The sequence below is a fragment of the Chiloscyllium punctatum genome, chromosome 17 (genome assembly GCF_047496795.1).
Source record: "Chiloscyllium punctatum isolate Juve2018m chromosome 17, sChiPun1.3, whole genome shotgun sequence".
Lineage (NCBI taxonomy): Eukaryota > Metazoa > Chordata > Chondrichthyes > Orectolobiformes > Hemiscylliidae > Chiloscyllium > Chiloscyllium punctatum.
In genome coordinates this window covers 90,629,785-90,852,419 of record NC_092755.1, presented here as the reverse complement: position 1 = coordinate 90,852,419, position 222,635 = coordinate 90,629,785, and the positions used below count along the sequence as shown (strand labels likewise).

General features: G+C 43.0%; 4 protein-coding genes across 7 annotated transcripts; 1 reads left to right on the top strand and 3 right to left on the bottom strand.

Annotated features, from left to right (window-relative positions):
- Nucleotides 1-2,229: 2,229 nt before the first annotated feature.
- unga (uracil DNA glycosylase a) lies at nt 2,230-14,106 on the bottom strand. The gene is made up of 7 exons (XM_072587871.1): nt 13,867-14,106; nt 12,789-13,019; nt 8,802-8,897; nt 6,042-6,139; nt 4,848-4,936; nt 3,618-3,796; nt 2,230-2,785 (listed from the first exon to the last, which is right to left on the bottom strand). The coding sequence occupies exons 1-7, from the start codon at nt 13,975-13,977 to the stop codon at nt 2,645-2,647; spliced, it is 945 nt and encodes a 314-aa protein (XP_072443972.1). The 5' UTR covers nt 13,978-14,106; the 3' UTR covers nt 2,230-2,644.
- alkbh2 (alkB homolog 2, alpha-ketoglutarate dependent dioxygenase) lies at nt 12,481-24,908 on the top strand. Of its 2 annotated transcripts, none has more exons than XM_072587872.1 (5): nt 12,481-12,581; nt 14,607-14,710; nt 15,366-15,752; nt 17,719-17,917; nt 22,902-24,908. In XM_072587872.1, the coding sequence occupies exons 3-5, from the start codon at nt 15,425-15,427 to the stop codon at nt 23,212-23,214; spliced, it is 840 nt and encodes a 279-aa protein (XP_072443973.1). In that variant the 5' UTR covers nt 12,481-12,581; nt 14,607-14,710; nt 15,366-15,424; the 3' UTR covers nt 23,215-24,908. The 2 variants fall into 2 exon arrangements, with proteins under 2 accessions (XP_072443973.1, XP_072443975.1); XM_072587874.1 differs by lacking the exon at nt 12,481-12,581 and adding an exon at nt 14,254-14,402.
- A 3,402-nt stretch (nt 24,909-28,310) lies between these two features.
- LOC140488106 (ubiquitin carboxyl-terminal hydrolase 30-like) lies at nt 28,311-64,962 on the bottom strand. Of its 2 annotated transcripts, none has more exons than XM_072587870.1 (13): nt 64,857-64,962; nt 63,090-63,199; nt 54,258-54,440; nt 48,700-48,803; nt 48,051-48,149; nt 46,184-46,229; nt 42,967-43,061; nt 40,858-40,917; nt 38,650-38,736; nt 36,807-36,881; nt 34,145-34,355; nt 31,929-32,040; nt 28,311-30,711 (listed from the first exon to the last, which is right to left on the bottom strand). In XM_072587870.1, the coding sequence occupies exons 2-13, from the start codon at nt 63,190-63,192 to the stop codon at nt 30,447-30,449; spliced, it is 1,440 nt and encodes a 479-aa protein (XP_072443971.1). In that variant the 5' UTR covers nt 63,193-63,199; nt 64,857-64,962; the 3' UTR covers nt 28,311-30,446. The 2 variants fall into 2 exon arrangements, with proteins under 2 accessions (XP_072443971.1, XP_072443970.1); XM_072587869.1 differs by lacking the exon at nt 64,857-64,962 and adding an exon at nt 64,665-64,837.
- Nucleotides 64,963-72,823: 7,861 nt separating this feature from the next.
- On the bottom strand, nt 72,824-214,172 carry sgsm1a (small G protein signaling modulator 1a). Of its 2 annotated transcripts, XM_072587866.1 has the most exons (25): nt 214,065-214,172; nt 213,889-213,932; nt 179,855-179,930; nt 146,551-146,713; nt 144,035-144,187; nt 140,660-140,727; nt 139,212-139,357; nt 135,085-135,216; nt 132,340-132,464; nt 129,253-129,320; nt 127,388-127,551; nt 122,719-122,848; nt 117,078-117,216; nt 115,475-115,539; nt 112,814-112,959; nt 110,234-110,362; nt 106,925-107,107; nt 101,505-101,576; nt 89,834-91,030; nt 89,538-89,662; nt 88,909-88,991; nt 84,032-84,141; nt 81,094-81,190; nt 79,108-79,275; nt 72,824-78,165 (listed from the first exon to the last, which is right to left on the bottom strand). In XM_072587866.1, the coding sequence occupies exons 1-25, from the start codon at nt 214,081-214,083 to the stop codon at nt 78,077-78,079; spliced, it is 3,891 nt and encodes a 1,296-aa protein (XP_072443967.1). In that variant the 5' UTR covers nt 214,084-214,172; the 3' UTR covers nt 72,824-78,076. The 2 variants fall into 2 exon arrangements, with proteins under 2 accessions (XP_072443967.1, XP_072443968.1); XM_072587867.1 differs by lacking the exons at nt 139,212-139,357; nt 140,660-140,727; nt 144,035-144,187; ... (2 more) ...; nt 213,889-213,932; nt 214,065-214,172 and adding an exon at nt 138,841-138,955.
- Between the last annotated feature and the right edge of the window lie 8,463 nt (nt 214,173-222,635).

The window sequence follows — 222,635 nt, the reverse complement described above, 5'->3', positions numbered from 1 at the left end:
AGGACGTTATCATAAAACCTCAATTGTCTTACTAATCTGGGAGTTACATTACTAATACTAGCCCTTTTATTCTAGATTTGTTTAACTAATGGCTTAGTGGCTAGCAATGCTGCCTCACAATGCCAGGGACTCACATTCAATTCCAGCCTTGGGCGAGTGTCAGTGTAGAGTTTGCACTATCTCCCTGTGTCTGTGTGAGTTTCCTCCCACAGTCCCAAGGCATGCAAGACATGCACGCTGAAGGCTCTCTGCCTTTATTCCTGATGAAGGGCGTTTGCCCGAAACGTCGATTTCGTTGCTCCTTGGATGCTGCCTGAACCGCTGTGCTCTTCCAGCACCACTAATCCAGAATGCAAGTTAGGTGTATTGGCTATGCTAAATTGCCCATAAAGTCCAGGGATGTGCAAGTTATGTGAATTAGCCAATTAGAATTGCAGGGTTATAGAGTAAGGGGGATGGGTGTGGATGGGATTCTCTTTGGAGGGTCGGTGTGGACTTGTTGAGCCAAATGGCCTGTTTCCACACTGTTGGGATTCTATTCTAAATGAATTTAAATTTTAAACTGCCGCTGTGGAATTTGAATTTGTATCTCAGCTCATCAATCCAGGGCCCAAATTATTAATCTGTTCTGGGGCAAGTCCAGACAGTGAATAGCTTGGAGGGGAACTGGCAGGTGGTGATGACCACCTATCTATGATCCTGGTCTTTCTAGATGGAGGAGGAGTGCTTTGAAGATGTCATGGGCTTGGAAGGTGCAAAGGATTTTTGGTGGTTGGAGTCATACCTAGCATACAGGAAGAGGGCGGAGATTGTTGAAAGTCAGCCATATTAGATCCAGACCATCTCAGCACAGAGTACTTAATGCCAATTTATTGCAGTTTAACAACACATGCTTCCTCTCCACATCCTGCAGGTACCTACTCCTGTACTGTGGACAAAACTTTCCAACTACCTCACTTTTATCACGAGACTTTCAAAATAGCAGCACTTAGCACGGATTAATAGCTGCCATTCAATCCATACACAGACCAGCCTGTGGGTGTTCTCTATAAAAAGGTACAACTCCACATCTATGGATCTCCTCCAACATTTGAGAATGTTTCTAATAGTTCATTTCTTTTGCACCTTGGCCCTACTGTTGGAATATCTAACATTTTAACTGGTCTTGATTATTTAAATCGAGTCGACAGTGTGGTGCTGGAAAAGCAACAGATCAGGCTGCATCCAAGGAGCAGGAGAATCGATGTTTCAGGCATAAGCCCTACATCACTAATCTCCTGCCCCTCAGCTGCTCCCTGACCTGCTGTGCTTTTCTAGCACCACACTCAACTCTGACCTCCAGTCCTCACTTTCACCTACTTCTTCATTTTAATGGGAATCAATGGGGTGGAGTCATAATTCTTTCCAGTTCGCACAGCCCAATGTTCAAATGCACTTTGAACTCTATTGCAAGACTAGGTGTTGGAGAGTTAGTTCAGTGAGTCAGTGCCACCTTTTGTACACATGTATCCCCAGAAATATGGTTAGTGGTGGAGGTTTCAAAACTCCTTCCATCACACAGCAGAGAGGAGAATCTCCAGCTGGTATGTCCTAAAGACAGCCATGGAAGGTTAGTTCAACTAAGCACCAGCTTGGTTCTTCTTTGAGCTAACCTTCCATCGCCTCCAACAGCTGGAGAGGGACTTGAAGGTGGAGCTTCTGGCTCAGAGGCAGGGACACTACCCACTGCATGGCAAGACTAATCTCTAAAGATGGAAAATAAAAATCTAGGTAAATGCAAGCGATGAAACTGCAAAAAAAAAAAAAAAAGGGGGGGGGGGGGGGGGGGGGGAAGATAACAGGACTTGACAGCAACCTTGCCTTTCAGACTTCATTGTCAACTGACCTCAGCACACATGATGGAGAATTGATATCTTGTCAGAGTTGTGATATTTTAACTGAGACATTAAACCTATTGTTTTGTTACTACACAAGTGACCATAATAGATCAGATGGCCTGAGGGGCACACCCTTCAACAAAAACATCTTAACAGGTACTTCAGAACTGCTTGTACAATATGGAACCTGCATTACTTACAGAAAACTACCCACCCATTCACAAAACAGACTGGGATTGTCAAAAAGTACCTGATGTCCAAAAATAAAAAGGGATCCTTTCAAATGCAAGTAATTTTTCTTGTTGAAGTCATGAATACTTTAAAAGTCACCTTGAAAATGCTCAGTCATGAATGAACTCAGTAAAAAATTTTATTTAAAACATATTTACAATGTCAAAGCAGTTTACAGCAAATCAAACATGAACAGATGAATGAATGCATAGACATATTTACAATGAAATTACAACTTCAAAGCTCCGAGTCATGGACCAAATGCATGACATTGTAGAAATTCCATAACTAAAAAAGGATATTAACACCTGGACATTCATTGGCCATTGGAACAACAAAAAGAAAAACTCCATCTGATCTCTTCAGGGAGTGCGGAGGTCCCAGAGATTCAACATGTAACTATCCAGTAATAAAGGCCCCTTTAGCCACTTAAAATCAAGAATCTTGCCCAGTTTAGGCTCATGATAAATCTTCAGTGAATGGTGTCATTAGGATCAGCAGACTCCCAGAACACACACACACACTCTTGACTGGACTCACAGCAACTTCCAATTGATAGGTGCCTTCCCAGATTTCTTCAGCAATTCATTGGTTTTGGAGAAGTGTTTGCAGCCAAAGAAGCCTCGGTTCGCAGACAGAGGAGATGGATGAACCGTCTGCAGTACGTGGTGACGTTTCTACAACAAAATGGCAATCCCAGTTAGAGCAAAGAGGATATTTGTACAAGGGGTGGTGGGTGAATATTACTGTAGAGTCTTGAGGGACTTCTACTCTTCATGGATGTTCTAGCGCTTGCATTAGAAGAACATTTCAGCCAGACTAACACAAAAGACTAGATAAGATGTCTACCTAAGCCAGTTTGGAACAAAGGAGACGTGTATCAATGGGTTTATTTGGTACAGTTTATTGTATCAATAAATTAAAGGAGTCAAGCAACTGTGTACACAGTACAACATCATATAGAAATAAAACAATCATAATTGTTAAGATCACCACCCACTGGAGCTTTCCGTGCACAAACACAAGCTTGATGAGTCTGGGAACAGAGCAAGGCAGACAAATGCAAACAGATGACCAGAACCAACAAAAAGATTCCCTTTACTGACACTCCCTTTCTCTCCACCCAGCTGTGTCGCAGAAAAAGCTGAGAAACTGCTTCAGATCGAGCAGGGGTATCATGCTGTATACAAAACTGCCTCTGTGCATCGAAGAGTTTAATCAAACTTTTGAAGGAAATCCTTAACCAGGGCACCCCTACACACCACGTAATTGGCCAAGGTACATTACTACTTCAGCCAAATTGACTAGATTGACCCCCCTCCACCGAACTGTGTACTGCACAGCTGTCATCGTCACCCACAAAAAAAGTGAGCGCACTTCCTGAGCGATTAATTGGTTGAAGCACTTTGGCACATGCTAGGAAAATGAAAGATGCTACATTAAAAAAAAGTGGTTTTCACAACACAGACAAACAAGCCTTCACTAGAGGAAGAGTTTCAAAGTCCTTACCCTGTTGATTACACTGCCTTTGCGCTGTGCGTAAGCTCCCCACAGCATGAACACCAAACCATCCAGCTTGTCATTCAGACAAGACACAACTGCATCTGTGAAATCTTCCCAGCCTCGCTCCTTGTGAGAGTTTGCGTTGTGCGCTCGAACAGTGAGGACTGCATTCAGCAACAACACTCCTGTTTCAAATCGCCAAACAAATTCAGAAAAGTTTGGTTAGTCTGGTACACAAACTGCTAAACTGCCCTGGCATGTGCTGACTAATTCTTCCCCATCTAGATTAGAGTGGTGCTGGAAAAGCACAAGTCAGGCAGCATTCGCCCCACCCCTCCACTTCTATTGGCAAGCCTGGTTTTTCATTTTCTAGATCCTGAAAAGGAACATTCACAAATTGTATGAAAAAAGGTAATCATATAAGAGCCAAGTTTAAAACGAACTAAAGTGCAATTTGATTCAGTTTTTGATGACACTATCACCAGGCACCTGAATTATAGGTTATATTTGCAGTTATAGCGCCCAGAGAACACGAGATCTTAGGAGATGACCTAGGGGTTGCAGTGAGAGAGAGAGAGAGAGAGAGAGAGAGAGAGAGAGAGAGAGAGAGAGAGAGACTCACTGAGATTCTTGTGGAGAGGAGGAGAACGCCTTCAGGGTAGATATCCTTGCAAGAGGATTCGCAGTAAGGTTAAAATCAACTAGGCAAAAGTGAGGACTGCAGATGTTGGAAACCAGAGTCTCGGTTAGAGTGATGCTGGAAAAGCACAGGTCAGGCAGCATCCGAGGAGCAGGAAAATTGACGTTTCAGGCAAAGCTCTCATCGGAATTGGAGGGGCAACTTTTTCCACACAGAGGGTGGTGCATGTACAGAATGAGCTGCCAGAGGAAGTAATGGAGTCTGGTATGTTTACAACATTTAAAAAGGCCTCTTGATGGGTATACGAATAGGAAGGGTTGGTGGGATATGGGCTAAATGCTGGCAAATGGGGCTCGTCTAATTTAGGATATCTGGTCAGCACTGACAAGTGGAAACAATGGGTCTGTTTGCATGCTGTACAACCCCATAACACTGACGAATTTAAAAATTAGACACGGACATATCTCAGTTTAAAAAAAAACAAAAAGATCCAATTTTAACCTTTGAGATCAGACTTACCAGACCTATTAATTGTCAACTCGTCTCCCCTCACCCTAGTAAAGAAGCTGAACTCAAATGTTCGACGTGTATATTACCTTGCTTAGCCCAGCCAGTCAGATCACCATGTCCTGGGGGCTCAAAGCCTTCAATGTCAGACTGAAGCTCCTTGTACATGTTTTCCAGACTGCATGAAGACAAGATAGTTTCTGGTAATCTCAAGTTGATCATTCAATACAAAAAAAAGAAAACAAATACTTCATTCCTTCACCTCAACTCCTTCAGGAAGCTCTTCATAAAATCAGAAGGCAATGCATTCAGAGAAGGAGTGTGCACCCACTGCTAGATAAAGATAACAAATGCTTGGAGCAAGCAGCTGCCAAACATTTGGGATTGGGAGGTTACAAAAAGGACAAATCATATTCATTAAGTTCCCTCTCTACTCAGGATGGGCACAAGACAACTGGACCAGAAATTAGACCATTCAGCCCAATGAGTCTTCTCTGCCATTCGATCATGGCACATCTAGAAACCCTGCTTCCAAAGCCCAACTTAAATAAAAATAAAAGGGCAGGGTCATTCAGTTTACACTCAGGATCACACTGGGTTATTTCAGAGAGCTGCCCTATAACCAACTACCTTTAAGGTTCAGGTTGGTGAATTATGAAGAAAGGGCAAAGTCAGAAAGGATCCTCTGCCAACATCCAGCAAAACACTGCAGGTGGCACTGGATGGTGACAAGGGACAGGAGCTTTGCCAACTTCCCTGAACCAGGGGACAAGACAACCAACTGCCGTACCTAAAATCAGAGGCTGCTTCTAGGTCTCCAATTGCTGGCTACCAAACATCTGACATACACACAAAAAAGGTAGCAACTTTAGTTAACATACACATCTGAGCTGGCTTCAATTGTGGATGGGACTGGGGATTTGATACACAGTAATTTTTCTCTAGTTGTCCTATCCTAGTGATAAAAAGGGGTTGAGGAAGAGGCGATACCTACAAATCAATGCTCAGACTTTCACCAGCATAGGGCAGGCTCATTGCAGCCAATGGACGTTTCTTACTGAAAACTGGGTATGCCATCAGGAAAATTAAAACCACATACCTGCTTGGTTCTACATCTGAGACAATGGCAATCTAAGAATTGTAACACCTTACCCAATCTGCTGGTTTACTGGTCAAACAGTTACACTTCTAATATTCCAAAAGGTGTTGGAGCAAGTTAGAGATAGAACCCAATAGTCAAAAAGTACTTCCTCAGACAGAGTGTGCACGAGGCAATGACATACCTGGGGGGAGGTGGCACTGGGCGCTTTACACTGAAGCACAGTCCGTGGGCCTGGTTCGGTCCATGGTACGGGTCCTGGCCAAGAATAACCACCTTCACCTAGACACAAAACACAAAGCTGCCACTTACACTATTATTCTACACTCTTGAGGTAACACTGAACAACCCTCATGTTCAGCGTTTAACATTGCCACCATCAAGCTAGTCTGAATTTATAAACTTCTCGCATCCTCCAAGAAAAACAAATGAAGGTTACCCCAAATGTTTCAACCCATGGCCCTAAACCAAGTCAATAAACCACACTGAGGACTGCAGGTGAGGGAGATCAGTCAAAAAGTGGGACACTAGAAACATGCATGTGAGGCAGCATCCAAGGAGCAGGAGAGTTGATGTTTCAGGGATAGGTGGGGAATGGGGTGAGGGGACACATAAATAGTGGGTTGGGGAAGAAAGGGAGCTGGGAAGGTGATAGGTGGATGAAGGTGGGAGGGGTGACAGTGATAGGGACAGAGGGGAGGGGGAGGGTAGACTGGACAGGTAGGACACTTAGAGGGTGGTGTCGAGTTGGAGGGGAGATGGAGAAGTTGATGAAATCTACATTGATGCCGTGTAATTGGAGAGTCCCAAGGCAGAAGATGAGGTGTTCTTCCTCCAAGAGTAGGACCCCCAATCCTCCCTTCCACCAGCACCCCCCCCCCCACCGCATCTTCAGATACAGGTCATCTTTCACCATTTCTGCCACCAATGGTCAGACCCCAGAGATATATTTCCCTCCCCATCCCTACCTGCATTCCACAGAGACCATTCCCTCCGCATCTCCCTCGTTAGGTCCAGACCCCCCCACCAACCCATGTACCTTCCTTTGCCACTGCAAGAGGTGCAAACTCTGCGTCCAAATCTCCCCCTCACATTCATTCAAAGGTCCCAAAGGATCTTCCCACATCCAACAGATATCCTGCATATCCATACATCTCATCGAGAGCAAGACACAATAGATGTGGTCTCCTCTACACTGGGGAGGCAGGATGCCAACTTGCGGAGCATTTCAGGGAACACCTCTGGGAAAGTCACCAAAACCCAACTGCTGTGTGGCTGAACATTTCAACTCCAAGGACATCAAACCCCCGCCCCCTTCACCACCTGAAACTTGGAGGAAGAACGATTCACATTTCACCTTGGGACCCTTCAACCAGATAGGATCAACGTCAACTTCAACTTCACCAGCTTTCTCATCTCCCCTCCCCACACCTCATCCCAGATCCAACCCTCCAAGTCAGCGCCACCCTCCTCTTGCCATCTCCTTCCCACCTATCCATACCACCCGTATCTACCTATTGCCTTCCCAACCACATTCCCCACACCCTCCGATCTGTCTCAGCCGGTTCCCCCCGACACATTCTGATGAAGTGCTTATGCTCAAAACATTGACACTCTCGCTCCTCTGACGCTGCCTGACCTGCTGTGCTTTTCCAGCACCACACTTCAACAATAAACTACAGTGTAACTACAGGCTACACTCCCTTCAAATGGGAAGGTCCAGAGTCAAAGAAATAGATGCAACCCCCCAATAACCTTATAGTAGCTCAGGTTGGTCTGGGGGAAGAGGGATTGCATTTCTCATTGTTGTTCCATTAGATATTGACACCAGTGACAAGGCCAGCTCCCAATTCCCACAAGTACCTCAGTCATAGTTCACACGAGACAAGTCAAACTTCAAAGGAAATCCCAAAGTAACTGGAAGAGTTGCGATGCTGCTCCTCTAACAAGATTATGTCGTCCTTGGCATTCCCCTCCCGCCATAGGTCCTAAAAGACACAGACTCCGAAAGGTCTGGGGTTGAAGGGTTTCAGGGCCAGTTTGATTATAGCTAACAGATACCGCCTCAGGCAGAAAGCTTTCAAGTTAAAAATAGAACACTCATACACTGAAAGGGGCACGGCCAATTCTCCCAGCTCGGTTTCTCTCTGGTTTGGTGTTTAGCAGTACAGCTGAAAAAGCTGCTGGACCCAGGCGGATCCTCCTCTCTCCAGCAAGACCCTGGGTTTGATTTGACCTTTTGTAAACAGGGACGTTTATGGGGATTGTTACAAGTATTTGGAACAGCATCATGAAGTTGGGTTTTCAGATGGGTTAAGCTATTCAGTATTCTGTTCTTGTGTTTTATTTGGTAACCTTGTAAATACATTCCGATTTGTTTGAAACTAAAACGGTTTAACCAATGGCATCTCTCCTAGAATATCCGCAATACATCTGCTTAAAGGAGGTCTGGCCTGGTCCATAACAGAGTTAAATCCAGTGGACTGATGAGACAGCATGAAGAAACAAGAAACATGCTGAAAAAAAAATCAGAGAAAGAGAAAATACTGCAGCTTTAAATCAGACAAGAGGATTTTGTGGTTAATAGGGTTTACAAAGAAACTTTATTTCCTCCTGGACATACATTTTCAGTTTTTATTCCTGAAGGAACCGGAGAGGGGGTGGTAAACAGAAGCCAACTTCCTGATGGAACCTAGAGTTCAAAATGACCCCTTGGTGTCACAGGTTAAAGCAAATGGAAACGTCATCCTTGCACAACAGTACAATTCCTTCTGGTTCAAAAGCTCAATGCTTTACCCATTAGTTCCTGAAATGCATACAATGCTGATTGCCTTAAAAATGGCTAAGTTTCATGAAAGGGCTCTCCTCCACTTTGCTGATAATCTTCCAATCTGCTGGAAGTTACAATTCAAATCACTTTTCAACAAGCATTTACAGTACTTACATCATGGAAGTTACACATCTCTGTCCACGTGAAGACTTCGTGAGGTGGTGGGTAAACTGTGCACCGCCTCCTCTCTGACGCTATAAATCCCATCAGCTGCAAACAAACAGTACATTTAAACATGTGCATCAGATAGGGTTGCTGCTTTACATCTCTGTGCATTCATCTGTTCATTTATTTTTCTCTCTGCAATTCGCAGAGTGGCTCAGTGGTTAGCACTGCTGCCTCACAGCACCAAGGTCCCAGGTCCGATTCCAGCCTCAGGCGACTGACTATGTGGAGTTTGAACATTCTGTGTGGGATTCCTCCAGGTGCTCTGGTTTCCTCCCACAGCCCAAAGGTGTGCAGGTCAGGTGAATTAGACTATGGACAATTTGGCATGGCTAAGGACTCACCTTCATCCCCCCTCCTCCAAGCATCAATTAATTTAATACACGCCGTGACATCGAACACTTCTTCCACTGCCTCCGAGCTTACTTCCACAATCAGGACTCCCACCCACCTCCAACACGCTGCATCCACCTGGACACCCCATGCTGGCCTATTATCCACCCTTGACCTCTTCATTTCCAACTGCCACTGGGACATTAACGGCCTCAACCTGTCTACACCCCGCCCCCCACTCCAACCTCTCACCCTCAACGTGCAGCCCTCCAATCTAAACCTCTCCATCAAGCCAGCAGATAAAGGGGGGGGGTGCAGTGGTAGTCTGGCACACTGACCTCTACACCGCTGAAGCCAGACGCCAACTCGAGGACACCCCCTCCTACTGTTCCCTCGACCATTCCACTCTGACCTTAAATTTACCTGGACCATCTGACACCTCCCTCCCCTTCCTGGCCCTCTCCATCTCCATTAATGATGACTGACATTTTTTACAAACCCACCGACTCCCACAGCTACCTGGATTACACCTCTTCCCACCCTACCTCCTGCAAAAATGCCATCCCGTATTCCCAATTCCTCCGCCTCTGCTGTATCTGCTCTCAGAAGGACCAGTTCCACCACAGAACACACCAGATGGCCTCCTTCTTTAGAGACTGCAATTTCCCTTCCCACATGGTTAAAGATACCCTCCAACGCATCTCGTCCACATCCTGCACCTCTGCCCTCAGACCCCACCCCTCCAACCGTAACAAGGACAGAACACCCCTGGTGCTCACTTTCCACCATACCAACCTTCACATAAACCAAATCATCCACCGACATTTCCACCACCTCCAAACAGACCCCACCACCAGGGATACATATTCCCTCCTCACCCCTTTCTGCCTTCCGCAAAGACCGTTCCCTCTGTGACGAGCTGGTTAGGTCCACGCCCCCTCCCCCTACAATCCACCCTCCCATCCTGGCACCTTCCCCTGCCACCACAGGAATTGCAAAACCTGCGCCCACACCTCCTCCCTCCCTCCCCTCCATCCAAGGCCCTAAAGGAGCCTTCCACATCCAAAGTTTTACCTGCACATCCACCAATATCATTTATTGTATCCGTTGCTCCCGATGCGGTCTCCTCTACATTGGGGAGACTGGACGCCTCCTAGCAGAGCGCTTTAGGGAACATCAACCACACTGCCCTGTGGCCCAACATTTCAACTCCCCCTCTGCCGAGGACATGGAGGTCCTGGGCCTCCTTCACCACCCGACGCCTGGAAGAAGAATGCCTCCTTGGATGCTGCCTGAACTGCTGTGCTTTTCCAGCACCACTCTAATCCAGAATCTGGTTTCCAGCATCTGCAGTCATTGTTTTTACCAAATTGTCCATAGTGTTAGGTGCATTAGCCAGAGGAAAATGGGTCTGGGTGGGTTACTCTTTGGAGGGTCGGTGTGGACTGGTTGGGTCTAAGGGCCTGTTTCCACACTGTAGGGAATCTAATCCAACACTATTCTGATAGAATTACCCCAAATCATCCATGGGCACCATCCCATCCTACCCAGCCCAGCAAACAAGCAGACCCTTCTTGGATTTCACACTTGGAGGCAAGGAGAACATGCTGTGCTGGTGTGGTGTAAAACACAAACTGAGTGCCATGACCCTCTAACACCTCATTCTGGCTTGACAGCAACCGACCATACTCTCACCTCCAAGTCAGAAAGATCCAAGCTCGAGTCCTACTCGAAACCATCAGCACAGAGGTTGATGCTGCTACTCCAGTCAGCACAGAGGGAGTGCGCTACTGTAAGCGGAGGCTTTGTCACTATTTCAAACAGGAGCTGACCCTGGTATCCCAGCCAATACCCATCCCTTGATCAACATTACCAAAAAAAAACACAATCACCACATTAGTATTTGAAGGAGCCTGCTGTATGAAAATTGATTGCTACATGTCCCACATTACAGTAGGGGTTACACTTAAAGTCCTTCTCTGGTTGAAAAGGATTTTGACTCAGATAGGAGGCAAGCACAGTGCCATATAAATGCAAATCTCTTCTCATTTACTGATCTAGTTATAAACACACACCTGGTCTAAAACAGTAGCCTCTGAAAAGTGGTTTATCTCATTAAATCACAGTCTTGTCAGTAAACAACCGGATCTTGAAAATGAATGACCAGCCCTTTTTTTAAAAAAAAGAGAAACCACTTCCAAGAACTGCATTTTGGACTATCCAGAAATATTAATGAATACTGAAAACCAAACAAAAACACAGTGCTGTCATGGTCTGTAAAGAATCCCTACATTGTGGAAACAGGCCCTTCTGCCGAACAACTGCTGCCTCACAGCAGCAGGATCCCAGGTTCGATTCCAGCTTTGGACACCTGTCTGTGTGGAGTTTGTACATTCTTCCCGTGTCTGAATGAGTTTCCTCCCACAATCCAAAGATGTCAGGTGAATTGGTTATGCTAAATTGCCCATCGTGTTCAGGGATGTGCAGGTTAGGTGCGTTAGTCAGGGGTTGGTGAACAGGTCTGAGTGAGTTTACTCGTCAGAGGGTCAGTGTGGACTTATTAGCCCAAAGGGATTCCATACAGTAGGGATTCTAACCAAGTTCACACACTTCCTCCAAAGAGTAACCCACCCAGACCCATTCCCCTACCCTATTTTCCTATATTTAACCCTGACTAATGCACTAACCTGCACATCCCTGAACTAGTCAGGGTTAAATATAGGAAAATAGGGGAGGGGAATGGGTCTGGGTGGGTTACTCTTTGGAGGAAGTGTGTGGACTTGGTTAGAATCCCTACTGTATGGAATCCCTTTGGGCTAATAAGTCCACACTGACCCTCTGACGAGTAAACCCACTCAGACCTGTTCACCAACCCCTGACTAACGCACCTAACCTGCACATCCCTGAACACGATGGGCAATTTAGCACAGCCGATTGACTTAACCTGCACATCTTTGGACTGTGGGAGGAAACCCACGCAGACACGAAGAGAATGTGTAACCTCCACACAGACAAATCCAGGTCCCTGGTGCTGAGAGGCAGCAGGGTTAACCACTGAGCCACCCCAAACAAGTCAAAGATCACTGGCGAGAGCACCAAAATTGGAAGTTGATGAATTATCAGAAATAGACAAAGAGAGGAACACGGGGCTGAAAATGTGTTGCTGGAAAAGCGCAGTAGGTCAGGCAGCAACCAAGGAACAGGAGAATCGACGTTTCGGGCATCAGCCCTTCTTCAGGAATTCCTGAAGAAGGGCTGATGCCCGAAATGTCGATTCTCCTGTTCCTTGGATGCTGCCTGACCTACTGCGCTTTTCCAGCAACACATTTTCAGCTCATCTCCAGCATCTGCAGCCCTCACTTTCTCCTCAAAAGAGAGGAATACCACAGGTTTAAAGCGAGTATGGATTTTAAAGAGCGAAGACGGGTTGAAATATTTTTTAAAAAGAGGGGCAGGAAAGTGTTGTAGATATTTAGCAGGCCTGGGAATATCGTGGAGAGAGAAACTTAGCAGATAGTTAGACCTCTACTTGGGAACTGCAAGTGTCAAGCTTCTGTTGTGCGAGGAGAGTGTTGGCGATTGAAAACAAAAGCCCCTCCCCACCTTGATAAAGTACGGTTTGCTGAACTCCATCAGCAGCTCGCTCTTCCAGCTCTCCCCAAAGCCCGGGGGCACGTTGCGGGCAGCGAGTCTCTGCAGGGCCGCCTGTTTGTTCCTCTCGATGCGGGACAGCTGCTCGGGGCTGAGCGGGGAGCTGGGCTTGACCACCGGCGCTTCCTCTCCGTCCGGGCCAGCCTTCAGCTTCTTGACCGGGGTCCTCATGCCATTGTGTTCCTGGTCACCGAAAGAGAACAGACGGGTCAAGCGGGGGTAGAGCCGGGGCCCAGCGGCACTGAGTGACCACAGGACCCTCATTGTAACCGCCAGGAGCCGCGGAGTTTCGCGGGAGATATTCGCATACCCCGCCCCTTCTGCTCGCCACATTCCATTTCGGCCCCACCCCCGCGCTCCCATTGGCCGGCCCCGCCTCCTTTTTGTAACATTCCCTTCCACAAACAATCTTTCCCGCCAACTTTGGATTAAAAAAAGAGGAAAAGACTGAGACTTTATCTGGAAACATTCGCAAAGACAAAGAAAATACCCACAAATGTTTGGAGACCCAGAAGCCACTTTTAATAGAATAAATTACCTGTAATTCATCAAGTTCATGTTGCCATACAAATGGGTTTATGGATAAATTTATCCGTAAAGCTCCGAACTCCAATTAGTTTGTCTATTTGCTAAATTAGTCCACATTAAAGATTTATTATAACTGTCATTAAATTACACCAAGATGAAGATATAACTGGCTAGCTGGGGGGGAACAAACTGAATCGGGGGAATTTTTCTTTTACAGAAAACGTTCTAAATTACTCAAACGGCAAAACGCTCCTCACTCAAGAAAAGTTCAAACTCTTCAAAGGCAGGTGTGGTTAATCAAACTCAAATATGTTAGAGCAACAGAATACTCGATTCAATTCACAATTTGGCTTCGATTTTACACTCTTTATTAAAATCATGTCTTTAAAAAAAGAGTACTGCGAATGCTGACGATCTGAAATAAAACGATACAGTGCTGGAGAGACTCAGCGGGCCTGGCACCAATTGTATAGAGAGAATAACAAAGTGACTTTTTAATTACCTCCTGATAATTGTCCTTCCCATTCTCAACACCTTCCTCCGAAGCCTCAGACAAAGTTCTTTTTTTAGCTGCGGGACCGAAATAAGATGCAATCGTTTTCTGCCCGATCATTTTGAAGAACCGTTTACCTCCAAATGAGTTAATATTTTCAGAATTTTGAGTAAGCTCAGCCCGGACACAGCAACCTTTCAGGATGTCTAACTAGCATGGCTTTTTTTCGCGCCAGATCCCGAGGGCGGGGACAAGATTTCTACCAAAAATACTTAGCAAACTTCCCCTCCCCCGGAAACGACCCAACTGGGGAAACTTTGTGAATCAACCCGACAGAAATAGCAAACCACTCAAAATGTGTTTCGCACAATTACTGACAATTAGACCATTTCTCCTACACAAAATATCACATCTTCCCTAGAGATTTAACTGCAATCTCAATTAAATAAAACCCCATACTAGTGATATGTCCCAGGTACTTTGTAATCAGCTCTTACAAGTTTAAAATATATTTATTCCAATCGATTTAACAATGGAAAAAAAGAGTAAGTGGAGGATCTGTACTTTCAACTCGTTGAAATAGTTTGTCAAAATAAATTCCAATGACATTAATCTATTTGTCTACAACGGAGTGTTGAGGGTTTGTGAGTGGAATTCGAAACTATTTGATAAAGCGCTTGTTATTGCATTTAAACAAATGATCACGAGGTTCATTCATTGCTGTCCATTCATTCCCTGGGTTCATTTAGAGGAAAGTTGGGCGTTGATTCGCTGATCCTGGACACGTGCTCTGCAACAGGAAAGAGGAAGTGAACTTTTGTAATATGGTTTGGAGGAGGAGTTCAGTGTCAAGGTAAATTCCGCTTAAGTTTGGAAATAACATGCATTCAAAATAAATTTGCAATAACCGTAGCCTTCAATTCAGTGAGAAGTAAAATGCAAAGTGGGGCTGTTCTGTAATTGACAATTAATTGCCCACGAGATGATGTAATTGAAATAAAACGAAGACTGGGGATGTAGTAAATCTGAAATAAAAACAGAAGTTGCTAGAGGAATTTCATTCTGAAGAAGAGTTATTATGGACTCGAAACGTTAACTCTGCTTTCTCGCCACAGATGCGCCCAGACCTGCTGAGTTTCTCCAGCAATTTGTGTTAATGTTCTATCCACTTAGTTTCATTTCGAGGTAACCATGGTTAAAATAACTGTGGACGATGGAGATCGGAAACAAAACCAGGAATTTCTGGAGAAACCCAGTAGTTCTGGCAGCATCTGTGAAGAGAAGGAAGATTTAATGTTTTGAGTCCAGTAAGTGGAGATGTGGGAGCAGGATCGCGTTGAGCGGATGCCTCATCTAGTTCACTGACTTGGTTTGGGCATAATATGCCACTGATGACTCCAAGGAATCTCAGTGGACAAACAAACAAGCCAAATCAAAACACTGCATTGAAGCAGTTTGGACTATAGTCAGACATGTGTATAAATGGCCATGTGCTGTTTTCTGAACAGATTGCTACTGAAGGTGACTTAACTCGACACCATCGTGCTGCTCAGTGTGACCAGGTGCAATGATGGACAAGTTTGTCATCAGGCGACCAAAGAACTGTGGCAATTCCAAGTCAGAACAGTGTGAGGTCCAAAAGCAGATGGATAGTCAAGCAGTGAATGATCCAATGGCAGAGAGTCCAAGGAAGAAACTGAAAAGCAGGACAGGTGAAAGTGAATTAACAGAACTGACACCCACCTTAAACGAGCAGGGCTTGCTGAGAGATGCTGACTGTTCTTGGAAGCAGCTGAGAGCGGAGGGACTGAACTGTGATTATACCAAAATATTCACCAAATCAGAGGCGGATGACATGTTTTTGCAGTTGGAGAAAGAGCTGGAGTATTTTTCAGGTACAGATTAAGATATTGGAGTGGAACAAATTTACAAAAGCCCAAATTCCTTTAAACAAACCACTATGACTTGAGCAGCAACCCTGGCTCATGCTCTGTAGGGCTTCTACTGTTTTCTAAACCAGATGCACATTGGGCATCGTCTCATTTGAGTTGAACTACTGCTAAAAGCAGTTCTTTCCTGCCACCCAGTGCTAGAGAGACTGCTGAATTGATATCGCTGAAGAGGGATGTCATTCAACCCATCTGAGTTCATGGATCTGGAAAGATCTCAAATGCTGTATTGCCCAATTGTTGGTGAAATGTTTCCAGTGATTGTTCTTCCACTATTTCTTCATTGTCTTGAATGGGTTTCTACTTTAAATGCATCCTGGTAACTCAGGAATGCAAACACTTGTTGCTGTAACAGTGCGAGATCAGGATTTTATGACAACAGCATTTACTCATACTGGAGTTATTTCACAATTCCAATATGAGTAAATGTTTTACAGGATTTCACTTACAGCTCCTTTACTAATTCTAACATTAAAAATGTTCCAAGCATATGACAAATAAATCATCTTAAAATCAAGAGATGGGCATAAAATAACAAGGTGGATCCAGCATTATCCCTCCAACTTTTGTGATCATTCTGCTGCCATGGTTATCCTACACTTTTGAACTCCTCCATCATTGTAATATTATGAAATTAGCAGATCATATTTACAGCTGTATGAATTTTACGCGTACTGTATTCTCACTTTCTTTTCTGAGAAAAGATCCATGGCAAACACTTGTTTTAAACCATGCTTGCACACTCAGTGGAAAGTTCTTTTTAACTTATTGCCTAACTTAGATGTTGAAGATACTTTCACAACGTCAGTTCCTGATCCCACACAATAAAGAAGTTTCCAGACCTCCGTCCTGTGGTCCCTTAACTAACATTCACAGTTGAAAGTAGTATTTCTGCTTTCTCCTCATTGCATTTAGCCCAAAGTCAACTCCCAAGTCTTTCGTAGTTGAAAGTTTGACCTTGATTATTGTCAAGAGTGTGGTGCTGGAAAAGCACAGCAGGTCAGGCAGCATCTGAGGAGCAGGGGAATTGATATTTCAGGCTTAAGTCCTACTCCTCAGATGCTGCCTGACCTGCTGTGCTTTTCCAGCACCACACTCTCGACTCTGATCTCCTGCATCAGTAGTCCTCACTTGTTCCTGATCTTGATTATTGTATTGTTTCAAGCATTGGCAACTACATTTCTGAGGAAAAAAATCCTGATTCTTCATAAAAGAGACATGGAATTGATTAAACCAACATTAGGAAAGCAACTCTTTTTTTAAAAAAATCATTCACAGGATATGGGTGGTGCTGGTTCGGCCCATTCCTAGTTGCCCAGGAGGCAGTTAAGTTGCTTTGGGTCTGGAGTTGCAGGTAGGCCAGACCAGATAAGAATGACTAATTTCCTTCCCAAAAGGTCATTAGTGACCTAAATGGGTTTTTCTGACAATTGATAATGATTTCATGGTTAGCATTAGACTGCCAAATCGAAAACTCTATTTAATTCGAACTTCACTGTTGGCCATGATGGGATTGGAATCCATGTCCCCAGAACATGTGGAGTTTGCACGTTCTCCCTGTGTCTGCGTGGGTTTCCTCCGGGTGCTCTGGTTTCCTCCCACAGCCCAAAGATGTGCAGGTCAGGTGAATTGACCATGCAAAATTGCCCATAGTGCTAGGTGCATTAGTCAAAGGGAAATGGGTCTGGGTGGGTCACTCTTCGGAGGGTTAGTTGGGCTGAAGGGCCTGTTTTCACACTGTAGGGAATCTAATCTAATCTTAAAAAAAAATTACCTGGGTGTCTGGATTAATAGTCTAGCAACAATATCATTAGCTCACCATATTGACAAAGTTAGCCCATTGGTGTAAATGTTATGATTTCTGTCTTGACTCCAGTTTCTTTTCTGAAGATTGTTCTTTTTTTTCTCCAAGGTGAACAGACCAAAGTGCAAGTGTTTGGCAAATGGCACAATATTCCACGTAAACAGGTGACATATGGGGACCTTGGCTTGACCTACACTTACTCAGGGGTGACCCTGGCCCCTAAGCCCTGGCTTCCCGTGCTGGAGATGATCAGAGCCCGAGTAACGCAGGCTACAGGACACACGTTCAACTTTGTGCTGATCAACAGGTGAACAGTCAAAGACAGTGTGGTGGGAGAGCTCAGATGGGAACCAGTAGAGAGAAGCTTTGAAATAACAGTTTATTACCTGGTAACCACAGACTCCAGTTTTTCAGGGTACAGAAGGCAGGTGATTAACTGTTTCAGCAGTTGACCACAGGGTTTGTATTATTGGTCATGCTGATGCTGGCCCTGAGGGAGGGAATATCTGCATAGGGGAAAGTTGCATTTGTATAGCAACGTTAGGTTCTTTACAACCAAGAAAATGTTTTTGAAGTGTAGTCACTATTCTACTATAAAACATTGCAGCCAATTTGTTCACAATAAGCTTCCACAAACAATAATTTATTTATAACCAGAAGAATGGGATAATCTGTTTTTGTCAGAGGTATGGGTTCTACCCAGAGCTGACAAGGATCTGGGTACTTTTGCTTCATACTATCCTTGCTTTAGAACCTTGACCCAGGTTTCCAACCTATGGGATAATGACCTGATGGCTTTTCACTGATACATGTATTGGGTAGGAAGCCAGTTGTCTTTTAAAAGTGAGTTGACAAGTTTTCAAATGTAAGCTGTCAATTATTAATCGGCTTGAGAACGTATGCCTGTCGGTGCCCTAGTTTACCAAAGGATGTCTTGAATTGGTTGCAGTTTATTTATCACTTCCAGGGAGAGTGTATGAGATCAATTAGACAGGGGGAATACTGATTATCCAGCTTAGCTTTCCTCGACCTTTCATCCAATTGCTTGGCAAATGGAGGAGAAAATAATCATGTATTCAATCATTCAGACAAACTCAATTGGCTACAGTCCTCATGCCTTGTGCTTTGGCTGTCTGTGTAACTCAATAAAAGAGTGCAGCGTCAGTGGGAAACGTTGGTTTGGGAAGAAGCAGTACATTCAGAGAAGGAAAATGAAGAGTGTGAGCTAAAATGGCATCTTTCTCATTCTCACACAACCAAAAGTGTTCTTGTAGTAAAATTTACTTATCATACAGAACAGTCAGAGTCACTGAGGCCTTTTCTTGTGCAGTTCTGGCTGCCCTGTTATGGGAAGGATATTGTTTAAACTGGAGAGGGCCCAGAAAAAATTTACCAGAATGTTGCTGGGAATGGAGGGTTTGAGATATAAAAACATATCGGAAAGGCTGGGATTTTCTTTCACTAGAGTGTAGGAGGTTGAGGGATGTGCTTGTAGAGGTTTAGGGATATGCTTATAGAGGTTTATAAAATCGTGAGTTGAATGACCAGGGTCTTTTCCCTAGAGTGGGAGAGTTCAAAATTCGGCATATTTTTAAGGTGAAAGGAGAAAGATTTCAAAAGGACGAGGGGCAACATTGTTTCACAGACAGCAGTTCATATATGGAATGAATTTCCAGAGGAAGTGGTGGATGTGGTTACAGTTACAACATTTAAAAGACATTTGAATGAGTTCATGAATAGGAAAGGTTTGGAAGGATATGGGCCAAGTGCAGGCAGATGGGACTAGCTTGGGAACATGGTTGGCATGGACTGGTTGCACCAAAGGGTCTGTTTCGGTGCTGTATGACGCTATGATCATGATTCTTTGATTGCTTGTTTAATGTACACATAAATGACTGGACCTGGGTGAAGGATGAATGTTCTCCTGGAAGCCCAGAGAAACTCCCTTGATTTTTGAACCGTGCTATGCTGTGTTTTTTTTAATCTCCAGTTGGAGTCTGGAGTTACTGTCAGCTGTAAAAGGTGATGGGTTTGTTAATGTAGCACTCATTCAAATGTCAGCAGGGAGTGGGTGGGTGTGTAATTTTATTTTAATATTGACCCGTGTTGGGTGAAGACAATTGCTGAGTTAAGATGGCACTCTTAATTTCAGATACGGTTTTGCTGTCTCCCATTGTAAAAGTCAGGTATTAATTTTCTTCTTGAGTTCTCTGCCTGTGAGCTGCAACATCTGTGGGCCATGGAGAGGCTTTCTGAATACACTCTGAGTGGATGTGATTTTTTTTGTACCTAAGTACGGTGAAAAGTTTTATTTTGTGAACAGTACAGACAGATCATAGCAAACAAGGACATAGAGATCAGAGGACGCTTAGACAGACCGAGGTGTACAAGGTTACAGCTGCATGGGAGGTGCACAAAACAAGATCATTGTTATTAGAAATTAGAGATTGATGGGCTGATACTTGAAGAAAACACATTAATTGGTAACTTATTGCTACTGGACAGTTGTCTTCCTTGTTTGTATGAGGAAATGTCCCCGGAGAGCAACTTGCTTTGGGAAGAATTTTACAGTGCACTGGTGTTAGATAAATGTAAAAATAAAGTCCAGAAAGACTAAAGGTTAATGAATGGTTTAAGAATGAGACTGACACAGTGACGGTACTGAGTGGGAGAGACCCATGTTTGATCCTTGGGTCATGTCGACTCAGCTGTGAGGAGATTTAGTGGCTTCACAATTTAAAGGAGACTTAAACAATTCTGGGTGCTCATTCCTGATCACTAAATGATCTCTGCTGGATGTCCCTGTGCCTGAAATTCTGGTGTCCCTCTGGGATTTATCTCTGCCCCCTCTCCTGTTTTGCATCTAGATGCTGTCTTTTGGCGACATCATGTGAAAACACAGTGATATGTCCAATGTGCAGACTGACCACATTAGGGTATAACTCACCACCACCCCTCCACTGCCTCAGATTTATAAGACTGCTTAAGCAACACCATTGCTGGAGAAGTATACGCTTGCTCTGATTCCTGGTCCTGAGTTACCGACTCCATCTTTTCCAGGCAAACTGTGAGGCTGAGCCAGGCTGTACGTGACTTTGGTCTTGCTTTTTGACCCCCAAATGAGCTTTTGACTACAATTTGTTCCATCACCAAGACTGTGCGCTCTTCACCCTCCTGACATTACCTGGTACTGCTCCTGCCTCAGCTCCTCTGCTGCTGAAACCCTCATCTGTGCTGTTTTGTTCTTTCTGGACTTGACGAATGCAACACTTCCCTGTTTCCCATCTCCCACCTGACCCAGAGCCTATCTCTCTCACCCAGTCTTCCTGTCCATTATCCTTCTATCCACTGACCTACAGCAATGTTCCGTTTGAAAATTGTCAAGCATGTTCACAGATCCCACCATAATTCTTCCCCTTCCCAGGCCTAAATCCCCTCTGATATCTACGTTCCCAGAATTCGGGCTTCCATTTCCTTTTAGTCTTTGGCGTTGCTGATTTAAGGAACCATTTATTACTCATCTTGAAGGGGACGACGAACCTACTACAATCCATGGGGTGTACAAAAGGGGTTGTGTGAACTACTGCCTTCAGCTACAGCAGCCTATGAGATGCAGGTACACCCACAGGGCTGTAATGAAGGGAGTTCCAAGATTTGATCCAGAAACAATGAAGAAACGGACATATGTTTCGAAGTCGGGATGGTGCGTGACTTGGGGGGAGACTTGCGTGGGAAACTTGGTGTTCCCATGCATCTGCTGTCCACCCCTTCAAGAGGGAAGGGTTTGGAAGATGTGGTTGGTTGATGGAGCATGGTTAGCACCGCTGGAGGAAGTGTGTATATAAAGAAGTGGATAGGGTGTCAGTCCAGCAGGCTACATTTGTTCTGAATAGAATCTGGTTTGTTGTGTAGTTGCAATAGCACTTGTTCAGGCAAGTGGAGAATATCCCAACACACCTTGTGACTTTGACCTTTTATAGATGGCCAACACTTTGGGGAGTTAGAAGTCCTAGGCGTGTGTAGACCCTACCTCACTCACCTCATTGGCAGCTGGGTTGTTGTCATGGTCTAGAATTTTCTCCATAAATCATCTTCCCTCCAAATATGTGAAACCCTTCCCACAGGCAGGATGCAAGGACACAGTTGGACAAATATCTCCAAGTTACCGCTGTCATATTTTGTCTGGTAATGCTGCTGTGAAGCACCTTGGAATGTTTTACTCCAGCTAAAAGTGCTTAATAAATGTAAGTTCTTGTTGGACTGGATTGTGGGCTCCGCTCCCATCGAGGAGTTGCCTGCAGACTATAGGTGTGTAGGACAATCCTAAGGAGAATGGGCCGCTGGGTAAGCTATCACTAGTGAGCTGCTTACTAACAAAAACAGCAATTGCTGGAAAAGCTCAGCAGGTCTGGCAGCAGAGTCCTAGAGATTACAGCATGGAAACAGACCCTTCGGTCCAACCCTTCCATGCCAACCAGATATCCCAACCCAATCTAGTCCCACCTGCCAGCACCTGGCCCATATCCCTCCAAACCCTTCCTATTCATATACCCATCCAAATGCTGCTTAAATGTTGCAATTGTACCAGCCTCCACCACTTCCTCTGGCAGCTCATTCCATACACGTACCACCCTGTGTGTGAAAAGGTTGCCCCATAGGTCTATTTTGTATCTTTCCCCTCACCCTAAACCTATGCCCTCTAGTTTTGGACTCCCTGACTCAAGGGAAAAGACTTTGCCTATTTACCCTATCCATGCCCCTCATACTTTTGTAAACCTCTATAAGGTCACCCCTCAGCCTCCGACACTCCAGGGAAAACAGCCCTAGCCTGTTGAGCCTCTCCCTATAGCTCAAATCCTCCAACCCTGGCAACATCCTTGTAAATCTTTTCTGAACCCTTTCAAGTTTCACAATATGTTTCTGATAGGAAGGAGACCAGAATTGCACACAATATTCCAACAGTGGCCTAACCAATGTACAGCTGCAACATGACCTCCCAACTCCTGTACTCAGTACTCTGACCAATAAAGGAAAGCATACCAAACGTCTTCTTCACTATTCTATCTACCTGCGACTCCACTTTCAAGGAGCTATGAACCTGCATTCCAAGGTCTCCATGCATCTGTGGAGAGAAAGCAATTTTTCAGGTTCGGTGTCCCTTCCTCAGACCTAGTGAGCTGCTCCTGGGACTAAGGGGAATTGCATTTTTTAAACTGAATCAGCGTTTGTATCACAATCAACTGACCACCAGATGTGAGTTAGGAATGCTGATGTTTTGTTCTCACTGACAGGTACAAAGATGGACGAGACCACATAGGGGAGCACCGTGACGATGAGAAGGAACTGGAGCCTTTCAGCCCCATCGCATCGGTCTCCTTCGGTGCCTGCCGGGACTTCATCTTCCGTCACCGGGACTCCCGAGGTAAACATGCGACACGCCGCCTGGAACCAGTGAAACTGCTTCTGGGCCACGGCAGCCTGTTGATGATGAACTACCCCACCAACATCTACTGGTACCACAGCCTGCCAGTCCGCAAAAACGTGCTGAGCCCCCGCATCAATCTGACCTTCCGCAAGGTCCTGCCTCTGGCAAAGGCTGATTGACAGCATTCCCCTCAGCACAAATGAAGACAACTGATGGATAAGGGGAGTCAACAGTCCGTTTCTGAACTTTCTCCTTGAAACTGCTGGGCTGAGATTTGCCTTCAGCAGCAGTGGCTCTGTTACTACTTCAGTCCGATTGTCTTCTGGATGAGTCAAATTGAAGACCTGTTTGCCACCCCCTCATGTGGATTAAGGGATCCTATTTGTGCTGTTTGGAAGAAGGGCAGGCAGCTATGATTGGTGTTTCACTCCATGTTTAATTCTTCAAACAACGTTGCGAAAATAATTGCTCTCTTCACTGTTACTGTCGGTGGGATCTTTCTGTGCGCACATTGGCTACCACTTTTCCTGTACAATGAGCAAACTACTTGATGAAACGTGAAGAGCCTTGTGACTTCGAGGCTGTTAGAGGTGCTTTATAGATGTAGGGTTGTCTTGATACAAATTGTCTGTTCGTACATTAGTTAGAGGCCTTTACGGCTCATAGTCATCCCCTAATGCTACAAGCATTAGGATGGAGAGTATTGCGCATAGCACTGAGTGGGAAGCCTACCTGGTGTAAATGCCCCCTCAGTGATGCTAACATAAACCAATGACAGCATCCCAAACACCTTGCTGAAACTGGGCTAACAAAGACAAAGAATCAAGCTCATAACTCTTTGTATTCATAGCACCAGGTTGATACTGGTCATCCTTATATGCAATAAAAGTTGTATTGATTTTCAAGTAACACAATGGTCTTCCATAAGTTTTTGTTCTGAATATTTTTATATCAGGAATTGATTAAATCAATAACAGCACATGACTCAGACACATTGCCGACAATAAAACTATTGATAATTAATGTGCATTTTTTTAGGGATTCCCATTGACTATGATCAAGTCGAACAATATAGACCTCCCTGGAAGTACCTTTTCTAATCAACCTGTTCAGGGATGTTATTACACATCTCTGGAGTAGGTGAGACTTGAACTCACACCTCTTGGCCCAAACATCTAGACACTACCACTGTGCCACAAGACTTAGTCTTAAATTTGTACACCTGTTTCCTTTGCATGGAATTTCAGTTGAAAACCATCTTTACCACCAGAAGCTGTAGAATAGGAATGTGTCTGGTCCTATATCTGTATATATTTTACATATAAGAATCATATACTGCTGCAACATTTTTTTATGCAGAGTCAGTCCTTGCGCAGATTAACTGTGAATTCCTATGTAAATATGCTACTCTCTACTTATACTCTGTTGCCTTGTGTGCTGTAATATTCAGTTTGGCTTCTCAGAGGAAATTTCTTCTCCGACCAACTTCTGCTGCATTACAGCACCATTGGGTCTGTATTAGCACCAGGCATGAGGCCACACTCAGCTAGTAGAGAAAACCTTGGGGAGCTGTCAGATAATGCTATCTTACTAATGTAGCCACTTGCTATACAAAGGTCTCTACTACTATTCACCTGAAGAATGCCAATTTTTCCTAAATTATGTTTTGTTTAACCCATTGTGATCAATATCGTGTATACATGTGTCCTTCCCAGTATGGTTATCAAGTGAAAACTGTTGATTACGTATTTTTGAGGGGCATGATAACAAATGGTAAATACTCTTAAGATTATATTCCACATGAGCATCAAAATTTATCAATAGAGCCAAAAATGGTTTTCTTAATGTACTTTTTTTGTAATGTAGTATAAAGGAAGCAACTAGTTACAGCTTGCTGGATTACACTAACAAGAAAAGGAAATTAAATTTTCTTGTTGGGAGCATTCTTTTTCTTTTACTTAACTGTTGTTGCTGCATGTCTGATTTAGCACCTATCTTGATCACATCTGATTGTGGGCTAAAAATTTTCCAGCAGGGTTGTTCAGTCATGATCAATGATGGAAGTATGTTTGCTTTCTCCAGGTGCACTGAAGCATATTGTAGTCCTCCAACCATTGACTCAGCTCAGATCAGTCAACTTGTTGACAAATCGAGGATCGAGGAATGCTAGTCCCATAGAGTGCATCACTCAGCACATGCTACATAAATTACAGGCCACTCAAGAAGCATTTTTTATAGATTTGAGTTAATCAAAAAGGAATATTCTCGTGGCAAAGGTTTGGCTATTCAGGACTGAGATTAGAAATGATTTTGGGCACTAATGTTACGGTGAGCCATCATTGGTTGTAACCCTGTCAGGACAACATCGACTAATCAATTGGTGTTTTAACGGTCTGTGTTACAATGTTATACTTTGGTTTATCTAAATAAGACCATAAGAAATAGGAACAGGATTAGGCTGTTCAGTCCCTTTGGCCTGTTCCATCATTCAATAAGATAATTCCTTACATCCACTTTGCTGCCATTTCCACAAAACCCTCGATTCCCCAACTAATCAAGAATCTATAATCTCAGCCTCAAATATACACAAGAACCCTGTCCCCACAGCTCTCTGGGCCAAGTAATTCTAAAGATCTACACTCCACAGCGATGAAATTTCTCCTTCTCAGTCTTAAATTCATGCACTTTATTCTGGTCCTAGAGTCTCCAATGAGGGCAAACATCCTTTCAGTATTTACTCTGTTAACCTTAATAAATATGTTATTTGGGACTAAGATTTTACAAGCTTATAATGTTAAGAAGCAAAAGTTTCTGTGATACATTTTAATGTTGCTCTGTATCTGTGGAAACTCAAACTCCTGAAGGGATCTCCTGATTCTAATATTATAGGTAGACCACAGAAGGCCAATGTCAAACACCTTGTGTACATTTTAGGAAAAGTATAGATAAGAATTTGTTGAAATCTCAATTCTGGTAAGAGTCTTTGTTTCTAGTAAAAGGGGTGATTAATTATCAGACCATATCACACTAGAGTAGCATTGCCCATAAACACAGCCCTAAGGTATATGTGACTAGGGCAGGAAGCAAGCAAATTCTGTTCCCTGTTTTCATTTTCACGGATAAAAGTCAGGGGCCCAAACAGAAGGGGGAACAAGAGCAGGGAAGAGGTGGCATTAAGTTTCAAAAAATGGTATCCTAGGAAGAATAGAGGTGGAAGGGGGTCTCCACAATTCTGGAGAATGAGTTGAAACAGAACACATTCTTGGTTTAGACACATTGAAGAGTTTAGGAGGGAAGTGTCTGAGAAGTATTGATAAACTCCACACTAAAGTGGAACTTTTCTGTTAGCCCAGAAGTAAACTTTATTAGTTTTCTGTCTGACAAATTAAAACTGACCTTTCCTGCGATAATTTCATTCATATATACATATACACAGATGTACAATTAATGAGTTAGTGCAAAAATTGCTTTCGTTTTGCAGTTTCTTGTTTATACAATCAGAACATCATTACTTTTCTCACAAAAATATTAAAAATCCAATATTTAACATTTCCCACTCTCTCCAGCTTGCACATTGGCACAACAAATACACAGCTTCTTTTTATAAATTCAGGGTGATAACTGGCACACCAACAACTAAGTCAGGGCTTGACAGTGAAGGGTGTCTGTTTTGGGCTAGACCAGAGGCACGTGACTGGGCACGTAGAATATCAAGGTGTTTACTGTAAAGTTTGGACTTTTTCACACAATCCTGCTGCACATCAGACTCCCTTGGCACTGCCCTTCAATGCCTCTCGGTAGGAAAGCACTGATTTTGCAATAAGCTTTTTCAGAAACAGGTCTGATGCGTACAATGAAGTGCATGGACTCAAGTTAACAGTCACAAAAAAAAATTCTGGTGGCATTGGAAGGTCATCTTCTCCCGACCTATTGACATGTAGTAAGTATAAGATAAAGCAGACTTTTTGTGAACATACAAAACTAAGGGCACTTTGAGGGGTCTCTATCCTTGACTTGTCTACAGCACATGATGCACAGCCTAAGTCTTTGGGATAAACTGCTTAAATGAACAGAATAGTAGTGGGATTTCTGAATAGTTACATATTTAACAACACTACCAAGACAATCTTAAATTACCGTTACACCCAAGCATTTAGGAATGATATCAGGAAGCATTTTTTCATACTTACGATGGTGGAAATCTGCTCCTAAAAGGCTGATGGGATAATTGGAACTTTGAAGGCTGAGTGCACTGGTTAAGGCTGTCAAAGGAGATGGTACAATGCAGGAATAGATCAGCCGAGATCTAACTGAGTGGCCTGCTGATGTTCTTATGAAACAATTGAAATACAAAATGAATGAGAACCAGCAGTTGGAGTTTATAGTCTTTTGCAGCCATCACATTCATAGGTCTCCGATAAACCCATCAGCTTCAAACCACTGCAACTCCATGGCAGTATAAGACATTGTACTGAATTCAACCAACAGGCACCTGAACATGCTCATCTCTTGCATTGTAAGTTTAAATAAATGTTTAATTTGAACTAGTAATGTGGGTTAGGTGCTGTATATCCATTGACAGATATTATACAAACCACCTAAAAAGTCCAGCTCCAGGTGAGCAGGACTGCACCCCACATTCTGTCTGTCCATATTAGGGAGGACTTTGAGAACTCAAATTCCATTACTGAGAGCGTTGGTATCAGAAAATGTTCTGGCAGATTGCTCCTGGTAAAATTGTTTTAGTGGTCATACTATACCTACCCCATCCAACATTCACTGGCCTGATCTCAGAGACCTTTGAGCCAGGGGTAAATACATCACTCAATGGACAATTCTAGATCCAGAACTTGTTACAACTCCCTGTAAAACTTCCTGATCGTGGCTGGAACAACTATTCCCAAACTAGTGATCACTGCTCGGAGGAAGTCAGGTCAAAAATGCACCAGGCCTAGGGTTGGGCAAAGACTAGGTAAGATACTGGAAGGTGATCAGCATTTATGTAACTACTTATACCCAACAATCATCAGAGGTGTATGACTGAGAACTGGGGAATCGTCACAATAATGTAAAGTGTGGAGATGGAAGGGAAAGTGGTCATTCCATCAAAACCAATGAGATTTGGCTCACATCAGCCACCAGAACTGGTGGTTGAGTCCACTGCCACACCAACCTTGGACTTGACATGAACGGCACATAGACAGCATATTATTGCCATTCCACTAGACAAAGATTGTTTTACTGAACAAAATCCTCGCCCCCCCCCCACCCTCATCCTCCCAATCAACTATCCCAAAATTTCTTGCCCTCTTTCCAAAGTTTCCAATGTTAAAGGTAAGCTTTCACCAGAGATGTGACCACCAATAAGGTTTTGTAAGGCAAAATCAGTGACATTTCTGGGATTTTATCTGAGTTGAGCACAGCTTTTGCTAAAACACATGTGTCCGTAGGTCATGTGATCACACTGAGTTTCACTGCCAAAGCCTGATACAATCATCATCTAATGTCTACATAGAAAGACTTGCAAAGTGGTGGTGGTGGTGGCCGGGGGGCCTTTGGTGCAAAGGAGGTCTCTGTCACCCCAGCTAATGTCAACTCCCTGGTCCACTTTACCTGAGGCGTTCCTGATAATTATGATTTGGTCCCATACTGCGTTTGCCAACAGCCAGCGAGAGGGTGCCATTCAATGCACTCCAATCCTCTCTACAACAGATTCTTATCGTCCACTGCTTTATCCAACTGAACATCACACAACATTACTAATACTGAAATGGAACAACGTCTAGGTAATATTGAAATTATACTTTCAATTTAAAGTAGATAGTAAGTAAAACTGAAGGGCGTATAAATACTGTATGTGGCAAAATGGACAAAAGCTGACCAATTCAACCTAAGTCTTTCCACCTTTGCTGTCTGTGCCACTGTGTTCTCTAAAGCTACCATACATGACCCAGACTGATTGAGCCATCGATATTCACATCATGGACTGGAGTTGTTTATGTAACACACTACACAGACACCCTACCCTCTTTTACCCTGAATGGTAATGACAATGCTATTTAATGCCCTCCCAATTTCCCTGACACGAGCTCACGTGCAGCTTCAGTGCCTCAGACAGTGGGCAGCCATTCAACCAGAAACGCAGAAAAGTCATACTATGGATCTTACTCACACGCCCTATGGTAAACACATATATACAGTTATACAAGTGAACAGGAGCAGGAACTCTGGATCATTTCTTCCCATTTCAATGAGAGATCAGGTCATCTGTAGCTTTGCCCTGTCTGAGGTATTTTGTTTGCTACATGTGTCTGTTTCTGTTTGGCAGATCACAACTTTTATGTCTGATCATAAAATGACTCACTTTGTGCTATTTTGTACAGGCACGCCATGCCAATCAGACTTGTCCCTATGAATGAGGACTCACAATTGCCAGCATGATTGCATAGAGATATGCATTCTCTGAAAACTGGTGAAAATCACCTTGCCTGTTACATTCAGGGATTATCAGCACCTCCTCCCATCACATTTCAAGACAGTGAGCATAACACATGGGCAATTTATAACCAGACTAATTTGTATGATCTTGAAGCTATATCGTCTAATCCCTCCGCTTCTGATGCTGTCAGCTCTTGCTGCTTCCACAGGCTGTGGTGGGCCTATAATAATTCAGCCAAGACTTTATTGTTAGTGCACAAATCTGAGAGAGCTGGGGCACCACTCTCTAGCCCTCACCTGACAGACTCTCAATCTACAGGCAGTTAATTGGAACCCACATTTTTGCTCTCCCTGTGAAGGGGTAGTTTGTAGCAACCCCAACTATTGTCACATGTTGGAATGAGCACAGACTGAAGGGGGAACCTGGGACAAATGCTACATGCAGTGTACATACCCACAGGTCTTCAAGAGAACTTCTTCAATCTTCCTTTAAAACTCTCTCACTAAACCCATGCCTCTATTGCTATGGTTCCCTGGAAACCGGGGTCATGACTGTAGAAATATTCAAACAGCTAGCACCCAAGGGGGTAATGGTTCCAACTTGGAGACATACGTAGATGAATTGATTCTCACTTAAGGATTTCAACTCATGAATCCAACATGACACTGCTCAGTGACGCTGACTTTTCTTTGCAATAACACTACACACATGAAGAAACACATTTCTCAACTGTTTCAAGCACACAGGTATAGATATGTAACTATTATTCTCTTTATAGATGGAATTAGGTGGAAAATTAATATTTAAATATGGGTAGACCTCAATCTTTTTGGTTCACTGCACAAATATTGGGAATCTGGGTGGGTAGTAATGGGGCTCCATTTCCTTCCAGCAATTGGTTTACTCTAAGAACCCATGAAGATTACATGTCCTTTCACAGCAGCAGCCAAAAGGCTGGCTCTGCCTACAAGCTCACTCCTCTGGCCCGAGCTCGCGGCTCGCTCGCCTCACCAGCGGCCGCACTCGCTCATAGAAGAGCAGGTAGGCATTGGAGGCGAGGACTTCCTGCAGGCTGGCTCTGCGTACCGTGTCATCCGATATCCACAGCCAATGGTTGCTGACGGCCGCTGGGTACTTCGATGCCGATGGCGAGCGGCGATAGGTGACAAAGTGGCCCGAGTGGATATCACCGTGATGGACAACCACAGACATCAGTCGGAACAAATACATCGATGAGCTGTGGGAACGAAGCAGAACATTAAGCTCACACTGGAAAGAAAGGTTCTCTTTTACCTCCCTCCTCCCCGACTCTAATGGACATTTACCCAGTGGGTGACCTTCTCCAAGATTTCAGTGAAAACTCCAGTCTCAATAATGTCAGGGGAAGAGTGTCTCAATAGCAGCTTGGAATTATCACTCTGTTGCCCATCCCTTCTTGGCAGAGTTGAGACCTTTTTTTCAGTAAATAGAAACATTGGGTCGATTGTAAAAGTTGCACCACAGGAAGGATGCAACAAGGCACTGTAAGATAAGCTAATTAGCCAGTGTCCACAAAGAATCACAAGATAGCGAGAGACAATTGGTTATAAATAGTTTGAGGAGCTCCAATCGGTAAGGGTGGGGTAATGTCAGGAGTCAGGCCTCCAGGACCTACCTACAGGGACAGGACCTGTGCTCTGATCTCATCATTCTGCAGTGCATTGTAGCCATCAACCAATTGTACTCACCAGTCACTTCATAGGAAGCATGTGCACTAACAAGTGGTATTCTACTGCACATACTGAATGATACAGTACAGGCCGATCAGCCCATCCTGCCTGATCCAGTACTTTGAAAGAGTGAACCAATTCTTCTCTCTCCCTTGCTCTTTTCCCATTGGCCTGCAACATTTCCTCTTCCAGAAGATAATGAGCTCAATTCTCGGTCTTTATCTTTTTCCATTAAAGGAACACTATTATTTAAACCAGAGGATCTTTAATCACAGAAATCCAGTACGAGTACAGGTGCACTATCCTTTATCCGAAATGCTTGGGACCAGCTGGTTTTCAGAATTCAGAATTTTTAGATTTTCAGAATAAGTGACAGTTAGATGGTGGAAGTTTAAAAAAATCTTACCTGACAGGAGACTCACTGAGTAAAATGGGCCCTGAAACAGAATTGAGGCTTGCCAGTGCTGGGCCATGCCCCCTCACGTCACATCTGAGTGACATGCATCAAGTGGGTGTAGAGTTGGGTTAACTGTTTGCATGCCAAACAAACTTGTTAATTAGAAATAAACTACTAAAAACCTTCAGATTTCAGATAAAGGGTTGTCTACCTTTAATACCATACCCATCCCTGAAACCCGTCTGAAGGATCAAATGACTCTGGAGTGCATATTGATGGTCACGTAGTTCTGTTGAGAGCAAACTTAAATTTTAAGTTTTGGGAGAATAAAAAAAAAGAAAGACTCACGCGTAACTTTGTGTAACAGGAGACGGAGAGGTTGCAAAGGAAGTTGACAGCAGAGATGATGAGCATGCTCCATTTGCAACTTGCATTTTACTAAGGCTGGGCTGTGTAGATCCTAAAAGAGGAGAAACGGAGAAATAAAAGAAATTAAAGTATCATTTTTGAAGTAATTCACTGATAGCTGCTGGGAAGCAATGAAATGTTTAAAAGTAGGGTCAACAGCACTTGTAAAAGATCGACTGTCATTAGCAGTCATATTCAAAGCAAACTGCAGTCATTCTATACACATAAAACCAAACCATGATTCTGAAATCAAGAGAATGCCAGGTGGATCCATCAGTGATTGAAATAAAAACTTATAGCTATTCTGCACTGATTGGTTTAATTCCCTTATTCATAAGGATTACACTGTCATCCTGTTTGAAGGACATGTCTGATTTGGGAGATGGTTGACAGAGGAGCTATACATTAATTGCTTCGGGATGTTCCTTCAATTATTCCTCGTTACTGTCTCCCTGCAGAGAAACATCTGGCCTGCCATCAATGGCAGCACACGTCAGTAATTCAGAAGGTAGATGGAGTTAGGAACTCACATCTCTGCACTCCAGTTAATGGTAGGTTGGCAATGTTCTAACACTACGTGTCATCTTACTGGGTGTTTGGCAGTGTTCACCTTACTGAGTGTAAAAAGCACACAGCACCTCCATGCCACCTTGGGAAGATTTGAAGAGAAATTAATTTTGCTGTGAGGTTGGTGTTTATCATCTTCCTGAAGTTGTATACACTCAAATAAGATGTGCCCTCTTTGAAATTGGTTTTCTAACCACATTAATAAAACGATTAAATGTCTTGGCACTTGGAACCTGATGCTGAATAAATTGTCTTTTCCCAAAGAGTGGCAGGAACATTGTAAGTCCTCTTGTAGGAGTGGGTGAATAAAATAACACCATTACATTTAAGGAGAAACTGGACAAACAAGTGAGAGCGATTCTTAGAATGATAGACTTAGATCAGAAAATAGGTGGATTGTTCAGTGAAAAGAAACACTAGTTGTGTCAAGTGCCCAGCTTCTACAGAATGAAATGGATATTTGGAGCAAAGTTGTTTCCTTCAAAGTTAGAAACCTAATCTGTTACTGAATGTTTAGCTTTAATCTTCATCTTTCTCATCAGACGTGGGCATTTCAGGCTCGGCCAGCCCTAACTGCCCTGGTGAAGATGGATGCGAGCTACCTTCTTCAACTGCACCAGTCCATGAGATCAAGGTACAGCCACAGTGACATCAAGCAGGCAAGTTAACCTAGCCACAGTGAAGTAACGGTGGTATAGTTTCAAGTCAGGATGGTGTGTTGATTGGAGGGGAACCTGTAAGTGGTGATGTTCCAGTGCATTTGATGCCCTTGTCCTTCTCGGTGATAAAGGTCATAGGTTTGGAAGGTGTTGCTAATATGTTCTTAGAGAATTATTATATACCGTTGCCAATGCATGTGAATGTTGAAGGTGATGGATGTGGTGCCAATCATGTGAGTTTTTTGTCCTGAATGATGCTGAACGTCTTCAGTATTATTGGACCTGCACTCACCCTGGCAAGTGAAGCATTTAAATCACACTCTTGGACTTTTTCAGAGGCGGATAGACTCTAGGGAGTCAGGTGAGTTACTCACCACAGGATTCCCTCCGTGCTGAGTTCAGTGGTTATTGGCTGAGAAACTGGAGGTGGTGAAGAGCAATGAGAGAGGAATGGGGAGGGGGAGCATATGGTAACAACCTCACTGCACCAGATGTAAGGGCTAGTCACAAGTTAACCAGAAGATGGTGGACGAGTCACACTATTACATTCTACATCCCATGGAGATGGTTGCAGTGATCAGTCCTTGCTCTAATCTGGCTCAACAGTTGGACTGAGTTTGTTCAGAGGAAGCGGGATGGAGGTGAGATGAGCAGTGACTGAATAGACAGCTAGAATCTGAAGAAAGGCCGGTTGAGCGGGCCTGCTCTGTGTAATAATGACCCAGTTGGGAGCAGCTGGAGACGAGAGAATTGAAGGAACAAAATGTATCTCTTGGTAGGCTGGAGTAGTGACACAGAATGATACATCCTCCAAAAAAATCAACTTCAATTTATGAAAAACCTTGATTGAAACAAAAGAACGTGAGGTAGTGCCTCCTGGCATTGTTTTTAAATGCTGCCCGCTGCGTTTCCTGTTAATATGGTGAGTACCTGGCTTGGTGCCCTCTAGCATGCGTGGTAAACTCCCTGTGCTGGCCGGTCTGCTCATTCTGCGTAGGCCCAGCCTCTGAGATGGGCTGCGGTACTTGTAGGTATCGAGTGAGAGGAGCTCACTGAACTGCACGTGCTCATTGCGTTTCAGAGGTGTCCCATGGTTGGACCACGAGAGCCTTTGCAGATGGATACACAGGCACTGAGGGAGCTTAGGACAAAAGACAGAGAAGAAAATATCAGGGGGAAGGCTCATCGTGGGTCTTCATTGTCCCCAGTTTAATCTTTATCATGCTTTCTCACCAAATAGCACGGACCCCTATCTGGGATCCTGTTTCTCAAATATGTTTCCCTTTCAAACTAACAAATAATGCCTACTCCTGTTTGTATTATATTGCACCTTTAATGTGGTAAACCTTCAAGGTGCTCTACAAGAATGATTATCAAATAAAATTCAACAACAAATCAAACAACAGGTGACCAAAGGCAGAGTTAAAGATTTCAGGAGCATTGTAAAGGAGGTGAGAAAGGTTTGGAGAGAGATGGAAAGCTTGAAGAAAGGTATTCCCAGGCAGCTGAATGCATGGCTGCTAACAACGAAGTGATAAAAATTAGAGACACACAAGCATCAGCACAGGTGGGGTGCAGAGCCCAGAAGGAGGAATAAAATTGGGGCCCAAACCCCATGCCCATGTAAAGCAGTCGAGAGTGTGTTGCTAGAAAAGCACAGCAGGTCAGGCAGCATCTGAGGAGCAGGTGAATTGACCTTTCAGGCATAAGCCCTCCATCAGGAATCCAAGTTTATGCCTGAAACGTCGACTCTCCTGCCCCTCGGATGCTGCATGACCTGCTGTGCCTTTCCAGCAACACACTCTCGACTCTGATCTCCACCATCTGCAGTCCTCACTTTCTCCTAGTGTCACATGTAAAGCAACCAGCTACTGCACAGCAATCAAAGGGGACGTAGCCTCTCTTGGCATTTCATTAACTCAAGTGCGGCGAAGGTCAACTTACTCTTTCTTTGGTCACCCTGGATGAGATTGGTTCATTCTTTCTTTGAAAAGGAAACTAGTTCAGAATTAAAAGCCATACTGTGCAGGAAAGGCAGTTCTGTTCTGAATTTTTAAAAAAGTTACTTCATAGACTTTGGTCTATTCAAATCAATAAAGTAAACAATTGTATTCTTTTTTAAACTGTAGATCCGTTCCTTTCCCTCAAGGACTTTACAGCTGTTGTTTTCTCTGAACTATTGTTTCTCCCCCCTTCTTGCTAGATTTGGTTTTCCAATTAATAACCTTTGAACTACAGTCAGGACAATGGATACTCTTGATGGTGTTTCATTGATCGATAGCACAAATTGGCTGATGGCAGGTGGGAAACCAGATCAAACAGATGTATAATCTGCCCTAGTTCTGTGGGGTCTACATGCCTTGCAGTGCCTGTAAAACAAATTTGATTATAACTCATGGTTGTCAGTTTCTTGTTTTGAATAAAACAGAAACTGCTGGAGAAACTCAGTCGGTTTGGCAGAATCTGATGACAGAAAAAACTGAGTTAACATTTTGTGTTCAGTGACCCTTCTGCAGAATTGGTCACTGGATCCACAATGTGAACTCTGCTTCTCTCTTTCCACAGCTGCTGCCAGACCTGCTGAGTTTCTCCAGCAGTTTTTTCAGCTTATGTTTCAGATTTCTAGCATCCACAGTTCTTTTATTTTTGTTTGGAGGATGTTTGGACAGGAGACTCAAAAGGCTGAAATGGATTCAGAATTTGGACTTAAAGGAGGAATAATACCTAGCATCCACTGCTGTGGCTACAGAGACTAAGCAGATAGTCCACTTCCTTTGAAACGTTCATCAGAGACCTAGTTTTTATTGTTAATAATCTTTTAGTAATCTTGTTGTTTTCACACATTATTCAGTATTGAGTCACTGATCCTTCTTACTTCTACGGCTCCAAATCTAAGTGGGTCTCCTCAAAGGACTAATTCATCCTGTAACAGGGACATATCATGTGGCTGCATCGAGAAATCTGTCATGGCACTGAGTCCCAACGTGTGTGCGAGTACTGAGTGTGAACCAGTAATTTTCACTCCACAATGCTGCATAAAGCTGCAAACACTCACTATATAAACTCATGGCTACAGAATGACTCCTTGAAGGGCATAGAATGATGGGTCGATCCTGCAAAGCAAACCTGAGGAAAAGTAAATCCTTCAGGTGCTAGAACCAAACTGAAGAGAAGAGGATGAAAGGTGGTTGTGAACCCATCTATCAAACAGAAGAGGTATTAATACGATAATTCTGATGCTGAGATGTCACTATTTAGCTTGAGATCTTGGTTGTGCCATTTAGAACCAGAAAATACCAGAAATATTCTGCAGGATCCGTTACAGAGGGATGGTAAAATCGTCATTTCAAATCATAATTCCTCATCAGAACCACATTTGATGAAGCATTAGAGACCTGAAACATTGACCCTATCATCATCATCCAGGGACAGTTACTGCCTGATCTGCTTGGTGTTTCTGGTGTCACAATGTCTCCTCTTTTTTGAATTCCTATAAAGTAACCCTTTAAAGACTGACAGTGGCATAACCATCAGCTGCCCTACTCCTCCTCCACTCCCACGAAGCAGATCCTGCCATTGTTGTAAAGCTCACCTTTCCAATTTTCAGCTGCTTGATGAAAGTTGTCCTTTGATTTTCTACAGTTTGCCCATTCAGTGTTTCTCCTGCCTGGATTTACAGAAAGAGTGGAAATCGTCATCAGAGAGTACAAAAAAAATTAAAAAGCTAGCTGATGGCAACTCTGTCCAAGCATGCACATTGAAGCCAGTTGCTGTGGACAACTTCTTGCATTCTTACTTCTCCATCTCCAGCCAGTGTTTGGTTCCCCTCGTACATCCTGGGTTATTCAAGGTTCACAATTACGATGATCCGAGGCAATGGTAACACTGAAAATGTCAGATTCCAGAAGTGAATCTGACTCAACAGATCCTATGTAATTTTTTGTTTAGTTAGTTAACGTGGTAGTTAGTTACTGAAACAGTCACCAGGCTGCAGTTTACTTTAATAACTGAACAGAATTACATTACACAAAAAGAAAACAGCAGAGCTATCCAAATATCAAAGGCGGTTAAGTTAGATCTAAAACACACAGCAAAATACCTTGTAACCCATTTCAGACACTATCCAATATAGAGACTCAAGTCCAGAGAAATTACAACCATACATCAACTCTTCTTCTTAGCCTTTACTAGTTATGTTTCTATTTAAGTGACTCCTGACAGTATCTTTGCCGTGAACTGTGGAGACAATTTGTTGAATCGTTTCCAAATCTACCCATATGAACTTATGTAAATCTAAACACCTAAACTTTCTTAGTTCTAATGACCTGCAAGTTTCTAACCACTTCAGAAACTTTACCAACTCAACCCTTCTGCCGTTATATGCCATCCACCAAATCTTTGCCCAATCACTGAACCTGTCTATCTCCTTCAGTAGATTCTTTGTACCACCTTCACCACTTGACTACCTAATTATTTTTGTGTTATCTGCAAATTCGACTATAGTACATTCACTTGCGTCATCAATGGCATAAATACATATATTGCAAATAAAGGTAGCCCCAGCACCGATCGCTGTGCACTCCACTAGCTACAGGATATGCCCCCTTTGTCTGAACTCACTATCTTCTTTTAGTTAGCCAATCCTCTACCCAACGTAATATGCCAGCCCCAACACAAAATGCTTTTATCTTATTAAGATACAGGCAGTGCCTTAAGAAATGTCTTTTGCAAATCCTAACAGATGCCCCCTTGCCTATCCTGCTTGTTATCTTCTAAATTTGTTGGTATCATTTGCCCTTCACACAGTACGCTGACTCTGCTTGATCATACGAAGTACTTCTAAATAATCTACTATTATATCTTTTATAATAGATCCTAATGTTTTTCTCAATGACAGATGGTAAGCTAACTGGCCTATACTTCTTGGTTTTCAGCTTCCTTTTTGAATAACATTGGCAGTTTTCCAACCATCTTGGATTTTTCCACAATTTAAGAATGTTTGGAAGATTGCTACTGGCACATCCACTATTTCTGTAGTGACTTCCTTTAAAGTCCAGGTCCGCAACCCATCAGGAACAGGGGACTCATCAGTCGTTAACCCCTTAGTTTCTCTAGTACTTTTTCCTCTAGTGATAGTTATTATATTGACTTCCTCCCTACTTTTACCCCTTAATTTCGTATTTTTGGAATATTATTAGTGTCTTCTTCAGTGAAGAGTGATGCAAAGTATTTATTCAGCTCCTTTGCCATTTCCTAGTTTCCCGTTATTATTTTCCCAGCTGTGTCCTTCTAGAGGCTTATGTTCACTTTGGTCTCACTTCCTTGTCATATATTTGAAGCAGCTCTTACTTTAAGATCATGGTGTGTAGGATTCTGCTTCTGTGCAAGAAATGTCACCAATGTTTATTGGAATGAATGATGGAAGGACTGCTCACCTTGGTACAGTTCTCACACACCACATCTTTGATATACTCTGAAGAGATGAAGTGTTGCAAGCAGAGGTCTAGGGTAACAGGTCTGCCCTGGAGGAGTATAAAACAGGTCATTTTAAACCAGAGTTGATTCCCACAATCTTTACATTAATATAATAACCATAAGCCCATGATAATCATGCCAGAAATGTATGGGATAACAAATAGTCAATTAACTTTCAAGCTTCAGTGAACTGAGCAAGTAATTAGCTTAAATAAAAACAAAATGCTGGAGAAACTCAGCAGGTCTGGCAGTTTTGAAACCATTTCTGATGAAAACCCAGTAAATTTGAAATATTAACACTGATTCTCTCTTCACAAATGCTGCCAGATGCACTGAGTTTCTCCAGCACTTGTTTTGTTTTTATTCATTCACGGGATGTAGGCATCACTGACCAGTCCAGTATTTATTGCCTATCCCTTAATTGCCCAGAAGGAGTTGATTATCAACCACATTGTTGTGGGTCTAGAGTCACATGTAGGCCAGACTAGGGAAGGACAGCAGTTTCCTTCCCTAAATAACATTAGTGAACCAGATGAGTTTTTTCAACAATTGACAATGGCTCCATCATCATCATTAGACTCTTAATTTCAGATCTTTATTGAATTCAGAATCCACCATCTACCACGTCTCCAGAACAGTACCATGGTCTCTGAATGAATAATTAAGGGATAATACCAGTAGGCCATCACCTCCCCAATGTATTTTAGATCTCCAGAATCCACAGTATTTTGCTTTTATTTAAGTAAATAGCTTATTCTGCTTCCTCTATCGCAGCCACCCTAAACCCATTCAAACTATGACAATATATCCAATGAGAAGTGTATTGCAGGAGTTTATTTAGTTGACAAGACATGTGCACATCCTCACAGAGTGTAAATCTAAATGTTGTTAACTCCTTTTGAATTAGCACTGTCAACATTTACAAATGAAACTGCCTATAGAAGCAACTCCAATGGGAAAACTACATAATTAATACTTGATAATGGGAAATCCGTAATCAGATTCCTGTCACAATGCGGTACACACACGCAGCCTCTAGGATGTAGTATGACATAAATAAAGACTTAACCTTTCAGGATCTCAGGCCATTTACAACCAGGTCAGGGCTTTTGGAAATGCAGTCTGTGCTGAAATGTACGAAACATTGTAATGACAGAATCCAAACACATCTTCCACAGGTGAAACTTTACATTTAATTTCCCAATTTTTTTTTAACAAAGCAATTATTTTGACTAAATCCCATCGTTTTGCTCATCATTGGTCCTTTTCGCTGCTACATTATTGCTTTCTTTAGTACCCTTCAAAGCTTTGTAGCACTCTATCTCTGCCAGCACCCCTGTCCTAGCTCTGCTGCTTCTGCTCTCACTTCACTGATCCCCTCAAACTTGTCTCAGACTACCTATTTCATTGTCTCTACTCCACAGCCAGGCATCCAACTGAACTGTCCAACTCTAGTTCTCACTGTGGAACCAACTCATGAGTGCTCTCTAGGTCTAAACTGGAAAGGAGTTATTTGCTTTAAAATACAATTTATTACAATATCATTCATTAAGAGGAAAAAAAATTACAATTATAGACTGCATTTCCCCACCTTAGAAGGTCTCAAAGCACTTTACAGATAGCAAAGAACTTGAACTGCGGTGACTGTCACCTGCACTCAGCAAATCCCCATAAAAATTTAATAGTAATTGGACAATCTGTTTTTCAGGCTGCAGGACACATACAGGCCAGAACACTAGGGAAATCTCCCTCTGCTCCTCATAAAAGAAAAATGGCAAGTGACCTTTGTTGTCCACCTGAGAAGACATATTTCATCTGAGGAACACCCCCACTCAATAGGACAGTACCGCATGAGACAGTCAGCCAAGAGTTTTATTCTCAAATCTCTGAAGTGGGTTACAGTTCTATATCCAAAAGAGAAAATGTTGGAAAATCTCAGCTGTCAAGCTTTGACAAAGGGTCAGTTAGACTCGAAATGTCAGCTCTCTTCTCTCCTTACAGATGCTGCCAGACCTGCTGAGATTTTCCAGCATTTTCTCTTTTGGTTTCAGATTCCAGCATCTGCAGTAATTTGCTTTTATACAGATCTATATCACTTGGAAGCATAATATTTTATATGTAAAAATAATAGTGTAATCAGCACAAAATAAAATGCAGACAGTACATACCCATGTGACTGTTGGAATGCTGAGAGAGAGACTGTCAAATGTGTCGTATCTCACGGGACTCTGATAAGAAAATGCAAAGGCAGTGATAATGTTTTGAATTCTTGCAGTGCATTCTCCTGATGCTATTGGTTCAAATAATATACTCTAGCCAGACAGGAAAGGGAGGGTGATAGTGGTCCATCCCCCTTCCCCCATGGCCCCCACTCTTTATTTGCAATCTTAACAAACCCATTTTGTTCCAAATGTCTTTGGCTGAATTTAGAGCTCACCGTCAGCACAGCCAATCCCAGAGAAACTGGGGCAAGTAAACAAAATGAAGCAAAGACCACCTTGCATCTGAATTTGCATTACAGGAGGTCCAGACTGAATCACAGCTCAGTATTATTGCTTTCAAAAACAGATAGCAAATATCCTGGTCTTCTGTACAAGGCAGGAACATTTGTACAGGCTGTTCTTTTAGATTTACAAAGTTTGTACAAATTATGATGATACTTGACAAGGTAGAGGTAGGGAAGATGCATCTACTTGCAGGGGAGTTTAAAATTAAGAGGCATCACTCCAGTTTAGAGACTGTAAAAGGTCACTGTTAAGTCCCTTAAAGAATTCAGGGAAATGGTCTTTAACCAGTATGCTTAAAATGTGGAATACTCTACCACAAAAGATGAATGAGGGACTACCATTGCTGCATAGAAAAGGGAAGTTAATTAAACTGGAAGGTAAAATGAACGGAAAGTTTTGGTGATGTGGAGAGGTGGGAGGAGACTCTGACGGAGCATGAACACTGGCTGAAGACCAGCTGACCTGAATGGCCTGTTCCTGGGATAATTCTACTCTGATAGGGGCACTATCAATTGCAATAGGGAACAAGTCAATCATCCACAATTCTGTTCTTTGCATTCATTATCATGCACAAGGATTTTTAAATGTGAGTTAATCCACCAGAGCTGGTGAGAATTGGTCAACAAGCAGTGGAAGGGTTGAAATCGATTGTTCAGGCTGAAGAACAAGTACAGACTTACAATGTATAGCACTGACACTTGGAAGCTCGCGCGTGTTTAGATGTCATCATCTACAGTTTGAACATCTGATGTTTACAATGGGAAAAGGAATTAAATTCATGTTGGGAACTTCATTTGGACAGTAAAATGGGCAAATGAAAAACTCAAAAACATATGTATGTGTATATATCTCACTGTTTGTGTGTGTATGTGCATATGTGTGTATATCTACATGTTTGTGTATGTATATATATCTGTTTATATGCGCAAGTGTCTGTGTGTGTGTATACACGTGTGTGTGTATGTAAGTGTGTGCATACATGTGTGTGTATCTGGGCATTTATGTGTTTACACAGAAATAGCAGCAGGCCATTTGGCACCTTGAGTCTATCCTGCCTTTCGATGAAATCACGGCTGATGCCCAAGTTTGCCTTCATTCCATATTCTTCGACAGATTTTTGAAATTCATTGATCTTAATCTCCATTTTAAAATCTAAAACTGCCCTTGCATCAATTGCTTTTTGTAGACTTCCAAACTGTGTTTGCTCACTTGTTGAAACGCTTTAGAATTTCACTTGTGAAAGCCCTGGCCCTAAATCTTAGACAGAGCTTACCATCTCTGTACTACCCGGCTAAGTTACTTCTATCTAACTTACATGTTGCTATTAATATCTTGAAAATTTTTTTCAAATCACATCTTAACCATCTAAATTCCAGAGAATATAACCCTAGTTGTCCAGCTCCTCCTCATAAAATAAACCGCCTCAGGCGACTGACTGTGTGGAGTTTGCACGTTCTCCCCGTGTCTGCGTGGGTTTCCTCCGGGTGCTCCGGTTTCCTCCCACAGTCCAAAGATGTGCAGGCCAGGTGAATTGGCCATGCTAAATTGCCCATAGTGTTAGGTAAGGGGTAAATGTAGATGTAGGGGTATGGGTGGGTTACGCTTCGGCGGGGCGGTGTGGACTTGTTGGGCCGAAGGGCCTGTTTCCACACTGTAAGTAATCTAATCTAATCTAATCTAATCTAAACCCTTAGACCCTAGTTATTATTCTGGTAGATGTAAGCACAGTCAGTACTAGGTAAAGTGATACCTTTCTTTGTGTAAACTCACCTGTTGCTCACACCGTTTGCACACCATATTACTGGTCAGTCGGCCATGGAAAGGGTGCTGAGATCTCCAGGGACTTGGTGGTGGCAGCAAAGGCCCTGAAATGAGAAATAGGTAGGTGAATTAACCATTGATGAATTAGTTTGTCCATTGCAAACGCATGACTTAATTTAAATCAGTTTTAATGGCTGCTGTAAAAAAGACACAAAACAATCTCAAAGCCAGCTAGAATTATGAACTGGAAAGTTTAAAGCTGCAGTAAATGAATAACAATAGGTAATTATTGAGATGTGCTTGTTTAGTCACTGGATTGAGTTCACGTTCGCTCCAATTAGTTTGATTAAGGTAAGATTTGTGACATTGTGCAGAAAACATGCTCAAGATGAACTTCTGGGTAACTGCACTACCCTGTCTGATCTCTGAGCTAAGAGACAAGAAAGTCTGCTCTACTTTGAACTCTGCACTTGCCAAGTTGGAGAGACTGTTAGGTCTGAAGGTTGATAAGTCTCCGGGACCTGATGGCCTGCATCCCAGGGTACTGAAGGAGGTGGCTCGGGAAATCGTGGATGCGCTGGTGATTATTTTCCAGAGTTCAATAGAATCGGGGTCAGTTCCTGAGGATTGGAGGGCGGCTAATGTTGTGCCACTTTTTAAGAAGGGTGGGTGGGAGAAAGCAGGAAATTATAGACCAGTTAGTCTGACCTCAGTGGTGGGAAAGATGCTGGAGTCTATTATAAAGGATGAAATTACGGCACATCTGGATAATAGTAACAGGATAGGACAGAGTCAGCATGGATTTATGAAGGGGAAATCATGCTTGACTAATCTTCTTGAATTTTTTGAGGATATAACTTGGAAGATGGATGAGGGAGATCCAGTGGATGTAGTGTACCTGGACTTTCAGAAAGCTTTTGATAAAGTCCCACACAAGAGGTTAGTGAGTAAAATTAGGGCGCACGGGATTGGGGGCAAAGTACGAGATTGGATAGAGAATTGGTTGGCTAATAGGAAACAAAGGGTAGTGATTAACGGCTCCATTTCGGAATGGCAGGCAGTGACCAGTGGGGTACCGCAGGGATCCGTGCTGGGACCGCAGCTTTTTACAATATATGTAAATGATATAGAAGATGGTATCAGCAATAACATTAGCAAATTTGCTGATGACACAAAGCTAGGTGGTAGGGTGAAATGTGATGAGGATGTTAGGGGATTACAGGGTGATCTGGACAAGTTAGGTGAGTGGGCAGATGCATGGCAGATGCAGTTTAATGTGGATAAATGTCTGGTTATCCACTTTGGTGGCAAGAACAGGAAGGCAGATTACTACCTCAATGGTATCAAATTAGGTAAAGGGGCTGTTCAGAGAGATCTGGGTGTTCTTGTCCACCAGTCAATGAAGGCAAGCATGCAGGTACAGCAGGTCGTGAAGAAGGCTAATAGCATGCTGGCCTTCATAACAAGAGGGATTGAGTATAGAAGCAAAGAGGTGCTTCTGCAGCTGTACAGGGCCCTGGTGAGACCACACCTGGAGTACTGTGTACAGTTCTGGTCTCCAAATTTGAGGAAAGACATTCTGGCTATTGAGGGAGTGCAGCGTAGGTTCACGAGGTCAATTCCTGGAATGGCAGGATTGCCTTACACGGAAAGACTGAAGCGACTGGGCTTGTATACCCTTGAGTTTAGAAGACTGAGAGGGGATCTGATTGAAACGTATAGGATTATGAAAGGACTGGACACTCTGGCAGGAGGGAACATATTTCCGTTGATGGGGGAATGCCGACACAACTTAAAAATACGGGGTAGACCATTTAGGACAGAGATGAGGAGAAACTACTTCACCCAGAGAGTGGTGGCTGTGTGGAATGCTCTGCCCCAGAGGGCAGTGGAGGCCCAGTCTCTGGATTCATTTAAGAAAGAATTGGATAGAGCTCTTAAAGATAGTGGAGTCAAGGGGTATGGAGATAAGGCTGGAACAGGATACTGATTAGGAATGATCAGCCATGATCATATTGAATGGCGGTGCAGGCTTGAAGGGCAGAATGGCCTACTCCTGCATCTATTGTCTATTGTCTATTATCACGCCTAGCACTACATCTGACCTCAATTCTCCAGGACCAGTTTGCAAAGGAAGAATACAATATTCAGAGAAATCATTAATGATTATTATCTAATGATCTCCCTGATTGAAAATGAGGCACATTCTAACATTGAGGGTGGACAATACTTATACCATAGGGTAAAAACAATGACTGCAGATGCTGGAAACCAGATTCTGGATTAGTGGTGCTGGAAGAGCACAGCAGTTCAAGGCAGCATCCGAGGAGCAGTAAAATCAACGTTTCAGGCAAAAGCCCTTCATCCTGATGCCTAAACTGCTGTGATCTTCCAGCACCACTAATCCAGAATACTTATACCATAGCCTAGCAATAGTCTCTTGGTTTGGAGTTTTGACCACTTCCTTGAATATGGATCCACAATTGCTCAGAATTTCAAAATTTTACTCAGAGTCAGAAATATAAATATGTCACATTGGTCAGGGCAAGGTGTACTGTTGTGTATGTGGGGATGAGGCACACAGTTAGCAAGTTCGTAGTTCTAATAGTGTTTCTCCTCATCCGAACACTTGTGAGGTTAACACTGGCAAAAAAAAAATGGCAAGTCTGCTCATCAGCACCAAACAAAGTCCAGACGGAACAATATGAAGAAAGGCATGGATGTGCACAACTCTTCCTAGATCGTCTTTGCTCCACCATCAGTGGCTGTGCATTCATCTGTGTGAGTCCTGAGCTCTGGAGTTTTCTCTCTGTATCTCTCCAACTCTCTCATCTCCTTCAACACCTACCTCTTCAGGCCAAGCTTTTAGTCACACGTCCCAATATTATTTTGTCTGATGTAGTGTCACATGTTTGATAACACTCCTGTGAGATGCTTTGGGGCATTTTTCTTAAGTTAAAGGTGACTTTTAAACTAAATGTATAAGCAACATTCTTTAAAGATTGAATGCAGGGAAATGTTTTTCAGTGTTGGTCAGTGCCAAGGCCTTATCATGCTGTACTCCTTCAAATCAGGACCCAATCCTGCCGGTACTAGGAAAATGAGAGCTTAAATCTCTCCGGTCAAGTTGCTGTTATTCAGTACCCCACTACCCAGATGGACTTACTAACGTAGAGTGGATCAAGACATATGTTAGTAAGGTTACTTTTGGAATAAAGCTTCTTACCTCGGCTCCTGCAGCTCAGCTGTTTTTCCTCAGATTCTGGTGGAGTCTACAAAACCAGAGATACAGATTGATTGAAGACGTAACATATACTTTTCTTCTAAAAACCAAGAAGGAATTTACTGATTTCAGTGATGGACCAGATAAGAAAAAAAAAAATGCTTTTCAAAGGTTTGAAATGATCTGGCGCTGCAGGCCTTCTTATGATTAGAAGGTGGATTTGGTTGTAGAAGGGTGAGCGAGGGATGTTTTGTGAACAAGATCTAATCTGACATTATCTTGGGTCATGTGTATTTGGGACATGCACATCTTGCATTTGGGTCAACAGTCATATTGTTGACTATCTATATAATTCATAGTATGAGCCAAAAGGAATGTTGGTGATGTCTCATTACAGTGACCTCAAAGAACTGGATATTGTATCTTTTACGTGTCCTCACATCTGTCATATGTGTTTCAGTCAGACTGAACTCAGCTGCCCATAATCAGACTCACACTAAGTCCCATTCACTGGTTCCCAGTCTATCAATACCTCTCCTTAGTTCCATAATCTCCTCCAGCTCTGCAAATCTCCATCAGCTCTACATTATTACAAGTCTGGCTTCCTGTCCATTCCCCACTTCCTTTCCCCATCACTGTCAGTGGTGACGCAGGGAGTAGGGCCTAAGTTCTGAAATTCCCTCTCAGCCCTTCTTTAAGATGTTCTTTATAACCCACCACTTTAACCGATCTTGGTGTCACTTGCCCTTACAGCTTCTTCGTTAGCTTGTAAAGTGCTTTGGGTTATTTGTTGAGAATTAGTGTTAAGATACTTCTTTACAGACTGCAAAAGAACATAGGGAGTTATAATCATAAAAATATTACCTCAGGAATATATGAAAACAGATTGTAATATTCCACAGAAGTGACCAAAGTTAACTTTTCATCAGATTCCAATTACAGTCAAGCGTGTGGTTTTCCTTCACTTAGGCTCACTCTCATCTCTAGAGTTCTAAGGAAGGGTCACTGGACCCGAAACACTAACTCTGATTTTTCTCCACAGATGCTGCCAGACCTGCTGAGCTTTTCTAGCAATTTCTGTTTTTGTCACTCCCAGCTCAGGTTGGATTTCTAACTTCAAGCTCTTTTCCTTTTATTGTTCTGTTTTTGTAGTAAATGGGAGGTTGTTCTTCCAACTTCCACCTTCTCGTGAAATCAGATAGCTCTTCCCACCCCATCCCCAATCCCTCCCCTCTCGACACTGTGCTAACCAGCTTCTGCAAGTCTCATATTGAATGGGAACTATCTCAAGTTAATGAATGGGAAACCTCATTGAAGCCTCAATGTTTCAAAATCCGTTCAACAGGTTTTAACACACATTATCAACGCAAGGCTCGTTATAGAAAAAAATAACCTCCTCTTTGCCTCAGCAGCTTCTGTTTGAACTGGCCCTGATTTAAAAGATGCCACGTAAAATGCAAGTTATCCTAGTTCTGAAGAGGAGTCGTACTGGATTCAAAATGGTAACTCTACTTCTCTGCACAGATGCTGCCAGACCAGCTGAGTTTCTCCAGCATTCTGTGTTTGTTGCTAATTGTTTCCAAATACTTCCTGTGGAAAATGGTGAAATAGGCAACTACCACTATTGGAATACCCAGTGTTTGTACAGTCTCTTTTTCAAAAGGCCATTTCAGGTCCGGACCCAACAAAAGGTGGTCTAGCTGTTTCTCAGCATAAGGCCTCACATGCCATATGTCCTGTAGTCACTTCTTTTAGATTCACTGATAGGATGTGGGCTTTGCACATTTATTACACATTCCTAGTTGGCCTGGAGGTGGTGGTGCAGAGTTTACAATGACTAGAACATGATTCCAACGTAAAGCCGTTTTACCTCCAAAGACTGAACGTCAAATAAATGTGCAACTCGAGGCTGGCGATCTCGTTCGTCTTCCAAAGCCGCGGTGAGAACATGGAACAACTCATGAGCATCCTGTAAACACAAGGCAATATGACCGGCAGGGAAAGAGGGCAGAAAAAGCATGTGACGTGGCAGTAAAGACCAAACTCCTAGACAAGAAGAAATTACTTAGCAAGGACTGCAGCAGGAATTTACAAATTTTTCATTTTGCCCGACTATTACTCAAAAGTAAATGCATGTGAAGACAATACAGAAATGCAGCTTATTGTGCCAGCAGCTCTCAGTGGCAGTACCACAATGAAATGGAGAGCCATTACCTTTCTGGAGATAAATGATTCTTGGTGTTGCTATTAATGACAATATAGAAAACCTCAAAAATTACAGCGTAGAAACATTCACGTGGCCTGGTACAGCACTGACCGTTCTTTATCAGGATCTCTCCTCTTGACTTATTGAGGGATGCTCACTCAATATCCCATCACTGTCTCTACAGCTTGACTGAACAGTATCAACCCATGTAAGATCCCTTCTGAGTGCAACTGTGTACATTCAGACAGCAGTCTTGTTCCTTAATTGTGATTACACTGGTCTACCACGGGCTTATTGATATCCAAGTTTTTACCTGTTCTTCAAATGAAGACATCTGCCACTTGTACATCCTCAAGACTTCCAGGAGACTTCCTGCATCCACCACATCTTCTGCGGTCTCTTCCCCATTGGATAACACTAGTAGCCGGAAAGGAGAAATGAAAACTCACAACATGTGATCAAGACCACTCCCCTGCTCCAGCCTGCCCCCCCCCCCCCCCCCCCCCCCAAACCATCTCACTTCTCTGCCCCACAGTTCACCCAGCAATCAAGACAACTCAATTCTGCATCTTAAACACAGCTCGCTGGAAACAAAACATTGCAGTCGAAAGGATATGAGAGTTGCATTTAAATAGCATCATTAGCAACCTCAGGACATCCCATGGCATATTTCAGACAATGTGGTACATATATCTACAGTAATCAACATTCTTCACAAACAATGACAAAAAATTGGCAAGGAAATTCTAGAAATTATACTATTGAATTCTTGAACATCTACATTTTGAACTGTTGGCAAATTAATTCCATACATCTATTTGTTGCAGGTAGATAAAGGTCTCTTACAAAAGCTATTCATTATTTGATCCCTGGTTTGTGGTTGAGCAATGCTCCTTCTAAAGTTCTGAAGAAAGAACTGCTGAGTTCTTCCAGCAATTTCTGTTGTTGTTGCCTCTGAACATCTGCTTTGAGCATCCATGCACACTGATCAGCGCCCGCGCACACTGATGCACAGATTCCCTTTCACAGAAGCCACTTTCACATGTGGACCTCAGATTCTGCACAGCGGCAGGAATAATTACAGGGAACACAAATGCTGAGTGGATTCACCATCATCAGGTTGACAACACTGTAATTTGCCTCAGTATTATTGATTTTCAGAGTAAAAGGAAAATAAGTTACAGCTTTTGCATTTGATTGTTCCCCAATGACCCGTGTGCTGCTACCAGACCAGAAAATGGGGGAGATACAGGTGAACATAAGTGCTACATTTACGTCTTTAGGATACCCATCTGGCAGAGATACCATAAGAGGTGTTAGCTCACACTGGACTGTACCCAAGCAGGAGCTGGCACAGAATGGGTAGACAAAAATCAATGGCCAAAGAATCACACAAAAAGAAGGCAGCCATTCAACCCATTGTACCTCTGCCTCTTTGAGAGAGCTGTCCAATTAGTCCCACTCACTCATTCTGTTGCTATGGCCTTGCAAATGTTTCCCTTTTAAAGTACCTAAGCAATTCCCTTTTGAAAGTTAGTATTGAATCTGCACCCACTACTTTACATGCCAATGCCCATGAGTTCTCTCAGTAAGTCCCCTCAGGGTCCAATCTTGCCAAGTGCAGGGGAAACACACATGAAGAAAATTAACTGCAGAAACAGTTTCAAGGATTTCTTTTTGTAAAAATGTGAAATAATGGACAGCTGAAATACAATGCTCGAAATACACAAGGAGGCTGCCAACTCATTTAAGATCAAAATCTGAACAAAACAAACTGAGGTATGGTCAGTCATTGGTTGGAAATGATTAGTAGTTCAATAACTCTCAAGGCGATAATGGAAGAACTTTGAGAGACTGAATAAGACAGTGGGTAAAACAAAGCTCAGCCATGGTTGAATAGGTGGTGCATAAATAGCATCCCATTCACCACTGATGCCCAATGACAGCAACATGTGCCACCAATAAGATGCACTGCAGCAAAGGTTTCTACAAAAGTGCCACCCAAACTTGAAACGCCTACCATTGGACACAAAATATTTTCTTTTATGAGGGCTCTTTCTTGAGATTTTCTTGAGGGTTACTGTTTTGATTTTCAAGGGTAGTTTTTACATTCTTATTAAATCATTAAACTTGTAAGGAGATCTCAGCTATCTGGAAGAATAATAGGATGGTTATGGTAGTGGATTTTAACTTTCCGAACATAGACTGGGACTGCCACAGTGTTAAGGGTTTAGATGGAGAGGAATTTGTTAAGTGTGTACAAGAAAATTTTCTGATTCAGTATGTGGATGTACCTACTAGAGAAGCTGCAAAACTTGACCTACTCTTGGGAAATAAGGCAGGGCAGGTGACTGAGGTGTCAGTGGGGGAGCACCTTGGGGCCAACAACTGTAATTCTATTCGATTTAAAATACTGATGGAAAAGGAGAAACCAGATCTAAAAGTTGAAGTTCTAAATTGGAGAAAGGCCAAAGGTATTAGGCAAGAACTTTCGAAAGCTGATTGGGGGCAGATGTTCACAGGTAAAGGGACGGCTGGAAAATGGGAAGCCTACAGGAATGAGATAACAAGAATCCAGAGAGAGTATATTCCTGTCAGGGTGAAAGGAAAGGCTGGTAGGTATAGGGAATGCTGGATGACTAAAGAACTTGAGGGTTTGGTTAAGAAAAAGAAGGAAGCATATGTCAGATATAGACAGGATAGATTGAGTGAATCCTTAGAAAAGTATAAAGGCACTAGGAGTATACTTAAGAGGGAAATCAGGAGGGCAAAACGGGGACATGAGATAGCTTTGACAAATACAATTAAGGAGAATCCAAAGGGTTTTTACAAATACATTAAGGACAAAAGTGTAACGAGGGAGAGAATAGGGCACCTCAAAGATCAGCAAGTCAGCCTTTGTGTACAGCCACAGAAAATGGGGGAGATACTAAACGAGTATTTTGCATCAGTATTTACTGTGGAAAAGGACATGGAAGATATAGACTGTTGGGGAAATAGATGGCGACACCTTGCAAAATGTCCACATTACAGAGGAGGAAATGTTGGATGTCTTGAAACACAAAGGTGGATAAATCCCCAGGACCTGATCAGGTGTACCCGAGAACTCTGTGGGAAGCTAGGGAAGTGATTGCTGGGCCTCTTGCTGAGATACTTATATCATCGTTAGTCACAGGTGAGGTGACAGAAGACTGGAGGTTGGCTAACGTGGTGCCACTGTTGAAGAAGGGTGGTAAGGACAAGCCAGGGAACTATAGACCAGTGAGCCTGACCTCAGTGGTGGGCAAGTTGTTGGAGGGAATCCTGAGGGACAGGATGTACATGTATTTGGAAAGGCAAGGACTGATTAGGGACAGTCAACATGGCTTTGTGCGTGGGAAATCGTGTCTCACAAACTTGATTGAGTTTTTTGGGGAAGTAACAAAGAGGATTGATGAGGGCAGAGCAGTAGGTGTGATCTATATGGACTTCAGTAAAGCGTTCGACAAGGTTCCCCATGGGAGACTGATTTGCAAGGGTAGATCTCACGGAATACAGGAAGAACTAGCCATTTGGATACAGAATTGGCTCAAAGGTAGAAGACAGAGAGTGGTGATGGAGGGTTGTTTTTCAGACTGGTGGCCTGTGACCAGTAGAGTGCCACATGGATCGGTGCTGGGTCCTCTACTTTTTGTCATTTACATAAATGATTTGGATGCGAGCATAAGAGATACAGTTAGTAAGTTTGCAGATGACACCAAAATTAGAGGTGTCGTGGACAGCGAAGAGGGTTACCTCAGATTACAACAGAATCTGGACCAGATGAGCCAATGGGCTGAAAAGTGGCAGATGGAGTTTAATTCAGATAAATGCGAGATGCTGCATTTTGGGAAAGCAAATCTTAGCAGGATTTATACACTTAATGGTAGGGTCCTAGGGAGTGTTGCTGAACAAAGAGACCTTGGAGTGCAGGTTCATAGCTCCTTGAAAGTGGAGTCGCAGGTAGTTAGGATCGTGAAGATAATGTTTGGTATGCTTTCTTTTATCGGTCAGAGTATTGAGTACAGGAGTTGGGAGGTCATGTTGCAGCTGTACAGGACATTGGTTAGGCCACTGTTGGAATATTGCATGCAATTCTGGTCTCCTTCCTATCGGAAAGATGTTGTGAAACTTGAAAGGGCTCAGAAAAGATTTACAAGGATATTGCCAGGGGTAGAGGATTTGAGCTATAGGGAGAGGCTGAACAGGCTGGGACTGTTTTCCCTGGAGCGTCGGAGGCTGAGGGGTGACATTATAGAGGTTTACAAAAATATGAGGGGCATGGATAGGGTAAATAGATAAAGTCTTTTCCCTGGGGTTGGGGAGGCCAGAACTAGAGGGCATAGGTTTAGAGTGAGAGGGGAAAGATATAAAAGAGACCTAAGGGGCAACCTTTTCACACAGAGGGTGGTACGTGTATGGAATGAGCTGCGGTGGAGGCTGGTACAATTGCAACATTTAAGAGGCATTTGGATGGGTATATGAATAGGAAGGGTTTGGAGGGATATGGGCTGGGTGCTGACAGATGGGACTAGATTGGGTTGGGATATCTGGTCGGCATGGACAGGTTGGACCGAAGGGTCTGGTTCCATGCTGTACATCTCTATGACTGTATTTGTTCGGTGATTCAGTCATATAGTAACAGTATCTTTTGTATTTGTTTTGAGGTTTGCAGTACTGTATTTGGACAGAAACAAAATTAGAAGATTTTGTCATTCTCCTCAATAATCACTGATCCATCATTAAATTTAAAGCTATAGCACAGAAGGAAAGCATTAATTTTTGAGACACGCTATCTAAATTGACACAATACAATAGGCAAAAATTAGCAACAAAGACTTTTTTCAAAATAATGATGTACACTTCTACACAAAAAGCTCATCTCACACCTAAACACATCTTCCACAGAAGGTAAAGTCACAGCAAATGTATTTCCATCACACATATACAAAGTTGGATTATTTTAAACAGGTTGACACTATTGTTTTTACGGCATCTCAGATCTTAATCTCAAATTTACATTTAACAAATGATGGCATTCATTAAAAGAGTGTTCACTACATTTTTATCTCATATTGTAGCTCCTGGACATTTGCACCCTTAAACTAGAGACTCTCGAAGCATTTGCAAGGAATCTGTTACCCGTGATTTCAAGGTTTCTTGCTGCCTAGTTAGCTGACAGGTTTCAGAGATCTGTTGCCAGGTTTAATACTGTTCTCTCTCTCTGTTGTAGTCTCCCACTCCACCCTCCTTGCAGCTCCCCTCTCTTCACCCTGCACCTGTACCTAGCCTGTGAATGGGAAAGCAACTCCTCGGCAACTACTTATGGTGATGGTGCTGGTGAATTTTCTCTGTCAGGTCAGTCCCTGTGATTTAATTTCCCAGGTGTTTTGGAAATTTCAGTGTGGTGCATACATCTGCTGCTCCCATGTATTTTGAGCATTAGTCTCTCATCCAGAAAGTTATGAAGCGTGGAAACACCACTGTCTGCAAGTTACTCTTCGATTCTCATACCCTCCTGAATTGGAACTGTACTGCTGCTCTTTCACTGTCACTGGGTCAAAATCCTAAAATTTCCTTTCTAACAGTTCTGTGGACGCATCTAAACTTCATGGACTACAGTGGTTCCAGAAGGCAGCTTACTATCTGAAGGACAATTAGGGATCAACATGTGCTGGCTTAGCCAGTGGTACTCATTAGCAACAAATGAATGATAAACAGCACAGCGCTGTGACAACGTTAAAGGGGGATTTGCAATGGGCATTTCTGTTGGCCTTTCCTACCCCGATTATATTAAAGACAATAATCTGCAGATTAACCCGACAGAACCTTGATCCCTCTTTAGTATCTCACCTCGCAATAATCGGAGAAGTGTGACAGACAGATATGGACACCGCTCCTCCTGGGGGCTGTCCAGGTTGTAATGCCTGGTAAAATCATCAAGCCAGCGAATGAAGGATGGACAAGCAGCCAGCCCCTGGACCAGCGAGTTCATAAAGCAGGTGTTTCCCAGGTTCAAGAGGCCTGGAACTAAGCCTGGAAAAGAATGATATTCAAAGTCACAATAAGCTCTTAGCAATTCAGTTAATAATCTGGACCAGTAATAAAATCAGGCTGTTCAAATGTGCCATGGGTTCCAATGTTTAAATCCCTGATCTTTTTATTTTGCATACATCTCAAAATCTTCTGATTCTGCACATCTAAGAGTAAAAGCATCGAGAATTGCCCTTTCCAAGCTTTTAATGAAGACGACACACTAGCACCAGTCGATTGAGTTGCCTTGGCACCAGGGGAAGGGCTTTTGCCCGAAACGTTGATTTCGCTGCTCGTTGGATGCTGCCTGAACTGCTGTGCTCTTCCAGCACCACTAATCCAGTATTTGATTTTCAGCATCTGCAGTCATTGTTTTTACCCAATGGGAAACCATTAGCAGCCCTTATGCCAAAATCTAGATTTTGAAAGAGTCCTGTGTTTCTATCACTCTGCATTCATCACATTCCAATCATGAGACAATGGTTAAAACTATGTCAGGTCATTCCTCCTGGGGAGTGCAATTTTACAAGAAATTACTTACATTACTTGGGTTACCACACTGTGCGCTTCAGCAGTGGTCTTAAAGGGGCAGGTCACATTCAAACCTACATACGGTAAATATCCTGCAGTCCATCCCCAAGCAACTTCAAGGAATGCCCTCCAGCAAATAAGAACGAACATCCCGTACTCGTTGACTACGAAATCTTGAACCCAATCTATGTCCAGTCCTCCGCCATTCAGCTGATTATCAATATAGCTCTTCCAGAGGTGAGACAGAGCTGAGCAAGGAAATTGGAGTTTTCTCTGTCCGAATGCTAATTTGGCTGCACCATGCTATTTTATCTCAGCACTTAAAACAATAGAAAGAAAGTCAGAGTGGAAAAGCAGTGGGGAGGGGTGGGAAGAGGAGAGAAATATAGAGAGTGCGATAGAAACAGACAAACATACAGCGCGCCTTACCATCAGGATTACTCTTGAATAATAAACAATTACACAAAATCATGACTTAAGGATAAAGCAATTTTCTGTTTTGCTCCATTCAAGCTGGTTGATTGCTTAAAATGATTTTTTTTTGCTTAAAAGGTGGAATGCTGATAACACTGGGGGAGCGTTAGCATGGCAAGGTTACTGAGCCTGACCATTTGACAGAGCTGAATTAGCATCCCCAGTCGATGCTGAATCATCCTCCCCTGATCGATGACTACAATAAATTCAGCCCGTAGCAGCGGCCGACCTCTGTGATTCCTTGAAGACAACACATCCCAGCAATGCCATCAGAATTCACGGGTCAAGAAAAGAGAAGTGGATTGTGTCATGTTCAGTTGGTGAACTTTTCCACTCAGGGTGAGGGTGATAGCAGTTGGAAATTGTATTGTATTGTCAGTGCTCAGTCTCTATATGAAGTACCCTGAACATCAGGTACAGTATGGAATGAGGCGCTGAGAGAGACTTCTGTGCCCTGTAGCAAAATTCGAAAGTCTTCCCCCACAGCTCCAGCTGAAACGCTTGCCCACTCTAACATCTTCTGAGCATGATCACCAATCAGCAGCTGAACATCGAGACCCATGGCAACTAGCCCTGGATCTGAGACCAACCAAATGCATTTCACATCAGATTGGCACAGCCAACAGACAAAAATAAAGAGATGCTCAATTCATTTCACTCTGAGCTAGATTCATGGGAGTAATTACAGCAAAGCAGGAGGCCATTTGGCCAATTCAACTTGTGCCAGCCTGGTGAAACAGCTATCCAGTTAGTTGCTCTCCCTTGCCCGTTTCTCACAGCCATGAAAATTGTCTCTCTTTTTATCATTTATCTAACTCCCTTTAGAAAGTTTCTACTGAATCAACTTGCAATACCATTTCAGACAGTGCAATAATATTACATATCCTTATAACTATCAGCATTAAAAACATGATAATCTCCACTATGCTTCTTTTGCCAATTCATAGAAATTTGATTTATTATTGTCACATGTACTGACATACAGTGAAAAGTATTGTTTTGCGTGCATCCAGACAAATCACACATTACATAACTACGTTAGGGTAATAGAACAGAGTGAAAAATATAGTGTTTACTGCTATAGAGAAGGTACAGAGAAAGATGAATATATGAGCGGTCCATTCATAAGTCTGGTAACAGTGGGGAAGAAGCTGTTTTGAATCTGTTGGTATGCTTTCAAAGTTTTGTATCTTCTGCACAATGGAAGAGGGTGGGAGAGAGTATAACTGGGATATGTTCCTCATTGTTCGATATCCAACCCACAATGATGGTGCCATCTGAACATTTGTAAATGGAGTTAGAGCTGAATTTGTCCAGACAGTCGTGAGTGTAAAAGGAGTATAATAAGGAGCTGTGTTCACCACCTTGCAGGGCACTGGTGTTGAGGATTATTGTGAAGTAGGTGTGGCCGCCTATTCTTACTGACTGCGATCTCTGGGTTGGAAATCGAGGATCCAGTCATAGAGGGGAAAAGCAGAGTCTTGGGGTTTGAAGATGAGTTTGATTGGAATTGTGGTGTTGAAGGTAGAGCTAAAGTCAATAAATAGGAGTCTGATGCAGATGTCCTTTTTATCCAGATATTCCAGGAATGAGTGTAAGGCCAGGGAGGTGACATCTGCCTATTGTGACGATAGGTGATTTGCAGTGATCAAGGTGATCTGGGAGGCTGGAGGTGATGTGTGCCATTACTGTGCTCTCAAAGCACTTCATAATGATGGATGTCAGAGCCACCGGGTGGCAGTCATTACAGCCTGATTTGCGTCCTCTGGCTAGGAACCTTTTTCCACTGAAACACGTTTCTAGAATCATAGAGTCATATAGCACGGAAACAGACCCTTCAGTCCAACTCATCCATACCGACCAAGTTTCCCAAACTAAAATAGTTCCACTTGCCTGCGCTTAGCCCATACCTCTCTAAATCTTTCCTATTCATGTGCCTATCCAAATGCCTTTTAAATGTTGTAACTGTACCTGCATCTACCACTTCCTGTGATAGTTCATTCCACACACAAACCATCCTCTATGTGAAAACATTGCCCCTCAGGGTCCCTCGTTAGATCTTTCTCCTTTCACCTTATGAATTTGCCCTCTAGTTTTGAAATCACCCACCCCATGGAAAAGACCTTTGCTAACTGTACAAGTCCTGCTCTCGTTTGTTTTACCAAAATGAAATACCTCACCTTTTATCAAAATTAAACTCCATCTGTCACTCCTTAGTCATGGCACAATTGATCAAGATTCCTTTGTAATCTTAGAAAACCTTCTTCACTGTCGACTATACCACCAATTTTGTGTCATTCGCAAACTTACTAACCACGCATCTTAATATCTCATCCAAATTGTTCATATAAATGACAAACAAAAGTGGACTCAGCACCGATCCCTGTGGAACACTGCTTGTCACAGGCCTCCAGTCTGAAAAACAATCCTCCTCCACCACCACCCTCTGTCTCCTACCATCAAGCCAATTACATGTGCAGTTGGCAAGCTCTCCCTGAAAGACATGAATAAGATAAAGAGACAAGGTCTTTTTCCAAGTATGGAGAAGTCCAAATCTAGACGGTACAGGTGTAAGGTGAAAGGGGAAAGATTTAAAAAGGACCTGAGGGGTAACTTTTTCACACAGAAGGTGATGCATATATAGTATGAACTGCCAGAGGAAGTGGTGGAGGATGGAGCAGTCACAACATTTAAAAAACATCTAGATTGGTACATGAATAGGAAGGGTTTAGAAGGATTTGGGTCAAATATTGGCAAATGGGACTGGGTCAGGTTGGGATGTCTGGTCAGTGCGGAGGAGTTGGACTAAAGGGTCTGTTTCTGTGCTCTATGACTCTACACCGTGGGCAGCACAGTGTCACAGTGGTTAGCACTGCTGCCTCACAGCGCCAGAGACCCAGGTTCAATTCCCGCCTCAGGCGGCTGACTGTGTGGAATTTGCACGTTCTCCCCGTGTCTGCGTGGGTTTGCTCCGGTTTCCTCCCACAGTCCAAAGATGTTCAGGTCAGGTGAACTGGCCATGCTAAATTACCCGTAGTGTTAGGTAAGGGGTAAATGTAGGGGAATGGATGGGTTGCGTTTCGGCGGGTCGGTGTGGACTTGTTGGGCCGAAGTGCCTGTTTCCACACTGTAATGTAATATAACCTAATCTGATCTAATCTAACCAAGAAGTTGAAAATGAGGGAGTAATTACAATATGAATGTACATGGCTAAGAAATATAAAAACAGATTGTAAGAGCTTTTATAAGTAAATAGGAAGATTTAAAAATGTAAATACAGGAGCAATTATAGTGGGGAATAAAGAAACCACAGGCACAATAAAACATTTGGTGACTCCGTTCACAGGTGAAGCACAACTAACCCACAAGAAATTGGGATGACCCAAGATTCGAACGGAAATCTAAAGTAATTAATTTTGGTAAAGAATAAAGAGTCATAGAGACGTACAGTATGGAAACAGACCCTTTGGTCCAACCCATCCATGTCGACCAGATATCCCAACCAAATCTAGTCCCACCTGCCAGCAGCCGGCCCATATCCCTCCAATGTCCTGAAGAAATTAATAGAAAAGCTGACAAGTCCTCAAAAGACCTGGCAGTGTACATTTTCTTATAGTCTGCTCAAAAGTTGCTTCCACTCATCGGACCATGATGGACGAGAAAGTGAGGACTGCAGATGCTGGAGATCAGAGTTGAGAGTGTGGTGCTAGAAAAGCACAACAGGTCAGGCAACATCTGAGAAGCAGGAGAATCGATAGTTTGGGCATAAGCTCTTCATAAGAATGCATGATGAGGCCCACAAGCCTCATTCCTGATGAAGAGCTCATGCCCAAAATGTCGATTCTCCTGCTTCTCAGATGTTGCCTGACGTGCTGTGCTTTTTCAGCACCACACTCTCAACACAGGACCATGACCTCTAACACAGCACCACACTCTCAACACAGGACCAGCACGTAGGGCAAAGAGGGTTGAATCCTATGAGACTGGCAAAATCTGATCCAGATTCGTTACCCAACCAGGTGACTTCCCAAGTTGAGTTGCAGAACAGCAAATAAGTATACTGTATGCCCAGAGCAACAGACAGTCATGGTCGAGGTAAGGCTCTGGTTTCTTTTTATTTTGTGACTGAGTAGAAATACCTGTACACTTACTAATTGGCATATGTTGGAAGGATTTACAAGTTGATAATCCATCTTTGTGGCTATGCTACAACTCCTCCAATTATCAAGTCCTGGAGTGAGACATTTACTTAGATATTCATTCCTGGGGTATGGTTGTTCTTGGCTGGACTAGCAATTGTCCACAGGGCAGTTATGAATCAACTATGTTATTGGTCTGAAGCCAAATGTAGGCCAGACCAGATAAAGATGGCAGATTTACTTCTCTAAAGAAAATGAGTGAACCTATTAGGTTTCTACAACAATCAACAGTGATTTCATAATCACTAGTTTTGTTTCAATTCTAGAAATTTGAAGAAATTATCCACTTTGGGAGAAAGAACAGAAATGCAGATTTCAACAATTGTCATTTGAACCCATGTTCCTTGAACAGTAGTCTGGGATTCTGAAATAAGAGTCTAGTGCCATTACGACATTTTCACTATCTTCCCTTTGAAACCAAACCTTCTGGCTCAGAGGCAAGGATGCTACACACTGCACCACAACAGCCCATTATATTAGAGGTTTTAAAGGTTCGTTGCAGAAATAGTTATGATTTGGATTCCAGAATGCTCCTTGTTGATTGAAAGGCAGAGAGTATAACCCTACCTTTTAAGAAAGAAGGAAAGGGAGAAGAAACAGGACAGTCTGCCTTTCCCTGGAAATTGACGACATGCTTTAATCTGTTATTAAACAAATGCTAATGAGGGCACTTTGAAAATCGTCAACACAACTTTAATAAAGGAATATCATGATGGACATGCCTACCAGGAGTGCTTGTTTGAGGTTGTCATTAGCAGGGTAGATAAGTGGAAACCTGTGATTTTCAAATCAACCTTTTCTAGTTTGTTATGACACACCTCTGGGACCTGAACCTATGCCTCCTGGTTCAAAAAGTAGGGACACTACCATCGGACCACAAGAGCCCCTCTCCGCCTTCTTGTTGTGTCATTGGAATTTCAGAAGGCATTTAATAATACACTATTGATGACAATTAGGGCTTATGGGACTGTAGGTAATATATTGGCAGGGCCAGAGGACAAAATCAGAAGTTAGGAATAAATTGGTTATTTTTAAATGGCAGGTATAACTAGTAAAGTACTGGAGCCTCGGTTACTTACAAATCTGTATCAATGACTTCGATGGATACCTATACTTAGTCCTTCAATGTTGTTAATGTTACAAAGCTAGGTGACAGAGTAAAGTACAAGACCACAATATTTATGTAGACCAGTTAAATGATTGGTAAGATGATGCCAGGTGGAGTTTAAAAGGATGTTGAGATTATACAGGACATTGGTGAGGCCTCTTCTGGAATACTGTGTCCAGTTCTGGCCCCCTTGTTATAGGAAGGATATTACTAAGCTGGAGAGGGTTCAGAAGAGATTTACCAGGATGTCGCTGGGTATGGAAGATTTGAGTTATAAAAAAAGGCTAGGTCTTTTTTCACTGGAACATAGAAGTTGAGGGGTGACCTTATATAAGTTTGTAAAATAATGAGGGGCATAGATGGTAGCTGTCTTTTCCATAGGATGGGGGATTTCAAGACCAGGAGACACATCTTTAAGGTGAGAGGAGAGAGATTTTTAAAAAACATAAGAGGCAAATACTTTGCACAGTGGGTGGTTCATGTGTGGAATGAACTTCCTGAGAAAATGGTGGGTATGGGCACAATTACAATGTTTAAAAGACATTTAGATAAGTATGCGATTATGAAAGATTTGGAGGGATTTGGGCCAGGAGCAGGCAGGTGGTTCTACTTTAGTTTGAGATTATGTTCAGCATGGGGGACCAACTGGACCGAAGGATCTGTTTCTGTGCTGTATGACTGTATGATTCGATGAATATGAAATTATCCACTTTGGGAGAAAGAACAGAAATGCAGATTTTTTTTTGTTGAAAGTAAATTTTGATACGCAGAGACTTAGGTATTCTTGTACACAAAATGAAGCAAGAAATGCAGATACAGAAAATAATTACAGGAGGGCAAACAGCATGTTGACTGTTACTAAAGAGGAATTGAAGTTTCTTACTGCGGTTATGCAGGGTTTTGAAAAACCCAAATGTACATTACAACGGATAGTCTTGGTCTCCTTACTAAGGTAAAATATATTTGCCTTGACAAGGACGTAACAAGGATTCAAGAGATTTAATCTTGGTTGCAAGAAGAGACGGAATTAATGAAATGCACTGACAAACTTGAAAGTTTGGAAAAATGAGGGGAAGAACCCATTGCGATGTCTAACATTCTGAGAGGGCCTGACAGGATAACTATATAGAGGCTATTTGTGCTGGCTTGGGCATGTAGGCGTCACAAACCAAGAATAAAGTGGTGATCATTTAGAACTGAAATGAGAAGAAATCTCTTAATTCAGGTTGTTTTGGACCTTTGGCATTCTCTAGCTGCGTTATTGAGTATATTTTAGGCTGAGATCAATGAATTTTTAGGCACTAATGGAATCAAAGGACAAAGAAGCAAGTGGAGTTGATGCAGCAGTTCAGACATGATTTTACTGAGTGGTGGAGCAGGCTAAAGAGGCCAGAGGGCTTAGTTTTGCTGCAACTTCATACAATTTAACCATTATTCTACAGAAAAACGTTCCCATTCACAGAAGCAAAATTCTACACTCATTTTACAAAAACTAGTGTTATCAAAAGACAATTAATTTTGATCATGTTTATTTAAAAGGATTCTGATTTTGAAACAAAAAAAATCTCCTTTAAGTACGCCATATTCTGAGAAGACCAGATTAGGAAAAAATGTCACAGATCAGAAAGTTACAAATCATTCCAGCCAAAGTTAATTGTTTCGGAGCGATATCTTATGTGCTTGTGCATCACTTAAAGCTATAATCATGCAGAGAATGAGTGTGGGTACAGGTTGTACTCATAGTAGTTTCTTACAGTATAATTTCACACCAGAAAAGATACATTCCGCCACATCAAGTTATCGGTAAGACACTGAGAAAAAGCACTGACAACAGTTCAAAGGATGTAATTATCTATTTTGCGTTATGGAAAGAGGCATGAATATGGATGCGAGTTTGCTCAGTGAGCTGCAAGGTTCAGTATCAGACATTTCATCACCACACTAGGTAACATCACATGGCCCCAGTAGTCCTAGCCACTTTATCTCACATCAAAGACATCTCAGAAATGACTGCCAGACTACTCAGACCCCTTGGCATCATAGTAGCCCACAAACCCACCAACACACTTAAACAGCAGCTAATGAGCTTAAAAACCCCTATACTGACAACAAGCTAAATGAATGTCATTTACAAAATACCTTGCAAGGACTGCAACAAACACTACATTGGACAAACAGGCAGAAAACTAGCCACCAGGATACATGAACATCAACTAGCCACAAAAAGACATGACCCACTATCACTAGTATATAAATACATTCAGAACAAAAAGCATAAAATATGAGGAAAAGAAAGAACTTAATGCAATTACTGACAGTCACATTTCTTGTATACACTACCTTTTCTGCGCTTCTTCCTCTCAGTAATTGGTCCCCACAATACATAGATACTTGCTGCCAAGGCTGCAGCTATTCCTCCAATAACACCCCAGTTCTTCATCATTCTGGTTCTGTAAAATAATAACACATTTTTCATTTTTTTGCAACCAAAACTTTTCAATAGCATCTCCAGTGACCTGTCTACCCACTTGGACAAGGGCAGGAGTTGCGTGGGAAAACACAACCTGCATGTTCCCTTCAAGCCCTACACCATCTTGATTTGAAAATGTATCAGAAAATACACTGAAAACAACAACTGTGTATTGCTTTCAATAGCAAAAAGTATTCAGAATTAGTTATCAGAGAATAACCTCAATAATTGAAAAATGACCAAAATTATTGCAGATGAAAGTTCTATTCTACTCATCTTAATTCACTCATGTAAAGGCATAGTATCATTTACCTCTTTGTAGCACTAGATTATTTCTTAAATTCCCAGATGTTCACCTAATTGCTCTTTCTCAAGTTTATTTTACATGAGACAACTTCTGTACAACACAATTCACAGAGTCAGTAGATCCCAAATCTCTTTAATACCAATTAACTATTTGTTAAAATGTAGTTCCAGCAGCCAATTTACACACAGCAACATCTAACAAACAGCAAACTGACAATGATCTGATCTTTTTTTCCTCAGTGATGCTGTTTGACAAATGGTCAAGACAAGCTGATTCCACAAATATTCTTATTCTATAGATTTTAAGTTTGGATGCTACTACCTTCCCAATTACGCTGTCCTTACAAAAGGAGAGAGGCACTTGTTGATTGTCAGAATGTCAGGATGCATTGGGCAGTCAGCCCCTGCTACTCAGTGATCTACACAAAATACTAGTGCTTCCACAAACTTGGACATCCCATCAAACCTGTCCTTTTCAATGCTGAGCTCGTTGACTTGTACAGTTCGGAAGGGTTTTCAGCCCATTCACTCTCGAAGAACCATATAACCACAACTGATCCTGTCACACCCCCCAGTCCTCTGAGTAAGGTGATCTCAGCTGCAACACCAGGTGGCCTGTGACAATTGCCCTCAGTTCCCACCGGAGGTTAAGCAAAAAGGGGCTCCTGTCATGTCCCAACCTATACCTACTAACCCTTGAAGGTCTTCTGCCTACGTTTTAAAGCTCTTGTGGTGCAGTCGTAGTGACTCTACCTCTGGACCAGGAGAATCTCTATAACATTTCCGAACAGGTTGATGTAGGAAAATATCAAGGAGGATGAGCAAGAGGATTGCAGACCTCTCCCTACACCCCCCTTCCCCAGCCCACATCCTGAAGACACAGACAGATAATGAACCACAACATGTTCGCCGCGATGCCCCCAGCAGTCGAATAGCTCGCGGTTCGTTCCCGCGAGAAGTGGCCGCCAGGGAGCTTCACTGAGGTTTGGTTATGGAGGGGCCTGGGCTGGGGGGATAGTCGCCCAATCCCCGGGGTCGGGGGGAGGGTGGTAAGGGGCAGGGAGGGAGGGAGGCCAGACCAGGCGAGGATGGGCCGGTCACCGCCAGCCGCTCAGGCCCAAGCCCGGCTCCGGCCTCACCTCACGGTGGCTCCGCTCTGCAGGAACTCCCGGACCAGCCTATCACCAGCCTCCGAGCGGGCCCCGGGCCCACTCCGCATCCCCGCGCTCCGCTCCGACACAGTGACGGCGGCCCTCCCACACGGATCCGGAACCAAAGATCGCAGCGAACAGCCTTCCGGGCTCCCAGCCGGACGGGAAAGCGGGACGTACCGTGGGTGTGGGCGGGCAGACGGACAATCCTGACACACACACACACACCTCCCCGCCCCCCCGCGCCCGGGAGGAGACGGTACCTGGGGCGGGAGGTGGGTGTGTGTGGTCCTCCTGTGCGCTGGGTGGCGCTGTCACTGCCTCTCCAGTGAAGTCTATGAAGAGCTGGTCCATTGGACTGACAGTGATGGAGAGAATGTGTTTACATAGAATATATCCCCCTCCTCAACAGATGGGGATTGGCAACCAGTTCTGCACCTTCACCCCCATCCACACCTTCAATGCATCCCTCCCACCTTCGCCCTCCACATTCACCTCACCCCACCCCCCCCCCCTCCACCTTCATCACATCCCACATATTCAACCCATCCTCCACATTCACCCCATCCCCCCACCCTTTACCCCATCCTCCACCTTTGGCCTCTCCCTCGCCTTCACCCCATCACCCATCTTCATCCTCCATCTTCATCCCATCCCCCACCTTTGTCCATCCTCTATCTTTGCCCTATCCTCCACCTTCACCCCTTCCCATCCCCTCCCCCCTACCCCCCCCCCACCCCCCCCCCCCAAGTTCACTCCATTTTCCCATTCATGCCCCCAGCAGTCGAATGACTTGGAGATTTATTATCAGTTCTTCAGTGTCACGAGGTCAAAGTCCTGGTACTCCCTCCCTATCACCACTGTGGGTCTATGTACACATCAAGCATCACTACTTTCTTGGAGATGCCGGTGTTGGACTGGGGTGTACAAAGTTAAAAATTACACAACACCAGGTTATAGTCCAACAGGTTTAATTGGAAGCACACTAGCTTTTGGAGCGACAGTCCTTCATCAGGTGATTCTACAGGGTACTTAGGGATGGACTGAGCAACATTTGTGCATTTGAGATCTCTTTGTTCCAGTCCTACCTAGACTTATACCTCCCCAGAAATAAGTGATCTCTTTACTGTACCCAGAATGGACTACCTCACCTTTATCTTTGTGGAACTTCATTTGACAACTTATTGACCATTCTGCAAGATCAGTTATGTTGTCCTGTAAATTTTTTGCTATTTTCCTCAGTAATGACCATCTGAAATTCAGAATTTATTATTTTGATTCCAAATTATTATTGTAAATTGTAAACAGTAGCAGTCCCAGCTTGGATCCTTGTGGAACACTTCTTCCCTCTCTCTGTTATTTTCATTCTCTACTTTCCATCTTCAGACAACTGGCAATCAGTTCTTTCACTTGGCCCCTGACTCCACATTCTGAACTTTTCATTGTTCTATTATGGGGCATTTCTAAAAAGGCCTTTTAAAAATCCAAATAAATAACATCTGTCACATCACCATCGTCGAGTCCCTTTGCTACTTGCTACAGCTGTTTTTACCAACCACAGTGACTACAGTTTAAAAAACAAGGAAAAGGCTATCATTTGAAACATCCTGAGGTTGTGAAAGGTACTATATAAACAAAATTCTTCCTTTCATCTGGCCCTTCTCTACTTCCCATGGCAATTTGATTACTTTGCACTCTTAACACTTGTTATGATCAAGCCGATGTTATGAGAGGACAAGCCAGATCCCAGACTGAAATCTGGCTTGATAGATCATTGTTTTATTTAATAGGGTGATCTTTCATTGAAAGGTGCAAACCTGCAGTTTCTATTTTAATGGTAAAAGAAGTTTGTAATGCAACAGAAATGAAGTTAAAAGAGAATCAATAAAGCTATTTACATTTAACACAATTTTAACAATCTTGAAATGCACAGGAACATACAATATTCCATGTATTCTAGCAGCAACCCTTTACAGTACTCAAACAGCAGAGAGCTCTCTTCTCTAGCACATCTATAGGTTTGACCTAACAGTTGGTTTTAATTTCCAGTCCTGAGTGTCTGATAGCCTCTTCCTTGAGTATTCACACACTGAGCTTAAACTTTCTCAGTTTTCAATTATTGCTTTGGGGTTCTAACCATTGATCTGGATCTTGCAAACTCAGATCTTATACTAATGTAACCTATTTCTAACTTTTCCAAACTAATTCTTTGGGATTCAGCCAAAAGCTTTACATGCTATAATGTTTCCCAAAGCAAAAAAAAGTCCCTGATTCTTCCAACTGAAAGCAGGCCCTTTTTCTGTCTGCTCATAAAACTTGCCCATTGCAAACAAATTTCCATGAACACACCAGAAATTCTTAAGGCCATTTCTTTTTCAAAAACCCGTGGCTCCACAAATATTGACAAGCTAATCATTAAATGCTCACAAGCACAGAAACCAAAACTCAAATGCTACTAGTTCAAATCAAATTCTGAAGTAAATAATATTAAAAGTCACACCTCTTACATGAATGACATAACATTCAACCCTTTCGCACCAAATTGAGCCTGACAATCTGTGTTATGCCAAAGGGGATTCATTATTAAAAATGACCAGTAGACTGCTTTAATAATGAACACAAGATGCAGTACTCTGTTCGCAGAAGCCACTTACAAATCTCTAAGAAAATTCTTCCGTTCTGTTTACTGTGGGATGTGAAGGAACCATGAACTCAGCTAGATGCAACAATGCTACTGGTTCTCAATAGGCTACCTCCCATCCAACAGAATCGTTTGATCACGCTCAGAGTCATTTTGAACTTAGAGACCCCCAGAGCTGCCAAGAAACCTTGACAGTTTGCTTTTTGTACTCCCTCCATGGCACAACCCAAACCTGACCTTAGTCAGGTGCTGGATTCATATTGGCAGAGATGGGAACATCTTCGAATACCATTTGTTGACCCGATGAAGGGCTTCAACTGGCGATAGATAAACTGGCCATCCATGGGCCTTCCCATCACAGACCTAATTGGGGTTGAGACATTCAGGCAGCAGAATCTACTGTTGCCCCAACCGACACAGGGAAGGCATTCAGTTATGCCTAGTGTGACCCGTAATAGACAAGCACAAGAAGTGGTCCATAGTAATCCCACCACTTTTGAGAGGCAGTGGGGAGAAAAAGTTACGTTGGAAAACTGCCACTCACAAGAAGGGGAATGTAGATGGAGAGCTCTAAGACCAGTGTAAAGATTCACCATGTCCAATGCCATTGTCCCTTTCTTCTGGAAGCTGGGTTAGGTCAGTTGGCTGGCCAGCTGGTTTGTAATGCACAGTGATGCCAACAGTATGGATTCACTTCTGCACTGGCTGAGGTTACATTTAAGGGCTCTTCTTCCCAACTTTACCCCTCACCTGAGAGTTAAATCACTATTCTTTGTCCCCCTTTCTGAGACAGCAGCCCTATGGTCCAATGAGACACTAACAACTTTTATAAATAGCCTGCTTTCCACTAACATTCTATGAACGTTAGAACAGATTTAATCGAAGTGATTAACAGTATAAGAAAACAGAATCCATAAGTTGTTAACTTTACCAGTGACTGTGTCTATCAAATATTTTCATGAACCAACATTTACGCTGTACTGATTTCATCCCCGTTCATAACACAACAATATTGATGGAAAAGCCATACACCATCTGATGCTGTTGGTGCTTTGCATTTCATTCAGGGAGTTCAATTTGCTGTGGCCCCATGCATGGTGTAGTCTGGAACTATGTTAGTGATGGTTGAGGGGGCCCATTCCTTTCCATCATGTGGCTGATCAATAATCTCTCTGGCTCTTACAGATTGCCAATGGCATGTGTTGTATGGATAAACAGATTGATACACAACCTGTTTGACTGTCATATGAACATACCTTCCTTGGCCATCAAGACTTGGAGTGGGAGCTTCTGATTCAGAGGCAGAGAGACACCAACCACTGCATCAAAGACCTCCACATATTTGTTGTCAGTAAATGCGAAAAAAAACTAAAGCAGTAAACCAGAATACACTGTACAGCATTTCATGTTATGACTACTGCAGAGCATTTAAAATATGTTTGTGTGTGTGTGTTGCACGCAGGTGGGTGGAGGAGTACCCATGATTACCAACCCATTTGAAATGGAGCCCTTTAACCAAAAGAGTTGAAAATCACTGACCCAGCGAAATGAAGCCGCATATATTGCAATAAGATTGCATGTGAATAAAATGGCATCCGATGGAAATAATATTTGTGCACAACTGGGCCATTAATATAAGATGGTCCAAGAAATCCTGTAGGGAATTGAGAAGAAATGTCTTTACTCAGAGACTGATGGGAATGTGGAAATCACTACCATTGGGAATGGTTGAATGGAATAGGTGCATTTAATTCTGGAACAGAGAGGGAAGGCAATACAGCATAAACATCAGCATGAACTGTTTGGGCTGAAAGGCCTGTTTGTGTGCTATATATCCTATGATCTGGCTCTCACTGGGGTTGCTGTTCTTGATGTGGCCAACTGTCAGATTGGGCTGGACAAATATTCTCAAATCTTAATCCAAATTTGAGAACGAGCCAATTAAAGAACAGGGAGAGATTGAGTTGAAATGCCAAAAATATTCAACAGAGAAAAGAATTCTAATTGTTTTGATGTCTGAATAGCTGTTGTTACCTCAATTTTTGTGTGTGCAGCCCTCAAAAAGCTCACCAAAACTTAAGTGACATCCCTCCGACCCGATAATCTTTCACCTCTGTATGAATCCATTTCAAACTGTACAAAATCCACAAACTCACATCCAAAATACTTGGAACATTTATATATTTATTTATAGATATATCTCATATTTAAAATACACTTACCATAGAATTTATATATATATCTTTTAAATAATTTTATTTTCCTGTTAACTGCCAATTTTTAGAAAAGAAATTCAATGATAAAATATATATTTTACTACATTATAAAGTTACCACATGTTGACAGTGCTTCAGCGAGAGCCTCAAGACAAAGAGAGACAAACCATGACACTACGTCACGGTATGTACACCACAAAATGGCACAGGTTCCCAAGACTGCATTTCACTGCTTTTAAGAAACTCTACAAATTAGCATAGCCTAAACTCAATTAGCCCATCAGGAAGCTTTTCTTTCAAAATCAGGGTGTCTGCTTGTGCATTATTTTTAATTAAACTTTAGACTGGGAATGTATAACAATCAATGGTGACATTAGCAAGTATTATGATGCTACATGAAGCTGAATGAGGATATGGGGCGTTGATGTTTTGACAGCTGAAGCCATGAGGACAAAGGACACCATCTGTAAATGGTCTAAATAAAATCTTGCACACTTTTCTGGAGATTCTTTAACAAATCTCATGACATGATTGAGTTGCGCACTGACTGCTGATCTTAACCCGACAATCAAATTGGAAATTGCTGGAAAAATCCAGGTTTTGCAGTTACTGTGGAGAGAAAGCAAAGTAAATGTTTTGAGTCCAATGGCCCTTCATCAGAACTGGTAGTAGCTAGGAAAAGTTGGTGTACATATATGCTGAAGATGAGGGTGAGGGAATTGGTGGGGTAAGGTAAAGGAGTAACAGGATAAGTGGAAACAGTGCCCAGATGGGAGGAAGAGAATGAGGCAAACAGAGGGAAGATTTGCATCCAAGGAGCAGGAATATTGATGTTTAGGGCAATAGATATTCTGTAATCTTCATAGTACAGAAAGAGGAAGAAATGTGACTGTATATTGGGATACATTTATAGAATGTCTGAGGATGGTTTAGAACAAGAAGAAATTGTAAACTGTAGAAATACTTATGTCCACAATAGTAATAACAATGGTGAGAGTCCATTAAATCTGAATACTGTATGTTGTTAAGTTATAGTAGACACCATACAAAGATATGCTGACTTGAGCATCTGAGGAAATGTTAGTCTTAGAGGCCATGAAATACAGTCTAGTTCTTCACAAAGATTAGAACTGCAAATACTGTAAGTATGGGGCAGTGTTAGCAAACCACAGTATAATGCAGACACTGCAAAGGAACAAAACGACAAAGGATTCAATATTTTGCATACAAAATGGGCAAATCAGATATTTATTGCTGGAGAAAAGAAACATGCTTTCAATGATTATTGTGTGGCACTCATCAGAACAGAAGCAAGAATACCAAAATTTAAAGGGAGAACAATTTTTACGGCACACAAAAGGGATTCTGATAACTCAATGAGATGAGTTTAATTGGTTGGGGCATTGTCATGGAGAATACGTCATGGCACCATCGTCCCCGGTGCTTTAGTTTAATTCCCTAAAGGCACAATGCCTGGACATGGTCCTTTTACTTGCAGAGGACATTTGCTGCCAATGATTATATACAGTTTCTTTCAATTGCAACTGCCCCATATTGCATGCCTGACTTTTAAAAATGAAAAGACCCGACAACATTTTATTCTGTTTAATTTAGATTTAGGTTCATTGTTGAAATTTACGCATTTTATAGATTGCTCTCCGAGACTCCATTTTTCTTTAAGAACTGATGGAATACATTAATTTGGCAGCTTTTAAAATGGTAACACTGTACTTGAAACAGTCCAGCTCATTAATGGGTTAGTCTGTGGCAGGAATAGAGCAGGTTTGGAAAATAAACATGGGGATCACAAACTGTTGAAAGATCAATTCCTTGTCGCTTTGCCTTAGAATCCTCACTACATCAGCAATGGGCTCTTGTTGAGACTTCATATACCCTGAAGGTATTTCCCAAGATCCGCATTTAACAGAACACATTGACTTGATTGATAAAGTTAAACCAGATATGGCTTTGAATGGTGATACAGGCTGACCAAGAAGTGGTGAAAAAGTTGCAGTGCCTGTGCAGAGACACGTGGATAAGTAACTTACCCTTGAGCAAGAGAATATATGCCCCTTTGTATAATGACTGGCATGGGATGAGGTCACCTCCTGTGAGAGTAGTGGAAAATTTGAGATTATTCCCTTTAAAATCTAAGCAAGGTGTGAAGCCCATTGCTGACATAAGATGATCCAATAAAATATAAACCAATTGAAACATCAACAGAACACAATATCAAGAGAATGGGACACAGTAGGGAATTGTGGCCCACATTATAAAGCACTAAGTGGCTCGTTTTGTCTCTTTAGCAAATGCACAATTCACTTCTACTATATATATATTATATAATATATATATATTTATCTTCATATAGATACCTTTTCTGTGTTTAAACATTTACAACAGATAATGTTTACAACATTTAAAAGCAAATAATTTCCATTTACAGAACAACATTTTACATCAGGCAGTGACACAGAGACACTTTCAAAATGTACAAACGCTTTGGGTTTTGCAAGTCAGACACATGGGCACTTGGGCTATAGAAGCCATCACTTCTGTATACTGAAGGAGCCTTGGTACACGTCTTGCTGTGCGTATGTATGTGTGCATGCATGCACACGAAAGCACTGGGTGGTGTGTGATTTCCTTGCTACCATACTTCATTCAAGCCTCACCAAGGAGGCAATCAGGAATTGTTTCTCTTGCAAGCCAGTATGAGTTGTTTGCCAACAGAGCAGTGGAAATCAACCTTCAGAAAATGCCACTATCCTGTTCAATAATGCTGCCAGCCCATTTAAAATTACTTGTCTTGAGTGGTACAGTCAGGCCTTCACCATTTTCCTGTATTGTGCTAAAGATGAAGCAGGCTTTGACTTGCCCCAGGATTGCAAGAATGAGAAATTTCTGAAGACACTAGGTTGGGGGTGGTTTGACATATCGGAGGTTTGTGCTCATACACATTGTCTTCAAAACATACACACCTTGCTATTGAACACATGCAACGGAATTAAGGAATTAAAATTTCCTGAAAAGACAAGGTTAGTACAGAGAAACACCAGGGGAAACCAAGTATATACAGTATTGAATGGTTTATGCTAAATTATTGTTAACATTAATTAGCAGATTTCGGAATTCGCAGGAACATGTGGATACGTATTCACCATTATCAGTGTATTTGACGTGTTATTTCTCTACCACATCTCTATAAAATAGCTTTCTCCACTTTTTCACATTTCTTCCTGAAAACAGCAAAGCTCATTTACATAATGTTTAAAACCGTGACTGTTATCATTTCAAAATATTTTTCAGTGGACCTTCATGGCTTTCCTCTTCCAAAGAATGACAATACAAAGTTTCAGAAGTGCAGTTGAAGGTTAAACATATTAGTGTCAGCATCCACTGAGAAGTATTTTAAAATGATGGCAAACACAGTTTTAAACATTATGTAAATAAAGCTTCACTGTTGTTAGGAAGAAGTGATGAGAAGGTGGAGGAAGCCATTTTATAAAGAAGTGGTAGAGAATTAATACATCAAATTCCATCTACCAAAAGAGAAGGTCAAGAAATGGCATTTTGGGTGTTACAAACTAAATTCAAAGTTTTTCATTTGAAAGTTTGTTACAACTTTTCTTTTGTTTAATGGTCACCACCCTTACCTCTGTTACAATCAAGTGCTTTTAAACTGACTGCTAATGGATCCATTTGCTTTGCCTTTGACTGTTACAAGCTCAGGCCATTTACAGATTTGGTTTTCTCACACCTCACCTGTTATGTCTAAAAACGAACCCATGAACTAGCTCCAATATTCATAATGTGGGAGTGGCACTGAAGACATCAGAGCACAGGAATCACAAAGCAGGTTATATTTAGGGATAAACAAGATTAACACAACTGCACATTTTAAATTCCATGGTAATACATTGATATGTGTAACTTTAAGACCTTTGGCATGTCATTTTCAATGTAAGTCCAAAAAAATACTTTTAATGTTTGCTCAGCTCTGGGCAGACATAGGGGATTAACAGGCAGAATATTAGGGAAACGTCTAGCTAAATTAGAACCAACATTGAACAGAGAAAACCTAACTCCCTTTTTCACTGTACAGCCAGTCTCGCCTGCAAGAATTGAACTGACACCAACAAAAAATGGAGGGAAACAGGAATGCATCTAAAACTTAACCTGTCAAACCTTCAGCTCAGCTGGCATCAGGCTGGAATGGCTAGAATCCAAGCTCCTGTTCTGAGTGCCCATGAGAAACAATTTTGGCTACAAGTATAATCTGCAAAAGACTAAAGGCTTTGAGGTGTGTGATACAGCAAGTGGACCATACTGGCTGGAGAATATACGCTACGGGCTATGAATGCATTATTTAATTCCATGCGCTGGGAGGCGAAAAACAGGAGGAGGAACAACAGAGTAACTACAACTCACTTCTAGTGCAAAAACTCCACCAGCCTTTTGACATGGCCATATTTAAATATTAGCATCTTGTGCTGGTGAAAAACCTTGCAACCAATTTTCAAGATTAATTTGGGCTTTGCTGATGATTGACTTCGGAGGAAAGATTGACGTCTCCTTCAGGTTTGACTCAAAGGTAGAAATATGTGTGGAGGTTTGAAGTTACATGTGGCAACTGTTAACTACTAATGGGATGGGGGGGAGGTTAACTGATCAGAATGAATAGTCAGGGTAGGAATGAAAGGAACATGGACAGATCAAGGAAACTCAAACTCTAGAAAGCAGCAAAATCAAAGAAACTAAAAGCAAGAACAGGAACAAAAGACTAGGAGACACACAAAATAATTTGGGTCATTCCAACAACACCATTGTCGTGTTCCTACCACAGAGCCAGGAGGCCTAGGTTCAGGTCTCACCTGCTCCAGAGCTGTGTAATAACATCTCTGAGCAGGTTGATTTGGAAAAGGTCCACCATGTACATTTCATCTTCATATCAGAGTTAAGGAGAATGAGAGGAGATTTCATAGAAACCTTAAAATTTTAACAGGACTGGACAGGATAAATGCAGAAAGAATGTTTCCAACAATCAGGGAGCCCAGCACCAAGGGTCAGACTCTAAAGGTTGTTGGCCTGGAGATTCGGAGAAATGTTTTCATCAAGAGAGTGGTGAGTCTGTGGCATTCTCTGCCACAGAAATTGGTTGAGGCCAAAACATTTAATATCTTCTAGAAGATGTTAGATATAGCTCTTAAGACTAATGAGATCAAAAGAGAATGTGTGACTAGGCTTCTGAGCTGGATGATCAGCCATGATCATATCTAAAGTGGCGAATCAGTGTTGGCAATCTTGAATCCATGTAGTACCTTCCCTAATCTCAGCACAATCCAAGGCCCATATAGTGAATGAAGTACTTTTGAAATGTAATCACTGGTGTAACGTAGGAAATACAGCAGCCAATTTGTGCAACTTATTTCCATGAAAACAATGTGATTGTGTCAAACAATCTGCCTTGTACTAATGTTGATTGAGGGGTAAATATTGGCTAGAATATCAGGGATATCTCCTCTATTTTTCGATTTAGACACTGATTCTGGGATGTTGACATGTTCGCCACATAGATCCAACCCTACTCTTACCCTGAATTTAATAAATACAAGCAAAGAACATGAAATCAACCTCTGCTGGAAGGCATGAAGTGATGATTTTGTTTTCTTGTGCATAGCAAACTCAGCAATGTTTTTTTTAAATTGGGGATAAGAGGAATGAGAAATAAATAACATATTTTATTTAGGAGGAGTGGGAATGGTCAGAACCACATGAATACAGCAAAGGTGGTGAGATGGATGGAAAATTCATGTGACTGTGCAAAGTATAATGTTTTGAATGAAAGGGTGATGTCTGACCAGCGTGCAAGGAGTTTTTCATAAAGGAAAGAACACACTGGCCTGGGAACACTAGTTTTATACACCACCCATTGCTACTCTTCCTTCAATTCACTAGAGAGTAACATCCGGCAGAAGGCAGAGAGGGGTTAAACTAGCATTGTACCTGATCGCATCAGTTTCCTGATGGGTGTGCTGGGTTAAAACTGCTTCCCTAATATTTGAAGTTTTGGTTGATCTCATGGAGAAAAGAAGTATGTTGTATGTTGTAAAGGAGATTGTAAGGGTCATCATACGATGACTATTCTCACTGCTCGCTGTGTTACTATGAACAGTAAGGAAGGTGCAAACTTTGAGTAAATATTGAGGGGCTAAACATTCAAAACCAGCTACACTATGCAGGTCATGTTGTTCTGTTAACAGATTCCCAAAGGAACTGCTTAACTCAGAACTCAAGTGCAGCAGGGGGAGAGTGGGAACTATTTAGGGATGTCCTCCAAATATCTGTGAATAGATCAAACATTCTGACTGACTTGTATCAGTCTCTGGTTGTGAGACTTAGCATGTCTGTTTCAAGATGGTGCCAAACATATCATGAGACATGAATCAAAAACAAGTACCAGAGAAACTCAGCAGGCCTGGTAACACCTTGGAGAAAGACATAGAATTAACATTTCCAGCCCGGTATGACTCTTCTTCAAAACTCATCAAAACAGTCTGTTTAGGACCAGAGACCACATCAATGCAAAACCTGCCCCATTCTGGTGGGTTACTCACAGCTATATAGGAAATGTCAAATCTCCCAGAGTTTCTCGAGGCTTTTCGTCAGAGATGGCAGGGGATTGGGTAGAGATGGGGACAGGTGAACAAGAGGCACAGTGGCACTGCCAATTCTACAATACAGGCTTGGTTACCTCTTCTCAAATTTTTTTTCTGATCATAAGCCAGAAGAGAGAGTACCAGAGCTGTTAGGAGTATCCCATGATTACAGGTCACAAGCAAAAGTAATCAATTGCATTTATGTACCACCTTCTTCCACATCAGGACACCTACAGCCAATGAGTTATATTGAAGTTCTGTTGTATTGTTGCAAAGTAGCTCATGTTGCAGCCGAACTGATTACAGTCCAACAAATGTCAATAAGACAATGATCTTTGTCATGGTGTGGGTGAGGCATGGATACAGAAGAACTCACCTGTTCTCCTTCAAATTAGTTATCTTTCATTTTGTCCTGAGAGGGCAGTTGGAGCCTCAGCATGACAACTTGGCTGAACGATGGTATCTCCAACAATGAGCATTTGATCAGCCCCTCACTGGAGGAACAGCTCAAATCACTGGAGTCAAACCAACAACTTTCAGACTCAGAGGTTAGAGTGCTACTCAATGAGGCCTAGTTGAAAATATAATCTGAATCCAACCAAACCTAAAGGAGTCTATATAAAGACTTACGGATTCCAAAGACAAGTCACATAGGAATGAAATGTTAACTCTCAGTTCTCTATCTACTGATGCTGCCAGACCTGCTGAGTTTCTTCAGCATACCGTGTGTTTTTGTAAAGACTGAGTTGGACTATACTGGTTGGAGGCAGGAACTGCTGCAAAGTTCAAAGGAATAGGGACCAATGGCAAAAGCTGGAATCAGGGCTCCTAGAGGAAACAGGATTCGGGCAGCAATTACAATAGTGCGTAACAGGACTGGAAAACATAGGCTGACAATTGTGATTAAATCTATTTCTGGAAGTTTCATCATAGGCTTGTCTTCCCACCCTGCCCTCCCCCAATGCTCTAGCCATTACTTGGTCAACACATCCATATATGTGATATACTGCCCTCATATTCCGATTAGAGGGCAAAAGAGATTCATTGTTCAATTAGTTGATGAATGACTGACGGTCTACCAAACCATCATTTCCTCTACCCTGATTTTCAAGACTTTTATAAAGCAAAGAACTATGGATGCTGGAGATCTGAAACAAAAACAGAAATTGTTGGAGAAACACAGGAGGTCTGGCAGCATCTGTGAGAAGTGAACCAAGAGTTTTAGATCCAATGACCGGTTCTGAAGAAGTGTCACTGGACTTGAAATGTTGACTCTGTTTCTCTCTCTACAGATGCTACTACAGCTGCTGAGTTTCTCCAGCAATTTCTGTTTCAATTTTCAGCACCCGCCATTCTTTGTTTTATTTTAAGGTTTGAAAGATCACTGCCTCATTCAACTTACCTTCTCATCATTGGCCCGAATCCCTTCACTCTGAGGTATTTTCTGAAGCACTTCCCAATACACTGTCTGTTTTGAGCATTCCTTGGTTGAAGAACTGCCCAGACATTGTTTCTTATTACCTGAATTCCTCAATTTTAAACGGCAGTTCCCTGGCACCATGAACACTTTGCTGCACTGAATATACGCAACAGAACACAGGGAGAACACATGGCAAAAAAGGCCCACAGAACCAGCAATTGAGGGCTTCTGCAGCCACAGCAATTATGAAGAAATTCAAGGATTTTTAAGCTGCAGCCTTACGTGAAAACATCTCTCACTGCCACAGAACACACAACACCTGGAAACCAGATGTCCCAGAAAAAAGGTAACATCATAAATGACAATGCATGGATTGAATAGCTGGAGTGGCCCAGATTCCACCCACAATCCTTGGCTGATGTGCTGCCTGGGTTGTTCGCTTCTTCTCCTCCTCCTCCTCAGCCTCATTTATTTTCGATCAATGTCTGCACTTTGTAAACGAGGTCACGTGCCAACTTCAGCACCTGCTTTGCATCGTGATGCTCGGCCATTTCTAGAAGGAAAAACAGGAAGTTGGTAGTTGGCAGGGTTCAGAGGTTGAGCAGTCGACCTCAGGGTGAAACAGAAAGATTTTCATACACTACTGAGGGACAAGAGCTACTGGAAGAGAGAGCGGAACAACATCACTGACACAGGAATCAGCCATAATCATATGGAATGGCACAGCATATTGAATGGACCAAATGGCTTACTCCTTTTTCTATTTTCTATATTTCTACATCTCGTCCATCTCGACCAGATTGCTGGTTGTGGAGGGGTGAGCATTGTATCTTTCAATGACTTCTAAAAAAGTCACTTTTCAGTTCAGGAGTCTGAGTTTGATTTCCATTTTGATAATGTGTTTACCCCTCTAATGACACAGGTCTTTCAATGGCCTTCATCCCATCATGTGGAGAAGCAGGGAAGAATGGAGTTGGATGGAGTGTAATAAATGTCATACAACAAAGAAGGACAGGTACAAATCAACCAAGACATTGCTGAGTGACAAAACACAGCAGAAGGATTGAATGGCCCACTCCTTTACCTATAACTTGACTTTGTGTTTCTGCATGTGTGTGTGTCTGTGATGTCCCTGTGTATCTGTGTTTGTGTGAGAATGTGTGTATCTGTCTGTGGTGTGTGTGTGACTGCGAGTGTGTGACTGTGCGGTGTGTCTTGAGAGAAAGTATGTGTACATACACATGTCTCTGTTTATGTTCGTGTATATGTCACTATGTGTGTGTGAGAGAGAGTGAGTGTGTTAATGTGTATATGAGTGTTTGTGTGAGCATGTGTGTAAGACAGAGTTACCTTTCTCTGCTCCAGTGGGTGAAGATTAGACAGCTTGACGAGCAGCTTCCACTCACAACCACAGCTGTGAGAGACCAACCTGTAAATCATCGCCCAGCTATTTCAAAAGAAGTCGAACTCTCAACCTGCACTGTGCCTCACTTACCGTTGAAGAACTTGATGATGTCTGTGAAGTCCATGTTGTTTTCCAGGATGATGTCTCTGTAAAGCTCCACCAATGCCAATGCAATGAAGAGCACAAAGTGTGCAGACGAGGTATACTTTGCTGCCCAAATGGTTTCCCAGACTGAAAACACGTCACCGTAGACCAACTCTGCAGAGGAAAGGAGGGCAAGGCTACAGAAACTCAAAGTAGAAAAGGTCTGTGGTTTGGGAGGGGGGCAGTGCTGTGTAATAGTGCAAAAAGGAGTAAATATGACACTTTTGCTCCTACATCTCCTGCAAATATTGGAGCTTAGTTCCAGGAGTGCAGGATGTTTTTAGACATACAAGCATTTTTCAGGCTAGGTTAGGCTAAACATGTAAACTTAAACAGACCTAACTGTAATTCTTCGTTGATTTAGTCTGCTGAAAAAAAAATCAGGGAGAAATACATGGTATTTTTTAGGGTAGCTAATTTTGTGTTTAATATTTGATGTAAAGAACTATCATAACAGGACAGTAATAAAAAACAAAGGAATAATTTGAACAGACTAGCATCTGTTCATCAAATAACTGGGGGCAAAGTCCATCGTTTTAACTGCAACCTCATTGTTGTGTAATTAATTGTACTTGATCATAAAAAGAATTGATTCTACAGTATATACTGACAAATCAAGCTGATCTGTCTCAATGGTACACATACATGTGCACACATTCTTATTCCCAGCTGTCATCATTGTGCATGCTTTTTTTTAGTTAACCTGTTCTGATAAGTCATGACTAATCTCTGGGGCAGATGGGATTTGAACCCAGACTTTGCGGCCCAGAGATAAAGGCATGACTACTGTATGGTTAACACTAATAGTTTAAAACTACATTGTGCTGCACTGGACATATCCTCAATGAGTGGAATTTTAGCAGGAGGTGTGTCTGACCCTCATATTGTCTTGTGGGGGTTTGATTCAGGTTTGAGTAGAAGGGGTAATGATGGGGTGGTTGCCAGGGCACAGTGAAAGACACGACAGTTCAGTGCTTAGCTTGGGTGAAATCTTCCTGGTTCAGCAGAAGTGCATTTGAAGGCAAGATCTCGTGCCAGAGATGGGTCCTCAGTCGCAATAGCCTGGTGTTACATTGCTAGCCATTCATTTACTGAAGCAAAAAGCAGAAGGGGGGAAAAACCAATCAATAAATATATGCTCCATTAGCCACTGTCCATTATTTCTGGAGCATGGCCTGGTTTATTCTTAAAGGGAACATAATTTATAATATGCCACTGGTCAATGTGAAGAATAAGATGCCCATTTGCCGAAGGCCAAAGATTTGGGACATTGCCTTGACCAGCCCTGTGACAGATAGCTCCATTGCTCGAGATAGCTTGCCAGCAGTTGGGCCATGTACTCACTAACCTACAATGGCACCCAGTTAATTTACACCTCAACTTTTATATACTTCCATGGCCTAGCCTCATTCCATCTCTGTCATGTTGACCAGCCCCACAAACACTACCGTTCCCCAGTGTTCTCTGGGTTCCTCTAGTTCTGGCCTCCGTTCCTGACTTTGTTCACACCACCATTTTTGGCAGGGTCTTCACTGCTTCAGCTCTACCTTTATACTTCTTTGTCCCCTTTTAAGATACTCCTTCAAACATCTCTTTGACCAAATGTTGGGTCATCCAATTTAATATTTTCTTTTGTGGCTTGGTGCCAAATTTTGCTCCTTTGAAGCACTTTAGGATATTTTACTACACAAAAGGGGCTATTGAAATAGAAGTTGTTTTTGTAGTTAATGCAATGCTGCATGGACAAACAGCTCACTATTCTATTGCCACACTGTCTCCTAGTGTTGTCCTAGGAAGCAGCTGTGATACTTGCTGTTCTGAAGCCAGGCAATCTCCACCTTTTCCTCGACGGTGAGTCGAGCGAGAAAGTGGTCCGAAGAGGGATATGGCAAAAAAAAGATGGGAAGACGACAACCAAGTACAACCACTTACCTCGTTTGAAGTCCAGCAGGAACCAGCGGTAGCAGAAGTAAAAGTGGGTATAGTCCCCATTCTGGTGCATTAGCTCAAACAGTTCTGAATCCAAGATCTGGAAACAGGCATGGAAACACACAGCATATTAGCAACTGTTGGCCTTCCTACAAGGAGCAGTTTTGTCCTCTTATAGGTGACTGGCCTCACCAACCCCACATGACCTCCACTCCTTCACCCTGCTTCTCACCCCAGGTCTCCAACCTCTTACTCTTCATTGCAAACTTGATGATTTCTCTCTGTTTTCACCAACTTTTTAAAAATTCTTTGTTGGGTGTTGGTGATAAGACCATCACTTGTTTCCCATCCCTACGTGCCTTTCAGGCTTTAACAAGCTATTTCAGAGGGCAGTTAAGCATCTGCACCTGGAGACACAGGTCAACCAAACAAAATAATGCTTCCTGTCTGACAAAATGATAATCGACAATAGTTTACTAACTTTCAATTCCAGAGTTTGTTAAATTTAAATTCTACCAGCTTCCTTGTTGGGGTTTAAACTCACATGCCCAGAACATTAACCTGAGAAAATGAAAATCCGGCAGCATTACCATCAACACCATTCTCCCCCATTCTTCCTAATCTCCAACCATACTAAAGTTCTTTCTACATGAAAGTAATTTCATTCAAATAAAAACCCAGATCTCAGTTTCTCAAATTCATTCTTTGCTAGCAACTTAGTTTCTCTTTCCTGTTCAACCCAACCTCTCTGCCATACTTGAATTCTCTTTCTTTCAGTTTAATGCATGTTACAATATGTGCCCAAATAGCTGGGAATTTGTCTTGAAAACGTTTCGTCCCCTGTCTAGGTGACATCCTCAGTGCTTGGGAGCCTCCTGTGAAGCGCTTCTGTGCTGTTTCCTCATCCATATGCCATGGCACTCATCCACAGACTCTATCAACAAACACATCGACCTGGACCCAATATATCGGCCACTACAGCGGACAGCTCGAACTGACAACCAGAAGCGGCAGAGACAGGCCACTATAAATGCCGGAGGAAACAGCACAGAAGCGCTTCACAGGAGGCTCCCAAGCACTGAGGATGTCACCTAGACAGGGGACGAAACGTTTGCAAGACAAATTCCCAGCTTGGCGAACGGAACCACAACAACGAGCACCCGAGCTACAAATCCTCTCCCAAACTTTGTGCCCAAATACTTGACACGATTCAAAGATGTGCCTGGGGTTAATAATTACTTATAACTGGTATCCAAATATCTGGAGTTAAAAGCTATCCTAATAGCCAACATAAAACTGCTGTCTTTTATTGTAACCCACTTGGTTTACTAATGTCCTTCAGGGAAGGAATGCTGTCTTCCTTACCCAATCTAATCTACATGTGATTCCAGACCTACAGCAATGTGGCTGACTGTTAACTGCTTTCTGGGCAATTAGGGGTAGACAATGAATACTGGTCTAACCAGCGTTGCCCACCTTTTGAAAGTAAGAAAACACGGTGTCCTCCAATGAATGTGTTCAGGCTATTCCTGCTCAAAAGCAATAAGCATGGAATTGGCCTACCAGCGGTTAAAATGCCATTTGTTTTTTTGCAGCTGAAGCACGGCAGCTTTCAGACCCTGGATATACGATTGCACACTCAGGTAATACCTTAAATAGCCTTTGATTTTAAGATTCAGAGGTTTTGCATCAGCTGTATGGCATTCATCTGTCTGTATGGTGACTAAGCTACAAAAGGACACTTACCACATTTTAGATGTCTAAGTACAAAGCACTGAGTTATCACCCTATTCACCTCATCAATCTTTAACTTTTCCCTTACCTTTGGCAAAGAGTCAAATCTAAAGTGAGGCTTTTTCTCCCTTTCCAGCACCCAGAGACAGATAAGAACAGAAAGAAAATCTCTGCCTGAAATCATTTCCCATTTTGCTACCAACAGCTACCAACTAAGCCAACAGCTTAGTCCTGGATTGTACTTTTCAGGGTAACGTGACTCATTCCAATGCTGGTGAAATAGATGCAGGGAGTTTGCTTGAGTTGAAAAAGACTGAGCATCCCTTCAGCCTTCTCAGCATGCTCCTGAAAGGCCACATTCATATCCAGTTTGAATGTCATCCACTGAAGCTCCCAGATACTAACACAAATGACTACTAGGATATTTATATCCAATCAATGGCTGAACATGTCCTCTTTATTTGCATAAAATGACAACACTATATCTTGAGGCATATATCCCTTAATTGAGTAGAAAGTAGTTACTCCCAATATGTGCCCCATTGTTCGGCCACAGATGGAATACTGTGTGCAGTTCTGGTTGCCACACTAGTGGAAGGATATGAGTGGAATGGAGAGGTGCAGAGGAGAAGACTCAGTTATGAAGAGAGACTGGATAAATGGGCTTGTTTCACGTGGAGGAGAGGATGCTGAGGGAGGTCTGATTGAGGTTTACAAAATTGTGAAAGGCATATCATTACTGATGGGCATTTTCCACATGGAAGAATGTCTGAGACCAGGGCATAAATTTAAATGAGGAGTAAGTAGTTTAGAGGTGATCTGAGAAAACATTTTTTCACCCAGAAGGTGGTGGAAATGTGAAACCCACCGTCTAAAAGGGTGGAGGAGATAAGTACTCTGGAAACATTTAAGGAACGTCTGGACTGACACTTAATTGGTCAGATATGGACAAAGTGCGAATCAAAGGGTTTGGTATAGTTCAGTGTATGTTGATGAACATAGACACTGTGGGCTGAATGGCCTGTTTCTGTGCTGCATGACTCTACAATATGGAGACTGCAGCTAAATATTGCATTGTACTCAGAGTATGGTCAAACTAAGGATCGATACAAGTTTAACAGAATTTTTCAGCCTCATGTCACTGGTATGGATGTACACCTAGTGTTACGGTCATTGTCCGGGGTAAAGTGAGAGAGAGTGAAGTTACCTGGATGAGAGAACGCATGTTGGCAAAGTGAGTGTCCATAGCCCCTCCATGCGGAAAGTTCTGGTTCATCCTCTTCATCAGCTGAGTGAAGCAGCTGAACGCTATGGCCTCTGCACAAGGGCAACAGAGCAATATGGTCATGATGGCAAAGAGCAGAATAAAGACACACTTCAAAGCACTTATTCCTCACTTTCCATCTTAACACTGAACTCTGCTTGTGCAGGTTAGAAGCAAAGCCAAGTCACTTTATATTCTGAGACTCTTGTATTTCAACAACTAAATTATTCCTAAATGACAGAGATCCACAAAACTATTGAGCGAAACTTATATACAACAGTGTTTCTTTAAACTGCCATCACAAAGCAACCCCTCTCTTATCATCTCCACCATACACCTTCAACTCATTCCCTCTTCTTATGCCACCCCCATCTCGTCCCTACTAAGCTGTCCCTTCACAGGCCATTCCTCATTCCCATATAGCGCCCCATAATATCCCACCTACGCCCATGCTGTGTCCCCGTAATGCTGTTCACCCCATCCCTTGCATGCCAACCCTCTCCCTACCTCCCGTCTTTCCTCCCAAGTCCATCCCCCAACACCTTTACATGCCATCCGATCCTTATAGGCTGTACTCCCCAGTCTTCCATTCTGCCCCCTACGTTCCACCTCCTTAAGTCTCACCACTCCCACTATGCCATTCCCTAATATTTGGGTACTTTTATTACTGTCATATTAACACTTGTATATCAGTTTACAAACTTAAATACCAAACAAATCAGCCCAACCCTCAAGCATAAGACCATAAGACATAGGAGTGGAAGTAAGGCCATTCGGCCCATCGAGTCCACTCTGCCATTCAATCATTACTGATGGGCATTTCGGCGCTCTCCCCATAGTCCTTAATTCTTGCGAGATCAAGAATTTATCAATCTCTGCCTTGAAGACATTTAATGTCCCGGCCTCCACTGCGCTCCGTAACAATGAATTCCACAGGCCGACCACTCTCTGGCTGAAGAACTTTCTCCTCATTTCTGTTCTAAATTGACCCCTCAAATTCTAAGGCTGTGTCCACGGATCTTAGTATCCTGCCTCAGAAACAGTGTCCACTCTTTCTAAGCTATGCATTATCTTGTAAGTTTCTATTAGATCTCCCCTCAATCTTCTAAACCCTAATTAAATACGATCCCAGGATCGTTAGCCGTTCACTGTACGTTAGGCCTACTACTCCAGGGATCATCCGTGTGAAACTCCACTGGACACGCTCCAGTACCAGTATGTCCTTTCTGAGGTGTGGGGCCCAGAATTGGCCACAGTGTTCTAAATGGGACCTAACTAGAGCTTTGTAAAGTCTCAGTAGCACATCGCTGCTTTTACATTCCAACCCTCTTGAGATAAATGACAATATTACATTTGCTTATGTATGACGAGATGGGGGTGGCATAAGAAGAGGGAATGAGTTGAAGGTGTATGGTGGAGATGATAAGAGAGGGGTTGCTTTGTGATGGCAGTTTAAAGAAACACTGTTGTATATAATTTTCTTAACCATGGCCTCAACCTGCATGTCAACATTCAGAGAATCCTGGACTAGCACTTCCAGATCCCTTTATACTTTGGCTTTATGAATTTCTTCACCATTAAGAAAATAGTCCACGCCTTCTGTCAGAGTGCAAACCCTCAATCCATGCCAGTGGCTCACCTCGAACATCATGGGCCCTCACCTAACTCAGAAGCCTCCCAAACATACTTGTACTAGAAGCAGATAGTTCAGTTTGGGTGAATGCAGAACAAAGTGCAAGACCTCGCATTGGCTCACATTGAATTTCATCAGCCATTTCTTGGACCATTCTTGGACCTTCTGCAGCCCCCCACCTCCTCAGAACTACCTGCCTGTCTGCCTAGCTTTGTATCATGGGCGAACTTCGCCAGAATGCCCCCAGTCCCCTCATCCAGATAATTAATATATAAAGTGAACAGCTGTATCCCCAACACTGAACCCTGTGGGACACCACTTGTCACTAGCTGCCATTCCGAAAAAGAACCTTTTATCCCAACTCTCTGCCTTCTGTCAGAGTGCAAACCCTCAATCCATGCCAGTGGCTCACCTCGAACACTATGGGCCCTCACCTAACTCAGCAGCCTCCCAAACATACTTGTACTAGAAGCAGATAGTTCAGTTTGGGTAAATGCAGAACAAGGAGTTATTCAGGAATAATGTCACAATAGACTTCTCCTTATAAAAGGTTAAAGTGAGGGGACGACCCTTTAAAACTGAGATGACGAGCAATTTCTTCAACCAGAGGATGGAACTCACTGCTGCAGAGGGCTATGGAGACCAAGTCATTGAATGTATTTATGACAGAGCAGGATAAGGTAGAGGACATCTGAGACTCTATCCCACACAAAAAAATACAGGCCAGGCTCCAATCCATTGGGGTTTAGAAGAGTAAGAAGAAACTTGCTTGAAAGAGCGAAATCTTGACAGGTGCACATGGAAAGAAAGGGTGCTTCCTATTGTGGCAGAATCTAGAGCTAGGTTTCAAGATAAGGGGTCACGCATTTAAGAGAGTCTTTGCTTCCACCACCTGGTCAAGGAAGTGAGTTCCAGAGTCTGAATATATTTAAGATGTGGAGGTGGCAATGTTGGACAAGGTCAGAAGTCACACCTGACAAAGGAGTAGTGCCCCGAAAGCCTGTTGGACTATAAACTGGTATCGTGTGATCTCTGACCTTGAATATTTTTAAGGCAGTGGTGGATAAGCAGGGGGTGAAAGGTTATCGGAGGTGGAATAAGATAATAAGACATAAGAGCAGAATAAGCCTATTTGTCCTATTGAGTCTGCTCTGCTATTCTCAACACCATTCTCCTGCCTTTTCCCTGTAAACCTTGATCCCTTTCTAATCCAGAATCTATCCAGCAATATCATAAATATATTCAATGACTTGGCCTCCACAGCCCTCTTCAGCATTGAGAACCACAGATTTTCCAATCTTTGGCTGAAGTAATTCCTTCTCATCTCAGTTCTAAAAGGGTCATCCCTTCACTCTGACGATATGTACTCCTACTAGTGGAAACATCCTCTCCGTGTTCACTTTATCTGGGCATCCCAATGTTCTGTATGTTTCAATCAGATCTTCCTTCAACCTTCTAAACTTCATCAAGTGCAGACCCAGAGTCAACCACTTCTCATATGACAAGTCCTTCAACCCCCGAATCATTGTTGTAAATCTTCTCTGGACCATGTCCAGCACATCCTTGCTTAAATACAGGGCCCAAAACTGCTCACAATACTCCAAATGCAGACTGACCAGAGCCTTTTACAGTCTAAGTAATACATCATTTCTGCTCTTGTATTCTAGTCTTCTTGGAATGAATACTAAAATTGCATTTTCTTTCCTAACAGCTGAAAGAATCTGTATGTTACGAGAATCCTGTACTAGGACTCGCAAGTCCCTTTGTGCTTCAGATTTCCAAAGCCTTTCCTGTTTAGAAAACAGTCTATGCCTCTACAGGCAGCACAATGGCTCAGTAGTTAGCACTCTGCCTTACAGCACCAGGGATCCAGGTTCAATTTCACCCTTGGGTGACTATCTGTGAAGTTAGTATATCTTCCCTGTATCTGCGTGGTTTCCTCTGGGTGCTCTGGTTTCCTCCCAAAGATGTGCAGGTTAGGTGGATTGGTCATGCTAAATTACCCATAGCTTCCAGGTATGTGCAGGCTAGATGGATTAGCCATAATGCAGAGTTATAGGGACAGGGTAGGGTGTGGATCCGGGTGGGATGCTCTTCAGATGGCCTGTGTGGACTCAATGGGCTGAATGACTTGCTTCCACACTGTAGGGATTCTATTCTTCCTAACAAAGTGCATAACCTCACACTTTCCCACAATAGATTCCATCTGCTACTTATTTGCCTATTCTCCTAGCCTGTCCAAGTCTTTCCGCAGCTTTCCCACTCCCTCAAAACTACCTGTTCCTCCATCTATCTTTGTGCCATCTGCAAACTTAGCAGCAAAGCCCTCAGTTCCTTTTCCAAATCATTAATGTATAATGTGAATAGTTGTGGTCCCAACACAGACCCCCATGGAACTCCACGAGTCACCATCTGGAAAAAGACCCTTTTATCTCTGTTCTCTGCCTTCTGCCAGTCAGCCAATGCTCTATCCATGCCAGTACCTTTCCCCTAAACCATGGGTTCTTATCTTAGGAGGTGTGCAGCCTCCTGTGCAGCACCTTGTCAAAGGCCTTCAGGAAATCCAAATAAATCACATCCTCTGGCCAATGTAATCAGGTCAGCCATTAACTGTAGGAGCAGCCTCAACAGGCCACGTGGCCTACTCTCTTCCTAATTAGTATGCTCACATATAATACTGTGGGTAAGCTCTAATGGCGCGGTGGTAGTGTCCCTACTTCTGAGGCAGAAAGCCCACGTTCAAATTCCACCTGCTCCATCTCCAAACAGGTTGGCTAGAAATTTTTTTTTAAAAAGCTGTCAAAGGGTATGTGGGAAATTTAAATTTTACAAACTGAGATAGGAAAAGAAAAGTTTCTTATTAAAGAGTTTACAGGGGAAAGAAAAGCAAAGGTAAGTAAACATAACTTGGATATAAATCCATCTTGATCAACTGAATGGTAGAAACAAGCTCAAGGGATTGGACGGTCTCCTACCGTTGCTATGGTCCAAAGAGCAAAGCTGCCAGCAGATGTAAATGATCCATGTAACAGCCGAAGAGACATCAAAATCCTGATCAAATTACTTTACAAATCCAATTTAGATTTATTACTGACAATCGATATTGAATTTCTTTTTGAAAAGATGTCATTTCTCTTAGCCATTCACCTATCAGTAAAGTTAATTAAATCATAGATAAAGAACTTGCCATCATCCAGGACAACCAGCAGGGGAGCCAGCAGGTCACACATTCCCTGAACGTATCCTATCTCTAAATGCTGCCAAATATAACTGTAAAAGGAGACAATTGTTAAAATAAACATTGATGTGAACTGCAATCATTTCCTTTTGTTTGCCATCTGTCTAACTGGACTGTGTTCAGTCCCTTTGTGAATTTTACAGGTTTTGTTCCTTATTCCTCCTAAGTCAATATTTACACAAAACAATCTGTCTCTTAAGACTGGATATAATTCTGAACCTCCCCCCTAGTGCCTGTCAATCTATCTCGAACTTTGGAGGAATCTGAGACTGTCAATTGAGAGTCATGGTCAAGTGCAAGAATCACACCAACCACAACCAGAGCAGCAAGTGGCACAGAACTGGGATCAAAGAGCCCAAGTCTTATTGATTTGAACTCCTGAAAGGAGTTGATCTCAAGTTCCACATGATTATGTGGTTCGCCAAAAAGCACAACAAGAAAGGAGCTGGTAAGACTGAAAGAATAAAGTAGCAATCACTACTTAAAAATAATCCACTAGGGTGGTACTGTAGTCTCAGCCTTCCTTATGACACTGAATCTAAAGCTTATTTTGAAAAATCACAACAGACAAGATCTACCTGCACATGACATTACGTAGTTTCTCCAGGTTAGTGGGGGTGAAGTACCAATAGTTACGGTCACAGCGTTGAACGTCTTTTTCTATCCTGTGCAGGTTCACGGTGTACATGTCTAGTAATTCTTGCTAAAAGATTAAAAGAGGAACACATTATGTTTGTTCTTGTTTGTAAAACCACAAAGAAAAAAGGTCAGCTGCTGAACTTTTGGGATTGTATATAAGGAAAATTATGAGAGAGCTCTTGCTGGTTCTCTCACAGCAACAAAAGTGTGGTGTTCATTGATGAAGAGTACTCACAGCATATATCACTCCAGTAGAGGAGGCTGGTGAAGATGCATGAACATTGTTCTCAGTTGTTGCTAACTGCTGACAAAAGCCTTCCATTTCCTGTCCCTCAGGGAGAGCTTGTTGTCCCAGCAGCTCTTGTTGAGTCATATTCTCTTCAGTTTGAAACAAAGGAACATGAACTTTTGATGCATCACTGTCAGGATCTGATCCATCCACCACAGCGATTATTTCTTCTGACTTTCTGGGAAGAGGAATCAATTCAGATTCGTTTGCCACAGAAACCACTTCCTCAGATCCTTCTGCTACCAGAATTACTTCCTCAGATCCATCCGTCACAGGAGCTACTTCCTCAGATCCTTCTGTCACAAGAGCAACTTCCTCAGATCCTTCCATCACAGGAACAAGCTTCTCAGACCCTACTGCCACGGGAAATACTTTCTCAGATCTATCTGCAACAGGAACTACTTGCTTAGAACCATCTGTCATAGGAATGACTTTCTCAGATCCATCCACCACAGGAACGACTTTTTCAGATCCATCTGTCAAAGGAACTACTTTCTCAGATCCATCCATCACAGGAACTATTTTCTCAGATCCATCCGTCACAGGAACTACTTTCTCAGATCCATCTGTTACAGGAACTACTTTCTCAGATCCATCTGTCACAGGAATTACTTTCTCAGATCCATCCATCACAGGAACTACTTTCTCAGATCCATCTGTTACAGGAACTATTTTCTCAGATCCATCTGTAACATGAGCCAATTTGTCTGATCCCTCTGTGACAGAAATTGCACCTTCTGATTGTACATTCACTGGAACCACCTGTTCGGGTCCATCTGCTATGAGAAGTGTTTCTTTGGATCTTTCATCCAGAGGGAGTACTTCCAGTAGCCCTTCCAGGGAGGGTACCTTGTCCTGCAGCTCCTGTTGTGGAGGAAATTCTTCCTCTGCTCTGTATACCCCACCACCCCACCTTTGTGCCATGGTGTGCTGGCTGCACTGTATCACCTCCTCTGTGCTGAAGCTGTGTTCAGAGTAGCCAGATGCCGTGGAGAAATTGCGAGAGGACGGGTGTCCAGAGTCTGGTGAACAAGTGCCATTTGGCACAGTGCCATTGGGAATGGGTGCAGCCTGTTTATCACTGTCTGTGCCCACTTCTTTCTCCAGTTGTTCACCCTCAGCCTCTTCCACAGATTCAAACACCTGAAAGCAAAACAAAAACCAATAAAGGTTACACTGCAAGTGGTAGTGTTCCAGTGGTTATAACTCACATCAAATAGGCAGCAACATCAACCTTCAAAGTTGTGTCCAGCTGAAAGCCAACTCAATCTCAGACTTCAGCTGAAAATGTGTTGCTGGAAAAGCGCAGCAGGTCAGGCAGCATCCAAGAAGCAGGAGAATCGACGTTTCGGGCATGAGCCCTTCTTCAGGCTCATGCCCGAAACGTCGATTCTCCTGTTCCTTGGATGCTGCCTGACCAGCTGCGCTTTTCCAGCAACACATTTTCAGCTCTGATCTCCAGCATCTGCAGTCCTCACTTTCTCCTCCAATCTCAGACTCCAGTCTAGTTTAAAATTGTGAAGCATTTTCCTATAATTGAGTTTAAAAAAAACACGTTCCCTTGTGTTTTACCTGGGTTTGGGAGTGGTTTTCAACTCTCAATCTCGTGCACAACATCTCTACAACGTTGGTGACTCTCATGTGGCTTGATTTCTACTGACTGTTCTTTTTCAGTTCTTCCCTATATCTAGTTTGTTTTCTGACATTTAAATTCTGATTGTTGGAATACATTTCCCTGGTTGTATTTTGTACTGGGTAAGGAAGATGAATGGGAAGGGGATAAAAGGTTGTGACATTATTTTTAAAACATGACTTTTTTTTTGTTTTCACTTGCTGCAATTGTCTGCTATCCAGCCTCGGATGACCGTCTGTCTGAAGTTTGCACATTCCCCCCGTGTCTGCGTGGGTTTCCTCCCACAGTCCAAAGATGTGCAGGTTAGTGAATTGGCCATGCCCATAGTGTACAGGGATGTGTGGGTTAGGTGCATTAGTTAGGGGAAATGGGTCTGGGTGGGATTCTCTTCAGAGGATCGGTATGGCCTTTTTGGATCAAATGGCCTGTTTCCACATTGTAAGAATTCTACAATGAGTCTATGATGTCCCTGGCAGCTTTCCAGTAGCTCACTTCAGGGGGCTGAGATGGTCTGGGTTGATCTTTTAATGTTACAATGCCAGGAGGGACCTCAGCCAATGTAAAGAAATAATTTGCACTTATCTGACACCTACTATGACCTTGACACCCCAATGTGCTCTACTGCCATTTAAGTACTTTTGAGATATGGTTATTGTTGTAATATAGGGAAAATGTGCAACCAGTTTGTGCACAGCAAGCTTCCACAAACAGGCAATGGGATAAGTGGCCAGTCAGTTTTAGATGGTAGTTAAGGCAGAAACGTTGACAAGGACATAATGGATAACTCCACGGTTCTTATTTCAATAGGGTAATGAGATCTTTTAAGTGTACAGTTCACAAAGCCTGTAGAGATACATGCCAGGCTGCTCTGGGAGGCAAGGGAGGAGATTGTTGGGGCTCTGATGGAGCTATTTAATACAGTCTGTAGGGATATAACACAATCGGTTCTCATGCGATCTCACGTTACAGGAAAAATCACGCAATAGCTACGCCATTTAAACTAATGGGGCCAGAATCATGGTATAACCAATACAGGTAAGGAAAGTTCACGTTCTACAAATAATGGTCTAAATTCTTCAATCACGTTAAAGTCAATTCGCATTGAATAAGCATACATTGTAACAGAACCGACTGTACCACAAGTGAACAGCCAGACGACTGAAGGATAGCTAATGCAGTTCCTTTCAAGAACAGCAGCAGGCACAGGCCAGGTAATTACAGACCAGTTACAGACTCACATCAGTGGCAATTATTGGAAATAATTCTGAGGGACAGGATGAATCCACATTTGGGAAGGCAGGAATTGAGCGGGATAGTCAGCTTGGATTTGTTACAGGGAGATCCTGCCTAATTTAGTTGAGTTGTTTAAAAAGGTGACTAAATGTATTGATGAGGGCAGAGCAGTTGATAATTCAACAAGTACTTTAATAAGGCCTTTGACAAGGTGCAACATGAAAGACTGAACCAAAAGGTGAGAGTCCATGGGATCGAAGCAAGTTAACAAATTGGATGCAAACCTGGCTTGCAAATAGGCAAAGATGGAGGGTTTTCTTTGATTAGAAGCCTGTGACCAACAGTGTACCACAGGAATTGGTGCGGGGACACTTGCTGTTCATTCTGTACATTAACAACGCAGATGTTAATGTTGAAAGTATAATTAGTAAGCTGGCAGATGAAATGAAAATGAGTAGTGTTGTTGAATGTGAAGAGGATGGTCTCAGAAACAGTCTGATATTGATCAGCTATTAAATTGGATGATGGAGTGCAAAATGGAATTTAATCTCAATAAGTATGAAGTGATGCATTTTGGCAAGTCTAATATGAGAAAGGTATACATAATGAATAGTAGATCCCGAGCAATACTGAGGAACAAGGGGATCTTGGTGCATAAGTCATTGAATCCCTACAGTGTGGAAACAGGTCAATCGGCCCAGCAAGTCCACATCACCTCTCTGAAAAGCATCCTATCTAGACACACCCTATTACCGTAAACCCAGATATCCTTTAAGATGTTAGCACAGGTAGATAGGGTGAGGAAGAAGGCAAATAGGATGCATGCTTTCATACATCATAGAGCTATACAGCACGGATCAGACCATTCGATCCAACTCGTCCATGCCGACTAGATATCCTAAATTAATCTAGTCCCATTTGCCAGCACTTGAGGCCCATATCCCTCTTAAACACTTCCTATTCATAAAGCCATCCAGATGCCTTTTAAATTATGTAATTGTACAACCTCCACCACTTCCTCTGGCAACTCATTCCATAAACACACCACCCTTTGTGTGAAAAAGCTGCCCATTAGGTCCCTTTTAAATCTTCCTCCTCTCACCCCAAACCTTTTCCCTTAGTTTTGGACTCCCCCAATCCAGGAAAAATACTTTGTCTATTTATCCTATCCATGCCATTCATGATTTTATAAACCTCTATAAGGTCACCCCTCAGCCTGTGACGCTCCAGGGAAAACAGCCCTACTCAGCCTCTCCCTATAGCTCAAACCCTACAACATCCTTTTCTGAACCTTTTCATGTTTCACAATGTCCTGCCTGTAGGAGGGAGAACAGAACTGAACACAATATTCCAAAAGTGGCCTAACCAAACCCAATGCCCTGTACAGCCGCAACATGACCTCCTAACTATTATACTCAATGCTTTGACCAATAAACAAAGCATTCTAAACGCCTTCTTCACTATCCTATCTACCTGAGACTCCATTTTCAAGGAACTATGGATCTGCACTTCAAGGTCTCTTTGCTTAGCAACACTCCCCATGAACTTACCAAAGTGTAAAAGTCCTGCCCTGATTTGCCTTTCCAAAATGCAGCACCTTACATTTATCTAAATTAACCTCCATCTGCCACCCCTTATCCATTGGCACATCTGATCAAGACCCTGTTATACTCTTAGGTAACCTTCTTCACTGTCTACTACACCTCCAACTTTGGTGTTATCTGCATGCTTACTAGCTATATTTTCTATGTTCACATCTAAATCATTTAAATGAACGATAAAAAGCAGAGGACCCAGCAATGATCCTTGTGGCACACCACTGGTCAAAGGCCTCCAGTCTGAAAAGCAATCACCACCATCCGCTGTCTTCTACCTTTGAGTTCCATATCCAAGTGGCGAGTTCTCACTGTCTTCCATATGATCTAAACTTGCTAACCAGTCTACCATGAGGAATCTTGTTGAACGTCTTACTGAAGTCCTACATAGACCATGTCCGCACTCTGTCCTCATCAATCCTCTCCATTACTTCTGCAAAAAACTCAAACAAATTAGTGAGCCAATGATTTCCCATGCACAAAACCAAGCTGACTATCCCTCATCAGTCCTTGCCTATCCAAATACGTTTAAAAAATTTCACAAACAAGGAAGTCTTGTTGCAACTTTATACAGCACTGGCTAGGCCCTGGGCAGAATTCTGTGCCGTTCTGGTCGCCACACTCTCAGAAGGACATAATTGCACTGGCGAGAGTGCAGAGGAGATTCGCCAGGAGGTTGCCTGGGATTGAAAGTTTCAGTTATAAGGACAGACTGTGTTTGCTTTCCCTGAGCAGAGATTTCTAAGACCAGATAGCATAGGTTTAAGGTGAAAAATAAATGGTTGAGAGGGGATTTGCAAAAATAAAATTTCAGCCAGAGGATGGTAAAAATGTGGAACATGCTGCCTGAGAGGGTGGCAGAGGCAGGTACTCTCACAACATTTAAGAAGCATCTGGAAATTATTTAAAATGCCAGAGAGTAGTACGTTAAGGATGCTAAGGACCAAATGCAGCTAGATGAGATTGGTATAGTTTCGTGTTGGTTGTTTGGCAGAGTGAGTGGGCTAAAGTAGCTTTCCTATGTATAACTCTATCACACTGCAAACATTTGGGAGTTGTTTACCAGTAAACTCCACTGGCTGGGATCGAACCAGAAAACCTGTCTTATTTGATCAACAATTCTGTGAAAAGGTTTGATACCCCATTCAAAAAATCGTAACTCTTTCAGTAATGTGCTGTTAGCCAAGACTACACACTCAAGACCCTGGAGTGGGACTTGAACCCACAATCTCCGAAGTCAGAGTGCAACCCAAACAGCCATTGTTGAACCTAAGAATGAACTGGAGCATAAAATGGGACAATCTGATCCTGTTGGATGAGTTGCCGGGGTTACAATGACCCCCTGTATTAACAGGTTGTTCAACCAGAGACAGGGGCCATCACAGAGACGCCCAAATCATTCTTAACCACACATGTTCACTTTAGAGAAGGAAATACTATGAGAGCAAGCAAGAAGCAAACAAAACATAATATATTCCTTCTTAGACCAAGAGCCCAGATGCCAATTTAGTGCCCAAATATTTTTGTTGTGACCAATGAACACAACAAAAACCCACAGTCTTTCCTGATATTGATGTTTAGTTCAGTGTTCTGACCCCAGCACTATGTTCCTTTCGTTATAATATTCACTTTTAGTCCCCATGTTATATTCACTGCTTGAAATGAGGTGAATGCCAGGTGTAGGTGACATCAATGAATTCTGGGTCCAGTTACTATTTGCTGAGTTTGAGTGTAAAGGATCTCGAAGCCAAACAACAAACTCAAACCCTTTCCAAACTTGAGGTGAAACACTGGACATGTCAAACGACTGGTGAAGGGAAGCTGACTGAGTGACAATTTAGGAGCAGGATGGGAGGTCTCTAGGGCGTAGATGGAGGCCAACAAACATATAAAATATTCCTGTTGCACAGCCATTAAAACATCTGTGGAGGTCAACATGCTCGGATTGGGTGGAGGAGCCGAGAGGCTCAGAGAGTCTTAAGACACAGAAGAGTCCCTTCAGTCCATTGGGTCTGTGCTGAGGACGGGTGATCCATTCAGCATTTTGTGATTGAGCAGCTGAGAGACGATTTGCACCAAACCTTTCCATGGGAGCCTGACCTGGTTTGATGGAGGCCAACAGCTTGTTCATCTTCCCCATGGAACTTTATCCCCCCACTCCCCATCCCTGGTCCTTCCATTAATGGGTGCCTGGTTTACATGAGGTGACTCTTGATGGCATTTGGGAAGGCAAGGTTTGCTGGAGCCAATTAGACTTAGCCTGAGTGGACCTCAGGAATTCACTTCATTTACTCAGATATGAGAGTGACAAGGACCTAATTAACAATGAGCAATGCACCTGTCCCTTGTGTCAACACCACAGCCTCTGCAGAGTCTGACAAGCAACAGGACATACAGTGAGTGCTTTAGGATTAACATTGATGAACAAGTTGGGTGTCTAATCCTGAACATAATATCTGTCGCTATGGCTAAAGGCATTATGTTAACAACACTTTAAACACAGCATCTTAGTTAATGCAAATATTGTTGACTTTTAATCACTATTCAGCTAATGTAAATACTTACATTTAATTATGTATCACCATAGTTCCAATTCAATGCTATTAAATCACTACTGTTGCCACAAGACACAATGTGCTACCAAGTATCAGCATTTAAAGACAAATCTGGTTTTTATCTCCCACACTATTAAGTGCCTTCTCATCCACTGTCCCCAGTCCCTCAACTTTCTCACCTCCTCTGCTGGAAATGCACTCAGTCTTGGATTCAGTCCCTGCGGCAATACTATAATGCAGATCACCTACCCATTCCAGCCCCAATCCTCAACCCTAAGCAGCACCCCTAATGGAGGTGGCCATGCTAAGGCTGCAGGGAGGAGGGAGGGCCTAGTACAGCAAGACCTGGGCAATTGGAGAGGACACCCATAGTGGCAGTGTAGAAGGATCCTCCTCTATGGGCCATGACACCTTCAGGAAATAAGGTTGAGCCCAGAAGCCATCTTGGATGTAGATGGTGGACTCACCACACGACGGGGGGGGAGGGGGGGGGGGGGTGTTGGTGGGTCTCAAAATCTTGGCTCAAAAATGGCCATCGATAGGCCAATAAATTACCCTAATTGGCTGTTATCTATGGTTGGTGGGTGAAGGAGCATCTGCTGAACTTGCCCAGGCTTCTGGCTTGACACCTTTACTTCTTGCCTCCCAGGTAAAGTTCAACCCAATGAGTCTTTCGTCAGAAAATCATACTTTCCTTGTCTCTGGAAGTACATTGTCCAGTCTATTGCACTAATGTTTCCTGTATCACCAATGGTTTTGGGTGGCCTCAACAAGACTGGAAGTTAAGGGATCAATCGCTGATTTTTTGAAAATTCGGTCATAACAAAATCAATTGCTGGTTAAATGTAGAGGAAAGCATCAGTTATGACCTTCTTTTGATTTTCTCATTCTTAACTAAGAGACATGTAGACCTCACAATTGCAGCTTATAGGTGAACATACATTTTTCTGAGAAGTTGAATGTGGCAGGAAAACTGCTATCTAAGGCATGAAAATATAAACAGTTAAAACTCTCTAAGTTTGAAAACCAAGCAGTCAGAAGCAAGACCAGGCTGTGGGGTTTCACTGCCGCCCGGAAAACACATGACAGCACAACTATGTTAGCATAAAGCATGAAATGGCCCTTAGTGGCCAACTGAATATACATGGGAGAATCGAATTTCATCCCTGGTTCAGTTTTGGCTGGCTTCCCTGTCACCACATCTCTGACCTCACACCAATTTTGACTCTAGGAAAGCAACATGTGTGAAGCATTAAGATGGAGTTATTTTAAGAGAAAGGTGGAGTTGAGGATGATCAAATCAATCACGATCCCGCTGAATGGCAGATCAGACTTTATTGGCTGAATGGCCTACTTCTACTCCCACATCTTATGGTCCTTTAGTCACCCTTCCTAGCTCACCTCCACCTTATCCAGGGTCATTAGGGCTGTCCAATAAATACTGGCCTAGCTGGTGATGCCTACTCCTCATCAATGAACATAGAAATCTCTTTGGCTTAGTTTCAATACTCATTGCAGTACATGTTAAAAGAGCTATTTATACTAAAGCTATTGAAGTCTTTTCCAAGACAGAATCTTTGGATGTGTTCTATTTTCTTTAGTTCTCTGCCCAAAGGTAAGTCTGTCTCATAGTACTGAGAGGTCAACTTGGGTGGGGCAAGAAGGCAGTTCAAAGTGCACCCCAGGGTTCAAATCTGTGCTGTTAGTACCAATTCATCCACACCAGCCATCCAGTGTACTGAGCCAAACCTCTCCCTGTCAGGCAGCTACATTGTCTTCTGGTGTATTTTACAGTGGCATCACCAACAACACCACCTATGCAAAGGTGATGAGTTACAAGGACAAACTTGGCTCTTCGGAGGATAGATGGATTGTACCTAATGGCATGTCCTTCACTGGTGAGAGATCATCTCAGAAGCAAACTTCAGTTAAACTACTTCTCATTAATAAGTAAAAGGGCAGCCTGTGGTCACCCCCAATGAGGATGCACTTCAAGGGTGTATTATTCCTCCCCGTGTCAATTTTTTTTGCTGTTTTTTTGATCCCAGTTTTCTCCTCTTACAGTACCCTGATAACTTCAGCATCTCCTGGAGCTGGACACTAAGCTGGAATCTCTATCCACATTCTTATTCCTCATAAAAGTGAGATGAATAGCTGCAGCAAGAAATCCCCACCCAATTCTCCACCTCCCCCTTTTCATTCCTCTTTCACTTTTCAGGAGAGTATTTTCCACATAGCAGTACAACTCTGACTGAAAACTTGAAACTAATTCAGGGGAGGAGGTACCTAGCCTGAACCTCACCACTTTTGGATGTCAATGGTTTCATTTCATTGATAGCGAGCTCTGGGAGCAGGCCCCAGCTGTCGCGATGGTCACACAAGGTGTGATCAGAATGTGGACAAACAGGCTAACAGTCAACTGCAAAAACTCTTCCAATTCTTAAAGTAGTTAGACTAGGACACCTGAAATGTTGACTTCTCCACCTGCTGATGTTGTCTGGCTTGCTGTGTTCTTACAGACTCCTGCTTGTCTACCTTGGATTCCAGCATCTGTAGTTTGTTTTGTCCCTAATTCTTAAAGTAAGCTGTAAGACCAATAGTTTCCTGCTCAACCAGAACCCTGTGGTAGGAACAGTGCAACAACCGCCACACATTAAAAGACTCCACATGTAACTTCTTGCCACTGGCTGCAAGCTCTAAGCTCTACCAAGTACTGTTTAAAATGCTTCTGAAAAACCGCTGATGATTTCTCTGTCATCTAGAACGCATGCCCAGAGGAACCCGCTTTAACCTTCATTGCCCGCACTCCCCCTCCACATCACAATTACACCTTGATGCACTTTTGTCATCTACAGGTTCAATTTCTCCAATAGTTTTCTCACAGGCCTCCCAGTGCCACCTATCAGAAATTCCAACTTATTGAAAACTCAGTTACCCAATCAATCCACTTTCCTTTATTCGCATATCATCCCTGTCCTGACTGAGATCCTCTAATCCCTTATCTCCCAAAACATTCAAGGTAAAATCCTCCAATGTCTCACCCCACTCTCTGTCTGCACCATCCATCTAACATCCCTGCCATGTTATTTGGCTCCTTGACACTGACATTTTGTGTGTTCTTCAGGCACACGAATAACCTCAGAAGACCTTTGCACTTTTCTGCCCATCTGCATATCTGAAGCTGTCCAAGCCACAATATAAATATGAGTAATCTATTTCATCCCTCTCCTAACTCTCCCAATATTGGTACGAATTTAAAGAGGGTCCAAGAGCAGACAGATGGGCTTGCTCAGGTTACAAAGCAACTTAAAAAGCATTTTTGAATTTGAGTTTACAAATGAAGGGGTAGAGTACAAGAGTCAGGAAATCATAAACTTTTATAGAAGTCTGGATCAGCCATTGTCAAAGTTTTGTGTCTTATTTTGGGTACTGCACTTTATGGAGGATGTGAAGACTTTGGAGAGGATGCAGAATGATTTACAAGAATAGTTCCATTGATGGGGGATTAAAGTTTGTGGAATAGTTCAGCTTGCTATTCCTAGACCACGGGAGAAAACTATTTTCCATTCTCTCCTTTTGTACAAGGAAAAATACTTTGGTGAATTGGGCAGCTGAAGACCCTCCAGGACTTTCGAACTGGCACAGGTTAGTTATGGAAAATATATCCCCCTTGACCTCCTCACAAATATGGTGCACCAAAAAACTGAATTATTCTATAAAATATGGCAGCCCTTTTTGAACTATATCGACACAGATATTTCAGCCATACTGTCCAGGGCTTTTGTCTGGCTGTGGTAGTGGTTCTGGCTGGCCCGGGGACCTCCAGGAGGAGGAATCCCGTATTAATACAGGTTTTATTATGACTTGATGTAAATCTATTTTGAGCATGCACTTAGCTATTTAATTATTCTGTTGTTTACTGTTAGTAATGTATGATATCCTATTTTATGTTTTGGTTGTTTGTAGATCAATAGTTAGTTGGGTTTTTCTCTTTTTTTTTGTTTCGGTTATTATTTATTTTTTTTCTCATTAATTTAATTTTACATTGGTGTGTATACTTGTTTGTAGTACTTTTGTAATTTTGTAAAAAAGTCTTTAAAAATTTCCTTTTTACAATAAAAATACCTTTTTAAAAAAAGAGGATTGGGAACAACTGAATTGTTCTTCAAAGGAGCTGACAACCTGGACGCACCAAATGGTGTCTTTCTGCACCAAACTATTCCATGATTCACAATCAGTGCTCAGCAGATGTCACCTTTATTCAACTTATGAAAGAAGTTTAATTTTTTTAAAAATTCTCTCTCCATGTGTACAAAATGCTTAGAGTCAGCTCCTATGCTAAAGACAAGTTGGCCTTGCTGTTGAAATACAGGCAAGGGCTGCATCATCCAATCCATCCTGTGGCTGAGTGATATTCTGTCACCGCTGAAGGGGATGCTTATCTTTGCAAACTATAGGCAATGTGACATACTCCAGGTTGAGACTGCTAGTGCATTCATTTCCTCCTGCTGCCACCACTGTTTGTATCAGCTTAGCAGCAAAAACAATAAATGACAATAGAGACACCTCAAACAGGATTTTAGAGAAAGGTTGGAACCTACCTGTGTACTTGTACTGGAATCACTCTGCAGACGCAAATGGTTCTGACTGTCTGAGCCGCAACTCTGTGAAGACTGGAAAAGGAGAGCAGAGACACTTAGAGAAGTGAAGGGAAGAGAAACTGCACAATGAAACATTAAAACATTATGTTTTTTTGCAATTTTCTTGCTATTTAGTAGATAGATTTTTTTATAAAACTAGTTAAGTTGTCTGAAATTGGTATTAGCAACTTCTGTCCTTTGCAAGGTGTGAATGCCTGCATTTCTGAGTTTATTTTAAAAGGAATGAGAAGCAAAAAATAAAGACAATTTCAATGAGATCTGTTCCTTTGCACCATTTCAAATCTTGCTGCCCATCTAACAGTCCAACTATACTTTCAGTGAACCACGCCCTGTCTGTGATCTTTATCATTGTGATATTTCATGGTCTCAAGCTCTTAGCTCTTAGCAGGACCAGCATTTGAGGGAATCTGACTGGGCTGTTGTAACTAACTGAAGACTATCAAGGGTCACTCCATTTAGACTGTCGAGAGGGGGATTTTCATTACATCAGTCTGCTCTGAGCTGAAAAGTCAGCTCTTCAAAATGGAAGAGGGTGGGTACTAAGTCACTGCACCATATTTTTCCACTGCCATTCAACATAAACCCCAAATGAAGAAATCTTGTGTTTATGAGGTTAAATGTTTCACTTTGCTGATTTCAAAAAGTGAAGTAGCTTTCTCCTGGAAATGGAAGAGCAGCCAGTGGTCAAACATCAACTATTTTCATTCTTTCATAAGGGGGCAACTACCCATGTCTGGGCTAGCATTTACTGCCAATCCCAGTTGCCTTGGAGAAGGTGGTGGTGAGCTTCTTGAATTGCCACAATCTGTAAGTAGACCCATAATGCCATAATGGAGGGAGTTGATCCAGTGACAGTGGAGGATAGCAATATCTTTCCAAGTCAGGATAGTCAGTAGCTTGGAATAGAACTTGCAGGTGGAGGCATTCTTCAGTATCTGCTGCCCTTCTTCTTCTGGTTGGTTAAGGTTGTGAATTTGGAAGGTCCTGTCAAATAAGCTCTGGTGAGTTGCTGCAGTACATCTTGTAGATGACTGTTATTGTATATTGATGGTGGAGAGACTGAATGTTGAAGGTAGTGGATGTGGTGCCAACAACTACACAGACCACTTTATCCCAGCTGGTGTCAGGCTTTGGGTATCTTTGGAGTATTCCATTACTCACCAGATTTGTACTAAGTCTAAATAGCAGACAGGCTTCAGAGAACCAGGAGATAAGTTAGCCCTCTAGGTGACTTGAATTTAAAGGCCACTTAAACCTCAGGAAGGTCTAAAATTTGATTTGGATCTGAGTAAGCTGCTTCAAGTATGATCACATTGTTATGGGTGCTAGGAGAACAAACAGGAGGAAGACAACAGGCCATTTTATTCCAGTCAGGGAATCAATACCTTCAGGATAGATGAGAAACCTGAAGAGGTTAATAACATAAGCAACTTTCACTTCATGGTTATTTTATAACCTTCAATGTTACTGGCTAAACCCATACACTGCAGTAACGTCTTTATGTGTGACTATAATCAGCAGGTACAGTCAATGTTGGTTTCTCAGCTCAATGTTGGAAAACACACAAAGATGAGGGAGTGTGTATTCAGAGGCTGAGGCAGTAAAAGTGTCTCCTACAATATTCTTTCTTTGATCATATTCAGGTTGGGGAGTGGCGAGAAATATGGTTTTGTGTTTTAGGAGAATCTGCCCAGGCTAGGTCGAGTTGGGGGTGCAGTAAACAAGTTTCAGAGAAAAAGAGAAGAGGTGGAGAGAGAAAAAAGAGAATGGGGTATGAATGGGGAACAGAGAAGAGAGGAGCAAGGTCAAGCCTCAAAGTTGCACGGTATAAAAATCAGAACTGAGGAAAAAGTAGCCTGCTCCATTCATCATACACGCACTGCATTAGCAGTGTGTATCATTTAGTAACTCAGCAAGGTTGCTTCCACAGCACCTTCCAAACCCATGACCTCTACCATCTAAAAGGACAAGTGCAGAAGATACAGGGGACACCACTTCCTCCAAATTCCCCTCCAAACCACCCACAATCCTGGCATAGAAATATATCTCCATTCCTTCACCGTCACCCTGTCAAAATCCTAGAGCTCTCTTATAAACATCACTACCATGTCTCTATACTCCAAGAGCTGCAGTGGTTCAAGAAGGCAGCTCACCACCACCTTCTTTAGGGCAATTTGAGATGGGCAACAAATCCTGGTCCAGCCATCAACACCCAGATCCTTGAGCTCAGTAAGGGCATGTCGGTGATTAACTTTGACAGGAGCCCTAGTCCTAACCTTTTGTGCTTTGCAAATTTCTCTACTTCTGAGTCCCACTTCCTTCAAAGACTTACCTTAACTTTCTTAAATATTACATATTCCCTGCTCAAGTTGTACAGCTCACAGCATCTCAGTAATAAGATTGCTCCTGCTCTCTGTCCCAAAGCTTTCATATTTAATCTAACATCTATGGTTTCTTGTTATAGACTCATCAATTATTGGGGACTGTCCGTTCCTGTTTATTCTGTTCCATCGCTTCATCATTTAAAAGTTTCCATCAAATTGTCTTTAAACTCTTCAGTTCTAATGAAGAAAGTCTTTTTCATGACAGAGAGCATTAAGATCAATGCCATGAGCAAGACTATACCTGTACCTATTTCTGGTGACCACTGAGATAAGAAGCTGCCACTTCAGTTTATGTTACAATGCTGATGCTTAATATTTAGCGGGTGGGGAGGGCGGCAGGGTGGGAAGAGCCTGCGGAGAAAGATTGATGGGGAGGGATAGTACTGCTCCAATTTGGTAATGGGAATCAATAGGAGCAGCAACATGAAGATTGGATAGGAAGTCAGTAAGGAGGAAGAAGAAATAAGAAGAGAAAATGCTGGGAAAAGATGTTATTTATGCTGTTGATGGGGGTCAGGGTTGGTGGTGGGGGAGTAATGAGAGTACATGGACATAATGCCAACAGAAAAGAAAAGGAGGGGCAAACAAGAAGCATAATGATGATCAAACAGAGACAGTACCAGTGAAAAATATGACTGGTTGAAAATACGTTGGCTGTGCTAAGAGCAAAGTCAAGAGTATAGTGTTGGAAAAGCACATCAGGTCAGGCAGCATCCAAGAAGAAGGAGAATCAATATTTTGGGTATAAGCCATTCATCAGGAAAAATATAACATTCCTGATGAAAGGCTTGTGCCCGAAACGCCAATTCTCATGCTCCTCGGAACTACCTGGCCTGCTGTGCTTTTCCAGCACCATACTCTCGACTCTGATCTCCAGCATCTGCAGTCCTCACTTTCTCATGTGCAGACAGCAACCCATGCAAAACAGAACCTTGGTTTGTGAGTGTGTGTAATAAACTTGAAGGAAGGTGCTCATGCTCTGAAATTGTTAAATTCAATGTTGAATCCTGAAGGCTGACAGGTTACCAGACAGAAGACTCAACGGGCCAAAGGACCTCTTCTATACTGTTTTTTGCTATGATTCTAAGATGAGGTGTTGTTTTCTCAGCTTTTGTTGTGCTTCGCAAGGGCACTGCAGCAAGCCTGAGACAGAAATGTTGGCATGGGAACGTGCTAGTGTGTCAAAGTGGCAGGCAACTTGAAGCTCAGAATCATTTTTTTATGGAGTTACACTTTCTGCAATTACATGGGAAGGTGTCATGGAGGTGGAGAGGCATTGGGAATGCTTACAAGGAATTGGAGAAGAATGTGTGTCTGGTGGCAGCATTCCATTGGTGGTGACAGAAATGGCAGTTTATAATCCCTTGGATGCAGAGGTTGGTGGAGTGGGAACTGAGGACCAGAGGGACCCAATTGCTGTTGTGGGAGGGAAAAGTGAGGGTGAGGGCCAAAGTGCAGGAAATAGGTTGGACACGGCTCAGGGCCCTTTCAACCACAGTGTCAGGGAATCCTTGGTTGGGGAAAAAGGCAGACATTTCTGATGGAGACGGAGAAACTGGGAGAATGAGACGGAGTCTTTATGTGAAACAGTGTGTGAGAATGTACAGTCAAGGTAACTTTGGGAGTCAGTGGGCTTGCTGCAAATATCAGTGGCTAGCCTATCCACAGAAATGGAAACAGAGATGTCGAGGAAGGAAAGGGAGGACTAAGAGATAGACCACATGAGGGTGACAACATGGTGGAAACTGGAAATGAAATTGACAAATTTTTCTAATTCTGGATGAGAGAGAAAAGCAGCACCAATGATGCCATCAATGTACTGGAGAAAGAGTGGTGGAGAGGGACCCGAATGTTCTACGTATCCCACAAAGAGACAGGTACGGTAGGGGCCCATGCAGGTACCCATTACCACATCTTTGACCTGAAGAAAGTGAGGGGAGTTAATGGAGAAGATCTTTAAAATGAGGACATGCTCAGCCTGGTGGTTTAGCCTTGTGGAAGCCTAAAGTGACCATTCTCCCCATGCAAACCGGACACCGAGACTTGTCGGGCTGTTAGCAATGGAAGGCATTTCAGTGAGGGCAAATTTATTCCCACCCAAAGAATCATGTTCCAGCTACTAGAATATGTTCAGGAATGGGAATTCCCACTATTCTCTAACCCTGATAGCTTCTGAAGAAGGGTCACCCGACTCACAACGTTAACTCTGCTTTCTCTCCCCCCAGATGCTGCCAGACCTACTGAGTTTCTCCAGCAATTTCTACTTTTGGTTACAGCTTCCTGTAATTGAACTTAACTAACTTACCTTGAATATCAACATTTCCCAAAATAATATTCTGTCATTCATTTACTTGCAGGTTTACTCTCATACTCATATCCCCACTTAATCAACATTTTGGTTCCTCTTTTCTGAATTCTAAATTGCTCCCAGTCCTCAGGTTTGCTACTTTTTCTAGCAATTTTATATGGAACCTCTTTGGTTCTAATACTACGCTTAATTTATTTTGTTGGCTAGGATTAGGCCATTTTTTAATATTGTGTCCTTTGGCGTGAAAGTGTTGAAATATATGGATTTGTTCCATAAGTAATAATTATTGCCAATACACTATCACACCTTTCAATGAAGTTGCCCACTTTTTTGTAGCCAATCCACCTCTCATACTTTTGTCATTTCCTCTTGTTAGATTTAGGATCTTAGATTCAGATTGGACTTCATTTTCTCTCTTGATGAAGAATCCTATCATGCTTTTGTCATTTTCTCCTGAAGGATCTCTCAGAACAAGATTATTAATTGCCTCCTTCTCATTGCACAAAACCAAACCTAGGATAGCTTGTTCTTTAGTTGGTTCCTCGATTATTTGTTTTAGCTACATTAAAGATGACACATAAATGTAACTTGCTATTGTTATAGCAGAGTTGTCTGTGGCCCTTTCCTCATTTATTCAAGCTCCATGCACCTCTCGTGCTGACCCTCACCTCATTGCTTACTGTTGAGTCTCGGTGAAGCATCCGTTGCATCTGAGTGTCCAGGCTGACTGCGGAAGAGCACTTGGCTAACGCTGCCGCATGTGACTCTCTCTCCCGCTGACGGACGACCGCTTCACAGGCCATCCACTCACCCATGGTCTGCTCATAGCTGGTTCGAATCTTATCATCAACCTGAGGTTGAGAGGGAACAGGAATGGTCTTGAACAAAACTGGCAGGTGCTGTAGTACATACAGTAGAGACATTAATTCATTTGATTCTACAGGTGCTATCACCCCAGCGTTTGATACTCCGAGCCTGGCTTTCTACTGGCAAATGCTGCAAAGCTATCATGTGGGCCCTGTTGGAAGCCATTCCTATTCTGATTGAGCACCCCTACTTTCTGCCAGTGGTTTGTGAGGTTTAGTGAGGAAACTTCCCAGCTTAAGACCCTGGCACCTACTGCCAATACTGCAGTGTAGAAACTTAGGGATAGGAAAGAGTCCAATAGTGGGCAACTTGACCACAGTGGAAACCTCTTATTAAAGTTTCAATTCAAGAAAAGCAATGCTTCAAATATCAACAGGGTTAAAATTATTTGACTTTGAATATCTAAATTCAGTGCGCAGACTCCATTTAATGTTTTGAGCAAGGGGATTGAGCGGGGTGGTGAAGGGATGCAGTGAGGGGTTGGTGGAAGCCAATATGCTCAATGGCTTTGAAGGAAAATTGGGTTGGTTCTTGAGGAACTGAACCCTTCAAGGCTTTGGGAAGAGAGTGAAGGAATGGGACTGACTAGATTGCACTACAGCACATTGACATATTCTCAATGGGTTGAATGGTCTGTGCTACAATAACACTATGACCATAAGCATGTTTTAGACTGACTCCTACTTGTTAGTACTGCAACACAGGAGTTAGTTATGATACCCTTGTCTCAAATTTAAAATTATCATCCTTCTGTTCCAATACTTCAATAGTCTCATCCCTTCACATCTCTAATTTCCTCTAGTCCTAGAACCTTTCAAGTATCCAGCCTAGGTAAAAACAAGGGCTGCAGATGCTGGAAACCAGATTCTAGATTAGAATGGTGCTGGAAAAGCACAGCATCCGAGGAGCAGGAGATGCTGCCTGAACTGCTGTGCTTTTCCAGCACCACTCTAATCAAGTATCCAGCCTTCCTTGGCTTCTTGCACTTTATCCCAGCATTGCTGGCTACGTCATGAGTTGTATAGGCCCCGAATTCCCTGCTTTTACCTCTCTGACTGCCTCTTGTCAAAGGACATGTTTTAAAACATTTAGCAGAGCATACTCAAAGGCCAAATGGCTTAATTGTGTTCCTATGTCTTATAGTATATTGCAACGTTCAGAGGGCAGGAAGAGAGAGATCGTAAACTATTACTTGTTATTTCAGATTATGTTACCTTGCTTAAATTCTTTGTAAAATGCACTCTTGCCAATTTTTAAAATGGCTGCTAACATACAATAACCAAATTGACTTCTTCCAGAAATGTCCAATAATTACCAGGACTAAAGCGAACATGTCATTCCTGGGATGTGACACTCCGTGCATAGTATGAACATTTCAACCAATCCAGCGAAAAGGACAAGTACAAAAGATATCATCCTCAGTTCTGGCCAATGGAGATCATCAAAACCCTTTATGCTAGACTTAGTGTAAATGACTCCACAGTTATCTGCTGTAAAATAAACAATGACTGCTGAAGAGGAGACATCAAAATCCACATCTTTAATTGAGTGTCTCAATTCCAACTCCGCTCACATGATTGAAACTGGTAGCTTATTTGAATCATCTTTAACTAGACAACCTTGGCTTCTGTTCATCAGTTTGCTTGTTTCACCTGAAGAGTAAGCCACTCCAAGCTACCGAAAAACTTGCCTCTGATTTCAATATCACTCATATATCTGATTCTTGTAAAGAAACCAGTGTTTTGCCTGCAAAGTGAACCAATTCCCAGCTCATAACTCGCTTGCCTCATCAGTAATTTGACAGAGTCTGAGGTCCAGTAAAAAGGATTTCTGCAGACTGTACAGCCAATTGAAAGAAATTCAACTGGATAATCACTAACTGAATTCTCTAATTCATGCAAACTAGCTCTGATATCTTTGATTTGAAGCGCTTTGTAATTTGTAACTTCTTTCCTTTCCTGTTTCTTTTCTGTCTTTTTTGTAAGCATGTCTGTGTGAATGTGTGTGCGAACCGTTCCCCCAAGGTTTTGAATGCAATAATAAACCCTACTTTGTTTTCACCCAAAGCAATTTGCTATGGATAATTTTGAAAATTGGACTTCACAAACAAAAATTTTGAAAAACACACCAAAGCATACTATTTTAAAAGGGAAATGAGGAATCAGAAAAGGAACTTAAAAATCACCCGCTTTTATGGGCAGGAGAGGAGAACAGTGAAAACCATCTCTCCCTCTTATCTGTGTCAATACCCTTGTGCGGCATTAATACTTAGCTGATTATGCTCGTATGCAGAGCCCTGAGACATTTCACTACATTAAAGGCACTAACCAAATGCAGACTGTTGATGTTTGCTGGAACCAGTGATGTACTGACTGCACTGAGCTTATTGTATTGGGCCAACTTGTACAGATGGCATAACTAAGTATCTTTATAATCCTAATATGAATGAATCTGGATAATGTTTGAAGGTTTTGCAACCCACCAGAGTGAGCTTTAAACTGGACAGTGTTAAGGCTCCCTCTCCTTACATGCTAATGAAATAGCAATCATTGCCTTGTTTTCCTGAAGTCATCTTATCAGTTTGTCAAGTTGTCCATATCAGGCCATTTTGCTGCATTAGAGGCACGTTCCAAATGTAGGCTGCTGTTGTTGCTTGCTGGGAGCAGTGTATTAGTCCCTGAGCATTGCTGCTGTCTTAAACTAGTCTTGTGTGTTTTGGATGTAATGTATGAGGGAGCTTTAAGCTCTTCCCCAGGCTTACTCCTCCTGAAACTCAGGAAGATCCTGATCAAAGGTCATTGCTTTCAGTTTTGAGATTGAGGAAAGGATGATAACAAAGTGGGCCTATATAAAGCAAACAAATTGAAAGCAGAATTATTCAGGGATGGGCACCAACATGTCTGAACCACAAGAAAATCATATTAGGATATAAATAAATCAGGATAATTCATAATGTACTCAGTCTAATCCAAAATAGTCTTTGAAAATACAGGAGGAGGATCAAAAATAATCTTTGAAAGAACAGGAGGAGGATGGAAGGGCTGCTCCTTAAAATCTTTTATTTCTAATGTTACACTGACAAAATAGTAGGGCATCTTTGAGTTACTAACCTCCTTTCTTTCAACCTCAGTCATCCCAAATTGATAGTGTCCCAGGAGAAATGGCCACACCTCCTTCCGAATCTCCATTTCAATCCCACCATAGTAAATGAGACGCAAGAGTTCCTGTTCTTCATAGCTCTGCAGTTGTATTTACAAAAATTGTGACAGTTGTAGCGAAAACGACAAGCAACTTTCACCATTTGGTTTTAATATCTGAGGCAAATTTTAGCATTTGCTTTGAATAACAAAGGAGACAGAAATCAACTTCATCTCATAACAAGGAAAGCTCTTCTTTGCCCTGTCTCTCAACTTGAAAGTAAGTACTTAGAGAAAAAAAATCACTGTTCACCAATAAATCAAGGTTATCTGTGAGCTCTGCCATTTCTGAGGAAACAGGAAAACAGCTGTTAACAACAGCAACAATAGGTTGAGGGAAGTGGGGTGGGGGGAAGGGGTGATGTTATAACTAGACTTATTAATTCAGATACCTAGGTGAGATGGTGGAACTTGAATTCAATAAAAAATCCAGAATTAAGAATCTAATGATGACCATGGAACAATTATCACCTTGTTCAATAATATCCTTTAGCGAAGAAAGTTGTTGTCTTGTCTGGTCTGGCCAACATGTGACCCCTCAGCCACAGCAATGTGGATGACTCTGGGCGGATGGTGGCTCAGTGGTTAGCACTGCTGTCTCACAGCGCCAGGGACCCGGGTTTGATTTCAGCCTCAGTTGACTGTCTGTGTGGAGTTTGCACATTCTCCCCGTGTCTGCGTGACTCCCATGCTTCAACTGGATTCTCTGGTTTCCTCCCACAGCCCAAAGAGTGTAGGTCAGGTGAATTGGTCATGCTAAGTTGCCCATAGTGTTAGGTGCATTAGTCAGAGGGAAATGGGTCTGGGTGGGTTACTCTTTGGAGGGTCGGTGTGGACCTGTTGGGCCGAAGGGCCTGTTTCCACACTGTAGGGAATCTAATCTAATCTTAACTGCCCTCTGGGCAATTAGGTATGAGAAATAAACTTCATCCATATCCCTAGAATGAATAAATTAAACTGCTGAGACTTAGGTTTCACTCTCACAGCTCAAACTTTGAACTGCAGCTGCCAGTATCCTCCTGCCTGTATAGATACCCTTTCAGTATTCTTGTTTTTAAGCTTATGCTGGATATAGCATTTTCTGATTTTTATTGTACTAAAACCACTCTTTCAATTTAAGAAAATCTTGATCTTGACTCTACAATTTGATCTGGTTAACTTAAACTAAGTGTGATAGCTATATGTTAAAACCTAAAAATATTTGTTGGACCGAGCAAGGGGGGTGTTTAAAATGTGGGGAACCAATCACCACTTCTCACTTGATTGTACCAAATTTAATAAGCAATTCTAATGACATGGTGACCGTGTTTTTAGAGCAGAGAGTCATTCATTGCCTAATGTCTAAATTATTTTCTCTTCTTCTCCAGGTTGAGTACCTCCTGTTTTAAGACAATTCCAAAGTGGCTCAGTGGTTAGCACTGCAGCTTCACAGCGCCAGGGACCCGGGTTCATTTCCAGCCTCGGGCGACTGTCTGTGTGGAGTTTGCACATTCTTCCTGTGTCTGCGTGGATTTCTCTCCACAATCCAAAAGATGTGCAGGTCAGGTGGATTGGCCATTCTAAATTGCCCATAGTGTTAGGTGCATTCGTCAGAGAGAAATGGGTTTGGGTGGATTACTCTTTGGAGGGTCGGTGTGGACTTGTTGGGCTAAATGGCCTGTTTCCACACTGGAGGGAATCTAATCTAATACACAGTGTCTTTAATCACATCAAATTATGCAGATCTACAGTGTGATATACTGTCGATTAATCTTAACTGGACTATGTTCATTACGAGCTTCCTCCCACTCTTCCTCATCTCACTGAAGTTTCACTGTCAAAACTTCTGTTCTTTTCTCCTTGTGTGTGCCTATCAATTACTTCACTAATGAAGGAGTCAAAGGGCATGGGTGTGCAGGCTTGGTATTGGAGTCGATGCCATAGTCAGATCATCATCATCTTGTCAAATGACACGGCAGGTTCAAAGGGCTGAATGGCCTGCCCCTACTCCGAATCTACATTTGTGAATCTAGATTCTTAGATAGATACCTTTATTCATTTTATGGTGTCACAGTTGAGCCTGAAGCTAGCTTGGCCTCATGTTCACATGTTTTCTTCAGTAGTGAATGAAGGGGAAGTGTAACCCTGATTGTACTCTCCAAGGTTCAGTAATGCTGAATCACAAAGACAGCACTTGGACAATGCCCAGTGTTAGTATAATTGTGACAATGTAGGTGTCAACATCTATTGTTCCTCAGAGAGTTAGCGAGAAGGCGGCAGCTTTGACTCCTGCATACCTGGAGTAACATTGACCTCAGGGGGGAATGAAAATAAAGGATTGAATTTCCCATTGCCAGCCACTGATAGTTCCTCCATTTATGTAGTGACAGGTATTTGCACAGATACCTTTACAGAGAGACAATCAGTCTCATCTAGGTCTTACAGCTCCCAGGGATGGCCACACTGCCCTCTGACCTGCTCTGCTTAACAGCCACGACTTGTTTCCCTACGCACCGTTTTGTCCTCCAGGTAGGTTTGCCAGATTTCTTTCGTCAGGCCGCAGTCTGCGTTAGCCAATGTGGCTGGGCAGATGATGGTATGGTTGACAAGTGCGGAGAGGTGGGTCCTGACGGTGGACAGATGCCTGCAGTAGGCAAGCCCTGGGAAGCAAAGGAATGTATGCATGAAGAGAGAGCCAATGTCACATCACAAACCCTACCTGCTGAAACTCTTCAGAGGTGATACTGTCTGAATTAAGTGTTCAAAGCCCAACATGCTCCCAGAAACAAAAGCCCAGCTAAAGAAGTACTTTGCTTTCTCCTGGATGGAGGGGATCCCGTATGCCCCCATATCTTCTCAAGTCCCCATAACTGTATCGAAGCAGAAAATTTACGGGTTAGAATTTACAAGGAGGGGCTCCCATGCCTCAACCTAAGGTGCAGCCTGACTTAGATAGCTTGCCCTCTTCCAAATGTTTAGGTGATAGCCATTTAGTTTATCAGCCTCCAGGAAGAGGTCCCACCTCATAGTACTGGCAGCTACAGGCTAGCACTCTGTGCACTAGCAACACCGAGCAGGATCGATGTCCACTATGGATACTGCAACTGAGCTAAGCCATGGCATTTAGCAAAGGATACTGAGCACTCAGGCAAGTCCAGGACCTCACTAGGAGAATAAGGCTTATGCCTAAACAATCGATTCTCCTAGTCCTCAGATGCTGCCTGACCTGCTGTGTTTTCCCAGCACCATGCTCTCGACTCAGGATCTCACTAGGACCAAGCTAATGGGTGCCAAAAAGAGGGGATTCTATGGCGGCAGACATCTTGGAAAGGACTGGGTGCAGTGTGGATTTGAAGAGATGGGGCAAGGCTCTAATTGGCATTGGGTGAAGGAGGTACGTGTTTCATCACTGAGCAGCTGGTACAGCAGACTTCAGGGTTAAATCTTCCTGGCTGCATGATTGGTGTCTCCCAGGTAAAAACAATGACTGCAGATGCTGGAAACCAGATTCTGGATTAGTGGTGCTGGAAGAGCACAGCAGTTCATGCAGCATCCAAGTAGCTTCGAAATCGACGTTTCGGGCAAAAGCCCTTCATCAGGAATAAAGGCAGTGAGCCTGAAGCATGGAGAGATAAGCTAGAGGAGCCACTGGCAGGTGGGATGAGGCCATGAACAGGACAAAAAAACTGCCTTCTTTCAGGCCTCAAATTAACTACAACTCATCTAATGTCTCTCCAACCACCCATACAATTGATGGTACGCATCCTAATTTACCAGTCTGCCTGATAGTTTTCCCACCCAAGGATATCTTGTGCATTGCAGGTCCATGATCTAAAGCTGTATCAGTGCACAGTCGGTTCTGATATAATGCGATAATTCGGTTCTCATGCGATCTTGCTTTATAAGAAAATCATGCAATAGCACACCATTTAAATTAATGGTTAGAGACAAAAAACTGTAAATGTTGGAATCCAAAGTAGACAGGCAGGAGGCTGGAAGAACACAGCAAGCCAGACAGAATCCTGATGTTGCCTGGATTGCTGTGCTTTTCTGGCCCCCTGCCCATTTAAGCTGGAATCACATTATAGCCAAAACAGAGAAGGAAAGTTTGTGTGTTCCACAAATAACGGTCTAAATTCTTTAATCGTGTTGAGCCAATTCATGTTGAAGAAACATGTACTATAGCAGAACTGATTGTACAAGCACGTCCCATTTTTCTCACAACCATGGGATCAGATGCAATGTTGGCTTCACACCTAACCGATATTTGAAAAATGTACCATTCCAGCCAAAAACAACCATTTTTTCTCACATGAATTATCAATATCAATAATTATGAGATAATAAATAATTATCACACCTAGATTACCATAAACGGTTTTGGTCTTCTTAGTGGAGGAAGAATATATTGGCATTGAAGACAGTTCAGAGAACGTTCACTAGGTTGATTCCAGGTCTGGAGGGATTATCTGATAAGGACAGGTTGAGTTGGGCTTGTACTCATTGGGAATTTAAAACAATGAGAAGTGACCTTATCGAAATATACAAGATCCTTAGGGAGCTTGACAGGTTAGAACTGAGAAGTTGTTTCTGCTTATGAGAGAGTCTAGGACCAGAGGGTGCAGGCTCAGAGAAGGGGGTAACCAATGTAAGACAGAGGTAAGAAGGAATTTCTTATCTCAGGGGTAGTGAATCTGTGGAATTCTTTATAGCAGGGGGCTGTCGAGGTTGCCTCATTTAGTATATACAAGGTTGAAAGACAGATTTGTAATCAGTAAGGGAATCAAGGGTTATGGGGAAAGGCAGGAAGGTGAAGTTGAGGTTATCAAATCAGCCATGCTCTCACTGAATGGTGGAGTGGGCTAGATCAGCTGAAAGGCCTGCTTAACAGGGCTGTGCTCCTCCCAGAAGTGTATATAGTTCAGGTGGATAAGGAGTAGGTTTGGTGATGCTCATGGCATCACAATGGAGCAGGCTGGTCAGAGCAATCAGCCCTTTCTATGCAGACATTCAGGAGCTTGTAATTCAAATTATACATGCTTATATTTAGGTATTCTCCTTAATGAATTGGCCAAAGAATGCCAAAATGTAACACAGATTTTTTTCTGTAACGAAGCACAGAAGCATACTGCTCAGGTAAATGCCCATATCCAGGTTGATCTTCCTGATACATACATCCATAGAATGCCCTCGAGAGGATCTGGTACTTCATGTTGTCACACAGCATCTTCAGTGGTGCCCTGGAAGAGACAGGTCACAGTAACACTGAAACTGGAAACAATACTGGGGACATCCCCTTGGCAAATGGTCTATGTGGTTTATGTAATCAGGCCAGTCACTGAGCAATAATCAGTCACAATGTCAGGAGCTTTCTGAACAACGGCGTGACCCGCACCCATCTCTCGGTTACCCATCTCCCTCAGACCCTCATCCCCTCTCAGTGACCTCCACCTCTCCCTCAGGTACCCTCCTCCTTCAAAGCCCAATCTCCACCCCCATTATCCATTTCTCCCTCAGACTACCACCGGTTCCTCAGACACTAACTCTCTTCCTCAGGCCCCCTCCCTCTATCTCAGACTTCCCTAATTCAAACCCCACCCCTTCGTCAGACCTCCACTCTCTCCCTCAGATCCCCATCTCCACCTCTGACCCCACCGCTCCCTCAGATCCCAGCCCTCCCCCAGACCCCAGCCCTGACTTTAGCATCCATTCGAGTAGTAGCTATTATCTTATTTCAACATCTCATCAGAAAACCATCACCTTCCACACAAACACTCTGGCAGCACTGAACTGCATTGTCAGCCTGGACTTTTGAGCTCAGGCTCTAGAGTGTCTACAACATGCAGACTTTTTCATTTTAGCTCATGAAAATTTCCTTGCTGAATACAATGGCATGTTACAGGTTAACAGACTTTCAATGGCAGAGATCTAGCATTACAACAGACACCTAAGATGCAAAGCCTCAAGCAAAGTAAACACTGATTCAAGGGTTAAACTGAATTTGAGAACATGTCCCTCTACACAATCTGAATCTTAAGAAGCTCAGGGTAACAGCAGTCATTCCTGATGAAGACCTTAGACTTGAAATGTCAACTCTCCTGCTCCTCAGATTATGCCTGACCTCCTATGCTTTTCCAGCATCACACTTTTATTAACTAAGGGTAATAGCAGAGCCTTAATCCATGAAGTACAGAAAGAGAGGAGCAGGAAAAAGGCATTTTCACTCCTCCTACAGATGAGATGCAACTTGCTCCAACATGGGTGCTGAGTGCTCTCCAGAGGAGATGATTTATAAAAAAATTCACCAAAGGCACTTGGATGTCATGATGTTATTCAACCCAAAGACCATAAGACAATTGGAATCTCATTCTTTAGTACCTTTTAGTAACTGGTCTGACCTACATGTGACTCCAGATCTACAATGTTTTAGAGTTCTGGAAGAAGTCATTTTGAACTTGAAATGTCTCTCGACTCTGTTTCTTTCTCCACAGATGCTGCCAGACCTGCTGAGTTTCTCGAGCATTTCTTGCTTTTATACTAAGCAATGCAGTTGACTCTTCAATGCCCACAGCAAGACTCTGCATTATCCTAAACATCTAAATCAGCAGCAGTTTGAGAAAGTGACTCACCACCAGCTTCTCAAGAATCAATAGAGATAGGTACTAGCCCGGTCAGCAATATTTATCGCTCATGAATGCTGTTTCCCCCAGGCCCCAGAACACTTTGACAAACTTGACTGATTGGTGGTGACCCTGCTCTCCTGCACACTCGGTCTTACCTCTCGTGGTTGCAACCATTGGAAGGCCCTCCATCAGATGAGCCACTCTGTGAGCATGAGGAGCAGGAGGACTTGCGTGCATTTGGCTGCCACATGAGGGGGATTCCACCCCCTTGAACATCCATCAGATCCTGGGGAACTGCAGCAAGATCCAGGAAACCAAAACATAAATGTTTCACTAGCAAGCTCCAGAAAGGCAACAAAAAAAGCACACTGGGAGGAGGGTGCAAGCACCAAGCTGAAAGAGGAGCTATGAGAATGATTTTTGTGATTAATAGAATTAAAATGATGACAAAAGGTCGAATGGATGAAACTTGTATTGCTTTGAGTTTAAAAGATGAAAGTAATCAAGATGTTAAAAGGATTTGGTTGAGAGAAACAATGTCCCCTGTGAGTAGAATCCAGTAGATGGGATGTTCAGCCATGATCATAATAAATGACAGAATGGGTTTGAAGGTGCTAATATTCGAATGGAGGGAAAAGACTAGCTTTCCAATTTGAGCTTGGCCATTCAAGGCTATTATTAGGAAGCAATTCTTCATATAATAGGTAGTAGATTTTCCCAATTAACAGTTTCAAGATTTATTGTTGATCAACTTATTTTAGGCATGAAAGAAATTAAGACAGATAAATGAATTTAGGATAGAGATCAGACCGAACCAAATAGGAAAATTGGCTTGAGGGGCTCAATGGCCTCCACCTACTCCGTCACTCCTGAGTGAAGTGCATTAAGCTCTGTAGTTGGTGTAGAAGTAACCTCTCTTTCAACGGTTTTCATGACATATTCAATGGTCAACATCAATCTTTTGTAACAGCATTGATAGCAACAAATTATAAGTGCAGCCTCAACATCTAGCTGTACAAGTCTGGAATGTAGGAAGGTACATCAAAGGTCAGCAAAAAAGGACAGGACCAAACTCAACTTAATTTGAGATTTAAATTGGCCAAAAAAAATTCCACAGTTTTGTTTGCATGAAATAGATACATGCCAGACATAAACAGCTCAGGCAATTGTCTATGTGGAATTTGCACATTCTCCCAGAGTCTGCATGGATTTCCACCGGGTGCTCCGGTTTCCTCCCACAATCCAAAGATGTGTAGTTTAGGTGAATTGGCCATTCTAAATTGCCCTTGCTGTTCAGGGATGTGTAGGTTAGGTGCATGAGTTAGGGGTAAATATAGGGGAATAGGTTAGGGGGATGAGTCTGGGTGGGTTACTTTATGGAGGGTCAGTGTGGACTTGTTGAGCCAAATGGCCTGTTTCCACCCTGTAGGGATTCTATAGTTCTATGATATCTTCAATTCAAAACCACCAAGTCAAATTATAAAGCCACCTCCCCGATGCTCTTCAAGTTGATCTTGTAACTGATTCAGAACTTGCTCAGCAATAAAGTGACAATGTTCAATCTCCAGTTCAGTGAAGTCAGCTGAGCTTTCAGTAGAGAAAATAAAAAGGAAATTGAAAGATTAGTTATAGTCATGAAAACTGGATTCATTTGAGTACTCTTCTGGCTTTTGCCTCAAACATAGAGTCATAGAGATGTACAGCCTGGAAACAGACCCTTTGGTCCAATTCATCCATGCCGACCAGATATCCCAACCCAATTTAGTCCCACATGCCAACATATGGTCCAAATCCTTCCAAACCCTTCCTATTCATATACCCATCCAGATGCGTTTTAAATCTTGCAATTGTACTAGCCTCCACCACTTCCTCTGGCAGCACATTCCACATGCACCACCCTCTGCATGAAAAAGTTGCCCCTTGAGTCTCTTTAAATGTTTCCCCTCTCACCCTAAACCTATGCCCTCTAGTTCTGGACTCCCCCACCCCAGGGAAAAGACCTTGTCTATTTATCTTATCCATGCCCCTCATGATTAAAAAACCTCTTTGAGGTTAGCCCTCAGCCTCTGACGCTCCAGGGAAAACAGGCTTAGCCTATTCAACCTCTCCCAAAAGTTCAAATCCTCCAACCCTGGCAACATCCTTGTAAACCTTTTCTGAACCCTTTCAAGTTTCACAACATCCTTCTGATAGGAAGGAGACCAGAACTGCACGCAATATTCCAACAGTAACCTAACCAATGTCCTGTACAGCTGCAACATGACCTCCCAACTCCTGTACTCAATACTCTGACCAATAAAGGAAAACATACCAAACGCCGCCTTCACTATCCTATCTACCTGCGACTCCACTTTCAAGGAGCTATGGACCTGCACTCCAAGGTCTCTTTGTTCAGCAACACTCCCTAGGACCTTACCATTAAGTGTATAAGTCCTGCTAAGATTTGCTTTCCCAAAATGCAGCACATTGTATTTATCTAAATTAACCTCCATCTGCCACTTCTCAGCCCATTGGCCCATCTGGTCAAGATTCTGTTGTAATCAGAGGCATCCCTCTTCGCTGTCCACTACACCTCCAATTTTGATGTCATCTGCAAATTTACGAACAGTACATCTTAGGTTCACATCCAAATCACCTATGTAAATGATGAAAAGTAGTGGACCCAATGACAACTCTCCACTGGTCATAGGCCTCTGATCTGAAAAACAACCCTCCACCACCACCCTCTGTCTTCTACCTTTGAGCCAGTTCTGTATCCAAATGGCTAGTTCTCCCTGTATTCCCTGAGATCTAACCTTGCTAACCAGTATCCCATGGGGAACCTTATCGAACGCCTTACTGAAGTCCATACAGATCACGTCTACTGCTCTGCCCATATCAATTCTTTTTGTTACTTCTTTAAAAAACTCAATCAAGTTTGTGAGACATGATTTCCCACACACGAAGCCATGTTGACTATCCCTAAATCAGCCCTTGCCTTTCCAAATACATGTACATCCTGTCCCTCAGGATTCCCTCCAACAACTTCCCCACCAACGACATCAGGCTCACTGGCTTGTCATTTCTACCTTTCTTAAATAGTGGCACCACGTTAGCCAACCTCCAGTCTTCCGGCACCTCCCCTGTGACTATCAATAATACAAATATCTCAGCAACGGGCCCAGCAATCACTTCCCTAGCTTCCCACAGAGCTCTAGGGTACACCCGATTAGGTCCTGGGGATATATCCACTTTTATGCATTTCAAGATATTCAGCACTTTCTTCCCTGTAATATGGACATTTTTCAAGATGGTGACATCTTGAAAAATGTCCTTACCTTCTCTATCTTCCATCTTCTTTTCCACAGTAAACACTGATGCAAAATATTTCTTTAGTATCTCTTCCATCTCCTGTGACTCCACAGAAAGGCCGCATTGCTGATATTTGAGGGGCCCCTATTCTCTCCCTAGTTATCCTTTTGTCCTTAATGTATTTGTAAAAACCTTTTGAATTCTCCTTAACTCTATTTGCCAAAGCTATCTTATATCCCCTTTTTGTCCTCCTGATTTCCCTTTTAAGTATACTCCTACTATCTTTATACTCTTCTAAAGATTCACTTGATCTATCCTGTCTATACCTGTCATATGCTTCCTTCTTTTTCTTAACCAAACCCTCAATTTCTTTAATCATCCAGCATTCTCTATACCTACTAGCTATTCCTTACACCCTAACAGGAATATACTGTCTCTGGACTCTCGTTATCTCATCTCTGAAGGCTTCCCATTTTCCAGCCATCCCTTTATCTGCAAACATCTGCCCCCAATCAGCTTTGGAAAGTTCTTGCCTAATACCTTTTCCTTGCCTTTTTCCAATTTAGTCCCATGTTCCTAACCATGCCCTGAGTTCATCTGCCTTCCCTGTTAGGCCCCGTGCATTGAAATAAATGCAGTTTAATTTATTAGTCCCACCTTGTTTTCTGCTTTGTCCCTGCCTGCCCTAACTGTTTGGCTCGCTTCTTTTCTCAACTGTACCAGTCTCAGATTGATCTGTTTCCTCACTATCTCCCTCAGTCCCGGTCCTGGTCCGGTTCACACACACCCACCCCACCCCACCTTACTAGTTTAAGTCCTCCTGAGAAGCTCTAGCAAATCTCCCTGTCAGTATATTAGTCCCCTTCCAATTTAGGCGCATCTTGGCCATTTCTTGGTGCAAGTGATGTGTGTGTAATCTCTCCATTACTGTACAACTTAAATGTAGATAGTAATGTCCACTAATCAACAGAAGATAAAATGGCATCTCATTTGTTAAAGCAGCAACTTTGAACAGCAGTGTTGTAACTTCGGAATCAGTGGCTAACTGCGGGATCACTGCCTGATTCACAAGTGTACAGTCTGTAGTCCAAGCCCTTGTTTAATATTGCTCTCTTTTAACATTGTTTCTCTTTAACATTGTGTAGTTAGTGAGGCATGTAATCTTGTTGAGCATTAAGCAATCCATTTAACATAATTTGCCATATTACCCACAGCCTAACCTGCTCTCTAACTCTGTACCTTGTGGCTTCTCCCCATACCTGCTCTTGAACGCTTAGCCTCTCCCTATGCCTGCTCTCTGACTCCTAGCCTCTCCCATGTCTCCTCTGTAACACCCAGCTTCTCCCTGTGGCTGCTCTCTGCCTCCCAGCCTCTACCCGTGCCTGCTAGCCGACTCCCAGCCTCTCCCTGCGCTTGCACTCTGACTCCCAACCTCTTCCATACCTGCCCTCCAAATCCATGACTACTTCCATCTAGAAGATCAAGGGCAGCACATACATGGACACTGAACATTCCTCTCCAAGCCACTCAGCATCCTGACTTGAACTGTATTGCTGTTCCTACACTCTCGCTGGATGGAAAATCTGAGAATTCCCTGCCTAAAAGCACTTTGGGATTTGTCACCACATCTCATGGATACAGTAGGACCTCATCATCTTCACATTCCTCAGAGGTATTTGTGGATGAGACAAATGCTGGCCCACCTAGCAAAGTCCTAGTTCCATGAACAAATGAAGAAACAGCACATCAATGACCCAGTGTACATTCATAATTGTATCACGGATGAGGAAGTTGGTTCTTTTGTCCTTTACTGAATGCTGGACTCATTAATGAAAGCAACATTCTCCTCGACAATTGAACAAAATAATCCAGGTTAATAGGTCAAAATGTGAGAGGCAGGTTTTTTTTACACACAGAGGATGATGAGTGCTTGGAATACACTGCCAGAGGAGATGGTGCAGGTGGATACAATAGCAATGTTTAAGAGGCATCTTGACATATTTATGAATAGGCAGGGAATAGATTAGATTAGATTCCCAACAGCGTGGAAGCAGACCCTTCGGCCCAACAAGTCCACACCGACCCTCCGACGAGTAACCCACCCAGAACCATTTCCCTCTGACTAATGCATCTAACACTACGGGCAATTTAAAATGGCCAATTCATTTGACCTGCACAGCTTTGGACTGTGGGAGAAAACCACCCGGAGGAAACCCACACAGACATGGGGAGAATGTGCAAACTCCACACAGAATAGAGGAATACAGACCATGTAGACAGAAAAGATTTTTAGTTTAGAAAGGCATCATGTGTTGGCTCAGTCTTGGTGGGACAAAGGGCCTGGTCTTTGTTCAAAAAGCAATGACCTTCCTTAGTTATTGAATTAGCAAAGGTTTATACATGGATAAACAAGCAAGTTCCAACTGTTTGTAAATACTACACATCCATTTTACCTCATTAGGCATTAGTGACCGCATTACATTCACAAGTTTATCAGGTACATACCAAACTCAGAGTTAGTTCCCGGGAAGATTAATCTGAAAACATAGTCAGTTGCCTCTTCCTCCTCTTTGTCGGAGCTGGATTCTGCTGATCCGGGTGGACTCCGCTTTCGCAGTTTTGGGAAAACCTTGCCCTAGAAGCAGATGAACAATTTCAGTCTCAACATCTTCAATGGCCTGTGAGGGTCAGAAAACGTGAAACATGCCAAAAGAATTGAAGTGCATGGTTACAGGTCTTGGTGGAGGGAAACCTACCTAGAACATTTTGCCAGCAATCAGCCTTTGATCTTACAGGAAGAAAATGGATGAGTAGCAGACTCCCCTTCTATTGAGCTTACTCTGCTGTTCCAGATGATCTCCTTCAACTCCTATTGATGGATGCCCCATCTGCCACCTTCAACACAGTCTCCCTACCAAGTTCCAAACTTGTCACACCTACTAGCTAGAAGGGCAGATGTATGGGAACCAATTTCTCAAGAGCAATTGGGGATGGTCAACAAACACACATCCAGGAATGATTAAAAAGAGAAATGCATACATATTCTCTACGTACGCCCTATTCCATGAGAGTGGAATGAAGAGCATTTGCTGGCTTTACTGAAATCGGCGGGAGGTGGTCTGAATGGCATTGATCACTTTACATTTCACTACAGAGGGGAGATGTCGAAGGACAGACACTTTCTGGTCACTGTGGGGCAAGGATCCATCACTAGTTTTGTTGTTACATAAAGATAAGCACCATTCACTGGAGCAGACTTGAGGAGCTCAAGATGGAGCCATTGAGATTTCTCTCCAGAGTGAGGTGATACTATCCTTCCTGTATTTTAATGTTTATAAAAAGCCAACAGACAACCTGGCATTGGGAGCTAGATCATCTGAAGTCAACGAACGGCAAAAGATGCAGTCCACTGGTGATGCTTCCTGAGCAGATCAGCTCGTCCAGGTTTTGAATGTTGCCAGTTAAATGTCTACATCAGTCTGTATCCTTGGGTTTTTTAAGAATCCTCCTACATGTACAATTAAAATCTCACTTATGCAGTTTTACACTTGCTGTGAATGTCTATTGTGTTTTACTTGCTAAAAGTGAGTCAGAGTATACAATAGGAATGGCAACAGTGAAATAATGCCAATGACTAAGTATGCCCCCCCCCCCAACCCCTCAGTAAACAGCAGGAGGCATTTAACACGTTACAGGATAATATGCTTACTTTAGAAATTTCAAAAATCTGGACTGACTGCTTGTGTGCTCATTCTCACTTGTGAAAACTCATCTGAGGGTGACACAGTGGCTCAATGGTTAGCACTGCTGCCTCACAGCTCCTGGGACCGTGTTTGATTCCAGTGTGGGTGACTGTCTTGTGTGGAGTTTGCATATTCTCCTCTTGTCTGTGTGTTTTTCTGCCAGGTGCTCCAGTTTCCTGCTAAAGCCCAAAGATGTGTAGGTTAGGTGGATTGGCCATGCTAAATTGACTACTTGGATGCTGCCTGAACTGCTGTGCTCTTCCAGCACCACTAATCCATAAATTGACCATAGTGTCCTGGGATGTGCAGGCTCAGTATATTAGCCATGGCGAATGTAGAGTTACAGGGGTGGGGGGATGGGATGTTCTTTGGAGGCTCGGTGTGGACTCAATGGGCTGAATGGCCTGCTTCCAAACTGTAGGGATTCTATGATTCTATGATTGATGGATCCACAAATCTGGTTGCTCATAATCCACTATCAATCTTGCCCAAAAATGGGTTCTTCGACTGGAGTGTTGAAGAAACTCCAGTGTACATTTAAAGAAAGCATAAAAAAGGACCATCCAAGAGGGCTATACCATGAATTAAATTCCAGGGTAGTAGAAAGCTTTGTATGGACAGGTGAAAAATCCATCCCCATAATCAGCACAACGGCGGGCAAATGCACTCATACGGTCAGCCAATCAAGGAAGTGCCTCCCCTGTACCGAAGAAATGGTGAGGAGCTACACCTCCAATATGAGGCTGGTTCACAGAATTGTTACAGCAAAGGAGGTCATTCATCCCATCATGCCTGCTGCTCTTTCCTGTGCTTGCTGCTGATAGGCTCAATGGCAAACCTATCAGCAACAAACGAGGGAGGGAAACAACCTGTGATTGGAGGTGCAGTGAACAAGGAATGGAGAAAAGGTCAAGGTCTGGGAGCAAGGGTTAAAGGGTTGCAGTCTAGGAGGGGTAAAAGAGGGCCAGTAGTTGTTTTGCCAAGGGAGGAGAGGGTAGCCAGGGACAAGAGCAGTCTTTTTGCTGATACCAGGACAGGAGGTAGAGAGCTACCTTGTTGCCATCTGCCTACTGTTGGAGTGGGCTAAAAGGTAGATGGAGGAGACCAGGGTGGGGAGGAATGAGGGGAGACAGGGATGCTACGAGAGGGCTGTGTTAGAAGGGGAGGATGCTACGAGAGGGCTGTGTTAGAAGGGGAGGCCACAAGCGGCTGGAGGGGAGTCAAGTGAGCAGCAAGTGGACTAGGAGCGAGGAAATATCCATGACAGAATAGGGGGAGACAGGGAGGCCACAAGGAGACAGTGAAGACAGGAAAGCTGTAAGTGGGATGAGAATCAGAGGGAAGCTACAAAGATAGGGGAGGGAGAGAGAAACTGAAAGGAAAACAGAACAGTTTCAAACCTGCCAACAATTAACACTCCATTATCTAGAAGGAAGGAAGACATGAGATCACTGAGGTAATCATTTGCTTGCAAATAAATGTGGTATTATGTGCAGACATGAGAGTGCATGTACTCAGGAGTTAAATGAGAAAAATGCAGTGGATGCTATTGTAATGAACACTGTCAATCATTAATTGGACTATTAGTGACCAAAGAGCAAGCTTGCTATCCAACTGAGGGAGAAAGGGCCATCAGTAGTGAATGGGCTGCAGCAGCAGAGAGGGTGCATCTACCTTGAAAAAGTTTCATCTGAAACACTAGTCACAGCCTCTGGATCACCAGATTGTTCCTTTACAGCTCAGCAAGACTGTCATTTAGGCCTGGCTCAGAGGCACACTGCTGGGCCATGCACCGCAAGGCCCCTTGCTAGGAGGTGAGCTCCAGGCAGCAGCCTGCCCTAGATGCCTCAAGCTAAGCCTCAGGTTGACTGAAAAATCCCGGATGGCCTCTGGTCAATGGTTCTAATTGGCCTGTAAATCCTTAAACTAGACCTCACCACTAGTGAGCAGTCAAGTGTTTGTCCTTCACAACCTGGCCTTCCCAAAACCATGGAGGTCTGGTTCTTTTTGGTATCAACTAAGCACACAAGTTTAGATTAATCCCAACTGGTAGTTTCTGCATTAGACGTTTTCAACCTTCAAAAGGCACTGGGCAAGTCACGATCATTCTTCCAGTCAACAATGCACTTCCCTGCCACTGGTCACAGTGGCAGTAATATCCCACATGATGTGGGCATTTTGGGGACCGAGACCCACATGGTAGCAGCAGGTTATTCCTTTATCTCCTCACTCTTCCCCTTCTGCAGAGAGACAGTCAATATGAAATATTGGCTTCTAGAGCTGCAGCTGTCTGATACAATGCTCCTCTGCATTGAGGCTAAAATACCTGCACATGCTGCTGGTGTTATCTCAGCAGTATACACGATCCAGAATATTTAAATATTTTTCTTGCTGATTTCAATTGGAAGATAATGGAACTTCTGCATATCAAATTTCCTAGGGTCAGAATCAAGCAGGTCCGCTCAATTTCATCATGTTTCAATGCAAATTAAATGCCAATTTCTGCATTGCCTAAGTAGCTCATCAGTGACAACACTAGCCAGGGTCTACTGGTTCCCAGAGCACACCCTCCCCAACTGCTGATTTAGTGCCTATTAGCCCTGCTAAGATTATTACACAGCAGCTCGAAGAGAACAGACTGTGTAGGTTAGGTGCATTAGTCAGGGGAAAATACAGGATAATAAGGTAGGGGAATGGGTCTGGGTGGGTTACTCTTCAGAGGGCCAGTATTCACTTGTTGGCCGAAGGGCCTGTTCTCACACTGTAGGGATTCTATGATCTGCAAAGATCCCACTTTAATGTTTCTCTCCGATCTGCTCACAAGCACAAGAGAGATTTCCAACCCGTCATGGCTAATTCTACTGACATTGTAGACCTTGAGAGCATCATTCTATCACAACAATGTCCTTCCACCAAGGTGCAATTAACATAAATGGAATGTTAATTTCTGCAGAGCACGAATCTGAGAGGCAACTATTTGAAAACTTAGAGATTTTAAAAGGATCATGTTGTCATATTAAGAGTGTGGCTGTGATCATAATTTAGACCATAACAGAAGTTGGCCATTCAGCCCATTTAGTCTACTCTTAAATAAATGAAATCATGACCAACCTGACAATCCTCAACTTCATTTTCCTGCCTTTTCCCATAATATTTGATTCTCTGACAGATTAAAAATCTATTTTAGTCTTGAATATATTTAACTCAAACTCAAGACTCAAGAGCTCTCTGTGGTAAAGAATTTCACAGATTCATTCCCCTCCAAGAGAAGAAATTCCTCCTTATCTCTGTTTTAAATGCGTGGCCCCCTTTTTCTGAGATTATGCCCTCAGGTCCTAGACTCTCCCAAAAAATGGAAAGAACTCTTCTGTATTTGCCCTATTAAGTCAGCAAAGAATCTTGCGCAATTCTCATGAGGAACATTTGCGTACCTTCCCTCTCTGTGACCATAAAGGAGGGTCCAGCTGTCCACGAGGTAGGAGACCGTTCTCCAGACAAGACAGGAAAGCCAGCAGGTGTCCTCCCTTTGGAAAGCGGAGGGGCGGCCTCTGAATCCCATCCTGACTCACCAGAACCACTGTCCCACCACTGTCAACTGTGAGCACACAGGGAATGAAAACAAACCCATTAAGAGCAGAATGGCTGACATGAGTGGCAGCAGCTGATATAAAGAGGAACAGCCATGGGAGGCAGCAGACAGTCATTTTACCTGTGAAGGTACAAGACTGCGTGGCACAGTATCAAAACAGTGGTGCAATTTTAGTTCTGATGCCAAAAGAAAACAAAAGCAGGAAACTAGAATGTACCAAAGTCTGTTCATTATTTATTCTCAATTTTTTTTTTAAAGGTCAAGATTCCACCTTTTCAAGTAACCTTATATTTGCTCAACTTGATCTCTCTTCAGGCAGATCAGGTGCCAGGTTGACTGCTCCAGACATAGAGGGACCCCTGTTTGACCCCGATGGCAGGGCCCCAATCCCAAACAGAAAATCCTGCACTAGGGTACTCAAGGTGCCTCTGAAATTATCTGTTAAGGAGACTCAGGTGGCAGTTTTGCTGGAGAAGGGAGTTTGACTCAGCCTCATCTAAGGACTTAACCCTTTCTTAAGGGTTAAGAAAGCTCAAAGCATCCCAATTGGGACAAGAGGCACAGGTTTTTGCGCAAAGGCTTGGAAGTATCTCCCGTGAATAAACAGCTGCACTTTTGCCTGTACTGACCATCCCAGCAGGGATTGATGAGTGGCAAGTTGGGAAATGCTATGTGACCAAATCCCATACCATGCTGCTCTCCTGGTCAGTGAGAGGTGATATAGAACAGACTGGCTGAAAGCCTGGTGAAAGCCTATTCCAAGAATAATATTCCAAATTGGGTAAATATTTGAAGGAGAAAACAATTTGCAGGGGATTGGGCCAAATTGGATAGTCCTTTAAGCACAGGCATGATGAGCTAAATGGCCTCTTTTTATGCAGTGTGATTCTGTGAAACCACCTTTATTGCATACAAAGCTGGACAAACACGAACAAAATGATTTTAGCCACATTGTATTGAGTACCATGACTACATTACTGACTGCCAATCCAGAGAACAGGAGTTCAAAGCTCACTGTGATGATCTGAGAATTTTGAATTCAGTTTTAAAAGGTTTGAAAGCATATTATATTTAAATTAAAAACTCATAATTAGTAAATGTGACCATGAATTACTGTCAAGATTTCATGAAAAAGTCCTGCAGACAAGGAAATCTGCTGAAAATAAAGTAAAATACTTCAGACGCTGGAAATCTGAATAAAAACAGAAAATGCTGGAGAAACTCAGTAGGTCTGGCAGCGTCTGTAGAGAGAGAAGCAGAGGTTAACACTTCAAGTCTGCTATGACTCCTTTTTAAGTTCTGAATAAATCATATTAGACTTGAAACATTAACTTAGTTTCTGTCTCCACAGGTGCTGCTAGACCTGCTGGGTTTCTCTAGCACTTTGTTTTTTAGAAAGGAAATCTTTTGCTTATTACGTATCTGCTTATTTATGAGACTCTAGCTCCATACAAATGGGATTGATTCTGAATAGTCCTGTGGGACCTATAAATCCCTCAGTTGTGCTAGCATAGCTGGAGACAGAAAATGAATGCCAGTCTCATTGCCCAAATATTATTTCTAAAAAAACACCCTCAGTTTGTTGTTTTGGGATTGGGAATGGTTAAAAAAATGCATAAAGTACAGCTGATACCTCATATTACCAGGGTATCTGGAAATATAGCCTTAACATATAAAATCTGATAGAAAAAGTTATTTTCTTCTTACTCTGTTGATGACAGTGCAGGTAGACAATTTCCTCCAGACGAATGGTCATGGCATAGTCCCAGTATATACTGAAAAAGATCAAATCATTTAGATACTGACACTTCACAGTGAGCAGCCATTTTCTATGCTACAGACAGATCCAAGATGCTTATATCAGATGAGGAGATACAGAGCTGATTGAACCAAGCAGAGAACCTTTATTCACCAGATCCCTTCCAAATTACCGAGCATTTGTGCAGGCTGCCCTTAACTTCCCCAGTAATTTCTGAGGTAGGTTCACAACATAATATAGATAGCAAAGATGACAGTGACAAGAATACACATTTCATCAATAAGACTCTAGTGATTGCCAGGGGCAGAGAATGACTTGGGGATCATCCTTTGGAATTATCATTTCCAAAGGAACAAGGGTAAGTCATTTATCTCAAAATGATTCACACTGGCATTCCCTCAGTTTCTGTCACTCCTGGTATTAATAACAGTAAAGCAATTTCTCAGGATATAATTTTAGACATATAAACAAACATTTTTTTTTAAATCAACCTGTTTGACCATATTATGGTTCACTACTGGGGCAGTAAAGACTTGAACTCAGATCATTCAACCCACAGGCTGGAATACTACAACTATGCCACAAGATGTACTGCAAACAAACTAATTTATTGAGTATTTGTTTTCCAGTGAGGCACAAAAATCCTAAATTGGTATTTATGATTTGGAGGTGCTGGTGTTGAACTGGGGTGTACCAAGTTAAAAATCACACAACATTAGGTTATAATCCAACAGGTTTACTCGGAAGCACTAGCTTTAGGAAAGCTGCTTCTTCACCAGGTGGTTGTGTGTCCTGTGTCCTACGATTTTATACTTCACAATCACCTGATGCAGGAGCAGTGCTCTGAAAGCTAGTGCTTCCAAATAACCCTGTTGGACTATAACCTAGTGTTGTGAGATTTTTAAACTGGTATGGTAGCCTCCTGGTAACCACAAGAGAAGTAACACAATGTCAAGTCCCATCACAAAAAGTTGTGAAGCTAGATTTGAGAAATGTGCTAACTAATGGGTAGGTCCAGGGAGTGACCATGCTGCAAAAAGCCAACATATCTTTCAAGAAAGGAAGCCAGGTCCCACCTACAGAATCAATTATATAGTCCCATACTCTCAAAGACAATAAATATTGCCTTGCCAATGTCACCTATATCTTAGGTCACTATTTAATAACACGAACTATAAATGTGGATGGTACCCCCAGGAAATCCAGTATGGCTGTAAAAGATGGTACGTATTATTAAACAAACTTCATGGAGATTAAGATCATAATTAAATTTTTACTTCTTGCACCAAGTTATGCTATTCTTCAGGAACTTTGATATGCGGCTTCAGGATTTACAAAAAGCTGTGTGGATATGTGCTACCTAGTCACCAGTAAATGTTGTACCCCAGTGGAAAGGACAGTTTCAATGGAACAATCTATTACCCCATCTCACAGCAGTTAAGGGAGCTGTTGCATTACTGAGTTTGGTCACTTTCTTTCATTCTGTTTTCCTTTTGTTCCTCCTTACATCTCCTGAAGCCATTGATTTTTGTTGGTGTATCATCTCCAAAGATCTCAGGGCCCTAACGGTACAACACCCAAATTTAGGTTGGGAACGACAGTCAAGTTTCAAACATGGGTGACACTACAGTCCCATTAAATGAACAGCTTTGTGATCCATGGGGGGAGGGGGGGTCATTAATTGACTTTCCCCTTTGTGTAACTGAAAGGTCCAGAAGCCTCCTACAAACTACCTGCCTGCATCCCCCAACCACGATCCATTAATCCAACAGTTTGGCCCAGTCAAAGAAAGCTCTTTTACTGAAAAAATGATTCTGCACTCTTTTTGGCTGCAAAATGATTTGTTGATTATAATGGTGAACACGGAATAGACTTTTCAAAAGCTCCAGTTGTCAAATCACGGATCGGAATGATTTTTACACTCAACACTATCCCAGGGAGCTGTAACTTACCAGAGAGCTCTGCTTCTCTTCCCCAGTGGCCAGATAGATTTCTGGCAATTGATGCTGGGAGTCACATAGCAAAATCAGCAGAGAGGGACCAAGTCCCAAGTAGAGCAGGGTGATAAATTTGGTGAGCACATAGTGCAGTGCAGACAGCAGAGAAAGCACAGGCAAATACAGCAACAGAAACAGTGAACAGCCATTGGCACCAGCATTATCCCAAATGAGTTGCAGGATTGAAATGAAAAAGGAGACAGACAATAAGTTCACAAAAAAAAAGAAAAATCATGTTAAAACACATCACAACATTGCCATGCTTTACTGCACCCAAACGCCAACTTCCTTTCACACGTTTAGTCAAAGTCAGTGCAATTATGAAAGCTGTGCCCTGTATCAATGCACACTAAAATCATTGCTCCTTGTTTGATCTTTGCCTCCTTTGCTGCAGGTCTTGATTCTCACTGAGATGCTTTTCTCTTCAGGTGCCTGCTGCTATCTAAATGGCTATCCCTCCACACCTCATAGTAGCCAACTCACCCAAGCCCCTCAATTATCCAAACAACATGAATAGGAGTATTTTGTTTGGATAATTGAATATTTGGATATTCGAATACTCAGATATCACAGTTTACCTAAGCACTGGGACCTTGAGATCTCATTCGGATAATCCGAAACTCGGTTCATCGATGTTCCGATAACCAATGTTGTACTGCATTGCCTTCAGACACATGCAGGCATCCCACTGCCAAGCACATTGATGAACATAGAGTTGACTCCTCCGCTCCCTGCCATGACTACAGTATCTGCAAAGCCAGTGTGAATCTGGATATTCATGAATAATGTCACACCGGGAATTGCGTTCCCACTGTCAGTGGTGAGTATTCCAGGGATACATTTCATGAAGAAAGTCTTCAGCTCAGCCTGAATTAAACTCACAGCAGATTTTGTCCAGGCCTCACAGCAATTCTAGTTGGAAGTTAGGCTTGGTGAGCAAAGCTCGACTTTGACAAATCCAGCTTCTTAATTCTCACATCTTGCCAAAAATTGTAAAAGGCACCCAGGAGGATTTCAGCTCTGATGTAAATTAGTTACCTCCTCTCATAATCCAAGTCCCCCACTGAGCCATTCATCAGCTGGTTGGGTGTCCATTTTAACGTCATGGTGTCTCCTGTTTGATGAAGCGAAAGGTATCCCAGGATAGGTTCCATATCGTCTTTCTGAAGAGAGAACATTAGTTAGTAAAGGTGTGAATTACTGTGCTAATGATTAGATTAGATTAGAATCCCTACAGTGTGGAAACAGGCCCTTTGGCCCAACAAGTCCACAGTGACCCTCCGAAGAGTAACCCACCCAGACCCATTTCCCTCTAACTAATGCACCTAGCACATTGGGCAATTTTATCATGACCAATCCACCTAACCTGCACATCTTTGGACTGTGGGGGGAAACCGAAGCACCCAGAGGAAACCCATGCAGACATGGGGAGAATGTGCAAGCTCCACACAGACAGTCGCCCGAGGTTGGAATCGAACCTGGGACCCTGGTGCTGTGAGGCAGCAATGCTGCCACTGAGCCACTGTGCAGCCCCGGACAGGGATTAAGATGAGTGTTGCACTGCAAATATTCAACAAGACAGTGCCTTCCAAACCCATGACCACTTCCATCTGGAATAACAAGGATTGCTGATACATGGGAACACCACCACCTGCAAATCCTGATTTGAAGATACATCATTGCTCCTTCATTGTTGCTGGGTCAAAATCCAAGCATTCCCTCCTTTTGGGAATTGTGTGTCAATCTACAGCATGTAGACTGCAGTGATTCAAGAAGCAAGCTCACCACCATCATTTCTCAGGGGCAGCTAGGAATGGACAATAAATACTGATCAACCAGTGACACCCATGTCCCACCAGTGAATTTAAAAAAAATTGGTGCCAAGGAACAATGCTTCCTGACGTTCTCCAGTTAGTAAGCAGGGATGAAGAGCACTTGGTCCACCCTGCCCTTGTACAGAACCCAGGATCATTTTCATGTTTCCATCAAATGTTTCTCCAGGCAGTTAACCTAATCCGCCTTGACTTTAAGAATAGAATCAGGCCCTGCTACCCCCAGCAAACTATACAGTTACCATGCTAAGTTTGGAATTCCCTTTTTATCCACCCTTCCACCTGCAGTCACATGGGAGCAAGTTCACCTCCAAATTCTCCTCCAAGCCATAGATGATCTTGACTTGGGAACCAGGAGTAACCACTTAAAAATATCAGGTGACCACTTAAGACACAGATGAGTCAAAACATTTTCTCTCAGAGGATCATAAGTCTTTGAGCTCTCTTCCTCAAAAGGCGATAGAACTAAAGTCTTTGAAAGTTTTAAAGGCAGAGATAGATGGATTCTTGGTAAGTAAGGAGGTGAAAGGTTATCGGGGTAGGCAGAAATATGAAATATTCAGACAAAACAAGCAAAATGACTTACTCCTGCTGCAAACTCACACATTCATGTTTTGGGACTATATTGCTGTTCCTTCGCTGTTGCTGAGTTAGCAAGCTGAAGTGCTTTGCTTTTGTTTATTCACAGGATATGGCCATCGATGACTGTGCCAGTATTTGTTGTCCATCCCTAATTGCCCTCACTAACAGCATTATAGGTGCACCCACACCATACAGCGATTCAAGGCAGCGGTCTCATCCCTACCGTCTCAAGGGCAGTTGGGGCTGGGAAATAAATGCTGACCCAGCCAACGAGATGCACATCCTATGTATGTATAAATCAAAACAAAGACCAATTATGTGATTGAGGGCTCTGGAACAAGTGGGTATAGGTCGAAAACTAAATATGAGTGTTTCTATAGGGAAGTTGGGAGGAGATAGAGCGCACATTAGGAGTCTGTGGTTGAAACTATATTGACATTTAATAATAGGTGAGACATGCGGTTGAAGGGACATCAGAATAACTGATTATAGAGGACAAATCAAACACAGACTGTGGATCTGTCATAGCTCAAGTTCCCTGATTATGTGTGTGCAATAAGTGGAGCAAGGGTGACTCAGGAGAAATAGTTTATATCACCACTGACAGCTGTGAGATTTTGAATTAAACCAAGGTAACATCTCCACATAAGTCATTGTGCAATACATGTCAATGCAACAACTGGTGATTTACCCACATTCAGGAAGCATTCCAAATAATTAACAGGCAGATTTGTGAGTTGTGCGCTAAAAATGTGAATAGGAATTCTCAAATTCAGATGGCTTCAGTATATAAATTCCAAACAATGTGAATTATGATTCAGTGGTATAAACAGCAACTGATGTTGCAGTTAGCTTTAGTGACAATAATCGATTGTACTGTCACCTTGACTACATGGTGTTACAAAGCACTTTATAGCCAATGAAGTACTTTGAAATTGTGCTCACTGCTTACACAGGAACATGGATCTTAAAAACAGGAGTAGATCAGTCAGCCATTCAATAAGGTTGGGGTGTCAGTTCCACTTTCATGTCTGTGTGTAATGTAGGAAACATAGCAATTAATTTGTGTACAGCAAGTTCCCACCATGGGGCAGTACAGGTTTAAATCCTTCTCAGCAACATTGTGGAACCTTCTACATGATTCAGACAGGGCAGGTGGAGCTGTCCTTTAGCATCCCATCTGAAAGGCAGTAACTCCAACAATGCAGCATCTCCTCAGTATTTCACCAGACTGTCAGGCTGGATTATGTACTCAAGTCCCTGGAGTGAGACTCAAACACACACAACCCACTGACTTGAAGGCAAGAGTGCTACCCACTCAACCACCACACACAATAAAATGCATGCACACAATTGGACAGTTACTCACCGGCTGAACCAGGACATTGTTTTTGCCATACAATAGCGTTGCCCGCGAGTTCTGGTGCAAAGACTCGACATAATCACGGGCGGAAAGTGTGAGCCGATCGTCCATGCTGCCACTAGAATGTCGCTTCTGAATCTGGAAACAACACACAGGACAAAAGAGCAGCAGCCAATGACACCAGATGATTGTATAGAAGTACTTGTAACAGCATGGTGTCAATAACATAGGACCAAGGGAAAGCACAGAGAGGTCATTGGCCCTATACTGAATTGATACTGAGGAGAAAGACCATTGAGCCCACTTCAGCTACACCAGTTGAAAAGTCCCTCCAGTTCCTTCCTTCTTTGTTACAAATAGCAAATCCGATCTTTTTCTGTCATTAAATAACCTGGGATCTGAATTCGGTTGGAACGGGAGCTAAAAAGAACAATATTCCCTTTGTCTTATTGCCCAAATATGTTTTTATAAACTTCTTTCAGCTTTCATGGCAATACTTCAGGAGACTGACCAACATCTTTTTTCCATTTTCTCTTTCTCAGGTAACTATTTTAAGTTTATTCACAGCTAAGGGTTAGATTATTAATTGGCAAGGAAATTAAGAGTTGTGGGGAAAAGCAGAAAAGTAGAGTTGAAGATTATCAGTTCAGCCACGGTCTCATCGAATTGTGTTGTTGACTCAATGGGCAGAATGGCCTATTTCTATTCTTACATCTAATGGTTTTACTCATTCTCCTCAAGAAATGTCAACGAACTCCACCCAAACAGCAGTCTGTAACACGGAATTCTAATTTCTAAGACCCTTTGTGTGATATTTCCTTATTGGCTTTTCAGTTCTCATTGTATTCATAACATTCTGGCCACCTAATCTTCAAACCGCTTAAATACAACAGCTAACCTCTATTTACCTCGTCATGGTGGTGTACTACAGTTCACTCAGGGGTCTGTGTTGCTCTGGTAATGTACATTTTTACCTCCATGCTGTAGCTCAGAGATATGGATGATGATGGTTTTGGGTCCAGCATCCTCTCCATCATATGATTGACCAGAAGTCTCTGTTTCTCTTACCGTTTACCATAGGCATGTGTTGGAAGGATTTTCAGGCTGATACTTAATCTCTTGACCACATTATAAATGGATCTTCCTTGGACATCAAGTCCTGGAGTAGGACTCAAATGCGGAGCTCACAGACAGTGACACTAACGCAGGATCTCCGCCCCACCCCAACCCACCACGTTCACAGTAAGCCTTGACACTTGCTCCTCAGAGGGAAAATGCCTCCAGTTACTGGGGCAACAACTGGTACAAGCCCTCTCGCATCCAAACACGTCACAGCTCTCTGGAATTGAGAGGGGATAGAGTTGAAGGGGAGAAGGAAGGAACTTTCTTAAAAATTAATTAATATTTCCAGCGATTCTTCTTAAATTTCTATTTATGGTCTGTGAATCAGCTTATTCCCAACAGTAATAACTGCAGGAAACACTGACACCAGAAGGAGTTCAGCAGGTCTCCTTACTGAGCAAGTGTGAATTATTAGGTCTTGTAGCTCTGGTGATAATAAAGAAGGGTTTCAACCATTCTCATTCATTAGTTAGCGAAGAGCAGGGCATTACTAATAGACAACTGGCATCAGGTCATGAGAAACATGAAGTTGATATGATGAGATTGACTAACTGGCTGAAACCACAACTGATAATTCTACCTTAATGGAGGCAACAAATAATGAAAGCAGCTCATCGGGTCAGGGGCTACATGTGTCTTCACATGAGGAAAAAGTAATTTTAAACCACACAACCTGCTGTCCAAAAGTCTATCCAAAATTGTTTTTAATACATCTTTTTCCTTCCCCTCCAGTCCTGAGGTCCTGAACATCACATGCAGCAATCCATTCTGAAAACTAAAGAGTACATTCGTATTTCTAAACCAACCCCTGCAGTCCCCCACCATTAAGATATTTCAAAGTTCTTCACAGCCATTGAATGACTCTCTGTGCACTGTCACTGCTGTCATAAGAAAAATCTAGCAGCCAATTTCAGTCACAGCCAGATTCCAGCTCAGGAGAACAATGGCAGAAGAAAAATAAAGTGGACAGAAAAAAGATAGATTGGAACCTGACTCAGGTTGAAAACTCTGAATTGGAGTGTTGCTGAGAGACATGTTGTTGAAACTTTTTATCATCAGAACACATGCAAGAATGCCAAATTCCAAATGACCACAACAATTCATCCAAGAGGAAAGGGTGCTGATTGGTTGGCATGGTGATCCTGACTGGCAAGACTCCATGGCAATGCCACAGCCAATCAACCAGATCCTTTTCTCCCATAATACATTTGTGTGATTTTATTAAAATTCTTGCCTTTGTCCTAATGACTGTTTCAATAGCATATATCTCTTTTCAACCATAGTTGTGTACAACCAAGCAACTGTTAGCATAAGAATATGGAGCATGAATACACCATTTAGCCAATCAGGGTCTGCTGTCATTCAATACAATCACAACTGTAATAAGACCATAAGACATAGGAGCAGAAGTAAGGCCATTCGGTCCATCAAGTCCACTCCACCATTCAATCATGGCTGATGGGCATTTCAACTCCACTTACCCACAATCTCCCCGTGGCCCTTAATTCCTTGTGACATCAAGAATTTATTGATTGACATCCACACTAGTTCCTGAGAGACGCCTGTTTCCTCTTAGCCTTAAATGTACTCAACGATGGTGTACTCACAACCCTCCAGGATTAGAACTTCCAAAGTTTCACAGCCCTTCAAGTGAAGAAATTTTTTTTCTCATTTCAATTCAGAATAATCAACCCTTTATCCTTGAGGCCAGGGGAATTCAACCTGTCAACCCCCTACTCCTACTTTCAACTACAATCTAATGACCTCCTTGCTGTAAAACTAATCAGGCACAGACAATAGGAGCATTTGGGCTGGGCAGAGCTGGAGCTGTGTTGCACTCCCCACCATTAAAGATTTGAATAATTTACTGACTGACATTCAGCAGCTTGACTCACTAATGCGACTCACAGGCTGCTGTTACTCTTGGAAACTATAGGTGCAGAGTGAATCCACAGAAGAAAGCTGGAAGGAAACAAAAGTTTTGAAAAGCTGCCCAATCAGCCAGCTACTTTCGAGTCATATCATTTCCTACTCCCTCTGAAGAGGGAAAACTCAGTACAAGCCTCAGTACAAGCATAAGTGCAGGAAGCATGTTCCCAATGACCAGAACCAGAGTTCACAGTCTAAGGGAACTGGGTGGGCCATTAAGGACCAGGGCTGAGAAGTATCTTCACCCAGGTAATGGGTGAGCCTGTCGGGCACAGAAAGGGGATAAGGCTACAACAGTGGATCTTTTCAAGAGGGAGTTAAATATCACTCTTAAGACTAGCGGAATCAAAGGGCATGGGGAGAAAGCATGACTGGGTACTGAGTTGGATGATCAATCATAATCACACCAAGCCTACAAGGCTATGGACCAAGTGCAAGAAAATAACATTAAAATAATTAGATGCTTGTTTTTGACTGGCGCAGACTCGAAGGGCTTTTCTTTCTGCTGTACTGTTAGAACTCTATTGAAGGTAGGAAGGAAGGAGCAGACTGGAAAGGCCGAACGGCTTGGTCCAGCCCCTATTTTCTATGTTTGTAGATTTTTGACAGGTATCACGTCAAAATCCCAGAGAAACGACAGCGCTCAGGTCCGTCTCGGTGTGCGCGCGTGCGCGGGACGATGCCATCACATGACCTGAGGCTGCCCCCTACCATTGGTCAGTCGACCCACCGCCCGCTGTGGCGGTTGGAAACTCTCGTGCGCGCGCTGGGTCACCATTTTGAAAAAAATCTGCAACCGCCTTCTTTCTCCGTCTGTAACTACAGTGTCCGAGATACTAGAAAGCTCAAATGAAAGACAAAATCCTCCAGTTAGTTTTACTGAAAGCTCCAGCCGTCTCTTCCTGAGATTGCTCGCCGCAATGTCCCGGACAGTCCAGGCCCGTTCTCGAGCGTCGGCCTCCAAAATGGCAGAAGGGAACAAGGAGATTTGATCGATGTGCTCCCCTCACTCCCCGCCCGGTCATTTGCAGGACAGGCTCGGGCCCCTCAAAAAAAAGGGAGGTAAACGTGACCCAACTCACACAAAGGGCAGGCCTCTTGGTGGGCGAGTCCTGGCGACAGTGGGCGCTGTGAATGCGATGCCTCTGGACCAACTCATCCGCCGAAGGATCCGTCCAGAAATGGTCGGCTGTCTTCATCTTCGTGTACTCGAGGGCACACGGCCCGACTGGAGGAAAGAGAGGAGAGCATGGTGTAGTCACAGCCATGAGATTCGGGTTCAGGCAAGAGGCATCAAACCACCATTTTAACACTAGCATTTAATTATTTGCACCACGACAAAGACAAATCGTTGCAAACGTTCTAATGTGGATGTGCCGGTGTTGGACTGGAGTGGACGAAGTTAAAAATCACACAACACCAGGTCATCGCCCTGTTGGACTATAACCTGGTGTTGTGTGATGTTTAACTCTGCAAAAGCTCAGAAGGGTTAGCAGCATCAGTGGAGAGAAATCAGAGTTAACGTGTCGGGTCGAGTGACCCTTTCTCAACGTCTTCTGAGGAAAAGTCATTGAACAAGAAAGGTTAAGTCTGATTTCTCTCCACAGTTGCTGCCAGACTTTGTGAGCTTTTCCAGCAATTTCTGTTTTAGTTTCTGGTTTACAGCATCCCCAGTTATATTTGGTTTTTAATTACTTGCTATTGTTTTGATTCACAATTAACCTGAAAATCCTCATCTGTAAAATGCAATGTCTCGCCCTGGATATGGAGTTACTGATACAAACACACATGTACAGATACCACAGTACACAATATCACCTGATATGTGGGGCAAACAACTGCCTCTTCATCGCCCATTATGCTTTCCAATTGTCACTTCTGTTATTCTAACTGGTATACCAAATGCATTGCAGTAATGAATGGTCACTTTTCATACTAAAGATCATAATGGCATACATTTGAAAATAAAAACAAAACAAAATTTTTTAGCATCTTTCATGACATCAGGACCGTACCAAAAAAATGTTTGTGATGTTTACTGAGTTGGAAATATTGGTCAACGTGCTAGGGAGAATTCCCCTGCTCTTCCTCACAATATTGCCAATCATATCTTTAACTTGATCCAAAAGGTGGTAACTTCCGATCATACAACACTCACTTTGTACTGCATTGGAGCGTCAGCCTACATGTTGTGCTCAAGTCTTTGGAATGTGATCTTCAGCTCTGAAGTGAACATGTTCCCCACAGAGCCATGCTTGACATCCTCAAAATAATCACTTAAAAAGAGTATTTCAAACTATTTTAAAGTGATCAATTTTACCAATGCTTTCATTGTGGTGAATTAGATAGATGCCATGATAGGAGATTTCCTGTGTTGGAGGAATTAATGACAACCACTAGCTAGTCATTTTTAATGACTCTGAGCAACAGTAGCGGTTCTGTCTTGCTGGTGAACAAATATAAATGATCTTTTGCACAGCCTCCACCTGACAGCCATTTTTGCTTCAATATAAAATTCTCCAGTGCTCACCTAACAGCGAGCCCAAAATCGGCCCGTCCACAGGGTCCATCATGAGAGCCTCCTTTTCATAGTATTTACTGAGGAGAGAAAAGATACAGAAAACATTTTTGATTGTCAAAATTTCGGTAGAGAACCTCCCCCACACCACCTTCGAAGGCACCCATGTCTTCACTGGGATTATGGACTCTACGTTACACCCAAATGACCCTTGTTTACCTGTCAGCTGGGATGGGTAGTGCCAGCAGGCTAATTGGCCATGGGTTGTACCCAATCGTGGCTTATGTGTGCTCAGTAAGCAGAGGGGGAATGTGCTAAGGGTGTACAGCATAAGCAGTATTCAATGTGTTCTGTGCATTGTTTGTAATTGTAACATTCAGTCCTAAGGAACAAATCTGCAGCAATATTAATACAGCTTTCACCCAACTCCAGTTGCACAGCGTTCAATATAACCAGAAACTATTGTCACTTCATTAGTCAGAATCACCTGGTGACAGTAGATATGGGTGCTCCCAAACACAAACATTGTCCACCCGAAGTTCTGTTTCTGCTAATGAATTTCTCCATTGGGGAAATACTTTACAGCAAAGCGATACAAGTAAACGACCAGCCAATTTTGATGTGATTGCCCCACAATGTGAAATTCCCAGCATATCTTGGAGATGTGTGTTTGTTTCAGATCCTTGAGATGTATGTATGGTGCTTGCTTATGCCAACAAACTTGTTGAGGAAACTTAAAATAGGCTATTGCACTGCAGCTCCCATATAGCTCTGGCAGAGCAGGAAACACTCCTGTTCTTCTTAGGTGCATTGGAAGGATGCACAAATTGATAATCAACCTGTTTGGCCTGGTGTGATACATTTTCCATAGCCATCAAGTCTTGAGGGAATTGAACCAGGAGCTCCTGGCCTAGACATAGGGAACACTACCTCGACCCCTAAGAGCTTGAGGTGCAGGTACAGAAAGAGGCAAATATGTCCAACTGTATCTCTGGACCATCTACTCAGGGGTAGTTCAAGGAAGTCACTGGCCACCAGCACTGACAGAAAATGAAGCAAATCTACCATCTACTGCCAATAATCACACTAGGGTTGCAACCCACTCCTGATTCGAGATTAAAACCTTTGTTCATGCTAAGGAAAATACAATGCAACAACCCACCGTCCCACACGGTACTGATGTCCATGTCTTGCAGCTACACTAACAGAAGTCAATGTTGTACGTCTCAAGAAGCCAGCTCAATTCATCAGTACAGCAAAGGACATTTGTAACATCAGCATAGAGTGTATGCACTGTGTACCCCTGTCACTTGACACAAATATCGGTCATTTAGGCTGACAGCAGATGCACTCCAAAGGTTTACAGCTTAGGATTAATGTATTGGAGTTGCCTTTGGACAAGAGAGCTTACATTAAGTGCAAAAGAATAATCAGTGGGAGAATAGGGCCCATTAACGATCAATTTGACCGTTCAAGTGTGGAACCACAGGGGATGGATGAGATACGAAACAAATACTATGCTTCAATATTTACGGTGGAGAAGGACATGAAAGCTGAGGGAACTTAGGGAAATAAGTAGTGATGACATGAAAGAGTTCACATTACAGAACAGGAGATACTGGAGATCTTAAACTGCATAAAGGTAGATAAATCATTGAGACCTGTTCAGGCGTTTCCCAGAACTTTGTGGGAAGCTAGGGAAGGGATTGCTGAGCCCCTCGCTGAGATATTTGCATCACTGCTAGCTACAGTAGAGGTACCGGAAGACTGGAGGTTGACTAATGTGCTGTTATTTAAAGGCTGTATGGAAAAGTCAGGAAATTATCTACTGGTGAGTCTTAAGTCAGTGATGGGTAAGTTGTTGGAGGGGATTCTCGGGTACAGAATTTGCATGCATTTGGAAAGGCAGAGGTTGATTAAAGATAGGCAGACTGGTTTTGTGCATGGGAAATCATGCCTCATCAACTTTATTGAGTTTTTTTGAAGAGGTGACAAAGAAGATTGATGAAGGCAGAACAGTAGACATTGCCCATATGCACATCAGCAAAGCATTTGACAAGGTTCTGCATGGTGGACTGGTTAGTAAAGTTAGATTACATGGGATGCATTTGGAGCTAGCCAACTGGATACAAAATTGGCTTGAAAAGGAGTCAGAGGGTAGTGGTGGAGGGTTGCTTTTTGGACTGGAGGCCTATGCCCTGCGGTGTGCCTCAAGGATCAATACTAGAGCAACTGCTTTTTCTCATTTAAATAAATGATTTAAATATGAGTGTAGGAGGTATGGTGAGTAGCTTTGCAGGTGACACCAACATAGGTGTTGTAGTGGACAATGAAGAAGCGTACAATGGAACCACAATCAGATGGGTCAAGGAGTGATGGATGGAGTTTAATTTAGATAAATGTGAGGTGCTGCATTTGGATAAGGAGGACAAGGACAGGACTTGTACAGTTAATGGTAGGGCCCTGGGGAGTGTTGCTGAACAAAAAGACCAAGGGGTCCAGGTGGATTGTCCTTGAAAATGGAGTTGCAGTTAGACAGGGTAGTGAAGATGGCATTCGGCACATTTGCCTTCATTGGTCATGACATTGAGAAGAGGAGTTGGGATGTCATCTTATAGCTGTACAGGATATTGGTGAGGCCACTTTTGGAATACTGCATACAATTCTGGTCACCCTTCTATAGGAAGGATGTTGTTAAACTTGAGGGGGTGCACAAAAGATTTACAAGTATGCTTGGAGTTTCAGCTATAGGGAGAGGCTGAATAGGCTGAGGATTTTTCCCTGGAGCATCAAAGACTGAAGGGTGACCTTTATAGAGGTTTATAAAATCCTGAGGGATATGGATAGGGAAAATAGCCAAAGTCTCTCTCCTCAGATGGGGGAGTCTAAAATTAAGGACATAGGTTTAAGGTGAGGGGGGTAACTTTTTCAACAGAGTGGTGTGTTTATGGAATGCCAGAGGAAGTTGGGGAGGTGGGTATAATTACACAATTTAAAAGGTATCTGGACGGGTATATGATCAGGAAGGGTTGAGAGGAATATGGACCAAATGCTGGCAAATGGGACTAGGTCAGGTTGGGATGTCTGTTCAGTGTGGATGAGTTGGACCGAAGGATCTGTTATTGTGCTGTATGACTCTACAACTGGGAGAACAAAGAGACAACATCCTAAGCACATGAACGGAGCAATGTTCATCTCCACAGCCCCTCTCGTAATCCAGCAAATAATCTAAATTTAAAAAAAGTCAAGTAAAACCATTCTGTACATAAAGGGTCACCATTGTGTCACCATTAGAAATAGCACTGCTCAGCAGTCCAACTCAGTTTTCTGTCGAAAGAAAGGGCTCTATTTATTTCAAAGGCACAGTTGAAACAGCTCAGTACCAACCTACAGTTCTCCACAAGGTGCTGCACGATTTTGTCCAGAACTTTCTCGAAGAGGGCAGTGCGGATCCACAGATGTTTGACAGCTTGAGCAGACAGGTGAGGCACCTTCTGAGATTTGCGAACGTGCTCTTGTGGGGCTGCACCTTGGCTCCTCCTGTGGATATAAACAGCATATTTTCAGGATGGAGTTCCTGATAGTGGAGAGTCCAACAGGCCAACTTCAACCTACAGCTAGTTTTTTCTGTCACAACTTTATCATGCCAGGGGACCTTGCAGAATAAAGTTATGACACTAAATGCTTGGACAGAGAGGTAAGTTTTAAGGAGCATCTTAAAAGAGAGAGAGGTGGAGAAATACAGGGAGAGAACTTCAGAGATTAGGGCCTGCGGCAGCTAAAGTCTCAATCTGAATGGAACCCATTTGTGTTGCACACTTTCACAGTATTTCTGAATGCCATATTCCACAATTCATATCTTTGAGTAAAGACCTTTAGGTCAACTTCCCTTCTCAACCTGATTTCCCAAACTGTGTGCACAGCACAAACAGCAGCTTCCAATACTTGCTGACCAAGCCATCACCATAATAGGCAGAACTCTAGTCTGAGGCAGAGCTGAAAATGTGTTGCTGGAAAAGCGCAGCAGGTCAGGCAGCATCCAAGGAACAGGAGAATCGATGTTTCGGGCATAATCCTGAAGAAGGGCTTATGCCTGAAACGTCGATTCTCCTGTTCCTTGGATGCTGCCTGACCTGCTGCACTTTTCCAGCAACACATTTTCAGCTCTGATCTCCAGTATCTGCAGTCCTCACTTTCTTCTCTAGTCTGAGGCAGCAATGTTGGCACTGGAGAACTTCACCCCCTTACCTACTGTACACAGGAATCCAGAGGGAATGTGACATTTTATAAAAATGGAAGTGGATAACATGTTCATTTCTAGCACTCAATACTAGGCTGGGTTTTAAACAACGCTAGTGGGTGGGGTTGGGGGAAAGGTAAGGAATGATGTGATCTGTTCATCACCTACCCTCTCACTGACCTGTCATTTTACTTGGGGAGGGTGTGTGTCTGTGTGTGTGCATACACGCACGCAAGAGGAGAACACCTGAGGCAGCTTGCCCATTCTTGGACCCATTATTTAAGGGCGACTTTAGGGTCTTAATTAAGGACGACTTTAGGGTCTCATCACTGGGCGTTATTTTACCCTGTGGCAAGTGTCAGCACAAGCTATGCTTCAGCTACACAGGCAGATTGTGGATTTTCTGGGCTCATCGGAGGCCTTGTCTCACATTATCATACTCCTCCCCTCCTGGCTTGCACTGGCCCCTTCACCCTCACCCCAACAACCCAGGTTGGATGATACATCAATCTCCAGGCTAAAGACAGAGCCCAGGACCTTGTTCCAAATGTGGGGCTCTTGCCATGCAGTGCTAGTGTTCCTAACCCTGAGCTGGGAAGCCTAAATTCAAGTTGTACTTGCATGAGTCATAATATTCCTGGACAGGTTGAATAAAAATGTCTCTTCCTGAAACTTTAAGCCTTGCCTTAAAGCGATTAACAATGGTCTTCACAGGTTGTGGGTGAGAACTGTGCCCCCCTCCCCCTTAAAATCCAGTACATTGAAAGTATAGTACAGAAATAAAACCAGATTTTATGCTCTACCTAATCATTCTCCGCGTTAAGCTTCATCTCACCGTCTCTGTATATCTTTTATTCTTGTCCCCCACACTTAGCTCCCTTTAACTGCGTCAATGCTGTTCACTGCGTACACTGCATAAGTTCCATATTCTCATCGTTCTCTGGCTGAAAGGTTTATCACAGAATCATACAGTACAGGAGAGATCCAGCAAGTCTGTACCAACGACAATAGACTAAATCTACACTAGTTCCACCTTCCTGCATGAGGCCCACACTTTTGAATGGTATGACATTTTATAAATCTACTGCTTTTTATAACCCCCAGTTTAGCCTCAGCAGCATGAGTGCTTAAATTTTCAAAATTCTGGAAACATTCTTTTAAAAGATACAATTTTACCAGTGAGGATTTATATCAGAGGATTTGTCCTAGTTTGAGATGTTTTGAAAGTGACTTGGTGAAACTAGGACCACTTTGCAAAGGTTGAAAGAGTTCTGAAAAACAGCTGGAGGTTCTTATTTTGCTCAAGATAAGAATTAGTTACTCCTGAAATCCCTACTGGATTTATTTGGGTCCATTTTTAATAGTTCTGCTGTCAGCCATATCTATTTTACATTGTGCCCTTTAAGAATTTTGGAGGCCTCTCTTTTCCAGTGGATTAAAAAAACCTCTGACAATTATTCCAATTAAATTGGATCTGCCAAAGGACAACACAAATTCCTTTCAGGTACATGGGACCAGATCCTTTAAGTTGCTGCCTCTGGAACCATGCATTTAAATTTAAAGCTGGTAAAGAAGTTTCTCATGGACTCAAGAAAATACTTCAGGGGCTCTTGGCCCCAGCTTGCCCAATCTTCTCTGATGTGTCCTCCACAGAGTGTGTTACCTGCTGTCAATTAGCTGCTCCAGTTCTTGCACCTTCCTGCACAGTTCCTCAGCCAAAGGAAAGGTCTTTGCCACCTTCATGAACAAGGCGGCTATTTTGTTACTCCGGAGGAAGCCAGCCGCCCTTCGCTTGAGTCCGTGCAACACACACGCTTCCACAGCAGCTGGGGAAGAGGAAGAGGACAGAGTGAGAAAGTTGGGGGGGGGGGGAGGAGAGAGAGAGCAGTAAATGGAGCAACATCGACAGCTACATCAATGCTACTAACATTTCACCTCTATTTTCCATTAAAAAGTCAGTCCTATGCCACACCTTCAACTAAGAGTTACCAACTCTTGTTGTGTCAACTCCTGAAGGCTTCACTGCACGACCTCTCACCTCACCCCACCCGGTTAAACTTGCTTTGTCTGCCTCTGTGAACAACAAAAGGGACTGAAGATGTAAAAGTCCTTGTGGGTTTTCTCCCTTTGGTGTACTGCAGCAGTATCCAGTAGAATCTTTAATATGTGGATACTCCACATCAACCCTGGGAGACTGATCACCCTCTCTCCCAATTTCTGGAGGTTTCAGTCCATCAGTCCTACAGATTTAAAAGCCACATTTTGTCTTAAAAATTAATTTTCAGGATGTTGCCAATGTTGGCAAGGTAGAGTCTAAAGTGTGGTGCTAGAAAAGCACAGCAGGTCAACATAAGATTCCTGAGGAAGGGCTTATGCCTGAAACTTGATTCTCCTGCTCCTTGGATGCTACCTGATCTGTGCTTTTCCAGCACAACACACTCGACTCTGATCTCCAGCATCTGCAGTCTCCACTTTCTCCCAGACTGGTTAAGGACAGTGGATTTCCTTCCCAAAGGTCATTGGAACTTCAGTGTCTGATTGCATTGTACTATCTCTGAGATCCCATCAGTGCAGTAGAAATCACACTCAATATTCACAACCTTTCCACACATCCCACGGCTTGATCTCTTGTTAAACTAGCATTACTGAGTCAGCCATTTTGAAACCAGCTGGCCCATAATGCACTTGACATCATATCACAAGAGTATGAAAAAAGATTCCGGGAAAACATCAAAGGTTTACGTTTGAATGATTCCTTATGTTGTTATTTTCCTTAAATGTAAATTTCAATATTTACATCACAGTGTCACAATCAGGACTATTTTATTTTAATTCGGTCATGGGATGTAGCAGCACTGGCTAAGCCAGCATTTATTGCCCAACCCTTTTAACCCAGAGGGCAGTCAAGAGTCAACGACACCACTGTAGGTCTGAAGTCACACATAGGCCAGGCCAGGTAAAGACAAAAGATTTCCTTCCCTCAAGGATATTAGTGAATTGGAAGTACTTGTACGATCAATGTACAGTGATGCTTTTCAGACTTAGAAATGATCAGAAGAATGAAAACAAGCCATTTGATCCTACAACCCATATATCACTGTTCATGCTCCACGTGATCTCTAACCATTCCCCAACCAAAGCCTCGTTATCTAACCTCATCAAATGCTTGTCTTAGGTACAAGTCCTTTTCCAGAGAGTTCAGCACAACTGATACTGCAGTGCAGTACTGAAAGGATGCAGCAGTGTCGGAGGTACTGCCCTGAAGGTGGGATGAAAAGTCTCCACTCTGTTTCTTTCAAGTGGACCCAAAAGAATCTATGGTACTGTTTTGAAGAAGAGCAGGGGAATCCTCCTTATTTGATTCTCAGTTGGTATCACAGTTGATTATCTGATCATTTCCATATTGTTGTTGTCTGCTGGGTTTCCAATCACTACATTTCAGAATATAGTTAACTGTGAAGCACTTTGGGATATCTAATGGTGGTGAGCAAACAATATGTAAGTGCACAAATTTCTTCTTAACATATCTTGGTAATTTCTTTCTCCTTCAAGTATCTATCAAGTTTCCTCTTGCATAAACTATTTGCTTCAACCACTTCCTGTGGTAGCAAATTTCCACATCCCAACACTCTCTGGGTGAAGAAATTCCTCTTGGATTTATTAGTGACTGTCTACATTTACATTGCTTTGTTCTGGTCTTGTATGCAATTGCAAACATATTTTCTAAGTCTAAGCTAAAACCTCTCATCATCTTGAGGAATTCTATCTGGGCATCTCTCTGTCTTCTGAGAAAAAACCCCAAGTTAGTTCAATCTTTTTTGATGGGTGCTACCATATCCTTTTTCTAATATGGCAAATAGAGCAGTACTCAGGGCTTCTTCCCAGCCTCATTTCACATACATCACTGTGGCATTACACTAATCACACAAGCGGAGAGTTGGACTCTCTGGAGACCCAAAACAGTTGACATGGCAACACTATTGAAATAAGACACTGCTGTTCAAGTAACATCTGAAGCAATATCGAAAGAGCTATATCCTCCTTATTAAAGTTTCCATGATTTATGAAGAAATAAAACTAAGAAATAAGAGAAGACCATTCCTCCTACTCCCTCAAGGCTACTCCACCATTCAATTAGATCGTGTCTGATTTAATCTTTCCCTCAGTGTCGCTTTTCCGCCTATTACCCAAACTCTGATTCCCCGATAGTAATCTGTCTACCTCAGTTTAGAATGTAACCTCTACAGCTGTCTGTGTAGAAAATTCTAAAGATCCCCAACCGTCTGAGAGAGGATACTCTTCAACTCCATCCTAAATGAGCAACCTTTTGTTCTGAAATCATCCCCCTGTTCAGCATCTCCACTGTCAAGCCTCCTCAGAATCTAACATTATCATATGATATATATTATTCAGTGTACTTGCCGCTTAATGTATTTACACACGGCAAAACCCACTGTTTAACTTGTTTAAGCTTTCTGTCCTGCTCTTTAACTAGGTCCTAATAGCAATTTTGGGACAATCGATGGGAGATAGTAGTAATGTGACTATGATAGTAATCCAGAACACAGGCTAGTTTTCTGGGGACATGGAATCAAATCCTACTATGGCAAACGTGAAATTTGAGTTCAATCAAAGTCTGGAATTACAAGCTGACTGTAAGTAGCTATTATTCTACATATCTGGTACACTAATGGTCTTTATGGAAGATCATCTCCCAAGAAGGTGGTCGTGGTGAGCTGCCTTCTTGAACCATTGCAGTCTCTGCGTAGTATAGGAATACCTACAAAGCTGTTAGGGAGGGAGTTCCAAGAATTTGACTCTGCAACACTGAAGGAAAGATGATTGTATTTCCAAGTCAGAATGGTGAGGGGAACTTGCAGGTAGTAGTTTTCCCATGTATCTACTGTCCTTGTCCTTCTAGACGGTAGAGGTCGAAGCTTCAGGTCACATTAAACTGTTGCTTGTGCAAGCTGCTTGTGTGCAGATTGGTTTTTCCAATTTCAAAAATAGCTGCACACCAGAATTGGTTGTGAAGCATTTTGGGATATCTTGAGGATGTGAAAGGCACTATATAAATGTAAATTTTCCTTTTTATGAGATTAGATTACTTACAGTTTGGAAACAGGCCCTTTGGCCCAACAAATCCACACCTACCCTCCGAAGAGCAACCCACACTGACACATTCCCCTACATTTACCCCTCCACCTAACACTATGGGCAATTTAGCATTGCCAATTCACCTAACCTGCACATTTTTGAACTGTGGGAGGAAACCGGAGCACCCGGAGGAAACTCATGCAGACACGGGGAGAATGTGCAAACTCCACACAGATAGTTGTCCGAGGCTGGGATTGAACCTGGGATCCTGGCGCTGTGAGGCAGCAGTGCTAACCACTGTGCCACCATGCTACCCAAGTGTAGAGAGGGGCATTTCGAGAGGGCCATTTCAAGAGTGACAAGTACCAGTGGTGGCATAGGGTACATTGTACAGGATACCATGTTTGAAAACACTGGATAAGAGTGAAAACTCCCCAGCTCCTGCTGGGCATTTTCAAATCAAGCTTCAGAGTCAGTTTTAACCTTGGCCAACAGTGTAAAATGGAACAATACTGGATCAGTTGCCGAGAAACAATCCACCCCATGCCCATCTCCACCTCGCCTTTCCCCAAGATGAACAGGTAGAAGATAGTTTGGGGTAGTGGGGTCAGCTGAATCTAAATGGAACGTGATCATGAGTAGGCCATTCTATCCCTCGAGCTGTTCCACCATTGAATGAGATCATGGTTAATCTGTGGCCTAAATTCATACACCTGCCTTTGGCCCATATCCCATATTACTTTTGCTTAATAAAAAATAATTTGATCCAGCATCCACTGCCAGAGTCCCAAACCACTACTACCCTTTGTGTGTTTCCTAACATCTCTCCGAAATGGTCTGGCCTTAGTTCTCAGACTATGCCCCCTAGTTCTCGAACCGTCAACCAATGTAAACAGTTTACCTAGCTTGTCTTTGTTTTTTGCTTTACTTTATCGTTGAGTTAAAATTGCACTCCTAGTTTAGCACGTAGCAGATGAGAGCAGAGTGAGTGTCTGAGCACGTAGATACAGAAACCCTTTCTTGGCTGGGAGGACAAGATTTATAGTCCGTGATGTTAACTGGGCTATAGTCAATACTTTGCCTACTAGCTATTTGGGATTGATCGCTACAGAATAAACTGCAGCCTTGAAATAAGATCTGGTGAGACGTGAGATAATATAACAAATTTAAAGCTCCTGGAAGGAACAGGCAAGGAGCAGCAATCAGAATTGGAGAGAGAATATGTTGAATTATCAATTTGTGAGCAGGAAGCAGAATTAGATGAGCAATCTGCACATCTCCATCTAAACCTCCTTCTGCACTATCTCCATAGCAACAGTCAGCCTGAGACTGCTCCTGATAAACAATGCTTGCAGACTGAGCTCTTGTAGATAACTACACAGCTCCCTATCTCTGTCATGTCCAATCTTCTCACTTCATCAATCTCCAACTTAGTCATTTCCTCCTTAACCCCTTCATGAACCAAGGAGAGGTGGTGCATAGTAGTAATGCCACTGGACTAGGATTCCAGAGCCCCAGGTTAATATTCTGGGGAAATGGTTTCAAAATTTGAATTCAATAAAAATCTGGAATTAAAGCTGGCTTAAACGCAACTGTTTAACGACTAATGATTGTTGTCAAAATCCATCTGGTTCATAATGGCCTAAGTGTGACTCCAGATCCACAGTAATATAGTTGGTTCTGAACTGCCCTCTGGATAATTAGGATTGGACAACAAATGCTGACTGAACCAGTGACACCCACATCTCAAGAATGAATGGAAATAAAAGCTGCTTCTTAGTTGGACCAGTGTATGGGTGACTGTTGAGAATGTTGAAGGGGTGAAAGTTACAGCCTCAATATTAATTTCCACATAATGGGCAGAAAAGGCTTGGGATTAAGGGGATGTGACATGCCCCCACCTTCCCATACACACACGTCTGCCTAACCCCATTAGTTGTTTTACAGCACCAAACATCAGAGAGACTTGATTGTCCATTCTTCCCCCACCCCTCTTAATCAGTTTATCCCTCCCTTCCTGGCTGCAATCCTGCTGCTAATCTACTAACAGCTAATCCCACAGTTTCTGCCTCCCCCATCACCTGTTCACTCATCACTCAGTCATTCAGAGGGAACTGTCTTCATCCACTCCATTCACTTTGTAAAATTTACAAAAGGTGAGAAAATGCAGAGCACGCACATCACCAACCGCATTCATCTCAATTTAGGTAGATGCCGTGATTGGAGATCCAAACCCAGGCTGGACTGGAAAAGAGCTCCTGCCCTTTTTGCTCATTGGAATAAGACCATTAGACATAGGAGTGGAAGTAAGGCTATTTGGCCCATTGAGTCCACTCTGCCATTCAATCATGGCTGATGGGCATTTCAATGCAACGTACCCACACTCTCCCTGTATCCCTTATTCCTTGCAAGGTTAAGAATTTACAATCTCTGCCTTGAAGACATTCATTGTTCTGGCTTCCACTGCACTCTGTGGCAATGAATTCCACAGGCCTACCACTCTCTAGCTGAAGGAATGTGACCAACTGGAAGCCTCCGAATATATCCAAACAAAAATATGGGTTAGCGAGTTTTGAGAAACTTTGTAGCTCAAGTTGAGGTTCTGGATGTAGGTTTACTTGCTGAGCTGGAAGGTTCATTTTCAGATGTTTCGTCACCATACTAAGTAACATCTTCAGTTATCCTCTGGATGAAGCACTGCTGATGATTCCTGCTTTCTATTTAGATGTTTGGGTTTCTTTGGGTTGGTGATGTCATTTCTCAGGGTAAAGCCCCCTGAGAAAAAGAACAGGAAATGACCTCATCAACCCAAAGAAATGCAAACATCTAAATAGAAAGCAGGAATCATCAGCAGTGCTTTGTCCGGAGGGTCACTGAAGATGTTACCCAGAATGGTGACAAAACGTCTGAAAATGAACCTTCCAGCTCAGCGAGCAAACCTACATCTATAACACAATACCAACTCAATGTAGCCCCCTTGATAGTAAAGGCCAGAAAGAAGAGTTTGGGGGAGGCCAGGGGCCAATGCTGTTCTGAGGGTTAGTACAACCAGTCATTGGACAAAAAGAAGGCAAGCCATCTCACGCTGAATTGACCAGAACCAATCTGTGAGAGTTTGATTTTGATATTGCTGATTCATCCACATGTTTGGGAGCACTGCTGTGATCAACTGTCTAATTAACATTGTCCATCTGGAAGCTCTAAAAGGCGTTACTCATTCCTGGCCTCCCCTGAGTCACCCCCTTCCTGCTAAAATCCACTCAGATCTAAACTCGGTGTCAGCCAAACAAGACAGCTGAATCTAACCATGTCTCCAACTCTTATTAGCTTTATCCTATCCTCAAAAAGCTCCTGATGCTAAGCTTTTTGAGGATAGGATAAAAGAAAGATTTGCATTGACATAACACCTTTCATAACCTCAGGCTTAGCCCAAAACACTTTTCAACCAGTGAAGAATTTCTGAAGTATAGCTGTATTGTAATGTTGAGTACACGAACAATTAGCACATAGCAAGATCTCAGTAGCTGCACTTTGAAAATGATATGTTTCCATGATGCTAAGTGAGTGATAAACCCTTTCAGGGCAATCATATGAAACTCCTCTACTCTCCTTGAAAGTGGTGCTATGTCCATCCAAGGGGTCAGACTGAGTATCACTTTTATCCCCAAGATAGCACCTCACATTACAGCACTCCCTCAGCACTGCACTGAGAGCATCATTTCCAGAGTAAGATTTGAACCTATATCCTTTTGGCTTTAAGGCAGGAGTGCTACTAATTAAGTTATTGAGAAGGCAAGTGGGTGATGTGTACCAAATACACTTTATGACAATGTTCTGAAACTTTGCACAATGCTGCACAGCCTCCAGCATGTAACCTACAAACCCAACAAGCCAAGACAGCTGCCTAATTACAGATCTTGCAATAACTGAGATGCAGTAGCAATTTTGCCCATGAGGAGGTTCCGTTGGATGGTGAATTTATCAGTTTGAAATCCAGTGCTGAAAATGTTTGCTTGGACTGATTCACACGCAAATTACAGATTGAAAAAAAACACTGCTCAGAATTCTGCAAAGATCAATTTTCCATCAGCAAAGGTCACTGACCACAGCAATCACTTTAAAATTTGTAGTGAATGGGATTGGAACAGTAAGGAACAGCTATGTACCGATGAAACCTCATACAATTGGATCTTCACTTACTTCCCCTCATTAACATCACTTATCTCATTTGGGGATGGCAGTGTCGTAGTGGTAGTGTCATTAGGCAGTAACCTAGAACACCAAGGTAAATTCTGAGAACAAAAACACAGGTTTCTCAAGCTATTTCTGTTTTTATTTCAGATTTCTAGTATTTGCAGTTTTTCGCTTAGTTTAATGTTCTGGGTTCAAATCGCACTATGGCAGATTGTGAAATTTCAATTCACTGAAAACCTAGAATAAATAGCTAGCCAATGAAACCATTGTCAATTGGTATTTAAAAAAACCACTAATATTCTTTAGGGAAGGAAATCTGACATCTTTCCTGGTCATACTCATATTTGACTCCTGATCCACGAAAATGTATTGACTCTTAATTGCCTCCTTGGCAATAAGTACTAGCCTAGCCAGTGAGATCTACATTTGTTGAACATTCTTGTCCCAGAGAACTCAATAAAGGGATGGCTGCCCAGCAGACACAGACAGGAGGGGTGACTGAATGAAGAACAAATTCTGTGTGAATTCTGGCCAAATGTTTACATTCTAGCTTACACCTCACAGAGGGAGACTTGAAAATTCAAATAAAAAATTCAAACACCCGGGTTCCAAATTGTGGTGCACTCCCAGATATCCTTTATAAGCATCCTCATTAGGTTGTAGTCTTCATTTTCTCCATGGTATTAATTAATCTTCACATCTACTTGCTGAATGAAGACAGTGCAATAACAGTTATCAATAACTGTTCCACTTGCCCCACACTCAACATCATGATGGAAATGTCTCTCTGTAGTACCAGCAGTACAATTTTCACTGAACAACTAGAGGTTCCCAATCCAGTTTAAGCATTGACACTACACACAGACACAGACACACTGCCTTTAGTAACCTTCCCCCCCCTCCCCCGCCCCAAACACACACATGCACCCATACACAGAGCCCCTCACACACACTGTCCCACGCACCCACACTCATGACCCCACCCAGACAATCAACACCTGCACACACTTCATCACACACTATTCACCACTCCACCTACACTCTCACACTCAATCCTATTTCAAACATAGCATCCCACACACTCTGCTTCACATACCCACACTCATCACCCACCCCACACCCACATACATGCCATTCCAAATATCCACACCACTCTTCACACACACACCCATCCTACACCCACACAGTCATCACCCCACATGCACACAACATCCCAAATACACTGGTCCACATACACACTACCTACATCATCCCACACACCCGCCCCATACACTCTGACATACTCATTTAAACGTACCTTCACACACATATGTACCATCTATATCCTCACCGACACCTAGATAGGGCCTGAGACAGGTACTAATTACTGAGTCTGGGGATCTCACCAGGGTCTCAAGAGCTCTGTCCTTGGGACTGGTTACCACTTTACACAATCACCTGCACAGCCCCACACACTCTTTCTCTCACTCATTCATCTGCGCACATTCATCCCTCACACTCGCAACAACCTCACACACTTACTCACCAGCATATACAAAGCGTCCAATACATGGCAAAGCAAAGCATCCCCCAAGTCCCCCACACACACTCTCAAAACCCTCACAATACACATCACTGCCTCTCATCGCACACTGCACCAACACTACACCATTTGCTCACTCCACAGGCGCGCACACATAGATGTATCCTCTCATGTAAAATTATTAAAACTATCCTTACAAAATCATCAATAGTTTGTAATTTTTTAAAAACTGGATGATAAACAATCCTAGCATAAACATGTGTAGAAGCTGTCCAGAGATCTCTCGCCTTGAGCCAAAATTGTGCCAAAAGGTGAAGAGAACTGCAAAATGGCCATTCTAAAGGTTGACCTGAAATCAAATTTCAGCCATGAAGTTGACGATGCAGGTGTTAGACTGTGCTGTCACTAAGATGTCAGCTGGCTGGAGTGTGTATTTAAGAATCCTGGAGAGGAAGAGGAAACTGAAATTCTCTTGTGTATCAATATGTTTTTAATAAAGGAACAGGAGTAAGAATGGAAACACTACCTTTTGTGTTTTCTTTAAAGTTCAACCATTGACAGGTGTACTGCATTAAGAGAAAGTGTACTTGAATCTAGGCCACCTGGTGCAGAGGTAGGGACACTATCACTGTGCCACAAGAGCTCCAGTGACTTAGGCCTCCTTGCTCAGAAGTAGGGACACCAGCACAAAAACATGAGAGGACCAGCTTCTGTTTTAGCTCCTGCACCCTTGCAACACTTCCACCTGTTACTAATCCATTGATATGTTCTCAGTGTTCATTAGCTTCCCTCACAAAGATCATCACAATGGCACCACTTTTGGACAGGTTAAGTCTCAAAGCTGAATGATCCAGGGTTGCCCATGGGGTGGGCACAAGATGGTCATTTGGAATGTCACTGTGGGCGATTCCCTCCAGGAGAGGAATCTGGTAGAGAAAAAGTGAAATAATAAAGTCTTCAATATCTGAAAATACCCTGGAGTTGGACACTAACATTTAGATAAACTATCATTAAACTGCGGCATCATGAGGAGATCCAAGATGGTGGCGATCCAGTAGATCTGCCCTGCTGGGCTCTGCCGAAAAACCAAAACAAAGTCATGCATTTACCCTCCCTTTTTACCCATTGTGGTGCAAATCGCTGGTTTTAGACCACCTAGAACTGCTATTTATACTTGTTTAAATGGTGCACCTGGAACATTAAAGGGAGTCATTCACTAACTAAGAGAAAAAAGATAGTTTCAAGCCTTAGAAAGGAAAAGGTCGATGTGCAAGAAACACATTTAACCGATAAGAAGCACTTAAAGTTACAGCAGGGAGGGTTCAGCTAGGTGTTTTTTTAATTCTTTAATCATCCTTTTTTCTAAGGCTTGCAACTATCTTTTTTCTCTTATCGGTGAATGACTCCCTTTAATGTTCCAGGTGCACCATTTAAACAAGCGGTTAGCCATAGCCATCTGAAGCAGCCTGTGACACCCCAGGAGAAAGAACCCCATTTATAGTGCACTGAGTGAAAACAGTAAACAGTTTGTATAAACTTGAAAATACAACCACAAAATCTACCAAATCAAAACTTCTAACAACTGCTTCTAAAATGAACCAACATATAACACAAAAAAGAGACTTTTCCCCAAGCCCACAGGGGTGCTCATACCCACTCACCCCTCCATGGCTCCTTCTAGCTGCCCCAAACCCAGACAAAACAAAATACAAAAAAGCACGCATCTTACAACAAGAAAATTAAAAGTGGGCATTCAACCCAACTACTAAGAAAGAAACGCAAAGGGAATGATAAAAGAACAAAGGATAACAGGAGGGGAGAAAGAAGGGAGAGGAGAGAGAAAGAGAGAGGGGAAAAAAAGGAGACTCCCACCTATTAAAAAGACAAAACAGATAGATTGTGAGACCAAATTAAGGATGAATATGGGTGGTTTCTGATTCTTAAAGTTTTAATACATGAACAGGAATATGGGATCTTGAATGTATATTACCCCTAGCATACCCCTTCAAATTTTTAACAGATGTCCTTTGTGTGGGTAGGATGCCTAGGGGTCTCGTGGGTATATCCCCCCAATCTAGGCAGCTGGTGGATCTGCACAAGGAACGGGGGTTGGTGGATGTGGGGAGATGTCTTCACCTGAGGATAGGGACTTAAACTTTTTTTCTCACCCACATAAGTGATATACCAGGGTTGACATGTTTTTTGCCCCACTGGCCTTTTTGAAGGTGCTGTCCTACAGAATTGGGAACATAGCCATTTCTGATCATGTAGCAGTATACATGGAGGTTAAGGCCGGTGGCGATGGGACAGGCTCGCGGCAGTGGCGCATGGATCCTTTCCTCCTGAAGGATAGCAAGTTCATTGAGTATTTTTCACAGGAATTTAAAATTTTTTGGGACATTATTTCTGGTACGGCCAGTAATCCATCGGTGCTCTGGGAGACTGCCAAGACCTATACAAGAGATTTGATTATTTCTTACTCAGTGACTTGGAAGTGACAGAAAGGGGAGCAGCAGTGTATGCTTGAGACTCGGCTGAAGGCAGCCGCAATAGCATATTTTGACAGACTGTCTGTAACGAAGTTGCAGTGGATTACAGCTGCCTGGGCTGCTCTAAATGCTGCACTTACCCAGACAGTAAAAAGGTAGATTTCCTTTGCGAAACAGAGGTTATTTGAGTATGGTGATAAATCAAGTAGGTATTTGGCAAACTTTGCCAGAAAGAAGATCCCCCACCCCAATCTATCACAGCCATTAGAGAGTTTGCTGGTACTATCACCTGTAATTCCAAGATGAATAATGCAGTATTCAGGAAGTACTACTCTGAGTTGTACTGGTCAGAGGGCTGTGAGAACAAATTGGCAAGGTGCAGTCCTTTTATATGACTTTGGACCTCCCAGGTGTAACTTCAGAGCAGGGGTCTCTTTTGAATGCCCCTCTGACAATCCAAGAGATACAGGAGGTGGTGAGGCAGCTCCAGAGTGGTAAAATGCCCGGCCCAGATGGACTTAAGGAATTCATAGACATGCTGGCCAGGCCATTGTTGGATATGTACAATTATTCGTTCAGTCAGGACTGCCTCCCATCCTCCCTGAGAGAAGCAAATATTTCTGTTATTCTCAAAAGAGGGAAAGCCCCAGAGGATTGAATTTCGTATATATTATTAAATGTGGACTTTAAAATTTTGTCAAACATTGAGGCTGGAGAAGGTCTTGCCCTTCATTGTAAAAGAGGACCAGACAGGTTTTATTAGGGGTCACAGGACCTCTAGTAATATTAGGAGAGTGCATAAATGATTCAGGTGTGCCAGCAAGGGTTGATTCCGGGCTTGGTAGTCTCCCTGGATGCAGAGAAAGCGTTTGACTGGGTGGAGTGGCTGTACATCTTTTATGTCTTGGGACGGCTTGGCCTTGGAGAGGTCTTTGCCAGGTGGGTGGCAGTGTTTTATAGTGACCCTAAAGCAGCAGTTCTCACTAAAGGTAAAAGGTCTGACAATTTTAGTATTGGCAGAGGCAGCTGACAAAGGTGCCCCCTCTCACCATTGCTATTTACATTGGTGATTGAGCTGTTGGCAGAGGCCATCCAGAATGACCCCAATAAAACTGCCCTGGAGGTAGGATCAGAGAGGAATAAGATCACTCTTTATGCAGATGAAGTTCTTCTCTTTCTAACTAACCTGACAATATCTGTGCCCCATTTAATGCAAGTGATTAATTTATTTGGCTCTTTCTTGGAATATAAAACCAATTTTATGAAATTGGTGGCCATGCTTGTTGGGGGTCTTACTAGAGTACCCAACTTTGGGGGTGGAATCTGATTCCCTTTCAGATGGTCACAGGGAGGTTTCTTGTATTTAGGCACTTTTATCACCCTTTATCAATTATATAAAGCTAACTTTGTGCACTTGCTAGAGAAGATAAGATAGGACCTTCGGTGTTGGGAGGATCTTTGGATATCCTGGTTGGGTAGAATAGCTCTGGTTAAAATTAATGTTTTTTCTCATTTTTTATATCTCATATTTCTGACATAATATCCGATATTATGCCAGAAATATGAGTTATCTAACAGGAACCTCTTTCGTTACTTTCAGATTAGGGATTTTATACAGAAAAAGACTACATCAATAGTTAGTCCCTATAGTGGAAAGGAGAGTGCTTCGGTCCATGTGCACTCTCTTGGTCAGCACCCTCCATTAATTATTAGGAGGTAGTGTCTCGAAGGACATCGAGGGGCTGTGTGGAATTTAGGCTCAGGAATTGGGGATGAAGATCTCACCAGAGGAGTGGGAGGATATTTTGGAGAACGTAAGGAAGATTTTGATTTGCAATAGGACGCAGACTATGCAATTGAAGGTACTCCACAGGGTTTATTCGGCACTGGAATGGCTTGTGAAATTTAAGACAGGAGCATCCCCAATGTAAAACAGATGTTGGTACTCTTACTCATTGCTTGTGGTCATGCCACAAGCTTCGTAGGTATTGGGCACTATAGGAAGTGTTTTGGAAGGGGTCTTGGGAACTGAGGGTCAAGGTAGATCCAGTGTCCCTCCTCTTGGGTTCGCCGAAGCTCCCCTCTTTGGATGTGCATGGAAAGAAATTGTTTAGTATTATTTCATTTTGTGCGAGGAAGAACATTCTGATGAGCTGGGTGTCAGAAATCCCCCAGGACCCTCAGGGTGGCATAGGTTAGTTATGGAGCACATCCCCCTGGACTTCCTTAAAATTATGGTGCATCAGAAAATGGAACTTTTTTACAGGACGTGGCGCCACTTTTTGAACCATATACAGAGGAACCTCAATTATCCAAACGAGATGGGCGGGCACTATTTCGTTCCGATAATTGATTATTCGGTTAATCGATTAAATGCCTTTCCTCTGGGACTTGGAGTTTTCTATTAAGTCTGCCCCCTGTTCAGGAAACTAGCAGCAGCACAGCGCATGCGAGCCTTCGTCTGCCCCCAAACCACGTCCAACACCGTCCCCCCCATCCCTGTCCACCGCCAACACTGTCCCCGGCTGCCCCACTCCCATCAGCCCCCTCTGTCCCCACACAACACTGCCTCCTGCCAGACCCCAACACTGTCCCTGTCTGCCCCCAAACCCCGCCATCTGCCCCCAACACCGCGACCCCTCCCATCCGCCCACCCTGCCTGCCCCTCCCCCCTTCTGTCCCCACCCTGTCTCTGGGGCAGCCAGACTGGACACCAACAAGACTGCTGCTGCTACTGCCTTTTGGGGGGGGGTGGGGGTGTGGGTTGAGTCTCCAATTAGCGCACATACGCATGCGCGCACACAATTTTTCATTGCAACATTTTGACAGGTTTCACCTCTGCACTATACAGGCCAATGTTAGATTATCTGGGGAAGGGGCGTTCAGGGTACATGCCTGTGTAGAGCTCCAGGGAAAGAGTGGGAAGAGAGAGAGGGGGTGGGAGGTCAGTCGTTTAGAGACAGTGCCTGCGCTTCCATCAGTCCAGGACTGTTCTCCGCAGCCTTTTAATCACTGTAAACAAAAGACGTGATCAGAGTTGGACTCACTTTGATGTAATGTTTCTGTCGGGACCATGAGATCTCTTTTGGATAATCTGATTTTCGGATAATTGGTGTTCAGATAATAGAGATTCCTCTGTAGACGCGGACTTATCAGCTGTATTGGTGAGGGCCTTTGTGTAGTGGTGAGGACTGTGTCTGGTGGCCAAGGGCTCCCTGGGAGGAAGAATTCTGAACAAATGCGGGTATGCCAACTGATGCTCCCGGCGATGGGGAACTTTGGTGGGATTTCGTTGAGTGTCGTAATAACATAATTTAATTTAATTTAATTTAATTTGCCTTGGTTCAGCTTAATTTAGTTTCTTACTGTTTTGATTTAGTTATTTATTGAATTGTAGTTTGTGTAGTATTTTTTATGTCCTAAATTGTTTGTGAAGTAGAGTAGTAGTTTACTATTATTATTTTGCAAGATGGTTCTATTATTTTGTAGTCATTATATATTTTTGTAAAAGATTCAAAACCTTTTGTTCAATAAAAATATTTATTTAAAAAAAACTGCAGCAGATAACCTAATTTCCAGTTCTTTTATAAAACTTTCATAACTGTATACAACATTCGATTAATATTAATTATATTTATCTGTTGATGGAAATGTCAAACACCTTTACAGCAATAAGTCCCAATAACAACACTGGGAGTTTTGATATTTTGGAGATAAACACTGGCCTGCTCCATGAAGCAATGAAGAGTTTGACCATGAGCTGGCACAGCCAAAGTGCAAAGTCACCGTTCACTTGGGATTTATTTTCAGGCTTCTCCAAATAATTACTGCTGCACAAGGTCAAAGATATGGAAGGAGTGGGTCAAGAGAAGAAGCTGTGAGCTCCTCTTAATGTTCAACTGGCAAAGGCAGGCCTTGGTATTGCCCAGGTAAAATGACAGTGACTGTCCACCACAGGGTAAGGTCATGTAGACAGTAAGATCATAAGACAGGAGCACAAGTAGGCCATCAGCCTATCTCATCTGCCCGCCATTCAATGAGACCATGACTGATCTAATAATGCTCAACTTCACTTTCCTTCCTTTTTTATCAAGAACCCTCAATCCCCTTCCTAATTAAAAATGTCTCTCAGTTCTGAATATATTTTACAATCAACAGCCCTGCAGTTAAAAATTCCAGAGATTCACTACCCTCTGAAAGAAGGAATTCCTCCTCATCTCTATCCTAACTGGGCAGTCCCTTACTCTGAGATTATGCTTTCTAGTCCTAGACTCTCCCACAAGGAGAAACAACCTCTCCACACCAATATTGTCAAGCCCTTAAGAATCTTACATGTTTCAATGAAGTCTCTTCTCATTCTTCTAAATTCCAATTAGTACATTCCACTCAACCTCTCTTCATAAGACCTTCATTCCACAGAATACTACTAGGACCTGTGGAGAGGTGATGGGATCAGATTAGTTCAGGAGACAGGGAACATCAAAGACTACCCCTGGCAAAGTAATGAAAAATAATTAATGGAGGATAGCAGAGAGAAACTTAGTGAAGTTGATTCAATGCATTGCTGTTTGGTAACACAATCTGAACTTGGTGGAAATAGATTTCCTCTTATAGATGCTTAAGCCAGTGTTTGCTTTCTGCATCCTGTTGGAATAAATTTATTTTGAAGTAATCTCAGAGACCTTAAAGTTGCAAACTGTCTTGCGTTAATTTTTAATCAAGGGAAACTGCCTCATGAAGCAGGCATCAGAATAGTGTAGCTAGCTAAGTAATGGTTTCTCTCTCCCCCTTGCCCCCACCATTGCTGAGTCCCTCTTTGATCAGGCAAATCAAATGACAGTATGTCAGAATCGACTAGTACTCCGAGGGAGAGATGTCAAAATGCCAGAGATCAAGCTCCCACAGACAGCAATATAATAATTACCAGACATAAATATTGGTTGAGACAGTATGGATAACTCTCATACACTTCTTTCAAAATAACACCACAGGATTTTTATTTACACCCACCCAACAAGCTGGGGCCTCAGCATGCCTTCTCTGCCAGAGTGGCACCCCTCAGGACCGTATTGAAGCATCAAACTTGGTTATGAGCTCTCAGTCCTTTTTTTTCAATTACAGCTAACAACAAACACACTGCAAATACAAAATGGAATAAGCAAAACGAGTAGTTATGTCACTTTTTATTCTCCAATTCCATCTGTGACTTGCAAATGCTTCACTGCTCCACCTCAGAAGGCAGCAGGTGGTTCCATATTCCAAAGATACCAAATGGAGTTGACTCTTTCAGTGTCCTTCCAAGAGATGATTTGGGAAAGGGGGATAAAAACAGGGACAGAGAAAACAAAATGAAAACATAAACCAGCAATACCATCACCAGATGTCTAAACGCTTGGAACAGGAAACACTGCATTACAATCTTAGGTGGTGCAGTGGTAATGTCATTGGGCTTGTAATCTTACTAATGCTCTATGGTTTGTGGGTTCAAATCCCACCACAATAGAAGGTAGAATTTTAAATTAATTAAACTATGAAGTTAGTTCCAACAACAGTGACCGAAACAACTCTTGTTATTGTTGTCAAAACCCATGTGGCCTGCGTAATGCCCTTTAGGGAATGAAATCTGCTGTCTTTACCCAACCTGACCCCAATGACTCCAGACTTCTGAAATGGTTGAGTAAGCCACTCAGTTCAAGGGCAGTAAGAGGTGGGCAATAAATGTTGCCCTTTCCAACAGCACCCTCATCCATCCTCTGAAAGTATAAAGTAGAAGTAAATAGAAACATACCCTTATTCAGTCCAATAGTTTGAGGTTGATTAACCCCAGTCACTGCTGCAGTTAGGATCAGTAGAATATGAATAACCCTTTAGGAGTTGCTTTGAAGTTATTGTCAGTAAATGTGACCATGATCTAACCTAGCAGCTGTCAAGCTTCCTTAGAGGAAGAATTTTTGCCTCTCAACCAGACAATCAGAATAGTTTTTGTACCACCCCTGTCTACGCCACTGGCAAGTCAAGACCATAAACATTTGGAAGGATGAGGGCAGCAGTTACATGGGAACACAGCCAGCAACAAGTTCCTCTTGTGGACAAGAATATAATCAAATATATATGGAGTGGTCATAGTACAATGACAAATACACAGTTAAAATAGCCCATTGCGAAAGTAAAGTAAACTGAATAGATGTTGGAATATATGCTCAGAATGGAGCCATTGCCAGTGGAATTTTGTACCCAAAATAGAAAACCTGCAGGCTAATCTTCAATCTTTATAACGTCCACATTATTTGCCAGTAAACAGACTGTGTGGAAGGGCCTTGCTTTTCAAGGAAGATTTTAACTCAAAAGTTTAATCAAATCTATGTTACCACAGTCATCACAATTGAAGACAAGTGTCACTGCTGTGCTTCTGAGTCACAACAACTCTTGTCAAAAAAAAGGTTAGTTGGATGAGGTACCAAGTGCAGCTGTATTGTTCCCTGCAGATGCAACATTTCTTTAAAAATAACAGACAAAGCAGTTTGAGATCCTGGCTCCCTTTAAAACCAACATTGCTGTTCTTAAGCTGAGCCTAGAAATGGAGTAAAGTACATGGGCACCTAGAGTCAGCGAACAAAGAGGTCACATCATTAACCACTCCAGAGACTCCTTGTCTCCACAATCACGTTAATACTCCAACAAATGAGCCTTGAGCAGCCCCAATAAACAGATTTATGAACAGAGCTGAATCAAACTAAAATGCATCCAACATTGTGGCATATATCACATTTAGAGGATGGAGCCTGTTCCGGAAGCATCCAATCCACAACTGGTGAAAGCACCATTCCCTAACTGATTCATTTCTCATTTCCACAAAGGCAAGACATAGCAGACACTGGAAATCAGAGAATCACACAACAATGACAGCACCTAACGCCATTTAGTCTGTCATGTCTGTGGTTGGGTGGTTGTTCCAGAAAGTATCAGTGTTCCTTTTAAATCATTCCTCTTGCATTAGTGCTGCATTACCCTAATCTGCCCCCCCCTCCATATTCCTTAATCCTTTTATCCACAAGAGCTGTATCTACCTCTTTTTTGAAAACACTTATGGCTTGACCTCAATCATGTTCTGTGGCAGAGAATTCCACAGGCTCTCCAATGTCTGGGTGAAGAAATTTCCCCTCACCCAAGTCCTAAAAGGCTCACTCCTTATCTTAAACTATGAGCCCCTGGTTCTGGATTCTCCCTACAAACAGGAATATCCTTCCTGCATCTAATCTATCTGGTCCTGTATTATAGGTTTCTATGAAATCCCCCCCTCATTCTGCTAAACACCAGTGAATACAATTCTGACTGACTCAATCTCTCCCCATATGTCAGTGCTCCATCACAGGAATCACTTTGCTGCACTTCCTCTACAGCAAGAACATCCTTCCTCAGATAGGGAGACCAAAACTGCACAGAATATTCCAGGTGTGGCCTCATCAATGCCCTGTATAATTGCAACAAGCCTTCCTTACTCCTATACTCGAATCTTCTTGCTATGAAGGCTAACATAGCAGACTTGCTGCACCTGTACGCTTACTTTCAGTGAGGAGGACGGCCGGGTCTTGTTGAAAATTCCCTTCTCTCAATTGACAGCCATTCAGATAATAATCTGCTTTCCTATTTTTGCTATCAAAGTGGATAACCTCACACTTATTCACATTATACTGTATTTGTCCACATGCTTAATCTTTCCAACTCACACTACAACATCTCTGCATCCTCCTCACAACTCACCCTTCCACCCAGCTTTGTGTCCTCTGCACATTTAATTCCCACATCTAAATCATTAATATATATAATGAATAGCTAGGGTCCTATTACCAATCCCTGCAGTACCCCACTAGTCACAGCCTTCCATTCAGAAAAGGACCCATTTATTTCTACTCTTTGCTTCTGTAAACCATTCAGCCCATCCAATCTGCCTCACCTTTCAGTGAGATCATGGCTGATCTGATAATCCTCAACTCCACTTTCCAGCCTTTTCCTGATACCCCTAATTCTCTACTGATTAGAAAGCTATTTATCTCAGTCTTAAATATACTGAATGACCCAGCCTCAAAAACAGCCCTCCGCAGTAAAGAATTTCACAGACTTAGAACACTCTGAAAGATGAAATTCTTCCTCATCTCTTTCTTCAACAGTTATTTGGGGGTAAAGAATAATTTTATTGAACAAATTCCTTCTAACTTCATATTTGTTTGAGTTTAAACCCTAATCACTAAATCAAAAAAAAACTTTCAATGTATAGTCCCTCAATCCTTTCAATTTACCCCTCAGTTTCCCATTCGTCATTCCAATCCAATGAATATAGCCTGAGCCCATTTTCAGGCTCCTGATTAGAATTCCACATCTCTTGTCTGACGTGATTTTGCTGAATTAATATTGCACTGTTCTAGATGCTTTCTTTTCTCCAAAACCAATTCAATATCACCACTCTGTTCAAGTCATCTAAGATCTGCTCTAAACATTTATGTTTTACAATTAAGATTTTCTAAAAAAAACTTACCCCGCTTTTAAACAGATGTGTCAGTAGTCCAGGAAAAGAGTGTCTAAACCCTGATTTGACCTTTGCCCCCGTTGGATTTTTTTTAAACCTGAGGTGGCAATGCTTATAATACCTCTCAAAATATAACAAGATGTGGGAATGTTGTATTGAAAGATCTAATTGAAAATGTAGCGCAGCTCAGAATCAAGAAATCCCTACAGTGTGTATAAGGCCCTTTGGCCCAATAAGTCCACACTGACCCTCCGAAGAGTAATGCACCCAGACCCATTCCCTTACACTATTATTCTACATTTACCCCTGACTAATACTCCTAACCTACACATCCCTGAACACTCTGGGCAATTTAGCACGGCCAATTCACTTAACCTGCATATCTTTGGACTGTGGTGTGATATTAAAGAGTTACCTTGTTCTGCTGACTTGCAGGAAATTGGAAGTCCCAAGGCTAGGGTGGGATGCCTCTTAACAGATAGATGGGGGAGGGAGTGATTGGTAGTGATTGGGGATTGTCTTGTGAGCATTAGTAAGTATGATGTAAAGATTCTGTATAAAGGAAGAACTACTTTGTTCAGAGAGCTTCCCTGAACACGCCTTGCAAACATGGCAGAGTGTTCAAGGTTTCTCCAAAGCTTGCATTGTACTGCGCTTAATAAATTTTGCTTGTTCACAGAAGTTGGTGTGTTGCAGTTGCAACAAGTGTGTAAGGATCTCAGGAAAAAAAGAACTCAACATTTGGTGGCAGCGGTGGGATTCCAACATTCATGGAGCTTCTAGGTGGACTGAATAAGTGATTGTTTGAGTGCCGGTTGCGTGAGATGGATGGGCCCACAAGGTAAAATTTACCTTGATTTCTGTCCTTTACCTACCACTCAGTTGACCCCTTGTTCCCAAGACTCTGTGGTGACGGATTCTCTGAGGCAACTTATGCACTTGCACGCCAACGAGTTCACTTTCAGAATCATAGGTTACTAGGAATTCAGAGGTTAACGTTCCCCGGTAAAAGGAGGTTAAAGCCCCCTGGAAAAGGAGGTTAATGTCCTCTGGGAAAAGGGAGGTTAAAGTCTCCTGGGAAAAGGAGGCTGGAGTCTTCTTGTGGTGAGGTTTGAGGCTCCTGAACATAGAGTGTAAGATAAAAAGAAACTGCTTTGTCTGTCTCTGTCACCCTGTCTTAGACCAGTAGTTAAGAGGGGAAATCCCCAAAGGTCAGGACCCTGAAGTGGGTGTGGAGACCACAGACACAAGATTGAGGCTTTGGAACATAGAGTGTAAGATAAAAAATAGATAGAAGATATTTACTTTGCCCTGCCTTAGACCAATTATTAAGAAGGGAAATCCCCACAGGAAGGTCAGGACCACGAAGTGGGTGTGGACAATAAAAGATACTGGGCTAGTATATAGAGATGTTAGGAAGTTGAGATTTTAAAAGTAGGACAAGCATTCCCACTATAGTCTTTTATTTGCATAAGTCTAGTCAGAACTCTTGATGAGTTTTGTAATTGTAGCCTAAACAACAAACTATTGAAATCTGACAGTAGAAAGGAAATTCAAATGGAAAAGGTTGATGATTATGACATAATGGGTCAATCAAGACCCAGATTTGTTACTGAAATATTAAGTGATACCTCTTTACTGGTTTACGTTTTAGTTGTGTATGGTCAAAATTTGAAGACGCTTATAACACCAGTCAAATTTGCAAGGGTGGAAATTGTTGAAAAATGATCGGGAAAGCCATGCTAAAGACTCCCAGCATTTTTAAAACCCAAGATGAATGATGACCTAATACAAGAGCATTGTCTTTATTCAGGGAATAAGGAGTGAATTGGCAGAATATTTGTAATTACAGGGAACTGGTTTTATTTCGCAGGGAATATGGGGGTGAAACCCAAAATCCTTTTAAGTTACTGTTTTGTCTTATTTGATTCAGGATCTCAATTCAATATATTTTTTGTGTTATGTAATAGGGCAGATTTTGTTTTTATATTAATATTATACAACATTATGTCCTTTGATTGAGGTCCTTGAGCCCCTGATTTGTTTGAAATTCTACAATACCTGTTTCAAAAAACAGTTGTGTCACTGGTCGTGCTTTAGCCAGATGGGAGTATTGTATTAAAATATCTTTGCTGTTTTTTAATGCAGAGTAATCACAAAAAGAGTGCATTTTAATTTGATGTTTTGTTAATATTTTAGAGAATATTAGAACTTGAGGCTGAGCTGTTTAACTTCTGTCAATTATTTTTAAGACATCATTGGCCCCCTTCATATTGCAAATTCAAAGAATATTGATCTCTACCAAAGTTATACTGTTATTAGTCTGTAACCACTGTAATTCTGGCTGTTTTATCTGAGAAGTTTCATTTGGAGAACATATTTTAATATATTCCGCATGTGCTTCCCATGGATATTTGAGATTTAAATCTGAACTGAAATTGCCTCTTCAATAACTAAAGCACAGGAAACATTTTGTTTTCTTGCTGTTCTAGATTTTGAAATACTTTTCCTGACAGCTTTCACATTAGCCAAGTATTAATTTGTTAAAGGAAAATAATTTTGAATAACCTGAATGGGGTCCACTGAGGGTTTGATTTTAGGTCCATTGATTGTTGTTTATAATTGACTGAATTGTTTATGTTTTATGGATTGTATAAAACTTGATAATGTCATAAATAGTGAACAAAGTAACAGACTTCAAGACGACTAAGAATGTAGTTAAATGTGTGACTGTATTCATGCTGATACCCACCTTGGCAAGGAAGGAATAAGAGAGGAAATACAAAGATACTTTCAACAGCTAACATCATCCCTAGAGTTTCTCCATTCACAGGTAAAGCATGCCTTCGGACCACCGCCCACCATTCCACAATGTGATCCAAAGGATTCAGTCAGCTCCCCAGTCATCAGCACAAAAAATGAAGAAGCTAACAACAGTAAAGAGGAGGTCCATATGCTTTTTGTCATTGGCCTTCCTAAGGACATTAAACCACGTCAGCTTTGCCTTCTCTTTCAATCATTTAAGGGATCTGAAGGTTGACTGATCGAGCTAACATCAAAACAGCCAGTTGGCTTTGTTATGTTTGACAGCAGAGAGAAGCAGAAGCAGCAAAGAATGCTGTGTTCACCTAGCTTACTGCTGCAGCTGCCGCACTTCATGCTCAGATGCGCTGGTATCCTCCATGTGAAGCACCTCCACAAGGATGGAAGTCTCTTCAGTTTTGTTAAATGCTTAACTGCCCTTGTCCAAGAATTCAGATTTCTCCATGGTGTGATGTGCAAGGACAAACTGGATTTTGTTTTCAGGTTGGACTTATAACTGGGAGAAAGTGAGGACTGCAGATGCTGGAGATCAGAGTTGAAGATGTGTTGCTGGAAATGCGCAGCAGGTCAGGCAGCATCCAAGGAGCAGGAGAATCGACGTTTCGGGCATGAGCCCGAAGAAGGGGCTGAAGAAGGGCTCATGCCGGAAACGTTGATTCTCCTGCTCCTTGGATGCTGCCTGACCTGCTGCGCTTTTCCAGCAACACATTTTCAGCTCTGGAGTTATAACTGGCTCATTTACACTCAGCTTGGAGGAAGTGGAGTGGTCAAAAAGGACTGTGGATTTAAGAACTTTACTGGTGAACTTTTTTTCCAGGTGGGTGGATTCTGCATGGACTAGTAATTCTTGTTACAATAATTGCATGTCATGTGTCAATAACTTGCTTAGTTACTGGCAGTAAGATTCTAATGAAGAAGGTGGAGTGCCATCTAGGTGGCTATCATGGAATGATAAAAAGAGGAAATGCGATATTGAAGAGTTAACCTGCAGGAAAAGGGATGCCTCTGACAGATAGATTGTAAGAAATTTACATTATCATCTCCTATTATGCAGAGCCATTTACATGACCATTGTCTTGCCATTCACAGCAATTTACATTGTCATCTCCTACTATTTACATTTTCATCCCCTATTCAGAAATCAGTAAGAACACGACAGTTGGAATTTGACTAATCCCCTATAGTTACAAAAAAAATTGCAACAGATTTGACCATTAAGGGATGATTTACATTATATAGTTTCTGGAGATGGTCAAATCACTGCATTGTGTTTTGAGTGGCATGTGACTGGGGATTGTCTTGTGAGCATTACTTACTGTGATGTAAAGATTTTGTATTAAGGAGAGCTTTCCTGGACATGCTTTGCAAGCATGGTGAAGAGTGTTCAGGGTTTCTCCAAAGCTTACTGTGATTAATAAATTTGGCTTGTTCACAAAAGTTGGCGTGTTGCAGTTGTATCAGGTGTATAAGAATCTCAGGAAAAAAACAGTGGGAGGAAACCGGAGCACCTGGAGAAAACCCACGCAGACACAGGGAGAATGTGCAAACTCCACACAGACACCAGGAAACATGAACATCAACTAGCCACAAAACAACATGACCCTCTCTTGCTAGTATCCTTACATACAGAGGAGGAAGGACATCACTTCAACTGGGACAACACAACCATTCTAGGACAAGCCAAACAGAGACACGCACGAGAATTCCTAGAAGCATGGCATTCCAACCGGACCTCTTATCAACAAACCACTCCTTGAGAAAAAGAACAGGAAATGACATCACCACAGGAAATGGCGTCACCAACCCAAAGAAACCTAAACATATAAATAGAAAGCAGGAATTATTAACAGTGTTTCAACCGGAGGCCGAGTGAAGATGTTACCTAGTAGAGTGACGAAACATCTGGAAATGAACCTTCCAGCTCAGCAAGCAAATCTCCATCCAGAACCTCAACCTGAACTACAAATCCTCCCAAAACTCCCTCCACACAGACAGTCGATGCTGGAATTGAACCCAGGCCTCTGGTGCTGTCAGGCAGCAGTGTTAACCACTGAGCCACCGTCAGTTTTATATACAATCATTACCTTCACAGACATATTACCTTCACAGACATATTTGTGAATGGGTTAATATTGGGCTTTTTGGTTACAAATAGCAGTGTGCTTTCATGAGCATGCCACGCTTAAGTTAAGCCATGGTTAAGAGGGAGTCTGATAGCATGTGATCTGAAAATATAAAGTTATGATACAATGATGATATTGTGAGCATGTCTCTTAAAAGTATACTGACTATGAGACAATATCACAATGCACCAAGAGAAATGAGTCTATGCTGGAGGGCAGTCTGTCTGTATCTGAAAGGAGTGAGTCTGTACCTGAGGTCAGTCTGAGTGTGTCTAGATCCAAGGGCAGCATGTCTGTGCACGAGGGCAGTATGTCTGTACCTGAGGGTAAGTCAGTCCGAGTGTGAACGTACCTGAGGGCAGTCAGTCTGACTGTAGCTGAGGATAGTCTGTATGTTTCTGAGGGTGGTGTATCTGTACTCAAGGGTCATGTGGCTGTATCCAGGAGCAGTGCGTCTGTAGACAAAGACAGTGAGTATGTACCCAAGGGCATCTGTACCTGAGGACACTCAGCTTGTACCTGAGGATAGATCAGAGTGGTGCTGGAAAAGCACAGGTCAGGCAGCATCCGAGGAGCAGGAAAATTGACGTTTCGGGCAAAAGCCCTTCATCAGGAATAGAGATGGGGAGCCTCTAGGGTGGAGAGATAAATGGGGGGGTGGGGCTGGGGAGAAGGTAGCAAAAAAACAATAGGTGAACGGGGGTGGGGATGGAGGTGATAGGTCAGAGGGGAGGGTGGAGTGGATAGCTGGGAAGGGAGATTGGCAGGAAAGTACTGAGCTGGAAAATTGGAACTGAGGTAAGGTGAGGGGAGGGGAAATGAGGAAACTGGTGAAGTCCACATTGATGCCCTGGGGTTGAAGTGGTCTGAGGCGGAAGATGAGGCGTTCTTCCTCCAGGCATCTGGTGGTGAGGGAGTGGTGGTGGAGGAGGCCCAGGACCTGCATGTCCTCGGCAGAGTTGAAGTTTTGGGCCAGGAGGCGGTCAGGTTGATTGGTGCGGGTGTCCCGGAGATGTTCCCTGAAGTGTTCTGTGAGGAGGCGTCCAGGCTCCCCAATGTCGAGGAGGCCGTATCAGGAGCAACGGATACAATAAATGACATTGGTGGATGTGCAGGTGAAACTTTGATGGATGTGGAAGGCTCCTTTGGGGCATTGGATGGTGATGAGAGAGGAGGTGTGGGCGTAGGTTTTGCAATTCCTGCGGTGGCAGGGAAGGGTGCCAGGAGGGGAGGGTGATTTGTTGGGGGGTGTGGACCTGACAAGGTAGTCATGGAGGGAATGGTCTTTGTGAAAAGCGGAAAGGGGTGGGGAGGGAAATATATCTCTGGTGGTGGGGTCCATTTGGAGTTGGCGGAAATGTCGGCGGATGATATGGTTAATGCAAAGGTTGGTAGGGTGGAAAGGGGGTTCTGTCCTTGTTACGGTTGGAGGGTGGGGTTTGAGGCTGAAGGTGCAGGTATACCTGAGGATAGTCCGTTTGTACCCAATGGGCATGTGCCTGTATGTGAGGGCAGTGAGTCTGTATCTGAAGCCAGTGAGCCCGGAGCCGAGGATAGTGTATGTCAGTACACTGAGGTCAGGATGTCTGCATTTCTAGATTCATGGGTTCCACTACAAATCGAATATGTTAGCGCTGTTTTCTAATCCTATACCCTTTTTTCTCACTTGTCTCACTTCATATTCATTTCTAATCTGTTTAAATTATGTTTCAGTCTGCAATGTTCCTCGTTATTACGTCATGTCTCCCATTTTGAAGTTGTACTAAATACTGATATTCATTCTCCCAGCCTGTGTTCAAAGCCCTGTGTCAGCAGAACAAACAGATCCCTGAAACCTGCCACACAGCTAGGTTCTACTAAGCTGAGAATTATTCATTTACTCCTTGCTTTCTGTCTTTCAGCCTCCTGTCCTCAAGCATTAATCTTTGCCACATCTCCCACACAGATACATCAAACACCTCTTTCAAAGTCCAAATGTGTTAGATCCTCTGCATTTTCTTTGGAATGCACTGGGTCAGCAATGGAAAGAAGTTAGTGCAATTTCTCAAGTGAGACCTGTCTTTCAGAATAACTGCTTCTCATTAAACTAAAATTCCTCCATCAATCATTGATGCCCTCCCTCATTTGAGCTTTTGCTCAACTAGAAATTCATTTATTTGCCGATGCCAAAAATTTATTCACTTCATTCCATCACCCCTTATGAAATGAAATGTGCACATTTATTTTTAAGAAGAAAATAAATGTCAATGATAGACACCTGGAACTCAATGATGATGATGCTGATTTTAACTCTGAGATCAAAGGTTTTTGAGTGTTAAACTCCAGAAAGCCAGGTCATGAAGGATAGAACTCAACCTAATATTTGCACAGTTTCATAGGCATTTATTTACAGAGATTCAAATAACAAGCATATTCCTTCTAACCCACCAAACAGTTTTAGTTTCTTTCTATTTATAGGTGATTTATCAGATACGCTCCTGGCTTTTTAAAAATTCTCTCATGGAATGTGAATCTCACTGGCAAGGCCAGTATTCACTGCCTATTCCTACTTGCTCTTGAACTGAGTGACTTTTCAGCTATTTAAGAGTCAAACACATTGCTGTGGGTGCAGAGATGGACAGGCATGAACCAAAGAGGTTATACAACATTCAGTGTTTGTTGGTAAGCATTACTAAGCTTGATACTCTATATTCATTAATCAGGATTCAAACCCATTTCCATTCCTCCGCCCCCACCCCAACATAGTACCTGCCATCGGAAAGATGTTGTTAAACTTGAGAGGATACAGAAAAGATTTACAAGGATGTTGCTGGCGTTGAAGGGTTTGAGCTATAGTGAGAGATTGTACAGGCTGGAGCCATTTTCCCTTGAGCATGGGCATGGATAGGGTGAACCCGCCAAGGCCTTGTCCCCAGCGTAGGGGAGTACAAAACGAGAGGACAGGGATCTAAGGGGTAACGTTTTCAGGCAGACGGTGATGTGTGTGTGTGGAATAAGCTGCCAAAAGAAGTGGTTAAGTCTGGTACAATTACAACATTTGGAAAGCCTCTGGATGAGTATATGAACAGAAAGGTTTTGTAGGGATATGGGCCAAATGCTGGCTAATGGGACTAGATTAATGTTGAATATCTGGTCAGCATGAATGAGTTGGACCAAAGTGTGTGTTTCTGTGCTGTACATCTCTATGGCTTTATAACACTGAGTGAGTTAGATTTAGGCTCCATTTCTCTGACAGTTTCCTATCATAGCCCCTTATTGATTATTCACCATAACTTTCATGAGACACCATCTCATTGCATTGACTGGGGACAACAGTCTTTTCTTGACAGGAAATATTGACCCCTCAGCCCTGACATTCACTAAAAACCATCTCTAAACATGGAGTATGTGAGGAGAATTCCATCTGGTGGAACTGCAATTGACTGGTATTTTGTTCTGGCTGAAAGATTTAGCCAATTTGTTAACACAGCTTTTAAATCCAATTAAAAATGTCTCAGGGCTTTGATGGATTTTAAGCTGGTTTGCCTCTATTTCTCCCTTACATAAAATCTCCCTATTCACTCTCTAAACTAGCTGTCTGCATTGCCCAATTCCACTGATGGAGTGTGTTAATAGCTAGACAGGGAGCAGAACATGGTTGGGAATCAGTCGATAGTTTGAATTACATAGAACAGTACTGCACAGTATAGGCCCTTCAGCCCTTGATATTGTGCCGGCCTTTTATCCTAAGATCAGACTAACCCTCATACCCTTCATTGTACTAACTTCCATGTGCTTATCCAAGAGTTGTTTAAATGTTCCCATTCCATGTTTCCACCATTCTCTGAGTAAAAAACGTATCTTCCCTAATCGTTTCTCCAATTACCTCAAAATTATGCCCCCTTGTGATAGACATTTCCACCACGGGAAAAAAAGTCTCTGTCTATCCACTCTATCTATGCCTCTCAACATCTTGTACAACTCTATCAAGCCACGTCTCATCCTTCTTCACTCTGATGCGTAAAGCCCCAGCTCCCTCAGTCTTTCTTTATAAGACATGCCCTCCAGTCCAGGAGGCATCCAGGTAAATTTCCTCTGCACCCTCTCTAAAACTTTCACACCTTTCCTATAATGAGGCGACCAGAACTGACCACAATATTCCAATTGTGGTCTGACCAGGGCTGTACAGAGCTGCAGCATAATCTCACGGCTAATGAAAGCCAACACACCATACGCCGCCTTAACAACCCTATCAACCTGGGTGGCAACTTTAAGGTATCAATGGACGTGGACCCCAAGATCCCTCTGTTCCTCCATACTGCCAAGAATCCTGCCTTTAACTCTGTATCCTGCATTCAAATTCGACCTTCCAAAATGAATGACTTCACACTTGCCCAGGTTGAACTCCATCTGCCACTTATCAGCTTAGCTCTGCATCCTGTCAATGTCCCGTTGCAACCTACAACATCCCTCCACACTATCTACAACTCCACCAACCTTTGTGTCTTTGGCAAACTTATTAACCCACCCTTCCACTTCCTCATCCAAATCATTTATAAAACTCATAAAGAGCAGAGGTCCCAGAACACTGTGGAACACCACTGGTCACCGAGCTCTAGGCTGAATAATTTCCATCTATCATGACCCTTTGTCTTCTATGGGCTAGCCAATTCTGTATCCAGACAGATAGGTTTCCCTGTACCTCATGCCTCCTTACTTTCTGAATGAGCCTACCATGGTGAACCTTATCAAACGCCTTGCTAATATCATGTACACCACATCCACTGTTCTGCCCTCATCAACATATTTTGTCACATCCTCAAAGAATTCAATAACGTTTGTGAGACATGACCTGCCCCTCACAAAGCCATGCTGACTATCTCTAATCAAACTATGGTTTTCCAAGTAATCATAAATCATGTCTCTCCGAATCCTCTCCAATTCTTTGCCCACCACTGATGTAAAATTGACTGTTCTGTAATTCCCAGGATTATCCCTATTCCCTTTCTTGAGTAAGAGAATAACATTTGCCACCATTCAATCATCTGGTACTACTTCAGTAGACAGTGAGAATGTAAAGATCATCACCAAATGTGCAGCAATCTCTTCCCTCGCTTCCTGTAGTATCCTAGGTTATATCCCGCGAGCCCAGGGAATTTATCTATCCTTATATTTTTCAAACTTTTCAGCATCCTTCCTAACATCAACCTCTTATAGCATATCAGTCTGTTTCATGCTGTCCTCAGAAATGTCAAGGTCCCTCACAGTACTGAATATGAAGCAACGTATTCATTAAGGATCTCCTGTACTTACTCCAACTCCAGGCACACGTTCCCTTCACTATCTCTGATCAACCCTCCTCTCACTCTGGCCATCCTCTTGTTCCTCACGCAAGTGTAGAATGCCTTAGGGTCTTCCTTAATCCTACTTGCTAAAACTTTATCATGCCCCCTTCAAGCTCTCTTCTTCAGTTCATTCCTGGCTACCTTGTAACCCTCTAAAGACTTGTCAGATCCTTGCCTCCCCAACCTTAAGTAAGCTTCCTTCTTCCTCTTGATTATATGTTCCACATCCCTTGTCACCCAAGGTTCTTTCAAACAACCATCCCTTCCTTGCCTCAGTGGAACAAACCTATCCAGCACTATCAGCGAGTGCTTCCTAAACAACCTCCATGTTTCTGTTGTGCATTTCCCTGAGAACATCTGTTCCCAATTTAGGCGCCCCAGTTCTTGCCTAATGGCATTGTAATTCCCCTTCCCCCAATTAAATACTTTCCCATACCACCTGCTTCTATCCCTCTCCATGAGTATAATAAAGGTCATGGAGTTGTGATCACTATCACTGAAATGCTCTCCCACCAAGAGATCTGATACCTGGCATGGTTCATTGCCAAGCACCAAATCCAGTATGGCCTCCCCTCTCATTGGCTGATCTACGTATTGCATCAGGAACCCTTCCAGGACACACCTAACAAAAACTGCTCCACCCAAACCATTTGAACTATGTAGGTTCCAATCAATATTGGGGAAGTAAAAGTCACCAAGCCAACAACCCTGTTACTAATGCACGTTTCCAAAATCTGCCTCCCAATCTGTTTCCCCATGTCTCTGTTGCTATTGGGAGGCCTGTAGAAAACTTACTGACTGCTCCTTTCCTGTTTCTGACTTCCACCCATACTGACTCTGTAGACAAACCCTTCTCGACAATCTCCCTTTCTGCAGCTGTGATACTATCCCTGATTAGCAATGCCATTCCTCTACCTCTTTTACCTTGCCCTTTATTCCTTTTGAAACATCTAAACCCTGGAACATCCAACAACCATTCCTGCCCCAGTGATATGCAAGTCTCTAATCACCACAACATCATAGTTCCAAGTACTGATCCATGCTTTGGGTTCATCACCCTTATTCCTGATACTTCTTACATTAAAATAGACACATTTCAACTCAGTACACTGACTTCAATGTTGCCCTATCAAGTGCCTTTCCTTCCTCACAGACTCTCTGCACACTGTATCTGGCTGTTCACTACCTACTCCATCATTTGATCTGTTCCCACCCCATTGCCCATCTGGTTTAAATTCTCCTGAACAGCTCTAGCAAACATCCCGCCAGGGATATTTGTGCCCCACCAGTTCAGGTGCAATTTGTCCTTGTACAGGTCCCACCTTCCCTAGAAGCTATCCCAATTATGCACATATCTGAAACTCTCCCTCCTACACCAGCCCTGCAGCCACATGTTCATCTGCACCCACTCTCTATTCCTAGCCTCACTAGCACATGGCACCTGTAGCAATCCTGAGATTACTACTCTATTGTGCTGTCTTCTAGCTTCCAACCTAACTCCCTATATTCTCTTTTCAGATCATCCTCCCTTTCCCTACCTGTGACATTGGTACTGATGTGTACCACAACTTCTGACTGCTCTCCCTCCCCTTAAGAATCCTGTAGACATTATAATCCTGTACGAATTCTATGACTACAAAAGTCAGAGGGTTGAAATTCTGTGGTAACTCACCTCCTGTATCCCCAAAACTTGTCCACCATCTAACAAGGCACAAGTCAGGGATGGGATGGAATATTCCCCACTTGCTTGGATGGAGTGCAGTTCCAGCAACACTCAAGAAGCTTGACACCATCCAAGACAGAGCAGCCCGCTTGATGGCAGTCATTTTCAGAAAAAGGGAGCATGTTCAAAGTGAACTAATTACAGAAACAGTGAACCACAACACTAAACAATAGCCAAAGCAACTGATTTGCTACTGACACACATCAGTGAACTGAACAAGAACAGATTCATCATTTTGAGTGCTGAATGTCTTTTGAAACTTGCACATTTGTAACCCGTTTAACAAACATTCAGTCATATTGCCACTCACTGCAGCTTCACACTGTTAACTCGTCAGCCAAGCAGATCTCTGAACCTGCAGTTCCTCTTATGCTGAGGAGGATTACTTTTGCAACACATAAATCAGGAGGTTAACACAAACCTTTCTCCCAAGTCAAGTTCAAGCCCACATTACCCTGTTGGTGGGAGAACATTTTGACGCTCAGCAAATTCTGTGTCACAATGACAGGAAGAGTCAACAGTGAAGGATCAAATCTTTGTCCGTGCAGAACAAAACAAGTCCCTTCAACCATCAACAATGTTCACTCCTTTCACTAGGGAAGCGTGTGCTATTTACAAGATATACTGCAGCAACTTACCGAGGTTCCTTTGACAACACCTTACAAAGTCAGGATGTCTAACATTGAGAAAGACATGGGCAACAGATATATGGGAATATCACCTCCTTCAAGCTCACCTCCAAGCCACAAACCATCCTTACCTGGAAATATATCATCATTCCTTCAGTGTCACTGGGTCAAAATCCTCCATCCCTAACAACTCTGACAGTGTGCCTACATTCCATGGACTCCAGTACTTCAAAAGGCAACTCACCACTACCATTTCAAGGGGCAATTATGGATGGGCAATAAATGTTGATCTTACCAGAGATACCAGGCCCCACTAACGCCAAAAGGTTCCCTTCCCCCACCCCCTGCACAAACATTAGAACAAGTGAGATCATGGCTGGTCTGTGGCCTCGCTCCATATATCTGCTGTTGGTCCAAATCTCTTAATACCTTTGCTTACTAAGGAAGTTAATAACTGATCTAGCATTCACTGCTGACAAAGTACATCCATTAAGACACACCATCCATGCCGAGACTTACCACAGAAGGAGATGATGTGGCTACTATCCTCATGAACAAACTTTCTGGTCACTGCTTCCTCCATGATCTGCTTCACCTGCAAACACAAACATTGAAGAAACCTCTGAATATCAGGAAATCTTGAATGATAGGAATATCATTCAGAGTGATGGAAAGGTGAGGTCAGAAGGAACAGAAGGGTTGACTGCACAGGCCATTTTGCCTGAAAAGTATTTACATATGAATTTGGTAAAGATTTTTCACAGATATGGTGAAGCTACATCAAATTTCAGTAACGACTCCAAATTCTACAACATGTCAACCAAAGAAAAATAATATGATTTCAACCTATACTGTAATAAGAATACAGAAGGCTTGCCTCCTGAACAAGGTACAATGTTTTTTTAATAGAAACCTCCACTACCTGCACCCACTATCAACCCATCACAACACCAATACAGTTAGACAGCTCTTTTCTGTTCACATTATATTGATCATGTTGATAGTGGAGGTAATGATGAGATATGAACCAAAGGGAAAGCCTCTTAACTGAGGGATGCCAACTGCACTTGTAGCATCTTCACTGTAGTCTTAATTACAATCATCTTAATTAAGTCTGGAACTCTGATCATAAAAGGTTCCACAATAGGCATTGGGGAAGGGAATCAGGGTTATGAGGAAAAGGCAGGAAAGTGGAGTTGAGAATTATCAGATCAGCACTGATCTCACTGAATGATAGAGCAGACTGAATGGCCTATTTCTGTTCTTACTGGAACTTTTACATTAGGGAGTTCTAGAAAGAGCAGGCAGTGAGAATGTTAAATTATCTTAAGGGCTGCAGAGACAGTGATCGAGGTGAGGATTTGAGATGCCATGGAGATGGAGGTAGACTGGTGCTAGGAACAGTATCACCAGTTTCCCCAGCTCAATCCCATCCCTTGGGAAAGGTTGGCCAGGCAAACAGGTTGATTAACTGGTACTTAAGTTCACATCCTGGAGGCCGACTGGGATTGTCCAGTCAGTCTCCATATTCCCAGCAACGGCAGAGGGTATGGGTAGTGTGGTAGTGGCCAAGCTATTTAAGAGGCCACTTTTAACATTTAACCTTTGAGAAACATGGAGAGAGGAACATATTTCCCCAATGGAGCTAACTTACGTACTATGACATCTTGCCGGCAGGCATCTGATTGGTCCTCTAGCTTCCAGAGCATACCCTGGATCTGACAGCAAACCTGCTTCTTGAGTGAGAATTGTCTGTGCTGGGGAAAATCCTAGGCACTGACTGTTTTCCACATCATGATTGGCTTGAATAAGGTTTAGAAGCCAAGCTGTGGGGTGCAGAGGTCTACAGGGTAAATAGCCCAATAGTTCTCTAAAGAATCAGCAAAGACTGTTATTCCTCATTCAGCATATTGCTCCGAACTGAAGGTCGGTACTCCAGAATGCACAATGCAAAAATATAACTGTAGAGGTTTGACTAGTTCACGTTTTCTTTCATGTCATGAACTCTAGGATTTCGTCCACATACCCTTCCATCTCTCCACCTGTCTGTCTCTCCATTTCTCCGTCTCTCCAACTTTCCATCTTTCTGTGTCTTCACCTCACCATCTCCATTTTTCTATCTATCTATCCACCCATCTGATTATCTTTTGACCTCTCCTTCTGTCTCTCCATCTCTCCACTACTTCATCTTACTAACCCTTCACCTCCCCCTCTTATCTTTTACAGAACTTACCTGCTTGACCCCTTTAACCTAATAAGATATAGGAAGGGATTACATCATTCAGCCCGTTTAGTGGCACTAATACCTCATAATGATGCTCGGTGTGATATTTTCTTTGATAATGTTCCTGTGACATCCCTTGGGATGTTTTGGTATATTAAAGGTGCTAAATCAATGGAGGTTGTTGTTGCCAAGTGCGATCTGTTTGGAACAACACTGCACCATTCAAAGAAACCAAATCGCTCTGGGAACTCTGCCAGTCAGCAAGAGCATTCGTCTTTTCAACAAGTCTGTTGCTATTTCACTACACTCACTGACAAATGGGAAGAGATTATAGACAGCAAAGTATTTGAATACACTGAAATGTCAGCAAATCATTTGAATTTATGATCATCAGTTGGTCTTGCACTGTAGTGTATTCGTCGGTACGAGCTGGATTTTACAATTGCTTGCAGTCGTGTCGTGTTTGGGGAGTGATTTTTACCACGAGGCTGAGTGTGTTTCCTTGCTGCATCTTATCAAATTTGGTGTGTTAATTGCTGTTTTAGCCTTCGCGACGAATATTTCATCCAGTTTCCATTCCATCTGCCAGAACAACTCACCACTCAGCCAATATCCCAGAATTAATGGTCATCCCCTCCACTGGCACCACCTTTAAAACATGATTGTGCACCCAGGGAAGGACCACCTGTCTGCAGTTGGACTGCATGGTTCCTGATATTTGCTCTACACATAGCAGGCAAGGAAGTGAGGAACCTGAAGGTCCTCCCGGATAGCATGGGACTTGCTCTTTCCCCAGGACCAATGGAGGAGGTCACAACACCAGACCATGCCCAGCCTGGTCCAGCTTGCCCCCAGGGTCAATGCAGTCTCAATATCTGGAGGAATGCGCTGCTCCGTAGGAGTCTTCTCTTTCCGGGTATGAACCACAATCTTTACACTGATACATCAGACTCACTCAATCTCTGTTACCGTACCCACATCCAACCAGCCTCTTGCTCTACCAATCTCATGCCTGCCACACCTTCCCCACTTGACCTCATCCATCCACCTCTTCCCCCCACCATCCCCTAACCCTGCATACCCTCTGCTGCCCACTCACTCATTCAGGCCATCTTTCCATTTGTACCAATCGTAACAGATGTGTCAACCACTTTTATCTCCCCTAATTCTTGCCTTTCCCTTACTCCAGAAGGAGAATAGCACACAGTAGGGCAGAAAGCATCAGTGTTGGCCTTGGCATACCCAATGTTTGGCTTCTGTCTTGGATCACACGGTGTATCCGAGTGGTTCTTTTTGGATTCCGTTAAATGTAGTTAAGAGAAAACGTGACAACTGAAGTTTGCTTAATTATGAATGTTATTATGTAATAATGATGGTAGTACTAACAATAAATGGGAAAGAAAGAAAAGCAATAAGTCTCACGCCCTTCTGCATGTTGAGGATGCCTCGACTGATGGCTGGTCTGGAGGCTTAGGTTTGTTCCTGGCACCGTTTGCGATCCCTGTCCAAGGTGAAGCTCAACTCTCAGAACAAAACTTTCTCTCTCTTATACAGTGTAACAAACAGCCATTACAGAGGAACAGCTAATGAAAAACAAACTGCTGGTGCCATCTTTGGCCCATAAAGGAATGTTCCCAGGACACATTCAAGGTCATGCAGCTGTCAAATATCATCAACAATTATAGCCCTTCAGCTCCTCTTATACAGCTTGTCCACCCCATGAGATGTGGATCCAGACTCTTGAGCAAGCATGGCTTGGACTGGTGTCACAGGTTGTTCTTTAACTTGTCTGAGACCTGCTGACAACCAGAGTCAGCTTCTTGGCTTTATGTCTGCACCAAACAGTACAGTGAGGTGAGTCTGGTCTAGTTGGCTGAGAAGTCAGGTGCAAACTCACTTCCACTGCCACCGCAGGCCCTCAGAACTCCCATTGCCAGCGCAGGCCCTCAGAACTCATTCCCATTGCCACCACAGGCCCTGAGCACTCACTCCCACTGCCACTTCAGGCCCTCAGAACTCACTCCCACCGCCACCGCATGCCCTTAGAACTCACTCCCACTGCCACCGCAGGCCCTCAGAACCTACTCTCACTGCCACCGCATGCCCTCAGAACTCACTCCCACTGCCACCACAGGCCCTCAGAACCTATTCTCACCACCACCGCGTGCCCTCAGAACTCACTCCCACTGCCACCGCAGGCCCTCAGAACTCACTCCCGCTACCACCACGGGACCTCAGACCTCACTCCCACTGCCACCACCTGTGCTCGGAACTCACTCCCACTGCAGGCCCTCAGAACTCACTCCTTGAGTCTAATGCTACTGCTGCTGAACCCTGGAACATGCCATCCCGCCTCATTGTGTCATTCTGCTTCTGCCATTGCCCCATCGAAGATTGGAGCAAAATGCAAAAAGTAAAAAAAGAAAAATTAAAATTTTAAAAAGTAGATGGAAGTAGATGAGCCCTGGGCTCAGCAGCCCAAACACAGAGATCGGTTAGATTAAACTACTTTACCAGATGGGTTTTTTCTGACAATTGACAACAGTTTCATGGTCATCATTAGCATCATTTCCAGATTCTTAGTAAATGCAAGATGCACCATCTACCATGGCTAGATTTGAACCTGGGTCTCTGGATTAATAGTATTCAGATAATACCACTTTTTATAAGGAAGAGATAGAGGCACTAGAGAGGATGCAAAAAAGAAAAGAATTACAGGAACAATGACAATGGCTTGAAAGATTATACCCAACAGGAGAGACTAAATAGAGTGGAAGTCGTTTGTCCAGGAAAGTGAAAACTGAAGGGTGACATAGGATAAATGTCTTTGATCTTTTGAAAGGGATTTGGTTTTGTAGACATTGAGAAGATACTTTAACTTTTGAGCGAATCCGTAACTAAAAGGCATGAATGTGAATGAATGCAATCAGGAATTCAGGAGAAACTTAACTGAGAGTGGTAGAAATGTGGAACAAACTGCCACGAGGAGTAACATGAGGGTGGAGGAAGTTGACTATGTTGATGGAGATCGGAGTGGGGGAGAAGGGGATGCGTGAAGAACATGTGGGGAGGGTTGAGTGGAGGATAAAAGCCTGCATGGATCTGTCAGGCCAAATGGCCTGCCTCTGTGCTGTTTAAGACCATGTACCATTTAGATGCAATGGAAGAGACAACAAGTCAGACTTGATCAGGCATTGCCAGAGACAGATAAATATCTCGACAGAGGAAGGAGCAAAGACAAACTGCCTTGAGTAAAATCAGAAGTCAATTTCAATTTGCTTGCAAGTGAAGAACTCTATCAGGTTGTCAGAAATAGTCGTTCAATTTGTACACTCCCATAATAGCTTTTCAGATGGCAAGAAAGTGATTTAAAATGTATATCTCATTACAGTTCAAGAATTGATTCTTCACTTCAGAATAGGACTTGTTTGTATCTATTGGCATTTCGGAGAATGATACATTATCATGGTTGCAGAGCGGGGAGTAGGTCAAACGCAATCATTTCTTCAATGAGGCTGTCATGATAGGCTAAATGACAATCCGGTCAACATCCAATCCAAACTGGATTCTGCTGATTCGTTTGCTTAAGGTTAAAGGAGAAGCGGGGGCTTTTATCAGGTGCACCTGCCCCTATCCCCAACTGTCTAGGTTCCTCACTGAGTCAGCACTGGGTTACATGCATTTGCACCTCCTCAGAACAACCTATATTCCCCTCCCGGAAACAGGCCCTCCCGCCCACTACCACCTGAAAAGAAGGCAAGCATAGAGGGGCAGTGTCAAAGGACCTCAGTTGTGACTTTGTCTTTTGCCACTGCATTTCTGTAAGAGGAGTGCAAACCTGATGAGAAAGATCCTGACACGGACTTGGAGGAGAAATACAAAAGGATTTAATAGGTGACAAAACATTGAAGTAGTTTGGAAAGGAAAGGAAGGCTGGAGTTGGAAATATTAATTTGCCAGGACTGTGGTAATGGTAAGATCCTGGGGAGTGTTCCTGAAGGTTCCTGAAGAAGGGCTCATGCCTGAAACATCAATTCTCCTGCTCCTTGGATGTTGCCTGACCTGCTGCACTTTTCCAGCAACACACTTTCAGCTGGGTATACGAATAGGAAGGCTTTAGCGAGATATGGGCCAAAAGCTGGCAAATGAGACTCGATTTAATTTAACGTATCTAGTCAGCATGGACGAGTTGGTCTGAAGGATCTGTTTCCATGCTGTGCATCTCTATGACTCTATGCAGCAGTCACATTCAAGGGAGATCCTTCCACACTGAAAGATTAGTTTTACGTCAGACTCTAAATAGGTTCCATTGAACGAAAGTGAATGGATGTTACTGTGAATTATCTGATTTTTCTTCTGATTATTTCTATTTAACCTGTAAACGCTCTGTTACTGCACTGCAGCATTTTTAATCTTGTGACTCCACCAGGCATAATTTTTTAAATGTATTTTATTTGCAACTTGTTATTAATTCAAATGAGAGAATAATTGAAGGATTCTAAATTATTTTAAAAATTTGCCTTTGTCAACATTTTCACAAGTGTTCTTATGAATGTTCTGATCACTCAGTAAATGTATCTCAGGCCTCAGAATCCATTCTCCCCTTCAGAGGGGTTTATATCTGACCAATGTAAAATTCATGTATTCATTTGCAGCTAGCTCTGATTGCTTTCCTCACATTTTTGGACCTACTTTTAGGATTGCTTTTGAGTTGTCAGCTTTTGCTCACTTTCAGTCACCATGGATATCTGCACAGGAATCAAACACCAATCAGGACAAGATAGATTATGTTTATATTCGTGGAATGTTTCAGAAACCAGCTGAGTTTCTCCAGCATTTTCTGTGTTTGTTTTGCGTCTCTTGATAGGCTGACCCTGCTGCCAAAGGACTATACACCATAGAGCAGAATCTGAATTCAAATATAATAGCTCTGGAATCTGTAATGCTGGAATGAATTCAGATGGGAAAGATGATGCTGGCAAGCATAATTCCCAGGATTACCTGAACTAGGAAAACAACCTAGAGGAGCCACACATTAAAAAAAAGCTGCAAGACTAGCAACAAAAAATATTCAGCTTTATTGCAATGTGGAACATCTTGACATCTATCTCATGTTTATCTTCCATTTATTCTTAAAGAATTGAGGGAAAGATTTCAAGTCCAACAAAGACAGGGACCTTTTACTTAGTAAAATATGCATCAATTATACCCTGCCTATTGTACAGTGACACACTTGTGAGGCCAATCAACAGAAAATTCAATCAGAGGCTGCTCTCACCTTGCAACACACCAATAAAGCAATCTTATAGCTGAGAACTTTCACTCTTCGTACACCGAGTCGCCAACACAAATACTCTTGTGCTTTGTTTAAAAAGGCCCCTCACGTTTTGAATCCCTGCACCATTTGATGGCTGCGCAATCAAGCATTGCACTTTGAGGAGTTTCTGTTACTCGCACTGCTACCATTTTCTTAATTCTATAAAGTACTCTTCACACACATCTAATCAAACTGGACCTCTGAATGGATGTACCATCATTATGTCTTAGAACTAACAGCTTATCACATAAGAGCATAGACTGTCCCAGAGTCACAACTGATTACCCCGCAATGATTATCACTAAAAAATAGGTTGGCTGTCAATTATGGTACTGCTGTTTGTGGAATCTTGCTGTGCACATTTTGACTACTGCGCTTCCAAGATTACAGCGGTGACCACAATTCGAAAACAACTTCGTTGGCTGTAAGACTTTCAAACAATCTGAAATTGTGAAGAAGCACTGTGTGAGTACATCTTCACTCTCTTCACCTGGTGCTCTGCACAATGTGGAATAAATGCCTCCTGACACAGCTGAGATACAGAACATAGAACAATACAGCACAGAACGGGCCCTTTGGCCTACGATGTTGTGCCGAACATTTGTCCTAGCTTAAGCACTTATCCATGTACCTATCCAATTGCCGCTTAAAGGTCACCAATGATTCTGACTCTGCCACTCCCACAGGCAGCGCATTCCATGCCCCCACCACTCTCTGGGTAAAGAACCTACCCCTGACATCTCCCCGATACCTTCCACCCTTCACCTTAAATTTATGTCCCCTTGTAACACTCTGTTGTACCCGGGGAAAAAGTCTCTGACTGTCTACTCTATCTATTCCCCTGATCACCTTATAAACCTCTATCAAGTCACCCCTCATCCTTTGCCGTTCCAATGAGAAAAGGCCTAGCACTCTCAACCTATCCTAGTACGACCTATTCTCCATTCCAGGCAACATCTTGGTAAATCTCCTCTGCACCCTCTCCAAAGCTTCCACATCTTTCCTAAAATGAGGCGACCAGAACTGCACACAGTACTCCAAATGTGGCCTTACCAAGGTCCTGTACAGCTGCAACATCACCTCATGACTCTTGAATTCAATCCCTCTGCTAATGAACGCTAATACACCATAGGCCTTCTTACAAGCTCTATCCACCTGAGTGGCAACTTTCAAAGAGCTATGAACATAGATCCCAAGATCCCTCTGCTCCTCCACCTTACTAAGAACCCTACCGTTAACCCTGTATTCCGCATTCTTATTTGTCCTTTCAAAATGGACAACCTCACATTTGACAGGGTTGAACTCCATCTGCCACCCCTCAGCCCAGCTCTGCATCATATCTAAGTCCCTTTGCAGCCGACAACAGCCCTCCTCACTATCCACAACTCCACCAATCTTCGTATTATCTGCAAATTTACTGACCCACCCTTCGACTCCCTCTTCCAAGACATTAATAAAAATTACAAACAGCAGAGGACCCAGAACTGATCCCTGCGGAACTTCACTTGTAACTGGGCTCCAATCTGAATATTTACCATCTACCACCACACTCTGACTTCGACCGGTTAGCCAGTTCTCTATCCAACTGGCCAAATTTCCCACTATCCCATGTCTCCTGATTTTCCGCATAAACCTACCATGGGGAACTTTATCAAATGCCTTACTAAAATCCATGTACACTACATCCACTGCTCTACCCTCATCCACATGCTTGGTCACCTCCTCAAAGAATTCAATAAGACCTACCCCTCACAGAGGACAGCAGCAGAACTGAACCTGCAGCTGCAGTAACTAGCCACACCTGGGATGTGCTGTCATGGATCACAGACCATGTGTGGTAAGAGTGAAGGTTCAGACTACTTGTCAAAGAGTCATACAGCACAGAAACAGACCCTTCAGTCTAATTCATACATGCCAACCAGGTTCCCAAACTCAACAAGTTCCATTTGCCTGCTTTTGGCCCACATTCCTCTATACTTTCCCTGTCCAAATGCCAATTGTAACTGTAACAGCACCATTGACATTAATAGCAGACTTCTTCCATCAATGGTAGTACATTGTAAACCAGGGGAATATTTAGTTCTCAGTAGAACATGCACACAGCCACAGTGTGTTTTCGTTAATTGGTAAAGATCAAGAACACCTTTTTCTCCCTTTCTGCTGCTGGTAGAATCCATTTTCCTGAAACCAATTCTCTCAAAACTCTCCAATGCCAATGAAACAAGTCTGGATCTGCCTCAAAGAACACTCCATCTGATTGATTCAGAGTGGTTACAGCAGAGAAGGAGGCTATTTGGTCTATCATGTTTGGGCTGGCTTTCTACAATAGCAAATCAGATTGCTTCACTCCCTGCTTTTTACCTGAAGCCCTCTGACTCTTTTCTCTTCAGATAATTATCTAATTCTCTTTTGAAAGACCTGATGGCATTTGTTTTCACCACACTCTTGGACAGTGCATGCTAGACCTTAACCTCTTGTTTAAAGCAAAGCAGTTCCTCCTGTCACCTTTTGACTTAACTCCATGTCCTCTGCTTCTCAATCCTTCCACCAACTTGCACAAATTTTCCAGGTCTGCTCTGTTGACAGCCTTCATGATCTTGAGTATCTTGATCAAATGTCAGACTCTTCCAGAACCTTCCAATGGGGTAATTTTGCTCTGAAGGGACTGCACTTCTCTTTAACAAGAATCCATCCCTTAATGATCAAGAACAGGAGGCCACTCAGCCCCTCGTGCCTGTTCCAACCTTTTGAAAGAGTTCTTCAATTCCTCCCTTTCCCTGTAGCCCGGAGAAATGTGTCTCTGGCTAAACTCTCCCTCCATTTATATAAAAGGCCAGTTATAGGAAAGATATTATTAACCTAGAGAAGTTTCAGAAGAGATTTACAAGGATTTTGGCAGGTATGGAAGGTTTGAATTATAATGAAAGGCTGGATAGGGTGGGACTTAGGTTAGGTGGAGCATAGGACATTGAGAGATGATCTTATAGATATTTATAAAGTAAATGAAGGGTATAAGATAGGTTAAGTATAATATAATTTCAACAGCCAATGAAATTTATAAACCTAACTACAGCTAATTAAAGAGTAAATTAAGCTTCTATATGTTAGATTATGGCCTCCCAATTTTGCTTTCAGGAATCCATTGCTGAATGTTGGACTCTCCAAACTTTATTATAGTTGTTAACAGGTTCACGTATCCTCCACCCCATGCTCATATTTACAGACAGATAATCTCAATATTCATTTCCATCAAACTGAGGTATTAAAATGGTCTTAAGGATCTCAAAGAAGTAAACGACACTTGTGATGTTCTCAAGAATCCAGGCATATTGCCAGGAAGACGCATTGAATTTTGTGTTTTGTATTATTTACAGTGTGGCTGGCTAGAAACTGATATCTAACACAATTCTGAGAATGATTGTTCCAGAATCATAGTCTTGGCGCAGGAGTCACTATTTCTCCATTCACCTTGCCATCATTCCCTATCGAGCCATTGGAAGATCAGGCAAGATCAGGATCAACTTAATTTGACAACACAGAGGCCACCAGCATATTTACAATCAGCAGCACTGACCAGGGATTCTTCTCATCAATCCATTCAGAGATGTTATTACATACCTCTGAGGCATGTGAGATTGAATCTAAGCCTCCTAGCTCAGAGATAAAGTAATCACTGCATTAGAGTCCCAAAATAGATATTTTCTCATCAACCTGTTCAGAGATGGTATTACACACTTCAAGAGTTGGTGGGATCAAACCCAAGCATTCAGGCTCAGAGGTAGGGGCACTACCACTGCACCAAGATGGCTTCCCTTCCAAGTACTTATCAAGCCTGAGCTTGTTTAGCTTTGAAGACCAGGTTTGTATGTTTTAGGTAGCTACACTGATCTATAGACATTTTAATTAACCTCTACACAGATGTCATTACAAATCTCTAGAGCCAGCGGGACACTACCACTGCATGACAAAAGTCCCGTCTATTGACCAGGCAATCTCCCACCAAAGTACTTACCAGGTCTTAGTCTGCTTAAGCTTCTGAGAGCAGGCTTTTTCATATTTGTATATTTTAAGCAGCAAGACTGACAAAAAGCTGAAGGTCAAAGTCCTAACCACTGCTGACTGCTTGAAGGCTTCTCTCAGGAACCATGGGTTCAGTTTTTAATTCCTAATTGGTGATAAAATGGAGATGGATGGGTGTGGAAGTAAGCACCCCTCATCTCTTTGCCATTCCCAGACTGTATCCTGCATTCAAAGGCTTCTAAGGGCCTACAGTCATTGGTTGATTGAGATTTTCCAGTCAGTCCTCAGTTCCTCATGGTGACGAGGATCACAAAACAGCCAAGAGTCAGCAGACCAAGGGGTGAACACCACTCCAGTTCCACATGCAAACTTGGCTTCAGCTGCAGCCAGAGGCTACACTGTAGAGGGTCTACCTCTATGAGACATTCACAGTCTCAACTTCTACACAAAGGATAAGACTATAAGATATAGCAGCAGGATCAGGCCATTTTGTTCATCAAGTATACTATGCCGTTCAATCCTGGCTAATATGTTTCTCAAACCCATTCTCCCACTTTCTTCCCATAACCCTTGATCCCCTTACTCATCAAGAACCTATCCATCTCTGTCTTAAATGCACTCAATGACTTGTCTGCCTCAGCCTTCTACAGCAGTGAGTTCCACAGGTTTACCGTCCTCAGGCTAAAAAAAATCCTCCTTATTTCAGTTATAAAGGGTCGTGCCTTCACCCTGAGGTTGTGCCCTCAAGTCCTAGTCTCTCCTACTAGTAGAATTATCTTCTCCACATCCACTCTATCCAGGCCTCTCAGTACTGTGTAAGTTTCAATCAGATTCCCCCATCATCCTCCTAAATCCCATCGAGTACAGATCCAGAATCCTCAACCACTCCTCAAAGGAAAAGCCTTTCATTCCTGGGATCATTCTTGTGAACCTCCTCTGCACCTGCACCAATGCCAGCACACCCTTCCTTAGATATAGGACCCAAAACTGCTCACAACATTCAAAATGCAGTCTGACTAAAGCCTTATACAGCCTCAGCAGTACATACCTACACTTGGATTCTAGCCCTCTTAAAATGAAGGCAAACATTATATTTGCCTTCCTAACTGCCAAATGAACCTGCATGTTAACCTTAAGAGAATCCTGAACAAGGACTCCTAAGTCCCCCTGTGTTCAGATTTCTGAAGCCATCCCCACCCCCATTTATAAAATAATCTACACCTCTATTCTTCCTACCAAAGAGCAGAACCTCACACCTTCCCAAATTATACTCCATCTGCCACTTTGTCCACTTTCTGAGCCTGTCGAAGTCCTTCTGCAGCCTCTCCACTTCCTCACCATTACCTGTCCCTCCACTTATCTTTTGTCATCTGCAAACTTAGCAACAATGTCCTCAGTTCCTTCGTCCAGATCGTTAGTGTACAACATGAATAGTTAGAATCAGATTTTATTGTCACGTGTACTCAAGTATAGGAATACATGAGTCCAGTGAAAAGTGTACAGAATTACCATTCTCCAACACCATCTTGGTACAAAACCAGAATTTAAAAAAAAAAGTTTTTTAAAAAGAGCTTAAAGATAAAGAGTCCAGCTCTTAAAGTGTAATTTCCATAAAGGTATTTGGAACCACCAATGCAGGCATCTGGGACTAGCCATAGCATGGAGTCCAAGTCAGTCTGCATCTCACATCGATAGCAGGGGAGGAGCCGTGTTCTTGTTGCGACTGACGATGCTTCCAACCACTGGGAGGAGCTTTGCTTCTGCCAGAGGTCCCAAATGCTGAGAAAAGCCACTTCATTGCTGTCGTTGACGCCACCACATACAATCACTGGTACTGCCGGGTGGCTACAGCCATTATACAAACGGCTTGGTCTCACTGCTGTTGCAGTGCTGCCACTGCCTTTGATTATTGAGAGGACCCCAGGTGGAACCATTACCTCCAACTGACGGGAGGCTGCCGCCATTCTGTGCACTGCCTGCTCTCGCTGCGGTGCCAATGCTGCTGAATCGCCACAATTGGTTTTAAAGCTAAGAAAACAAAGAAAAATGAAAACAAAAGGACAAGAAACAAAAGCAGGGGGAGTGGGGTGGGCAGCGTTGGATAGAGAGAGGTGATGGCTCCTGAGATTGGATATGGGCATGATCAGCAAGGCCAGCATTTCTTTCCCACATTGAACTGAATGTTTGCTAGGGCCATTTCACAGTCAACCACATCGCTGCAGGTCTGGAGTCACATGTAGGCCAGACTAGATAAGCCTTCCTTAAACAGCATTGGTAAATCGATGATCATTTCATGTCACGAGCTTCCACTCCCCAGAGTTTATTTATTAAATGATTGAATTTAAATTTCACCAAGTGCTTTGATGTGATATGAATAAATGTTCTCAAGGCATTAGCCTCGGCCTTGGGGTGATTTACTCAGTGACAACATCCCAGCAAGCAAGTCAATAAACATAACGGTGAACAATGCCCTAAATTTACATTCAGGAATAAGTGAACAGAACCTCAGGATAGGTAGAGCGAGGACACAAGGACAGAATGGGTTTAGTTTCACAGAACACTGCCATTAGCAAACCCTTTTCACATGAGGTGGTTATTCTATTACAAATGACACAAAGACCTTGCTGCAAGTTATTGCTGAGATTAGTGAGTAGAGCTAAAATATAGGATTAGTTGAATTTAGAATGGATATGTCCATAATTGAAGAGGTGATGGCAAATGGGGTTTGTGTGCTTCTGTGTCACCACAGCAACCAAATGAGACAACTCTCAGGCCTTGATTGCTCAGTTATTTGGAGCATTTCAGCTCACCCAAGGATCGGTGCTGGGTCCTCTACTTTTTCTCATTTACAGAAATGATTTGGATGCGAGCATAAGAGGTACAGATAGTAAGTTTGCAGATGACACCAAAATTGGAGGTGTAGTGGACAGTGAAGAGGGTTACCTCAGATTACAACAGGATCTGGACCAGATGGGACAATGGGCTGAGAAGTAGCAGATGGAGTTTAATTCAGATAAATGCGAGATGCTGCATTTTGGGAAAGCAAATCTTAGCAGGACTTATACACTTAATGGTAAGGTCCTAGGGAGTGTTGCTGAACAAAGAGATCTTGGAGTGCAGGTTCATAGCTCCTTGAAAGTGGAGTCGCAGGTAGATAGGATAGTGAAGAAGGCATTTGGTATGCTTTCTTTTATTGGTCAGAGTATTGAGTACAGGAGTTGGGAGGTCATGTTGCGGCTGTACAGGACATTGGTTAGGCCACTGTTGGAATATTGCGTGCAATTCTGGTCTCCTTTCTATCGGAAAGATGTTATGAAACTTGAAAGGGTTCAGGAAAGATTTACAAGGATGTTGCCAGGGTTGGAGGATTTGAGCTATAGGGAGAGGCTGAACAGGTTGGGGCTGATTTCCCTGGAGCGTCGGACGCTGAGGGGGTGACCTTATAGAGGTTCACAAAATTATGAGGGGCATGGATAGGATAAATAGACAAAGTCTTTTCCCTGCGGTCGGGGAGTCCAGAACTAGAGGGCATAGGTTTAGGGTGAGAGGGAAAAGATATAAAAGAGACCTAAGGGACAACTTTTTCACACAGAGGGTGATACGTGTATGGAATGAGCTACCAGAGGATGTGGTGGAGGCTGGTACAATTGCAACATTTAAGAGGCATTTGGATGGGTATATGAATAGGAAAGGTTTGGAGAGATATGGGCCAGGTGCTGGCAGGTAGGACTAGATTGGGTTGGGATATCTGGTCGGCATGGACGGGTTGGACCGAAGGGTCTGTTTCCATGCTGTACATCTCTTATGACTCTATGACACTGACTGCACAGAGACTGGCATCCCATCACCAAGTCACTCTTTATTTACCTATGCACAGTACACTGGCTGTGGCCAGCCAGCTCTGAGTCAGTCTTTAAAGTGAGGAAATTCTGAATCTCCTGTTTATTTTTTGTTCCTTTTTTTTACTGGGACAATGTCTTACCTCAAAATGCCCTAGCTTTGGGTTCACCAAAATAAGTGAAAACCTCCTTTCAAAAATCAATCTCCTTTTTTTTCTTCTTGGAGAGCTTTTGGCACTGATCCAGCTTCTTCAGTGCCAGCTCTCAGAGTGAACAGGATGTCTGACCCTCCTTTTTTTTTCTCTTCTTTTTTTTCTCTGTTTTTTACCCCCACACTACCATCTAATTGCAGTAGTGCCTTTTCTTTCCCTGCACCCATGTTGTGTGTGCATGCTAGTGCGAGACGCAGTGAAAGACACAAGATGCACGAATCTTTATTCAATTTCCACCACCAGGAAGAAAAGAAACACCCAAGTGGCCAGTGACAAGCAGTGCCCTTCACATCAAAGGGCAATGCTGTGTGCAATCTCCTATTTACTGTATATCGGTCAGCCAGAGCTCCCTGATTGGCCCAGGTTAACAACCCCAATCAGAGATCTCATAGTCAACGATATCCACCTGGTTCCAATCATTTAAACTCTCACATTCCCCTCCAACATCTATCTACCCTACTCACCCCTACAAACCTCCACTCATCGCCATTCCCATCTATTTACTCCTCACCCCAACTTATATCTACCTGCTCCTCACCTCTACTTACATCCACTCACATCACACCACCTCTACTTACATCACACCACTCACCCCAACCCCACCCACCTGCACTCACATCCACATATGCCTCACCCCACCTGCATTCACCTACCCCTCATCCCCAATCACATCCACCTAACCCTCACTCACATCCACCTACCCCTCACCCCTCACTCACATCCACCTACCCCTCACTCACATTCATCTACACCTCAACCCCCCACTCACATCTAGCTAACTCACTCACCTTTCAACCCCCACCCACCCCCATCCACCTATCTCTCACCCTCACTCCCATCCACCTACCCCTCACCCCCACTTGCATTCACCTATCCCTCATTCCACACCCAACTACCTCACCCCCAATCACATCCACCGACCTCGCTCACCACTCATCCCCAACATCCACCCCAACTCACACCCAACGACCCTACCTACCCCACTCAGCACCCACCCCCACAACCCCCTCCATAGTTTAATACCAGTCTCTGCCCATCCAGCAAATCAGGAATCTCTGATGGGCATCTGGAAAGATAACTGAGCTCCCACTTAATAAACAATCCAATAACCGGGTCTCTGTGATAGATACAGCATCTTCAGTGAGTAATGTCACAACAAAGCTCCTCCATTAATAGCACAAGACAGAATTATATTCTTGAAATTCTTCTTAATTTAGTCTCATTGAGTCAGTCTTGAAAAACTTGCACTGACAATTCACAATCAATGTGACGTACAAAGTTTTAGTTTGCCCTCTGTGACTTGGCCCCTGATTCAGTACCACTTCTCATGAAAGGGAAATTCAACTGCAGGCATCAACAAATCAAAAAGAATCTCAACTCTGAAGAGGAACAGTCAAGCTGAGTTATATTTTAGAAAGCTGATTCTGTCAGTTGGACCTAATCCTAGTTTTAGTGACATGATTCACTGAGGGATATAACAACTACTGAGTGGTAGACAGGAACAGAAGGAGTTTGGAATACATGTCCTACAGCATACAGTAATGGTTCTGAAATAGTTCACACTGATGCTTCATAATGCTCCACCCAGTTTGATGTTGTAACACAGCGGCCAACTAGCATGAAATCCTGATGAAGACAAATGTGCCATCTCTGGCTCATGATAGTCTTTATAAGTATGCCTAACAAATCAATGTATGTTGTACCTATTGCTACCATGCAATAAACCTGTTGTGTAATTCAAGTGCCTCTTCTTATTAATAGTGGTTTATTCTTGCCTGTTTCTAATTAGATAGGCCCTTAACATTCAGCGCAGAAAAGGAAGATTGTCTTTACAGACCCAGTGGGTACCACAGGGGCTGGGGTGCATCATTAGCCCTAACCGATGTTATTTTGCTTTGGTAAGTTTCTGCTACTTTCTCTAAGTTTCTGTTAGCCAACAATTTGTATTTTTGTTACAGTGCTGCAGCAGGGGCTGTCTAACCTGATTTTAGGTGTGCTTAAAAGAGCAGAAAAAGAAGGTTGATGGGTTCTTGGTGTGCATTGGTAGTTTTTCTGTGTCAGGAAGCCCACATTGAAGTCTCACTTGCTCCAGTGGTGTGTGGAAACATCTCTGAACAGGTTGATTAAAAATAGCAAAAAATAGCAGGGTTGGGTCCAAACACAAGCTACTTGTGGTTAGCATCACTACAGCAGACGGTAAGCAGAGCAAGTTACTAAGGTAGGTAGGAAGATGTACATGCTTTAGCTGAGGCATAGAACATAAGAGTGAGGAGTTTATGCTGGAACTGTACCCAACACAAGTTGCACCACAGCTTGATGCAGCATATGGTCCTGATCATCATTTTACAGAAGAGTTGGGACTGTATTGGTCAAGGTGCCCAGGAGGTTTACAAGGGTGTTTGCAGGATGGGAAAATTTTAGCCATGAGAAATGATTGAATAGATTGGGGCTGTTTTCCTTTGAATAGAGGAGGTTTAGAGGTGACTTAATTGAAACAGAAAGAATTATCAATGGCCTAGGTCGAGTAAATAGAGATGATTGATTTATTTACTTTGGCACAGGGGACAAAAACCAGGGGCTAAGGTTGAAAGTCAATGGGCAGAAGTATTAGACAAGAGATGAGGGTGGAACCCACTGCCTGGAAGACTGGTGGAGGCAGAATCTCTCAACCACAGTTATCAAGTACTAGGATTTCTAATGGAAATGGTGGCAGGCTGTAGACTTCATGCAGGAAGGCGGTATGAGGCTGGATATCTCCTCATCGACTCATAAGGACAAGATTGGAAACTTCCTCCAATAGATGCTGTCTCTTATTCTGTAAAAACACAGAAATGTAAATGGTTTGGGAACAGACATGAATGTGAAGTAAGCAGAACTCTGAAACATCACTATAAAGACCACAGGGAGAAATGCTGGAAGAAATTCTAGTATGGTGAGTATTTAGGGTCAGATTTCCCATGGAGTGGTGAATATAGCCACTACCAATGCTGCTTTGAAATAGTATTTCCCCCTAACCTTTCCAAGCCCTGCCATTCCAATCCAGTGTTCAGCAGAGACAGTGGAATTCTCTCCACTTTTTGTTGGGGGGAGGAGGGATGGGATAATGATGATGCTCCTGGCCAGAGAGCTAATGAATGGTCTTTGGGGGAAGATAAAAGATTGAAGATGCAATTCCCAGCTGGATTCGCCACTCCTGCTGGGTCTTTATATGCCACGTGTGAATTCCGTGAGACCTCATGCCACAGGCTGAATGATGCTGAAATATCTTGCAATGTGAGGTTGAACCAGAACCCTCCACAAAGCCCAGTGCTCACTCAGACCCACTGGAAAGTGCTCACGTGCAGCATTAGGACCAGGTTCAGTGGCAATGTCCCTACTGATTGAATAATGTGCCAATGATAATTCCTCTGATCACATGAGGAGAAGTGTGTGCACTGCTGACCTCGGCAGGGTGTTCTTGTTCTTAAACTGCAGGAAGCGACTGGCAGAAAAGCCGGAAAATAAAATGGCCCAAGATTGCCACTAGCATAAAAGCAACAATAAATTAAAATCCGGTTTCTCTCAGAGCCTCATTAATAACTTGTAGTCTCATTTAGATGGAACATTGCCTGACTTGCATTCAAACTGCAATTGAAAAACCCATAAATATTTAATTCCTTCATTTGGCTCATTCTTCAATGACCGCCTACAGAGCTATTTCTGTCAATTATTCCCATGCTATTTAAACGACCTGGCATTGTAGCCAACAGCACAATCCGTGGCTGGGGAACTAAAGTATCTGCTCATCATCTGCTCGCTGTCAATCTTCAATCCCTTGCTCCCCCTACTCCTCCACTCCCCCAGACAGACCCTCCATTATCTCACAAGCCCAGGAGCAACATTCCCCAACCAAATAAAATCACTGCCAGAAACTGGGTGAAAATGGCAGGGATGGGGGAGACAGGGTGGGAATATTATATCACAACAGCAGTGGCCACATCAATCCATTGTCTTACCAGACCATAGATCTGCTCTGTCATTAGAGAGAGATGACTGGTGGTGATTTAAACTGAGGGTCACCTGACCTCAGGCGAGGGGAGAGGTTGAGAAGGAGAGTCCTTCATGGTAACCTCAGCAGGTGATGGAAGTTAATCCCATGTTGTTGACATTGCATTGCTTCAGAAGCTAACCATCCAGCCAACTGAGCTAAACCGACCCCCAGGATCTGTGGAATAAGTGCTTCCTTCCATATTCAGTGGCTCAGCTATTAATGCCACGACTTGATATGCAAATGAGGTGCGCAGCAAGAAGTCAAACTCAATCTCTCCTCAGAATTAGCTTATCCAATCTCATCCAAGAATTTCCTCTCTGAGCCTCACTTCCTCTCTAATTTCCTTTAAGACATTCCCAGAAAAGCTAGCCTTTACTTGCCTGTCCTAATATAGCCTGAAGAGATCTGGAAGTCGAGGAGGTAATGCCCATGCCTATGGGTCAGACGGTCCAAGTGTCAGGTCCTATCCCCAGGATGGAAAAGGGGATGTGTTCAGAATGTGGCAAAACAGGCCAAGTGTTGACTTGTACGTGCTCATCAATAGTGAGGGCTAAGTTCAGGAGAGATAGCTATCCGATGGAAAGAGCCTCCTCCAACATCCAGCACTTCCCACAACCCCAGACCTCAACACGTCTGGAAAGGTATATGCTGCTACAGCAACTTGGACTACACAGGGGGCCAGTTGGCCAGGTGGCCAGATTAATGCCAATAGTACAGAGTTCAATCACCATTCTGGCTGGGATGGATTTGGGTCTTGCTTCCTTTCCAAACCCTAATCATAACAGCCAGTGAGATGATCGTATGGTGAGGCCTACCTACAGGCAGAGAAGAGGAATACCACCTATGTGGCTCACGTCATATCTTAACAGGAGAACATTTCTGAAAAGCACCTTTAGAATGTTTCAATGCACAGAAGATGCTCCATAAGATGCTCTTGTTGGAGTTGGAGAGAGGTCACAATTCATTTCAATAGCCATTGGCTTAGACAGGTCTGCCAATTGTCTAGCACATGGTCACTGCTGAGCTTGCCATCTGCTGTGATCACTGAGGCGAAAGGGTCAAACTCGAATCTGACTGCTCCTAGTTCAAAAACTACTTGCTGACGGCAATGAACAGAAGGACAGGCAGCAAGGAACATACAACAGGCCCAGCGAGACACAGAGGCCTTCAGTTTAGAGGATACCTTCTAGAAAGAATGTCCCTTTAATATGAACATTAACCGTTTCAAAATTAGCTCTATTTCTTCATTCTTCTTTTTCAAAGCTCCTAATCTATGCTGAAGAGTGAATTCCAGAGACTGTTTGCCTCATCCAGATGCCTGCTCCTTTATTTACCAGGCTCAGTGCTAACATTCAGATCCCCTTGTGGGGCCACCATATGTAAACGGCAACCTGTGCTGTTACAATGGTGCCACAAGAATATCGGTGACTCTGATCTGAACTGGGGCAGGATCCAAAGCACAAATCACTGAAGGTGGCAGGGCAAATAGAAAAAGCAGTCTATAAAACATACATCACGCTGAGCTTTATAAATAAGGCCGCAGAGTACAAAACCAAGGACATGATTATCCTTACTGTTCCCACCTCAAATTAAGTGTGGGCCAAGTCTTGAGTACCATTCTTAAGAAAAATGGGAAGTCATCAGAGGCTGCAGAAAGGATTTGGTGGAATGGATCAAGGGATGAGGAACTTCAAAGATGTAGGGAGACTGCAGAGGTTGTTCTCCTTGAACAAGTGAAGACTGAGAGGTGACTTAACAGGGATATTCAAAATGATGAGAGACCTGGCCACAGAAGGTAGCAGAAACTGTTCCCCATTGGCCAAAGATTGAGAACTGGAAGACAGCGAGATAAGGTGTATGACAAAAGAAAGCATCAGTGACAGTAGGAAAATATTTTTATCCAGTGGGTGGTTAGGGTCAGGAATGCACCACCTAGACACTCATGGGATGTCGGTCTTAGGCTGGTCGGCATTTATTGCCTGTCCTGAGTTGCCCTTGAGAAGCTGCCACCTTGCTGAAGATAGAAGCCATGTTTCAATCCTGGTTAGGCAACACCTGAAAAATTGTGAGCAGATCTGGGCACCACACCTTAGATAGGATATATTGCCCTTGGAGGGAGTGCAGTGCAGATATATATCCATATGATACCTGGACTCTAAGATAGAAGGTGGAAGACTTCAAGTTCAGAAGAAAATAATTTGAAGTCAAACTGTTATTCCTCTCAATCCTATTCAATAAATGTGAAATAGAAAGCGGTTAATAATTGGTGCGTCAGCGTGATGAGCACTTATTTCTTCAAAGAGAAACTGTGACCACGCAAGAGACAACTTCTTAACAAGAGGACAAAAGGTATTTTTTTTTCAAAATGTGAAGCCAAACTAGATACAGCAAGTGCTTGCTTCAAATGATATATTCTTTCAAACTCATGGTTGTCCTCAGCAAACTAAACAGTTCCTCCCGTATTTTGACTCTTCTGATATTCGGGCCTCCATTATATTGTCACATGGATGCTGTGGGCATCATTTTCCAAAGGTTGCCACGGCAACTGCCAGCGGCCTCTCAATTTCACACTCCACCCACTGGGTTTGGTAATGGCCTCTGCTTATAAACAACAGCAGAAATGGAAACCACTTATAATGCTATAAAACAAACCACACCAAAGAGAGCTTCTAAAACCTTTTACCACCTTCATCCTGTACAAGTGTGGCTTGGCCACTTTACACCTCTGCGACTCCCTTCTGACCATCCATTACTCACTTAGCGCTAATCTGTATCTGTACTTTTTTGCAAGCATTTTAAACTGTGTCCTCCCCAGGGTGAGGACTTTAACCACACATTATTGTAAACAAACATCATTCCTGATGGAAGGCTATGGGGATGGACGTACTCCCTCTGACTTTCCCTCCAACAGAATACCTCAGCAACATTTTCACTTGTCACACAAAACCTTGGCATCATTCTGAGCACCTTTAGGTATATGATTCTTTGAAATTTGCACACAGGTAGGTAGGATAGTTATGCCTCAACCTGTCGTCCCCCCTCCCCCACTCCAACCTCTCACCCTCACAACGCGCAGCCCTCCAATCCCTCTGCTCCAATCCCAACCTCACCATCAAGCCAGCGGATAAAGGGGGCGCAGTGGTAGTCTGGCGCACTGACCTCTACACCGCTGAAGCCAAACGCCAACTCGAGGACACCTCTTCCTACTGCTCCCTCGACCATGACCCCACCCCCCATCACCAAACCATCATCTCCCAGACCATACAGAACCTCATCACCTCAGGAGATCTCCCACCCACAGCTTCCAACCTCATAGTCCGGGAACCCCGCACTGCCCGGTTCTACCTCCTTCCCAAGATCCACAAGCCTGACCACCCTGGCCGACCCATTGTCTCAGCATGCTCCTGCCCCACTGAACTCATCTCTACCTACCTTGACACTGTCCTATTCCCCCTAGTCCAGGAACTCCCCACATACGTTCGAGACACCACCCACGCCCTCCACCTCCTCCAAGACTTCCGTTTCCCTGGCCCCCAACGCCTTATCTTCACCATGGATATCCAATCCCTCTACACCTCCATTCGCCATGACCAGGGCCTCCAAGCCCTCCATTTTTTCCTCTCCAGACGTCCCCAACAGTACCCTTCCACTGACACTCTCATTCGTTTGGCCGAACTGGTCCTCACCCTTAACAATTTCTCCTTTGAATCCTCCCACTTCCTCCAGACCAAAGGTGTAGCCATGGGCACACGTATGGGCCCCAGCTATGCCTGTCTCTTTGTTGGCTATGTAGAACAGTTGATCTTCCGTAATTACACCGGCACCACTCCCCACCTCTTCCTCTGCTACATTGATGACTGCATTGGCGCCACCTCGTGCTCCCGTGAGGAGGTTGAGCAATTCATCAACTTCACCAACACATTCCACCCTGACCTTAAATTTACCTGGACTATCTCTGACACCTCGCTCCCCTTCCTGGACCTCTCCATCTCCATTAGTGACGACCGACTTGACACTGACATTTTTTACAAACCCACTGACTCCCATAGCTACCTGGATTACACCTCTTCCCACCCTATCTCTTGCAAAAATGCCATCCCGTATTCCCAATTTCTCCGCCTCCGCCGTATCTGTTCCCAGGAGGACCAGTTCCACCATAGGACACACCAGATGGCCTCCTTCTTTAGAGACCGCAATTTCCCTTCCCACGTGGTTAAAGATGCCCTCCAATGCATCTCGTCCACATCCCGCACCTCCGCCCTCAGACCCCACCCCTCCAACCGTAACAAGGACAGAACGCCCCTGGTGCTCACCTTCCACCCTACCAACCTTCGCATCAACCAAATCATCCGTCGGCATTTCCGCCACCTCCAAAAAGACCCCACCACCAGGGATATATTTCCCTCCCCACCACTTTCCGCCTTCCGCAAAGACCGTTCCCTCCGTGACTACCTGGTCAGGTCCACACCCCCCTACGACCCACCCTCCCATTCTGGCACTTTCCCCTGCCACCGCAGGAACTGTAAAACCTGTGCCCACACCTCCTCCCTCACCTCTATCCAAGGCCCTAAAGGAGCCTTCCACATCCATCAAAGTTTCACCTGCACATCCACCAATATCATTTATTGTATCCGTTGCTCCCGATGTGGTCTCCTCTACATTGGGGAGACTGGGCGCCTCCTAGCAGAGCGCTTTAGGGAACATCTCCGAGACACCCGCACCAATCAACCAAACCGCCCCGTGGCCCAACATTTCAACTCCCCCTCCCACTCTGCCGAGGACATGGAGGTCCTGGGCCTCCTTCACCGCCGCTCCCTCACCACCAGACGACTGGAGGAAGAACGCCTCATCTTCCGCCTCGGAACACTTCAACCCCAGGGCATCAATGTGGACTTCAACAGCTTCCTCATTTCCCCTTCCCCCACCTCATCCTAGTTTCAAACTTGCAGCTCAGTTACTAACTCCTTGACTTGTCCGACCTGCCTATCTTCTTTTCCACCTATTCACTCCACCCTCTCCTCCTTGACCTATCACCTTCATCTCCTCCCCCACTCACCCATTGTACTCTGTGCTACTCTCTCCCCACCCCCACCCTCCTCTAGCTTATCTCTCCATGCTTCAGGCTCACTGCCTTTATTCCTGATGAAGGGCTTTTGCCCAAAACGTTGATTTCGCTGCTCGTTGGATGCTGCCTGAACTGCTGTGCTCTTCCAGCACCACTAATCCAGGATAGTTATGAAGGCATTTAGCATACTTGCTTTCATTGCTCAGGCCATTGAGTCTCAGAATTGTGGCTATACAACATGTTGGTGAGGCTACTTTTGAAGTACTGTGTACAATTCTGGTCACCCTCCGGCAGGAAGGATATTATTTAATTGGAGAGGGTGCAGAAAAGATTCACAAGAATGTTACCTTGACCGAAGGATTTGACTTATAAGGAGAGGCTGGATAGACTGGGCATTTTTCTTTGGAACATAGGAGGTTGAGGAGTGAACTTATACAGATTTATAAAATCACGAGAGGCTAAGATAAGGTGAATAGCAAAGATCTTTTCCTTAGGGTAAGGGAGTTCAAAACCAGACAGCATTATTTTAGGGTGAGAGAAGACAGATTTAAAAGGGACCTGAGGGCCATATTTTCTCACATAGGATGGTGCATATATGGAATGAAACATCAGAGGAAGTGGTAGATGCAGGTACAACATTCAAAAGACATTTGGACAGGTACATGAATAGGAAAGATGTAAAGGGATATGGGTCGAACACAGGCAAATTGGACTAGTTTCATTTGGGAAACCTGCAGCTCAGCAAAGTTTGTGTTTCAAATTCATTAACTCTTCTTCACAACCCATATTGGGCTCAAAACGTTAACTGTTTCTCTCTCTCCATAGATTCTGCCTGACCCACTGAATTTCTCCAGCACTCTCTGTCGTAGAGGAGGAAGTTGAAACAAACAGTGTTCTGGGTAGCATCTACTTCCTGTATAAAGACAACTTTGAAGGCATCTGTTTCAGGTCAAGGCAATTATAGTTAGATTACCATGAAACAGATGCAGGATAGTGAAACATCCAGGTCCATGGAACCTTGTGATTTTATGGAGTCAGGTCGATGAATGCAAATGACTTTATCCTTGACAATGTTTTTTTGGATTTGTCTGACAATGAAGTTCTCGATGACAGAACAGATCAAGGAGAACAGCCCGATATTCCGTCTCCAAGACATGTTGAAGGAGAGACTCAGGAATATATTCAGCATTTCCCCATTCCTCATCAGACCCACAGATCAAAAAGCCACCACTGATGAGGAGATCCAAAGGTGGATCAGGTGCATTCACGCAGCCACTACTAACCAGGGCAGTGAGCATGTGAATTCAACAGAAGTTCAAGGGGTTGATATCACCATGCCCCTGAACTGTGGGGAGACATGACCTGACACCTACAGCAATAGAGAGATTTCATCAGCAATGCCTCCTTCAGAATTAGTGGAAGAACCATTGAACAATTGTGTCTTTCTTGAAGCTAACACTACAAAAGCTCAGGCAAAACTCCTGCAAAACACCAACTTCGATGATCTGGGCACTACAAAGTTGACAACATTCTCCCCCACCAGATCCTGTCCTCTCAACATTCGAGTGGCCAAAGTACCGAATAGGACAAAGAAGACATTTTGAGGACACCAGAAAGCTCTTCTCAAAGGTCAAGAGCAAGGTCAAAATGGCAACTTGTCTATCAAAGCAAATCTTAGCAGGACTTATACACTTAATGGTAAGGTCCTAGACAGTGTTGCTGAACAAAGAGACCTTGGAGTGCAGGTTCATAGCTCCTTGAAAGTGGAGTCGCAGGTAGGTAGGATAGTGAAGAAGGCGTTTGGTATGCTTTCTTTCATTGGTCAGAATATTGTGTACAGGAGTTGGGAAGCCATGTTGCGGCTGTACAGGACATTGGTTAGGCCACTGTTGGAATATTGCGTGCAATTCTGGTCTCCTTCCTAACAGAAAGATGTTGTGAAACTTGAAAGGGTTCAGAAAAGATTTACAAGGATGTTGCCAGGGTTGGAGGATTTGAACTATAGGGAGAGGCTGAACAGGCTGGGGCTGTTTTCCCTGGAGCGTTGGAGGCTGAGGAGTGACCTTATACAGGTTTACAAAATTATGAGGAGCATGGATAGGGTAAATAGACAAAGTCTTTTCCCTGAGGTCAGAGAGTCCAGAACTAGAGGGCATAGGTTTAGGGTGAGAGGGGAAAGATATAAAAGAGACCTAAGGGGCAACTTTTTCACACAGAGGGTGGTAAGTGTATGGAATGAGCTGCCAGAGGAAGTGGGGGAGGCTGGTACAATTGCAACATTTAAGAGGCATTTGGATGGGTATATGAATAGGAAGGGTTTGGAAGGATATGGGCCAGGTGCTGGCTGGTGGGACTGGATTGTAGGCATGGATGGGTTGGACCAAAGGGTCTGATTCCATGCTGTACATCCCATCTGACTCTATGACTCTAAGCTGCATCACACTTTGAGTCCCAATGTCTGAACCATGGTGCAAGGCAATGGCAGATAGGAAAAGGAAGCAAATTTTACACCCTCGATCCCACTACCTCGTGAACATCTTTCCCCAGGAAGATTTCATGTCATGTACAACACCTCTCGAATCAAGAGATAGCTGTTGCCAATGACGATGAATGAGTGAGGTACCAAGAGACAGCCTGCTTCCCACTACCATTTACCCCAAATGGGGAGATCCCTGGGTGTTAAGATGTAGACAAGGATAAGAAACAACCTTTAATTGTGATGACACATCAGGATAACACGGCTCAGTAAATCCTACCTGAATGGTTTTCAACCCACAGAGTGCCAGCAATTTGCTGTGTTGTTCCAATTCATATTCAATGGCAAATTAGAATCACTGCTCAGACCTGAAATCAGCATGGAGCAGCATTCTGGAAATGCACAAAAACCCAGGGCTCAGGGTCTGGGAGCAATACAGCATTTCATTAAGCTGCAGCAGTCATCAACAGGTTCTGGAGGCTGGGCAAGGGGAAGCTGGGAGGTGGAGAGTGCTGGAGGAGAGGGGAGATGGTCAATCACAAGGGGTTTCACCAATGTTTCTGAGATTAAGTCAACACTCCTCCTTTGCTTCGAAGAACCAGGATTGTTTTTATCTGTGGGATTTCGGATCTGGAAACTCATTTTGGCAAACCCTGCTCCAAAGATTCAAAACAAAGCAACTGTTTCTTTTAACTCACTTGTGGAATGTGGGCGTCACTGGAAGGTTTATTACCTACCCCTTGAGAAGATGGTGTGCAGTCCATGTGCTGTAGGGAAACCCACAACTTGCTCTCCCACTGCTGGATTTACCCCGTCAGCCTCCTTACCTATGCTCCGGTAAACTTCTGCCAACACCAACTAGCTTCTGCTTGCTCAGACAAATGGTTGTTCTTTGTGGGCAGATGACAATGCCAACAAGTCCCTCTGGGCAGGAAGGAAGCATGACATGTTCCTACCTCAGGTTAACTTTCACACAGAATGTGCGAGAATCTCTGGGCAAAACAAGCAGCAAGAGGCCTAGTCTTGTTTTGTACACTGTTTTATACCAGCGGCACTCTTGCCAATCTCCCTTGCTGAGATTGGTTGAGAGAGCACAGAGCAGAGTTCAAACCAGAAATCTTTCCGGTGCTAGGGACTCAGTGTCTGATAGGTCGCTGTGTTTAACAAGCTGTATGATCAGAGAGTAAATGCAATTTCTGAGACCAAATGTTTAGTGAAAAGATAGGGGGTTGACTTGGGAAATGATGAGAAATGAGTTTGAATTTTAGCCCACACCTATGATCTTGCTGCCTAGCTACTTATGGCAGTCAAGCAGCTGAACACAGAGTTGCCAAGTCAGAGACTACTTCCAGAGAGATCTTTCTACAGTGGTACAGGAACCTTGCTGAGACCACACCTGGAGTATGGTGTACAGCTTTGATCTCCTTATCTGAGGAAGGTTGTTCTGGCTATGGAGAGAGGGCAACAAAGGTTTACCAGGCTGATTCCTGGGATGGCAGGACTGACGTATGAAGACAGGTTGGATCAGTAACTATTATATTCACTGGAGTTCAGAAGAATAGGATAGGGATGGAATAACTTGGAAGCCTAGATAATTCTGACAAGACTAGACAGGTTAAACATAGGAAGGATGTTCCCGATGACCAGAGAGCCAAGAGCCAGAGGTCACAGTCTAAGTATACAGGATTTAGGACTGAGTTGAGGAGAAATGTTGTCATCTAAAAAGTGGGGAGCGCATAGAAATCTCTGCCAAAACACTGAATATTTTTGCAAAGAAGTTAGATATAATTTTTTGGGCTAATAGGATCAAAGATTATGAATCAAAAAGTGTGGCGCTGGAAAAGCACAGCAGGTCAAGCAGCATCCGAGGAGCAGGGGAGTCGACAGCTTGGGCATAAGTGATGAAGAGTTTTTCGATTCTGATCAAATGGTATGAGCCAAAACTAAGTTGGATGATTAGCCATGATCATATTGAATGGTGGAGCAGGCTTGAGGGGCTAGAATGGGCTATTCTTGATCCTATTTTCTATATTTTCTCCCAAAAATGCCACAACAGGACCAAAAAAGTATGTATATCATCCTATGCATTCAGGAGGAGCTGAACACTGCCTTTGAATGGGAAGGATGGCAACAGGCAGCAAACTTCAGTGGAAAATGGTTGATAAGTCAAAAGAATTTTGATGTTTTGGCAAAAAGTTTGGAATTGACTTATAAAAAGAAATTGGCTATTCTTTGGGAATATAAAGTATTCATGAATATGACTGACTGAAAAAAACACAAATAGCCTCAGGTAATAAAATGCTGAGATATATTTATAATCAGTAAGAAAATCAAGGGTTATAGGAAGAAGTCAGGAACATAGAGTTGAGGATTATCAGATCAGCCTCATTGAATGGTGCAGAAGGCTTGATGGGCTGCATGGCCTACTTCTACTGTTTCATTTTCTGGCCTAAATAAGCATCACAGTGCCATCTCAGATATTTGCCTCAACATGACATTAACAAATAAGTGAAGCACCTGGAATCGTTAGAGTGCACAGTTTCTTTACAATGAGGCATATAGGCATCATGTATCAGTTACTGCCCATTATGAAATGGTGATGAACTGCCTTTCTTGAATACAACAGAATGACCTACAGAGGGCAGCCAAGAGTCAGCACCTTTCAGTTGATGGAGGGTCACATGTAGGTCAGATCAGGGAACCATGGCAGGTTCTCTTCCCAAAAGAACCAGATCAGTTTCTACATCAATCCAACTGTTACATGGTCACCATGACTGAGACTAGCTTCTTAATGCAAGTTTATTTAATTATTTGAATTTAAATTCCCAGCCATCATCATGGAATTTGAATCCATGCACTCTCAGATCGTTACTCCAGGTCCCCAGGTTACTAGCCCAGTAATAAAACCATTGACTCCCATGCTCCCAAGGAAGGTACGCTCACCATGTGGCCAAACAGATCAAGACCTTGGAGTGCAGGTTCATAGCTTCTTGAAAGTGGAGTTGCAGGTTGATAGGATAGTGAAGAAGGCGTTTGGTATGCTTTCTTTTATTGGTCAGGAGTTGGGAGGACATGTTGTGGCTGTACAGGACATTGGTCAGGCCACTGTTGCAATATTGTTTGCAATTCTGGTCTCCTTCCTATCGGAAAGATGTTGTGAAACTTGAAAGGCTTCTGAAAAAATTTACAAAGATGTTGCCAGGGTTGGAGGATTTGAGCTATAGGCAGAGGCTGAACAGGTTGGGGCTGTTTTCCCTGGAGCATCGGAGGTTGAGGGGTGACCTTATAGAGACTTAAAAAATTATGAGGGGCATGGATAAGGTAAATAGACAAAGAATTTTCCCTGGGGTCAGGGAGTCCAGAACGAGAGGGCATAGGTTTAGGGTGAGAGGGGAAAGATATAAAAGAGACCTAAGGGGCAACTTTTTCACACAGAGGGTGGTACGTATATAGACTGAACTGCCAGAGGAAGTGGTGGAGGCAGGTAGAATTTCAACATTTAAGAGGCATTTGGATGGGTATATGAATAGGAAAGGATATGGGCTGGGTGCTGGCAGGTGGGACTAGATTGGGTTGGGATATCTGGTCGGCATGGACGGGTTGGACCGAAGGGTGTGTTTCCATGCTGTACATCTCTATGACTCTGACTCTAAGTATTCATCCATAAGTCCATCCATCACACACCAATAGAAGGCATTAAAAGTAGGAGAGATTCCTGGTCAACCATGAATATTAGAGCCAGTACCATCATTATCCCTAGCTCCATACTATAACATGCTTGTAAAAATACATGTTGCCACAGTAGTTTGGACTCCAAGTTAATTGTAGCACCACTACTAGTGTTGCTCAGTAAACAGCCTCTGAAATGAAATGAAATATGACTTAAAGTTGAACTAGTATTACATTGATTGCAAAGCTGGATGGTTTAATTAACATTTAATCGCCGGCACACTGGCAGAATTTCTCTTTCAGCCACTAGGTCTTCTTATTATGATGATAAATAATTATAACCATCTAGACAGGAGGTCTCCAACCTACAATCATGGCTGATCATTTGAATATGCACTGACAGGAAGCTGGAAATATTCCAAGATCATCAGTCTGATGATAGCTGTAAAGGTTCAGCTCTGTCATGGAATATAAGCTATAAGAATGTCTGGACTTTAAGATGCATCTGGACAGATGCTTAAGTAGGTGGGGAGCAGAGGGATGCAGACATTTAGGAATTGGGCGACAGGTTTAGACAGTAGATTTGGATTGGCTCAGGCTTGGAGAGCTGACAGATCTGTCTTGGGCTGTAAATTTTCTTTGTTCTTTGTTCTTTAGAGCATAAGGATGTAACAGCAGAAGCAGGCCATTTGGTCTGCTAAGTCTGCTCCACCATTCAATGAGGTAATGGATGATCTGATGATCCTCAACTCCACTTTTCTCCCTTTTATCCACAACTCTCAATTCCCTCCTGATTAAAAATCTGTCTCTCTCTGCTTTGGATATACTTAATGACCTAGCCTTGTCTTTTTTAAAGATCAACTACACTTTGAAAGAATAAAAAAGAATTTCTGTCTGTCTTAAATATGAGAACCATTGATCTGAAATGATGCGCTTTGGTTCTGAGACTCTCCCACAAGTGGAAACAACTTCACTGCATCTACCCTATTGAGTCCCCAAAGAACTGTCTGCTATCTGTGTCTCTTCTCATCCTTCTCAATTCCAATGAGTACAAGTTTAAACCACTCAACTTCTCCTCATAAAACAATCTCTCCTCAAGAACCTTCCCTAGATTGCCTCCAATCCCCGTATATCTTTCCCTAGATAAGGGGATGAAAACTGTTCGGTGTACTCCAGTAATGCTTCTTACAACTTTAGCAAAATCTCACTATTTTTACATCCAATTCCCTTTGAAATCAAGGTCGATAGGCCATTTGCCATCTCTACAGAACTCGTATGCTAGCTACAAACAACTCTTTCCTCCCAATCGTTCTGTGCTGCAGCTTTCTGCAGCCTTTCCCCATTGAAATAGTAGTCAGCTCCTCTGTTCTTCCTGCCAAAATGCACCACCTCATGAGATGAATAAGATGATGCCACTAGCAATCAGCTTAAGTTACATTCAACACATAAACCCACCAGACCCAAAGACAGCTAACAAAATGGATGATGCTGCAGGGGCAGCATTATCAAATGGGCTAGCATCTACAGTATTGCTTTTTATAGCAAAGTTCTCACTCCTGATTGGCAGTGAGGTACAATCACCCAGAATCTGTACTGACAAATCATTTCTGATGCCTTAACTTCCTTTAAACCATTTTCCAATAACAAGTAACGTTGTGTTGTGACAAGTGGAGCTGACAAGAAGTTCTCCCAGGAGTAACACATTCTATCTCCATGTCTGTGATACTTCCCACATTGCAAAGCATCGGCACCCTCATAATTTCTATGAAACACACAAAGCTGCTCCCTACTACGACCCAAGAGCTGTCTCGAGAGATTCAAAATGCTCCTGTTCATTGTTGAATATGTCCAAACACGGCACATGGGAGCAGGAGGCCATTCAGCCCATCAAGCCTGTTCCAAAATTCAGTGAGGTCAATGGTTGATCAGTACCTTAACATGAACCACACACCATGGATCCACACCTTGGCTGAGTAACCACATATTTAAAATGATCAACTGAGCTAGCATCCACTGCTTTATATAAAATACATATCCAATCCTGTACCAATCTTGACTTTGTTATGCCCCTCCTAAAAAACCTGGCGAGCATTTTAAGATTCTGTCATTCCTGCTGCTGAAAAGGTTTCTCCTCTCTACATGTCGATTCCTTTCAAAATCCTAAAAACCTCAAACCAAATCAACCTCTCTTTTTATCTTCCAGGGAACACAGGCTGTCTCTTCTCATCATTTGTTTTAACTCTTCCAGCCCTAATAACAAGCCAAGAGTCACACTAGTGCCTTATGCAGCTTTAGCTAAAAGAATGATAAGGTTTCATTTCACATAGATCCCCAAATAATGCTCCTTTTCTCACTGTTCCTTTATCAGCAATGGCAACATTATTAATGGCAATGGATAAAATCACTCAGTTATAATTCACAATGACACATTTTCCAAAATTGCTTCCATCGCCTGTGCTGATGAGGCATATGTATTTGAATTACTGGTTGCCTGAAAATGTGTTTATTGCTTCCGACTGTACATCTCCCAGCTTACTGCATCGCCAGCTGCACAGCAACCGATACACAGAGGAATACAGTATAGCCTGTTCCTTATTTAATTAATTTAACCAGATGGTACCAGTAAAACATATCCTTGAGATACTTGGGGGATGATACATATATCTTGGGCATACATAGGGGCAGGGGTCATGAACAGTGAAAGAGAGAGGTATGGAAGAAAGAAATGAGCTGCATTTTGTCTGTAGTTCTCTAGTCTGTTCCCACTTCTAGTACTGTCTCCTGTGTACCCATACTTTTAGAAGTGGTTTAACGTGAGGCACAGTGTAGGGCTGCAACAGCTTACAGTTCTGATGAACATATCAGCTCTGGTCAAAGGGATCCCAACAGCAAACACTTTAAAGGCAAAATCTAATTTTGGGCCAAATCGAGCCACTTAAATTCACAGGCAGCATGACGTTTTGAATTCGTCCAACATGTACTGTTCAACACGTATCGACTTCTTACCAAGTGCGAAGTGTTCCATCTCAATACGAAAGTAATAAATCATTGTGGGCCACCTCTTAAAACACAGCACTCCTCTCCCTACTTCTCTAATTTCCCACTTGCTACATCCACTACAAAAGCAGGTTCATATCTAAAACTAAGAGCTGGTGTTAGTCAGCAATGCTGCAAACAGCCACGCACACAAACATTTTAAACTATAATCTAGAGTCATGCAATTCTTTGTCCTGATCTTTCCCCTCCACCTTAATAATGCGATTTTCAAACAGAAGGAGAATGAGACAAGGTGGCTGTACCCCAAAATGATCCACTGAACCCGTTGACTGTGAGATGTTGTATGTGTATCAATATAAACCTGTTTGTGTTTAAAATGTACGGGGGCCTCGATTTTAAAAATTAAGCTGGTTACGTGAACTCCTCAAATGAATGTAAAACACCTACACTCAGAAACAAGAATCTAATAGAGACAATAACATTTTATATAAAGGCAGACAAGTGTAAGGCAATAACAATTCAAAGCATCCCTGTCAGTAATGTCAAAAGCTGCATGACAGCAGCAGCCCAGTGCCGGAACAGTATTGTATTGTAAGAGGTGGCAGCTGTTGAAAAGCACAGTCTGCTCCTCACTGAGTGTCCGATTCACTCCGTGATGATTGCATTTCATTGCAATTCATTGCAATGTATACAAATCTACTCACCTCCTTCTTGACTGTGCGCAGCAACCTCTGACGCATCTCTGCCTCTGTTGAAAGTGAAGCGTTGTTTGAGCCAAGCAGAAAGAACAGAAGAGCACAAATGACCAAATGTTATCTTAAAATATGAACAGATACAAAACCTTGACTATTGGATCATTGCATCCGATACGTGTCCTTACCTGCTGTAGCTGTCGCCATGTTCCCTCAGGTACACTGCCTGATTCCTTTGCTGTTCAGCAGCAACTGCAGCTCAGGCTCTTTGATTGACAGCTGGTCCCCGTGACGTCAGCGCCTCGGCGAAACGTACCCCCGGGCGCCTTTGATTGACAGCTCGGTTAGCAAACGCTTGAAAGCCCAGATTTAAAGGCACACTGTCCTCATTTATTTATCATTTTCTCATTTAATTTTAAACAGCCCTCCCTCTCCTCCTCCATTGCCTGATTATTCTATACCAAATTTTCTGATCTTATTTACACCTTAGAGCAAAGTGATGGATTGTTTTGTTACAGCTCACAATATTCTTTTCAAATTTGATGGCGAAATCTGGGTGTTGGGCTAAGTGAGCTAGCACTTCCCTCCTTAACTATTCCAGGGAAGGTGATTGTGAGCCGCCTTCTTGAGTCACAGTGGCCCATGCTGTTTACACACATCCACATTGTGTGCCAGGAGCTTGAATCAATGATGGAAGGACAGTGATTTGGTTCCAAGTCAGGATGATACATACAAACAAGGAATAAGAATGGGCCACTTGGCCCTTTGAATCTGCTCCCCCAATCAATAAGATTATGGCTATTCTGATTTTGAACACAACTCTAATTTGCTGCTTATCCCAATAATTGCCTTGGTAATCAGCTAGTGATCAGGCACAAAAGAGTGTGACTGTAAGTGAGGCAGGTAGGGGGACCCAGAGTTCAGGAGTGGAGGAGCCTCAGCCCTTGACCTTGTCCAACAGGTACGAGATTCTTGCTCCCTGTTCGGATGAGGAAAAGGGCTCTGGACAGGATGAGCCAACTGACCAAGGCACCATGGTGCAGAAGGCCATTCAAGAGGGGGGAGCTAATAGACAGGTAGTGGTTATAGGGGATTCTATAATTAGGGGGACAGATAGTATCCTTTGCAAGCCGGATCGGGAGTCTCGCATGGTGTGTTGCCTGCCCGGTGCCAGGGTGCGAGACATCTCTGACCGGCTTGAAAGGATATTGGAGCGGGAGGGGGAGGATCCAGTTGTTGTGGTCCACGTTGGTACCAACAACATAGGCAAGACTAGGGTGGAGGACCTGTTTGGGCATTACGAAGCACTAGGCAGGAAATTGAAGCACAGGTCCTCAAGGGTCATAATCTCCGGATTACTGCCCGAGCCACGTGCCAATTGGCATAGGGACAAGAAAATTAGGCAAGTAAACACGTGGCTAAGGGATTGGTGTGGGAAAGAGGGATTCCACTTCATGGGGCATTGGCATCAGTTTTGGAACAGGGGGGATCTGTACCGTTGGGACGGTCTCCACCTGAACCGACCAGGTACCAATGTTCTGGCGAAGAGGATAAATAGGGTGGTCAGTAGGACTTTAAACTTCTGAGTTGGGGGGAAGGGAAAGTGAAAGCAACAGGGAGTATGGAGGTAAATGGAAAGATAAGCAGCAGGATAGCATGTTTCCAGGCGGATTTAAAATTGAGGCAGACTGAGAATGCAGAAAAAAGCAAGGATAACTTAGGACATATGACTTACAACATCTCTAATAAGGAAGTTAGCATTAAGGCACTTTACCTGAATGCTCGTAGCATTCATAACAAAGCCGGTGAATTAATGGCACAGATAATAGTGAATGATTATGATGTAGTAGGCATCACAGAGACTTGGTTACAGGGGGGTCAGGACTGGCAGTTAAACCTCCATGGTTTTTTGACTTATCGAAAAGACAGAGAGGTGGGCAAAGGGGGTGGGGTTGCCTTATTAGTTAAGAACAAAATTAAATCAATGGTATTGAATGACATAGCGTCGGATGATGTGGAGTCTGTGTGGGTGGAATTGAGGAACCACAAAGGCAAAAAAACCATAATTGGAGTTGTGTACAGACCTCCTAACAGTGGTCAGGACCAGGGACGCAACATGTACCGGGAAATAGAGAAGGCATGTCAGAAAGGCAAGGTTACATTGATCATGGGTGACTTCAATATGCAGGTGGACTGGGTAAATAATGTTGCTAGTGGATCTAAAGAAAGGGAATTCATGGAATGCTTACAGGATGGCTTTTTGGAACAGCTAGTCATGGAGCCCACAAGAGAGCAGGCTATTCTGGACCTAGTGCTTTGCAATGAACCAGACTCTATAAAAGATCTAAAAGTAAGGGAACCCTTAGGAAGTAGCGACCATAATATGGTAGAGTTCAGTCTGGAGTTTGAAAGGGAGAAGGCGAAATCTGATGTAATGGTGTTACAGTTGAATAAAGGTAATTATGAGGGCATGAGAGAGGAACTGACTAAAATAGACTGGAAGCAGAGGCTAACCGGGAAGACACTAGAGCAAAAATGGCAGGAGTTTGTAGGTATAATTGAGGACACTGTACAGAGGTTCATTCCCAAGAAAAGAAAGATTAACCGGGGAGGGATTAGACAATCTTGGCTGACAAAGGAAGTCAGGAAATGTATTAAAGAAAAAGAGAGATCCTATAAAGTGGCTAAGAACAGTGGGAAATCAGAAGATTGGGAAGGATACAAAAGCAAACAGAGGATAACAAAGAGTGTAATAAGAAATGAGAGGATCAAATATGAAGGTAGGCTAGCCAGTAATATTAGAAATAATAGTAAAAGTTTCTTTCAGTACATAAGAAACAAATGACAGGCAAAAGTAGACATTGGGCCACTTCAAACTGATGCAGGGAGCCTAGTGATGGGAGATAAGGAAATAGCAGGAGAACTTAACAAGTACTTTGCGTCAGTTTTCACAGTGGAAGACAGGAGTAATATCCCAAAAATTAAAGGGTGTCACGGGGCTGAGTTGAGTATGGTTGCCATTACGAAAGAGATAGTGCTAGAAAAGTTAAAAAGTCTTAAAATTGATAAATCTCCTGGCCCCGATGGGATACACCCTAGAGTTCTGAGAGAGGTTGCTGAGGAAATAGCAGAGGCATTGGTTGAGATCTTTCAAGAGTCACTGGAGTCAGGAAAGGTCCCGGACGATTGGAAGATGGCTGTAGTAACCCCCTTGTTCAAGAAAGGATCAAGGCAAAAGATGGAAAATTATAGGCCAATCAGCTTAACCTCGGTTGTTGGTAAAATTCTAGAATCCATCATTAAGGATGAGGTTTCTAAATTCTTGGAAGAGCAGAGTCTGATTAGAACAAGTCAACATGGATTTAGTAAAGGGAGGTCATGCCTGACAAACCTGTTGGAATTTTTTGAAGAGGTAACAAGTAGGTTAGACCAGGGGAACCCAGTGGATGTGGTCTATCTGGACTTTCAAAAGGCCTTTGATAAGGTGCCACACGGGAGACTGCTGAGCAAGGTGAGGGCCCATGGTGTTCGAGGTGAGCTGCTGGGATGGATTGAGGATTGGCTATCTAACAGAAGGCAGAGAGTTGGGATAAAAGGTTCTTTTTCAGAATGGCAGCCGGTGACGAGCGGTGTCCCGCAGGGTTCGGTGCTGGGGCCACAGCTGTTCGCATTATATATTAATGATTTGGATGAGGGAACCGGGGGCATTCTAGCGAAGTTTGCCGATGATACAAAGTTAGGTAGACAGGCAGGTAGTACTGAGGAAGTGGGGAGGCTACAGAAGGATCTAGACAGGTTGGGAGAGTGGTCCAGGAAATGGCTGATGGAATTTAACGTGAGCAAGTGCGAGGTCTTGCACTTTGGCAAAAAGAATATAGGAATGGACTACTTTCTAAATGGTGAGAAACTTAATAAAGCCAAAGCACAAAGGGATCTGGGAGTGCTAGTCGAGGATTCTCTAAAGGTAAACATGCAGGTTGAGTCTGTGATTAAGAAAGCGAATGCAATGTTGTCTCTTATCTCAAGAGGGTTGGAATATAAAAGCAGAGATGTACTACTAAGACTTTATAAAGCTCTGGTTAGGCCCCATTTGGAGTACTGTGTCCAGTTTTGGTCCCCACACCTCAGGAAGGACATACTGGCACTGGAACGTGTCCAGCGGAGATTCACACGGATGATCCCTGGAATGACAGGTCTAGCATATGAGGAACGGCTGAGGATACTGGGATTGTATTCGTTGGAGTTTAGAAGATTAAGGGGAGATCTAATAGAGACGTACAAAATAATACATGGCTTTGAAAAGGTGGATGCTAGAAAATTGTTTCCGTTAGGCGAGGAGACTAGGACCCGTGGACACAGCCTTAGAATTAGAGGGGGTCATTTCAGAACGGAAATGCGGAGACATTTCTTCAGCCAGAGAGTGGTGGGCCTGTGGAATTCATTGCCACGGAGTGCAGTGGAAGCCGGGACGCTAAATGTCTTCAAGGCCGAGATTGATAGGTTCTTGTTGTCTAGAGGAATTAAGGGCTACGGGGAGAACGCTGGCAAGTGGAGCTGAAATGCGCATCAGCCATGATTGAATGGCGGAGTGGACTCGATGGGCCGAATGGCCTTACTTCCACTCCTATGTCTTATGGTCTTATGGTCTTATGGTAATTAGGAATCTTAAGCATATTTAAAGATTTGGCATCCACTGCCTTTCATAGAACATAGAACAATACAGCGCAGGACAGGCCCTTCGGCCCTCAATGTTGCACTGACCTGTGAACTATTTTCAGCTTAGCCCCCTACACTATCCCATCATCATCCATGTGCTTATCCCAGGATTGTTTAAACCTCCCTAATGTGGCTGAGTTAACTATGTTGACAGGTAGGACATTCCACACCCTTACCACTCTCTGAATAAAGAACCTGCCCCTGACATCTGTCTTAAATGTATCATCCCTCAATTTGTAGTTATGCCCCTTCGTATAAACTGACGTCATCACCCTTGAAAAAAGACGTTCACTGTCTACCCTATCTAATCTGCTGATCATCTTGTATGTCTCTATCAAATCCCCTTTTAGCCTTCTTCTTTCCAATGAGAACAGACACAATTCTCTCAGCCTTTCCTCATAAGAACTTTCCTCCAGACCAGGCAACATTCTGGTAAATCTCCTCTGCACCTTTTCCAATGAATTGTACACAATATTCCAAGTGCAGCCACACTAGTGTTTTGTATAGTTGCAGCATGATATTGTGTCTCCAGACCTCAATGCCTCTACCAATGAAACCTAACACACCATATGCCTTCTTAACAGCACTATCAATCTGGGTGGCAACCTTCAGGGATCTATGTACATGGACTCCAAGATCCCTATGCACATCCACACTACCAAGAATCTTCCCCTTGACCCAGAATTCTGCCTTCCTGTTATTCTTCCCAAAGTGCATCACCTCACATTTAGCTGCATTGAACCCTATTTACCACCTCTCAGCCCAATTCTGCAGTTTATCCAAGTCCCCCTGCAACCTGTAACATTCCTCCAAACTGTCCACTACTCCACTGACTTTAGTGTGATCTGCAAATGTACTAATCCATCCACATATGCCTGCGTCAAGGAAGGGAATTTCCAAGACTCACTGTCCACTGTGAGAAAAAATGTTTCCTCATCCGTCTTTAAACAGGCTAAACTTATTTTCAAACTATGACTCCTAGTTCTAGACTCTCTCATAAGAGGAAACATCCTTTGGATATCCACTCAGTCAAGTCTCCTCTGAATCTTTTTTTTATAATATATTTTTACTAAGAGAAAATAGACTTTTAAATATTACAACAAATTCAAAACAATACAAAAATTGTACAAAACTAAACCCAAATAATTAAAAAAAATTCCCCAACCCACCCTCCTATACGAATGTGTAAACATATATAGAGAAGTATAAAATTTTTAAAAAACTAAACTAGCTATTTAACTAACTAAATAAACACCTAACAACAAACAAATAAATAGTAATAACTCAGCCCAGCCAAACAAAACACACATACATTCACAGTTCCTCCTCCCTGGATATTGGACTCATGAAACACAATCGTTGCGGCTATATAAAAGCCCTTGTTAGTGTGGCAGATAAATCAGTGTCCAGGTATTTCAAAAAGGGTTGCCATGTCTTGTAAACATTCTCAGTTTTGTGGTGTACCATATTTGTGAGAAAATCCAGGGGAATATGCTCCATAACAATCATCCGCCAACCTGACAGGCCTGGGGGGTTTTCTGATATCCGACCTAGCAAGATATTCTTCCTTGCACAGATTGTAAGAATATTGAAAAGTTTTGCCTTATGTGAGTCTGCAGGAAATACAATGGGTAGGTCCAAAAGGAGCGAAATAGGGTCCTTCTCCACCCCAATACCTAAAATCCTCTCCATTGCACCCACTACAGCGCTCCAATATGTTTGAAGTCTGTCACAAGACCAAAGACAATGGGTAAGAGTACCCATACAGACCTTGCACTTGGGGCATGCTGAAGATACCCCTGGTTTAAATTTTGACAAACGATATGGGGCTAGGTGGACCCTGTGGAGAATCTTCAACTGTAAAGCATGGATCCTATTGCAAATTGATATCTTCCTTGCATTCTCCCAAATATCCTCCAAAGCCTCTGAAGAAACTTCAACACCCAGCTCTCTTTCCCACATCTTGCAGAGTCGATCAGACTCATCTGAGGTGGCACCCCCCAGTTGGTGAAATAGAGTACTGACAGAGAGTGTATTCTTAGCCCTTCGTACCCCTTCTTCTATGTCAGATTTGTAGGGATCCGTCAAAAGTGTGGTCCTTTTTTGAATAAAATCCCTAACTTGAAAAAAACGAAAGAGGACTCTATTAGGTAACTCATACTTCCGTACTAACTGATCGAAGGACATCATTACATCTCCTTCAAATAAATCACCCATGCAAGATATACCCCTAGCTGCCCAACGTTTAAATCCTGAATCTATCATACCTGGTTGAAAATACAGCATACCTACTAAAGGTGTAAACAAAGATGTTTTGCCAATATTACCTTCCCTCTGCCGAATTGCCCTCCATGCTTTAACAGTATTGATGACTATTGGGTTATGGCAATATTCCCTAACTGTCCTCATCTTGTCCAAAAACAGCAAACTGGTAAGGGGGCACATTGCCTGGGAGACTTCGATATCTAGCCATATTGAAAGAGGGTCCCCACAAACCCAATCGCTTACGTAGGTCAAAAGCGAGCTTAATTGGTAATTTTTAATGTCCGGAAGGTCTACTTTCTAAATGGTGAGAAAATTCGTAAAGCCAAAGTACAAAGGGATCTGGGAGTGCTAGTCGAGGATTCTCTAAAGGTCAACATGCAGGTTGAGTCTGTGATTAAGAAAGCGAATGCGATATTGTCACTTATCTCAAGAGGGTTGGAATATAAAAACAACATTGTGCTACTGAGACTTTATAAAGCTCTGGTTAGGCCCCATTTGGAGTACTGTGTCCAGTTTTGATCCCCATACCTCAGGAAGGACATACTGGCACTGGAACATGTCCAACTGGGATTCACACGGATGATCCCTGGAATGGTAGGTCTAACATATGAGGAACGGCTGAGGATCTTGGGATTGTATTCATTGGAGTTTAGAAGATTAAGGGGAGACTTAATAGAGACGTACAAGATAATACATGGCTTGGAAAGGGTGGATGCTAGGAAATTGTTTCCGTCAGGTGAGGAGACTAGGACCCGTGGACACAGCCTTAGAATTAGAGGGGGTAAATTCAGAACAGAACATTTCTTCAGCCAGAGAGTGGTGGGCCTGTGGAATTCATTGCCACAGAGTGCAGTGGAGGCCGGGATGCTAAATGTCTTCAAGGCAGAGATTGATAGATTCTTGTTGTCTCGGGGAATTAAGGGCTACGGGGAGAATGCGGGTAAGTGGAGTTGAAGTGCCCAGCAGCCATGATTGAATGGCGGAGTGGACTCGATGGGCCGAATGGCCTTACTTCCACTCCTATGTCTTATGGTCTACTCCCCCCAACCTGTGAGGCAGCTGCAGTTTGGCTAATTTAATGAGGGGCCGTTTATGGTGCCAGATAAAGGAGCTGAACCAACTGTTCAGTCTCCTGAGTGTTTGTTTATTGAAAATCAGGGGGAGCATCCGTATAGGCTTAGCAAATGAGGAAGAATATTCATCTTAATAAGCACTATCCAACCCAACCATGAGACTGGAAGTGCCTCCCATCTTTGGAAATCTTGTTTAATTTTTTCAAATAATTGAGTAAAATTGGCTTTGAACAGCCAATCCAGAACTGGAGTAATGAATATGCCCAAATACACAAAACCCCCCTGTGACCACCGAAATGGGAATCTATAGTCACTCTCAAGAGCCAACTCTTTTGTAAGACCACCCATAGGCATAGCCACTGATTTAGCAAAATTAATCTTATACCCTGAAAAAGTGCCAAACGCTTGAATGCATTGTATCAGGCAAGGCACTGAGACTGCTGGATTTGTCAAGAAAATTAGAACATCATCTGCATACAGCAAGATCTTATGTAATTTTGACCCCACTTCTGGAGCTGATATATTGAGATCCCCACAATTGGCCTCTGCCAACAGTCCAATCACCAACATAAAGAGTAATGGTGAAAGGGGACAGCCCTGCCGGCTGCCCCTAGAAATATTAAAATTGCTTGATCGCACCCTGTTGGTAATGACCGCAGCAGGAGGTACACTGTAGAGAACCTTTACCCATTTTATGAAAACATC

Bases quoted from the DNA above. Each gene is read 5' to 3' on its own strand.
- unga (XM_072587871.1), bottom strand. From the start codon at position 13,977: ATGATCGGGCAGAAAACGATTGCATCTTATTTCGGTCCCGCAGCTAAA. The intron at 6,140-8,801 runs GTAAGTACTGTA...TTTTGTGTCTAG, and splicing joins AGATGTGTAACTTCCATGAT to GTGAAGGTGGTTATTCTTGG. The intron at 3,797-4,847 runs GTAATATACACG...GATTTGAAACAG, and splicing joins GACTGGCTGGGCTAAGCAAG to GAGTGTTGTTGCTGAATGCA.
- sgsm1a (XM_072587866.1), bottom strand. The intron at 112,960-115,474 runs GTATGTATCAGG...TTTGCTTCCCAG, and splicing joins CTCGAGGGCATTCTATGGAT to GGCTTGCCTACTGCAGGCAT. The intron at 78,166-79,107 runs GTAAGTGAGGCA...TTTTCCTTCTAG, and splicing joins CATCATCAAGTTCTTCAACG to AAATGGCCGAGCATCACGAT.
- LOC140488106 (XM_072587869.1), bottom strand. From the start codon at position 64,744: ATGCGGAGTGGGCCCGGGGCCCGCTCGGAGGCTGGTGATAGGCTGGTC. The intron at 63,200-64,664 runs GTGAGGCCGGAG...ATTATTTTACAG, and splicing joins CAGAGCGGAGCCACCGTGAG to AACCAGAATGATGAAGAACT. The intron at 38,737-40,857 runs GTATGTACTGTC...ATACTCCTCCAG, and splicing joins GCATTCCAACAGTCACATGG to GGCAGACCTGTTACCCTAGA.
- alkbh2 (XM_072587872.1), top strand. From the start codon at position 15,425: ATGATGGACAAGTTTGTCATCAGGCGACCAAAGAACTGTGGCAATTCC. The intron at 15,753-17,718 runs GTACAGATTAAG...TTTTTCTCCAAG, and splicing joins AGAGCTGGAGTATTTTTCAG to GTGAACAGACCAAAGTGCAA. The intron at 17,918-22,901 runs GTGAACAGTCAA...TCTCACTGACAG, and splicing joins AACTTTGTGCTGATCAACAG to GTACAAAGATGGACGAGACC.